The sequence below is a fragment of the Canis lupus genome, chromosome 6 (genome assembly GCF_011100685.1).
Source record: "Canis lupus familiaris isolate Mischka breed German Shepherd chromosome 6, alternate assembly UU_Cfam_GSD_1.0, whole genome shotgun sequence".
Classification (NCBI taxonomy): domain Eukaryota; kingdom Metazoa; phylum Chordata; class Mammalia; order Carnivora; family Canidae; genus Canis; species Canis lupus.
Window position 1 is genome coordinate 56747679 of NC_049227.1, and position 254882 is coordinate 57002560.

At 36.9% G+C, this 254882-nt stretch overlaps 2 protein-coding genes across 15 annotated transcripts; both read left to right on the plus strand.

Annotated features, from left to right (window-relative positions):
* Positions 1-3849: 3849 nt before the first annotated feature.
* On the plus strand, positions 3850-198571 carry EVI5 (ecotropic viral integration site 5). 14 transcript variants are annotated; one of them, XM_038541350.1, is made up of 21 exons: positions 3912-4036; positions 24719-24792; positions 50558-50787; positions 67036-67225; positions 67878-68102; positions 68870-68944; positions 74750-74875; positions 76796-76939; positions 78045-78134; positions 78242-78339; positions 86457-86517; positions 95048-95101; positions 96933-96965; positions 97525-97671; positions 118208-118342; positions 121204-121344; positions 122437-122595; positions 131959-132105; positions 139925-140020; positions 169333-169428; positions 194338-194649. In XM_038541350.1, the coding sequence occupies exons 3-21, from the start codon at positions 50639-50641 to the stop codon at positions 194647-194649; spliced, it is 2478 nt and encodes an 825-aa protein (XP_038397278.1). In that variant the 5' UTR covers positions 3912-4036; positions 24719-24792; positions 50558-50638. The 14 variants fall into 14 exon arrangements, with proteins under 14 accessions (XP_038397276.1, XP_038397282.1, XP_038397283.1 ...); XM_038541351.1 differs by lacking the exon at positions 3912-4036 and adding an exon at positions 14080-14096; XM_038541348.1 differs by lacking the exon at positions 24719-24792 and having other exon boundaries at positions 3850-4036.
* A 24634-nt stretch (positions 198572-223205) lies between these two features.
* On the plus strand, positions 223206-232340 carry GFI1 (growth factor independent 1 transcriptional repressor). The gene is given in 7 exon segments (NM_001012719.1): positions 223206-223260; positions 223412-223600; positions 223903-224085; positions 225892-226379; positions 226484-226621; positions 227843-228008; positions 230957-232340. Coding segments are annotated over 6 exon segments (1269 nt in total). The 5' UTR covers positions 223206-223260; positions 223412-223485; the 3' UTR covers positions 231136-232340.
* Positions 232341-254882: the final 22542 nt, after the last annotated feature.

Below are 254882 nucleotides of genomic sequence, written 5' to 3' on the forward strand. Positions count from 1 at the left end.
GTTTAGAGGGAATAGAGCTCAGACCCTCTCCTGTGTGGTGACACAAATCAATGCCAAGGTGTATGACATTAGAACATAGAAAACTTTTGAATTTACCTCAAATTTAACAGTCTTCAATGAGGGTGCCACTGCCCACTGCACCCATGCTTCCTCTATTTTGAAGTCCCAGAGTGCGAACAGCAGAGAGGTTGCGAGCTGGAGCAGAGGTGGTGTTGGTGTGGAATTCGCACGGTAGAATTTCACTTACGCAAGTGCTCAAGCACTCGTGAGAAATCAGAATTAGCTATTTCTCTGGTTGGATTGAGCTATTTCAGTGAAAAGTTAAAGTGTAAGCTCTTTCATCAAATAAATTGAGTGAATGCAGGAAAGGGGTAAAGCAGGGAGATTGCTAGAGCGTCAGAGCTAATGGAGCTTCTCTCCTCCAGCCATTTAAGATAAAATATCTCAGGCATTTAACACAGCGATGCTGATTATTTAGATTATTTGGAATACGTATATGTATTTTATATTCATATATATTAATATTTATATAGTGCCAATTAAAAAAATATAATTTGGGGACACCTGTAAGGCTCAGTCAGTTAAGTGTCTGCCTTCAGCTCGGGTCACGATCTCAGGGTCCTAGGATGGAGCCCTGCACAGGCCTCCTTGCTCAGAGGGGAACCTACTTCTCCCCTTGCCCCTCCCCCACTCGTGTTCTCCCTCCCTCTCTTTCAAGTAAATGAAATAAAATCTTAAAAAATATATAATTTGAAATAAACAAAAAAACAAAAAAATGTAATTTGTATCAATAAAATCACACTAAGCTGTTCTTTTTCATTCATTCAAAAAACATTGAACAGCTACTGTTCAAGTACTGGGGCTACTGAGAAGTAAGACAGTATGATTTCAATCATTAAAAGCTCTTGATCTAGTGGACAATATATATAAACTACTTTTGGCATTAGACTGACTGGGTTCAAAGCCTTGCCTCACCATTTTTCAGTCTATATAGGGGCAAGTTACTTGGTATTTACTGTCTCATTTTTCTCATATGCAAGGTAGTTATAATAATATCTGCTTCATGACCATACTACAAAGATTAAAATAACATTTGTACAGCCCTTGCCAATACTCATACACAGAAAGTACTCAACCGTGTGTTAGTTTATTTTTAAAATAGTAAGTCTTGTTTATTTTTATATAGTTCTTCAAGGTAAAATTCACATTAATTGAAATGTTAACTGTACGGTTTTTGACATAATGAACACACTTTTGTAACTCATACCTCTATCAAGATTTAAACCATTTTTATTACCCAGAAATTTCTCTCATGTACCTTCAAAGTAAATTACCTACCAGAGGCAACCAGTTATACTTTCTTCACCACTGATTTGGTTTTGCCTTTTCTGGAACTTCAAATAAATAAAACCATACAGTAAGCACTCTATTGTGTCATTTATTTATTTTTTAAAAGGTAATATGTTCACATGGGTGGAAACTGAAAAGGTACAAAAGGGCAGTCCTGTCTCCCAGGCACCCAGTTTTCCTCTCTTGAAGCAACCAATGTTATTAGTTCCATGTGGGCCTGTCCTGTAGCTACCATTAATATAGGGGTTTATACCAGAAGCTTTGAGAACTCCATTTTATAGGTTACCCAAAGAATATTGTGATAGCCCAGCTAAAACAATATAAAATCAGTTTTAAAAATAACGAGTTTTTTTTTAGTTTCTGATTCCAAATGTCAAACTGTGACATTTTACCTTTCTATGACTTAGGTAATCTTTAAGCCACATCTTGTTCAAATTCTAACATTCTATGATTTTCATTCATCAATTAAACAAAAACATATTGAACAAATATGGAAATATAAACATGATCCAAAGAAAACCAAGCTCCTGGACTTATGAATGTATAGTCCAGTGGTGGGGAATAAAAATTCAACAAAATTATACAACTACCATTTTAGCACACTGTGATAAGAAGAGACCAAGGTGAGGTCTGAAGGTGCTTCTCAGAGGTACAGACAAGAGCTGACTGAAGTCAGAAGGATGAAGGTTGGAAATGCTACTTGCACTGAACAAAGCATTTGCACAAGCTCTGTGGAAAGAGGAAGATTTGAGGGATTGGAGGAGGCCAGTGTGGATGGAACAGAGAGCAGGTTGGAAGAGACAGAAGTAGTTTGAACAGTAAGATAAGGTGGAGAGAAGAGATTGATTGACAAGGCACCTGAATATGCAGGGCTTGGTTAGTAAGGGATTTTGTCTAAGAGAATGGGAAGCTATGTAAGTGGTTTACCTGGGAAGTGACAGGGTCACATGTAGTCTTTTGTGTGGAGAAGAGATGAGAGAGGAACTAGGGCGAATGTGGGTAAGCCATTTAGAAGAGTAGGTTAGGCACTCCCCCTTCACCCAGGTGGCTTAGACTAGGGTGGTGATGAAGGAGATAGAACAGATTCAAGGAAAATTTCAGAGGATTGGCTGATAGATATAATACAGGAAGGAGAAGTAGATTTTCAAAATATCTCTTAACTTTTTCTTTTTTTAAGATTTTATTTATTTATTCGAGAGAGAGCGAGAGAGAGAGAGAGAGAGAGAGAGAGAGCAGAGACACAGGCAGAGGGAGAAGCAGGCTCCATGCAAGGAGCCCTACGTGGGACGTGATTCCAGGTCTCCAGGATCCCGCTGAAAGCAGCTGAAAGCAGACGCTAAACCGCTGAGCCACCCGGCCTGCCCTATCTCTTAACTTTCTTATACAAAATGGATTCAGTTTCCATAAAATTGTTGACCAAAATTGACTTTAAATAATGGCATGACCTAAAAGTCATGAAAAAGTTTGCCCCTTAAAATTTCAAGGTTTCAAAGTTGCTAGCTGGGTGGAGGGCATGTTTCTACTTCCTATATTTTAGTATTTCCTAAGCCTGTTTTTTTTTTTTTAAAGGAGAGTTCTTTTCTCTAAAATGCTTACCACAGTGGAATCCCTTCTGGAGATTGTAAATTTATATCAGAAAATAACCGGGGGCTATCTAATATTTAGGCAAACAATTTTGGAGTCCTTTTGTGCTGGCAGTTGTCATTTTGTAACTTACAAATGTGTAATGAAAGTAATTTATATTGCTCTTATCATTTTTTCTTGTCCGCCTTTCTTGGAGTTGGACTGGAATTGGTAGATAGTTTCGGTCCCAAACTAACTACTTCTAAGAATTTATTTCTTCGTTGATACTGGATGGTTGCCCGGCTGGACTTCACGTGTTTGTGCCCATGTTCCGCCCCCTGTCGGACTCTGCATAAACCCAGCGTGGCCAGAAGACTGAAGGTAGAGGCATTTGCCATCACAAATGGTATTTGCACAGTGATCATTGTTTTGGAGAGTGACCGAGGTCACTCTCGGGGAGCTCGGGGGGCCTTTCGGAAGCCTGCGCTAGGCGCCGGGGGCCGGCGGCCTGGGAGGCGCGTGGGCGAGGCGGTAGCGGGAGGCCCGCAGCTGCGAGCTCGGGGTCGTGCGGGGCCCGCTGGGGGGGGGGGTGGTGTCCGGGGCAGCTCGTACGCGCAAGGGGGCGGTTCAAGAGACCGGGAAGTCTGCAGCTTGTAAGGCCGAGGGCTGAGCGCTTTCAAAGAGAGGCGGGGGAGGGAGCGGGATTTCCCCGCCCCCGTTCCCCCACGGCCCAATCCCTTCGGCTTCTCCTTTTCTCCTCCGGCCGCCCGGCCCCTAACCTGCTCGAACCCATTATGCGGTAGAGGCGGCCGGTCTCTTTAAGGCCCCGCCGCGCCTGCGCCCTGGGCTTTCCTGACGCGGCGGGCCGGACCCCGGAGGAGCCTGCGGGCGGGCAGGGCAGGGGGCCGGGGGTCGGGGGTCGGGGAGCAGCGCCGCGGCGGCGCCCGCAGGCTGCGCGAGGCTCGGAGGCGGCCCTGAGCTGCCGGGCGGGCGCGGCGCTCCGGGGGGCGAGGAAGGCGGCCCGGGGAGCCGGAGCGGGGCCGAGGCGCTGAGACGCGGCGGCGAGGCTGCCGGCTGGATGGGAAGTTAATGTTTACGGCGGAGTCCACCCAACGTTTCCAAGGTGAGGGGCGCCGCGCCAGGCCGGGCGGGCCGCGAGCCCGGGTTCCGCTGGGCGCGCGGCGGACGGCGGGGCCGCGGCGCGGCGAGCGGGGGCCGCCGCCGAACTTGCCGCACGAGCGGGGCGGGCGCGCTCGGCGCCGCCGGGGCCTAAGTTCGCTGAGGCCGCGGCGGCCCGGGACCCTCCCGCCGTGGGCGCCGGCTAGGAAGCTCGCCGGCGGCGCCTGCACTGGACTCGCCGCGAGGCGGAGGGACCGGGCGGCTTCGGGGGCGCTCGCCCGCGGCTCCCGGGGGACGCTGACCTTTCGGCCCCGCCCTCGAGGCCAGGAGTCCGTGCTCGCCGGGCGTCTTCGCGGACTGAGACCGCCGGCGCCCCTGACTTGCAAAGTTGGCGTCTTTACGTGGGCCCCGGGATTCTGCGCAAGGCGTTTCTCCAGGCGGGTGGGTGACGGGCTCGCCAGGTGTGCTGCGTGAGCCCCAGGGATGCGCTCGGGCAGCGGTCGCACCCGTGCCCGGATCACCTCATGACTAGCGGGGCAAGCCTCAGATTGACCGCAGAATTTCCGGTACATTGGATTGTGGTGTTGGTGTTTGCTTTAGAATTGCCGTGATTTCTTTGTGCCTTTTTTTTTTTTTTTTTTTTTTTTTTTTTTGAGGGGAGGGGAGCGTCTTAAGTCAGTTGTCATCCTTTCAACGAAGAGTTAAAAACTTTGGAGTGGTTCCTTTGCTTTTCCCTGTATCCTTTGCCGTTAGAGGTGACTTTGAAAAAGCAGCATTTTCTCGCACAGATATCTTTTCTTTGGGTTACACTGTAGAATAATAAACTCCTTTCTTCGCTGAAATGAGAGAAACCCAGTGCTCCTTGAAAATCAAGAAAAGCTATCTGTTGGTGGTTTTTACTTTTGTTCTGGACTGATATGTGTTAGCAGTTTTTTTTTTTTTTTTTTTTTTGGTTTTTAATTTCATTCGTAAACTTTGTTGAGTTCACCTGAAGCTCCTTTTCTGTTCTAAAACGCTACTAGCCTTACGGTCTCTGAGAACTTTGTGTCAAGAAAACTTAGAAAACTTATTGAAGAATAATAAACAGAAAAAGTGCACAATCCGGAGTGCAGGTAAAGGAATTTTTTTTTTTTTTTTTACTAAGTGTGCCATCGCAGTTCAGGAAACAGTATTTCTAGGTTGGGGTTTATTTTTATTTTTTTTTATTAAAAAAATTTTTTTTTCTTTAAAAAAATTTTTTTTCTTTAAGATTTTATTTATTTATTCATGATAGTCACACACACACAGAGAGAGAGAGGCAGAGACATAGGCAGAGGGAGAAGCAGGCTCCATGCAGGGAGCCCGATGTGGGATTCGATCCCGAGTCTCCAGGATCGCGCCCTGGGCCAAAGGCAGGCGCCAAACCGCTGCGCCACCCAGGGATCCCTAGGTTGGGGTTTAGACCTGGGAGTGGAATTGGTTTGTGAGGTATGTGAATGATAAAACTCTAGCATTAGGTACTGTTGAACATTTTCCCAAAGTGGTTGTGCTAATTAGCAGGGAATGGTAATCCAATTACCCCACATTCTTGCTGATGCTTGTCAGTTCAAAACATTTTTGCTATTCTGGTAGAGGTGCAATAATATATTAGTGTGGTTTTATTTTGTGTTTTCCTAATGGTTGTGGCTTTATCTTTTATTGGTCATTTGTATGTCTTTTGTGAGATGTCTGAGTCTTATTTTTTTAGGATTTTTTCGATAAGAGCCCTTTCTGGGAGGTACACACACACACACATATCCATATCTGTAACCTATACATAGTTTATCTTATTCCATTTTGTCTTTCCATCTTTTAATAGTGTTTTTTCTTTTTTTTTTGATGGACATTGTTAATTTCAATGAAATGTATTTACTGTTTTTCTTTGAGTACTGCTTTCTGTGCCCTATTTAAGAAATCGTGCCTAGCCTAAGAATATGAAGATATTTTCCTATGTTACCTTACAGAAGTTTTTTTCCTTACAGAAGTTTTATTTTGTTTTACTTTTCACATTTAATTTGTGCAATTTCGAGTAAATTTCAGGTGGATTGTAGGGGATCAAGATTCACTTTTAGCCAGGTGAATATCTTTTTGACCTAGCACCATTTTTGAAAATAAAGTACCATACTTGTCCCTCTGCACTGTGTGACACTTTCTCATAAATCAGGTGATTGTTTAAGTGTGGATCTGTTTGTGGGTACTGTATTTTGTTTTACTGGTCTATTTGTTATCCTTGCACCAGTATCACTATTAATTAATGTAACTGTATAATAAGCCTTGATATGTGATAGTATAAGGCCTCTAACTTTGTTTTTTTTAAATATTGGTCAGTTCTTTCCTCTTAGCATTTCCGTATAAATTTCAGATTCTGCTTGTCAATTTCAATAGATTTTGGAAATTGGAATTGAATCTATATATATCAGTTTGGAGAGTATCTTAACATTGAGTTTTCTAGTATATGAGCGTGGCATATACTTGTATTTATTTAAGTCTTTTTAAAATTTCAGTAATGTTTTGTAGTTTTCTGTGTAGAAGTCTTGCATATCTTTTATTCTTAGCTATTTGAAATTTTTGATGTTACTTTAAATGATATATATATATTTTAAAGATTTATTTATTTATTTATTTATTCATGACACATGTAGAGAGAGAAAGAGAGAGGCAGAGACACAGGAGGACAGAGAAGCAGGCTCCACACCAGGAGCCCTCTGCGGAACTAGATCCCGGGACTCCAGGATCGCGCCCTGGGCCAAAGGCAGGCGCCAAACCACTGAGCCACCCAGGGATCCCCTTTAAATGATATTTTAAAATGTCATTTGTGGCTACTATATAGAAGTACAGCTATTTAAGACTTTAATCTTCACTCAGGACTGAATCCAAATTATACTTTGTATGTTCTAGTTTTCCAAGTTCTGTATGTGTGTGTGTGTGGTGTCTAGTGTCTAGTCTAGTACCAATTAAGGAGTATATAGTATTGAGTATATTGAAAATCACTGTGTTAGGCCTTTGTAGATACAAAGCTGATTAAGATGCTGCCCCTGCCCTTAAGGGGTTTAGAGTCTAGGAGGGTTAAGTAGAAACTCAAGAAGAGACCTTTATCCTCCACTAAAAGTGCTATTATCAAAATTGGTTTGGCAGCATGCAAAAAAGACATTTAAATCAAACTGGACAGGGGAGAAAGTGGGGGAGGTAATATGACTGGCTCGCACTGTTCTGAGAGCTGAGCAAAGGAAGTGGGCTGTGGGTGGATAGGGGCTGCTATTTACTATACAAGCTTCTGCTTAATCCCTTGGCTTTCAACCCTAGCCTCACTCCAGTCTTTGGGAGTCTGGAGTCTCTCCAAGTCACTGTTTCTAGAGAATAAATTTATGAGTTGACATAAATGAAGGGAACTAGAGGGTCTATATTTTATAAATTTGATGCAGACTAAAATTTTTAAAAATTTTATTTATTTATTCATGAGAGACACAGAGAAAGAGAGGCAGAGACACAGGCAGAAGGAGAAGCAGGCTCAATGCAGGGAGCCTGACATGGGACTCGATCTCGGGTCCCCGGGGTCACGCTGTGGACTGAAGGTGGCGCTAAACCGCCGAGCCACCGGGGCTGCCCTTGATGCAGACTTTATTTTATTTTTTTTAAAAAAGATATATATATATTTTATTTTTAAATTTTTTTTTCAATTTTTATTTATTTATGGTAATCACAGAGAGAGAGAGAGGCAGAGACACAGGCAGAGGGAGAAGCAGGCTCCATGCACCGGGAGCCCGATGTGGGATTCGATCCCAGGTCTCCAGGATCGCGCCCTGGGCCAAAGGCAGGCGCCAAACCGCTGCGCCACCCAGGGATCCCTGATGCAGACTTTAAATTGCTAACCTGCTCTTCAGCCCCATACCTCGTCCCCACTGACTGACCACATACTGTCTGGAAACTCCCAAGTCCTGACCCTGCCTGGGGTTCTATGAGTGAAGCATATCAGCTTTTGACCGTATTCCCTTATGCAGGCCTGTAGGTTTGGCTTCTTTTCTACTTAGTTGTGTATTTTTCTATGTCTTTCTTGTTTCACGAATGCCTTATCTTCTTTTATCTATCTGAGAATGTTAAAGATAGTTTCTTTAAGCTTTCTTTTTCCTTGCATAGTTTGTTTCCTCCAAGTTACTTTTTTTCTGTTTGGCATAGCCTCAGCACTAGAGATCCTCCTCAGAGTTTTGATAATCCTTGGTTTTTGTTCATGAGTGAGAGTGGACAACTAAAAGCCGATTGGAAGCCCTGAGCTTGTAGATGGGGCTTACTTCCAGTTTTACTCTATGAACTCCATAGAACAGTGGTTCTCAGTTTTGGTTGCACATTAGAATCATATGGGGCACTTTATTTTTTAAAATATTTATTTATTTATTTATTATTTATGATAGAGAGAGAGAGAGAGAGGCAGAGACACAGGAGGACGGAGAAGCAGGCTCCACACCAGGAGCCCGACGCGGGACTCGATCCCGGGACTCCAGGATGGCGCCCTGGACCAAAGGCAGGCGCCAAACCACTGAGCCACCCAGGGATCATATGGGGAACTTTAAAAATACACAAACACACAGCTAAACTAAATACAACTGAATCACTCAGATTAGGACCCAAGTAGCAATATTTTTTAAACATTTAGGTATGATTGCATACAGAAAGATACACAAATTTTAAGTGTAGTTTGATTTTGTCATGTATACACCCATATCATCAACACAGGATACAGAGAACCTTAGAAAGAATTCCTTTATATCTCTTTGTCTTCCTTACTCCCTGCCCAGAGGCAACCGATATTCTGATTTCTATCCCCATAGATTAACATCAGTATTTTTTAAAGTTGTCCAGGTGATTCCCCTTTGTGGCCAAGATTGAAACCATTGGTTCAGGTGGACTGTTGGAGTTACTCTAGCGTCTTTCCTTTGGTCTGGCCAGATTTCCCAGAGAGTATCTTTCAGTTTTGTTCTTGGAGGGTAGCAGTTTGGTTGCCAGTGATCTGAGAACTCTAGAAAAGGGAGTAGGTAATGAACCATAGAACATTTAGTATGGGGCGGGCCTGGGTGGCTCAGCGGTATAGCGCCACCTTCAGCCCAGGGCGTGATCCTGGAGACCTGGGATTGAGTCCCATGTCAGGCTCCCTGCATGGAGCCTGCTTCTCCCTCTGCCTGTGTCTCTGCCTCTCTCTCTCTCTCTCATAAATAAATAAATAAAACCTTTTTTTTTTTTTTTTTAAAAAAAAGAACATTTAGTATATAAGATCACATAATTTGCTTTTTTTTTGTTGGGATACCTGTGTCTTCCACCATGTGTGGTTTACCCTTTTGAGAGATTAAATCTCCAATCAGCTGCTGCACTGAGGATGGGCCACCCAGCAGCTTGAGGAGGAATGGGGTCTAGGTTTCTAAATGTTCATAGCTTTCACCTGATCCTTTCTTTAGTCTCCCATACCCCTCTTTGTTTTGGCAGTCCTGGAGCCTTTTGAGGAGTGTATAGTATAAATTAGGTTTGTTCTGAGTTGCCAGCACTGCTAGTTTGTAATTTGGCTGTCTTTAACAAAGTCAGTTACCAATCCTCCATCTTCTTTCCAGCTTCCAAAATTTTATTGCTGTCATCTCTTCTGTTCTTCTGTCCTTATGGTTTATGAGCTAAAAACAGAACACAACAACATCATTTTCTTTATCCTTGTTTTAGTAGAGTTTTGGGGAGAGAGGAAAATTAGATGTGTGTGTTCAATCTGCAAACTTAACCTGGAAGTCCATCATCTGCTTTCCTTTATACAAAAATGTGTTGCCATCTGCTGTTCACTCTTGTCTTCTACTTGTAGGGCTATATCTTTTAAATCTCTTTACTGTTATCTAAGTAGAGTGTCAGGAGGGAGAGTACCTAAATATTGGATCAAACTGTCATTTTTCTAGAAGTCCCCAAATTCTTTCAAGAAGTTCTTGTCCCAGAATTGTACATTCTTAGGATTGGAAATGATTTCAAAGGTAAGCCAGTCTAGTGAACTGATACTTTGTATAAAGTGGGAATCTCCTGGTGAAGAGGGGATTCATGATTGGAGAAACAGGATAGTGGATCTCTGCAAGGGGTGTGAAAAATCCATATAGACATCAAACATTTAATATTGAAAGAATAAGTAATCTTGCATATTTGTAACATATAAAAGTTACTAAAAATAATGGTGGTTTTGTCTTTTCAGTCAATAATACTTCAACTATGGTCATGAAGGAAGAATATTTTGAAGAAAGATTATATACTAGAAAATATTGGAAACTATTGCTAAAGATAAAGTTGTAGCGATTTTAGTTTGTAGTTAACATAAACTGATAAATTAAAACCACCCGTTAAAAGCTTTATGTTAAGTTTCGCTAATAGCTTTGTTCTTTGTACTCTTTATTTTCTTTAAAATACTTATTAAGTCTCTAGGTTTCCAAAAGGTCTTTGAGACAGTTTTTTACCATAAAGTTTACAATGAAATGAAAATACTATTCTCAATATAATTTATTTTCTCTTAGGCTAAATTTATACAAATTAAAGTATTTACCTTTAAATTGTGTCCGCCCTTTTATGTGCTAAAATATCTTTTTTCATAAGAAATTTGTGGTGGTATTTTATTGATTTCTTACTGTCTTTATTACTTAATGTCCTTATTTGACACCAAAGGCTGCCAGCCCCATTTTGCTCTTCAAATTAATTTCTGACAAGTTTTGTAAAATGTAAAAGTTTGCTTATCACTGCCCACAATTCTCAGTGGCCTTTTTTGCTCCTCCACCAATTATTTTCCTTCTGTTTGCATATAAAATTCAAATATAAATAAAAGATAACACTGGCAGTTATCACTGTCTATCTTGGTCATATGCTAATTCTTTCTTGGAAGCATGTAGGTTAATTAGTGTTTTGTAGATAGAACTTGTTCGCTGTGGCCCCATATGTTTGCTCAGAAAGGATCATCCCATTCTCATTATTTCAAATTTCCTGGTGTGTTTATTTGTTGCCATTTCTAGGTCTGTTTAAAATTGTATCTGTAGTTCAAGAGAGCTTTCCCCCCGCCTGTGCTATTTGCAGTTTATCCTTTAAGTGGCCAAAGATAATGTGGATTTAGTGCTTGTTAATTGTTCTTTGTACTAATCTAGCCCTGACAGTTGTACTCTGAAACGTGTTCCCTAAAGCTGGTCAAACTGGCCATTATCTGGTCTTCATTGTTGGTTTCGCTATTCATCGTCTTGTGGGTTCATGATTAGGGCTCTCTCCTTGAGGACCTGCTAATTCCTGTGTTCTTGGAAGAGACCTTGATGAGAGATAGGAACAGAACTGGTTTTATTATTGATCATTCCTCTTTTTTGTTTTTCATAGCAAAGTGCAAGCACTGATACAGAAGTGAAGATGAGAGATAGGAACAGAACTGGTTTTATTATTGATCATTCCTCTTTTTTGTTTTTCATAGCAAAGTGCAAGCACTGATACAGAAGTGAAGATGGGAATTTTGTCTTATTTTCAGTTGGTGTTCAAAAGATTAATAGCTGTCTTCTTTTTTGGCCTAGTACAGATCTTTTGCTATGTTAAAAATGAATCCAACATTCTCATGAATTATGCTTAGTAAGTTTGTTAGATCAATGTTAATAGATACTGGATAAAAGTGTAGTTTTAATGAACAATTATATAATATGTTTAAATGAGCTGCATGAGAGAAAAGTTTAATGCTACCAGGTATACTAGAAATTAAGATAGTTAAGAAGACACGATGGTGAGAAGATAGAGCTTAAAGTAAATTGAATATATATATATTTTTAAGATTTATTTATTTATTCATGATAGACCTAGAGAGAGAGGCAGAGACACAGGCAGAGGGAGAAGCAGGCTCCATGCCGGGAGTCCGATGTGGGACTCAATCCCGGGACTCCAGGATCGTGCCCTGGGCCAAAGGCAGGTGCCAAACCACTGAGCCACCCAGAAATTCCCCTTAAAGTAAATTGAAAATGAGTTTTAGGGAATAAGCCCATGGAAAGTCTAATGCCTTTGAATATTTATCTGAAATACATGTAAGGGATGAGCACAAAGTTAAAGACTTGACTGCCTTTTTGAAAATGTGGAGAAGCTTCTTTTCTACCGTCAATGAGCAAAGTTTATAAAGGTTGTCAAATATGATGGTACATTTACGTGTTAACATACAAGATCAGAAAAATGAATCAGTAAGTGATCTAGAAATACAAAGAAGCTATAAAATTGTCAATAAGTCATTAAGAACCACCAAGATAACACATATTGAGCATCTCCAATGTCTAACATAATGATAAGTATTGGGAAGATAATGATGATCTATTCTACATAGATAAAATCCTTTCTTTTTTAAAATTTTTATTTATTTATGATAGTCACACACACAGAGAGAGAGGCAGAGACATAGGCAGAGGGAGAAGCAGGCTCTATGTACTGGGAGCCCGACGTGGGATTCGATCCCGGGTCTCCAGGATCGCGCCCTGGGCCAAAGGCAGGTGCCAAACTGCTGCGCCACCCAGGGATCACTAGATAAAATCCTTTCACAAAATTTACAAACTAGGGGAAGGCACAGTTGATACATTGTTTCTAAGTGAGATGATGGTTTTGTAAAAAAGAAAAGTAAGTGAATAGTTTTCTTAAATCTTGAGGCTTTTTTTTTTTTTTAATATTTTATTTATTCATGAGAGACACAGAGAGAGGCGAGGCAGAGACATAGGCAGAGGGAGAAGCAGGCTCCCTGTGAGGAGCCTGATGTGATACTCAATTGCAGGACCCCAGGATCATGACCTGAGCCAAAGACAGACACCTAACCACTGAGCCACTCAGGTGCCCCTCAATCTTGAGGCTTTTTATAACTAGTAAGGGAAAATACTGAGTGAAATAAATTTTAAATCTTAATATTTGCTTTAAAAGTTTTTGGAGTAAATTTATATATAGCATAGAACTTAACTATACAATGCAGTGAGTTTTGATCAATGCATATGCCTTTGTGCATCTCTCACCCTCTCCTTCATGGTTCTTTTAGTCAGTTCCTGCTCTTTTTTTTTTTTTTTTTTAACCACAGAGTAGTTTTTCTTGTTCTTGAACTTTACATAAAAATAGAATAAGTGTGTATTCTTTTTTGTCTGGCTTCTTTTGTTCAACATGTTTCTGAAATTCAACCATGTTTTGTTTTGATTTAACCGATTTAACTGTTTTTGCACATATCAATAGTTTGTTCTTTTTAGTTGGTGTGTTATCCATTGTATAACTATGATATAGTTTATCCATTCTGCCATTTGGCTTTTGTGAATAAAGCTGTCATGAACACTTGATTATTGGTCTCTTTATAGACATACTTTTTCTTATTTCTCTTGGATAAATAACTAGGAGTGAAATTACTGGGTCATGGGGCAGATATGTGTTTAACTTTAGAAGACGTTGCCATACCATATATTTTTCCTGATTGGTTCTATTATTCTACAGTCTAACGGGCAGTCTGTGAAAGGTCTAGTTAAGTGACAAATCGGAAGTGAGTTTCCGAAAGATTGTTCTGGTACAGTGGGGCACAGGACTTAAGATAGGGAAAACACACAGTAAAGTAATATAGTTGAAAATTGATGTATTCCTGTTTCAAGTAATTGATAGGGAGAGAGAATCTTAGGGGATTCTAGAGCTATGGTATGTGGAGTGAGGATAAGGGAGAAGTCAGAATGACCTCCATGTATCTGTTCTAGGCTGGTAAATATTGGTGTGGCAGCATTAATGGAACCGTTGAAGAGTAGATTTTGGAGGGAAAGGAAGGTAATAATTCTGTTTTGTTTATAAGTAGTAATTGGGGGTAAAAGGAAGTAGATGAGATAGCTCTGGAAGTGCATGTAGTGAGGAAAAAGCCCAGGTTAGAATGGGATCTTTGGGGGCCATTGACGTTTCAGAAATGACCTGATGAAGAGGAGTCTGCTAAAGAACAGAAAGAGTAGCCACTAAAGAAGGAAAACCAGGAAACTGATTTAACAGAAGTTGAGAACTTTGAAGAAGGAGAGAAGAGCTTGAATGTAGTGCCTGTGAGTAAAAAAATAAGTACAGCCATTTTGGAGGTTAATTTTTTTCTATGTATATCTGCAAAAAGTTTAAATATCACTTTTTTTTTTTTTTTTTTTTTTTTTTTGAGAGAGTAAGTGCATGTGAATGCATATGGGCAGGGAGGGCAAGGTGGGTGGTGAAGGGCAGAGGGGAGAGTGAGGGAGAGAAGGAATCCTAAGCAGGCTCCACACCCAGCATGAGTCCAATAAAGGGCTTGTTCTCATGATCTGAGATCATGGCCTGAGCTGAAATCAAGAGTCAGATGCTCAACCGACTGAGCCACCCAGGTGCACCACATTTCTTTTTTCCTTCTTTTATTTTTAAAGTAATCTTTATACCCAGTGTGGGGCTTGAACTCACTACCTCGAGATCAAGAGCTGCACATTCTACCAAATGAGCCAGGCAGGCACACTGAAATTTCACATTTCTTGATCTCTTATTTTATGGAATAACTCCTAGAGAACCACAGAAATATGGAAAGGTATGTTTAGAGGTATTCATGGCACCTAGTATATAATAATAAAAAAATTGAAAACAACTCAAGTAGCTGTCAATAAAGGATTGCTAAATTTGGCATCTGAGTGATTCAGTCGATTAAGCATTTGCCTTCAGCTCAGGTCATGATCCTAGGGTCCTGGGATCGAACCCCACATCAGGCTCTTTGCTCAGTGGGGAGCCTGCTTCTGCCTCTTTTGCTCCCCCTACTTGTGCACTCACTCTCTCTGTGTCAAATAAATAAAATCTTAAAAAAAAAAAAGGGTTGCTAAATAAAATACGGTACATTCTTATGATAGAATGTTATACAGCTAATGTAATATGCTGTATATTTATTGCTACATTTCCTATTGCTGCTGTAATAAATTAGCAGACTTAGGTTAAAACAAAGACTTAGTCTCTTATAGTTATGGAGGCCAGAAGTCTGAAATGTTTCACTAGGCTAAAGTCAAGATATTGGCAGGGCTGTTTTCAAGGGCAGAATCTGTTCTTTTGCCTTTTCCAGCTGTTTGAATTGCATTCTTTGTATTACTTGCATTGTCTTCTGTGGCCTCTTCTTCTCTTCTAAGCCAAGAGTTTAGTATCTTCAGATGGGCCCAATCCAGATAATCCGGATAACCTACTCATCACAAAATCCTTGTTAATCCACCAAGCCTCTTTTGCCATTTAAGATAACATTCATATGTTCTGGGTATTATGATGAGGAGCTCTCTAGGAGACTATTAATTAGGCTACTACATAATACTAACAAGGACAGAAGATTGAGATGCATTTTAAAAATTCTCAAATATATGTATAGTATGATCTAATTTTTAAGTTAAAAATACATATATACTCAGTATATGTATAGAAAATAATTTTTTTTAAGAATAAATCTTGATGGAGATAGACTGTGCTGCTAATGGGTGATCTTTGAGAGTAGGATTACAGAGTATTTAAACTTTTAATTTTTTTCTGTGATTGGGCAGCCCCGGTGGCTCAGCGGTTTAGCGCTGCCTTGGGCCTAGGGTGTGATCCTGGAGACCCGGGATCGATTCCCACGTCAGCATGGAGCCTGCTTCTCCCTCTGCCTATGTCTCTGCCTCTCTCTCTCTCTCTCTCTCGCTCTCGCTCTCTCTCTCTGTGTGTCTCTCAGGAATAAATAAATAAAATCTTTTAAAAATAATTTTTTTCTGTGATATTTCAATTCTTTTTTTTTATAAGTTTATTTTTTATTGGTGTTCAATTTGCCAACATATAGAATAACACCCAGTGCTCATCCCATCAGGTGTCCCCCTCAGTGCCTGTCACCCAGTCATCCCCACCCCCCGCCCACCTCCTTTTCTACCACCCCTAGTTCATTTACCAGAGTTAGGAGTCTCTCATGTTCTGTCTCCCTTTCTGAAATTTCCCACTCATTTTTTATCCTTTCCCCTTTATTCCCTTTCACTATTTTTTATTATTCCCCAAATGAATGAGACCTATAATGTTTGTCCTTCTCCGATTGACTTATTTCACTCAGCATAATACCCTCCAGTTCCATCCATGTCAAAGCAAATGGTGGGTATTTGTCGTTTCTAATGGCTGAGTAATATTCCATTGTATACATAGACCACATCTTCTTTATCCATTTATCTTTCGATGGACACCGAGGCTCCTTCCACAGTTTGGCTATTGTGGACATTGCTGCTATAAACATCGGGGTGCAGGTGTCTGGTGTTTCACTGCATCTGTATCTTTGGGGTAAATCCCCAGCAGTGCAATTGCTGGGTCATAGGGCAGATCTATTTTTAACTCTTTGAGGAACCTCCACACAGTTTTCCAGAGTGGCTGCACCAGTTCACATTCCCACCAACAGTGCAGGAGGGTTCCCCTTTCTCCACATCCTCTCCAACATTGGTTGTTTCCTGCGTTGTTAATTTTCCCCATTCTCACTGGTGTGAGGTGGGATCTCATTGTGGTTTTGATTTGCATTTCCCTGATGGCAAGTGATGCAGAGCATTTTCTCATGTGCGTGTTGGCCATGTCTATGTCTTCCTCTGTGAGATTTCTCTTCATGTCTTTTGCCCATTTCATGATTGGATTGTTTGTTTCTTTGCTGTTGAGTTTAATAAGTTCTTTCTAGATCTTGGATACTAGCCCTTTATCTGATATGTCATTTGCAAATATCTTCTCCCATTCTGTAGGTTGTCTTTTAGTTTTGTTGACTGTTTCTTTTGCTGTGCAAAAGCTTCTTATCTTGATGAAGTCTCAACAGAATAGAGAATCCAGAAGTGGACCCTCAACTTTATGGTCAACTAATATTTGACAAAGGAGGAAAGACTGTCCACTGGAAAAAAAGACAGTCTCTTCAATAAATGGTGCTGGGAAAATTGGACATCCACATGCAGAAGAATGAAACTAGACCACTCTCTTGCACCATACATAAAGATAAACTCAAAATGGATGAAAGATCTAAATGTGAGACAAGATTCCATCAAAATCCTAGAGGAGAACACAGGTAACACCCTTTTGGAACTTGGCCACAGTAATTTCTTGCAAGATACATCCATGAAGGCAAGAGAAACAAAAGCAAAAATGAACTATTGGGACTTCATCAAGATATTTCAATTCTTAACTAACATTTTCTAAACAGAGAAATGGCACAAAATAAAGGATAGAGTATTATACTGGGTTACATGTTGTAGAGAGATAGAGGCTCTTGGTGAGTGACCTTAGCAAGTGGTTTCAGTAAAAGGGTAGCATAGAAGCCAGATTGCAGTGAAAAAGTGGGAGGTGACGAAGGGAAGAATGAACAGCTAAATATTGTTCCAGTTGCTTAGCTATGAGGGGTGGCAGGATGCTGTGAGACTGGGATACTTAGAGGGATAAATAAGATCCAGTGAGATTTTTCAATATGGCAGAGCAGCAGGTTTGAAAGTTGAGGGCAGAAACTGGGAGGAATAGAGAGAAATTGAGTTCCAGGATAATTCAAAGAGCATGAGGCTGAGGTCTTCTGACTTGGTTAAGCAGAAGACCCACTTGCTTGTAGCAGCTAAGACCTAGAGGAGTGTGGCTGGCTATGCATAGTAGTTAAATTTATGTTGTAGTTTTATTCAGTATTATCAGATTTAAAAAAAAATCTCTTGCAATCCTGCTTGCTGCTTTGGCATCTTCTGAAAGTCTGAGGTTATTGTTTATGTAAATTTAGTCTTTTTAATGCACTCTAACTGTTTTGGTCTGTCCTCAAAACTTCTGATTGTTTCAGTAGTCTAGCATATGAGTTTCAGAGATTAGACCATAGTTTTCTAGGTGCAACATTTTGGGATTTTTTTTACTGTTACTGAAACTAATTTTTGCATTAAAAGATCTGCTTAGGGATCCCTGGGTGGCTCAGCCGTTTAACACCTGCCTTCGGCCCAGGGCGCAATCCTGGAGACCCGGGATCGAGTTCCACGTCGGGCTCCCTGCATGGAGCCTGCTTCTCCCTCTGCCTGTGTCTCTGCCTCTCTCTCTCTGTGTCTCTCATGAATAAATAAATAAAATCTTAAAAAAATAAAATAAAAGATCTGCTTAGGGACACCTTTGTGGCTTAGCCATTGAGCGGCTGCCTTTGGCTCAGGGTGTGATCCTGGAGTCTGGGGATGGAGTGCTGCCTCGGGCTCCCCATGCGGAGCTGGCTTCTCCCTCTGCCTGTGTCTCTGCCTCTCTCTGTGTGTCTCGTGAATAAATAATATCTTAAAAATAAAGATCTGCTTATATAAGTTTGAATCAGTTTTCTCTTGATTCTAGAATGTTACAAGAGGAAAGCATGGGAAATAACATTCACTTCCAACTATTTTCAAGTTCCTAACAAAAAGAGCTTAAATAACTTTTGAGTAGCTTAAGTGACTTGAGGAGGCCACATGTGTCTTGTAAATAGAACCTGGTACTTTTTTTTTTTTTTTAAGATTTTATTTATTCATGAGACACACATACACATACACAGAGAGAGAGAGAGAGAGAGAGAGAGAGAGGCAGAGACACCGGCAGAGGGAGAAGCAGGCTCCATGCAGGGAGCCCCACCTGGGACTCAATCCCAGGTCTCCAGGATCACGCCCTGGCTGAAGGCGGCACTAAACCGCTGAGCCACTCTGGTGCTTTTACCTTGTTGAGATGCTGAGGATCTTTTTTTTTGTTTTTTTTGTTTTTTTAAAGATTTATTTATTTATTTATTCATGATAGATATATATAGAGAGGAAGAGACACAGGCAGAGGGAGAAGCAGGCTCCATGCTGGGAGCCCAACGCAGGACTTGATCCTGGGACTCTAGGATCGCGCCCTAGGCCAAAGGCAGACGCTAAACCCCTGAGCCACCCAGAGATCCCCCTGCTGAGGACCTTTTTAAAAATTATTGTTTCATTGATAATTTTCAATTGTGCTAGGATTTCCTGATTTTTCATATGTATTCATCTATCTAGTTTTGATTAACATATATTTCCCCCTCATGATTTGATCACTCTTCCTTTTTTAGTATCCGTGTAATTAATTAACATGACTAGCATTAAGGTAGAAGTTTTAGGACTTTGCTGTGATCTGTGCACTATTTATCCATTTGGAGAATTATGTTGAAGATTTTTTTTTTAAGGTTTTACTTATTTATTTATGAGAGACAGAGAGGCAGAGACACAGGCAGAAGGAGAAGCAGGCCCCTCAAAAGGAGCCCAATGTGGGACTCGATGCCGGGATCACGCCCTGAGTTGAAGGCAGATGCTCAACTGCCGAGCCACCCAGGCGTCCCTATGTTGAAGATTATTATTGCCATTTTAAGATTTTTACAGTGGTAATTCCTTCTTATTTCACATTGAGTGACAGTGCTTAACACATTTATTTTTTTATTTTTATTTTATTTATTTATTTACTTATTTTTTTAATTTTTATTTTATTATTTATGATAGTCACAGAGAGAGAGAGAGAGAGAGAGAGAGAGAGAGGCAGAGACACAGGCAGAGGGAGAAGCACGCTCCATGCAGGGAGCCTGACGTGGGACTCGATCCCGGGTCTCCAGGATCGCGCCCTGGGCCAAAGGCAGGCGCCAAACCGCTGTGCCACCCAGGGATCCCAACACATTTATTTTTTTAAAGAGCACATGAGCAAGTGGGGGGAAGGGCAGAGGGAGAGACAGAAACTTAAGCAGGCGTGGCACCTAGCTCAGAGCCCACACGGAGCTCAACCTCACAACTGTGAGACAATGACCTGAGCTGAAATGAAGGGTTAGACACTTGCCAACTGAGCAACCCAGGCACCCCTTAACATACTTTTTGACACAATGCTTGATATAGTGTGTATACTGAATAAAAAATTTGTGTAATATATGATAGATTTTAGGAGATACTTGTTCTGAATTTGTGCTTTTTTTCCAGACAAGATTGAGACATAGGTAAACCAGTATTTTAGTACATACTCTTATTGCTGCCAGGAAAAAACTGTGTATGTGGATATGTCCTTTTTTTTTTTAAATTTTAATAAAGAGTTTTGTGTTTGTAACAGTGGAAGGTTGAGGTCAGGGAACAGACTTAGTTCCTTACCCATGAACTTCAGCACCTCAGCTATAGCAATTTTAGGTGCAGCTCAAAGGATCAAATTTTAGTTAGATAGCACTCTTATTCAGTGTTCTTTAGATAGCATTTTCTCCTCTCAGTTATAATACAAAAATATTTTGGGGGAAATTACATCAGTAATATGGTAATACAATAAAATATTTTACAGAATAATAATTTCCCGTTCTGTAAAGGAAAAACAATCTTTTTGTTAAATCTAGTAAAATTCTGTATTATAAATAATTTCATTATAAGAATTGATGGCTGGAAAAAATGTGGCATGATGTAGTGGAACAAGCATTTTGCTTTGTCATTTTCATTGTTTAACCTCTCTGGGTCTGTTTTTTTTTTTTATTTTTTTTTTAAGATTCATCTATTCAAGAGAGACACAGAGAGAGAGAGAGAGAGGCAGAGACACAGGCAGAGGGAGAAGCAGGCTCCTCACAGGGAGCAGGATTTGGGACTCGATCCCAGATTCAAGGATCACGCCCTGAGCTGAAGACAGATGCTCAACTGCTGAGCCACCCAGGCATCCCTCTGGGTCTGTTTTTTTTTTTTTTTTTAAACCAGAAAGTATGTTTTCATGTTTACTGTGCAAAGATGGACATGAGGAGTGCAAGTAATAGATGTAAAGTTCCTGGAGTAGTAGCTGTTATGTGTTTTGATGTCCAATATAAATAGCAGCTGTTATTTTATGATTATGATGTTATTAAAGGAAGACTAAAAAATGCAGAAAGGACAAATGAAATTTATATGGAAGGTAGTATATAAGGAAGATCAATCTGACAGCAAGATTAGTTTCAAGTTTGTATTCAGTTTTGAATTACCAAAATAGCTTTACCAAAACTAACTGTAAGATCATTTTCTCATATGTTAAGGTGATAAATAATAATATACCTAATTATTGTGTGTGCTTAAAAATATCTTATTCTTTGGATGGTTTTAGTTGGCATAGTAGCAGGAGAGATTCTAGGTTTGTGTAATACCTTTTATGGATTCTTTACTGAAGTGTATAGCATTAAGTAAGACTTTTTTTAGCATGAACAAAACTTAATTCAGATCCATAGCTCATTGTAATTTTGGTCATTTAATCAAGATGGCTTAAAGGAGCACTATTTCTTCTTAAGAAATATGTGTTACCTAGTAATTAATATATGAATTCATAAACATGAAAAATATCTTAATACTGGGTAGTACTTGAAATGGCCAGTTAAAATATTTCATTAAATTTTTGAATATGATTGAACTTGTATAACTCTTAGGTTTTTTATTTTTATTTATTTTTATTTTTTTTAACTCTTAGGTTTTTTTTTTTTGTTTTTTGTTTTTGTTTTTTTTAAATATTTTATTTATTTATTTATTCATGAGAGACAGAGAGAGAGAGAGGCAGAGACACAGGCAGAGGGAGAAGCAGGCCCCATGCAGGGAACCTGATGTGGGACTGGATCCTGTGTCTCTAGGATCAGTCCCTGGGCTGAAGGCAGCGCTAAACCGCTGAGCCACCTGGGCTGCCCTAACTCTTAGATTTTAAATGCTAAGCGAATGCTAATTCTTCAGGATAATTGCATGCTATTTCTAGTACAGTTTCAGATACTTTAAACATTTAAAATATTAAAACTGAGTAGTACTTCATTCACTTGAAATGTTTCAATCATGTAGCCTATAAATATCAGCAATACTCAGATGTTTTGAATGGGTTGGAAGAGTGTGTGTGTGTGGGGGGAGGGGGTAACTTTATATGTAGCTTACAGTATTTCTGAGCAAAGTCCAGTAGAATTAAGGGAATTTAGGGACGCCTGGGTGGCTCAGTGGTTGAGCGCCTGCCTTTGGCCCAGGGCGTGATCCTGGAGACCTGGGATCGAGTCCCACATTGGGCTCCCTGCATGGAGCCTGCTTCTCTCTCTGTCTGTGTCTCTGCTTCCCTCTCTGTGTGTGTCTTTCATGAATAAATAAATAAAATCTTAAAAAAAAAAAAAAGAAGGGAATTTAGTTAGCTGGAGAGCATTGCACATGGCACCCTTTAGAAAAGTTCTTTAACTATAAATACAGATTTGCAACTATTAAACTGTAAACTTATTATTGGAACATTAAATATAAAATATTAGCAACAAACTGATATTTTATATTTAGAAGATCTTTTGAAAAAACTCAAGTCCCATAAACAGGTTAGTTGGAGTTGGTAGCCATGGTAAAATTCTGTTTTCCTCCAACATAGGCATGGAATTGTCGTGGCCATTGGTTTCTATTCTCTGTTCATTTTCTTTTCTTCCTTTTTCTTTAGAAACTATTGTTGTAGTTTGTAAAGTGGGAAGGTTTCCTTTTGTGCATAATGTTAAAGTCAGGAAAATGACCAATGTTTCTCTAGATATGTTGTACAGATCTGCTCTGTTAATATAAAAAATTATAAAAGAGGTTTTTGTTTATATTCTTAAGACTTTTTGTATTAGTATTATTACATGGCTTAAAAACTATTGCAGTCTATAATAGACTATTTACAAAGGACATACAGATCTTCATGTGATACGTTGACAATTTCATTTTTATTTTTTTTATTTTTATTTTTTTTAAATTTTAATTTATTTATGATAGTCACACAGAAAGAGAGAGAGAGAGGGGCAGAGACACAGGCAGAGGGAGAAGCAGGCACCATGCACCGGGAGCCCGACGTGGGACTCGATCCCGGGTCTCCAGGATCGCGCCCTGGGCCAAAGGCAGGCGCCAAACCGCTGCACCACCCAGGGATCCCGACAATTTCATTTTTAAATAGAATTTCCATCTCAATATTTTAGTTAACTTCTTAAGTTGGTAATCAGATTGGTTTTGGGCAGGCCCTGTTCTGTCAAAATCCCCAGGGTTATGACATGTTCAAAAGTGCTATTTTTTTACTTTGATGTTCTACAGTTAGTTTTAGCTCACCTTCCTATCAGTGATTTATACTTGTCAGGATGTTTTTGTTTTGGGTGGGGCCAAATGGTCAGTATTCTGGCTTCATCATTTATTAGCTAATGGATCTTAGACAAGTTGTTTAATCTACACAAACATCAGTAAAACCTATATTAGGGTTATGGTGAGGATTGAATAAGATAGTGGATGTTGGGCAGCCTGGGTGGCTCAGCGGTTTAGCGCTGCCTTTGGCCCAGGATGTGATCCTGGAGACCGGAGATCAAGTCCCACGTCAGGTTCCCTGCATGGAGTCTGCTTCTCCCTCTGCCTGTGTCTCTGCCTCTCTCTCTTTGTCTCTCATGAATAAATAAATAAAATATTAAAAAAAAAAAAAGATAGTGGATGTAAATCATGTCACAGTGTCTGGTACATAATAAAGTATATTATAGATGGTGGTGGTGGTTGCAGTAGTAAGTACAAATTTGTATACAAATTTCACTTTTTTGAAATTCAGCTCTAGACGTAGGAGGGATCATAGAGATGGAAATGCACTGTATGCCTACAGAAAATAAATTAACTTAGAAATTTGTCATGACACTTAAAGGAAACTAGTCAGCAGTGTTGCTCTTATTTCCTGTTTTTTTCCCTTTCACTGTAATATCTGTTCTGTTTTTTGATTCCTGTTGAAGGCAGTGCTCTGTATCTTCCCTTCCTCCATCTCTGTTTAACAGCTGTTAACTTACATAAATGAAAGACATAATTTGAAATTCTTCGTGGATATTTACAGGCTATGTTTTGAAATCTGTATCCTGGGATCCCTGGGTGGCTCAGCAGTTTAGCGCCTGCCTTCAGCCCAGGGTGTGATCCTGGAGACCTGGGATCGAGTCCCACATCAGGCTCCCTGCATGGAGCCTGCTTCTCTCACTGCCTGTGTCTCTGCCTCTCAATTCTCTCTCTCTGTGTCTCTCATGAATAAATAAATAAAATCTTTAAAAAAAAAAAAAAATCTGGGCAGCCCAGGTGGCGCAGCGGTTTAGCGCTGCTTGCAGTCTAGGGCGTGATCCTGGAGACCCTGGATCGAGTCCCACGTCAGGCTCTCTGCATGGTGCCTGCTTCTCCCTCTGCCTGTGTCTCTGCCTCTCTCTCTCTCTGTGTCTCTATGAATAAATAAAAAATCTTTAAACAAACAAACAAAAAACATTAAAAAAAATAAATCTGTATCCTATATTTATTGATAATAACTTAAAACGTACAAGACATTGCTATTTATATTTATGCCCATGTTTACAGAATTGGAACAGTACTTTTTTTTTTAAATGACATGATCTGATTTTCACTGTTTATTTTTTTAAATATTTTATTTATTATGGAGAGAGAGAGAGAGAGAAAGAGCGAGCGAGCAAGCAGAGGAAAGGGTAGAGGGATGGGGAGAGGGAATCCCAAGCAAACTCTGCACTGAGCATTGAGCCCAATGCGGGGCTTGATCCCAGGACCCTGAGATCATGACCTGAGCTGAAATCAAGAGCCAGACACTTAACCGACTAAGCCATACTGGTGCTTCTGGAACAGTACTTTCTTATATCCTGCTAAAAAGATTGAAGATGTATATTACATTTGTACCAGCCTTAAGTCCTACCGAAACAAGGTTAAGTGTAAATAATTTTTTTTCTTTTCACACATTTATTCAGTTGAATATCAAGTTTTTCATTGGCTCAGAATTTCCAGAACTTTGAAGAATGAAGAGAAATAACAATGTATACAGGTATAAGTTAATTTTTTATGTTTACATTGATATAGACCATTTTGAAATTTGAGCAAATGTTTTAGAATGTACTTCTAAGTTTGGTACATTGTTTATTTTGGAAGCATAAAAGACCTTTCTGCATCCATTTGCCATTAAAAACATGCAAAAACCTACTAAAAAAACATGTTGCTAGAAGTTGGTGAGCTCTGGACTTGTAATCCTGTATAAGCAGAGTTGTAGCTTAAGTAATAATCCCAGAAATACAACATCCTGTCATTCACCTACCTCCCAGATTCCCTGTGAATTTATGGATTCCTGTGAAGCTTATGGTAAAACTTGATATGCTTGTAATAATCAATTTCAGACTAACTGTATAAATGATTTAAAAAGTAAGATGTAGGTGGAAGACCTTGAATATCTATAGATTTGTCCATCTATTTATTCTTAAGGCCGGCTTTTGTTGTTGAGTGTCTAGTGTATAGCAGGTATGTGATAGGCATGCTGAAGGGCAAAGTAGCACCTTCTTTTTGGTCAGAACGAAAAAAAAGATGCTGTCAGGTTCCAACTCTTCTCCCTTCTCAGTGGTATACCTAATCTGCAATCCTGACCTCAGTATTGATCTCTTAGTATCTTCAGCATTTTGTTGCTTTCTCCCATTTATTTCCTTATTATATATTATTTTTCAGGTTAGAACATATATATCCTGTCATGACAAAGGATTTTACGAAAAGGATTTTCCTTCATTTATGCAAATAATACATATTTTCAAGAAAATTTGTAAAAAATAAGAAATATAAATATGGGTTTTAGCATGAAACCATAAAGTTAACATTTATATATTATAGAATATATAATTTTATATATATTATACTCTGTATATTCTATATACGTATATATATTTTACATCTAATAGAATATTATAGAATATATAATTATATATATTATACTTTGTATATTCTATATATGTATATATATATTTTATATCTAATAGAATGTAGCCTGATAGTCTATTTAATTTTGTTGTGGTAATTCCTGTTGGCAGTTTCTGTTGCTATTTGCCTTTATAGTCCCTCTGTTGGTGTTCCAGCCAGAGCAGACTATTAAAAGTATGTTTGGCACTTGTATGCCAATGTTTATAGCAGCATTATTCACAATAGCCAAAGGAGGAAACAAGCCAAATGTCCATCAACAGATGAATGGATAAACAACAGATGAGTGGAGATCTATTTATCTATCTACCTACTTATCTATACCTATCTTTCAACCTTAAATATATCAAGTTTTTCATAGTCCAGAGTTTCTAACACCTTGTAGAATGAGAGAAGCATATATATAATGAAATATTATTCAGTCACAAAATGGAATGAAACTCTGATACATCCTGTGGTGTGGATAAATCTTGAAAACATTGTTGAATGACATAAGCCAGATGCAAAAGGACAAATATGATTCTACCAATGAATCTAGAATAGATAAATTTATACAGTCAGAAAATAGATGAGAGATTACCTGAGGCTGGAGGGAAGGAAGAATGGATACAGAGTTCCTCTTTGGGGTGATGAAAAAGTTTTGGAAATAGACAGTGGTAATGGTTGTACGACATTGTGAAAATAATTAATTCCAGTGAATTGTATACCTAAAAATGGTTACAGTGGTAAATTTTATGTTAAATATATTTTACCATAATTAGGAAAAAAAAATCTATTTAGAACTCTTAAGGGCATGTGGCTAGTTCACAGTTTTACTTCTGCGTGAGGTGATCTCTCTCATTCATGTTCCATCATGCTCCCCTAGTTCCTGCTCCATATTTTTTTTTTGAAACAGGCTGGCACTGATTATTTGAGTGGTATTTTATGGATAATTAAGAAAATTTTTTTTTGCTATAAATGTACATCACTCAGTGAAAAAATCTATAAATAAGAAACATTTTGAAAACAAAATGAAATCAGAAAAATTCTTTTTTTATCTTTAGTATACCTTATAAATAGTATGCTTTTCTTTCTCTTATCCTTTATCTCTTCCTGATCATCTCTCACTATTTTTGATATATATATTCTTTAATTATACAAGTTTTATATAACCAAATTGGAAATAATTGGGAAAAGAATGAAATTCTAACTAATATTCAAATTCTAACATAACCTTGGTTTTAATCTTGTGTATTTCCCCCCTTCCCATCTTTTTTGATTTTATTTTATTTTTTATTTTTTTAAGATTTTATTTACTTATTCATGAGAGATACACAGAGAGAGAGAGAGAGAGAGGCAGAGACACAGGCAGAGGGAGAAGCAGGCTCCATGCAGGGAGCCCGATGTGGGATTCAATCCCGGACTCCAGGATTATGCCCTGGGCTGAAGGCAGGCACCAAACCGCTGAGCCACCTGGGCTGCCCCCCCCTTCCCATCTTAACACCACAGTAATGAAAACCTATTTACAACAGCTTTTTAAACCTAGTACATCATTTCCAACTATCAAGAAAAATTACAAGATATACTAAAAGACAAAAAAGACAGTTTGAAGAGCTAGAACAAGCATCAGATCTAGCTTTAGGTATGGTAGGGGTATTGAAATTATCAGAACAAGAAAGAATTTAAAATAACTGATGAAAATGCTAAGGACTGTAATGGATAAGGTAGACCGCATGTAAGAATAGATGGACAATGTTAGATGAGAGATAGAAATTCTAAGAAAGAACCAAAAAAGAAATGCTAGAGATAAAAGACATTGTAGCAGTGTAACAGAGAAACACTGTAACCATTTGATGGGCTTAGTAGATTGGACTACTACTGGCTGAGGAAAGAATCTCTGAATCTCTCTGAAAGGAAAGAGAAAAAAGATGAAAAAAACAACAACAAAATATTCAGGAACTGTGGGACAGCTACAAAAGGTTTAACATATGCGTAATGAGAATTCCATAATGAGAAAAGGAAAGGAACAGAAGAAATATTTGAAACAGTAATGACTGAGAATTGCCCCAAAATAACATCAGTTAGTGAATCACAGAATACCAAGCAGTATAACTGTGAAAAACTACACTCAGGCATATCAGTTTCAAACTACAGAAAATCAAAGATAAAGAAAAAATTCTGAAAGAAGCCAGAGGAAAAACAAACCTTATCAATGGAGAAGTAATGATGAGAATTACAGCCAATTTCTCAGCAACCATGTAAGCAAGAAGAAAATGGAGTAAAGCATTTAAAGTGCTTAGAGAAAAAAACAAAACAAACTCAACCTACAATTTTGTATCTTGCAAAACTATCCTTCAAAAGTGAAGGAGAAATACTTTCTCAAACAAAAATGAAGAGTATTTATTGTTAGTAGACCTGCCTTGCAAGAAATGTTAACTTTTTTAGAGAGAAGAAAAATAATACATATCAGAAACTGGAATCTACATAATGTAAGGAAGAGCATGGGAAAAGGTATAGGTGAAGGCAAAATACCTTTTATTTTTATTCTTAATTGTTCTAACAGATGTTTCTTCAAAATAATAGGAACTGTGTATATGATTATAAATGCTTATGTTTATATATATGCTTAGTCATAAGTGAAATGAATGACAGCAATGATACAAGGGATGGGGACAGTTACAATTATTTTATTATTATAGGGTGCTTACACTATCCCGGAAATGGTATAGTGTTATTTAAAAGTGGAATTTGATTAGCTATACATGTATATTGCAAACCCTAGGCCAACCATGAGGAAAAGTAAAAGAGGGGACACTTGGGTGGCTCAGGGGTTAAGCGTCTGCCTTTCACCTCAGGGTGTGATCCTGGAGTCCCAGGATTGAGTCTCACATCAGGCTCCCTGCATGGGGCCTGCTTCTCCCTCTGCCTATGCCTCTCTCTCTCTCTCTCTGTGTCTCTGCCTCTCTGTGTGTCTCTCATGAATAAATAAATAAAATCTTAAAAAAAAAAAAGGAAAAGGAAAAGAAAATGTATAAGGGATATACCAAAAAAGACAGAAAATGCAATTGTATAAAATGCTCTCTCAGAATCACAAAGGGCAGGAGTGCCTATGTGGTGCAGTTGGTTGGGCCTTGGACCCTTGGTTTTGGCTCAAGTTGTGATTTTGGCATCATGGGATCGAGCACTGACCTGAGTTCCCTGCTCAGCATGGAGTCTGCTTAAGATTCTCCCTCTGCGCTTTCCTCTTGTGCACACTCACTCTCTCCCAAATAAATGAATCAGTTAAAAAAAAAAAAATACAAAGGGCAGAAAAACAGGAAAAGACAAAAATAGAAACAAAGAACAAGGGAAACAAATAGAAAACAGTAAATGCATATGGTAGATGTTAATTCAGTTATATGGGTATTCACTTTGAATAACCGTGGTCTAAAGACACAAATGAAAAGATAGTGGTTATTAGTGTGGATCAAAAAACAAAATCCAATTCTGTTGTCTACTAGAAATCCTCTTTATTTATTTTTTAAAAGATGTTTATTTTATTTTAGAGACAGAGTAAGTGTGAGCAGGGGAAGGAGTAAAGGGGGAGGGAGAGAGAATCTCAAGCAGACTCAAGCCCATGAGGGCCTCACTTTCACAACCCTGAGATCATGACTTCAGCTGAAATCAAGTCATGCTCAACTGAACCACCCAGGTGCCTCAGAAATCAATCAATCTATCTATCTATCTTTCTTTCTTTCTTTCTTTCTTTCTTTCTTTCTTTCTTTCTTTCTTTCTTTCTTTCTTTCTTTCTTTCTCTTTCTTTCTTTCTTTCTTTCTTTCTTTCTTTCTTTCTTTCTTTCTATCTTTCTTATCTTTCTTATCTTTCTTATCTTTCTATCTTTCTATCTATCTTTCATCTTATCTATTCATGAGAGACATGGGAGGGAGAGAGAGAGAGACAGAGACACGGGCAGAGGGAGAAGCAGGCTCCATGCAGGGAGCCTGACATGGGACTCGAACCCGGGTCTCCAGGATCACACCCCAGGCTGACGGTGGAGCTAAACTGCTGAGCCACCTGGGCTGCCCAGATATCCACTTTAAATGTAAAGATGCATATAGATTAAAAAGTGGTTGGAAAAAGATATAAAAGATAAACCAGGCTAACACTAATTAAAAGAAAGGAGTAACTATATGTATATATTTTTAAATTATTTATTTATTTATTTAAGAGACAGCATGCATGAGTGGAAGCAGGGCAGAGGGAAAAGGAGAGGGAGAGAGAATCTCGAGCAATTCCATGCCCAGTGTGGAGCCAGATGCATGGATTAATCTTGAGATCCAGAAATCATAACCTGAGCTGAAATCAAGAATCCGAGGCTTAACCAATTGAGCCATTCAGGCACCCTGCAGGAGTAACTATATTAATTTCAGATAGAGGAGAGTTCAGATGAAGGAAAGCTTTCAGAGATAGAGGGGAATTACATAATGATAAAGGAGTCACTTCTCCAAGAAGGCGTAACAATCCTTAATATCCTTAATAGGTGGAATCCTTAATATGCACCTAAAAACAGAATATCAAACTAAATGAGGCAAAAACTGATAGAATTCCAAGAAGTAGATGAATCTACTACCAAAATTGGAGATTTGATTACCCTTCTATCAGAAATGGACAGATCTAGCAGACAAGTAGGGACATAATTGAGCTAAACGACATTAGTAATCAATTGATTATAATGGATGTCTATAGACTACTTCATCCAACATCTGCAGAATGCACATTCTTCTCAAGCTCACATGAACACTCATCAGGATAACTGCATCTTGGAACGTAAAACCAATTCCTTGAAGGACACAACCTGCCAAAACTCATGTAAGAAGAAATAAACAATCTGAATAGGTCATATGTGTTAAGGAAATTGAATCAATAATTAATAACCTTCCGGAACAGATAATACCAGGGCCAGATAGGGTCACTGCTGAATTCTACCAAATATGTAAGGAAGAAGTACCAGTTCTCTACAATCTTTTTCAGAAGATAGAAGCAGAGAGAATGCTTAATAACTCATTCTATGAGGCCAGCATTACCCTAATACCATAACTGGATGAAGATACTATAAGAAAAGAAACAGACTCATATCTCATGAATATAGTTTTTATATATTTTTTTAGTACAAAAATTCTCAAATATTAGCAAATGGAATCCAATAATATGTAAAAAGAATCACATACCATGGCCAGGTGGGATTTATCTAAAATATGAAAGGCTGATCTAACTTTTGAAAATCAATTAATATAATACATCACTTCAACAGACTAAAGAAGAAAAATCACATGAGCATATCAATAGATGTAGAAAAGCATTTGACAAAATCTAATCCCCAGTCATGATAAAAACTCATAATAAACTAGAGGAGAACTTGATAAGGATATATCTTGATAAAGATATATTAAAAAACTTGATAAAGATACGTATAAAAATGTGTACAGTATTTTACAACATTAAGTACAACATCATACTTAATTACCAATGAGAAATTTGAAGCTTTCCTACCAAGATCAGGAACAAGACAAGGATATTCCCTATTACCACTGCTTTCAACATCATACTAAAAGTCCTAGTTAATGCAATAAGGTAGGAAAAGACAAGGTGTACAGGGTTTGGGAAAGAACTAAAAAAACCTCTCTTTGTTCACATATGCTGTAATTGTCTGTGTAGAAAATCTGAGATACGTAGGAGGAAAACCTCCTCTGAAACTAATAAACACAGTCTTCCTCTTTGTTTGATGGGGTAACCAATAAATCCATTGTAAGTAGAAAATATCTAAGTCAAAAGTGCACTTAACATCCCTAACCTAATTTAACATCATAGCTTCAGCTAGTGGACCTTAAACATGCTCAGAACACTTAGAGTGGCCTACAATTGGGCAAAATCATGACACAAACCTATTTTATAATAAAGTGTGGAATATTTCATGTAATTTATTGAATACTGCAATGAAAGTGAAAAACAGGATAGTTGTATGGATACCGAATGGTTTTATCAGTTGTCATAACTTACTGTCATGACTGTGCAGCTGATGGGCAGCTGTGGCTCCACTGCCATTGCCCAGCTTCACAAGAGCATTTGTACCACATGTTGCTAGCTTGGGAGAAAAGATCAAAATTTAAAATTCAAAATATAGTTTCTACTGAGTGTGTAGCGCTTTCACGCCATCATAAAGTTGAAAAATTGTAAGTTAAATCATGGACTGTTTTCATAGTACAGTAACAGGAAAAAATGTTAGTACACAAAGTCAGTTGATTTTTCTATGTATATAGGAATGAACAAGTGGAATTTGAAATTGAAAACAACACTATTTACTATCTCAAAAATGAAGCATATTTAAATCTAATGAAATATGTTCAAGGTCTGACATAACTAATGAAATACGTACAAAGTGTATGTGAGGAAAACTAAAACTCTGGTGAATGAAATCAAAGAACTACTGAATAAATGGAGAAATAGTACATGTTTATTGATAGGACTACCCAATATTGTAAAAAAGTCAGTTTTTCCCAACTATGTAGATACAATGCAATCCAAATCAAAATCCCAGAAAATTATTTTGTGGATATTGACAAACTGATTGTAAAGTTTATATGGAGAAGCCAAAGACTCAGAATAGCACAGTTTTGAAGGAGAAGAAAGGTGGAAGACTGCTGCTACTTGACTTCAAGATACATACTTAAGCTACAGTAATCAAGGCAATAAGATATTGGTGAAAGAATAGACAAATGGATCAATGGAACAGAGTGGAAAGCCCAGAAATAGACCCATAAAATATAGTCAACTAATTTTCAACAAAGGAGCAGAGGCAATAAAATGGATAAAAATAAAAGATAATTTTTTTTCAATAAATAGTGCTGGAGCAATTAGGCTTCCACATGCACAAAAATGAATTTAAGTATAGATTTTACATCCTTCACAAAAATTAATTCAAAATAGATCCAACACGAAAATGTAAAATGCAAAGCTATAAAAACTCTTAGGAGATAACAGTAGAAATTTTAGGTGGCCTTAGATTGGTAATGATTTATTAGATGTAACATCAAAGGCTTGATCCCTGGACTTCATTAAAATTAAAAATTTCTCCCAAGCCACAGACTGGGAGAAAATATTTTCAGAAGACATATTTGATCATGTACTGTTACCTAAAATATTCAGAGAACTTTTAAAACTCAACATTGAGAACACAACCTAATTTAAAAATAGACCAACGATCTTAACATACTTCACCAGAGAAAATCTACAGATGGCAAATAAGCATATGAAAAGATGCTCCACATAATGTGTCATCACGAAAATGCAGATTAAAACAATGATGAGATACCACTATACTCCTAGTGGAATGGCCAAAATCTAGAACACTGAAAACACCAAATGCTAGTAAGAATGTAGAGCCACAGGAACTCTCATTCATTATTAGTGGGAATGCAAAATGGTACACTCAATTCGAAATACAGTTTGGCAGTTTCTTATAAAACTAAATTCAGAAGTTTATATGAATGCAATTCAGAAGTCATGCTTCTGGGTATTTACCTAAAGGATTTGAAAAACTATGCCCACAGAAAAAGCTGCTTTATTTCTAGTTGATAAAACTTGAACTCAACCGAGATATCTTTCAATAGTTGAATAGATAAATAAATTGGTACATCAAGACAATGGAATCATATTCAGTGCTAAGAAAGAAGGAGCCATCAAGCCATGACATACATGGAGAATGTTCTTTCTCCCTCCTGCCCTCCATACCCAGGGTGGAGCCCAGTGCAGGGCTTGAGTTCATGACCCTGAGGTCAGGAGTCAGATGTTTAACTGACTGAGCCACTCAGGCACCCCTTAAATGCCTATTTATAAGTGAAGGAAGCCAGTCTGGAAAGGCTATACACAATGTAATTCCATTAACATGACATTCTGTAGAAGGCAAAACTATAGAGATAATGTAATGCTCAGTGGTTGCCAAGAGTTGAGGGGATTGGAAGGAGAGCATAGGATAATTTTTAGGGCAGTATAGCTACTCTGTATGGTACTATGATGATGAATACTTGTCATTATACATTTGTCCAAAACTATAGAATGTACGACACCAAGAGTGTACCCTAATGTAAACAATGGGCTTTGAATGATAATAGTGTCCCATTACTTTTATCAGTTGTAGCAGATATTCTATGTGGTGGGGCATGTTGGTGTTGGGAGGCTATGTATGCATGAGGGCAAGGGATATTTGGGAAATCTGTACCTTCTGCTCAGTTTTGCTGTGAACCTAAAACTGTTCTAAAGAATAAAGTCTATTTAACACAAAACCAAAACAACCACAGAAATTACAAAATACCTCGTTGTTTTGTGCTTTGCTTTATTGTGCTTGCAGGTGCTATTTTTTACAAATTGAAGGTTTGTGGTAACTCTGGCTAAGCAAGTCTATTGGCACCATTTTTCCAATAGCATTTCCTTATTACTTCATTTTTCTGTCACATTTTGGTGATTGTCACAATATTTCAAACCTTTTCATTATCTGTCATGGTGATCTGTGATCAGTGATTACAACTTGCTAAAAGCTCAGATGATAGCATTTTTTAGCATTAAAATAGTTCTAAATTAGGTATATGCATTGTTTTCTTAGACATGCTTTTTACACACTTGATAGACTACAATATAGTGTAAACAACTTTTATATATACTGGGACACCAAAAAATTCATTTAACTCTCTTTATTGCAGTGGTCTGGAACTGAACCCACAATATCTCTGAAGTATGCCTATAGAGGACAGAGAAAAATTTTTGAGAATGGAAGTCTTTAAAGTACAAAAGGAAAGTTTTCTCTGTCTGCTTTTATTTCCCTTGCTAAATTTTCACTCTCTTGAGGTAGCTGTTAATAGCTTGAAAAATAACCTATCAAAAAATAGAATTATACTGCACATCCTATTCTTCACCAATAACTGATTGGTTCCATCATATTGGGAATTTCATTTTTTTTTAATGGCTCCATTCTGTTGTATACTGTTGTCATTTATCTGCTCATTCTTTAATGGGCATTGAGATTATCACCAATGGTTTCATATTAGAAATAGTTCTGTGAGGGCAGCCCCTGTGGTGCAGCGATTTAGCGCTGCCTGCAGCCTGGGGTGTGATCCTGGAGACCCGGGATTGAGTCCCACGTCACGCTCCCTGCATGGAGCCTGCTTCTCCCTCTGCCTGTGTCTCTGCCCCGCCCCCCTTTGAATAAATAAATAAATAATAATCTTAAAAAAAAGAAATAGTTCTGTGATTAATTTTAGTACATACATCCTTAGACACGTTCCTGAGTCAGCTTATGCACATGTAAATTTTGTTATATATACTTCCATATAGTCTTTCAAAACAACTTCATTTACTAATGTATGTGCTGACAGTAATGTGTTTGAAAATATTCATTTACTTTATTCAAAGCATTGGATTTTTTTTATAATGAAATATTCCAAACTCAGAAGATATTAAAAAAAGTGTAATAAATGCCTATATTCCCATCACCAACCTTAACAAATAAAGCATTACAAAGCACTTCTAACCATTGTGTCCCCCTCCTTCCAAACATATTTTTATGCTCATGAATATGTATATATTTATAAACAATACAACATATAGCCATAATATATTTCATAGGGTAGTTAGCATGGTTCTTGATAACCCTCTTCCTGATACTTACATTCTGTATAGTTTCCTTCTACACTAAAAATGACTTGTGGAATAAATAGGTTATTGCAGAAATGAAAGAATGTGACTTAAGATGCAAGGTCATATAAAGTATTACATCTTCTGTTTTACTTATTTATTCTGGGGGAAGTCAGCTGCCACACTGTGAGGATACTCACCAGTTTTCTAGAGAGGTTCTCATGTGAGGAGCTGCAACCCTCTGCTAATAACCATGTGCAGGAGACATCTTGAAGCATCTTGAAGCAGATTTTCTAGGCCCAGTCAAACCTTCAAAGATGATAGCACTGGCCAAGAGCTTGCCTGCTATTTTATGATAGGTCCTGAGCCAGAATCACCCAGTTAAACTATGACTTAAATCCTGCCACACAGAAACTGTGAGATAACTAATATTTGGTATATTAAGCTTCTAGATTTGGGGGTAATGGAAGAAGGAAAGAGAGAGATAAATAGGTAGATATGGGAACCTTGGTCCATGCTTTGAATTATTTTCAAGAGAGACTAGGAGAATGATTATCTGGTACTTTTTAGAATTAGATGGGGGAAATTCCAGAATACTAATGGGGATGCAGATGTTGGGTGGTCAGAAAGAATGACAGCACAGTTGACCTTTGAAGAACATGGGGCTTAGGGGATGCAGAACCTCTGCACTGTTAAATCCATGTATTACTTTTGACTCCCTGAAAACTTAACTATTGATAGCCTACTGTTGACTGGAAGCCTTACTGATAACATAAACAGTTGATTAACATATTTTGTATGTTATATGTATTATATGCTATATAAAGTAAGCTGGAGAAAAGATGTTATTAAGAAAGTCATAAGAGAAAATACATTTATAGTACTGTATTGTAAAAGGTCTGTATAAGTGTACCCACACAGTTTAAACCTGTGTTGTTCAAGGGTCAACTGTAAATGGGTTTTTGACTGCACAAGTAGTGGGAGGGTTGGCACCCTAACTGCTGTGTTGCTCAAGGGTGAACTGTATATACTTTTCTGTGGCGTTTGCCATATTGTAATTGTTCCCATGTTTGTCTCCTCACACTCTATTAGGGTGAGCTACTTGGGGATAGGACAAGACAAGAACTATGTGTCTTACTCATCATCCCACTCAGTGCCTGGCCCTGTACTTACCCTAAGTATTTTTGTAGTGGATGTAAAGACCTTAGAAGGAATATTAAATCCCTGAAGCGTAGGTAGCCAGATTTTTGAGTCATTGTCAGATAGCATGTTAAGACCGCCCTATTTCTTCTAAAAAGTAGGCATTGGTCAACTTCTGAACTACTACTGCTGATTTGGCTGTAGGAGTTTGGCACTGATTTTGAAGTTCATGATATTTGGCTCTTTGCCTGTTTTTTTTGTTTTTGTTTTTGTTTTTTTAAGAGGAGGAGAGAGAGGGTGGAGGAGGGGCAGAAGGAGAAGGAGAGAATTTTAACCAGGCTTCACGCAGGGCTCAATATCACAATCCTAAGATGATAACTTGAGCTGAAATCAAGAGTCTGTCATTTAACTGAGCTACCCAGGTGCTCTGATATTTGACTTCTACTTTGCTATTGTTCTCTGGAGCTTGGATTAGAGAATGTTTTCTGTAGATTTAATTTCAGACTCCTAGGCATATTAACTGAAGCTAAATATTTCCTTTCTTTTTTTCAAAATATGAAAGAATTATAAAGACCTATAGGCCTTTTAATTGAGGACTTTGCTGGTGTATGTACAGGAGGCATTACTACTTACATTCTAATAGATTTTTTTTTTTTGTTTTTGAATTATGGAAAGATAATATATTACCAGCAAGAGGGTATTATATCCAATTTTAGAATATCTGGGTTTGAGTCTTTTAGTTTTTATTAGTAAGTCTAAGCCTCTCCAAGCTTGTTTTGTATTTGGAAAAATTCTCGATTCAGTTCCACCAATTTCAGCACCCCTTGCCAAATAACCACAGAATGCTAGTTTCTCCTGTCACAGTAAATGGCACCACTGATTGCTCAAGTCAGAGTAGATTACACTCATGTTTTTTCTTTCTCCTTCATTCTTTTTCACTTTCATTTAATCATAGTTACTTTGTTTCATTTTCTACAATATCTTGCATGCATCTGTTTCCTTTATCTCTGCTGCCCCCATAATAGCCTAAACCTTAATGATTTCTCACCTAGATTTCTCTTTCTTCCTAGTCTCTCTACTTCAGCTTTTATTCTGTGTAATTTGTAGTTTAAAAGGAGAGTACTCTTTTTATAAAACAGAAAATATCAGATTTTACTTTGCATATTTAAACTCTTGTGATTTCCAGTTGTACTCCAAATAGATTCCAAATTCCTTTCCTGTAAGGCTATTAATGATTGGGTACCCATTGACTTCTCATCTTTCTACACATTTAGTTATTTATTTATTCATTCATTCATTCAAGACACAGAGAGGCAGAGACATAGAGGGAGAAGTAGGCTTCCCACAGGGAGCCTGATGTGGGACTCAATCCCTGGACCCCCAGATCACACCTTGAGCTCAAGGCGGATGCTCAACTGCTGAGCCACCCAGATGTCCCTACACTTCCCTTTAAATTACTATGTATTAGCTATAATGGTCTCCTATTTTTTTTTTAAGATTTATTTATTTATTTTTATTTATGACACAGAGAGAGAAAGAGGCAGAGACACAGGAGGAGGGAGAAGCAGGCCCCATGCTGGGAGCCTGACGTGGGACTGGATCCCGGGACTCCAGGATCGCGCCCAGGGCTGGCAGGCGCCAAACCGCTGAGCCACCCAGGGATCCCCCCTAATGGTCTCCTCTTATCTTAGTTCTTTTTTTTTTTTTTTTTTTTTTAAATTTTTTTTAAATTTTTTTTATTTATTTATGATAGTCACAGAGAGAGAGAGAGAGAGAGGCAGAGACACAGGCAGAGGGAGAAGCAGGCTCCATGCACTGGGAGCCCGACGTGGGATTCGATCCCGGGTCTCCAGGATCGCGCCCTGGGCCAAAGGCAGGCGCTAAACCGCTGCGCCACCCAGGGATCCCTATCTTAGTTCTTCTAACCTGTGCTGTTCAATATGGAGGCCACAAACCACGTATTGAGCACTTGAACTGTGAGTAGTCTGAATTGAGATGTGCTATAAGTGTAAAATATACACTGAATTGCACCCTTAGTATTAAATAAAGAATGTAAAATATTTCATTAAAATCTGTCAAAAATAATGTTTTGGATATATTTGGGTTAAAAGATACAATTTCACTTTCTTTTGTTCTTAAAGTATAGCTCCTAGAAAATTTAAAATAACTAATATTTGCATTTGTGGTCTACCTCATATTTGTATGGGATAGACAGACCTTCTCTAACCCACTAAGCTTTTAAATTCCTCAGGGCCTTTATACATGTCGTCTCCCTAACTCTGTTTTTTTGCCTAGATCTTTGCGCAGCTGGCTGCTTCTTGCCCATCTTCTAAATCTTAAGTTGAACATTGCCTCTTGGGAAAGACAGTCTTTAACCAGTCTATCAAATTAAGTTATTGTTTGTTGCCTTTAAGTCATATATCTTTCTCCACATTTGTTCAGTCTTTTACTTCTTAACTAGCTCCATGAGGGGAAAGAACATGTCTATTTTATGACTATATATTCATATGTATTCAATACCCAATAAAGTACTCTTTTAGAGTAGGTTCTTAATAAATACGTGTCAAATGAGTAACACAGGACTATCTTCTCGAATCTGCTTTAAGGATCAACTGTGTGGAACTATTTTATAAACTATAAAGGGCTGTACTAATTTATATGTAGAAAAGCTGAATAAATTGGTTGTATACCTCTGGAAATTAAGATTTAATTGGATGAAGCAAAATCTGTGACTTTAGCTTGCATTTCAGTGTGTTCTTCAATTTTTTCATCTAATAGTTTGACACATTATTCATGTATTATATCACCTAGAGCTTTTGAGAGTTATGTTTTGTAAACATTCCTTAAAAACCATTACTTCTATTCCTTTCCTTTAGAAGTTTTTTTTTTTTCTATACCTTTAATTTTCTTTGTAGGGATAGTTAGGTGTTTTAAATAGTATCAGACCTCAGAAATAGCAGGTGCTAAAATACTTGCAAATGAACACCTGTTCCTTTCAGTTTTGGCAGTATATTTTTCTTGGCAATCCCAGAATACAGCTCATTATGCTAGTAAGTATTCAGGCATCTTTCATGCTTAAGTTATGAGTGAAAGTCTTTAAGAAATTACCTCTGTAGGAAGGATACTTGTCACAAAGTTTAGTTTAATTTGATTTTTTTTTTCCTTTGGTAGTTATACAGCTGTATTTGTATATAAGAAAATAAAGGGTGAGAGCAACCCTCTCGAGTCCCTTTCCTCTTCAGGAGTTTTGTATTATCACTTTACTATCGTTCAAAAAACCTTGCTTTGCTGCCCTCCCCTGTCCCCCCAAAAGAAAACACGGGTGACTAACATAGTTTGTAACTTTACTGATTATGAGACCATCAATAACAGCAGAAGTCTGGAGGAGGTGGAGGAAGATAATTCTTTGTAAACTGTTAAAGATGAGGACAAAAAACAAGCAAGATTCCAAATATAGTTTTGAAATGTGTGATTAGTTTACATCTCTGAAAAAGCTTAGGAGATCTGTTGGGAGCACCTGGGTGGGCCTTTTTAATAGTAATCATAGTAGTAGTAGTAGTAGAAGCAGTAGAGAGAGTAATGTAGTAATAATGACAAACATTTGAGTGCTTACTATGCCAAGAAGTGTTCTGAGTGTCACAAAACATTTAATTTTCATGCAAAGCATAGGGGATTGATATGCTTATTTATTTAAACAAATATTTTATTTGTTCATGAAAAAGAGAGAAAGCGAGTGAATGAGTGCAGGAACATGAGAGAGCACAAGTCAGGGAGAGGAGCAGAGAGAGGGGGAGAAGCCCACTCTCCTCTGAGCGGAGCGGGGAGCCAGATCCCGTGCTTGATTCCAGGACCCTGGGATCATGACCTGAGCAGAAGGCAGACGGTTAACTAACTGAGCCACCCAGGCATTGATATACTTATTAATCCACTTCTTTTCAGATGAGGGATTGAGGTGTCAATTGGTTAAGTAAATTGCTTAAAGTCACACAGCTAGTTAAGTGGTAAAGATGATTAGAACCTGGGTATGGAGTTTGTATTTGATCCAGCCTAGAATAAAAATAAGTGACCAAAGATAGATTTATGGGGGACAACATTTGATAAAGCATAGAAAGGATCCAACAAAGAAAATTCCTGAGAAGTAGAAGGAAAGCCCTAAGAACAGGTTGTCATAAAAGCCTTGGGAAGAGAGAGAAGAAAAAATGATAGTAGGAAAATAGCTGCATTTATTGAGTGCTGAGTATTATCTGTTTTACAAATAAGAAGCTGAAGCTTAATATCAGCAGTAAGCAGAGGACCTGGGGTTGAACCCAGGTCTCTAATGTCATAGCCCAGTGTTCAACCACTGAGTCATGCTTTGTAACAATATCAAGTGAGGCTGTGTGAGATGAGAACTTGTGGAAAGTAGCAGTTAAATTGGGAAGAAAGGTAAAATCAGAAAGCCAGTTCAAGGCATACAATAGTTGAATAATAAGAATTTAAGAAAGAGGAAATTTAGGGAGTATATCATCAAAGAAATAAATCAGGAAAACTTCTCAGAACTGAAGGACATGAGTTTTCTAAGTTAAAAGAGCCCATCAAAGTGCTAAATAAAATACTGGCATCAAGGCATTTCATCGCAAATTTTAGCAATTAAGGATCAAAGAGAAGATGAAGTTCCCAGAGGTGAAAGGAAATAGGATAATTAACATAATTAGAGTGGCTTCAGACTTTTCAAGAAAAGTAATGGAAGATAAAAGACAACTGAGGGCAATGGTCTTCAAAAATCTGAGGCCAAATTATTTCTAATGTGGTTTATAATGCAGCTGAACTTTCAAGTGTTACAGTGGAATAAAGGTATTTTCACATAGGCAGTGTCTTATATTTACCTTTTAGGTAGCTATGAAAAGAGGTAACCCGCCAAAATGAGAGAACGTATCAAGAAAAAGGAAGATAGACATGGGATTTAGGAAACATTATCCAACCCAAAGAGAGGTGAAGGAAAAACCTGGATCCTAGTGAAGGGAGATCCCCAGGTGGTAGTTGAGCACCAGGTATAAATAGCAGCCAGTTCAGAATGGAGCAGGTCAGAGTGTTTTAAAGTGGGAATGTTCAAAAATAAAAACTTGATTAGAGATGAGGAGGGCTGTCAAGCATTCCCTGCATCATAATATCCTCTGTTATTTTACGAAGAAATTCATTCATACCTATTTTTTTTTTTAAAGATTTTATGTATTTATTCATGAGAGACACAGAGAGAGAGAAAGAGAGAGGCAGAGACACAGGCAGAGGGAGAAGCAGGCTCCATGCAGGGAGCATGACGTGGGACTCGATCCTGGGTCTCCAGGATCATATCCTGGGCAGAAGGCTGTGCTAAACCGCTGAGCCACCCGGGCTGCCCCAAACCTAGAATTTTAAAAACAGCTTCCTACATATATAATTCATGTACTATACAATTTACCCATCTAAAGTGTACAAATCAGTGGTTTTTAATTTGTCCAGATATGTGCAACCATCATCAGAGTCAATCTTAGAACATTTTCATTACCTTAAAAAGAAACCTTGAACCCTTTAGCTCCCTGACCCTCCTCTCCCTGAAGTCCTAAGCAATCACTAATCAGTTTTCTGTCTATAGATAATGCCTATTCTGGACATTTCTTACAAGTGGAATCATATGTAGTATTTCGTGACTCTTTGACTTAGCATAATGTTTTCAATATTATCCATGTTATGGAATATGTCAGTGCTTCATTTCTTTTTATAGTTGTGACATAGTTTGTAAAGTGTAAATTTAATTACAAACTGCTTTGCCATTGAACTAAGCTCTTGTATATCTGTACTGAAATGTTTCTAATTTAGTCTCAATGAAAATATAACTATTTATAATAAAGTCTTCAAATTACTTATATCCTGTATCACTCAAAAAAACAAGATTCTTGGGGCACCTGGGGGGCTCAGTGGCTGAGTGTCTGCCTTCAGCTCAGGGAGTGATTCCAGATCATAGGTCCGGGGATCAAGTCCATATTGGGCTCCCTGCAAGGAGTCTGCTTCTCCCTCTGCCTGCCTGCCTGCCTGTCTGTCTCTCTCGGTCTCTTATGTATAAATAAATAAAATCTTTAAAAAATAAACCCCAAATTCTTAACTTTAAGAAAATAGCCTACTTGTTAAAGGAAAGGCTTCCTTGAAATTCTTATTTCTTGGCATTACTTTAGCATGCTAATCAAAATGCCATTTTAATAGCAGTGGAAAAGTAATGATGTGGTTTAAATACATTTGACTCTGAGCCACAAATCAAGGATAAATTTTCCTAACTGACTTAAATTCTATTCTCTCAGGCCTCTGAAGCATTAATGTAATTTTCTGGTTCTAATGTCTACTGATTTTATTTTAGTGTACTGTCCTTGTATCTACTTATATCACACTACAAGTATATAAAAAGATGGTCTTTCTCCACTATGTGAGCCCTCGATCCCCTCGAAAACAATTTCAGAATGCTGTCTTTACTAATAATTTATACTTTAGTTTCCTGGTTTCAGTTAATTTTAAGTATTGTTAAATAATTATGTGAGATAATATACTGTTCCAGTTACGATAGCTGTATAACAAACCACCATAAAACTTTGTGGCTTAAGATAATTGCTTCACTGTGTCCGTGGATTCTCTGGGTCAGGAATTTGGACAGAGCATTAGGAGAAAGGCTTGTCTCTCCTTCAAAATGCCTGTGCAGCAGAGAAGCTGGGAAGACTTAGAGGCTGGAGTTGATTCTTCATTCCTGTCCAGCGGTTGATGCTGGGACCTCAGCTGGGCTGTTAGCCAGAATGTCTATATTTGACCTTTCTGTGTGGTCCTTATGTGGGCTAGTTTAGGTTTTTCAACAACATGGTGGCTGGGTTCCAAAAGTGAGTCTCGGTAGCCATTTTTGTTATATATTATTGGTTGAGGCAGTCAAAAGTTAACCCAAGGAGGTCATACCAAGATACATAGTAATTAAAATGGCAAAAAATAGTGATTAAGAGAGTTTTAAAAGTAGCAAAAAGAAATAAAACATTTACATACAAGGGAAAGGCCATAATACTATCCGCAGAGTTTTCAGGAAAAACTTTGCAGCTCAGATAGAAGTGGCATGATGTATTCAAAGTGCTGAAAGGAGAAAATCTGCTGCCAAGAATATATTCTATTCAGCAAGGCTATCATTCAGAATAGGAGAGATCAAGAGTTCCTAGCCAGATAGGAACAAGAGCTAAGGGAGTTCCTGACCACCAACCTAGCTCTACAAAAAATGTTAAAGGGGAACATTCTTTGAGTGGAAAGGAAAGACCATAAATAAGAGTAAGAAAAGTAGGAAGCACAAAAGAAGTAAAAATAAGTATATCTGTAAAAATCAATCAAGGGATTCACAAAAGGATGTAAAGTATGACACCATGTATCTAGAACATGGATGGGGATTCAGGGATGGAGAGAAGATATAGACTGCTATATGCAGAAATCCTTATATACAAACTGAATGGTAACCACAAATTAAAAACCAGTAATAGGTATAAAAAAAGAAAAGAAAGGAACTCAAGTATATCACTAAAGAAAGCCAACAAATTATGAGAGTATAGAGCAAAGGAAGAAAGGAACAAAGAACTACTAAAAACATGAAAAGCAAGTAACAAAATGGCAATAAGTACATACCTATCAGTAAGTACTCTGAATGTAAATGGACTTAATGTCAAAAGACACAGGGTAATGGAATGCATAAAACAAAACAAAACAAAAACCAACCAGGACTAGTAGAACAGATCAGTGAAACCAGGAGCTTGTTCTTTGAAAAGATCAACAAAATTAATAAACCTTTAGGTAGACTCATCAAAAAAGAAAAAAAGGCATCAGAAATGAAAGAGGAGAAATAACTAATACCACAGAAACAGAATTATAACAGAATATTATGAAAAATTATATGCCAACATATTGGACAACCTAGAAAAAATGGATACATTTCTAGAAACATACAGCCTCCCAAAACTGAATCAGGAAGAAATAGAAAATGAACAGACCCAATGTGGGGCTGGAACTCACAACCCTGAGACAGAGTTGCCTGCTTTCCCAACTGAGGCAGTCAGGCACCCCCACTCTCATCACTTTTAGTCAGCATAGTACTGGAAACCCTAGCTGCAGCATCAGACAAGAAAAAAGGAATAAAAGACATTCAAATCTGTAAGGAAGAAGTCAAACTGTCACTCTTTGCAAATGACATGATACTATATATATAAAACCCTAAAGACTCCACCAAAAAAAGCTACTAGAACTATTAAATGAATTCAGTAAGGTTGCAGGATACACGATCAATATTCAGAAATCCTTTGCATTACTATACATGAATAGCAAAGCTTGAAAGAGAAATTAAGAAAACAATCCCATTTACAATGGTACCAATAATAGTAAATATTAGGAATAAATTTAACCAAGGAGATGAAAGATCTATACTCTGAGAACTATAAAACGTCAATGAAAAAAATTGAAGATGATATAAACAAATGGAAAGACATTCCATAGTCCTGAATTGGAAGATACTGATACATGCCCGTGTTACCCAAAGAATCTACAGATATAGTGCAATTTCTATCAAGATACCAATAGCACTTTTCACAGAACTAGAATAAATAATCTTAAAATTTGGAACCATAGAAGACCCCAAATAGCCACAACAATCTTGGAAAAGAAAAAGCTGGAGGTGTCACAGCCCTAGATTTCCAGATATACTACATAGGTACAGTAATCAAAACAGTTTGGTATTGGCACAAAGTTTGAGACACATGAGAGCCCAGAAATAAACCTATGATTTTGTGGTCAATCAGTTCTTGACAAAGGAGACAAGAATATGTTATGAGAAAAAGACATCTCTTTAGCACATAGTGTTGGGAAAACTGGACAGCTATATGTAAAAGAATCAAACTGGACCACTTTCTTATACTGTAGACAAAAATAGAATTAAGGATCTAAATGTGAGACCTGAAACCATAAAAATCCTAGAAGAGAGCTCAGGCAGTAATTTCTCTGACATTGGCCATAGCAGTATTTTTTTAGATATGTCTCCTGAGGCAAGAGAAACTAAAGCAAAATATAAAGCCCTCCCAAAGGCAAAAATAAACTATTGGGACTATTTAAAAGCATAAACTTGGGATCCCTGGGTGGCGCAGCGGTTTGGCGCCTGCCTTTGGCCCGGGGCGCGATCCTGGAGACCTGGGATCGAATCCCACATCGGGCTCCCTGCATGGAGCCTGCTTCTCCCTCTGCCTGTGTCTCTGCCTCTCTGTCTCTCTCTGTGTGACTATCATGAATAAATAAATAAAATCTTTAAAAAAAAAAAAAAGAAAGAAAAGCATAAACTTGTATACTGCAAAGGAACCAGTCAACGAAACTAAAAGACAACTGACTGGGAGAAGGTATTTGCAAATGACATCCAATAAAGGGTTAGTATCTAAAATGTATAAAGAACTTACACAACTTAGCACCTAAATAACAATACAATTAAAAATGAGCAGAAGACATGAATAACATTTCTCCAAGGAAGACATACAGATGGCCAACAAAGTGAAAGATGCTCAATATCACTCCTCATCAGGGAAATGCAAATCAAAACCACAATGAGATTTCACTCCATACCTATGAGAATGGCTAACATCAAAAACATAAGAAACAAGTGTTGGCAAGGATGTAGAGAAAAAGGAACCCTCTTGCAACATGGATGGGAATGCAAGCCACTATGGAAACAGTATGGAGGTTCCTAAAAAAAATTAAAAATCGAATTCCCATATCATAATGGGTATTAGTGCATATTACTCAAAGAATATGAAAAACTAACTGAAAAGGATATTTGCACTCTTATGTTGATTGCAGCATTATTTACAATAGCCAAATTATGGAAACAGCCCAAGTGTCTATTGATAAATGAATGGATAAAGTAGAGAAAAACCAAAAAACAGACCTTGTTTTGTTTGTTTGTTTTTTAAATAGTGCTCCATGCCCAATGTGGGGCTTGAAATTATGACCCTGAGATTGAGCATTGTGTGCTGTACCAAATGAACCAGCCAGGCGCCCCCAAAAACAGACTCTTAACTATAGGGAACTGATAGTTACCAGAGGGGAAGTGGCTGGAGGGTGGGTGAAATAGACAAAGGGGATTAAAAGTACAATTATTTTGATAAGCACTAATATGCCCAATTACTAAATCTCTATATTGTGCACCTGAAACTAATATAACTCTGTATGTTAGTTACACTGGAATTAAAATAAAAATAAATTTTAAAAGAATAAAATAGTCATTTTTGGGAGTAAAGAGCATCCTTATAGTAAAATACAGAACAGTAGAAGAACCATGATCGTTTTTCATGGGAGATCCTATTAAAATCTTGTAGTAATATCTGAGAATCCTACTAAACTCTATTATTAAGATTTTACTTTTTTAGAACAGTTTTAGACTCACAGCAAGATTGAGTGGAGAGTACAGAGATTTCCCATATACTCCCTTGTCCTCCAACATACTTCGCTTCCCCCTTTTTCAGTATTCCCCATCTGCATGGTACATGTGTTACAATTGACGTACCTACATTGACACATCATAATTACCCCAAATCCACTAGTTTACATTAGAGTTCGCTCTTAGTGTTGTGTATTGGATGGATTTGGTCAAATGTGTAAGAATCTGTGTCCATCAGGTGGTATCATACAGTGTTTTTACTGCCCTAAGAATCTATGTGCTCTGCCTGTCCATCTCTCCCTTACTCCAGCCCCTAGCAACTATGGATCTTTTTACTGTTTCCATTGTTTTGCCTTTTTTGTATGGTTGGAATCATAGATTCTGTAATCATAGATTATGTAGTTTTCTGAGATTAACTAAGCCCTTTTAAAATTGAGATAATAATTCACATACCATAAATCCACTCACTTAAAGTTCAGTGGCATTTAGTACATTCACAAGGTTGTGTAGCCATCAGCACAATCCAATCCCAGAACATTTTTGTCACTCCAGAAAGAAATCCCATGCACATTGGCAGTCATCCCTTATCCCCTTGAAGTCACTGATCTACTTTCAATCTCTAGATTTGCCTGTTATGGACATTTTATAAAAATGAAGTCCTACAATATGTGTCATTTGTGCCTGATTACTAAGCATTTTTAATGATGGTTTTAACCTTTTCAAAGTATGTTCAATATTTAAAAATAAATGCATAACCTCTCTATGAGGTAGACAGGAACTTTGTGATGTAATGGCATTGTCAGATTTACTATGTCTTCATGACCTCAGTTTACCATAGGATGAGGGAAGGAGATTTAGAGGTGACAGGGTGGAGATTTGGAAAAGTACTGTAGAGTTAAAGGAAAAATAGAACATGATGATATTGAAAAATGAATCAGTCCTATGGGATTTTTAGAACCAAGAGTATTAAACTTTATTAAAATGCAACTGCAATTAAATACTCCAGTTATATTTAAGTATTTAACATTTAAAGATGAGATAATGAGCCTTCATTAGATCTAGATTGAATCTCGTATCAGTTGAATTTCAGCAAAGATTAAGGATGTCAGGATTGTGCTCTTGGTTATTTCAAACTCTTTAAATGGAAGCCTGTTGCTACAGTGTGCAGAAGGGGTATGAAAAGTTTATTTGTTTTAATAAATGAAAAATAAGCAAATAGGAATCTTTTGCTTTTCCTACAGTTAACTCTAGTAGAGAACTTTTATGTAATGGAAATGTGAAGTCTTAATTTTTGAAAGTTTGTAAGTATATTTGAAATTAATGGTTAGTATTAATAAGGGTAACAGTTTTCTGTAAATTTTACATTAGGTTTTCTATTTACTGTGATTACTGTGTTTACTGTGATTTACATTAGGCTTTCTGTTTACTGTGATGCAAATTAGTGCCATCTTCACAAATGAATTTGTAGTTGTAATTATGTAGAGAAGATCAATAGGATAACAAATCACAATAGGCTATTTTGTGGTATACCATGACTCCTACTATTTAAAGGAAGTTCTGGCTAAATTATCCTTTGGTTCCTGTCAGTCAGGCTTTTTGCCCTGAGGAGGTATGCTGCTGCTCTGTGCATTGGCGAGGCCTTCTTTTGCCTGGAAGCCTAAGTGATCTGCCCCATACTTCTTTTCCTTGGGTTCCACACTGTATCCGACTTGTCTTTCTTGGAGATTCTTCCCTCAACAGTGTGGGTCCCCTTATACCACCTATAATACTGTTTCTAAGAGAAGTAAGTTCTAAAATGAGTTACTAAAGATAAGAGGTGTTCTAAGGTTAAAAAAAACTTCTGTCCCTTTCAACACTTGTAATCACATTTTTGTCTTAGAAGTTCCAGTCTCATATTGAGTTGCTCAAATATGACCTTAGAATCCCTTTTCCATTTTATCCTTTCCTTACATCAAAATATTCTGCTGGGTTGAGATGGAAGAAATAGGGCAGGGGGATAGAGAGAGAGTCATCTATGTTTTGAGGTGACAAAAAAGGCTTTGGGCAAACCATGAGAATAGTGTTTGCTAAAATAGTTTCAGTGGGATTGTATGTCTTGGTGTTGTAATTTCTGTGTGCATGAATTGCTATATATAACTAAGATTAGCTGAGACTTTGCTGATTCCGAAAATAATTCACAGTGTTTTAGCCATTTACCTATGATACAGAATTTAAGATCTTCTCAAAGCACATAAAAGTGCTTCATAGTTATTAGCTTTTATATAGTACTTCACAATCAAGAAGCTCTTTTTATGGGGATCCCTGTGTGGCTCAGCGGTTTTAATGCCTGTCTTCACACCCAGGGTGTGATGCTGGGGTCTCGGGATCATCGAGTCCCATGTCGGGCTCCCTGCATGGAGCCTGCTTCTCCCTCTGACTGTGTCTCTGCCTCTCCCTGTCTCTCATGAATAAATAAATAAAAACCTTAAAAAAAAAAGAAGCTCTTTTTATGATAGTTTTTAGAAAATGTAGGCCCTTAAAAAGCCTATTAATACCTTATTTTATAAACATATCATTAAGAATGTTTAGTTTTATATAGATATTCAAATATGGCTATTATGTATATTGTTTTTCATTAGTGAAGTGATAATGCCATGTTTGAATATTATTTATATATATTTTGTTTTTCAGCTGAATTTGTATACATATCTGCTTAGGAGATGGGCATGATTTATGCTGAATATATGGATATCAGAATCTTAGCAACCGGAGGGATCTTAAGGGCTTTTTAAATTTTGGTTACCTACGTCAAACAGAAAGTTATCTTCAACTTCTGACATTTGGCTGTTAAAATAACTGCTTTGTTATAGCCATTGATGGGGATGTCTATTCTTTCTAAGCATCCCATTTTATTTCTGAATTGTTCAAACTATGTGAAAATTGTGCCTTGCATCTCTCCCACTCTACTCACTTAATCATTTGTCATAATTTTGTTCTTCTAGAAAAAGTCCCTCTTCTATAAAAATACTCTTTAGCCATTTGAAGACAGGTATCATGGGTCTTATTACATTTTAATTTATGCTAAGCAACCCTAGTTTTTGTTGAATTATTAGTTATGTTACAGCATTTCTGGGTCTTCATCACCCATTGGACATGTTTTAATTACTTGGCTTTCAAATGTTTTTCATTACAGAATACATTTATATTCCAACTCAGTATGCTAAAAAATGTATGTACGTGTAGTACGTAGTTGTAATACATATATGTAACTAAACCAACAATTTCATAAGAATATATGTTCATATAGACAATTTCATAAGAAGAACAGTATATATTTACATTGATATTTTCTTTTTCATTTTTAAAAGGTGCTGGCATTACCTGTCATATTGATTTTATTACTCTCTGAAGAACTTTAGCATGTAGTTTGGAAAACACTGTTCTAGTTTGTTCATGTTGCAGAACTGAAATATTTTCCAAAAGCTGGATGTTAGGACAATTGTTGCTAAAGTAGGTTTTACCTTTATAACCTCAAAGAAAATATTGTGATGGTGGTTATTAGGTATAACTTAACTTATTAGGTAAAACTTCTTACCTTCTTGGTAATAAATGCAATAAAACTAAAATATATTCAACTTTCATTTTTATTTGTAGGTGGCGACAGACAAGGTTGCAGAAAAGCTGAGTTCTACTCTCTCATGGGTGAAGAACACAGTATCACATACAGTCAGTCAGATGGCCAGTCAGGTGGCAAGTCCATCTGCTTCATTACACACTACATCCTCATCTACCACACTATCCACGCCAGCCCTTTCTCCATCTTCCCCTTCACAGTTGAGTCCAGACGACTTAGAACTCCTGGCTAAACTGGAGGAACAAAACAGGTGAGTGAGGTTGCTTGGCTTTTCTTTCTTTGCAGTTATACGAGCTCAATCATTCATTTATGTATATATGTATATATAAGTTTACCCATACTATGAATATTTATTTTCTAGTGTTTGGCTCCTTGTTTATCAAAATTATTTAACAAGAGTATTCAAGTCCTTTTTGGAAGAGTTGGTCTTAAAACTAAAGTTGTACTAAAATTTTCTCCTGGCTCAGATTGCTTTAGATTTAAAAAAAAATTTTTTTTCTTTTTATTTATTTATGAGTCACACAGAGAGAGAGAGAGAGAGAGGCAGAGACACAGGCAGAGGGAGAAGCAGGCTCCATGCACCGGGAGCCTGATGTGGGATTCGATCCCGGGTCTCCAGGATCGCGCCCTGGGCCAAAGGCAGGCGCCAAACCTCTGTGCCACCCAGGGATCTCCCTGCTTTAGAGATTTGTTTTCTTAATATAGCAAATTCCCTAAGTTCCTGAATTTTAGGATTCTTTTTTTTAAGGCAAAGAAACTACCATTTTTTCTTTTCTTTTTTTTTAAATTTTATTTATTTATTTGAGAGAGAGAGAAAGAGAGTGAGCATGAGCAGTGGGAGGGTGGGGAAGGACAGAGAGGAAGAAGCAGACCCCTCACTGAGCAGGGAGCCTGATGCGAAAGCAGGGCTCAATCCTAGGTCTCTGGGATCATGATCTGAGCTGAAGGCAGATGCTTAACCAATTGAGCCACCCAGGTGCCCCTAAAACTGCCATTTTTAATTTAAACTCTAGTCCCCTTTGGTTAATTTATAAAGTAATTTAATTTAGATATCTGATTTATGGTTTAGAGTGGGAAATCTCTTCATTCAGTTTATTCATGGAAGGCAAAATGCCCTTTTCTCTTAATGGGAATGAAATAGAATAGTTGTTAGGAATGTATACTCTGGACCCTATAAACCCTTTCACATTATTATTATCAGAAGCTCTTTTTGGGCATTAGCTACAAAAGAATTATTGGAAGACTTCCTTTTTATGTTCAGTCAAGATATATACTACCACTGGCTTTAAGGGTAACAAGAGAGATAACTTTTAGTAACTTTTTTTTGTATATAATTGACATAATAGAGTACATATAATTAAGGTGTGCAGTTTGATAGGTTTTGACATACGTATATATATTTCTGAAATAATCACGAAAGTCCAGAAAATGAACATATTATCCCCCTTCCCATCCCTAGGCAGCTATTGATCTGCTTTCAGTTACTGTAGATTAGTTTGCATTTTCTAGAATTTTATAGAAATCTGGAATAATATAATAAGTACTTTTCTTTACATGGAGTATTTTACTCAGCATAATTATTTTGAGATTCATCCATGTTGTAGTGTGTATGAATAGTTCATTTTTAATTGCTTAGTAGTATTCTATTATGGATATATCATAATTTATTCACTTTTTGTTATGAAATGCTGTGAATATTATTTATTTGTGTGTACAAGCCTTAGTATACATAGATGTATGCTACATTTCTCCTGGGCGGATACCAAGGATTGGAATGGCTGGTTTATATGATAGATGCATATTTAGCTGTCAGACTGTTTCAAAAGGGCCTATACTTTTTCACATTCCCACCATCACTATGAAATTTTCAGTTCATCTGCATCCTTGCTAATACTTGGTTAGTCTTTAGTTTTAGCCATTCTAACAGTATTGTTTTACTTTGCATTTCCTAATGGTGTTGAGAATCTTTTTATGTACTGATTTGCCATTGAAGTATCTTCGATAAAAGAAATTTGAAATTTTTTGCCCCTTAAAAATTAGGTTATTTGCTTTCTTATCATTGTATTTTAGGAGTTCTTTGTATATTTGGAATATGAGTTCTTTATCAGCTATATGGTTTTAAAATATTTTTTACCAGTCTGTGGCTTATCATTCTCTTAATAGTATCTTTTGAAGAACATATGTTTTAAATTTTGATGAAGTCCATTTTAAAATGGTTCTTTTATAGATTGTGCTTTTTTTTTTTTTAAAGATTTTATTTATTCATACACACACACACACACACACACACACACAGAGGCAGAGACACAGGGAGAGGGAGAAGCAGGCTCCATGCAGGGAGCCCGATGTCGGACTTGATTCTGGGTCTCCAGGATCACACCCCAGGCTGCAGGCGGCGCCAAACCGCTGTGTCACTGGGCCTGCCCCCAGATTGTGCTTTTGATGACTCAAGGTCACACGGCTTGACTCCTGTATTTTCTTACAGAAGTTCTAATAGCTTTATGTTTAGATCTGATCTATTTTGAGTTAGTTTTGTTTATGGAGCAAAGTATATGGATTCAAAGTATCTATACTTTGAATATGCATGTTTAATAGTTCCTGTACCATTTGTTGAAAAGGCTATTCTTTCTTAAGTACTTTTGCACTTTGGTAAAAAATTAGTTGTTATTGTATGTATAGGCTTATTTCTAGACTTAACTATGTTCCATTGATCTGTTTTCTATCTTAATGCCAGTACAGTTCTATCTTGATTACTGTGACTTTATACTATGTCTTGAAATCAGATCATGTTAATCCTCCAACTTAGTTCACCCATTTTGACTGTTTTTGGAACTTAGCATTACCATATGAATTTTACCTCAAGTTGTTAATTTCCACAAAAATACTTGCTGAGATTTTGATTGGAATTGTATTGCCTTATGTATCCTTTAGCCTTGCTAAACTTGTTCTGGTAGGTTTATATATTTGTTGTTTTTAGATTCCATGAGATTTTTTATGTAGATGAGCATGTCATCTTGAATAAAGCACTTTGAATTTCTTTCTTTTCAATATGGGTGCCTTTATTTTCTTTTTCTTGCTTTATCACAACTGGCCAGCACCTCTAGCAAATTTGAATATAAGTGGTGGACGTACATTCTTGTTTTCCTCATCTTGGGATAAAGCATCAGATATGTTAACGAGGTTTTTGTAGATGGCTTTTATCAGATTGAGGAAGTTCCTTTCTCTTCCTTGTTTGCTTAGAGTTTAAAAGAAATAGATTTTGGATTTTGTCAAATGCTTTTTCTGCATTTATTGAGATGATCATGTGGTGTTCCTCTTATTGTTTAATATGGTGAATTACATTGATTTCTGAATGTTAAATCAACTCTGCATTCTGGGATAAACTCACTTGGTCATGATATATTGTCTTTATAAAATATTGTTGGATTAGATCTGCTAAAATTGTATTTGGGATTTTTGCATTTATGTTCAGAGTGGATATTGATCTATAGTTGTCTTGTGGTTTGTTTTTTTTTTTCTTTTGACATTTGTATGTAATGTTTGTGTCCTTTTATTGTCTTTTCTAATATAAATGTTTGGTGCTGTATATTTCTTTTTAAGCCCTCCTTTAGCAATAGCCATTTAAACTTGTTGAGACTTGTTTTATGATCCTGAATGTGATCTTATTTTGGTAAATATTTTATGTGAATTTGAGAAGAAGGTATATTCAGCTGTTGTTTCGAGTATTCTGTAAACATTAATCAATTAAATTTATTTGATAATATTAAGTCTACTGTATCTTTGCTGGTTTCCTGTTTACTTGTGATATTGGATAGTGACAGAAGACTATTGAAACCTCCAACCATAATTGTGGATTTGATTATTTCTGTTTAAATTCTTTGTAGGCTTTGTTTCATGTAGTTTAAAGTTGTGTTTTTGAGTATATAATCATTTGAGTTTGTTATGCCCTCTTGTGAAATGTCTTCTCTAGTCCTAGTAATATTGTTTGCTTAGAAATCGACTTTATCCTGGGGGCACCTGGGTGTTGCCGTCAGTTGAGCATCTGAGTCTTGGTTTTGGCTCAGGTTGTGATCTTCGGGTAGTGAGATTGAGCCCTGCCCTGGCTCAGCAGGAAGTCTGCTTAAGTCTGTCTCTCTCTCCACCCACACTCATGTGTACACACAGTCTCTCTCTAAAAATTAAAATAAATCTTAAAAAAGAAATCTACTTTATCTCGTATAGTTATTGTAGCTTTCTTTTGAATAGTGTTAAAATTTTATATATTTTTCCATCCTTTTTTTTTTTTTTTAATCTTTGTCAGCCAGGCAGCATATAGTTGGGTCTTGCTTTTTAAAATACAGACTAATGATCCTTGCCTTTTAATTGGCGTATTTACACCATTTACTTTTTAAAAAATTGTAACAACAAAGTTTTATTTGTTTCTCATTTCATTTTCATCTCATGCTGCAGGTTAAGTACATCTTTGTTCCACACTTCTTCATTTTAGGACCAGTAATCAACCCCTATTCAGGATAAATCAGACTTGCAGCAAATGGAAAAGAAATAGAGTGGGAATACCTTAAAATGTCTATTAGGGAGTGATCTACATAATAGTCTTGCTGGAAAAACACATCTCTGACTCTAACAAGTAAAATGGCAAACAGTAGGTCTAGCTCTCCTCTCCCTGTTCTGCCCTACTATCCTGCTAACCTATTAAACCCATGGAAAAATTATAAGAATAATAACTTAAATTTTCTTTGACCACTTCTGGGGTATATAATGTAGATATGCAAGTTACATAACTAAAGTAAAAATTATGAGATGTAACTACTACTTAAAATAAGGGATTTATGGATATGCTTTTATTTAGGATTTTTTGTTCTCTTCTCCAAATATAGATGAGTCTCTGGTTATGTTACCTAACTCTCTTTAATTCAGAAAGTATAAAAATGGCTATATATTAGAAAATGATTTAAGAAACATGAAAATACCAACTTTTTTTTTTTTTTTTTTTTTAATTCATGAGAGAGAGAGAGAGAGAGAGAGAGAGAGGCAGAGACATAGGCAGAGGGAGAAGCAGGCACATAGGCAGAGGGAGAAGCAGGCTCCATGCAGAAAGCCCCATGTGGGTCTTAATCCCGGAAATGCCTTGAGCTGAAAGCAGACGCTCAACCGCTGAGCCACCCAGGCGTCCGAAAGTACCAAATTTTTATATAGTTTTTCCTACTTATAGTTTTACTGCAATTATGACTTTTAAAAAAATCAGTGCATGTGGCAATCCCAGAAAGATGTGAAGAAATGTGAAGAAATATCAAAGATCTGTTTGATGAAAGTTAATAATTGATAGCCTTAAAGTTGAAATGGGACAGCTATTTTTTTCTAATGTGTTAAATGTGTTTTTCATTTTAAAAATACAAAGGCTTTGGCAGAGATGAATTTAGGAAGGTAAGGTTCAAGTGTGATAGCAGTGCATTTTAATTAAGGAGGGAATGTTGCTGATTTAAATTTTTAATGGGTCAGCCATTATTTGTGTGGTTCAAAAGTTCGGCAATGCAACCATATTTGTTTCCTTTTATATTCGACTATTTGGAATAAACATTTACTTTTTAACAGATTTTTGGAGATGAGATATGAGAATAAGGAAATGAATAAGGGTTCTTTTAAACTAAAGTAAATGTATTTTATGTATTTTTAAATGTAGTAAACAAGAATCCTTGAAACCTTAACTTACATATCTTTATCTTACCAACATCTGAATTCACCCTGTCCAGTATGTTAGCCACAAGCCAGATGTGGCAAATTGAATGCCTAAAATGTGGCTGGTCTGAATTTTTATATGCTGTAAGAGTAAAATGTATACCAGATTTTTGAAGAGTTGATTTGAAAAAAGAATATCTCAATTAAATTTTTTATTACATGGTAAAATGATATTTTGACTATATTTGGTAAAAATTATTAAAATTAATTACATTAATTTTTTTTTTTACTTTATATGTGGCTTCTAAACACTTAAACTGATATAAAGGGCTTGCAGTATATTTCTGTTGTACAGTGCTAATCTAGATGATCTAACTTTCATCTTATCTTTATAATTTTACTACTAAAGCATTACCTTGTTTTCCTGAGGATACTCTCTATAACACAACCATGACTATTAAGGAAGTAAAAACAGATCTTTTCAAATATCTCTGTTAAAAATTCATGTAATTTCAATTGTATAAGAGGCCTTTAAGATCTTCACATAAACTCTTTATTTTTTTTCTTTTTATTGAGGATTATGTTGAATTTTATCAACTGATTTCTGAGGAATTTGATAATATAATTTAAAGAATTTATTAAACTTATGTTCCTATTGTTTTAAAATTAAGAAATGTAAGAAGTCTGCTTTGCTTGTCTGTCTGGAATGTCTGTATAAAAGTAATCCCCAAACCATCAGTTTATGATCAGGATATTTGGGAGGGAGGTGGGAGTCTCCTGTGTTTGCCTTCTTTGAGACCCCATCTTAAACAGAAGCAAAAGAAAACCCTCATGCTTTCAGAACTGGAGCCATCCCTGTCATGTGTAGGTATCCCACTGTAAGTTGTCTCTGAATTGTTTCCTGTGCTAATTTGTTGGGTTTTCTCTTAATTCTCCCCTTTTTGTTTCTGTTGCTTTGAGACTTGAATTTGTGCTTGATGGTGTTGATGAGAAAAGGTGTGCTTCCTCTGTGAATCAGCCAGATATTTTGTTGCTACTGATTTGCCTTTCTTTTAACTTGCTACTTGCTATTCTTTCTCTAGTACATTCATATCCTGTTTCTTTGATGTAACATTACGAGAGATACTTAAACAGTGTTTGGAAAGTTGATCCCCCTGAACCAAGTGCCAGTGAATTTAGTTTATGTAGTAATTTTTTACATTAGCTTTTCTTGGATCTTTCCTTATCTCTTTGTAAATTATCTTAACAGTTTACACATTTCTAAACGGCATGATGACCTGTTGCTGTGTATCCTGATCTTTTAGTTCTGATATCCATAGGAAAGCATTATGCTGAGTAAAATAGGATATCATAAATAGAGTAGTTCCCCATTGTCTGTGGAGCATACATTCCAAGAATGCCAGTGCTTGGTTGAATTTGTGGATAGTACCAAACTCTGTATATGTACTGTTTTTTCTATACATACATAGCTATGATAAAGTTTAATTTATAAATTGGGCACAGTAAGAGATTAGTAACAACAACTAATACTATAATAGAACAATTACAACAATACAGTGTAATAAAAGTTGTGTGAATGAGGTCTCTTTCAAAATACCTTAACGTACTCTTCTCTTGTGGTGATGTGAGATGTCTACCTTGATGAGATGAAGTGAGGTAAGTGACGTAGGCATTGTGACATAGCATTAGGCCACTGTTGATCTTCTGTTTATAAGTCAGAAGGAGAATCACCTGTTAATGGACCACATTTGATTGTGGGTGACTGAAACTGCAGAAAGTGAAGCTGTGGATAAGGGGGCGGGGGGAGGGGGGACTATGATAATTGCCAGGTTTCTATTTGTAGGCTTCACTTCTTTTCTAAGGTTCTTTTACATTGCCGTGCGTCTTACCTACATTGATGTCCCCCAAGTACTTCATACTCTAGATACCCAAAAGAGAACCCATTGTTTTCCTTCTCCTCCATTATATTTTTCAATGATGGTATTATTGTGAGAGGCTTTTTCTTTGATGTTTATCAAGCTACTCTTTTTTTCTCATATGCCCATCATGAAGTACACCCTCTACTGTTTTCCTTAAATAGGTGACCCTTTGGTGAGAATAATTATGGTAGCAAAATTATGGTGAAGGTAATCTTCCTAATAAGATAAAATTGAAACTACTTTCTGTTGGCATATTCGCTTGTTCTCAGTTTAGTCACTAGTTCTGTCCATCAGGGAAATGGAAGTTCTTTTTCTCTCCTGAGTCTTCTAAGCTTCTGGAGCAGCCAAATGAAGATTCACTTAAAGTGTAGTCCAACTGAAAATTAGCTTTCTCGCACTCCCATCTCAGTTAATGTGGGGTTATAGAATTGTAAATGCTGCCCTTAGAGCAAAAACTTGGAGTTGCTTACTTAGGCTGAGGATTATGTATTCTCCAATAAATAAACATCCAACCTTTGATGTTTTAGTCTGGCAGCATTCTGGGAGGATGAATAAATTTGGGCTTATGAATTACTGTATAATAGTGGAAGATAAAAAATGGCCAGGAGGCCACACAAACCTGTGGAGAATGCCTTTGATTGTAGCATATACAATATTCCTGCTGGGTCAGTATTCTTTTCCTTGAATCTGTTAAATTTCTTCTTATATTAGTCATAAGGAAATTGTGATGGGATAGAAAGGTACTTTCTTTTTCTGCAATAAATCTGTGCAAGGCAGTGAACCCACATGCATTGCAAAAAAGGAAATAAGTACGTTTTGAATAGACTTCTCAGCAGTACACAGATCTGTGAGTAATGCTGTATTACCATTTTTCCAGTTGCTAGCTCAAGACTTTTTTTTTTTTTTTAAGATTTTATTTATTTATTCATGAGAGACACACAGAGAGAGGCAGAGACACAGGCAGAGGAAGAAGCAGGCTCCTCACAGGGAGCCTGATGTGGGACTTGATCCCTGGACCCGGGATCACAACTTGGGCTAAAGCTCAACTAGTTCTGGCATCCCAACTAGCCTCAAGTCTTTGGAAATTGTTGACATTTTCAGATAGTATGTACTTTCTACTACCATGTCAGAATATTTTAATTATATTACAACTAGGTGGCAACCTTTTAGGAGTCTTCCTGAGTTGTTTCATTACTGTATTTAGCAAAGAGGAATAAGAATACATGATTCTAACTACATATTCTGTAAAGTACATTTTCTTTCTTTCTTTCTTTCCTTTTTCCCCAAAGATTGTATGTGTTTATTTGAGAGAGAGAGAGAGAGAGAGAGAGAGAATGAATGAGCAGGAGGGGGAGGAGGCAGAGAGAGGGGGAGAAGTAGACTCCCTGCTCAGCAGGGAGCCGGATACTGGGCTTGATCCCAGGACCCTAAGATCATGACCTGTGCCAAAGGCAGACACCTAACCAACTGAGCCACCCAGGCTCCCCAAGTCTACATTTTCTTTATGAATGTGTAAATTCTTTTTCTGTGTACCATGATTTAGTAGCTCAATGGGGAGAGTCTTGACAGTATCAGTTCAAGTATTACTTTCTGGAAAATGTTCCAACTCTCTAACAAAAGACTTCTTCATTATACCTATAGCATTGAAAAAAAATTCTGAAGTTCACCTTTAGAAAAGTCTGAAATTTGCTAGAGTGACCAATGAATTTGAAAAGGAAAAAATGGAATAATGTTCATATTTTCCTTTCTTTACAAAATAGATACATTTAAGGGCACTTGGGTGGTGCATTTGGTTAAGAGTCCGGTTCTTAGTTTCAGCCCAGGCCCTAAACTCGGGGTCCTGGGATTGAACCCTGCATTGAGCTCTATGCTAAGCATGGAGTCTTCTTGGGATTTTCTCTCTTCCTACCCCTATGCCCCTCCTATTTGTGCTCTCTCTCTCTCTGTCTCTAAAATAAATATAATCTTTAAAAAACAACAACAGCAAAACAAAATACATATATTTAATATATAAAAAACAGTCCTTTACAAAGTAATAGTCATTTAAAAAAAAGTTTTAAAGGGCTTAAACTACTCAGCAATAAAAAGAAACAAACTAGCCTTCCTGAAAGGGCTTTCAGGAATAGAAAAGCAGTAGATTCTCCCCTAATTGTCACTACTCCCAGAGTCATTAACCATAGATAGTATTTTTTCCTTTCTTTCTTTTTTTTTTTTTTTTTAAAGATTTTATTATTCATGAGAAACACAGAGAGGAGAGAGAGAGAGGCAGAGACACAGGCAGAGGGAGAAGCAGTCTCCTTGCAGGGAGCCTGATGTGGGACTTGATCCCAGGTCTCCAGGATCACGCTGAAGACAGCGCTAAACCGCTGAGCCACCGGGTTGCCCCCATAGATAGTATTTTCTGTAAATTTTTATAAAGTTGGTGTATAATTTGCAATCAGAGAAATGCTCAGTTCTTTAGTTTGAGTTTTGACACATTTGTGTGTAAACCGTCCATTAACACATAGATGATTTCTCTCATGTTAGAAAATTTCTGTCATCCCAGAAAATTCCCTCATTCCCTTTCTAGCATCCTCACTCCTCTGAAACTTATTTTGATTTTTATTGCCATTGATATATTTTACCTGTTCTTTTTTTATATAACACTTTTTGAGATATTATTCACATACATGCAATTCACCAATCTAAAGTATACATACAACTCTGTTTTTTTTCACATATCCAGAGCTGTATAACCATCACCACAAGAAAGCACATGTCCATAAGCAGTTAATATTCCATTCCTTCTTGCTCCTCTCACTTCTGCTCCATTTCTCAGCAAAAACTAATCTACTTTCTGAGTTCTAGATATTTTATATCTGTAGAGTCATACAGTGTTTCCTTTTGTGACTTCTTTCACGTTACATAATGTTCTCAGGGTTTGTCCTTGTAGCATGTACCAATACTTCCATCCCTTTTCATGAATGAGTAATACTTCATTGTATGGCTATACCAGTGTGGTTTTTTTTAAAAATCTATTTAACAATTAATGGACATTTGCATTGTTTCCACTTTTTGGCTAATGTGAATAATGCTGCCGCTAACATGTGTTATGTAACTTTTGTGCACTGTCACCACAGGAAATTGCGTGTCCATTAGCAGTCACTTCCCCTCCCTTCTTGGGCATAGATTTTCATTTCTCTTGATTGTATACTTAGGAGTAGAATTGGTGTTCACATGATAATTCTTTGTTTAATCATTTGAAGAATTACCATACTGTTTTCCAAAATGGTTTTTACCATTTTACATTCCTAAAACTGGTGCCTAAGAGTTCCTATGTCTACATTTCTTCACCAACACTTGTTATTAGGTCTTTTTGATTATAGCCATCCTAGTGGTTGTGAACTGGTGCCTATTAAGGTTTTGGTTTGCATTTCCCAAATGATTAGTGATGTTGAACAACTTTTCATATGCTTATTGGCCATTTGTAAAATGTAAACATTTTGAAAAATGTTTATTCTGATTATTTGACCATTTTTTAATTGGCTTGTTTGTCTTTTCAGTGAGTCATAAGAATTTCTTATATATTCTAGATAAAAGTCTTCTGAGTTGCAATTTTTTTTCCTATTCTGTGGGTTTTCTTTTCACTTTCTTGATGGATCTAGTAAGGTATGAAACATTTTTAGTTTTGATGAGTTCAATTTGTGTGTGTTTGTGTATTACTTATTCAATACTTTTGGTGTCATATTAAGAAGGCTTTACCTAATCTAGAGTCATGAGGATTTACTCTTATATTTTCTTCTATACTATCTTGTTCTTGAACTTCATATAAGTGGAATCATGTAGTATATGCTTTTTTGCATCTGGCTTCTTTCACTCAACCTAACATTTGTAAGATTCATCTATGTTATTATGTGTATCAGCAGTTTGTTACTTTCTTTTTTCTTCATTTTTTTAGTTTTTTTTTCTTTTTATTGCTGAGTAGTATTGCAGTGAATGAAATGTATCACAATTTGATCATTTATTTTTTCTGGATATTTGGGTTGTTTTGGGTTTTAACTATTATGAATAAAGCTTCTATGAACTTTCTTCAAGTCTTTCTGAGGACATAGGAATTCGTTTCTCTTGCTGGGTCATATGAAAATGTATTTAGTCCTTCAAAGTGGTTGAAGTATGACCATCAATATATGACAGTTAAAATTGCTGCCATCCTGGGCAACAGTTGTTATGGTCAATCTTTAAAATTTAGCCATTCTAATACATACATAGTGTGATTTTAGCTTACATTTCTCTGATGACTAAAGTTGTTCAATGTTTTTTGATTTCTTATTGGCCACTTGATCTTCTTTTGTAAAATGTCAATTTTAGGTCTTACTCATTAAAAAACTGTATTAACTTTTGATTTTAAGATTTTTTGTATATTCTGGATACTGATCTTTTGTTAGATACATATGTTGAGAACACTTTTTTCTTAATCTATCAATTACCTTTTCATTTTCTCTTTTGAAGAGCAAAGTTTTTAAGTTTGATTAAGTCTACTTTATTTTTTCATCAATTTTTTTTTATGGTTAGTGTTTTCTTGTGTCCCATGAACACATTTGTTTCCTCCAAGGTTGTAAAGGATTTTTCCTGTTTCTTCAAGGAGTTTTAATAATTTTAACTTTTATATTCATAGCTGTTGTCCATTTGAGTCATTTCTGTATGTCAGGGACAGTATTTTAAATAATGTATCTTTATTTGGAATACTTCATTTATACGTTTTTTCTTATACTTCTGTATATTTGTGTATGTTATTTCACTGTCCTCTGTTCAGGTTTTCTATTTCTTCCTGTTCCAGTTTTAGTAGTTTGTGGTTTTCCAGAAATGCGCCCATTTCTTCTAGATTGTCTAATTTATTGGCATAAAGCTGCTCATAATAAGTTTTTAAGATTATTTGTATTTCCTTGGTATTGGTGGTGATCTCTCCTTTCTCATTCATGATTTTATTAATTTGAGTCTTTTCTCTGTTCTTTTAAATAAGGCTGGCTAATGGTTTGTCTATTTTATTAATTCTTTCAAAGAACCAACTCCTGGTTTTGTTAATCTGTTTCACAGTTCTTCAGGTCTCTATTTCATTGGGTTCTGCTCGAATCTTTATTAACTCTCTTCTTCTGCTGGGTGTAGGATCTATTTGCTGTTTTTCCTCCAGCTCCTTTAGGTGCAAAGTTAGCTTTTGTATTTGAGTTCTTTCCAGTTTTTGGATGGATGCTTGTATTGTGATGTGTTTCCCTCTCAAGACTGCTTTTGCTGTATCCCAAAGATTTTGAAAGGTTATATCTTCATTCTCATTAGTTTCCATGAATCTTTTTAATTCTTCTCTAATTTCCTGGTTGACCCTTTCATCTTTTAGCAGGATGGTCCTTAACCTCCACGTGTTTGAAATTCTTCCAAACTTCTTCTTGTGATTTGGTTCTAATTTCAAAGATTATGGTCTGAAAATATGCAGGGGATGATCCCAATCTTTTGGTATCGGTTAAGACCTGATTTGTGACCCATTATGTGGTCTATTCTGGAGAAAGTTCCATGTGCACTTGAGAAGAATGTGTATTCAGTTTGCGTTTGGATGTAAAGTTCTGTAAATATCTGTGAAATCCATCTGGTCCAGAGTGTATCATTTAAAGCTCTTGTTTCTTTCCAGATGTTGTGCTTAGAAGATCTGTCGATTATAGAAAACGCTACATTCAAGCCACCAAGTATAAGTGTATTATTATTATCTAAGTATGTCTTAACTTTGGTTATTAATTGATTGATATACTTGGCAGCTCCCACATTCAGGGCATAAATATTGACGATTGTTAGGTCCTTTTGTTGGATAGATCCTTTAAGTATGATATAGTGTCCCCTCTTCATCTCTTACTACAGTCTTTGGGATAAACTTTAGTTTATCTGATATAAGGATGGCTACCCCTGCTTTCTTTTGAGGGCCATTTGAATGGTAAATGGTTCTCCAACCTTTTATTTTCAGACTGTAGGTGTCCTTATGTCTAAAATGAGTCTCTTGTAGACAGCAAATAAATGGGTCTTGCTTTTTTATCCAGTCTGAAATCCTGCACCTTTTGATGGGGTCATTAAGCCCATTCACGTTCAGAGTTACTATTGAAAGATGAATTTAGTGTCATCATGATACCTATTCAGTCCCTGTTTTAGTGGATTGTTCCCTTGCACTTCCTCTTTCTATTATAGAATCCCCCTTAGTATTTCTTGCAAAGCTGGCTTGGTGGTCACATATTCTTTCAGTTTCTGCCTATCTTGGAAGTTCTTTATCTTTCCTTCTATTCTGAATGAGAGCCTTGCTGGATAAAGTATTCTTGGCTGCATGTTCTTCTCATTTAGGACCTATTTCAGTGTCCTCTGAAGATAAACTATTTTATCCTCTTTTCTGACTCACACCCATGATTGCACCTGGCATTCCTGCTTACACCAAAAGTTATAACTTGGCAATATCTGAGACCTTTCTAACTCTCTAAAAGCCTTCTGTTTAGGGACTTTTTCATCTATACTTCCTTTGTATCTCAAACTTATGTTTAGCTTAGGAAATACCAGTATTTCCTTTTTAACTACATGTCTCTATTGATGGTAGTGCAGTAATTAAATTACTTGGCATATAACAAGCACTTAATGAATAATTAACTGAAATAAAGAACTTTGGCTCAAGTTATTTAAGTAAAGTTTGTTTTTCTATACTATTTAGAATTCAGAGGGATTAGACTCATACATAAAAGTACTTACATAGGTAGACTAATTTTTTCCCTAAGATATATTGTGGACTTACTGAAGTAATATCTATGGAAAAAACAGTAGTTAAGTAAACACCATCATTAATTATTTTTTCTAATAAAGAATATTTATAGCAAATAGTTTGACCCTTAATTTTTCTGTTTCTAGCAACATTTGAGATATTTTATATAAATTATTGTTGCAATGGAAATAAATTATCCCATAAATAAGAATAGAATTTGTTCAGTTTATGTTATTGTGTTTTATTATTGAATATGACAGATTTGGGATTTGAAGTTTTTTTTAATATGGAGATTTTGATTTTATTTTAACTCAGTATTTAATGTACTTTGCACTGAGCTAAATCCTGTCAGGAACAAAAGGATGATTAAGTTATAAATCTCCCACACAAGGAGATCCCTGGGTGGCGCAGCAGTTTGGCGCCTGCCTTTGGCCCAGGGCGCGATCCTGGAGACCCGTGATTGAATCCCACGTCGGGCTCCCGGTGCATGGAGCCTGCTTCTCCCTCTGCCTATGTCTCTGCCTCTCTCTCTCTCTCTCTCTCTCTGTGACTATCATAAATAAATCAAAATTTAAAAAATACTTAAAAAAAAATCTCCCACACAAAGGGTATTTCTATAGTCTATTCAGTAGAATTTGACATATATGTTTCTTTATTAGTTTTTATTTATCTTAAATTACTATTGGGAGCATTTCTTGTATCCTAAGCAGATGACTTTCTCAAGAAATTACTGGAAGTATATAGTAGCCATGTTAAAAACACAAATAGATCTTTGAGGGTTCTTATTTGAATGACATGTAATTTACATCTTTATAGTGATGAAGCCACATTTCCCAACCTTTCTTGATAGTCTGTTTCTTTATGAAAGAAATCATGGATTTGATGTGATGAGTCATGGACTTGATCTCTGAAATTATCTTAATTCATCTTTCAACAGATAAGGAAATATAAAGGTGATAGAGCCTTAAGAGTGAAGAGGTCTCACTTTGAGAGTGCAAACCCAATGATAAATAACAGCTGTTAGTTGCCTGAGTTTTTGGGAGATAGTAGGGATTATCGTGATCCCTGGGTGGCTCAGTAGTTGAGCGTGTCTGCCTTTGACTCAGAGCATGATCCCAGACTCCCGGGATTGAGTCCTACATCAGGCTCCTTAAAGCCTGCTATGTCTCTGCCTCTCACTCTCTCTCTCTGTCTCTCATGAATAAATAAAATAAAATCTTAAAAAAAAATAGTAGAGACTATGGAGACTGAATGGGTTAAAGTACTCCATCTAAAGAGTGAAGCACCTACTCTGCTATACCTTGTTGTTCCTGTGCAGGAATATGGGCCTGGTTTTGTCCTATCTTTTTATTTTTCAACAGAATCCCCAGAGTTGTAAATAAATATGAATATATGTGTATATAAACAAGTAAAATATTCCAATTTAATATTAATAATTGTTCAGTTTATACAAACACTGTATGGCCAAACAAAAACACTTTGGGGGGCAGATTTATACGTGGGTAGAGAAAAGTGAAAAAAGAAGTGGTCTTTTTGGGTGATTTGTATGGCCCTGCCTTGCTTTTTTTTAGCCTACGACACATTCTAAACATGTTAGGATTAGTTCTTTCATAAAATTTGTTATACCTGTTCCAACTGTAGTTTCTTTATTTCTGAAGCCCTCCCAACTACTTTTCTCACCGAATTTCTTCTAATTTGTATTTTTTAGTGAGATGAAGGGAAATTATGTTGGGACTAATAGCACTAAAATATTTCACATAATTTACTATCAAGTTTTGAAATTTGGGGCACCTGATGGCTCAGTCAGGCATCTAACTCTTGGTTTTGGGTCAGGTCATGACCTCAGGGATGTGAGATTGAGCCTTGTGTCAGACAGAGTCTGCACTCAGTGCAGAAGTCTGTTTGAGGTTCTTTTTCCTTCCCTCTCTCTTTGCCCCTCTCCCTATCTCTCAAAGTCTTTAAAAAGTTTTTGAAATTGCCATTCTTAGATGAAAAAAATATAGCAGTAATTTTATAGATGCCAAGAAGATTATTGAAATTGTATATATTCTAAAACCATGGCTATAGTGCAGCTCTAAGTATCATCATTACTTCATCTGGTATCACTGTGAAATTAGATCTTGAGCAATTTTTAATTATGTTTTAGATTGTTAGAGACGGATAGTAAGTCTTTAAGATCTGTAAATGGGTCAAGAAGAAACAGCGGCTCCTCCCTTGTATCAAGTTCATCAGCCTCTAGCAACCTCAGCCACCTTGAAGAAGATTCTTGGATTCTTTGGGGAAGAATTGTAAATGAATGGGAAGATGTACGCAAAAAAAAGGAAAAGCAAGTTAAGGTATTCATATTCTTTCTTGAAGTTCTTCCTCTTATCCCAAAGGGGCATCAAGGCATGAGTTAATAGATTTTTAAAAATCAGATTCTAATACTTTCCAAGTGCTATAATAAAGAGCTCTGCTTTATATGTTTTCATTTATTTGTGCCTATAAAAGTTTTGATTTGTAGATACCAGTTTTTATAAGTGTCTCCTAATGGCAGAAATATATAGCTGAAAATTATTTTAGAAATTAAATTTTTGCATTTTTTTATATTCAGGAATGAAGTTATAATACCCAGCATCTTTGAATTATTAGTATTTTACTTTTTTTTTTTTTTGGCCTGAAACACCTCTTTGATAGTTAGTGGTTATTGTGCTTTCATTCACAGCTCTGCAGATTATCAATTCCTTCCTTAATAGCTTTAGAGGCCATACTTTGGGAGAAATGCCAAGAATTTATCCATGGTATTGTAGCCTCCTGACCAGAATAGGACACACTCAAGGGCCAAGTCTTAGCCTTGGTTAAAAGGTTCCCTAGTATTAAGGGTAGCTTTGTAAATTATAAATTTGATAAAGTGTTCCATTCCATTCCAACCCCCAATATGTCTTTGATGGCTTTTAAGGTAGGAGACTTAAATGGTTCATTTTAAAAATTTTATCTTTTTATTTTTAGGAGCTTGTTCGTAAAGGGATACCCCACCACTTTAGAGCAATAGTTTGGCAACTTTTATGTAGCGCACAAAGTATGCCAATTAAGGATCAGTATTCAGAACTCTTGAAAATGACCTCACCGTGTGAAAAATTGATCCGAAGGGACATTGCTAGAACTTATCCTGAACACAATTTTTTTAAGGAAAAAGATAGCCTTGGACAGGAGGTTTTATTTAATGTAATGAAGGTAAGTTTTATTTATTCATTTTTTGAAGTGAATTCTCAGGAGGCTGAAATTATACATATAGTGAAGCATGAACCTTCACCACAAGTTTCTTTTTCAGAAATTTGTCATTAGAATAATTTCTGCTTTAATTTTAGTGCTACATTACTGTTCATTTTGGAGAACTTACAAAATTCATCCCTTTGCTTGGTATTAGTTGGTTAAAATCAAATAGCCTATAAATCAATATACACCATAGAAAGATCCTTTATGAAAATGGATCATTTATCTTATGTGAGTTCCATAATCTAGGAACAAAGTTTTCTGCTTACTGTGGCCAAATACTGCTAAAAGCTCTTAGCTCTTAAAAGTGTGTGCCATTGTCATTTTTTCTTTCAATATTGCCTTTTTTCTTCTCATAATTCCTTTCCCTTTCAACTACTTCTGTGAAATGTTAATTTCTTCTTAAACCATTTCAGTTTTTCCAATGCTTTACCTTAACCTTACTCTGGTTTTACCTCAGGTAAACATTTTATAAGATTTGTTACTTCACTGATTTATTTTCTTGTCCTTAGGAGCTCTCAGTTTCTAATTGGGAAATTGTAAAAAAAAAAATTTATGTAATAAATCACCTACTTTTTAAACACTTATAGGATAACCTCTACAACCAGCAAGCAAAAGCTTTTCTAAAAAATAAATGGTCTTTACTCCACTCTATATTTTTAGGTGTTTAGAGAAGGAAGATATTAATATAGCATGTTAAAGTCTTCTGAACATTTTTTACTTTTTAGGCATATTCTTTAGTGGATCGTGAGGTTGGTTACTGTCAAGGAAGTGCTTTTATAGTTGGATTGTTGCTTATGCAGGTAAGTTAGTATAAGTATTAAGTGTCTGATTAAGTTCTTTATTGAAGTTGGGTTGGTGAATTTAAAAATCAAACTTGTTTTTATTGTTTGATACTAGAAATTTTTCCCTAGGCATAATTTAAATAGGGATATTTAGTTTGCACTTGAAAATATTAAAAGTGTTGAAAATAACATATGCAATAATATCCTGCCACTAAATGAAATGTCAGTTTCATTGTGGCCATAATATCCCACTAAAGCCTGTATCTACTTTTAAATCTTAAATTATATGTTAATATTTAATAAAGACTAATCTTTTCTCATCCAAGGAGGACATGATTGAAGTGTTGGTATGAAAATCTTGTTTATAGCATCCATATTTGAAATTTACACAGAAAGATTGGTTGTCATAGATTTGAGGGCTTGTTACGCCTATCTTGTTATATAGGCTCTAAAATATAGGTACTCAATTATTTTTATTGTCCTGAAGATATAACCTATATTTCTATTAGCAGCAACTAATTTGGAGTGGGTTTGGGAGGGATGTTTTTAGAAGTCATGAACAGATCCTCAGTTTATAAATTGAATTAAGGGAATTGACTAATAGTGTTTTCTCTTCACCTTTGTTGAAATTTTTTTTAAAGTCTATTGTACTCTATATGATTCTCAGACTAAAATATAGTCTGAAGAGAAACCTTGGAGATAGCTTGATTTGAGTCATTCATACACACACACACACACACACATAGTCATCAGCTTTGAACCCAGTATCATATATATATATATATATATATATGATACTCATGTATATATATGTATGTATGTATGTTGGTTTTTTGTATCTCAGTACCTCAGTACTACACTGAGTTTTGTGAATGTGGGCTAGATTATTTAATCTCTCTTTGAGCCTTAATTAGATAATACTGTCTACTTTCCAATGCATTGTGAGGTCATATGAAATAATAAATGTAAAAATCTAGCATGGTGTTTGCCACATAGTAGACATGCAGTCAAAGTTCAGTGACTTGCCCAAGATCACTCTTCTTGGTAGATAAAAGCAGAGTAGGAACCTGAAACTGTTTCCCCTTGCTTTGCTTCAATTTCCCAGCAGTTCTGCCTGAGTTTTAAACCTCTGTAACTATCAAACTACTTTTCTGAGTAGCAAAAACCTGATGTCAGAGACACTGGTGACAGATTAATAAGATTAATAAGAGTGACAGATTTTTATTTTGTTTTATAACATAACTACTACCGATTGTTGTAAGATAACTTTCCATTTCTAGGTGACATTGGATTGTAATAATAAAAACAAAACTATATTTGTTGAGGTATAACAGCTTTGCACAGTTGTGATTTTTCCTAATTTGTATTCAGTAGGGTTTTTACTACTGAACTCTCAAGCATTCCTATTATCAATCCAGTGATTTTTTTTTTCATAATTCTATTCTTCTTACTTTCTAAATTAGCTTCAAAATACCCTTTCAGTATTTATTTCTGTTAAGCATTTAAAGAACAGATTTTCGTTACTTGAGTTAGGAATCTCATAACTGCAGAGCTAGGCCTGTATGAATCCTAAGGGGCCATTACATTTTTCTTCAGGATAGTGTAGGCAATGCTGGTAGCAGTATTTTTATTTAATGATTAATTTCCTTAGCTAGAATTATCAATGGCAGCTAATATATTACCATATAATAATTTTCTAGCCCAGGGCCATAAACTAGAAAATTTGGTGCAGCCAGATTCAAAAGCTCCCTCTCTTTGTTTTTAAAGTATATTCTTTAATGCTGTGTGTTATATTGCCTCCCACATGTTAGCTTGGCAAAATAACTCAGAGTCTGAGAAAAAATTTTGCAAAGTTAGCTTAATTAATACATTTTTTTAATACATGTTTTTAAAAATAGCTACAAGTGCTGGATATATGTTTGGTGTATATCTTAATACTCCTATAAAATTAGGTGGATTTTGTCTCCTTTAGACCTTTGCAAAAGGCATGGATTCTCATTAAGTCAGTGTCATAGAGAAAATATGTAGCAGCTCTAAGATTCGGTGCCCAGATTTTTAATAGAAAGGAGTGGCTATAAAACAACTGGGTGATTGTTCTTCATATTTATATTTTCCTTGGTATCACACTTTTTGTTTTGTGACCATTGTTTCAGTCTTCTTGAGAAGGACCCAATGATTTTTTTTTCTTTTATTCAGTTACTTCAACTTTTTAAAAAATATTGTCAGTTCCCATATCAGTGCTATTGCAGAGGAGGGAGGGAATGAACTTTTTTGATAATGTTCAGAAGAGAAGAAATTCTTATAAGACAAAAAATTTATTCATCCTCACTGTGACTAGAATGAGGGGTGGTAGGGATGGAATGGAAAGGGAAAGGTAGTGGTAGAAGAGGTTAGAGAAATAGTAAGGTGTCATATAATGTAGGGCCTTGTAAGGATTTTGGCTTTTACTGACGATATGACAGGCTACTAGAGTGTTTTGAGCAGTAGAGTGAAATTGTCTAATTCATGCTTTGAAAGGATCACTTTGCAGCTCCATGCTGATGGGGAACAGACAGTTGGGAAGGAAACATAGGAAGGTGGTAGAGAGACCCATAAATGATGTAGGAAAGATACTGGATTCAAAGCTGATGACCAAGAAAGAATTCTTGAGATGTCTGGGGCAAAAAGGTGGTTTTATTAAAGCATGGGGACAGGACCATGTGCAGAAAGAGCTGTACTGGGTTCATGAGGAGTGGCCTATTCTGTACTTTCAAGTTGGGAGGGGGTTAGGGATAGTGTAGGTCTCCAAGGAATTTTGAAAACAGGGTTTCCAGGACTTTGATGGAGCTAGTTATGGTTGGGAAAAGGTCATTTATTACTGCCTAATGAAACCTTAGTCATGAGACCCTTTAGATATGTATTGGTGGGTCGGTCATATGCTTGGGGGATGATTGCCAACATGTATCTGGGAAGGTAGAGATAAAGGAAGTTTCCAAAGGACTTTTTATTTGTCAAAGTAGACTTACAGAATTCTGGGGTCAGGCTAAGATTGCCTTTGCCCTTAGCGAATTATTAACATTGAGACAGCTGAGTTCCTGGAGGAATGTCACTTTGCCTGTTTCAAGGACTTGTCAGTGGGATGGAATGGAAAGACTTTTCTTCCACTTTTGCTTCCCACATCCGTGAAGAGGTTCTTGGAATTGTCCAGACAATGGACTGCTCTTTTGATGGTGGTTTGGACTAGGTATCTCTGGTCAGAAGTGGTTGATTCTTGAAATAATTTGAATTTAGAGCCAACAGGAGTTACTGATAGATTGGATGTGTAGTAAAAGAGAAAGGAGACAGTGATGATGCATAAAGGTTTTGAGTGGAAGTTTGGGCAAAGAATGGCAGGTAGGAAACTAGGAGTGGTTTGAGATGTCTTTTGGACATCCCAATGGAAGTATAAGTAGGGTAGTTGGAAATATGAGACCAGAACTAAAAGTTCAGGCCAATAGAAGAGAGAGACTGGGGGCTATAAAATGGTTGCAGATGCAGGTAGAATGGTATTGTGGTGAGGTGAGAATGGGAAAATTCTGTTGTAATTGCTTCTAATTTTTAAAAAACTGAAATACCAATAAGATCATTAACTTAGAGTTGGTGGGAAGGAGGTAATGGAAGCTTGAAGACAGAGAAGAAAGTTTGAAATGGTGGCCTAGGAGAATGAGAGTGATTGAAGTAGGGAAATAAAATATACCAGAAGCATTAAAGGCCCACAGAATTCAAAGTGAGACCAGCCAGCATGGTTAAATGTTTTGTTTTTATCCAGCCACTTTCTCCTGCCTAAATGTAGTTGTAGAGTTGGATTTATTCAAGGGTGGAGTTTTTCAGTTGGAATTATTATTACTGAGAGAGAAAGACGTGCAATTGTGGATTTAAATGAGTGAATAAATATAGCAAAGACCACACAAAAGAGCTGGGAACAGAAAAAAGGTAATGTGGTATAAATGAGTGATAGACTTGCAAGTCATATATACTCCTTGTGTATTAATCTTCATCATAACACTGTGAAATTAAGTGCTGTTATTTTACCCATTTGATGTATGTTGAAACTGAGCAATAGAGAGGTTAATTTGCTGAAGGTCACATAGCTATTAAGTGGACTTTGAATCTTAAGTGGTGTGGCTCTAGAGCCTGAGCAGGGATCACTGGAAGAAAGGAAGGCAAAGATCTGCTAGGCCAGGGCATTAGTCCTCATGAAAATGAGTGGGGTTTGGGTACGTGACCTAAAAGTTACTACAAAAAAGAGAAGTAGTAAGTAATACCCACAAGTACCTGTTTCAGAGAGAAGAGGGAGTCATTGCAATGACGATGAGTCAGCAAGGTCCAAGGAAGGGCATATACCTATTTCCTGGTTTCTTCCAATGAGATGGGAAAGGAAACAGCCATCTTAGGGGAGACAAGATTCAGTTAGAGGAAAAAGATGAAAGAACATTTGGTAAAGAGATTGAGGATCTAGTTAGGATATTTTGTTGATGCCAGGTTATGAGTTCCAGAAAGTGCTATGGAAAAGGTATAGGGAAGGCTGGATATGGGGTTAGATTAAAGAGCAGTAGAACCACATGAAATGAGAGTTCTGGGTTCTTGGGCTTCTTGCAGTGAAATAAATTAATGGGAATGATGGGATTGATAAGAATGGTCTCCAAGGCAGAATTGTGGCTATATGTTTTGGGAAGAAGGAAGTACAGGTTTTACCAACAGTAACACTTCTATCCATGGCTGTGGCAAGACCAGGAGAAATGTAATTAGCAGTCTTTAGTAAGAAAACTACCTAGAGAGACTTAGGTTTCCTCTTTTAAAACACCTTGATATAATGTGAGTAAATGAGCATTGGAAAATTAGCAAATGTTCTGAATATCTGTGAGCTCTTTTAAGAGCTCTTACATTCATTATCTTATTTGATATAGTTTTTTTTTTTGTGAGTTATACATAAAATTTGAAATTGGTACTTTTAAACCTTGCTTACAGATTCTTTGAAAACTTATTTTATGTGTGTGTGTTTAAAAATACTTACGCTGTATCATATCATTTTTGCTCAGAACTGTTGAAAGTTTTCCCATTTCATGTAAGGTAAAAGCCCAAATCCTTACAGTGACTTCTAAAACCCTATGTATTCTGGTTCCCTGTATTTCTCCTTCATAACCTAACCACCCCTTGTAGAATTCCTCCTAATTAGTAGTCTCTTGTTTGCTGTTGCTTGAGCATGCCAATTGTGATTCTACTTAAAGGCCTTATATTATTCCTTCTCCCAGGACTACTCTTTCCTCAATTGCTCACTTATTTTCTTTAGTACTCTGTTGAAATGCTCCCTTATCAAGGGACTTGCCCTAACCTACCTACATAAATAATGTATCTCCCCAGCATTTCCTGTTACCCTACTCTATTTTATTTCCATAGTACTCAAAACCATTAGGCATACATATGAATTGGTTTATTACATGTATTGTCTATCTCCCCTCAGTAGGATGTTCAGGTTTCATGAGAGTAGAGTGTTTATTTTGTTCAGTGGTATATACCCAGAAAAACAGAAGTATCTGGCTCTAACTGAATATTGATTTATTGAATTCATGAATCAGGCAAGTGAGACAGTTAGTCTCAGAGGTTATAAGAGTTGTTTAACTTTTCATTCTGAGAATAGGAGATCAGAACCTTTTGATTCCAGGTTCAGTGTGCTTAACGTTGTATCACATGGCCTCTCAAAACTGTATTTCTCGTTGGAAGGGTACTTAGTTTAAATAGAATTTAGCTTATTTGTATATCACAGAACATTAACCTATATTGCTTCCCCCCCCCCTTCTAATGTAGATGCCAGAAGAAGAAGCTTTCTGTGTATTTGTTAAATTAATGCAAGATTATAGACTTCGTGAACTTTTTAAACCAAGTATGGCAGAATTGGGCCTTTGTATGTACCAGTTTGAATGCATGATACAGGTAAAATTGTAGTATTCACAGGCATATTGTGAATTTTTGTCATCTTGGTTTGAGTGATGACTAAGTAAACTTAATGTTTAAAGTGTTATAGCAATTGAAAAATCAGTGTTTTAATCACATGATCATTCATTGGTTAACACAATTTAGACCTACTTCCCAGTTACTGTTTACAAGTAGATCACAGTCTGGAACTCGACTGCCGTTCTCATATTCAAACTTTATGCATTTGTGCCTAATCTGTCACAACCACATTGCCTGAATGCATGAGTTTCCCCTTTATGCCCTATTGTATTCTATTGTTATATAGACTGTGCTCTTATAGGAGCTCCTGACATTATGACACTGACATCAGTTCATTTCCTTTGAGACTTGTCTGTTCTGGTTCTTTCAGTCCTCTCTCCTGCCTTTCTTTTTTTATCTCACTTTTTTGCTAGCCTGTAATCTGTTCTTAAAATAAGGCTTTTATGTTCCTAGTTTAAGACTGAGAGTCTAGTGTGAGGGTGTAGAGAAGAGCAGAGGAATCAAAATCAAATGAAAAATATTCTTTGTAATATTTTACCTTTCTGGAGTTAATTTATATATTTATATGTAGTAAACTAATACATATTGTATTAACTAATTCATATATAATAATACATATACATAGTATATATATAGTAGACACACACACACACACATATATATAGTTTACTATATTGTCCTTTAATATAATAGTGTATTTTCATATACTTAAATTTCAATTAGATAAGCAGAACTTAAGAATATAGGTTAATGATTCAGCTGACATAAGAGCCAATTTTACAAGTCTCCTTTTCCTGGCAGCCTTACCTGCAAGAATTTTAAAATCCTTTATCTTTTGTATGTGTAGTGGGAAAAAAGGGATATGCAAAGTGTTTGCACATTTTTTTTGTGTGTGTTTGCACATATTTTTAAAAAAAAAAAGAGAAGATAAAGTCTTGAGATGATTCTTAAATTTTTCTTTCTGAAATAGTAGGCTTTTTTTTTAAAGATTTTATTTATTTGAGAGAGAGAGAGGACATGAGGAGAGGAGGAGCAGAGGTAAAGAGAGAGAAGTAGACTTCCTGCCAAGTAGGTAGGGAGCCCTATGTGGGGCTCAATCCCAGGACCCCGAGATCATAACCTGAGCTAAAGGCAGATGCTTAACTGACTGAGACTTGTCACTCAGGCACCCCTGTAGGCTTGTTTTAACCAACCTTAATCTTTCTTGGTTTATTTTCAGTTCAATGTGTCATTTATGTTTTGAATTACTAGAATTGAGGGAGCATGTGTATTTTGGACGAAAAGGTAGGATAGATAGCACCTGAAAGTGTTTCAGCATAGCATTTCTTTCCTTTACAATTTTTTTGGAGGGCAGCCAGTTCGGCAGCTTAGCGCCACCTTCAGCCCAGGGCATGATCCTGGAGACCTGGGATAGAGTCCTGTTTCGGGCTCCCTGCATGGAGCCTGCTTCTCCTTTTGCCTGTCCTCTCTCTCTCTCTCTCTTTCTCTGTGTATCTCTCTGTCTCTCTCTGTCTCTGTGTGTGTCTCTAATAAATAAATAAAATCTTAAAAAATAAAATAAAAAAAATTTTGTAATTATTATAGTTTATAGAAAAGTATTAAAAATACTAGACACTGGTGTTTCCACCAACATGATTAAGCAAATATTAAAGTTTATTTACTTGTTTTAAATGTTATTTTTATTAATTAATGTTACAGATACAGCCTAATTTCCAACTCTACATCCTTTTCCCCTTCTTCCCTTCCCTGATAGTAACCATCATCCTGAATATCAATTTCAACATCATAATTGATACCTGATCTTTGTGTTTGATAAAGTCTTTTCTAATATATACACAGTAATCTGGTTTAAAATGTTCAATTTTATTATGTTTTAATTAATTATTTTCTTCTCTTTAGGAGCATCTTCCAGAGCTCTTTGTACATTTTCAGTCTCAGAGTTTTCATACCTCAATGTATGCATCATCTTGGTTTCTGACTATCTTTCTTACTACTTTTCCATTACCAATTGCAACAAGAATATTTGATATCTTTATGTCTGAGGTAAGCTAATGGGCAAGCTGAGCAGAGTAATCATTGGGTTAATCGTTAGAGCAGGACATTGAGGAGAAAATAAAGGAGATCCATGTGTTCCATACTAAACTACTCATACGGATATTCTCCTTTTAACCTGTCAGTATGTTTAATGGATGTTAGATAAGGAAGCTGAGACTTCAAGGAATGTTAAATAGTTTGTCTGTGGACACATAGCATGTAGTAGTAGTGTAGTAACTGTTGTTCAAATACAGGCTGTCAAAATCTGGAGCTCACACTCAAGCAAACCTCTGTATCACTTCCTGAATGATTCAGTGAGAATTAGTGAGAAGTGAAATTTGCCTTATAGTTAATATTATTGCACTGCATCTGTTACCCAAAGAGGAAGAAGTAATGAATGTATAATTAAGTTTCTTCTATTCCATGAATATATTGCAGGTAGTCCTTTTAATTGTCATTGTCATGTTGTAGTTATCCTTTGTCTTTTATTCTGTGTTTTGGATGATAAGGTAGGAAGGCAAGGTTAGGCAATGAATGGTAGCACCTGGAAGTATTATTATTGTTAATAACATCTTAATCAGGGGGTGGCTGCCTGGCTCAGCTTGAGAGAGCATGTGACTCTTGATCTCAGGGTTGTGAGTTCAAGCCATGTTGGGCATAGAACTTATAAATGAATAAACAAAAAAACACACAAACAAATTCTTAATCAAACCCAGTGTTCATTGTTATTAATAGATCTGGGGAAGATTAGTTTATTCTATTACCTAGTTAAATTAGTTTGGAGCCAGCAAACTGTGATTCATGTACTGACCACCCTGTTTTCAGGTACCAAATCTGTCCTACCACTTATTTTTGTACATAAAGTTTTCTTGGAACATAGCCATGCCCATTTGTTGTGTTATCTCTGTCTGCTTTTGGGCTTAGTGGCAGAGTTGAGTATTTGTGATAGTAACCAAATAGCCCACAAAGCCTAAAATATTTGCTATCTGACTTTTTACAAAATTTGCCAATTTCTAGTAAGATCACTAAATGTTTACCGTGCTGTACTTTTGAATGATTATTTTTTGTCAATGGCAGAGTAAGACAAATTTGGCTTTAAAATGTGTTTCCACAGGGTTTAGAAATAGTGTTTCGAGTAGGATTAGCACTTCTTCAAATGAATCAGGCAGAACTGATGCAACTTGACATGGAAGGGATGTTACAGGTAGGTCAGTTCATGATTTCTTGAGTGTGTTTAGATATTACTGCCAATTAGTTAATAATAAGCAACACTAAGTAGTTCTTATGCTTTCCTTTTTTGTGTTTTATTAGCACTTTCAGAAGGTCATTCCACATCAGTTTGATGGTGGACCAGACAAATTAATCCAGGCAGCTTACCAAGTCAAATATAACTCAAAAAAAATGAAAAAGTAAGTATTTTATATTTTGATTTTTAGTCATGAGTGTTTGTTGAAGCATATAGGAGATTAAATAGAAGTGTCAAAACAGTCCAGTGATAAGTGCAGTTTTCTTCCTCAGTTCATAGAACTGTAGCATTTTAGTTCATGGTGTTGGTTTGTGGTAACATAAATTTAATGTTGTAATTTCATACTTCTCTTAGTATTGGTGCTTGGGACCATTATGTATTACCTATAAAACTGCCCTTTCCCATTCCACATTGACTGGAATTAGGAACCTGGTAAATGTATATACGTGAGTGTGCTCTTACTTTGAAAACTACTTCTGTAGTGTGATCCACTTCACTGACATTCTTTTATGCTCAACTCCAGAGTGTCACTTAAGTTCAGGATTAGTCTAACCAACAAGATAGGCATGAGGTATAGATTGAGAATTTAAGTTTTTGTTTATTGTGAATTATTTTTGAATAAAGCTTTTCTTGATATGTTTTTAATGGAAGTTCAAGGAAATCCCAAGGATTAATTTTTTGAAATGTGATAAAGATAATTAAGAATGATAGCTGTTGGTCTTCCAGCCTCCGATATTTAGATAAATCTTAGCCGGAGGTCATAGTTACCACTCCTGACACTAGTTTCTATGGTACAAGATACTTTAAAATGATAGCAATACTATATTTTAACAGTTCTCAGTATCTTCACTGTTGTAACAAAATTACATTCATATCTCTTACATACTCCCATGGATGTTCCTACCCCAGAAAGTATATAAGTGAGAATTATGTTATTAAAATTAGCTCTAATTTGCAAAAACAAGCAAATTTATGAGCTTTCACTAGTATTAATAAATAACTTGTGAAGTTATTAAAATTAGCTCTAATTTGCAAAAACAAGCAAATTTATGAGCTTTCACTAATATTTAACTTATTTATTTAACTTGTGAAATTTCTAAATCACATTACATCATAATGTTGAGACATTATTGACCAAAAAGCTATTCCCTTCTATAATTGATAAAACCTTTAGGAGCCATATCAACTTTCAGCTCTTGGTAAAACCAGATTTAAATCACACTAGCCAAGAATAGAATTTATTGTATTTTAATTACAGAAAACAACATAATTGATTTTCCTTTTAGATTTTATCACCAGTATAATCCCATTTCTGAAATTTTATTCTCTATACTTATCAAACTTCTGACACCCTAGTTCTTTCATTCGTACTCATATGATGTCTCTGTTCAACTTTAAGATCTCTACTCTGATGTTAGATAGCCTTCTTCTGATCCAAATAAGTATACCTCTATGTTTTGTACCCTGTATTCATGTAGTCAAGTGCTGGAGAAAATTGCATAAACAGGTTACTGGCAGTAAATTGTATCTCTTTGCCATTTCATGTGTATTTTTATTGACCTTGATTAATTCTCCCATTCCCCATGGTGATTATTTCAAACTTTGCCATTTCCCTAGATTGTGTCCCCATTTTTGCCCTAACTCTTTGGCAGGTTATTTTGCTTGTTAATTAATTCATCAGCCATCATTTTTCAAGCTCTCTGAACTTTTTCTCCTATAATTTGCAGCTTGCAGAATTAGCCATATTTCTTTTCTTCCCTTTTCAGAATATAGTATTTCTATTCCTATACAATGCTAATTCAGTATGTTATTTCCATCTCTTCCAGGTCTTTGCTGCACTAGTTGTTTCTACTTTTATCTTCATCCCTTCTTTCTGTTTCATTTTCTTCAATGTACAAAGGTATTTTTGATTTCTGACTTATAAGCGTCAAAACAAAACTGACCTCAACATAGCATTTCATTCTCTTTTTATGAAATTTAATTGTGAAGGAAAGAATAATTTATTTATTAGCTTCAGATCATATTTCATCTGCTATTTTTTTTCCATTTGGGACATTTTTCAAATACACAGAGACATAATGGAATAGTAAATACCCATATGCTTATCATCTAGATTAAACAGTTAATATTTATCTTCTTAAAAATTTTAATTCTAGGGCAGCTCAGGTGGCTCAGCGGTTTAGCGCCGCCTTCAGCCCAGAGCCTGATCCTGGAGATCCGGGATCGAGTCCCATGTCGGACTCCCTGCATGGAGCCTGCTTCTCCCTTTGCCTGTGTCCCTGCCTCTCACTCTTTCTCTCTCTCTCTTTGTGTGTCTCTCATGAATAAATAAATAAAATCTTTTAAAAAATTAATTCTAGTGTAATTAACACAGTGTTATATTAGTTTCAGGCATACAATATAGTGCAACATTAATACTTTGTCATTTACTTCATCTACATTATTAGATAAAATTCTATTTTATTTGAAAGTAAATTACGGATATTATGACATTTCACTCCAATATTCAGTAGAGAAAAGCAGGATGAAGGACATAGAGTGATGGAGTGCTATTTTAGGTATAGCACTCAAGGATAGAACATAAATTGATAAGGTTCCATTCGAGCAGATACTTGAGAAAATTGAGAGTGAACCATGTGATTGTATTCCATGTTGATAGTAAAGTAAATGTAATGATGACTGAGGCTAGAATATGATTGATATGTTTAAAGGACAGCAAAAAGCCAACGTGACTGTAGTGTAGGCAAATAGGAGTATGTTGGCTAATGAAATCTAAAACATAGTAGAGAGCAAAGGATATTTAAAGCTGGGAATTTTTTTTTTTTTTTTTAAAGCTGGGATTTTTTTATAAGGTAGTTACTACCTACATGTATCTACTAAAATTTTTAAAACTGAGGATTTAATTCATCTGTTATATTAGCCACTTTTCAAATGCCCATTGTCACTTATATTTGGCTAGTGGCTACCATATTAGACTCACAGATCTAGAACATTTTCACTATTGTAAAGTTCTTTTGGACATACTGATCTCCTCAGGGACCAGACTTATATAAGTCTGAGGGAAGGCATTAGAGAATTTTGACAAAAGTGACATCACCTTATTTTAAAATTTCACTCTTTTTGTTGTCTAGAAGAGTAGGTGGAGGTTGACAAGGTGAAGAGAAGGTGGGCATTTTAGGCAGAAAAGTAATATGTACAAAGGCTCAGAGGTTCCTTTAAGACAAGAAATTTGCAAGCAATCATTCTTAGGCTTTGTTTTTTTGTTGTAATTTCATTTTGGTATATTTTTAAACCTTTTAAGAGTTATAAATAATATGTGTGCATGTAAGTAAAATCCATACTCATTTTTAGGGGATCCATTTGAGAGTAAGTTAAGATGCTGTGCCCTTTTTTCTTAAATACTTGAATGAATGTGTACTTCCTAAGAACAAGGACTTTTTTTTTGTTTGTTTTTTGTTTTTTTTTTTTTAGCAGAATCTAATAGTTAATTGAAATCAGGAAATTATATAGATACAGTACTATTACCTAATTCCCAAAGCATGTTCAAGTTTTATCACTTGTCTCAATAATACTCTTTGTAACTATCTCCCCTTTCAAATCCCCACCTAATTCTCTCTCCTATCCAGTCCCTACCTTTCATCTCCTAGGTTTTGGATCCACTTTAAGCACTCCAGGATCATGTATTGCGTTAATTGTGTCAGATCAATCTCCTTTAATCTGAAACACTCCCTCTATTATTCTTGTGTTCTTGACCTTGATAGATTTGAAGAGTACAAGCTAGTTACTTTGTGGAAAATCCCACAATTTGGGTTTTTCTGATATTTCCTCTTGGATAGATTCAGATTGTGGATTTTTGGTAGGCATACCAATGATGGGTCTTCTCAGTTAACCATGCAGTGGGTATATGATACTGGTTTGCTCAGAATTGATGATGGTATTTCTAATTACTGGGTTAAGGTGATGTCTGCAAAGTTTACCACAAAGTTATTATTTTGTATTTTATTATTAAGTATTTATATCCAGATGCTTTGAGATAATATAATATCCTGTTCTTTACCATGCCTTCCCTCACCAGATTTATATCCACTTACGATTTTCTCACTCCCTCATTCCTTCTTTATTAATTGACATTCTACTGTAAGGAAGAGCTTTTCCTTCTGATATATTTACTCATTTATTTATATAAGTGTCAACTTGTGGGTTCTTTTTTTTATTTGGTGAATTATAATTCATTACTCTCCAGTTACCCTGCTTTGTCTAGTAGGAGCCCTTTCAAACTGGCTGTGGTGTCCTTTTGACATGTCCCCATGGCTCTTTGAGAATTTCCTTATTGTAAGGCAACAGAAATCTCCAGACTCATCTTGTGCCTTTCCTGTTCCTGCACAGGAGCAAATCATTCTCCAAAAGGCCTTGATTATTTTTAGTAATAAGCCTTTGAAATGTAGCCTGAAGGTAATGGATAAACACTGAAACAGTTGAACTCCGGGAGTGGCATGATCCAAATCGACATTTATAAAAACATTATCCTGGTAATAGTGTGCAGAAAAGATTGAATTATGAAACTGGCAGTAGAGAGGACAGTTGTCAGATTCCTCTAGTAATTTAGTTAAGCTATAATGAAGGCCTAAAAATGTTGCCAATACAAGAATGATATAGCTCTGTAGTTACTTTGAAGTTGCTTTGTAGAAACCTTATAAGCATACCTAGGCCAACTGATGATCAGGGTCAACATCAACAGTGATATCTGGTGAGAATTTGTACCCTTGATATGATGTGATAAAAATGGAACTGATTTCTGTAGTCTTCTTCCTCCAAACCCATAACCCCAGTACAATCATAGCAAAAATAAGCTAAATCCCAATTGAGGAATATTCTTCAAAATACCTCACCAGTACTCCTCAAATTATCAGGGTCATCAGACATACGGAAAATCTGACAAATTGTCATAGACAAGAGGAGTCTAAAAAGACATGGCAACTTAATGTAATATGATTCCCTGGATGGTATCCTAGAATAGGAAATGGACATGAGACAAAAATTAAGACATCTGAATTTAGTATGGACTTTGGTTAACAGTGTATTAATATTAGTTCATTAATTGTTACAAAGTTACTATACTAATGTAAGATGTTAAACATAGAACTGAGGGCGGGGGTATGCAAACTCTGCACTCTTCTCAATTATTTTGTAATCAAAATCACTTCTCAAAAATAAAGTTTATTTAAAAACCATCAGTGCAGTTGAAGAAGAAATAATGTATTTGCGAGCATTGTTAAGAAGGTTGAATTGAACGTGTTTGGTGACTGAATTGGGAACTAAGATTAAATGATGATTTCAAGTGTTTTAGGTACATGAGTGAGTAATAATAACATTTATCACCTAATACATAACAAAGGAGGCATTTGTGAGGACTATAAGCTTACTTCAGCAGTGCAGCCATTGTTCAAACATTCTGCACCTCTTGAGAGTCTTGTAAATTCTTTTGAATATATTACTCTTTTAGATACACCAAAGTAATAGACATGGTAGTGTAACAGTCAAAGGTGTGACCTTAGGCAAGTTTCTCAGTCTTTCTAAGCCTATACAAATGGGCATAACAACCAGCATTAAAAAGTCATTGTGGACAGAGGATTGTAAGAAAATGGAGTAGAAATCGCCAGGGATCGGTCTCCCACCTAGAAAACAATTGCGGTGGCAGAATCTGATGTAATTGTTTTGGAATTCTGGGGCTTACTGAAGATTTGTAACTTCTAGGGGAAGGCTTGAACTGAATTGTGGCTAGTTTAGTCAATTTCAGTTCTTAGCACATTAGTACCCCTTAGCACCATCCTTCTTCACCCTTCATTCAGCCCATGGTATGCAGCTGTGCTTGCTTGTATTTCTGGAGCAACTTTCATGCAACTTGGAACCAGGGTGGGCACAAGTGACCTTGTCTAACAGGTACCTGGAATCTATGTGCTCTGATCTGATTGCTGTGCCATTTCTGATCACAGGTGCAAGGAAGGTGCCATTAGTGTTGCACCACTTTCCATTGTTGCAAGTCCCCTTATCCTCCAGCTGAAATAATTGCCAAGAGATTTGAAGGGCCATCATTCTTCTCTTCCCTTTATTTTTCCTTTTCCCCCTTTGTCTAGTTTGTAACAGGCACCTGGGTGGCTCTGTGGTTGAGGGTTTGTCTTCAGCTCAGGTCATGATCCTGGGGTCCCCGCAGGGACCCTGCTTCTCCCTCTGCTTATGTCTCTGCCTCTCTGTGTGTCTTTCATGAATAAATAAATAAAATATTTTAAACAAAAGCAAATACCTAGCTTATAACAAAAATCACAAGGCATATTTAAAAAAAAAGGAAAGTATGGCCCAAAGGAAAAGAATATAGTTGACTCTTCAACAACATGGATTTGAACTGTGCTCATCCACTTATATGCAGATTGTTTTTGAGAAATGCAGCACAGGACTGCAAATGTATTTTCTCTTATAATTTTCCCTATAACTCTTTCTTTTCTGTAGCTTCCTTCATCTTAAGATTACAAAATATGATACTTACAAAATATGTTGACTACGCTATTTGTAAGAGTTCCAGTCGACAGTGGTGACATGTTTGGAGAATCAAAAGTTACACACAGACTTTCAACTGCACAGGGATGTCAGCACTTCTGATTCTCATGTTGTTCAACGGTCAGGTGTAAATAGAAACTATATCTGAAAGCGACTCGATGGCAGATAAAGTAGATAAGTAGAGACTTTAAAAGAAGCTCAAAGAACTAAAGGAAGATGTGGGGAAAATCGAGAAAAAGATAGATGAATAAAATGGAAATATCCGTAAAGAGATAGAATACGTAAAAGGGAACAAAAAAAAAATATTCTGGATCTGAAATGTCTGGTAACTGAAATGAATGATTCACTAGAATGATTAAAAAGTAGATTTGAGCAGGCAGAAAAATAAGTGAAGTTGAAGGCAGACTATTAGAAATTGCTGAATTTGAGAAACAAAAAGTTTCAGTTTCATAAGATGAACAGAACAGTGGACATGCTGGTGGTGATGGCTGCACATTATAAATATACTTAATAACAGTATACCTAAAAATGGTTAAGATGGTAAATTTTGCTAGGTGTATTTTATCACAATAAAAAAAGTTATTGTGAGTTAAATGAAATTTTATATATAAATAGTAAGTAATGGGTTTTTCTCCTTTAAGGGAGAATTTGATTTTTGATGGCAAGTCTAAGTTTTTTGGGGGCCTTGGCTTGTTAGTATTAGGAGAAGTTAAAGTTACTAACATTTTTGGTCCAGAGTAAGATCTAAAAGTAACTTGGTGGGAGTAATTTTTGTATGGCCTATAAATTTTTGTAAAGATGATTTTACACTTAGAGTTGCAAAAATAGTACATTGCATTTGTTTGTCATTTCTTACTCTCCTACAATTAGTGACAGTTCTTCAGTCTTTACCTTTTGACCTTGATACTTCTGAAGTGAGCTGGTCAATGGGTTTGCTAGTTTGAGTTTGTTTGATGACTTCTCTTGATTAAATTGAGGGTGTGCATATCATGGAAGCGAAGTACCCTTCTCAGTACATCTAAACAGGGGATGCATGATGTCCGTATGTATTATTGGTGGTGTTAATCTTGATCAGTTGGCTCAGGTGCTATCAGGATACCAATATACTACAAATTTACTATTTTGAGAGAAATATTTTGAGACTGTGCTTAAGTTTTTACCCATTAATTTTAACATCCTTTGGTTTTTCTTGCCTGTGGGGAGTATTGTGGAATTTTAATGGTGTTTTTAATGTTTTATTGTCATTATTTTTAATGGTGATTTTAATATTTGCCTCATTCTTTCTATGTTTAGGAATCCTTTTGTTAGGAAGACTTGTTCCGTTTCCCCCATTATAAATTTTACACTCAGTTTTTAGTACTTGTTTTTTTTTTTTTTTTGGTTGAAATCCAGTTGAACTATATCAATATATTTTAATTTGAGGAAGAAAGATGGTTCTTTTCATAAGTTTAGGACTGAATAGAATCTGTAAACTCACTTCTCTGGTGCCTTGTATATTTCACTTTTGAAAGTTTTTTGTGTGGTTCTCATTTTTACTTGTGAAGTAATTTTTTGATAAAATTCCATGTAACTATTCAGATGATTTTTCTAATATCAAGTATCTCAAGTTAAAAGTTGGAACCTACTGAAATTATATTTTGTGTTAATATGTAGTTTCAAATTTTATAATTTAGTAACTACTTTGGAGTAAAAACATATCTTTGATTTTTTTTTTCTTCCTCCTCTTAGGCTTGAAAAGGAATACACTACAATAAAAACTAAAGAAATGGAAGAACAAGTTGAAATTAAAGTAAGCATCTCAGGACTTTTAGAAGTGCCAAACATAAACTTATTAAAGTCGGTTGTTTGGTTATGTTGATATATTTATTTCCTGTAGCAAATTTAACAGTGATGTTTATTACTACTTACTGATATTTACCATCTCACTAGGTTATAGTTTAAAATAAACCTTTCAAAAACCAGAAATATATAACAAGTGATTCTTATTGTAGCGTGAGAGCAGCAGTATTTCTGGATTTGTTGTTGGGTCATGAAGAGAAAATACTTCTATGGGGAAGATAATTACCACTTAATTTAAACATATTTTTAAAAATGCAGAGAAGTTCATCTATAACATGTGTAGATTAATAGAACAAATATTTGCACCAAAACCAATTACGGATGCCTTAAAGCTGAAGGAAATTTTGGCTAATTCTCTTAGTCAATTTTCTCATCTCTAAGCAAAGGTTATACTTTTGAACTGTCCATGGAAACAGGTAGATTGCCAGTTTTAAGGGATATGTAAATTCCTATGTATATCTCAAAATTCTTATTTGTGCCCCCTGTAGGCTAGAAATTCTTAAGATGAGGATCTTTGGCATTGTTTGAGCTGAGAGTTAAGGAAAGTTCTATAGGCTTTATGCTGATATTTCAGGATGAGGATAATGAGTAAAAGCAGGAGTTAGTGAAGAAACTGACTTGCTGATCATTGGATTTTATCTGTCTTATATTCTCCCCCTTCCAAAAAGAAAAACCCACAAAAAAAAAAAAACCAAAATAAAGCAAGTTTTGAGTGACTACACTTTTTTTTTTTTTTTTTAAACTCTGCATTTGGATGTGTCTGAGAGTTTTGACTTGAACCTGGCAAGACGTTAGATGATCACCTTATTTATGATTCTTTAGCCATGTCTTAATTCACCATTGCTATAAAGTACCTCTTCATTACTCACATCCACAGGCCCTTTTTACAAGAAGGGAATAGGTTTTATGAAATTGATATACTTTCTTGCCATGGTCCTTCTCAAAAGCCTTCTTGGAGACAACCTCTCCCTTTTTTATGTGTGACCTCTCTCTCATCTGTCTCCCTTTTCTAGATGTTTTATTTTAATTTCTATCCGTATTCCCTATCAATAGGAAATAGATACTTCTACATTTTTCAGAGAGAGAAAGAAAAAACCTTTGTGGATGTTTTTCCCTCCTTTTTAAAAATTCTGTCACCCAACTGCTGCTCTACCATTTGCTTTTCTTTTAGGTACCATGAGTAAGAGTAACATTAAATCATACCCTCCACTTCAACCTACTAAAAGTGGAAAAGTACGTCATCCTGATGAGTGGGGAAAGAGTATGGGTTATCGCATACCACGAATATTCGGAACTGCAAATCAAGAATCTGAGGATGGGAAGCCATCCTGTTCATTTCACCATGCTATGTTATTGCAAAACAAAACACAGTTCTATGAACAATTTTTGCTCTTAAAGAAGTTTCTTCTAAAATTAAATCACATGAATAGTAGGAATACCAAGAGGGCTTTTCAGAAAGATCTTTAGCAAAATTTAGCTTGTATTTGCAGTTTTTTTTCAAACTTCAGTTTTGGGGGAAAGTTATAGTTCATATACCTCACAGAGTACTTTTGGATGCCAGCTCCATGTGTCTTAAGGAAAAACAGATGGCACAAGTGTTTATAGAGAAGAAATGGTGGGGGGAGGGGAGAAATGAAAGTTCAAAAAGTTAGAAACACATTGGGTAAATAAAATCTGATCTCAAAGATAGTTTGTTCCTTTTATAAAATTTTGTTTCCACATAGTGTTTTATTACTCTCATACCATTTGCATCTCTCTCTCTTCACTCCTCTGGTCACCAAAAAGGACAAAGCCATGATAATTTTTGTAGGACTGTCCCCCCTCTTTTTTTCCTTTATATAAGCTTGGGTATGTCTGATATTTGACTTGGCAACTCATCTCAGTCACAATCAGATGACCACCGCATTTACAGATGGTTAGCCATGTATTATTGGACCTTTCTCTATAATAGGACACGCCACTTCCTTAGTCACACTCTCTTCCCTTCTCCCCGAGGTCTCTTTTTACAAGGAAGTGAGTTCTCTTAAATTCATACTTTCTTGTCTTGGTCCTCCTCAGAAGCCTTCAGCGAGATAATCTTACGCTGTTTTTCACACAAGTAAATGGTATGATCATCAAATTATTTGATGTTTTGATATGGAAGTAAAAAATCAGCCATTGATTTGTTAACATTTCCCTTTTTTTAACTTAAAATTCTAAGACCTTTGGGTTGTGGACCTTTTAGTCTAACAGTTATATCTGGAGGCTCCCTGATGAAGATAATAACTTTTAATTATTTTCCAACCCTTTTCTGAAAGTGTAACAGAAAGATTTTGATAATAATGGTTTCACATGGAGAATCTTACATTTTATTGTGTGAAATTTTTTGTTAATAGAAACAGCTTTCTCAGTATCTTCCAATCTATTGATGTTCCACCTGAGGGGGAGGAGGTAAGAAATATTAAAATTCTAGCTTTTATTAGGGTACCTCACAAATCTTTAAAAATGAAAAACTTTTATTCCCCCACTCTATTTAAGACTGACATATGAACTGATAATCTAATATTCATATTTAAATTTTGTGCTGTGGGACATATAAGTGCTGCAAATGGGAGGAATTAGAGATTCTGACGGATTTTTAGCCAGAAGGTCGATTTTTTTTTAAATTTAAAAATTATGAAGTATTCTGGATATGTTGACAAACAGAATAATATAAAAACACTTGTGTATTCACTGCCTGGCATAAAAAAGGAAAATATGACTAATGTTATCTGAGTCATCCAGGAGTTATATTTAATGGTGTGAAGTGTTATATTGACACATTTATTTAACACTTAATATGTGAAGGGTCATTTACATGCATCATCTACTTTTATTCTTCTAATAACCTTATGAGAGGGTTCTTATCCTCATCTTCTTGAGCTCCAGGAAGCTCAAAAATATGCTAGTTGTCATATTGCTAGAAAATGGTGAAAGTCAAGCATTTGAAATCTGATTTATGTTTTTCTAAGACCATATATTCTTCAGTGTATACACTGTGCTGCTTTCCAAAAAAGACTTAATGCATTGTGATGTAAGGTTTTGGATGCCCGTTTTTCTGTGGCATCACAAACTTTCATTAAATATCTGATGGCTATATAATAATATCCATGGGGGGTACAATAGTATAATTTATTCAAGAAGTCATCGATTTAACAGATATTTGTAGAGCCTACTACATGTCCAAGCACTGTTCTAGGCCCTTGAAATGTATTGATGAAATAGACCAATTTCTGCCCTCATGGAACTTATATTTTAGTATAGGAGTCAGACAATAAACAAGTAAAATATATAATACTTTGTTGAGGATAAGTGTTAAACAGAGAAAAGAATATGTCTGGGAAGGGAGGGTAAAATGTTAGTGTTTGGATTAAAAATTTAGAAAAGTTGACTAGAATACTTTTGAATAAGTACTTGAAGGAAGTTTAAGACCTAGGTATATAAATATCTGGAAGGAGAGCAGAATCCAGTCAGGAGTATGCCCAGTAAGGAAACCATTGTAATGGGACAGCATACATGATGAGGAAAGTGAGAGGAGTAGGGTGTCATTGAACATGTGAAGTCAATAACTTTGAATCCGGAAAGCCATTTGGGTTTTCAGTGAAGGAGGAGAAGGTAGGTTGAGGGTAGATTACAGGGGACAGGAAGACTAAGTAGAGGCTGATGAAGTACTACAGGCCAGAGATGATGGTGGCTTGGATTGAGGTGGTAAGAAGTGATTGGATTCTGAATAAATTTTAAAGATAAAGCTGACAAGTTGATTGTGGCGGTGTGAGAGGATAGGAATTCAGCATTTTGGCTTTAGTGTGTAGAAAAATAGAGTTCCCAGTGCCTGAGATGGGAAGTTTATGGGAGGATCTGGTTTTGGGAGGAATATCAGGAGCCCAGTTTGAAGTATTTTCAGTATCAGATGCCTAGGAGATGTTCAAGGAGCCCCTTGAATATTCAGTGTTGAGTGTAAGAGAGGACAGGCTCAAAATATAAATTTTGCAGTTATTGCCAGAATGAGGATAGTAAAAACCTTTAGAGTGGTTGAGATTATCTGGGGATTGAGTATAGATGAAATAGAGAAGAGAGTTCAAGAATTGAGTCTGATCATAAGCCAACATTTAAGTTAGAAAGATGAGAGCAAAGCAGAACACTAGGGAAGTATAGTGTCCTAGAAGCCAAGAGAAGAGAGAGTTTCAGTAAGAGAAGGATTTTATTTTACTATGTCAGTGCTAAAGAGTGTTCCTGTGAGAGGAGGATGGAGAAATAGTAATTGAATTTGTCAGCATGGAGATAAGCTAGAAAAAAGCAGAGAAGAGGTGGGAACTAAAACTTGAATGAAACTGGAAAAAAATTTTAAAAACTGGAAAAAATTGGATATAGGTTATAAAGAGAGAAATGGGACAGGCAGTAGCTTAGAGAGAGGGTCATGATGTTGAGGGGATTTTGGTTATTCTTTACTTTTTTGTTAAGACGGGAGAAATAACCATGTTTTTTATGGTGATAACCAAGTAGGAAAGGTTGATGATGTGTGAATGGCAGGGAGTAATTACTAGGGTCAGCATGGTTTAGGATTTAGACCATGGTAGGAGAATTGGTCTATTATCATGGATAGTTAATCCACAAGAACAAGAAAGGATCTAAAATATATGGGGAAAAATGTAGGTAAGATGTAGGATGTTGTTGTGGGAGTTTGCTAAGTTCTGTTCTTACTGTTTTATTATTTCAGTGAAATTTGAAATAGATTATCATTTAGGAGTGATAGTGAGATGAAGGGTTCCTTGGTTAAAGAAAGAAGAGTAAGTACGAAATATGACCTGAGAGGGTGAGAGAAGGAATGGCCTATGGAAATACATTATTACTGCTACAGTGAATTAGTAGTCCAACTGAATTTAGTGATTGTTAATTTAAACAAACTTCAGTGTTTTATTTTTCTTCAGTTATATGTACCAGCATAGGTGCAGACACAGACTTATCAGTACGCTGACCCAGAGTAGTGGTTTTACCAGGCAAGTATGCTAACTTCTAAGGGAGAGATGGCAGAGAGGAGGATAAAAGCAAGGGAATATCTATCTCTAATGATTGGAAATTAAACTTTGTAAAGAAGGAAGGGAGCACATCAGATGTGGGACAATGAAAAGTTGATAGGATCAATGAATTGTCCCCATAAGGAAGATTATTGTGTTTGAGTTATTTCATAAAATGAGTAAGAATAAAATGGCAAGAATAAAGTGAGTTATTAGAAACTGAAATTTCCCCATTTGGAGATATTTTGTGTTTTTTTTTAAATCATTTTTTATTATTAAAAATAGCACATATAGTTAGCATGTTTATGTATAAAGTTTTCTGGCACCTTATATTTTTTTAGCCAGCTTTAAAGAGTAGAATTATTGTATTATAGGATATTAGTATTTTTCAGACTTTTGATATGTACTAAGTAAATTTCCTAAAGAGTATTTCCAGGGTATGTTTTTTTGGGCAGCAATTTTCCATTCCACTAACATCTTGCCTACATTGGTTATTTCATTTTTGCTGTCACACTTACCTCATTTTTTCTTTTCTGATTTGGTAGGTCAAAAAAGTCTCTCCCTCTCTCTTTTAAGTATATGCATCTGTTAGTCTTTCTCTTTATAGTTTTCACTTTAAAGTTTAGAAAACATTCTTAATTCACTCTGGCAAATGTAATTAAAAAGACAAATACTTAAAAATTAATGAGAATTCAGTCAAGTGATAGATATTAGATACTTTCCTATATTTCAGCAATAAACATTTCCAGAATATCTTAGAAAAAGAAATTCCACTTAAAATAAGAATAAAAGCATATTTAGGGATCACCTAAATGAAAAATAGGATAGAGCCTAACAAATTATCACTGAAAAACTTTGCATAAAGGCATTTAAAAAGGATGACTAAAGGGAAGAAACAAAAAGAATTCTGTGTTAAATAAAGTTATTTCCCCATCAAATACATATTAACACATCCAGTCATTTAATTCCCCATGATTTTGCAGAACATTAAAAAAATCTAAAGATAGTTGTAAAAAATAGAGAAAAATGATAAAATACTACTCGTGCCTGACTTAAAAGAATGTTATGAGCATTGTTTATCATTAATTAAGCTCTTGGTATTATGTGCAGTAATTCTTCCCATATCATTGCAGGCGTTACTCTAATTTTCTAGATGAGAAAATGGAGAGTCTACAATATTAACGAGCACAGGTATTAATTTTAGAGTGAGGATTTGAACCTACACCCATCTAACTACAAAACCCATTCTCTCAACTAATTTAGTATATTAGCACTTAGGATTTGGGAAGGATAAACAAAATAATATAAGAATGGGAGAAATTAGCTCCACCAGACCAAAAGGAGATCGCAAAGCTATAATTACCAGAATACTGTGGTACTAGTCCAGAAAAAGAAACACTTGTAATTTAATAGGTAATCCTGAAATAGTCTTTAATAACTGATAAAGTTTATCAATTTATGATGAAGTAGATGTCACATAAATGGGGAATTGGTTTATTTAAAAAGTGGTATTCAGACATTTGGGTGTATGTGTGTGGGAGAAATCAATTTAGACTTTAATCTGTAGCAGACATTCAGAAGATTTAAAGGAGATGGAGAGGGAAACCCAGATGAATGTTTTTAGTTCTAAATTTTATATTTTAGCATTATTTCTGTTGTAACATTAACTTTATTCACTCAATTGTCTGGTTGAACTTAGCTTTCTAAGTATTTTGGGATAAACAAAAATTTTTTTTTTCTAATTAAGTATGTTGAGAACATTTTGAGAATCACATTTGTTTCTCTGGACTTGCAGATTTTTAAAGGCATTTAATAATTGCTTATTTGCCTAGACCATTGTGCTACACATAATATGTATAGCCAAGAAATGAGAAACCTTTTCTTCTTAAGCTATTTTGTAGTCTGAAATCACACATAAAATAATAATGATTTCAGACCACCTAAATATGTTGTAAATATGTGTCTTCCAAGAATAAGAAAATCTAATTTGCAGATCTTTATAATAACTCTTAAGATTTATTTCTTCCAATTTGTGGTTCACTTAACAAGATACAGTAATTCATAGAATCTCTATTTCCTTGGTCTGAGACTTTATATGTTATATTAACTATATTTTAGTCTTTACTGGAAAAATGGTAGATTGAATTAATAGAAATTTCTGAGGAAGACATTTTTAAAAGCAGAAATATAGAGGATGATAGGGTTGGAAGAAGGCTGGATTGAGTTCTGGAGTAAATTTGTACAAAAGGTAAGGGGAATTTGAAATTATAATGATGGCAAAATGAAGGGGTAACTTAAAAGATTCTAAAATGAAAGAATAACATCAGGATTCTTACAAAAATATGTTGATGGAATATGCAAAAAGGCAGTTTTTTATGTAGAGTGTTTTAGTTTTAATACTTAATAGCAGTAATTTGATAGTTTAGGGAGTTGAGTATTGAGCGGTTAGGTGAAGATTTTTTAAATCTGGTTTTACTTTTTTTTTTTTTTTTTAAGATTATTTATTTGAGAGAGAAAGGGAGCACAAGAGGGCGGAGGGGCAAGGAGAGTCTTAAGCCGACTCTGCTGAGCGCAGAGCCCAACTTCGGACTTGACCCTGAGATCAGGCCCTGAGCTGAAATCAAGAGTCAGTCTCTTAACCAGCTGTGCTACCCAGGTGTTCCAAATCTGGTTTTGCTTTTTGGAACTATTTTAAAATGCTAGTAATCAGAAGTTTTTTTTTTTTTTTTTTTTTCAAGTTTGGTGGTGTGTTGTTTTTTAATCTTTTATTTGAGTAGGTTCCATGCCCAACATGGAGCTCGAACTCATGACCCTGAGATCAAGAGTCACATACTCTCTGCTGACTGAGCCATTTTTTTATGTTCAGAACAACTCATAATTAATTTGATGCCAGTAACTCAATCTTTATATTTTCAGAATGGGAGGAGTTTTGCAGCTTTCATATACAAGGCATAAATGAAGGCTGGTCTAGTTCTGAACTGACTATTTGGTATTTTTTCTATGAGCTGCATTTTTCAGATTTCTTATTTATTTGATAAACATTTGAATTCTATTTGTATAGATAGTCTTTGTAAGAAGTAAATGAATTGGAATCTTTTCTATATGATGGGGATGTTAAGATAGATGAGAAAATACTGATTATGAGTCATGGTAGGTACTTTAAAAGAAAGGGATTATTTCTGTATGTAATGCAGCTTATATTTAAAATGCAGTCACAGCTGGATTGATTAAATGTGGTCATTTTCTTTACTATGTATTTCCTACTCTGAACCTGTAAGAGTTTGACAGATAATAATGTTATCATTCCTTAGACCTTTGCTATTTATTAAAGGTGGTACATTTTAAGGGCTATGATTTAGGAATCTTTTCCTCTCAGGAATGCTTGCAAACAAACCTCTTGTTTTGTTTGTTTCTTTTTTTTCTTTTTCTTTTCTTTTTTTTTTGCAGAGGTTACGCACAGAAAATAGACTTTTAAAACAGCGCATTGAAACATTAGAAAAAGTAAGTAAATAACTACTTATGCAAGTTTCTGTTGAATGCACAGCATTATTTTCTATTTTAATAAAGGCTCAAAAACTCTATCACAAATCTCCAAAGTTGTGGCATTAACTGCTTAGCTTGCCTAGCTTACTACTTAACTAAATAACTTGTCATTAATAAATATTGATCACTATAAGTCCTTGAACTTTAAGGTTAAAGTTTTAATTAAGGTTATTATTAGAGTAACATTGATATCATTTGCTTTCCTTATGTATAATTTCTTAAAAAGTATGCTCTTTAGGCGTAACCTAATTAAGAATTCATTCTGTATAGTATTTTGAAAATGACTTTAAAATGTTGCCCTGACTTTCTAGCCACATATTAAATGTGCCAGTGATTCCTTTAAAGCCTAGGATTCCTTTGAGTTAAGTCAGAATGACTGATTTCTCATAAAAATTCACCATGTTGTTGGTTTTCAATACAGGGGAATTATGCTTAAACATTTGATTCTCAGACTTATTTTGATACTACTTATTACCTCTTTCTTCCTTTTTGTATCATATAAAATAACTGGGCAGATGTGGAAAGTTTTGCATTATTTTTGTAGTCTTGCTCTGATGCTTTAAGAATATATTGAGTAATAAAAGTATAGTCTAAGAGTTTTGGTTTATTAAAAGAAAAACCTGAATTCACAAAGTCTTTTGGTGTTGGTGGGGCTTTTTTTTTAAACCAAAGATGAGAGTAAGTAGGTTTATAAATGATATTGCCAAGTATCTTAAAATCTTCCCTAAAAATCTACAGATTGGTAAGAAAGAAGACATGAAGAAATGGATAGTTTGGATATTTGTGTTTTATTTGAAAGCATTGCACTACACACAAGGATAGGATGTTTATTACATGTCTTTTTGTTGTATAGAAATTTCAGGTACATTATATTAGATAAAAAATAGTTTGCCTGTATTTCCTTCATCTTGTTAGAGTTGCTTTGAGGATAATTCTACTTTTCTGGTGACTCTGCAAAAAAGGATGAGCTTAATTTAGTTTTTAAGTTCTAATTGCATACTGTTTTTTCCATTAAATACTCAGTTTACAAATATCTGTCTTCTTAGGTGGTCTTTTATCTTTGGAATGAGATATTTTCACAGAGAAAGTGTTTTCATTTCATTGAACTGTCAGAAAGATAAAGGTGCTGTAGGAAAGTGTTAAGTTTGATTTTACCTCTAGAAAATTAAGTACCTTTCTGCTGGCTTACATGGCCTAGGTCTGTCCTTTAGCACTTAGAATTCTACAAATGCTTAGGTATCCATTAAATTCTGTAACTAAAATGTTTACTTACTGAGTTATTGCTAGTTTATTACGGTGAGCTCATTAATTTCATTTGTCGTATTTTCCTTGCTTTGCTTCTTTGGAAGTTGCTGTTATACAAATTGCTGTCACACTTTATAAGTGGAATTGCTTACTCAAATTCCTTCTCCTTTTCCTATAAGTGGTTTGACAATATGGCTGACTCCCAAACATGAAGAGTTAAAAGTATGCTTTAAAAAGAAGCTATTTGCTTGTCCCAAACGATGAAAAAACCTCTTGTGTTTGGTCTTCTAGAAGCATATGATTTTTGGTAGTCTATGCTTATTTTGATATATTTTTCTTAAGGGTTAAGAATAACAGACACAGTAAAAAGTAAAAAATTAAAATTAAAAAAAAAAAGCTTTAAAAATCAAACCTAAACATGGATTTAATTACAATGAAAAGTAGATGGAATTTGGGTATGCTTTGTTTCTTCTTATTCCTAATTTTATGCACCTTTATTTTATTTCTTTCTCTTAAATTTCTATCTGAATTTTTCCTTTTATAGGAAAGTGCTTCCTTGGCAGATAGATTGATACAGGTATAGTTTTTTTGTTTTTGTTTTTTAGCATTTTCTCTAACTTTACTTCTAAGGGAAGTCCTAAACCTAGAGATTCACATTTTAACGCATGCAATTTTACATGCATTTTCCTAGAAATAATTTTTTGGGCTGGTATATATGCGTGTAAACTTAATTTTTGATAACAGTGTTGTCCTGGTTTATTAAACACCTTATGCACGTTTTAAAGCTAACTTTATTTAAAAATACTTATTCCAAAATATCAATCAGTGGATTCTGCAAAATTAACTACTATTCATTGAAAATTTTAGTCCTGCATGTACTCAGTAATATTGCATGAATTGAATTTTTATTGACTGAGAGAATTGTTCTTAAGATTATCAGATGAATTTTTAAATTTAGTTCCCCCAAATTTGCTGGAGCAATAATGAGCTGCTGGTTAATAATTACTCAGGCTGTTCTGTTCTCTGAGGTGATTTTTTTTTTTTAACATGTCACAGTAAATAACTAAACCTCACAAAGGTAGTCTTTCTTGAATCTATCCTAAATTGCTTTACACACACACAAATTATGTCCTAAGGGACAAGTGACAAGAGCCCAGGAGGCTGAGGAAAACTACCTCATAAAACGGGAGTTGGCCACCATCAAACAGCAGAGTGATGAGGCCAGTGCTAAACTGGAGCAAGCTGAAAATACCATCAGGAAGCTCCAGCACCAACAACAATGGGTAAGGAGTCTGGTAGTGCTTTTTCTTACCTTTCTCATCCCTTTTCCTTTAAACTTTTTTTTTTTTGGAAAGCACAACTTCTGTGCTCTTGTTCTAAGTAATTTTGTTTTCTACTTTAATTGAATTCTTAATTTTATGTTCTATAATACTGAGGGATCTTACTGTGGTCTAAAGACTCTTCATTCTAACATTCTTTCTCTGTCCACACAGTTTTGTTAGAAATAGGTTATCTTTTCTTACATTATATTTTAAGTCACAGAAAATAAATGATGTTTGTCAGACCTGCTTTTTACGTTTTAGAAATCTGTTTCATGTTGGTATTTTGCTATGGGTAATTTTTGAGTCTTAACTCCAGCTAATTCTTGTTAATTGTGCAGATGAAATATTATCCAACATGGAGAATATATGTAATTACCTCATCAAAGTTTTGATAATTTGGGGATTTATGTCTTGTGAAAAACTACAGCCTTAACTTCCTACATCAAGACATCAAATAATGGATTAAGATATATGCTTACATTTTTTCAAGAAGAGAGAAGTCTCAAAATGAAAAAAATGAACTTTTAAAAAATTATGTTAAGTAATTTAGGTTACTAAATAGCTACTGATTTTATCTTTTGCAACTGAGACATCATTTTCCATTGGCAAATTGAGACTAGTGTGATATTGAGCAAGGATATGAGGGCTAAAAAGGCCAACTATGTATTTCTATAAAGATATTACTTCTTGTTTCCATTTTCTGCTCTCAGGTAAGAGTTGGATTGTAACAGGAATAGGCAGAAAGAGTTATGCTAAATGTAGAATTCTGTACAAGTCTGGAAGGCAAATAGAATGACTTCAAAGTTGGACTTAAACTTTTATTCAGTAAAATTAAGAAACTATCAGCTGGCTATGAATATCAGAAAATTGAAAGCAAAAAGAAGAAATTGACAAGCAATTTTTTTCTATTTAGTGAAGGTATTAAGAAAAATTAATACAAAGGAGTAAAAGAATACTAAAACATTGGGAACGCAAATATTTTGTTCTGCCTTTGTATGAAATGTCAATATCAGAGCATAAAGAATAGAAAAAAAGAATTGGGGACATCCTATTGGGGATTAAGTTGAGCTGAGTTATCAGTGTAATGTGATTTTGTTATAGGGAAAGATAGTATTATTTTTGCATTTAGTATAAGCTACAGTGCTAATACATTAGAATTATCAATTACTGGGTTTTTTGCATAGTTTTTCAAGTATTGAGACCTTTGGACATAAAAATAAAAATGTTGGTTTATAATGAAAAAAGTAAAATGGGCAAGCAAAATTGGCCAGAATGAACTGAAGCTTTTGAAAATAAAATATAACAAAAGAATCTTTATGCTGTTTCCAGGACAAGATAGTCTCACATTATGGGGCTAAAATGTAACAAGTAGAATGCAGATCTCTACTTTGATTTTGTTTATATTTTTTTCTCACTTGGCAGACTTTCTTCTAAACTGGAATAAAATGTAAAACAAACATAGAAAGCAGTGATGTACAAAACAGGTGAAAGTAACAGAGCCTTGGTTAAATTTCCAACTTCAAAGCAAAGTGCATATCTCTAGATAATAAACTAATTTGCAGAATACAGGAATATTATTTTTAAGGGATTTTAGAAAATAAGAGATACTAAAGGCTTTGAGGTGAGTCAAACATAGCTCTTTAAGTAATAGTGGTTAGATATCTGAAAAGAGAATCAGTGACTTTGATGATGCTTCATTAAAAATTCCTAGAACATCTGGTTTGTGAACAGTTAGAAAAATAACTTTTACTCCTTAAAAAGGAATTTACTATGTATAAGTCAGAACAAACTGACTTTGTTTCTGCAATAAACAAAAACTGTGCCATAATTGCAGCTTTAAAAGTTGTTAGGTACTCTCATGGTATCTTTCTAGTCAAGGTAGAGAAATATAGATGAAAGTAGTAAACTTAAGTGGTTTTATAGGTAATTAACCATATCAAGAGGTTGTCTATTTTGAAGCAAAGAGATGTCAGATATGTTTTGTCTCTTAAACCTATGCTTCCAAGTATTTTAATGTTATTAAACCCTTATATGCAAGGTATGTTTAAGAATTTTATATATGAGGGGCAGCTTGGGTGGCTCAGCGGTTTAGTGCCGCCTGCATCCCAGGGCCTGATCCTGAAGACGGGGGATCGAGTCCCACGTCGGGCTCTCTGCGGGGAGCCTGCTTCTCCCTCTGCCTCTCTCTTTCTCTCTCTCTCTTTCTCTCTCTCTGTGTCTCACATAAATAAAACCTTTAAAAAAAAAAAGAATTTTATATATGAAATACTTCAGGACAGCCCCGATCGTGCAGCGGTTTAGCACCACCTGCAGCCCGGGTTGTGATCCTGGAGACCTGGAATCGAGTCCTACATTAGGCTCCCTGCATGGAGCCTGCTTCTCCCTCTGCTGTGTCTCTGCCTCTTTCTCTCCCTGTGTTTCTCATGAATAAATAAATAAAATCTTAAAAAAAAATACTTCAGAAATTTAGTTAATATGTTACACAATGAATCAAGATTCTAAAATATATTTAAAGTATATTTAAAATGAGAAACTAAAATAAAAGGTTATTTTACCAAAATAAATCTTCAACCTTGCCCTTAAGATTCATATTCAGAGAGATGTCTTAGTGATACTTTATGTAACAAAGACCTAGAAATTTTTTTAATTAACAAGAAATCAGGAATTAGCCAATAATGTAATATGGGTTTACCCTCTCCTCCCACCAATCTGAATTAGTCTTTCTAGAAGTATAGTGATCCAATTTAATTTTAAGTAGCTTGCAGAAAATTTGTAGTGTTGTTTCTAGTTTGAATACCAAAACTCATGTGAACTGTTTTCATGCTGTATTATGGCCAGATGTAGGAAAGACTGTAGCAGCTCTGGATATTTTTAGACTACACTAAAGAAGACTTTATGAGAACATCATAGATATAGTCATTTAAAAGTATTTGAGAGGTGATCTTATAGAAGAATGATTAGCTTTTTTTGATATTGCTTCAGAGGCCAGAATGTATTTAAGGTAGACGGATACAAAATCTTATGCATTGGGATTTTGATAAATGGAGTAGTTGCTTGAAAGTAGTGGACATCAGTTGCTACATGTTTTGATTACAGCCTTCCAGTATAACTTCATGAATTCTTCAGAACTCAGAATAAAAGGTTTCAAATCTCTATTCCAGGAGGAGGTATTGAATTACCAATGTAACTCTTCCACCACCATCCCCCTCTATTGCTAATAGTATTATTTTATATGATATAAAGAGCTTTGGATTTCATTTATGGGACTGAATTCTAGTCAGATTGTTTTTGCTAAATTGTGTGATTTTGATATTCAAGGACTTAGGTTTTTTTTTTCCCTCTAAAATGATTACATAGGGCAGCCCAGGTGGCTCAGCGGTTTAGCGCCGCCTTCAGCCCAAGGCCTGATCCTGGGGACCCGGGATTGAGTCCCACGTCATGCTCCCTGCATGGAGCCTGCTTCTCCCTCTGCCTATGTCTGTCCTCTCTCTCTCTGCGTGCGTCTCTCATGAATAAATAAATAAAATCTTTTAAAAAATAAATGATTGCATAGGGCTAGACCATCTGAAGTCTCTTTGACTATTTAAATGAACTTAATTGAGTACATTCACATGCAATAAAATTCATCCAATTTAAATGTATAGTTTGATGTGTTTTAACACATACATCTAGTTGTATAACATCACCTCAACCAAAATAGAGTATGTCTCTCACCCCCCAAATTTCTGTCATGTCCCTTCGCAGTTCATTTCTCCACTTCTAGCAGCCGTTCTGCTTTCTGTCATTGTAGTTTTGCCTTTTTTTAGGATTTCATATAAATGGAATCATAAGGTATGAGGATTTTGTGTCTGACTTCTTTCAGTTAGCATATACACTCACTTTTTTCTTTTTTGGCAATTTTTTCTTTATTGTGATAAAATGAGAAAAACCTTTTAGGTGCACAGTTCGGGGGCACTAAATATATTTTACAGTGCTGTGAACAATAACCACCATTTATTTCTTGAACTTTCTCATGATCCCAAAGAGAAGCTTTGTATCTATTAAAAAATAGTCTTCCCTTTCTCCTTCCCCTGATAATCTCTGCTCTCCTTTCTGTCTTGTATGAATTTGCCTCTTGTAGATAAGTCATATAAGTGGAATCTTAGAATATTTGTCCTTTTGTGTCTTGCTTATTTCACTTAGCATGGTATCTTCAGGGTATAATAATTTAGTTTTTATGGTGGTTGAATAATACTTTATGGTTATACCATATTTTGATTATCCATTTGTTCGTCTTTGGTCATTTTGGTTTTTTGCCTTTTGGCTATTATGAATAATGCCACTGTGGTCATTAACATGCAAGTATCTGTTTGAATCCCTGTTTTAATTCTTTGGCATATATACCTAGAAGTGGAGTTACTGGATCATACGGTAATTCTGTTTAACTTTTTGAGGAACCACTAAACTGTTTTCCACAATGGTTGTACCATTTTAATTCTCACCAGCAATGTACAGGAGTTCTAATAAATTTTTTTACTTCCTCATCAATTCTTGTTATTTTCTGTGTTTTTGGGTTTTGTTTTTTGTTTTATAGTATAGCCATCCCTTAATTGGTGGTGATATTTCATTGTGGTACCTAGAACTGAATCTAACCAAGAAGATGAAAGACTTGTACTGAAAACTGTGAATCATTGTTTATTCATCTGTTGATGAAAGAAATTAAAGAAGACAAATAAATGGAAGGATGTCTGATGCTTAAGAATTGGAAGACTTAATATTGTTAAGATATCAACACTATCCAGTATTATCCACAAAACTCTAATTGTCTTTTGCAAAAATGGGAAAGCTGATCCTGAAATTCACATGGAATTGCAAGGAGCCCTAAATATTAAAAACAATATTAGAAGAACAGAATTGAAGGGTTCACATGTCCCAATTTGAAAACTTACTACAATGCTAGAGTATTCAAAATAATATGATACTGTCATGAATATAGACATATAGATCAATGGGTTAGGAATTTTGAGAGTCCAGAAATAAACCCATGTTATCTGTGGCCAGTTGATTTTTTAACATGGGTGCCAAGACCATTTGATGAGGAAAGAATAATCTCTTTGACAAATGGTGCTGGGAAAACTGTATATCTTCATGAAAAAGAATGAACTGGGACCCCTACCACATAACATATAAAAATTTAATTTAAAATGGATTTAAAAAGAGATTTTATCATTTTAAAATAACTTTTATGGTTTTAAAGCCATATAATATTCTTAGAATGCATATGAATAAATCATCATAACCTTGAATTTGGCAATGGATTCTTGAATATGAGTTTTTTCATACCAAAAGTATAAACAACAAAGGAAAACAGGTAAATTGGACTTCATTAAAATTAAAACCTTTTGGGCATCAAAGGACATTATCCAGAAGATGAAAAGGCATCTTACAGAATGGTAGCAAATACTTGTATCACCTATTTGATAGAAATTTAGCATCCAGAATATATAAAGAACTTTTAAAACTAAAAAAAAGACAACACAATTTTAAAATGAGCAAAAGATTGCTGTATTATTTATGGTAATCAAGACTTGGAAACAACCTAAGCGTCTTATGAATGGATAAAGATTGTGTACACACATGTACATATGCACATGTGTACATGCCACACACACACACACACACACAGAAATACTACTCAGCCACAAAAGAATGAAATCTTGACATTTGCAACAACCATGGATGGACCTTGAGGGTGTTAAGTGAAATAAATCAGAGAAAGAAACAACATGTGATCTCATTTATATGTGAAATCTTTAAAAAAAAAAAAAAAAAAGCTCATAGAGAACAGTTTGGTGGTTGCCAGAGATGGGGAGGGGGAGGTGAAATCAGATGAAGAGGGGTCAAAAGTTACAAATTCCTAGTTACAAATAAGTCATGAGGATTTAATGTACAGCATGGTGACTATAGTTACTGTGTTGCATGTTGAAAAGATAATAGATCTTAAAAGTTCTCATTACAAAAAATTTGTGACCTTATGGTGACAAATGTTAACAGCATCCAGCACTTGATGTGGTGATCATCACAATATATACAAATACTGAATCTTTACATTTTACACCCAAAACTAATATATGTCAGTTGTGCCTCAAAAAAATTTTTAAATGAAGAAAGGACTTGATTACACCTTTCTCCAAAGAGAATATACAAGTGGAAAACAAGAATATGAAAAGAACTCAACGCATTAGTCATTAGGGAAATGCAGATTGCAACAAGGTACCAATTCACACTAGGACAGCTATAATAATAATTTTAAAAAATCAATTGTTGGCGAGGAGATAGAGAACTTGGAATCCTTGTACACTGCTGGTGGAAATTAGCGGTTCCTCAAAAAGTTAAACAGACTTACCATATGACTTAAAATTCAACTTCTGTGTATATACCCAAAATAATGGAAAACTGATACTCAAACAAGTATGTGTACACACATTTGTAGCAACATTATCTACAAAAAAAGTAGACATAGCCCAAAAGTCTATCAGTGGAAGAATGGATAAACAAATTGTGGTATATGCATACAGTGAAATACTATTCAGCCACAAACAGGGTTGAAGTACTTTACTATGGATGAACCTCCAAAATCTTAAGTGAAAGAAGCCAGACACAAAAACGCATGACTCTATTATATGAAACATCCAGAATAGATAAATCCATGGAGACAGCAGATTTGTGTTTGCCAAAAGGTTGAGGTGGGAAAGGAATGAGAAGCTGCTTTCTCTGTAAGAGGTTTTACTTGAAGTGATGGAAATGTTCTTAGAACTAGGTAGAATTGGTAGCTGCACAACATTTTGAATGGCCTAAATGCCACCTAACTGTTCACTTGAAAATGGTTATTTGAATTTTACCTAAATGTTTAAAGAAAAAGAGACTGCAGAAGTCAAGAAATGTGTCTCAAGGAAATGACACATTTAGTTTGTGATTGCAGTAGAAGGTGGGAATAAGGGAAAATATATTACATTGCAGTGCTGGAACCCATTGGTTAAGGTCAGAGTAGGACCAGAAGCAAGTGAACTAGCTTGCTTGTATGGGGAGCCTGAGAAGAACGGGAGCTTCCTCAGGGCTGGGGTTGGGCATGTCTCAATCAAGAGTTATGGTCGCATTGAGATGAATATTGGAAATTTAGATAGCATAGTAGCTAATGCGAGTGACTCCCTCACAGTGAATTTACAGGAGTGAAGGATCAAGGAGGTCTACCTATAACTGTTGGCTACAACTACTAGTTATGATTAGGAAAAAATGTAAAAAGATGAAAAAAAGATATACTAGCAAACACTAAGCAGAAGGCTGGAGTGTCTGTATTAATATCACATAAAGTAGACTGATTTCTTTCTTTTCCTTTTTCTCTTTTTTTTCTTTTCTTTCTTTTGAGAGGCAGAGACACAAGCAGAGGGAGAAGCAGGCTCCCTACAGGGAGCCTGATGCAGGACTTGATCCCAGGACCCCAGGATCACGACCTGAACCAAAGGCAGATATTCAACTACTGAGCCACCCAGGTGCCCTCGTAGACTTCAGAACAAGGAATAGTTCCTTGATAAAGAGAGACATTTCATGAGTCAATTCACAAAGAAGACATAATCTTATTTAGGATTGTATGTATTTAGGAATATATGTATCCTAATGTGTGCTCCTAGCAATAGAGGTATGTGAAGCTGAACTGGTAGATCTGGAAGGTGAAATGGACAAATCCACAGTTAGCGGTTATGGTTGTCATCTTCAGTATATCGCTGTCTCAGTAATGGATGAAACAAGTGGTTGGAAAATCAATATGGATGTAGAAGACCTGTGCAACAACTTGGAACTATGCCAACTTGACCTGTTTGGCATAACATAACAGCAGAATACATACTGTTTTCAAGTGCACATAGAACATTTACAAAGGTAGATCATATTCTGGGCTATAAAATGTTAACAAATTTAAAATAATTGAAATCATACAAAGTATTGTCTTTAACAGCATTCAGTTAGAAATTAATAATAGATATCTGGAAAATCCCCCAAATATTTAGAAATTGATGCATTTTTATCCATGTGTCAAAGAGAAAAATTTCAAAGGAAATTAGAATGTATTGAATTAATTGAAGACACAGCATTACCAAAATTTGTAGGATTCACCTAAAGCAGTATGTAGTGGAAAATTTATAGCATTAAATGCTTCTATTAGGAAAGGAAATAAGTCTCAAACTGATATTCTAAGGTTAAGAAACTAGACATATGAGAGGAAATTCAAACGAAAGCAGGTAGAAGGAATAAGAAATAAAAAGAGTAGGGATGCCTGGGTGGCTCAATGGTTGGGTGTCTGCCTTCAGCTCAGAGTGTGATCCCAGAGTCTGGATCGGGCTTTCTGCGTGGAGCCTGCTTCTCCCTCTGCCTGTGTCTCTGTGTCTCTCATGAATAAATAAATCTTTTTTTAAAAAAAAAAAAGTAGAAATCAGTGATACTGAAAACAATACAAAACAAAAATGGAGAATATCCATGAAACCAAGTACTGATTCTTAGAAATCATTAATAAGTTGATAAACTTCTGTCTAGACTGACTAATTAAGAAGAAGCAGTAACCAATGTCAGAGATGACTTTGACTTCTGATAGATGGAGTCAAGTTTCATATTCTGGAGTTGTTCTTCATGGTATTATATTTACTGTAAATTAGAGTCAGTTAAAAAATATTAACACCTAAAAGATCAATAATGTGAATTTTATTTTGCTTTAAATCAGGAAGCACATAACATAAGTTGTTCTCACTGTAATGATACTGAGTTTGATTATCGTGTTGAGTTTACCACAGACTCTCTGCCTTGTAAAAATAAGATTTCTTCTTTGTGACTATTAAGTAATCTATTGGGAAATACTTCTGTGCCACATAAACATCTTGTCCTCTATTCACCTTTTACCTGATGGTTTTAGTATCCACTAACTAGGTTACCAAAATGGTGATTTTCGTATTTTTCTCATTTTTTTCTACACATATTAGCTAATGTTCCTTTATAAAGTCTTTTTTTTCCTCCTTAATCTTTCTTTTTTTTTTTTGAAAGATTTTATTTATTTATTCATAAAGACAGAGAGAGAGAGAGAGAGAGAGAGAGGCAGAGACAGCGGGAGAGGGAGAAGCAGGCTCCATGCAGGGAGCCAGACGTGGGACTCGATCCCGGATCCCCAGGATCACACCCCGGGCTGCAAGTGGCACCAAACCACTGCACCACCGGGGCTGCCCTCCTCCTTAATCTTTTATACTCACTTATCTATTCATATCACTCCAGATTCATGGACTTTAGTTTGTTTAATGTTTTATGTACTTTTTAATGATTTTTAATATTGTTGTTATAATGATATGCCATACTTATTTCACAGTAATAAATTTAACTTTTGAGCAGCAGTTTTTAAAAGGTAAATTTTATTTTTACTTAGTTTTGATCCTTGATGTTATTTGAAAAGCATTTCTTTATTTTCTTTAAAGATTATTTGTTTTAGAGAGAGCACATGTGCCCAAGTTGGGCAAGGAACAGAGAGGCAGGGAGAAGAAGGGAAAAGAATCTCAAGCAGACTCTGCATTGAGGTAAAAGTCAGCGTGGGGCTTGATATCACAACCCCGAGATCATGACCTGAACCAAAACCAAGAGTTGGATGCTCAACCGACTGAGCCACCCAGGTGCCCCTGTAAAGCATTTCTGCAGTCACAAATATTGAATGATTGCCTTTGACAAATCATTGATTTCATTTTGTGCTGGCTTTTAATAGCTTAAACCTGATATTGTTGTTTTCAAAAATGATCAAGTGAATTTATTAGCAAATTTACTAGTTAGGACATTAAATAAAATTTAATACTTAGTATTTAGTAGTATTACATGAAATATTAAACCAGCCATAAGATAAAACCAAACATTAAGATTAAACTGTTCCTTTAAGTATTTGTTTTACATGTTCCATGAACCCCCTAGAAATAGAAATGATCCAGTGGTATTTCTTTTTTTTAATTTTTTTTATTTTTTTTTTAATTTTTTTTTATTTATGATAGTCACAGAGAGAGAGAGAAAGAGAGAGGCAGAGACACAGGCAGAGGGAGAAGCAGGCTCCATGCACCGGGAGCCCGACCTGGGATTCGATCCCGGGTCTCCAGGATCACGCCCTGGGCCAAAGGCAGGCGCTAAACCGCTGCGCCACCCAGGGATCCCCCTTTTTTTTTTTTTAGATTATTTATTTATTCATTCACGAGAGACACAAAGAGAGGCAGAGACACAGGCAGAAGGAGAAGCAGGCTCCATGCAGGAAGCCTGACATGGGACTCAGTCCCGGGTCTCCAGGATCAGGCCCTGGGCTGAAGGCGGCGCTAAACCGCTGAGCCACTGGGGCTGCCCGATCCAGTGGTATTTCATATAGCTGCATGTTTGACTCTGACCCTTTTGAGTGTGGTGGGGCATAAATGTATTTTTAGACAATATTTCCTGGTAACCAATGGTCTTTGAGTCTTGCTTGATCTATTTAAGTTTTTTAACCTATACCTGAGAGCTTATCGTTCAGGTTATTCTGAAGAAGCAGTTTTGTCCAGCAGTTTGTTGACTAGGATCAAGCATCAACAAGAATTGTTAACAGTTAAAACTGCTGAGTGCTGAAATGACTGCCTTTTGAAGTTCTCAGGACCTTTGTACTTGGGAGTACTTAAGGGGAGGCTAGAAAAGATTTCTTCAGACAGTCCTTCCTTTTCCTATAATTCCAGAATAAAACATGAAAGAATTATGTAATACTTTTAAGAACCAAGGATTTGGGGCACCTGGGTGGCTCAGTCAGTTAAACTTCTGCCTTTGGTTCAGGTCTGATCTCGGGGCCTGGGATGGAGCCTCTCTTGAGCTACTTACCCTACTCAGCAGGATTCTCCGCCTCTGCCCCTCCCTCCTGCTTGTGCTCTCTCTTTCAAATAAATAAATAAAATCCTAAAAAGAAAAAAAAGAACCAAGGATTTGATATGAGGAATAAAAACTCATCTTACCTAAAATGAACACACAAATAAAGGTTAATAAACTAAAACCAACTGGTTTTTCAGTAGAAGTTATGAAATCTTCTAGATGATTTATTTTAGAAAAAGTGTTTAGCGGCATTAGGAATTGCCTCACATCTGACTTACCTAGTGGATTACTTTTCTTTAGGAATATGGAAGTTAGGGCGGGGGGTGGGAGTGAATGGGTGACGGGCACTGGGGGTTATTCTGTATGTTAGTAAATTGAACACCAATAAAAAATAAATTAAAAAAAAAAAAAGGAATATGGAAGTTAACGTTTAACATCTCTTCCTGCATTCTAAACACTCTAGCTCTACTTCAGGGACATTTCAAGAAAAAGGCATTTAATTTGTAATTATTAGTAAGTTTACATAAGTCTTTTTTTCAAATAGAGTAATGATTTTACAAATTTAGCAGACTCTTAACACTGCTCATCAGTATGCCTATACATGTGGACAGGAGTTCCCCCCCCCTTTTTTTTAAGAAGTTTTCTTCCAAAACTAATTTTGACATTAGTCTAAAATTAAATGTTTTACATTCATATGTGGTCATCTTTTTTTATCAGCTTAAGTGATAAATGAACATTCACTTTAATGGAAGTAATTGTTTTTTTTAAACATTTTCTTCAGCATTAAAAAAAAAACCCTTGCAGTTTGAGTGTGTGTGTATGTATATATATATATATATATATATATATATATATATATATATATATATATATTTGCAGAGACAAACTTCGACCTTAAAGGATGTATATAATTTTTCAGATATTGGGAACAAATCATTTTAAAAGGATATACCAATTTTTCAAAAAAAAATTCAGTGTATTAGATCTTTAAATAGTACATTCATATTGCTTGAATTTTTATAATTTTTAAAGATTTTATTTATTTGAGAGAAAGCGAGAGAGCACAAGCACAGGGGGAGAGGGAGAAGCAGGTTCCCCACTGAGCAGGGAGCCAGAGTGGGGCTCCAGCCTAGGACCCTGGGATCATGACCAATGCTGAAGGCAGATGCTTAACTGACTGAGCCACCCACACGCTTTGGATTTTTTTTTTTTTTTTTTTTTAAATAGCTATTTGGAGCTTGTAGGGAGGATGATAGAAATCTTCTTGGGGTCATATGCTGAGGCTGAGAGCAAGACATAACATTTTTTAAAAAATATTTTATTTATTCATGAGAGACCAGAGAGAGAGAGAGAGAGAGAGAGAGAAGGACATAACATTTTTTTTAAAAAAAATTTATTCATGACAGAGAGAGAGAGAGGCAGAGACACAGGCAGAGGGAGAAGCAGACTCCATGCAGGGAGCCTGACGTGGGACTTGATCCCGGGTCTCCAGGATCAGGCCCAGTGCTGAAGGTGGCACTAAACTGCTGAGCCACCCGGGCTGCCCCATATAACATTTTTTAAAAATTGAAGTACAGTTAATATATGAAGTTTAGCTTCAGGTGTGCAACATAGTGATTCAGTAATTCTATACATTACAAAATGCTCATCACAATAAAAGTATATCACAGTATTATCGACTATATTCCTTATGCTGTGCTTTTCATCCCATGACTTGTTTATTTTAAAACTGGGAGTTTGTACTGCTTAATTCCCTTTACCTATTTCACCCATCCCTCCTCTTCCTCCCCCTTTGGCAGCCACTCACATTTATGAGTCTCTTTCTCTCTTTATTGTTGTAAGATAAAATTTTTTACTTAATTTTTTTCTGTTATGATTTTGTTTTGTGATAAAAAAATCCTAGTCTGGACTACTAGCCTTGTGTAATAATAGTTTTTTCAAGTGCTTTAGATGTGACAGTAGAAATGTACCGTATTTCCATATTATTATAAATTTTATTTTTGAAACAAATAGATTTTATAAGTTATTTTTGCAACATTCAGTTACCACTACCTATGTTTAACATACAATATATAATAGAGGGAATGTTGATGTTATTTAATCAAAGTATAGTTGACATATTAGTTTCAGGTATACAACATAATGATTCAAAAATTCTATGCATTATGAAATTCTCACTGTCACCAAAGTTATTATTGACTGTATTCCCTGTACTGTACTTTTTATATTGTTGGTTTTTTCTTTTCTTTTTTGGGTGGGGGGAGAGATAGAAGGAAAGAGGGAGAGAGAGGATCTTAAGCAGGGTGCATGCCCAGCATGGGGCTCAGTCTCATGATGCTGAGATCATGACCCGAGTCAAAATCAAGAGTCAAATGCTTAACTGACTGAGCCACCCAGGCCCCCATATTGTTGTTTTTTGAACCAAGAGTTGACTCGCTAATTTACTCACTAAATATTGTTTGCTCACTTACTATGAAAAGCACAGTTTAGTTCTGACAGTACAGTAGCAAATCAGCCAAACTTCCTGGCACTGCTTGTATATATAGAGGTAGATATTTTAAAAATTAATTGTACACTTAATTATTTAGTTAGAGTTGTGATAAATACTATAAAAAAGAATATAGAGTTCCATGAAATGTGGGTTCCTGAATGGGACACTTAATTATCAGGTTTTGAACTTAGTTGCTTGATACATAATTAAATTCAGGGAATATATGATACATTTGTGTAGACAAACTTTTTTCCAGTTGGAATTTTTTTTACTTCATAATACAAGAACCTCTCCAAATACAAATTTTTGCTTTTCATTATATCACTCATGTATCCTTCAGACATTAAATGTGAAAATCTATATTTTTTGTTTTACCAAGACACAAGAGAAAAAGATTACTAAGGGTTTTACTGTAACTCATCCTACCTTTGTAACTTTTGTAACACCAAAAAAGCATATGGAATTGAAAAGCAAAGACTTCACCTACTAAAGACAATTTGTTTCATTAGAGTGGAATTGCTGGTATCACAGAAGCTTTAAGAGACTCACTGACAAAAGTGAATTTGATGTTAAGTGTAAAGAAGTCATTATTTATAGACTTTTGAATAAATTGTCCCTTGCTGACTTAGCCATCGTAATTGTAGCAGTTTTCATTTGATAAATCATATATTTGTCCAGGTTACTCATGTGAATATGAAGTACACTTTTCATATTAAAAAAAAACTTGTTTTATAGTAAGTGGAACAGAACATCTTAAAATGAAACAGCAGCATCAAGAATGGTCAAAGTTTGGACATGGCTAGATAGCTGCTTTTAAATCTCTGAGCTTTCCTTGGCTTTGATGGTTTTCTTTCTTCCTCTCAAAAGTTTAGCATTCTGAACTCCAGTCGACCTCATAGAAGCCTAGTTTTTGTTTTGGTTTGTATTTAAGGTTTTGCTATAATGTTGTTGGTTTCAGGATTTTGGTTTTTTGTCTGTTTGGTCTGGAAAAACTCGAAAAAGAGGTGGATGAGCCATGCTAAGTTCTCCTAAATAGACATGGAACTAGGGATTTTTGTTCCTCAGTGTTCACCTGTTTCACAGCCTCTGCCCCTTATAGCACTTCCTCCTGGTAAGGAACTGGCAGTTGCCCACATGTGCTGAATTTTTTTTTTCAGGCTTTGTGGTACCAGTCACCTTTCCTGACATCTCTATTTCTACTGTGAGTGAGTTAAAAGGCTTCACAAAAACAAACCAAAAAAACCACCCTGTTTTGTAAATAAGACTTTCTTTTTTCCTGTGTAAAATTAAAAACAAAAACAAACCCCTTGAAACAGGTAGTTTACATTCCACAGCAGCGTATTTTAACATTGCCACATTGATGCCAATTCCACTTGCTGGTTGTGTGTACTTAAGACAAGTTACTTAAATTCTTTGTGGTATAGTTTGTCCTGTGTATAGTTGAAGGTTGTTGAGACTTAAGGGAGTTGGTTCTCTAGGGTAATGCCTGGCGCATAGTGAGTGTTAAATAAATGGTGTACTTATTATTAGGATTAGTATTAACATTATTCCATTATTTACCAACTTGCTTGGTGAATGTCATAGGCTGCTAGTAATAAAAACCAAAACTTAGGGCTAAAACTGACAAGGCAGAATTTTTAATAGGCTGAATATTGACAGAAGTATCACTTTCCTGACTGTATTTAGAGCGGCAAAAATTTGAACCAAGAAAAAATAATTTGAATGAAAGAAATTGGAAATGGTGGAAATTATGACCAAAAAAGTATTCAATTGCAGAAGCTCTAATGGGTCAAATTTGAAATGGATCAAATTCCAATCAGTGAGTTTAATTCTTATTTGTAAAATTTATCATACATTAGTCAGAGTTCTTCAGAGACGCAGTCAGTAGGGGAGACACACACACACACACACACACACACACACACACACACACACAGTTTTGAGAGTAAAAGTTCAAAGGCCGAAGAACCAGGGAAGCTGATAGTATAAATTCCAGTCCAAGGGTAGGGGAAGACCCATATCCCAGATCAAGCTGGCAAGCAGGCAGGGCATGAATCCTCCCTTCCTCCACTTATTGTTCTATTCAGACCTTCTATAGATTGGATGATGCCCACCCACATTGAGAGGGCAATCTATTGAATCATCTGGAAACACCCTCAGACACACCCAGAAATAATGTTTAGTCTTGGCCCGCTGGGGGCCCAAATTTAAGTTGACACACAAAATTAACCATCATTAAGTCCAACTCTTGTCAACTTGGCAACCATGTGCATCTCCATATAAACCTACTTAGTCTCCACATAAAGACAACAACAAAGTCATAATTTGGACTAGCATGATAGGATTAGCCTGTGCACAACTGAAAATGCACTAATGCCTTCCCCAGAAGAGAAGTTAGTCTTTCAGTGATGTTTTCTTGATATCCTATAACTTAAATACTATGATGTAAAACTAACAATAAATACTTGGATATAAAGTCAAGACATTTTATATGATAAAGAAATGAAAGAAAATACACATATTCGTAGCAAAATTAGAAGGAAATACTCATGACAATTACAGTCCTCGTTTCTGTCATACACTCATAGCTTCTATAACTGCTATCTTCCACTATCCACTCTATTTCATTTCTGTCATATACTCATAGCTTCTATAACTACCATCTTCCACTATCCACTCTATTCCTTTTGCTTTCAACAAGCACATCAGCTGATCATGATTCTTTGGGGAGGTAATCCAGACCTTCATTCCTGGGCCATTATTAATCCTTCTTAATGTTTCATTGACCTTTATCACAGGGCATGATAATGGTAAGAGACACTCTAAAGGATCTTCTGTGTTCCACACATATTCTTCATTTCCACCTCTTAATTCCTGAGTTTGTGAATTTTGATTGTGGGAGAAAAGGCACCATATATTGAACACTGATTCAGAGCACATTCATCATTCTGGAGAATCTTGCCCCAGCCCAAGATATTGCCATTTTGCTAGCACTGTAATTTGGTCTTCAAAAGGTCATTCCACCATTGTATCAAGCCAGCTGCTTCAGAATGTTAGGAAACATGGCAAAACTAGTGAATTCCATGAGCATGGGCCCACTGATGCACTTCTTTGATATTAGGTGAACTTCTTGATCAGAAGCAATGCTTTGTGGAATACCATGATAATGGATAAGGCATTCTGTAAGTCCATAGATAGTAGTTTTGACAAAACCATTTATGTGCAGGGAGGACAAATCTGTATCTAGACTAAGTATCTGTTCCAGTAAGAACAAAGTGCTGCCCTTCCATGATAAAAGCAGTCCAGTGTAAGCAACCTGCCACCAAATAGCTGGCTAGTCATCCCAGGGAATGGTGTCATATCAGGGGCCCAGGGTTGAAGATGCCTTTGCTGCTGGCACATTGGGCTCTCAGCAGTGGCCAAAACCTTGGTGAATGGAAGTCTAGGTTGCTGAGTCCATGCATAACCTCCATCCCTCCCACCATGGCTGCTTCATTCATAAGTCTATTGGACAGTGATCGGTGACTGAGGAAAAAAGCTGACTGATATCCACAAAGTGGGTCATCCTATCCAGTTGATTTTTAAAATCCTTTGCTGAGGTCACCCTTTGGTGAACATTCCCATGGGACACAAAGAAATGTCTTCATGTTTTTTAGCCCATTCAAAGAGATTTGTCTACATCTTCCCTGAATTTCTTTGTCATCACTTTTCCCTTCTACATTAAACCAAGGCATATCTGGCATTTCCAGTACACTCACTGTGGGCCACATTTTGTTCATGTTTCAGACAACCAAACAAATGCTAGAACCTTTTCTTTTTTCTTATTTTTTTAAATTTATTTATTAATGAGAGACACACAGAGAGAAAGAGAGAGGCAGAGACACAGGCAGAGGGAGAAGCAGGCTCCATGCAGGGAGCCCAATGTGGGACTCGATCCCGGGTCTCCAGGATCATGCCCTGGGCCGAAGACAATGCTAAACCGCTGAGCCACCGGGCTGCCCGCTAGAACCTTTTCTAACTCCCTAAGTCTAAATGTAGAATCTCTGTTTACTGAACCTATATGAATATTAACTGATTCCAATGGAAGTACTTTTTGTTCAGTAAAAATGCATATGAATATAATTGGACAAGGCTAATTGCCATTTAGAAAACTGATAATTGGGTGAAACTGACTTCGTAGAGTTAGATTCATTCCATGTTGATGTTTATATAATTTTCAGTAACATAATTATATTAATAAACAGAATCGAAACTTCCTCAGACTCAAAACAGTAGGATCGCAAAACACATACCTAGTCCAGGTGGTAGAATTGTAAGAATGCCTTGTTTTTATTATAATTTACAATGAGATGTAACAGAATACTAATACCCACTGTAAGTGCTATAATAGGAGGGGATTTGTGTAAGACTATAGCAGCAGTTCAGAGAAAGAGGTGAGGGCATGAATAAAAACAAGGACAGTAGAGATTAGAGGAGCAGACAAATTCAAAAGATACCTGGAAGAAATATTAAGGTTTTGTGATTAGTATGGGTTAAATAGAAGAGGGAAAGTTTTGACTTGGTCATTTGTTACATGGTTGGATCCCTAGCAGAAGAGTAAATACTTGAGGACGAAAAGATGAGGAGTTCAGTTTTGACATGTTGAATGTGAGGTGAATTTGAGATGCTTTGAGCCAGATAGCAGAGACTAGTAACAACTTATGAATATGGATCTGTAGCTTAGTAGAAAGATCTGGGCTGATAATACAGATTTGAGTGTTATGCTCTCTGTGTATACTGTCCCTGGAATTTCATCATTGTATGTTCTCCCTCTTACTGTCCCTCTTTCCCCTCTACTTTCCCTTTTTAACTGTTATACAGAATTTTCCTTGGTGAGTTCATCCACTGCCTATACAGACTACATATATATAGCAGTTGATACTGCCTGTACACAGACTATATTAGATAGTTTGTAGATATTCACATAGGATGAATCTACAAAATTAAAAAAAAAACAGATTGACAGAAAACAATATTGAACCCCTGGGGACTGATAGACACATAAACATGTACATATAGTCATATATACCTATATGAAGTAATAGAGTTGGCAGAGGCAGCAGAGAAGATAGGATAGTAGAACTATGGAGGAGTAGCACCTCAAAATCTAAGTAAAAAGTTTTAAGAGTGATCAGTTGTATTAAATTCCATATACTGTCTAGTGAAAGTAAAAGCTGAATAAAAGGGCTTACCATTGACTTTTTATATCGTTACTGTATATGATGTTGTTGGTGATGAGATCAGTTTCAATACGGGATAAGAACTAAAGCTAGTTTACAGTGGATTGAGGAACAACCCTCAACTCAATGCGAAGTATGAAGGAAGAAGTAACATATAAACTATGGAATGTATAATTTGTCCCTTGAACAATAGAAGTCAATTAGAAGTTTTTTAAATTTTATTGATAAAAATGTGTTCCCAATATTAGTACAAGGGTCTTTTTGTGCTTGGGTATATCAGTTGGTTTACACCAGATCAGTGACTCCATTCTCTTTTGGGCCATCAGGGCTTGATGTTTTCCTGGGGATCTCCTAATATAGAATCTTGGCAAACACACCTGAACTACAGTTGTCAGGGCTTTAGATTAGGGCAAGAAATTCTAGTATTACTCATGGAATAACCACAGTCCCATTAAACAAAATTTGTGGCACCTGCATTTTGGATGTGGTTATTCCAAGAGTCCTTTTTCCCTATTTAGTAAGGTAAGTATTTACTAAAGAGATATACCTGTTGCACATAGACTCCTTGTATAGAAATACTGTTTAAAAAAAAATAGAATACTGTTTTAATCGTACCAGATTACTAGGAAAAATAATGTTAATACATTGAATTAAAAAGTCCTCCTTTGTTTAATAAGTCAACTATTCATTTAAAAAACCATCTTTTTGAGTAACTGAGGTAAGGGAGTATTATGTCTTAATTAAACATTTAATAGTTTTTAAATAAAGTTTTAATTTGACATCGGTTTTATTCCTAATGTATTAAAGAGTAAACTATTAATTGAAGAAGGAACTATTCTTTATTCAAGCTAATTCATCAGGAGATGATTCTCTGTGACTATTTTGGAATTTTGAGTTGTTTCTTTACTATGTGATTTAAATGTGAAATGATAGTTTCTTTTAAGAAGTCTTATATAATGGTGAATTAGATATCTTTTTGCTTTCTTAGGACAGCTTTTTATAGAAACTGGTTTAAAAAGGGATTTCTTAAGTGGCTGCATTGGTATTCACATTAAAGAGCAGGAAAGGAGATGGAAAGGTTTTGTGCTTCTGTGGTTAATTTCTTTGTGCAGCATCTTCTTTTTCTCGGTTTCCAGCAGTGATTTTCATGCATATCCTTAAAGAGCTCTACATTTCTAAGAGCAAATACATTTTTATTCTGTTGGGATTTAGGATGGTTCACGTCATTTGTGAATGCCTTATTTTTATTTAAAAAAAGAATTACTTTAAAATAGAATTTTCAGTAAATGTGTACTGTGTAGTGTATAAGAGTATTGTCCCATAGCAATAGAATGTGAGCCACATATGCATTTTAAAGTGCCTTATTAAAAGGAGTCATAATTATAGATGAAATTAATATTCTTAAACTCTGTGTATAAAATATTTCATCCTGTCATCAATATAAAAATTATTAATGAGGTATTTTTTGCTTTTATTTCATAATACATCTTCAAAATTCAGTTTGTATTTACACTTACATCCTTTCTTATTTGGACTTGCAACATTTCAAGTGCTGGGTAGCCATATGTGGCTAATGGCTACACTCTCATACAGGGCATGTCTATAGAGTCAGAACAAGTTCTTAGTATCTGGATGGATGGACAGATAAAAGGAGATATTTATCTTTCATGAATTGGATTTGATTAGTATAATAACTGTTTACCAGCAAAGAGTAATGTGTTTTATCCATAGATACCATGACTGGACTTTTTTATTCATTGGAAAGTTATTTGGAGTAGATAAACTAGAAGTAATGGGGAGATTGGACTTTTACATTTGATTGCTCTTAGTAACTGTATTGTGTAATTGCACTTATTTTTATTGTATGTACATGTTCATACTTTATGAAATTTCATTATATGCCTATAATTTGTAGCATAAATGCAATTCCAACTACAATGAAGATTTTGTGCTGCAACTAGAGAAGGAATTGGTCCAAGCCCGTCTGAGTGAAGCTGAGTCTCAGTGTGCACTAAAGGAGATGCAGGATAAAGTCCTGGATATAGAGAAGGTGAGAACAATATAAGTACTGTCATTCCCAAATTATTATTATTTTTTTTTAATTTTTTTTTTTTTAATTTTTATTTATGTATGATAGTCACACAGAGAAAGAGAGAGGCAGAGACATAGGCAGAGGGAGAAGCAGGCTCCATGCACCGGGAGCTCGACGTGGGATTTGATCCCGGGTCTCCAGGATCACGCCCTGGGCCAGAGGCAGGCGCCAAACCGCTGTGCCACCCAGGGATCCCTGTCATTCCCAAATTAGAGGAGAAGTGATAGATGTACTTATTGAACAGTTAAATTGGACTTGGTGTTTTTCTACATTGGAAACCTTACACATTAGTTACCATAAGAGAAAAGGAGAAAGAAAATAAGCTTCTCACTTACTCTTTGTTGTTGCCATACTACTCAAAGCCCCTTTTTTAAGGGTTTAAAAAAAAAAATTGGAACGCTTTTAGAGGAAAGCAGCCACGGTTATTTTGAGATGATTTAATATTTAAATGAAACTTAGGGGATATATATTAATGGTTGTCTTCAAATAGTGTATCTTTATCTGTAAGAGATAGGATATGAGTAATAAATAAACATTTCAAAAAAAATTTCATCCGAGTGTTACTGTTAAAAATTTCCAAGCTGCTATAAGCCACTTCAGGACATATGGGAAGATCTTAGCCTAAAGTGTACTTACAGAAGCTAATTTACTTCTTTTCAAGGTTACTAAAGAACTTTAAGGATTAGATAAGTATTAGAAATAGAAATGTTTTTAGGTTTCTCATAGTTTTCAGACTTGAGAGTCTGTGTTCTAGATCACAAACCCTGAATCTCTTTTTTGTCCTCTATAAAATCATTGGTGGCTTAGGCTCTTTGTTCTTTTTACCAGGTAGTATCTAGCTATCAAATCAAAGACTTATAAATAATGAACATGACAGCCTCAAGTTGTTCCTGTTTCTTAATGAAATCAGGGTGTAACAACCATCAGTAGTGGAATAATTGGGGCGCCTGGATGGTTCAATGGTTCAGTGTCTGCCTTCGGCTCAGGTTGTGATCCTGGATCCTGGGGTTGAGTCCCACATCAGGCTCCCCACAAGGAGCCTGCTTCTCCCTCTGCCTGTGTCTCTGCCTCTCTCTCTGTGTCTCTCATAAATAAAATCTTAAAAAAAAACGTAGTGGAATAATTTTGCTAGAGATCTGCTTGAGATTTTTATATTATTTTTAGAGAATTTATTTTCCTATTTGTTGAGAAAAAGGCAGCAAGAGAGTTATAAAAAATGCATAAGAGAATATTTGGTTTCTAAGTTAGGAGTACTCCGCGTACCATAATGTAGATAAGAATCTCAATTTGTTAGTTTTGAGTATGTGGTAGAAAGAAATGTCGTTGGATCCAACTTAGAAATGGAGTTCTTAAATAGGTCTGTTGGTATTCATATTATAGAGAGGAAATTAGAAGTCTTCATGCTTCCTATGGTTAATTTCTTCTTGCAGGATTCTCTTTTTATGCATATACAGTAAATTTCTGGTATTCAATCGAGAAAGTATTTATAGTCCACAGTAAAAATGTTTAATTGGCAAGAATAACTTTATTCATTATCTCTAGGAGCTAAAATCTTCATGTCCTACTGTGAAATATTTTAGAGTTATAAAATTTCATAGACTCAGTGCTTGAAATCTTAGTAGTACCCCACTTTACCCAAGGAGCTTTTACTGTGGCCTAATTTAGGATCTGTTGGTCATAGCCCAGAGCAGTGTAATAGGGGCTACCCTGTATCTAGACTGGGTCTTTCAGTGGAGTAAGAGATTAGTCTAGATCTTGTACTCTTTAAGCAAATATGTAGATCACCTTAGTATTAATTTCTTAATCTTGATATAAATAATAACTAATGTTCAACGATTTTATACTCCTTTCCAAAGTGACATGCTGAGAAAATACGTTTTGTATTTTGTATTGTACACAATCTATTTTACAAATAGATTTTGGACTATTCTTTTCTATAAGTCTTTAAAATATAAGTGATGTTCATGCTTTGTTTGGAGTCCTAATCGGAGGTTAGTAAGCTTATTGCCATGTTAAAAACATTTTAATTATGTTGCTTCAAAACTCTGATTACTGTTTTCTTAAACAAAGCAGTTAGACTTTTTGTGTCCTCAAAATTAAGTACAATTGCCCTCATACATTCCCAGTGGGAATGTAAAACAGTACATCTGCTTTGGAAAAGTTTGACAGTTTCTTAAAAGTTAAGTGTAGAATTAGCATCCGGTCCAGCAATTCTGCTCCTTAGTATAAACTCAAGAGAATTAAAAACATAAGTCCACACAAACACTTTTACATAGATGTTCATAGCAGCATTTCCATAATAGCCAAAAAATGGAAACAATCCAGATTTCTGTCAACTAATGAATGGATAAATAAAATGTAGCATACACACACAATGGAATATTATTTGTCAAAGAAAGGGATGAACCTTGAAACATGATAAGTGAAAGAAGCTAATCATAAAAGGTCAGATATCATGTGATTCCATTGTTATGAAATGTTCAGAATAGACAAATCCACAGAGACAGAAAGTAGTCTAGTGGATGTCAGGGGCTGAGGGAGGGGAAATGTGGAGGGACTGCTAATGGGTATAGGGTTTCATTGTGGGGTGATTAAAATGTCCTGAAATTAGATCATGATGATGGTTGTACAATTCTGTGAATACTCTTAAATCCACTGACTAGTGTACGTTAAAAGGGTAAGTTTTATTGTTTGTGATTTATATTTTAGTAAAACTGTATAAAATTAAATATAATTGTGTATGGGACAAAATAGTTCTTACAGCATATGTTTTATTTCATTCTTTAAATTTAAAAATCCCAAATTTTCTCTTGCTTTAGAGAAACAACTCTTTTCCTGATGAAAATAACATTGCAAGGCTTCAGGAGGAGCTCATTGCTGTGAAACTGAGAGAAGCAGAAGCTATTATGGGATTGAAAGAACTGAGACAACAGGTCAAGGATTTAGAGGAACACTGGCAGGTATATCAGTCAGTATACTTTGCGCGCTTTTAAAAAGCAGGTGAAGCCTAAATGTTTAATTTGTATGAGTTTGAAGTGCTGATGATCATCATTAGGATTTGAGTTTAAAGTGAGACTCTTTAAATGCAAAAATATGAAGGCATTTATAAATTGAAAGAACCTTTAAGCTGTTTCTTCCTTTTTAATTCATATAATTAAAAAGATAAAATAGAGATCAACTCAAGTTGTTGTTATTGTACCATTGTGATTTATGTAACTTCTTCTAATGAAGAGAAAAGAAAATTTTCCTTTATATAGGACATTTTTCTGTTGATATTAAATCCATTGGTCAGTATGAAACAGCAGGATGACACCAATATAAATTTGTCTATACATTTGTAAACTGTTTTGAAAATTGGTTGTTTCACAAAATCAGGCATTTATATGCCCACAGATTTTTTCACATATGAGGAAAAGTGCTGATAAGGAACCAAAAAACAGAATCTAGAAGCAGGAGAGGAAAATAAAAAACACTATATATCATTTCAGATTAGTGACTTTGGTTTGAATTTTGGGGTAGGGTTACCTCTAGCAAAGATTGAAATTAGTCCTTGATATTGCCACAACATTTTTCTTTTTTCCCAGAAGTATCAGGCAGCAATAAACTGTAAATTAAAAACAAAACCGATGCTTCACCATGGATACTTTGAGAACATTTCTAATATTCCTTAATTCATGAATGGCCCCGTTTTTTCTTTTCTTGGGATTTCATTAAAAATTTGGAAATCTGTCATAATAAATTTAGGGTGAAAATTGTGTTCTATACAATGATCCACAGTATAAACAGATTTGAACTATATCTGAGCTTGTATTTCAGGTCTGCCACTTACTGGCTATATTGACCTTTCTGAAGTTACTTAATCATCATTTCCATTTTCTGACCTGTATAATGAAGATAATAGTACATAACTATTAAAGTTTTCTGGGGATTAAATAAAATAATGTATATATAGTGCTAAATATAGTACTGGACATGAAATAAGTTCCAGGAAAGTTAGCTCTTATTTTGATACTGGGAATATTTGTTGCAATATAATTTTTTCTGTCTTTTAGCGCCACTTAGCTCGTACTACTGGGAGATGGAAAGACCCACCTAAGAAAAATGCTGTAAATGAGTTACAGGATGAACTGATGACCATTCGACTTAGAGAAGCTGAAACTCAGGCAGAAATAAGAGAAATTAAACAAAGGATGATGGAAATGGAAACACAGGTATGATGGGAAAGCCCAGTACCTTTAAAAAATGGCCATTAGCATGGGACACCTGAGTAGCTCCATTGGTTAAACTTTGGACTCTTGATTTTGGCTCAGGTTATGACCTTAGGAGTACAGGTGTGGAGCCTTCTTAAGATTCTCCCCCCCCCCCCCCTTAAAAAAAAACATCATGAGCAGGTCAAAATCTATGCACAGGTTATATCATCTCTAGAATAGGTGTAGAATAGATATAAAAGATGGATATATGAAACTGTCTAGACTATAATTTCCTAGCCCAAATGAAAACCGCTAAAAATTGTAGTCTTTGATATCAGAGATTTTAATGTTTTCTTTGACCCAATCGGCAAAGTTTAAGCACGTCATAAAACTGTATTTAACTTGTTGCCTTATTGCACAAGTTGAGAGGAAATATTCATGTAGAGCAAAATTTCTCAACCTTGATTCTTAAGATTTTGAACCAGGTAATTCTTTATTTGGGGGACTGGCCTATGCATTGTAGGGTGTTTACCAGTATCGCTGTCCTCTACCCACTAGATCCAATTTCACTGTACTCCCCACCCCAGGTTGTGATGACCAAAAGCATCTCCACACATTGCCAAATGTCCTTAGGGGACATAATTGCTCCTGGTTGAGAATAATTGGCGTAGAATATAATGTGAATGATGCTTCCGTATGTGTAATGTGGTGACTCTGAGCAGTTAATTCCAAATTTATACTTCTTTTTTCTCAAGTCTCCCCTTTCTGTAATAAATTCTATCTTAAATATACTTGATTTAAGATCTGCAAAATTCTTTTAATGGAACTCACTTGCGTTATAAAGTATATTTAATTTTTATGTGGTACATTTGTGTGGACCATATTCTTTCTGTATTCTCTGTAATGTTAGTTGGTTTTCTAAGTACTTAGTCACTAGGGGGCATAGTTAACTCACGTATCATTCTGTATACCTATAGGTAAAATTGTCTGAACTTGAATATGGTCACACGAATCTGTAAATCCTTTAGGTTAAACAATATACCTTGTTTTACACTGTTCAAAGTTATTTTCTTGTATTTTTCATTATAATTAAAAATAACAGTAAAATTTTGAAAAGTAGAAATCTAGCTTCTGGGACACCTGGATGGCTCAGTGGTTGAGCATCTGTGTGCCTTTGGCTTATGGCATGATCCTGGGGTCCTGGGGTTGATTCCCACATTGGGCTTCCTGCATGGCGCCTGCTTCTCCCTCTGCCTGGGTCTCTGCCTCTCTGTGTCTCTCATGAATAAATGAATAAAATCTGAAAAAAAAAAAAAATAAAGAAATCTAGCTTTTGTATTGGGAAGTTTTATTTCATAAAAGATTTTTATCTCCTTGTACACACATTAAAGATGCAATACAGCCTATAAGCCTATATTCAGGGTTTTTATCGTTCTTTTTTTTTTTTAAAGACTTTATCTAATTTGAGAGAGAGATCATGAGAGCACACAAGCAGGGGGAGAGGGAAAGGGGAGAAGCAGGCCTCCCACCAAGCAGGGAGCCCAAGGCAGGCTCAATCCCAGGACCCGGGGGTCATGACCTGAGCAGAAGGCAAACGCTTAAATGACGGAGCCACCCAGGCACCCCTAGGTTTTATTTCAAAGTGGTGAACGAATCAAATTCACAAACATCGTTTTGAGAACTTTTGAATACAAACCACCGTCCAGCCATTAGAAAACTTAGCACATGGGAATCAGGCATGCACAAAATACATTTATTATAATTCACTATATTACATGATGGTTGTTAAATAATCATTTCACACTATATGTAAATCAAGTCATTATTCTGTATACCTTAGACTTACACAGCACTATATATATCAATTATATCTCAATAAAATTGGAAAATGTGTAATTTTGAAATTTGGTAATTAAAGAGTTCAATAGAGGGATCCCTGGGTGGCGCAGCGGTTTGGCGCCTGCCTTTGGCCCAGGGCGCGATCCTGGAGACCCGGGATCGAATCCCACGTCGGGCTCCCGGTGCATGGAGCCTGCTTCTCCCTCTGCCTCTCTCTCTCTCTCTCTCTGTGACTATCATAAATAAATAAAAATTAAAAAAATTAAAAAAAAAATAAAGAGTTCAATAGAAATTGCTATGGAAAATAGGAGGGGAAAATAAATTCCAACTAGAAAGTTTAGGGAAAAGCTTGAACAATTTGTACTTTGAATTGTACCTAAGAGTGATTTTGAATGGATTTTGCTGGAAGAGGAATGGCATAAGGCACTTTTTCCTAAATGCCAGTGCTCGAACTAGTGATGGTCCATACAGAGCATCCAGATTAAGAGATTTGTCCTTGTTGATACATGTAGTTTCAATTCCTTAATTTTAGAAAATTTTAGTGCCTTTTAGAAAATGCCGAGGAAGTACATCTTAGTTTATTGAACCACACTCTTCTTTCTGTGTGCCAGTTTTTGCTATTACAGATAGTGCTGTTCTGAACATTCTTGCACATATTTCCTAGTGGATAGCTCTAAGAGTTTCTTCAGGACAGAGTTTTTTTTTTTTTTTTTTTTTAATACCATAAACCTCTTTGGCAGTCTGGAGCCTCTGGACTCTTTCTCAAAAATAATGGTTTTTTAATGCATAAAGTAAAATACATAGGACTGCAAAGCAAACTAGTTATATTGAGGTACAGTTGTCAATATACAGGTACAGAGATGTACACAACGCATTCACATGGCTGGATTCAGGTTTTTAATATTTTGGATTTTTTTGTACCTAAGTTAAAATGTACAATTTTTCTTTTGGGGGAGGCTTTTACTAGTTTCAATAGAAAGGTTATAAAAAGCTCATGGAATTAATTGGATTGTATTTTATCTTTTTTTGTTATAGTTTATAAAATACTATCTAAGATTTGAATTACTTGTCACTTCAGTATTTACTGGAATCCATTCCTTTAAACAGTGTTATCTTTTTGTTTTGTTTTGTGTGAATAGTAACTATCAATCCTACTTACTGAAAAGTTACAAGTCTTTTCAGGTTTTCTGTTTTTTTGTCTTGAGTCTGGTTTGGTAAGTTAATGTTTCCCTTCCATTTCATCTAAATTTTCAAATTTATCACTTAGAGTTGTTCAGAGTAGTTTTTAAAGAAATATCCTTTCTTTCTACTGGATCAATATTTGTCTCTTTTTTCATTTCTAATAGTGTTTATTTGTGCCTGTGTATTTTCTTGGAAAGACACAGAAGTTGACCGTATTTTTTAGAAACTTGCCATTTTTAATATTTCTAAAGACTGGGGGCAAAAAAAAAAAAAAAAAAGGCTGGGGGCAGCCCGGGTGGCTCAGCTGTTTAGAGCCTGCCTTCGGCCCAGGGCATGATCCTGGAGTCCCAGGATCGAGTCCCATGTCGGGCTCCCTGCATGGAGCCTGCTTCTCCCTCTGCCTGTGTCTCTGCCTCTCTCTCTCTGTGTCTCTCTCATGAATAAATAAATAAAATCTTAAAAAAATATATATTTCGAAAGACTGGGTTTTTAGTTTTTTTGGTCCTCCATGTTAATACCATTGTTTTCTGTATAATTTAGTTCTATTCCTTATATTCTTTTATTATATGTTGCTTGGGTTTCATCTTTTTCCCCTTTGTTTGTACTCCTATTATGTTTTCTTTTATTTCCAGAAGTATAGATTAGTAGTTTATGTCATTATGTTAACTAACTTGCTTTGTGGTCACAGAATGTGGTCTGTAGAGTCTTATATTAGATCAAACTTCTTAATTATTTAATGTATCTTAAATATATTTAATGTATTGTTTGTATTTTCTATATCCTTCCTAGTTTTTGTGTGTGTCACCTTATCTTTGAAATACTAACTAGTAGATATTTTCTGTTGTGATTATGGATTTGTTTATTTCTCCTCAGAATAATAATTTTTTTTGGCTTAAAATATTCTGAGCCTCTTTTAGAAGGACATACAAATATATAATTGTTATTTCTTTTGTGGTAAAATGAATCTCACTATATACTAATCCTCTTTATCCTTCATGATGCATTTTGATTTAGTCTGTTCATCTTAACATAGTTATTTAAGCTGTTTGTTGTTTAGCATTTGCCTTAATATATCTTTTCCATCCTTTAAATTCCAACCTATTTATTATATTCTGATGAACTTCATATAGGTATGTATTTTTAAAAATCCAGTCTGACAAATGATCATACAACTCTGTGAATATACAAAACCACTGAAGTATAGGTACACTTTAGGTGAATTTTATGATGTGGACATCCCAATAAAGCTATAAAAATGCAGTCTCGGTCTCTTTTAGCTGTCATGTGTAGTACATGTTTGATGATTCAGTTTGGATTAATATTTATCAGCTTGCTGCCTATCCTCTCTTTGTTCCATTATCTGTATTTTTTTTCTTCTTTTTTCTACTTTCTCTTGGGTTTTGGGCATTTATTATAATTACGTTTTATCTCCACAATTGTCTTTATTTATACTCCGTACATTTTTTTCTTTTTTACTAGTTTCTTTAGGTTTTTCAATATACATCTAACCAGAGCTTGTCTTCAAATAATATTGTACCTTTCACATGTAATAAGGACCTTTCAACAGTATATTCCCAGTTCTTCCCCCTTTCTTTGTGCTATTGTTCTCATATATTTTACATATAGTCAACCATGTCATGTGCTACTAATTTTGCTTTAATCATTACCTTTCAGAGAAATTTTTAAAAATTTTAACATTTTCCCTTCAATTATTGCATTTTGGCATTTTATTTTTTTGTATAGATTTGCGTTTCTGTCTGGTGGCATATTCCTATTGCTTAAAGAACTTCCTTTAACATTTTTGTACTGCTGGTTAGCTGGCAGTACTTTTATTTCTTTGGGAAAGTATTTCTTCGATTTTAAAATGCATATTTGCTGGATATTGTATTTGGAGTTGTTTCTTGTTTTTCTTCAATGGTGTAAGTTATTCTTCTTGTCAGAAACCATGCAAGCCAGAATTCTGGTTTTTTCATCTGCATGTAATGTGTTTGACCCTCTGGTTACCCTTAAGGTTATCTCTTGTTTTTAGGAGCTTAAAGATGAAATGACTTGTTTTTTGTTTTGTTGTTTTCTGTTTTTTTTTTTTTTTTTTTGCTTTGTTTTTATCCTGAGTTTCTTGGCCCTATGTATTTGTGCCTGTCATGAAACTTGAAAAATTCTTGGTTATTCTTTCTTCAAATATTTCTTCTGCCCTATCCATACTCTTTTCTCCTTCTGGGATTCCCATTACACATATGTTAGATTATTTTATATTAATGGTAACTCTTGGATGATCTGTTCTTTTTTTCCCCCTCATTATTTGTTCTTTTTGCATTTCAGTATCTATTGACTTAAATATTTATATTGACTTATCATTAAGTTCACTGATTCTTCCACTCTGTGAGTAGTCTAATGAGCCATTGAAGGCATTCTTCACATCTACTACTGTGTTTTTTCATTTCTAGCATTTCCATTTGATTCTTTTAGTTTTTATTTCTCTGCTGATAGTAATTATGTGATCTTGCATGCTTTTCACTTTTTTCTTAGAGCCTTTAGCATATTAATCACAGTTATTATAAGTTCCCTGTCAGGCAATTTTAATATCTGTGTCATATGTGAGGCTAATTCTGCTGATTACTTTGTCTCTTGGTAGTGTTTTGTTTTTTCTTGTCTTTTCCTATGCTTTGTAATTTTTTGTTGAAAACTGAATATCTTGTGTAGGACAATAGACTTAGGTAAGTAGTTTTTATGCCTGGAAATGGGCATACCTTTTCCTCTGCTAGGCCTTTAATGTGGGGGATTTGAGTTAATACAGTCAGGAGTTGGGCTGGGTTTGAGGTTTGTTGTTTCTGTGGTTACCCTCATTGCACCACAGGCTTCAAATTCCTCTAGCATGATCTTATTTTTAGAATGGGGGCTGGTTTGCCAGAGGGTTTTCTTAGTGTCTTTAGGTCTTCCATTTGCACAGCACTTCAGAGATTCAGTATTCAGAAGTGTTCCACTATTACTTTTTACAGGAAGTTGGAGGGGCAGAAGTGTTGCCCATTTTTCTAATAAAGCCTTAGTCTTAGGTTGCATAGTGTCCCTGGATCTAGAGTGTTTGACTTTCTTGGTGCTCCTGCCCTACCACCAGCTATAGTCCTAGGTCCACAATATCGTCCTGTCCCTTCCTCACATGTAGTGGTTTCTCCAGTGCTCTAAGGTCAATAGTGTTTTTTGCCCCATTTCAAGCTTATGTTCCCTAGAGGAGACAAGCAAGGTTTAATGCTCCTTTCGCATTGGCTGTTATTCTCCTCCCTCAAGCCTGCGCAATGGAGATCTCTTTTTCAAGACTCTCATCTGTCTTTTTTGTGTGGTCCATGAAGAAAAAGTGTGTAAGAGCTTGTGAACTTTCCTGCTCCCTTAGGCTCCACACTCTCTAGCCAGTCAACACTTGGTCTCTACCAATTTGATTATATTCTGGCTGAATTATTCTTAACAGCTTTGGCTTCATCTGTCTTGTCTGTCCTTATATTTTAGGGATAGTTAATTGCCTTGTGACCTCACCTCTCTGATTTCAAGAGAAGTCATGAATTTAGATTTTGGCTTGCCTTTTTTTTTTTTTTTTTTTTTTAATTGAAAGAGTGAGAATAATGTTCTTTCTATTCTACAACCACATCAGGAATCCAAACTCTTTATTATAATGTATTTTAAATTGTTTTCTTTTTTTATTCCCTTTTTTCTATTTTTCCCTCCCTTTTTATTGGATTAATTTAGATGATGTTTCTTTTTCTGCTACTGGTTTGACTTTTATAATTCCTTTTCTGTTAGCGTTTGTTACCTATGTAATAAAAAATAAAAAATGCTCACCTGACTGAACAAAGTTTGATGTTGATAATTATCCCCATCTTCCTTCGAAGTTATGTAAGGGCCTTGGAAGATCTTCATGTGCTCTTCTTTCATTTTCCAATCTTATATCTTACTATTATTGTACATCTTTTTTATATCTCCAAATTACGAGACATTATTGCTTTGTGGAGTCAGTGCTTATTTGGATTTGTCTGCCTGTTTGCTGAGTTTTTGCTCTTTAACAGTTTTCTTTCCGATTTCAATCATGAGTTGTAAAGTCTCACTTTCTTAACAGTAAATATACTTTTTTTTCTCACTTTTATATGATAGTTTATTTGAATACACTAAAGTAGGATGAAATTTAGTTTTTAAAGCACTACAGATTTTTCCTGTTGCAATGTCTATTGCATATTTCACCTTCCCTTTTCACAGATCCTCAGTTTTGCCCTTGATTTGCATCTTCGTTAGCATTGTTTTGTTAAAGTGTGTCTTAGTGAGGGTTTATTTGTATTTATCCTGTTTGGGACTAGTTGTGCTTCCCAAAATGTAGATTCTTATATATATCTTTATCAGTTGTAAAAACTGTCAACTATAGTCAACTCTTAGACAATCATATCTTACCTTTTTCTTTGTTTTCAGTTTTATCGTGAAACCCCCCCATTGGGTGTATTTTGTAACTCCTTACTCTCTTCTATGTTTTCTGACCTCTTCTGGAACACTTTTTTTTTTCAGTGTAGCTAATCACCTACTTAACCCTTTAATTTTTAAACATTATTGGCCACATTAACTTCTAGAAATTGTATTTGATTATTTTTCAGATTTTCTAAATGTGGGGTTTTTAAAAGATATTTATTCATTTGAGAGAAAGAGAGAGAGAGAGAGAGCATGCATGCATGAGTTGGGGAGGAGCAGAAGGAGAGGGACAACTGACTGAGGCCCCTGGTGCAGGGCTCCATCCCACAACCCTGAGTTTATGAAGTGAAACGAAATCAAGAATTGGAAGCTTAACCAATGAGCTACCCAGGCGCCCCCAAATTTGCTAAATGTTTTTTGATAATTAGTTGTTCTTTGCTTAGGTTTTTGCTCTCTCTTTTTATGCCTAATAATTTTAAATAAACTGTTTCATATAAATCCTTACATGATTATTTTCCAACTAGAGTTTTTAAAAAATCTATTCTTTTGTCCTGTTGTCTACAATTTCTCACTCATTGTCAATTTTCAGTTTTGCTTATGTGTGGAGTTTTATAATTTTGGGTCATAGACTTGTATTGAGGGGTGGGAGGAAGAGTTCTCTCTGAGAATTCTTTGAAGCTTATGTTGAAGGTATGTCCTTCTGAAGTATTTAGTGGTAGGAAAGAAGACAGTAAAAAGAAGTTGTGGAACATTTTGAATCTAAGCACTAAGTACTTGAGTACTAAGAAGTTCATTATTTTGTAGACAGGAAGATGAATAAAACTAAAGATGAAGAAACTCAGAAGTGGTAGAAAGTTTTGGACCTTAAGTCTATTCTATGATGCAGATTTTTAAAAATCAAGGCAGGGTTCTTTTTATTGAATGAGGTAGAATAGTTATAATAAAGGTAACAACCCAGAATTTATTAAGTATCTGTTTAATTTCAGACATTATATGAGACTCCTTTCATAAACTTTTCTCATATGATTCTTAAAACACAGCCTTTAAAGTCAAGTAGTAGTTTCTGTGCTTATACCAGTGTACTGAAATTTGTTGGGATTAGATAAGTTTAGCAAGGTTGAAAAACTGTAAAATGAGGAGCCAGATTTTCATCTTTGGTTATAAAATCCCTACTGTTTCTTTCAGACCCCTAATAGAATATTTTGGGGTTAAGAGAAACAGGCTACGTGAAACCTACATGGGGAAACTACCTCATGTCAGCCAATTTAAGGCCTATATATATTTTTTTAGTATGTTCTATAATTGTAACACATTAAATAGCTAGCATTCATTGAGTTCTTTCTATATATTAAGCTCTGTTCCATGTGATCTCTCATTTAATACTGAAGACAATCAAATGCGAAATAGGAAGTATTTTTATATACATTTTTCAAATGAGGAAATAGACTCAAATATTATAACTGGTTTGCCTAATCATCAGATAAAACGTCAGAATTCAAAACCAATTCATGCTCCATAAAAAGACTGTTCTGTATGTTAGAGGAATATAGAACTGCCTATGACAAATTTCATGACACCAAGGATTTTACAGTTCAGTATATGGTGATGGTACTTTTCAATTCGTCTGTGCTTTCTTTTGGAAACTGGAAACATTCTGTGTAAACATTCTTAAAGTTTGTAGATACGTATTGTATAAACAGAAAATTAGGAAGAGTTTGTAATATAGACCTTAAGTATTCTTTTGGATGACTTGATTTTTAAGCCTGTTTTATAACTTTTTTTTTAGTATTGAACAATTAAATAAAAAATAGTAAATATAAAAAATTCAACTGTAACTAATATCATTTTATAAAATAGGGAGATAGAAATTTGTAGGTTTTTTGGAGTCTTTAGTGTCTGAGTATTTACATTTTTAATTATTAGAATCAGATCAATAGTAACCATCTTCGAAGAGCAGAACAAGAGGTGATCAGTCTACACGAGAAGGTGCAATATCTTTCAGCACAGAACAAAGGACTGCTTACTCAATTAAGTGAAGCAAAACGCAAACAAGCAGAGATTGAATGCAAGGTAAATATATCAGCTACCTATTGTTTTTGTCAATGTAATAATGCCTTTTTGTTTTGTCTCTTCATTATTTAAAACCAAATAAAACCAAAAAGAGCTAGTTTTTTTCCCCCCACTTTTCCTGAACTGGGTTTAGTGGTTGCTTTCAGACAGGGTTAGCTCATCTTGCTGTGAGGTGGATTTCAGGCAGGAAACCTCATTTTCACCCACTTGGTTAAATGCCAGTGTAGGAAATTAAGTTAAACAAGTAGTTGAAAATTGCTATCTTTCTGCAATTTTTCTTTTGACTTATAACCCTTTAAAAGAAAAGCTTTTAAAATTGCAACCAAAAATATAGGTGATTTAGAGAGGTGTGTGAAGTGTTTGGATTTATAAAGCATCGAAAAGTATTTGAATGCAAGTAAATTTTTTTAAAAATCAATTTACAGTACAACAGTGGTGAGAGAGTAAGGGGGATAAGGAGTGGGGTGGGATGAGGAGGGAGGTGGAAGGAGAGTGTTAGAGAAAGAAATAACTGAAGAGATGACTATGGTCTGAGCATTAGAGTAGATTACTGAGGAGTAGTTACGGGATTTTAAAAATAAACTAGATATCCATCTTTTCATGATAGGACAGCAGGAATGATGCTCTTTAAAGATTCCAGCCTTATTATTCTATGATAAGAAATAAGACTTTCAATGGTACATATGAAGCTGTAATTCCATCAACTTGTTCTGGTGTCATTAAAAACCAAGAATGAAGCTTGAGTGGTTTATCAGTGTCACTGAAATCCAGAGATGAAATTACATCCTAATAAATATGCATGGATGTTGCAGTTTACACTGACAGAAATCTGTAGGCAGTACTGAAATTTGTACTAACTTAAAATTAGTCCCTTTAGAAGGAAATGACTAATTTAAAAATAAAATTATGTGACATGAGGTTATATCAGTTTGATTTGCCCTTCTAATATGTGACTGAATTTTCATGATGTCATATTGTCTGTGCTGATTTATTTTTAACAAAGAGCTAAACTTAGTCTTTTTTCATTATTGGTGTAAGTTTTCCTTAAACATAGGTTGTTCACACTGTTACTGGATTTAATATTCCTTCTCAAATGCTTTAGCACCTTTTAAGCAAAGTGTTCTTTGGAAATAATCTATGGGATTTGCTGATAAAAAATATATATTCTTTTGAATTTAACTAATGGACTCAGATTCCGAATTTTAGAAAATTTTAAGAACCATTATGAACTTTTATTTAATTTTTAGAAGTTCATTAATAATTCTGTGAAATATGTTATAGATGCTGACTTTGATATCTCCCCATATTTACCCTTTGTATTGATTTATTCAATATTTTATAATACCTTTTGCAGATTTTGAGAATGACCAGTGTGTTCATTGTTACCGTAGCACCTAGTACATTGTAATTAAGTATTTTACCTTGTTACACTTGAACAGTTCAGGAACAAACCCTAACTTTTTCAAGGAAGTTAGTCCTTCAATTATAGAAACTCTGATTCGTTTTCATTCAGATATTTTTAAAGATTTTATTTATTTGAGAGAGCACGAGTTGGGAGAAGGGGCAGAGGGAGAGGGAGAAGCAGACTCTACTAAGCAGAGAGGCCAACTCAGGGCTTTATCCCAGGACCCTGGGATCCTGACCTGAGCCAAAGGCAGGTATTTAACTGAGCCACCAAGAGCCCCTCATTGAGTTTTATATTATTATAGTATAATTTGTTGATAAGTAATTATTAAATTTCATTTTATTTTTAGTTCATTTATTTTTCATTATCAGGATATTGTTTTTAATATTAATGTTATTTCCCCCTCTATTACTGAATTTGAATGTTTCCACTTAAAGGTGAAAATAGTGTAAGTCTGTCATCTCCAATATGAAAATTCAAAACACTGAAGCCCAAGCGTTTTTCATAAATTTCACACAAATTCATTTGAATGGCCATTTATAGTTTTTATTTTATCCCACTTTGTATAGATATTTATACTTTATGGTTTCTTTGTGTTTAGCATTGAACATAGTATTTCATTATGGATGCTGCCACTGGATCATATTAATGTATGGTTTATGTACCTTATTATTTTTCTAAAATCTAAAAATTCTGAAATTCCATGACATACCTAGCCCCCAAGATTTTAGTAATGAGATTGTGGAATTTTCTATATAAATCTAAGTTTGAAGATTATAGAAAGATTTTATATTCTCTGGTTCTCTATATATATGGATATACCAACATAGATCTCTATATATCCATGAGAAAAGATATATTAATTCATATATAAATTTGTAAAATTGTATGATAAGTGATTTTAAGTGAAGAAAATAAAAATATTATACTTTGATTATAATACTGTGCATATATGGAATAATGACAGGAAGGGAGCTTGAAGAAAAGAAATCTGGTGCTTATATGTAATATAAACTTAAATACCTTAATACATACACATTTTTTCATAATGCTTTGATTTTTTGAGTGTAAATGAAAGCATTGCTCACGCTCTTTCCCCTTTTATCTCATTCTCTTCCTGACTCTACCACATACCCCTTCTTTTATTTTTTGCTAGGTAACTGCTTTTATTATTTTCTGATACATCTTTTCAGAGTTTCTTTTAGGCAAATACTATAGAGTAAAAGTACATAATTTTTCTTTTCATTTTCTTACATGAAAGTTAACATACTGTATGTTCTTCTCTTTGCTTTTTTTGTCACTATGTTTTTATGTCACCATGTTTTGTAGAACTTTCAATATCAGTGTTTCAAGAGTCTTCTCATTAGTTTCTAAGGTACATTGTTTTCCATTGCATGGATGTACTTTAATATACTTAGTAACTGGGTCGTTGTTGATGGGAATATAGATTTTCCCAGTGTTTTGCTGCCATAAGCAGTGTAGTGACTGACCTTGTACATGTATAATTTCAGACACATTGAGTTATATCCACATTCCTATGGAGGTATATCTACACATTCCTGTAGATTTTTTGGTTAGTGGGTAAATACATTTGTACTTTCATGAAATTTTGTTAGATTACACTCCTTAGGATTGTACCGTTTTGTACTCTGACCAAGCGGACATGATAGTAGTACCTGTTTCTCCATTATGTTACTTACAAAGCATAGAGCCAAACCTTTTCATTTTAAATAGATATAACTTGCATATTTTAGGACAGTGATTCTCAAGTAGGGATGGTAGGAGATGAGATTATGAGACTTCAAAGAATAATGGCATCTATTTACATATTCGTCAAATACTTAGGCAGCCCTTATTTCTCAGTCTTAGAGGTTCTAGGGATTCAGTAGTGAAGAAGATGAGCACAACGTTTAGTGAGACAGGAAGTAAAAAATACATAACATCATTCCTAACGATGTACTATAAAGTGGGAGGTAAGGGGAAGTGGTGGTTAAGATGGAATGCCAGGTGGTGATTGTGAAAGCTGAAGAATAGGAAAGAAGCAGACATATGAAGAGCCAGGGGAAGATCCTTGCAAGAAAAGGGTCACAGAATTTAAGATCCAAAAGCGGGAAAGAAGTTGGTTGTTGAGTCTTCTATAAGGTGAGAAGCTAGGGGTGCCTGAGTGGCTCAGTGGGTTAAACGTCTGCCTTTGGCTCAAGTCATGATCCCCGAGTCCTGGGATAAAGCCCCATGTCAGGCTCCCTATTCAGCAGGGAGCTTGCTTCTCCCTCTCCCTCTGCCTCTCTCCCCTGCTCATGCTCTCTATTGCTCACTGTCTCTCATAAATAGATAGATAGATAGATAGATAGATAGATAGATAGATAGATAGATAGATAGATAGATAATCTTTTAAAAAATAAAGAAAAGCTAATAAAATAAAACCATGGAAGTAGGTTGGAACTCCATTTCTTGCCATGTAAAATTTTAGAGTCCATACTAATTAATTTGGGTTTACTCAATGAGAGGCCACTGAAAGGTTTTAGGCAGGAAAACTATGATTTTTTTTTTTCTGTTTTGTTGTATTTGCTTCAGTTTTTTTTTTTTTTTTTTACTTTTGAAATATTTTTATGTTTACAGAAAAGTACCAAAAACAGTACAGAGAGTTACCATATACCTTTTAATCAGCTTCCCCTAAAGTTAACATCTTACATAACCATGATATATTTTTCAGTACTAAGAAATGAATAATGATACAATATTATTACTAAACTATAGACTTTATTTAGATTTCCCCATTATGTCTCTGTCTCCTCCAATCTGTGACAGTTTCTTAATGTTTTCTTATCTTTCCTTACCTTGATTATTAAAGAATACTGGTCAAGTATTTTGTAGAATATCCTTCAGTTTAGGATTGTCCGTTTTCTCATGACTGGACTGAGATAATGTATTTTATGAAAGAGTACAGAGTTGAAGTGTCCTTCACAACATATCATGTTAGAAGACATATATTAATATATCGTATGGTTAGTGCTGTTAACCTTCATCATTTAAGTTGATGTCTGCTTTCTCGAACACTACAGAGCTTTTTTCCTCTGCTACTCTTCTTTACAAGCAAGTTATTAAGTCCAGCCCATAGTCCAACAGCAGGCAGGGCTGTTAAGTTATACCTCCTCAAGTAAAGAATATCAAAGAATTTATGGATGCATATTAAAACCACCACAGTAATTAATAAATATTTGGGGGGAACTATTTTGAGGCCGTGCAAATATCTGTAAAGTTTCAGCAATTACTTTTAGCATTTATTAAGGGATATTGCTTATAGCAATTAATGTAATTATTTTTTAAAAGAACACATATACCACTGGAGATAGGTTTGAGGTGGGGTTGGAGAGAGATTTGATATGAGATCATCAGGAAATCGTACAAGACAGAGGTGCTAGCTTGGGCTTAGATATTAGCATTTAAATAAAGAGAAGTAGATAAATGCACAGTCTGTTTTTGTAGAGAACCAACAAGACTTGGTGATTAGATTGGAGAAGGAGAAGATTAGGGGAAGTTTTTTTTTTTAACTTGATTAACATAATTTTGTATGATTTATAATATATACATTTGTAAGTATTATGAATTTATATAATTCAGTTTATATATATTTATATAAATAATACAGTTTTACTTGATATAATTTTTACACACTGTTAATTGTATAAAATTAGTAGAGTATAAATGTATTAGTTATCTACTATTTTTAAAATTACCTCTAAAACTTAGTGGCTTAAAATAACAATAAGCACCAATATTCTAGAGTTTCCATGGGTCAGAAATTGAGGAGCAGCTTATCCAAATGGTTCTGACTTAGAATCTCTAAGGAGGCTGCAGTCTTCCAGTGGCTTAACTGGAGCTAAAGGATAAGGTGTTTTAGGTGGCTCACAGGCTGAAAGTTGGTGCTGGGACTGTTGGAGACATTACTGCCCTCAAGGGGATTTCTCTTAGTAAAAGATTTAGACAAGTACGCACACAAGCACAATGCAATATGAGTAGTGCTATGATTGAGGAGGTATACAGGGCATTATAATGGGAGTTTAGTGTTAGGGTAATGGTTCAAGAATGGCTAACTGAGGAGTGATTAAAGCATTAAGACTATGTAGGAGTTAAGGAATAACAATAGAGCTCACTGAAGAAAGGGAATAGCATGTGTGAAGAGTAAAATGAGAAGGAACAAGAGGTTGCTTGAACTAAAAAGTTCATTGTAGCTAGAGGTAAGTGTCATAAGGAATATTGGTAAGATACAAGGCTAGAGAAGTGAATAAGGAGTAAAATCATATAGAATCTAGTTTATCAGTATATAAGGACCTGAGTCATTATCTCAAGATCTGTGGAGTGCCATAAAGTGTTTAAAATAAGGGAGTGACAAAATGAGATTTGAATTTTATGAAATATAGACACAGTGGTGTGCTGGTGCCAGCCAGGAAAGGCTTATAAGAACCAGTTGTTAAATTTTCAGGAATTCTGTGACTCACTTATTAAAACAGCCATATTAACAATTAAGTTATATAGCATAATTAAATTATGGTAGAACAAAAATAATAAATACTCAAACTTCATCATTTCCTACTTAGTTTTTACATTTTACCACTATCTGTGCTTTCGAAGTTATTTATATCTCTTGTATGGTGGAAATAACGATATAATAGTTTTCTACTGCACATTTTTTCCCAACTCAGTGTTCAGTAACGTATGTTGGTACCTTGAAAGGAGCCATTTACATTGTAAAGGAGGATTTACATCATATTAGTTGTCAAACTATAAATCAGGGCTGGATTTATTATTTTGTAAATTATCTAGACCAAATGTTGGGAGACTGTAGCTCATAGCCCAAATCTGTTTGGTTGCATGTTTTTGGAAATGAAGTTTTATTGGAATACAGCCTTGCCTATGTATTTATATATTGTCCACCTTCACACTGCATTGATGCTAGGTAGAATAGTTGTGATACATGGTATGGCCCACAAATCTAACATATTTACTACCTGGCCCTTTAAGGAAAAGCTTTTGACTCCTGTGCTAGATTTTTAAATGCAGGTTAAAGTTTAAAAAGGGTTGTTTCTTCGACCTACACATTATGAATAACACAGAATTTTTAAGGAAATTTTCTTTCAGTGTTTGATTACTATTGCCAGAATCAACAAAAAAAACTCTCTCACATTAACAAATGTGTGAAATTCTAACATAAGTCTTCTTTGTTTCACTTTTCATCTTCTAACAAAAATACTTAACGTTTATATCAAAACTTCACTTACTACTTTTTCAACCATCGATGGCTTATGGATACAGTAGTTTAGAAAAAAATCAGTGAAGGCATTCTGTGAGAATATTGTGACTACACAGAATTGGCAATGAGTATTTTTTATCTTATTATCTGAATGTTCTGTATATCCTATGTATCAGTTTATATTTAAAAATATAATAAGCTTATGCTTGAACACGTATGTGTATACACATACACCCCCTCCAGGAGAAAGCTGATTGTTAGACATTTACTAGCACAGCAGTGGGTATACATGTGGCCATATGCAAATTGGCAAAATATTTAAAGAAGTATTTGCTTAACGTCAAGCAGCAATATCGTATCTGAGATACAAAAATAAATATGAATTTTTATTTGAAAGTTTATTACACTTCTAAATTTGGTATTAGAAATTTTGGTATTATAGTACTGTCAGGTGCTAAATTTCTCCTAAGATCACCATGCTATACATTTTTTATATGAATAATTGCTAACTTTCAACTGAAGTTAATGGAGGAGAAAAATATTTTTGCATGCCTACTTTGACATTTTCTTCACATTTTGTTATTTCTGGATCAGTATTATTTGTCATAAATATTGTTGAATAGTTTGGGGGTTTTTCTTAGTGAAATTTTGAGGTGGTAGAGTTAAGTGCTATGCTTTTCCTAGGAAGTTTAGAATTATAATATAATTTTTATTTTCTTTTGTATATTGTAAATACTCATTAACATTTATTGCTTCAGAAAGAATATAATTTTAAAATATTATCTAGCTAATATACTCTCTCAGTATCCATAGTCTCTGTTAATCTGTTGTCCTAGCTATTTCAGTGTTTGAAAGGTCTCGATATTTGTTCTTGCATAAAAAGTGAGCAGCTTTCATTGTCACCAGTGATTTGAATTGTTTTAAATAAGTTCATTTTTAATTTTAGCTTTTTATGCAATATTTATTTATATGAATGCTGTTTATTAATGCTTAAAGATGGAATCCTATATATTCAGTCTTCATTTTATATCAAGTTCAGGAAATAATGGCACTTTTTCCTCTCATTTAATCATAGATCTATGTGTTATTTTTTAAATTTGAAGCAGGTTTTATTTTGACTTATTGCATGGTTTATTTTTGGTTTATTTTGTTTGCTGCCCTAGAACAAAGAAGAAGTGATGGCTGTGAGACTCCGGGAAGCAGATAGCATTGCTGCTGTGGCTGAATTACAGCAGCACATTGCTGAGCTGGAAATCCAGGTACCATATGAAAATAATAAAGTACACATAAAAATAATGCAGTAGTTTCTCTTTCCTTCTGCACCTGAAAAGTGATTTATATCTTCCTCCTAATGACTGTGATTCTATTTTCAACACATACTCATTTCCAAGTCCTTTTTTTTATTGTGGTAAAATACATACAGCATAAAATTGACCATTTTAAAGTTTACAGTTCTGTGACATTCAAATTGATGTAAAAGTCTCCAGAACTCCTTTCATCTTGCAAAAATGAAAGTCTGCTTCTTGAGTATCACCTCATGCCCATCTTCCCGAACCACTGGAAACCACCATTCCACTTTTTATCTCTGAATTAGACTACTTCTAGTTACCTCATATAAGTAAAATGATATGGTATTTGTCTTTTTTTTTTTTTTTAAGATTTATTTATTCATTTTAAAGAAAGAGAGTGCACAAGGAGTAGGGAGGGGCAGAGGGAGAGAGAGAGAGGGGAAGCTGACTCCCCTGACCCACCAACCAACCACGGGACTCAGTCCCAGGACCCTGAGATCATGACCTGAGCCAGGATCAAGAGTTGGCCCCCTGATTGAGCCACCCAGGTGCCCTAGTATTTGTCTTTTTATGACTGGCTCTTTTCACTTAGCGTAATGTCATCAAGGTTTACCCATGTTGTAATATGCGAAAAAATTTCCTTCCTTTTTGACTGAATAATATTCCATATTATATATATATACACCACTTTTGGTTAATTTATCCATAGGTAAATACTTCGGCTGCTTCCGCATTTTGGCTATTGTGAATAATGCTGCTCTGAACATAGTTGTGCAAATCTCTTTAAATCCCTGCTTTCATTTCTTTGGGATTTACCCAGAAGTGGGATTGATAGATCATGTGGTAATTCTGTGTTTAATTATTTGAGGAATTGCTGTACTATTTTTCACAGCAGCTACACCATTTTACATTCTTGCTAGCCAATACACAAGAGCTTTTATTTCTCCACATCCTCACCAACAATTGTTAATTTCCTGGGGTTTTTGATTGTTGATTGTTTTTCTATAGTAGTCATCATAGTCAGTCTGAAGTGGTAGCTCATTTGGGTTTTGATTAGCATTTCACTAATGGTTAGTGATGTTGACCATCTTTTCATTTGCTTACTTGCTGTTTGTATGTCTTCTTTAAAGAAAAGTCTATGTGACTTCTTTGCTTAGTTTTTAATCAGGTTGTTGTTGAGTTGTAGAATCTCCTTATATATTCTTGGTGTCAGTCCCTTATCAGATAGATAGTTGGCAAATAGTTTTTTTCCTTTTGGCGGGTTGCCTTTTTGTTTTTGTTTTGTTTTTTGATGCATGAAAGGTTTATTTTGTTTATATTATTTTATTTAAATTCAATTTGTCAGCATATAGTAAAACACCCAGTGCTCATCCAATCAAGTGCTCTCATTGATGCATGAAAGTTTTTATTTTTGTTGAAGTCCAACTTACCTCTTTTCCTTTTGTTGCCTCTACTCTAAGTCCATTTTTGAGTGATAGTTTACCATATTTGTACATTGCCAAAGCAATTTTCAAAAAATTCAAAATTAACCATTTTGTTGTTATATGTCCTATTTCTTATTGTACAACACAAAGTAGTAAATTTGGGGGCATCCCGAGTGGCTCAGCAGTTTAGCACCGCCTTCAGCCCAGGGTGTGATCTTGGAGACCCACGACTGAGTCCAATGTCAGTCCCTGCATGTCAGTCCCTGCATGGAGCCTGCTTTTCCCTCTGCCTGTGTCTCTGCCTCTCCGTCTCTCTCTCTCTCTCTCTCTCTCTCTCTCTCTCTCTCTCTCATGAATAAATAAATAAATAAAATCATTAATAAAGTAGTAAATTTCTAATCTGGGAAAAACATTATGTTTGAAATCTTATTTCTTTCAAAATGTCTCATATTCTATTCCAAGCCATAATACAGTTTTTGTTGCAACATCTAGAATTTTCTTCCCACTTGAAATATCCTTTGAATTAAGTTTCAATTTAAAATTTGGTTCATTTCTAAGACTGATATATATTATAGCCTCATCTTTTGATCTGGGTCAAAAGTAATCATAACACACTGTGATTTGTGTAAGTTTATAAAAAATATAGCCTTTATGTTCTTTTTGTAATATTCCCTGTAAAGTAGCACATATTCAGAAAAACGTCAGATAGGTAGGTATTGCTACATGATATATTTGTAATCAGCAATTATATCATGCTATCATATGCAATTCTAGTTTAAGCCTGTAGTTTTCTGATATCAAGAAAACTATAGGGGTGCCTGGGTGGCTCAGTCTCTTAAGCATCTGCCTTCTGCTCAGGTCATGATCCCAGGGTACTGAAATTGAGTCCCCCATCAGGCTCCTTGCTCAACAAGAAGTCTGTCCCTCTCCCTCTGTGCGCATGCTCTCTCTCAAATAAATCTTTTTAAAAAATTATAAGATATTCTTAAAATTCTGTACATCTTAGTCACAAACAGTAAGATTTATATCACTGTTTTATTTATTCTGAAATAGTTATTAAAGAGAAGAGCCTGATACGCTGCATGTTTTGTTTAAAACGAAATATAACATGTTCCATCATTTCTGAAAATAGAAAATGCATGGAATTTTTACTGTCAGGAATATGTTAGCATCAAATGGCTCTTGATTGAATAATCACTGGAATCCTTATTGCTAAATTCATTGGAGTTTTTTTGGTATTTATCCTGCTTGAGTTTATCTCATTTGTCATTGCTGAGTAGTCATGCTCTTTATGTTCTCTCCTCCCATGGCTTTCCGTTCACCACTCACTTTTGCCTCTCTTCTTCCTTATTGTTTTCAGTCTTATCATTTCTGATTGTATTCCCCTGAGAATCCAAGTTCTTGGCTTTTTAAAAGCTAAATTTAAATGAAGGGTCTCAGTTACATGGCTTAGGAGCCATCTGTACAACAACAAATCCTTATGTAACTACAACCCTACCATGTTTCCCCCAAACAATAGTTTTAAAATCTTTTTAAATTATTTTAAAAATTATTAGCACAATATACCAAGAAGTTCATAATAAAAGGCTACATTATAATATGGGTAAACATATTACCCATATAATCACTGCTCAGGTCAAGATACAGAATATTTCCTGTGCCCCAGAAGTCTACCCAATCACACCTCACTCCTTTATCCTAAGTTTTGTGATAATCATTCCTTTACTTTTCCTTAGAATTGTGTTATCTTTGTATGCCTCTCTGATCTGTACAGTTTAGTTTTCCCTGTTTCTGATAGTTTTTTTAAAGATTTTATTTATTTATTCATGAGAGACACAGAGAGAGAGAGAGAGAGAGAGGGAGAGAGGAGCGGAGACACAGGCAGAGGGAGAAGCAGGCTCCATGCAGGGAGCCCAATGTGGGACTCGATCCCGGGACTCCAGGATGACACCCTGAGCTGAAGGCAGGCGCTCAACCGCTGAGCCACCCAGGCGTCCCCTGTTTCTGATTTTGAATGGAGTATTCTTAAATATTTTTTGGCTCTCCTTTTTCAACATTATTTTAGTAAGAGTAAGCATTTTTATTGTTGTATATGGTCCATTTTATGAATACATCACAACGTATCTATCCACTCTAATATTATCAATCATTTGGGATTTTCCACTTTAGGACTGTTTTGAACAGTGCTGTATTTATGAGCAATCTTATGCACTATACTGACCACATGTGTATATTTCTGTAGTGTGGAATGGTTGTATCACAGAGCATGCAAATCTTCAACTTTATTTTCTAAAGTGCTTGTACCAGTTTAAACTCCCAAGAACAGCATATGAAAGTTCTTGCTTGTTCCATATTCTCCTCAACACTTGGTGGTGTCAGATGTTTTAACTTTTGCCTTTCTGGTGGGTATGCAGTGATATTTCATTGTGGTTTTAATTTCCATTTACCTGATTACTAATGAGGCTGGCCATTTCAATTTCTTCTTTTGTAAAGGCCTGCTGAAGTCTTTTTGTATATATATTTTCTCTTAAGTTTCTGTCTTTATCTTTGGATATATAGTTCTTTATTGATGTTATATTTTGCATATATCTATTTCTACTCTTGTCTTTTATTGTTTTTTAACATATTGTGTCTTTTGATGAGTATACCAGTAGTTTTAATGGACAATAGACCACTCCACCTAGAAGTTGCACAGGCACGTCAAATTCAACATGTCTAAAAGTATATGTGTTCCAGGGTGCCAGGATGGTTCAGTTGGTTAAACATCTGTCTTCAGCTCAGGTCATAATCTCAGGGTTCTGGGTTCGAGCCCCATGTCAGGCTCTCTGCTTAGCAGGGAGTCTGCTTCTCTATCTTCCTCTGTGTGCTTCTCCTCCTGCTTGTGCGTGTGTGTGCACTCTTCTCTCTCTCTCTGTCAAAAAAAGAAACAGACTTTAAAATTATATATGTTCCTATTTTATCCAAAATTTTTTTCTTTTTATATCTTTAGTCTTGATTAGTGATGGCATCTCTTACCGAATTGTTCAGCCTAGTAGGAGCTTCACTTATGCCTTTCTTAACGCTGTGTATCAAAGCTATATAGAGAGAATATGTAAACTTTTAACTTTAGTGGATAATATCAAATTATTTTACAAAGTGCTTGTGCTAGTGAACATTACCAACATTTTACCTGCTCACCTATTTTTGTAGTTTTGCTTTCAGATAATTGTTAATAATTCATACAGACTTGCCCAACTCTTCAGTTCCTCCAAAAGAGAAAAGTCCTGAGTAAATCTAAAACTAAACCAAAGATAATTTTGATTTCATAAACTTTTCTGTTAATCTCTCTTAGCCTTTCTATTCCCCTAGCCATTCCCTGAATTCTTCAGCCTTACCTAAACTATTATAGTAACTTCCTAGTCAGTTCTCTCTTCTTTAGCCTCAGCAATTCCACAGAGCTATCAGAATTTATTTCTGAAAAATAAAAACTTTTATTGACTGCCTTTTACCTAGCAAATGATATCAAAATTCCTGAGCATAAAATGCTTACCTTTTCATTGTTGCCCAGACCTGCATGTCCTGTCTCATCTCTCAGCATTATCTCCCCATCCTCACTCCCTACCCCTTACACACACACATGCACACACACACACAAAATTTTTACATTCTTTAATAATTCTGTATCATTCTGTGAGCTACTCTGTCTTCCTAAATTGCTGTTTCTCTATACCCCCATTCTTCTGCTTTTAAGGTGTTTCTTCTGAGTTCTTTTGCTATTAATATGTTTAGTAAATGTGTTTTCAGTAAACCTCTTGATGATCCAACTATCATTCATTTATTTGCTTATTACAGGCAGATCCATAATAGATCTCTTGCTAAAATCTGAAACTCCTTTTTCAATTATAAGAATAATACATTTTAGGCTATTCTTCGTCATGGAAATGTTTTAGATCATTTTCAAGTTCCACTAGGGGGAGAACTCTGTCAAATATTATGTACTTCATATCTCTTCGGATCAACTCTTCCAATTAATGTTACTCTCATGAATAAAAATTTTTTCCATAAACCAATTTCTCTCAAACTCTTCATTTAATAAATTATCATATTATATAATCTGTTATTAATATAAGACCTGCTTTTTAAAGTATTTATGAAAATTATACTTTTATAAGTATTGTATTTAGATGAGGAAGTACATTAGATGAACAAATAGTCATTTTTATAAACACCAGCTTTCAGTGGTAGATACACTTATGAGGCTGAAGTTTTAAGTTTGATTTCAAAGATTCTTCAGTCATCATGAAATGTTAGATCTGATTTAAAGTTTATAATCCTTCCGTATGTGATTGAGATATCTACATCTGTAATGTACTTAAGATTTTTATAATCTTTCCCCCCGTCTTTGGAGGAGCTGTTTTATATTAGTGTCTTACAGTGAAGTTAATCTTTTTTTTAAGTGTAGCAGTTTGCAGATTTTAGCTGTTTTCTTAGAACTGTTTGAGAAAGTTGTTAGCTGGGTTTCCTCCTTCTCAAGCAGAATGCCACTTTACAGATGGATTTTAGTCATCATTCTATTATAATGCTTGTTTGGAACAGATATACACCTACGAAATTAAGAGGTTAAACTCTAAGTTTTCATTAAATATAAAAATTATACCATGTATATCATTTTAATCTTTTGATCATTCAAAGTTACCATTTTGAAATTTTAATACTATGTAATCCTTTCATTTCATTCAGATCTCTATGATTTTATTAGATAAAGTTCCTTTGGCCAAATTTCCATCCAAAATAATACTACTATTCTAATCACTGTGCTCGTCTGTCATTTCATGTTTCTTCAAAACAATTATTTCTTTCCATAAAAATATACATTTCTTGTTATTGTTGTTGTTCACATTCCCCACCAGAGTGGAAGTGCAGTGAGAGGAATTTTTGGCCTGTCTTACTCAGTTGCTGTATATTCCTCAGTGACTTGGTATATAATGGCTGGTGCATAACCTTAAGTAGTTAAGTGATCTAAACTACTTGTATTCGATGTTAAATTAATACAATAATTAACTCATCTGCTGTTTCTACAAGTGATTTTTACTGTATGTAGAGTATTCAAATTTTTAAAATTCAGAGATCATTACCGTATTCACACTTGCATCATTTTGCATATATTTTTTAGCATTAGGTCACTGATGAGGATGAAAAAATGAATTCATTTATAAATACATTTATCATCTGACACCCCCAAGAACAACATATGATACTTAGTAGGATGATAAATGAGTGACTGAGCATGGGTCCCTTCTTTGAAAGGTTGTTGAATAGAATTTAAACCTCTGAAAATTCGTGTACATTTATTGTTGGTGTCAATGGCTTCAGTTACATCTGAGGTGATGCGAGTTACCTTTTAAGGAAGAAATTTGTTTTTTTGTTCCTATCTGCACATATACTTTACAAACTGATTTTCTGGTTGAATGTATCTTTGTTTCTTTAAGCAGCCTGCAAAAATAAATATAGAACCTTACCAGAATAAAAAACTTTAAGAAATTTAATTATTATTAAGAGCAAGAGGATTTTAAATCCTACGTGATTCTGTGGTCACAACTTTTTATCTTTCTATTTTCTTATTAATGCTAGAGATATTTCATTTGTTAAGAATAGATTTTGAAGTCAAACTAATAAGTATCTTATGTTTGACAAGTTGTTTAACCTATTTTTTAATTTACTGATTCAGAACTGAGTATCTGAAAGTTATCTGCTTTACAGTTGTTGGTATTAAATGAGAAAACATTTGTAGGTCATGCAGATTTGGGGAAAGAATTCCCTGCTAAGGTGCTAGTAAGCCCAAAGAGCCTAAGACCAGTAGCATGAGTAAAATCCCTGGGTGAAGTAAGAGGGGAAGTAGAAAAGTCTAAGAGGTAAATAGGGCAGATTATGTAGGCCTAAGAACTCTGGCTTTCTGTGAGTAAGTTGGAAAGTCATTTGAGCATAAGAATGATCAACTAGAAGACATTTAACCTATTAACAAATTTTAATTGAACTTGATTCAGAAAAAAAAATGCTTGTAAGAGTAATTCATAGTACTTAGGAGGGAGGAAATAGTGGTTAATAAGTGTTTCCTCCTCTTATAGTGGAATTTTCCACCTTTATTGATCCAAATGTTATTTATTTGTCCAGGACTTTATATTCACACTAAATAAAACTCACTCTACTTTGCAGATGGTAGAACAAAACACTGAAAAGTTGATTTTTGCTCAGGTAGTTGAAGAAAATAGGTGGGAATTAAAAGCTTTCTGGTATTTAACCCAGAATTAAGTTTGTATTTTGGTTATTATAAAGATAAGCATATTAATTGTCATAACCATATTAAAACCTTCTGTGGATCAAGCATATCTGTAAAATGAATGCTGCTTTGTTATAAGTAATGGAAAATTTTAAACTTAAAACAGTGTAGTTCAACTCAAATCCAACTTTTTGTTCTTTCCTGGTACCCAGTAACATTTACCCACTTTCGTTACTTTGCCCAGCAGATAACCTCTAGGGATGCCTCAGATGGGCAATACCCCAACCACTCTTGACTTAAGAAACACCCACTCAAAATTCTGTTCTGACATAAAATGAGTGAGTTAGGTTTAAATCAGTGTGCCCAGATCAGTATGTAGTCTTGGCAGAGATGGAGAGGAAGTGATAAAATCTTTATCGCTGAACTTTAAAATATGTGTATTAATAATGTTAAATTACAGTGGCATTACTAAATGATGGAGTTTATCATAAAACTTTGTGATCAGTTTGTGCTTTTCAATATTTCCTGAGCTAATTTGTTAGTAATTTCACAAGTGGTAGTTTATATGCCAGCTCTTGGCTAACTTCTTTTTGGAAGATTGTTTTTTTCCCCTTAAAGTATAATGATTTCCGTTTTGAGCAACTTACTTAAATATTAAGGTATTTTTCTTAAATGATTTTCTCAAAATTTTGTGCTTAGATTCTTTGGTATGCAACTTTAGTATGCAGTTAAATATAAAGAAATTAAGTACCTAGAGGTTTTTAAGGTATTGTTGTATCTAGAAATGAAAAATATCATTCAAGTACCGAAAACGAGCTCATAGTAGCATTTGAAAAATTAGTGAAGGAGAATTAGACTCTTAAGTACCATAATATCAGCGATCATCTTGGTCTTATTAAAAGTTAGTTTATGTATGCCTAGCAAACACATCTTTGTTTCTCATACCATATTCTAATGAAAGAAACCAAGGCTCCTCAGACAAATAGCTGATTCCAGGACTGGGGCAGGAAACATAGCAAGGACAAAGATGAGCCTAGACACTTTGTGATACTAGCGAAAGGAAGGGCTTCAAACAAGACAAAGCAAATCACTACATTAATAGGAGTGTCTTAAAAGGACAGAAGAGCCAACAGAAAGTGCTCCTAATGGCCAAAGTAGGAAAAAATATTTAAAAGTAGTAGTAGATTTTAACTAACAGTATAAAATACCCATGAGTCCATACTGATATAATGATTAAATAAATTAATAAATGGGAAAGACAAGATAAATCTCTATGCAGAGCAATTCCAAATAACTGTTGTAGATATTCTGTTCTTAAGGAGAGGAAGAAGTCCTTTTCCTTAAGTGTAGACTGTGCACAATGACTTCTCTCCAAAGGGGACAGTATGGAAAGAACAGAAGAAAGTGAATAACCTTATAGTGGAGAAATTTTTTGTTGTTAAGATTTTATTTACTTATGAGAAACAGAGAGGGAGAGAGAGAGGCAGAGACACAGGCAGAGGGAGAGGCTGGCTTCGTGGAGGGAGCCCAATGTGGGACTCGATCCCGGGACTCCAGGATCACGCCCTGGGCCGAAGGCAGGCACCAAACCACTGAGCCACCCAGGGATCCCCTATCATGGAGAAACTTGAAAAATCCCACCTCAAACAGATAATCAAGGTCAACGTCAGTAGTGATCAATCATATTGATAGTATGTACCCTTGATATAGTGTGATTAAAATGGTACTTCTATAGTCTTCCAGTAACCCTTAAACCCCAATCTTAACATGAGAAGAAATATCTGACAAATTTTGATAGTGGGGCATCCTACAAAATACTTGACCAGCTCTCCTCAGAGTTCATAAAAAACAAGTCCAAGAAACTATCACAGCCAAGAGGAGCCTAAGGAGACATGATAGCAAAATGTAATGTAATATGGTATCCTGCATAGAATCCTAGGACAGAAAAAAGACATTAGCTTAAAAACAAACAAAAAAAAAAACTAAGAAAATTTGAATAAACTATAGGTTTTGGTTAGTAATAAGGTATCAATATTGGTTTATTAATTGTAACAAATTTACCATACTAATAGAAGATGTTAATAATAGGGGAAATTAAGTGCAGGAGGTATATGGGAACTCTCTGTCTTCTCATTTTTTTCTGTAAATCCAAAACTGTTCTTTAAGAAGTCTATTATAAAATTAGTTTATATAATTTCATGATTTTTAGGAACCTAAGAATTATATAAATTTTAAGTTTTTGTCACAAAATTGATTTGTTTCTAATTAAACTACTATTTTTAAGAAATATTCTCTAGCTTTTGGACTTTGTGCAAATCCTGATTATTCATGTGGGCATGTGGTTGGTCCTATAAGAAAGATTACTCTAAAATGTTTATTAGTGTACATGTTTCTTTTCTCAAATGGAATTAAATCAGTTTAGCATTAAAACATTTTTAGATTTATTTTCTCCCTTCCATACTTTTCAAATTACCATATTATTTTCTTTAAATATTTATATGTACTTTTTTTTCTAGTTACTAAACCATAAAAAATATTCAAACCTTTTTGTCTGTGACTTTAGATTACAGGAAACTGTTTCAGAAACTTAGGATGGTACATGATATGAGTATGATTTGTTTTTAGATGTTTCAAATGAGTCACCTTGAAGTCACAGAAAGGCTACCATTTACCACATTTACTATTATGATTAATTTTTCTTGAGGCAAAGTACAAATCAGTAATAACTTACTAAAGCTTAGTGGTTGCTATTGATGTTTCAGTAAGGTTATATTGATTAATCACAGTGATTACTTATCAACTGTCAGGGATTTACTCAAATCATTGGGTTTTCTTCTACTATGGTAACTTCATATGCAGTTATAATTTGCTTAATACATTTTGCTTTAATATATGCATTGAAAATATCAAATTAGGACTTAAAAATTGTCCCCCTGCTGCAAGTTAATATGGTTGCCTCTGTGACCGTTGAGCATAGTTTCATAATATAGCCTTAAAAAAAAGTATTATTTAACCTTAAAAACAGTCAAGATATTGCCTTCTTCATGGAGTCTAAAATAGTTTAGCTTTTACAAAGGAGAGAGAGAACTTGGATATATCTTTAGCATAGCCTCCATTTGTGTTACATTTTTCATATGTGAGTGTAATTTAAAATATTTTTAAAATGTAAGCTTTACACTTGCATTTGAGACTAAGCAACCTGCATTGTGTCATGACCCTTCTAATACCACAAACTTTCTGTAATACTACTCCCAGTGAAAAACCCACATCCTATGTATAACCTTAGATTTATTTTGAAATCTCTATGAAGAGAGCATAGAGAGATTACTAATTGTTTCTGTTATTTCCTTTAAGGGTGTGATGTCTATTTGTAAACCATGTTTTAATATGTGAGGCTTAAAATGTTGAAGTATATTTAAATGCTGATTTCCTATTCTAAAGTTATAAAAATGTAATAACTAATTATAAGTTTCAGTTGAGAATTGGGTGGTATATTAGACATATGCAGAACATTCAAGAAAGGAGAAAGCAATAGTACTTCCAGTAGCCAATACTTCTGATACCATTGGCCAGGAGAATACTAGTAAGCAAATGCAAATTTAATGATAAGCCTCTGTTTTTGTTTTATTGTTCTTGTTTGTATTATTTCCTTCCATTATAGGCTTATTTTGTGTTCTTTATGTAACTTCTTAAGATGGATGCCTAAATCCAACATCATTTTTATTATTTAAAAACACTGGTAACTACTCATCAATAGAATTTTTAAACCGCAATAAATCCATAGTTGGAATAGTCTCTGTCTTTAAGAAGAAAGATTTGCAAGACATATTAAATGAGAAAAACAAATTATAGACAGAATGTAGATCATTCCATGTGTGTGTTTTTACAAGTGTATGTGTGTGTATTACTTGTTTTACACATATTTAAATGCATTAGAGTGTCTCCTGTGAGATTTATCAAAACTGTTGACAGTGTTCCCTCTGGGGAGAGTAGAGGGCTTGGTGCAAAGAGTAAGGGGCAGGAATTCACCTTTTAGACTTTATGAACTTATATTATTATATTGTTTTTTTTAAATGAATATACATTTAAATAACTTTTAAGGTAATCATTGCTAGAATGGAAATAAGAATTAGAACTTCCAAATAATCAAAGGAAAATAGCAACAAAGAAAATTTGGTCCACCTGGCAAAAGTGCCACACTCATTCTGTGGCTTTGAGGTCCCTGAGTTTTCTGGTTCTTGCCTATTTCTCTGACTACATCATAAATTACACTCCCTTCACATGTTATGCTCTAGCAACACCATCCTTCTTTTCCTTTCTTGGACCAAGGTTATTCATTCCTAAAAGGCTTTCGCTCTTGCTCTACCCTACATTTGGAACACCTGAGCTTCCCCTGGTAGTTCCTTTGCATCATTTTTATCTCAACTTAGAAGCCACCCATTCATAGAGATTTTCCCTGACCACTTTTGTAAAATTGGCCCCTCACACTGTTACTCTCTATTTCATCATCATTTTTTATGTTATTTATGACTACTATCAGAGTCTTTAATTATCTTCACCTTAAGAATTAATTTACTCCAACGTATAATATATTAGAACCTTGTTTGAATAAGATAAACATATGGCTAGCATATAACAGGTACTCAAAAATAATTGCAGGATGAATTTTAGGGGGCAGAAAACAGCCATGTATAAAGGAGTTTGATATTCTATACCATAAGAGGTAGTAGCATTCTAAGGCCTGTATATGTAAAGATTTGTTTACTTAAAATGGTGCCTCAGAAATAGATTGAAATTGATCCTATATTTTCCTATCCAGCCATCTAACAAAACAGTAAATAATAGGGTTGTTGTTTTTTTCATTTTGTTTTGTTTTTGTTTTCGTTTTTTTTTAAGGCAAATACTTTTCTACTAAAAGCAGCCTGAGAGGAAAAGGAGCATAGGATAGTATAATAAACTTTAAACATGACAGCTAAGAAAGAAATAGACTAGTCTAGAGCAAAGAGGTCTACCAGGGCTTGGCTTCTAACCTCAACTGTCTCCCTCTCCTGTTCTACTCACTGAGCTATATAGGTAAGTCAGCAAGTCCCCAGAGCATTCATTCATATGCCAAATGTGGAGAGAAAGAAAATGAATATATAATTTTCTGACTGAGGAATTACAAAAATTTCTATAAGGGACAACCCAGTCAAAGAGATTAAAAAGTAAACATATGAATTTTAACTGAAGTGAAGATCTTAGGGATAACACACTGAATTTGGAAAACTACTTGGGTTTTTTGTTTTGTTTTTTAAATATTTATTTATTCATGAGAAACACAGTGGGAGAGAGAGGCAGAGACACAAGTAGAGGGAGAAGCAGGCTCCATGTAGGGAGCCCGATGTGAGACTCGATCCCAGGACTCTGGGGTCATATTCTGAGCCAAAAGCAGATGCTCAATTGCTGAGCCACACAGGCATCCCTTGGAGAACTATTTGAACCCTAAACCCAGGTTTTGACTTCTATCCCTCCAGTTAGGGAATACAGATATTTAGCAAAATCTCAGAAGAATAAGCAGAGCCCTTGTTTAGCCAGGTTCTTTCCTTCCCTATGCTATCCCCTCAGGCTATAGAAAAGTCAAACTTGAGCTTGGAGAGCAAAGAAAATAGATTTTATATATGGTGAAAGAGTTAATAAGTAACACGTATTCTTAAAGCATTAGGAATATCTGGACAGTCACCTAGCCATGATGCAAGAAATGACATGACAGCTTGGTTTATATTGTTATAGCGGAGAAAGAGAAACAAATACCATTCAAAAGGATCCCAACCGAGAAGAAAGGTAATTCAAGGATAAGAGAGGAATTACAGTTGCTTCCCACTATAAAATAAACATGAATATAGGGATACCTGGGGGCTCAGCAGTTAAGCATTTGCCTTCAGCTCAGGGCATGATCCTGGAGTCCCAGGATCAAGTCCCACATCGGCCTCTGCATGGAGCCTGCTTCTCCTCCCTCTGCCTATATCTCTGCCTCTCTCTGTGTGTCTCTTGTGAATAAATAAATAAATAAAATCTTTAAAAAGAAAACCAAATTCAATAACATAAATCAAAATATGAAATGACTTTTTAAAACTGAGGTAAGGAGGACACCTTGGTGGCTCAGCAGTTGAGTGCCTGCCTTTGGCCCAGGCCATGATCCTGGAGTCCTGGGATCGAACCCCACATTGGGCTGCCTGCAGGGAGCCTGCTTCTCTCTGTGCCTGTGTCTCTACCTCTCTCTGTGTGTCTCTCAGGAATAATAAATAAAATGTTTAAAAAAAAAATAAAACTGAGATAAGTGAGATTGTACTGCTAAGGAAACAAAACCCAATAAATACATCGTTGCAGAAACAACAGAAGAGTAGTCTATTCCATAGCAATGCTGAAAAGTAGAATATTGGCTTAAGGTAATCATAGTGAATGCAGAGATTAAGAATGTAAAACAAGTATTAGCAAGTATGGTGAAAGGTAGATTATCTAACACTAAGGATAACTGGTGTCCCACAACAAATGGAAAGAAGATATATTCAAAAATATGAAGAATTCCACATGTGAGTAAAATTGTGGTACTTGTCTTTGCCTGACTGACTTATTTCACTTAGCATTACATTCTTTAGATCCATTGTGTCATTGTAAACGGCAAGATATCATTGTTTTTTATGACTAATATTCTGTTGGGTATAAATATCATATGATTTCTCTCATATGTAGAATTTCAGAAGTAGGGACACCTGGCTGGCTCAGTCAGAAGAGTGTGCAACTCTTGTTCTTGGGGCTGTAAATTCAAGCCCCACATAAATGTGTTTCTGTCAATTTCAACTTTAAGATTTAATTTTCATCTTCATATTTTTTCCTTTGAATTATTTAAGATAACTGTGTATAATTTTACAGAAACAATTATTTCTCTTTTTTAAAAAACCTGGCTGTACATTTTCCAGGATGGTAACATTGATCATAAAATTGTTTTTTTCTACTATTTTTTTCCCTCAGGCCTTTAAATTCCTCTATATAACACATGAACTCCAAATCATAAGCTAAAGGTGATGAATGTTTGATGGAGGAACATATGCAGGGAGAAAAAAATGGCTCAATAACTGTATTATTCACAGCCAAGCCAAACCATCTCATTGAAATTGTTGAGAGGGAACAATTTATGGTATGAGTTATTAACCTCAAATGTATAAAATATTATTGGTAATATCTTTATGTAGGCTATCTTTAATTTTATACCTTATTCTCCCTTGACTTCATATGAGAAGGAATTACTGAATTGATAAGTAATTCTAATTTGGTTTTTCATACTGGCCTTCTCCTCTACTTGATAAAAATGGCTGGGTCCCTATCAAATTCCAATACCTTAATAATCTAATAAGTTGATAAAACTTCTTGTTGGCAAAATCGGTTCTTTATGTATCCTTCAAACAAATGAGAAAAGAAATATGCAGCCAAGAATACTTTATTCAACAAGACTGTCATTCAGAGAAAGAGAGTTTCCCAGACAAAAACTAAAGGAGTTCATGACCACTAAACTAGCCCTGCAAGAAATATTAAAAAGGACTTTTGAGGAGGGTGAGGGAGACCAAAAGCAATAAAGACTAGAAAGGAACAGAGAACATCACCAGATACACCAGCTTTATAGCGGCACTAAATTTGTATCTATTAATAATTATTCTAAATACAAGGAAATATTACTCAGCCATCAAGAAGAATGAAATCTTGCCATTTGCAACAACATGAATGAAGCTAAAGTGTATTATGCTAAGTGAAATAAGTCAGAAAAAGACATAATACCATATGATTTCACTCAACTGTAGAATTTAAAATAAATGAACATATGAGAAGGAAAAAAGGGGGAAGCAAACCCCGAGACTCTTAATGATAGAGAACAAACTGACGGTTGATGGAAGGAGGTGGATGGGAGATGGGCTAAATGAGTGATGGGTATTAGGGAGAGCACTTGTTATGATGAGCACAGGTTATTATATGTAAGTGATAAAGCACTAAATTCTACTCCTGAAGCCAATATTGCACTATATGTTAATTAACTGAAATTTAAATAAAAATTTAGGGAGAAAATGAGAGAAGAGCATGTTTTATCAGATGAATATATAGGAAGCTGTCTGATAATGTGATGCTAAGGAAGACATATGACAGACTTTGACAGCTAAGAATTGTACTCCCCAGCTTTGGCTTACTATCACTCTTTATGGGATGTCCAGGAAAAGATAAATGAATCAAACAGAAAATTATCGATACCATTTTTAGAAACAATTCTAACACATATCCTGCTGTGGTTTGTCTCACAAACATGGAAGGAGTGAAACCTGATTTCTGCCCCTGGCTTTTTCCTAGCTAGCCATGTGATCCTTGGTAAATCAGTTAGCCACCGAGTCTCTTTAGTCCTCTAGTGCTGTTGGATCTAGGCCATGCTTAGGTCAAGCCACCTATGAAGATATGCACAGGTATGGGGGCCATGCCAAAAGAGAGGGCGGCTTATTAATTTATCAGTCTGGAAAAAATCCTGCTAAGAGAAAGACATGGTAATATGAGTCTAGAATATGAAAATAATAGGTCTAGAGTATAATAGTCTTCAAGCTGACGGAAGAGGATCTCAAAAAATAACAGTGCTGAGTAGTAGAATGACAAGATGAAGTGATGCTTGCTTAGTTTTAGAAAGGCTTTTGGGAACTAATTCTTCAAAAGTCTCAGTATCCCAAGACAGCACTCCCAAAGGACTTGTCAGGTCTTCACTCAGCCTAGCATGACAGTGTTTGTCATTAGTAAACAAGATATCGTATATCCTTTCCTCATAGGTGAAAGAGCAAGACAAAAGCTGCTTTATACTTCACAAGAGCACCTATTTGGTGTTTAACTTTGTAGTATTAAAAGCAAAAACAAAATACAAAGCCAAGAAACAAAAGCAGAGATGAATCTTTCACTGAGTGATAAACCTTTGTGAATGGAATATGAGGATATTAAAATATGACTGTTCCAGCCATCCAGAAGATAAATCACATTTTTTTCAGCTACAGAGTTTTCCAGCTGTGAGCACTGTTACACTGAATAAAGTGAAGCTTAATAAGTGGCTGTTTGATGCTTTCCTTTTATGACAAATCCTTTCTTCTTTAGTGATTTCTTTGTGACCAGCCCTGTGCTTTTCCCAGAATTTAAAGTCATCTACTGATGACAGAATAATTTTGCAGAGAGAGAAAGGCTAAAGGCTTTTGTGTGGGTTTAAAGGGATGTGACATATGGAGAGAGTTCTTTGGATCTCCTAAGGGATTGAAGAGTTAAACATGTAGGTTAGTCTCTTAAGGAAATAAATAAATAAATAAATAAATAAATAAATAAATAAATAAATAAATAAATAATAAATAACCGATATTTATTATATTTCTCATTTTTATCAAATATATATAAATAATAAGTAAATATTTACCAGTATAATATATAAAATGCTGTCTTCTTCTGCTATTTCTATTTATTTTCTTAGTCTTTGGCTTCACATATTTAAGTTTTTGTGCTCCTGTCTTCTATGCTTCCTCCCTTAACCAACAATTAAATATACACTATATTAGTTTTATCCTGCTGCCTATTTGGTTGAAAAAAGGATTAAAAACAGTACTATACTTGGAGTTTTGTTGGAATGGGAAACTTTCAGCTTGCATAATACAGTTTCTAGACTTGGACTCTTAAAAATATTGACAAAGTCATGACAAAGCAGAGGAACTATTATAGATTTAAAGAGGGTAAAGAGATATAATAACCAAATTTAACCATAAACCTTGGTTAAATTCTGGACAGTAATAATCCATTTGGGGCCCTTTTAAGGGAATTTGAATAGGAGCTACATATTCAGTGATACTGTGGAATTAAACTGTTACTTTAACTGTGATAATGGCATTTAGTTATGTGGGACAGTTCCTTATTCTTAGAAAATGCATGCTAAAATATATAGTAGTGGGATGTCGTATCTCCAATTTATATTCAAATGGTTCAGAAGATATCTCTACATTTAGAAAAAAAGAATGAAAGCCAATGTGGCAAAATAGTAATTGGTAAATATAGCTAAAGAGTATATGGGTATTGTACTATTTCAGCTCCTCTTGTAGTTTAGAAAATTTTGAAAACTGAAAAGCTAGAAGAAAAATACACAAGATATAAATAATAGACTAGGTGCTTTTACGTGTTGTTTTCTACTACCTCATCTATGCATCTAGTACATTAACTGGGTATTAACTGGTTAAATTCTCTAAGAAAACCCAAAAACTTCTAAGCAAACTATCTGGTTGCACAGAGTATTAAAAAGCCTATGGCTTGAAACACAGCTTTTAAAATCTGCTATCTTCCTGTCTCTAAGGAAGTGTCCTTCCTGTGGCAAGATAGGGTAAGTTATAACCAGCATTAAAAACATAGATAAAGAAACAAGCACGAATGGACTCTTAGACATGCTATTACAATTTCACTTAAAAATTGAGGCTTTGTGAGTTTATACAAACCTGAGACCCTGCCTCCTCTTCTCTCACCTCCACAATATTTTTTAGTATTATTAAAACCCCATTTTTTCTTCCAAACACTTAATCAAAGCAAGTTAACATTGTATTCACCTCAGTTTTGCTACAGTGTAACACACAAAAAATATACTGCTTATTAGAGCTATAAAGAAAACATTTCGCATTTCTAGCTCAGTGCCCTAGCATGTTTTAATTGTTCAACTTTTTAAAGAGCATGTTGGAATACAGTAGATGTAGGTGATGAAATCTCTGATTAGGATGTACAGTTTCTGGGACACCTGAGTGGCTCAGCACTTAAGCGTCTTCCTTTGACTTAGGCGTGATCCCGAGTCTGGGGATCCAGTCCCACATAGGGCTCCCTGTGGGGAGCCTGCTTCTCCCTCTGCCTCTGCCTCTGTCTCAGCCTTTCTCTCTCTCTGTCTCTCATGAGTAAATAAAAATCTTTTTTTTTAAAGTCCACTTTCTACTATAACTGTATACACATTGCACAAATACATAGTCATTTTTTTCCTGTCAACTATTGCATTTACTGATTTTCCAATCGTAATGAATATGTGATACATCTTGGGCACATTCCATCTCTACCTCATCTTTTCCTGGATTGCAGCTCCCAGTGGTTTTAGGGATAAAACAGATGAATGTATATACCTAAAGTCATTAAAACAGTCCAAGTAGTGAAACACCAGAATCAATGCTCTTAGGAAAATGCTCCTTTACACACACTTATGGTTATATTAAAGAACATAGTTTTCGACTGTATCAACCTGTTACCTGATAAAAAGTTTAGCTGATTGGATCCCTTATTTATTGGCATATCCCCTCAAAGATATTGATATTTTTAAGTTTTTTTTCTTGATTTTATTTATTCACAAGAGACACACAGAGATAGGCAGAGGGAAAAACAGGCTCCCCACAGGGAGTCCAATGTGGGACTCCATCACTGGGACCCCAGGATCACGACCTGAGCCTCAACCACTGAGCCACCCAGGTGCCCCAATACTTTAAAGTTTTTATTTTTTTTTTAATTTTTATTTATTTATGATAGTCACAGAGAGAGAGAGAGAGAGGGAGGCAGAGACATAGGCAGAGGGAGAAGCAGGCTCCATGCACTGGGAGCCTGATGTGGGATTCGATCCCCGGTATCCAGGATCGTGCCCCGGGCCAAAGGCAGGCGCCAAACCGCTGCGCCACCCAGGGATCCCTACTTTAAAGTTTTTAAAGAATTATTCTGCTAGTCCTCAGATCTTTGGTTTTCCTTCATTCTTATGAACAAGTATTTTAGTGTTCAGTCAGTGTTCATATATGTGGGTTGTTTTTCTGATCTTTTTTTAAAAATATTTATTCATGAGAGACAGAAAGAGAGAGGCAGAGACACAGGCAGAGGGAGAAGTAGGCTCCATGAAGGGAGCCTAACATGGGACTCGATCCCGGAAACTCCAGGACCACACCCTGGGCCAAAGGCAGGCGCCAAACTGCTGAGCCACCCAGGGATCCCTGTTTTTCTGATCTTAAACATTATTTAGTTCCTCATCATACATTACTAAACTTTAAAATAATAATATTTTCTCTTTGAGAGCTAAGTTAACTAAGAAAGGGATTTGAGTTCAAAATTGAACCAACCTCTATAGACAGGGAACTGACCAGCTGAAACTAATATAGAAATAATATGAAGTGAAACTGATAGCAGAATTAGAAGAAATTAATTTAAGAAACCTTACCAGTTTTCCTTTGTTTTAAAATACATTCACTCTTGGAATGTAGAGATTATGTGTAAATAAGTTTATTAGTCTTGGTCATTTACCAAACTTTGTGCTGGTAGTTAAAAGAAATATTTACCTCTTTTTATTTATGTATTTATTTATTTATGTATTTATTTATTTATGTATTTATATGGGGGGGATTGTTTTGTGTGCTTTTTAAAATTTTTTTAAAATAATAAATTTATTTTTTATTGGTGTTCAATTTGCCAACATACAGAATAACACCCAGTGCTCATCCCGTCAAGTTACCGCTTTTTTATATACAAAGGTAGAGTAAGTAAATTCTATAATAAGCATACACTTGTAAAATATTTGAGAATCTTAAAAGGTGAAAGTGTTTCAAAACTGGCATATAAATAAAATTTTGAATTTGTATTCAAAATTTTCAAAGATGGTACAAGCCAGTGTGTTTCTTTCTTTTCTTTTTTAATAATCTTTTTTTTTTTTTTTTTTAAGATTTTACTTATTTATTCATGAGAGAGACAGAGAGAGAGAGAGACAGAGACACAGGGACACAGGCAGAGGGAGAAGCAGGCTCCATACAGGGAGCCCAATGTGGGACTCCATCCCGGGTCTCCAGGATCATACCCTGGGCTGAAGGCGATGCCAAACCACTGAGCCACCGGGGCTGCCCAGCCAGTGTGTTTGAAGTATAGATCTACACAATAGCTATATCAGAACTACCACTTATATAACTATCAAAGTGTGCAGAATTTCAAACCCCATTCACGGATGTTTAGAATTCATTAGGTCAGAAATAGATTCTCTTAATCTGTGTGTTTACAAAACGCCTAACCATTATCATCTTTGGGAATCACTGTTTTAAGCATTTCCTAGGTTCTGTTGTTTGTAGTATATTTGTATACCTTGTTGTTTATGTTATAAATTTTATTTGTATTCATTTAGTTAGCCACATTTTAAAAAATATCTCTTAGGGCAGCCCGGGTGGCTCAGCGGTTTAGCGCTGCCTTCAGCCCAGGGTGTGAATCTGGAGACCCGGCATCGAGTCCCACGTCAGGTTCCCTGCATGGAGCCTGCTTCTCCCCCTACCTGTGTCTCTGTGTGTTTCTCATGAATAAATAAAATCTTTAAAAAATATATCTCTTAGGATGTTTTTGTTGCAGATAATAGGAGACTCTATTCTGGATGTATTTATGGCTTAAATAATGAAGGAAATTTATTGGCTTATGTATTTGAAAAGTCCAGAAATAGGATGTATTTCAGGAAAAGTTTGATTTGGGTTCCAACATGTTTCATTAGACGTGATTCTAAAGGCTCTGCTTATCTTTTTTTTTTTTAATTTATTCATTTTAGGAGAGATTGTGCGAGTGGGAGGAGGGGCAGAGAAGGGAGAGAGAATCCTCAACCAGATGCCCTGCTGAGCACAGAGCTGGATGCAGGGCTCAGTCTCAGGACCCCAAGATCATGACCTGAGTCGGAATCAAGAGTCAGTCACTTATTGGACTGAGCTAGCCAAGCCCCCTTCTGCTTGTCATTTTTTATCCTTAGAAGGCTTTTCTCATTGTGTTAAAATGGCTAACAAATAAGCCTTATACCTACTTATCATAATATCCAGAATAAGAAGGTATAACCCATAATTTCCAGTAAAAGTTTTGAGAGTCACTATTTGAGTAAGACCTGAACCAGACACACAGTACAAACAGATGTGACTATCCTGTTTGGTTTAAACCCTACCAATCAGGGCCTACCTGTGAGGTTAAGGATGGGGATAATTCCTATCCTATGACCACTACATAATGAAGGAGAGAAAATAGATCCTGATATAACGATTGTAAAATCTACTCTAAAATACTATAGAGATAAACTGTAACTCAGCTTAGTCTCTAAAATTACATTGTTTTAATGAAGTACTAATTTATGATTTAATATTTTCAGTTTCTTAAGTTTCTAGTAAAATATGGAGAAAGTTCTAATTTTAGAGCAACAGGTAGATTATAAACAAAGAACCAGTAAGTAACCTTGGGGAGATAAATACCTCCCACATATGGAAATGAACTACAGTATGGCTTAAGTGCTTGTTTTCTAGAGGGATGGGAGGCATGTATTCTTTTTGTATTGATGATTTCTTCCAGTATTTTATTATGAAGATTTTCAAACATACAAAAGTTGAAAGAGTTGGACAGGGAACATTCACCACCTCCATATGGAATTAATATTTTTATATATTTGTTTTATCTGTTGCTTTATTAGATACTTACCTATCCACCATTCAAGCTATCTTTTATTTTTTTTATGCATTTCAGAGTAAGTTAAAGTTGTTATACTCTCTCCCTAATCACTTAAACATGCCTATCTTTAGATTTTTGATGAACTTTTGACTAAGAAACTTCTACATGTAACTATAGCTTAAAGCTTTAATATGAATTAGATTATTATGGACATCATGATGATAATTGCTAAAATAATTATTGAAAGATCCAAGAGTGAAAGTGAATTGAAGCCTTTTATAAATATCACTTTATGTTCTCTTAATCTAAAGTTTCTTTTATTGCATGACAAAGCTAATATACTTAAGGTCAGTTCAGTGAAATTATAGAATTACCAAACTTGTTGATGTATTGGAGCTCTTACTTTAAGTGTGTTACTTGCCTAATTAGTTTTGCTTAGGAAACCACTTAACTGGCAATCTGTTGTTACTATCAGCTGAGCCAAAAGAAAATGTCAAGAAAATCCAGGTTAGTGGTAAATTTATTAGTATAGCTGACATTTTCCCACCTCCTTATCAGAAAAGAACCATGTGGACATGATTGAAAAGAGAAAACTAAAAATTTTTGCAAAAAACCTTTAAACATTAGATAATTGAATAAACTCTCTCAGAGGTGAAATTAAATTGTTACCCACTTTTTATAATAGTTAACTGGATTTTTTTTTTTTTTTGGCATTGTAAATGTGTATTTAGTTACCTTTAAGGAAGACCCTAAAGAGCTTTGATTAACATATTTAAATGACAGCCCATTTGCAGAGCATAAAAATCAGACTTTTAGAGAAAATGTTACTTATATTTTTAAATTTATTAATTAGCATGTAGGACATCTCTCACTTTACTCCACTTCTTGAAGTACCAGCCATATTCCCTTGCAGCAGACTGTTAAATCAGAACCTTATGCAGAGCATTTCAACCAGTATGCCTGTCATACTGGCATGCTTGCTATTAAAATGTGGTAACTGTGCAGGGATGGGGTCAGTGCTAGAGTGTAGAGCTGCTTAATTACCCTTCCTTTGCCCTCAGTTTAGTCAGTGTGCCTTACAAGTTATTATTTGGGTGTGTGTGTATTTGTGTGTACCTACAGAAATAATGGTTTGATGGGTATCAGATTTTTTTTTTTTAAGATTTTATTTATTTGTTCATCAGAGACATAGGCAGAGGGAGAAGCAGGCTCCATGCAGGGAGCCCGACATGGGACTAAATCCCAAGCCTCCAGGATCACGCCCTGGGCCGAAGGCGGCACTAAACCACTGAGCCACCTGGGCTGCCCGGCATCAGATTTTTTTGCTAAACTTTTGAATGTATGTTAAAAGTTTTCCAGAGAAACATAATATTAAGCTTAAATAGTTATGTTTAAATCTAAAAGAACAATTATATACAATTATATTTAATCAAATATATAAAATTTTTCCCTTTGAAATTCTGCCTTTTTTCTACATTGAATTGAAATTCAAGGAACACTTGATTTTTTTAGTCATAAAGGCCATAAGAGGGCTTCTTTGACTTTTCACAAATATCATTCAGGAGTCTTTTTTTTTTTCCTTAAGTAAAAAACATTCCATTTCTTTATTGTAAAATTTCTTAATTGCCCTGCTTTTTATTAAATACTGGCTTTCCTCTAAAGAAATCAAGGTGCAAAATTTTTGGCTAAATCTTACTAAGACCTACCTTTGGGGTAACATATCTTTGGAGTCAGTCACTTTTTGTAAAACAAATTTAATCATTCTTTTTTTTTTTTTTTTAAGATTTTATTTATTCATGAGAGACACACAGAACGTGAGAGAGAGAGGCAGAGGGAGAAGCAGGCTCCATGCAGGAAGCTCGATGTGGGACTCCATCCTGAGACTAGATCCCAGGACTCTAGGATCACACCCTGAGCCAAAGGCAGCTGCTCAACCACTGAGCCACCCAGGCATCCCAAATTTCATCTTACATGCCAAACTTTTCTTTCATGCAGGTTTCCCTATAGGAAAGAATTAGTATTAATTATGATTATTGGTCATTTGACAGCTTTTCAGACCTAATGTGTTCTGCATTCTTGAACTTCTCTCTTACAACATTAGTACTTACTTTGGACATTGTCATTTTATTCATCCTGAGGATTTTATTTTGTCCTGCATGATACTCTTACTTTGGGATATTCAAAATTGTCAAGACCTTTGCTTTCACTGGAGACCGGATTTAAAGAAAACTTTTCTAAATCTAATCCCAAACCACAGATATCTAGCCTTTCCATCTCTTCCATGAGGATTTCTTCCTAGTAGGCAATTATACTTTCCATTTAATCAACTATTTCAAGACAGTTAATATGGCACAATGCTAAAATTAGGCTAAAATTAGAAGCCATCAAAGAGGACAGCTAAACACATAATAACCAAAGGAGTGATTCTTATCAAATTAGTCCCCTTTGGAAGTTGCCATTTCTCATGCCATATATGGAATTTGGAAAATACATTCTATAAAATTAATTTAATTTTCAGTGAATATTCTTTCTCCATATATTTTTTTCTTTTTTCCACATTCTTCCTTTTCTCCCCCCTTGATTCACTCACTACTTTTCCCCTCTACTTGACATAATCTTCTCCTACTTTGAGGATATACAGAACTGAGATGGAATAAGTCTAGAACCAAGGGAAATTGTGGAACATATGAATGAAAAAAAAAAAAACACAGCTTCATATATGATTTAATTGGGGCTCTGAGTTGATATCTCTGCTGTTTTGGTTTTGGTTTTTTTAATTGAGTATAATTGACATACAATGTTATATTAGTTTCAGGTGTACAGTTTAGTGATTTGACAAGTTTATACATTATGTTCACCACCAATATAGCTACCATCTGTCCCATTACATTGCTATTACAATATCATCGACTGTATTCCTTATGCTGTGCCTTTATTCCCATAACTGGAAGCCTGTATCTCCCACTCCCCTTCACTCATTTTGCCCAAACCCACATCCCCTTCCCCTCTAGCAACCATTAGTTTGTTCTATTTATAGCTCTGATTCTGCTTTTTATGTGTTTATTAATTTTTTTCTTTTAAGATTCCACTTATAAGTGAAATCATATGGTAGTTGTCTTTCTCAATCTGACTTATTTCACTTAACATTATACCCTCTAGGTCCAATAACATTGTTTCAAATGGCATGGTCTTATCCTTTTTATGGATATGCAATATTCTATTGAATATACATACCACAAATTCCTTATCTATTTGTCTATTGATGGATACTTAGGTTGCTTCCTTCCTGGCTATTGCAGATATGCTGCAATAAACATAAGGGTGCATATATCTTTTTAAATTTGTGTTTTTGTTTTCTCTGGGTTAATACCCAATAGTGGAAACATTGGATCATATTTTATGATCCAGTTATTCTATTTTTTATTTTTTGAGGAAATTCCATACTGTTTTCCAGAGTGGTTGCATCAATTTACATTTCTGTCAGTAGGTCATGAGGATTCCTTATACTCCACATCCTTGTCAGCACTTGTTATTTCTTCTTCTTTTTTAAAAAAATATAAGTGTTTATTTTGGGCTCTCACATCTTTTATTTTTTTTAAATTTTATTTATTTATTCATGACAGACACAGCAAGCGAGAGAGAGAGAGAGAGAGAGAAAGAGAGAGAGAGGCAGAGACACAGGCAGAGAGAGAAGCAGGCTCCATGCAGAGAGCCTGATGTGGAACTCGATCCCGGATCTCCAGGATCATCCCCGGGCTGAAGGCGGCGCCAAACTGCTCGGCCCTATTTCTTCTCTTTTTAATTCTAGCCATTTGTTGTGACAGGTGTGAGGTGATAACTCATGTGGTTTTGATTTACATTTTCCGCTAAACCACTGGGCCATCGGGGCTGCCCTCCTTTTCCCATTTTAAATTGGATTGTTTGGATTTGGGGATAGGAACTCCTTATTGGATGTATCATTTGCATATATCTTCTCCCATTCAGTAGATTGCCTTTTTGTTTTATTGCCTTTTTCTTGATGATTTCCTTTGCTGTGCAGAAAGCTTTCTATTTTGGTGTAGTCCAGTAGTTTATTTTTGCTTTTGTTTCCCTTGTCTTAGGAAACATGTAGGAAAAAAATGTTGCTATAGCTAATGGCAGAGAAATTATTGTCTGCACTCTCTTGTAGGATTTTTATGGTTTCATGTGTCCCATGTAGGTCTTTAATTCATTTTGAGGGTTTTTGTGTGTGTGTATATGGTGTAAGAAAAATGGTTCAGTTTCTTTTTTTTGTTTTTTTTTTTTTTTTGTACCTATATAGTTTTCCCAGCACCATTTATTGAAGAGACTGTCTTTTCCTCATTATATATATACTTGCTGGGGATCCCTGGGTGGCACAGCGGTTTAGCGCCTGCCTTTGGCCCAGGGCGCGATCCTGGAGACCCAGGATCGAATCCCACGTCGGGCTCCTGGTGCATGGAGCCTGCTTCTCCCTCTGCCTGTGTCTCTGCCTCTGTCTCTCTCTCTCTCTCTGTGTGTGTGTGTGACTATCATAAATAAATAAAAATTTAAATATATATACACACACACATATATACTTGCTTCCTTTGTCATAGATTGACTATATAATCATGGGTTTATTTCTGGGGCTCCATTGATCTATGTGTCTATATATATTTTTTGCCAGTACCATACTGTTTTGATTACTGCAGCTTTGTAGTATATTTTGAAATCTGGTATTATAAGATGTTTGTTCTTGGGGTCCCTGGGTGGCTCAGCGGTTTGGCGCCTGCCTTTGGCCCGGGGTGTGATCCTGGAGACTCGGGATCGAGTCCCACGTTGGGCTCCCTGCATGGAGCCTGCTTCTCCCTCTGCCTGTGTATCTGCCCCTCTCTCTCTCTCTCTCTCTCTCTCTCTCATCAATCAACCAATCAATCAATCTTTTTTTTTTTAAGATGTTTGTTCTTCTTTATCAGGATTGCTTTGGCTTAAACCAATGTTTCTAACTAAATTTTCAAAAAATATTTTTTTCTTAAATATGGGCTTATGGCTAAAAATCATAAGGTGTCTGTTTAATATGTTTAAGAAGCCTAGTGCATTTGGAATATAATTGTTAAATTAGTTCCTTTTTGTAAATAAGATTTTATTTTTAAGAAATATCCACACCCAGCTTGTGGCTCAAACTCATAACTCCAAGATCAAGAGCCACATGCTCCAGTGACTGAGCCAGCCAGGTACCCCTAAATTAGACAGTTCTTTGCCTAGATGATAATATGTGATTTTCATGTGTTCAAATATATAAGAAAAGTTTTAAAGCCTGTAGAAGCACCGGCTAGCTCATTCGGTAGAGCATGAGACTCTTAAAGCCTATAGAAACTATAGTTTTTCCTTTATATCTATACAAATATTAGCTAAACTGCTTCAGCAGGCCATATTCTAGTGAAAGATTTTTAAGGCAGATTGCCATAAACAGAAGGAGAAGAAAAAGGAGTTGGCCTGTAAGAATAATTGGATAGGATTTGAAGAGTAGACTAAGGGTACACAAGAATGCAATCAAGGTGAGAAGGACAGTTAATGAAGAAGAGCAATTCTTTTGGAATGGTACCCTGATTTTATAGGGGAGTCACCCATTCTGTTACTGGAGCAATTCTAGTTAGTTCTTCTTTCTACCAAGGATATTAGGAGAAGGTATGTAAGAAGGAAAGTAGAGCATGTACTTAGCTACAGTCAGAGGACCAAACCAGGTGATGTCTAGGGTCCCTTCTTACTGTGAATGGAAAGACTGCAGTAGAGATCTCCACATTGGAAAGTGCTCTGCAGTACAACCCTTTACTTTCCAGGTAATTTTATGGACCTACAGTACATTTTAAAATTTACTTTTAAAAAACTTATATTCAGATAGCACTAAGATAACTTTTACAGAGACTTAAAACTCTTTCAATCAAAATGTAGCTCTTTTTTACCTATATGTATGTAGTGATACTAAATGATCTTCAGGTTGGTTTGTTTCTTTTTTTTTTTAGATTTTTTTTTTTTTTTCTTAACCAAGAGACCCTGTGTGGAGTAGGAGGAGGGGCAGAGAGAGAAGGAGACAGACTCCCTGCTGAGCAGGGAGCCTGACCTGGGGCAAGTTGGATTTTTAAGAATAATAGCAAGTGTAGAACAGTGTATAGAGTGTCTGTAGTATAGGTAAAAATATGTGTGTGTATATAATTGTGTTTGATTACGTATGTACAAAATATCATGAAAAGATTACACTAAAAAAATGTCAATGGTGGTTGTCTCCATTGGAAGGAAATTGAGTGGTTGTGACTATTAAAAGTAAACCAGTACTTTTCTGCTATCAGGAGTTAGTAATTTCAGTAGATGTTTCTGGATCACAGCTTCTTCACATTTTAAGCATCAACTTAAAATAATCTGGAGATGTCATAAACAATTCAGTTTCATCCTCTCATAAGCCCTATATCTTAAAAGTCACATTTGTTTTCCGATGATAAAGAAAAAGGCAGCTTCTCTCCTCCCCGATCTGTATCCCTGGAAAATGGTCACAGTGTGGTTCTAGATCTATTTGTTATTATTGGAGTACCTTTTTATCAGCTATATCTAGGACTCCCAACATAGTTTCCTAAATTAATTAAACAGAAGAGATTCAGAGCTATCCTTTTCCTTTTAAGAATGGTTGCAGAACCTTTTCTTTGTTCTTTCCTCTGTTCGCCAAACAAAAGCTAATTCCCAGGGTAGCTGTGGGAGGCCCACTACCTTATCAACTAAGAGTTGAGTCTCTTATAGTAGAGATAGAAAATCATTAGTGCCCAATGTAACTAGGAGAATGCCTTTGAAATTCTAGGGTAATTTTTTCACTGGTAGACCCATTCAATTGTTGATTTCTAAGAATCTCTCAAAAGGTACATTTTACAAGTTGTATTTGTTGTAAACAACTTCCACTAAGCATTATTTAGAAATATTCAGTATAGTTTACTATAAATTACATTCCAGACATAGTTTGAGAATACCTTCCAGATTAGTTCAGAATTTAGCCGGTAAAAGGATATGCCTTTATGCTGTCCTATATCTTCAAATATTTGAGTACATGTTGTGAACGCTGTCTCTTGTTTTTGGTTTGTTCTGTTGTCACAAAACAGAAAGAAGAAGGAAAGCTTCAAGGACAGCTTAACAAGTCTGATTCTAACCAGTATATTAGGGAACTGAAAGATCAGATAGCAGAGCTGAATCATGAGGTAAGTGATAAATTTTGATCTTCACATATTTCTTTCTTCCTTCCTCTGTATTGTAACAACACTGTATTACTGGCTGTGGCTGACTCTTTCATGATAAATATTTTCTGTGAATCCTTGATTATGATTAAATAATATTTTAGAAAATTGTCTTTTTAATAAGAATTATTCTTTTACAATATTGAGAATAATTTTCCTTAAGCCTTTTTATCATGATCTAAAATTATTAATACTGGCATGGCAGTTTTTTTAAATTGTGATCTGTAAACCTTTGATAGTTTGTCTAGGTGTCATAAGTTACTTTTGTTAAACTAAAGCTTCCTTTATACCTTTCTTTATACCTAGATTTGTGTTATTTACCGTTGTGGATAGAGGGAAGTCTTTTTACTCTTGTCTTCTTATTCCCTTCATGGTGGTATTACTGAGATTGCAAAAAAGGATACTTGCCTAATATCAGTTAACAGATTTCTTAGTATCTAAGTACTTTTTAAACTGGCACTACCTTGAATCTATGAGATTTGACTCATGAAATTTTCAAATAGTATTATTAAGTACTCTCCTAAGTAATTTAAATTCATGTGTTTTGATTAGAGAGATACTTTTTGTTAATGGGGCTCTAGGTCAATTTCCTCATCCCTTATTATTTTTTAATGATAAGTACTTATCTAAACATGAATACAAAAGCATATTCTTATCTTAAATTATTTGTACAATAAGGTTTATAGTTGATAAGATTTGAGCAGGTAACATAACTTCATTTGTTGAGAAAGAAACTCATTTTGACCACTAAATTAATTGAAACCTCAAAGGAAAAGTTTGGACATTACTCTTTCCTGATATTACACCCTTCAGTTAAAGTCTGAGTGTTTTGGGTAATAACTCCTGGAGGTAGTCAATCTAAGTAAATTCTGAATGAAGAAACAAAACAGTAACAAAAATGATAAATCTTAAATGTGGTTTAATTTAACTTGTCCTAAATTTTGGGAGTCATTCCTGTGATTTTCAACCAATAATAACATTTAAGGAATTCAGGATTATATTTAATTTTTACTTATTTGTGTGTTTTTATAATCTATTCTGATCTAATAGCCATGTGTGAAAGAACAAGTTACAAATAAGATGTAGAAATTCTTCTCGTTTTGAAAATCCTAGGAATTATTCTTTTTGTTCAAAAGCTTTTCTCAAAGGAAATTTTGACTAAAGCAGTCTCTCCCTTTTTAATTTTTTATAATTTTGATTTAGAGTGATTAGAAAGCTTTAACGTTGCTGAATTAAGAAAATTGTACAGGATTGACTTTATTTCCAAGACTTGTCTAAAAATCAGCCAACAAATACTAACTTTGCCTGTCATGTAACTTCACTAAAAAAAAATTATAATCTCCTCGTCAGGACTGGCAGAAGATGGTTCATGAGAGGTCTCACTTCAATGTCATTTTTTAATGTGTGGCCTGCAAGGTAGTCTTTTGTTTTGAACAAACATGGAAAGGAAATTAATTAATAGAGTAGAATTTTCTACTGTTAAAGAGCTGGATTGTGTAAATTAAAAACTAGAACAGTTTGTGATGAGATGCTAATTGTGCTATTCATAGGGCACAGGTCCTGGGCATAAGCAGGCCCCAGTGAGAAAACCTATAGAGGGTGAGTACAGTGCAGCTGGGGACCACACAAGAGTGCAGAGGTGAGAGTGAGCCAGCATGGGTGTAGGATTTAGAGGCTAGACTCGATTAAGAATTAATGAAATTAAGTTGTGGTAAATAAGGGTAGATTGCATAGAACCAGCTTATGGTGAATCTTCAAAGCCAGGAGAGATTAAATTTACTAAATAAGATGAAACCATTATAGGTCTTCAGTTAGAGGTTCCTTTTCATTATGTTTTCTGAACAGATTTTAATACATTCACCTGTTTCAAAATTTTCCAACTAAAGAAAAGATAAATGAAAACAAGTGAAATTTCAAACCAATGTAATAGGTTATAAGTACACCTACTATACACATTTCCTTTGGCTGGGCCAGTTTCTTAAGAGGGTTAAAAAGGTATCACTTTTTTGTTCTAGTGATTTTCATTCTTGTGCTACAGCACTTCACAATGGGGGGGAAACCATAACCGAAGTCAGTCTGATCTCTACAACTTAACTTTTGCCTTGTGTGCTATAATTTGCCAGAATCTTTACCTTTTTTTTTTTTTTTAAGATTTTATTTATTTATTCATGAGAGACAGAGAGAGGCAGAGACACAGGCAGAGGGAGAAGCAGGCTCCATGTAGGGAGCCTGACACAGAACTCGATCCTCGGTCTCCAGGATCACACCCTGGGCTGAAGGCGGCACTAAACCGCTGAGCCACCCAGACTGCCAGAATCTTTACCTTTCAACATAAAAATTAACTTTAAAATATTCATATTATATTTGAACATGTGACTGTTAACAGTTACTTTGTTAGCTGATTTTTATACTTCTCAAAATGTTGAAGGAAATGTTCAGAGAAACTTTGCAGATCTATAAAATAACAGTAGCAGTTACTGTTTATTGAGTACCCCTCTATTGGTCAAGTATTGTATCAGACACTTTATATTTGTTGTTACTAACCCTCATAATAATCCCACATGATGGCAGTATTCTCAGTTGAATAAAAAGACTCACAATAATTAAGTAACTTGCTGGGGTTATACAAGTAGTAAATGGTTGAACCAGGATTGAATCAAGTTTGGTTTATTTTTTTCTGTGCTGTTACAGACATGATATTAGAAAACATGTCATCAGTATTTAAAAATCTAGAGTGGAAACTAATGACAGTATTTTAACTGTGTTGTTCCTCCCAGAAACATTACTTTGTATACATTCAGTGAGTGAATTCTGCAGTTGACCTAGCCACGGGAGTCTCTCTCTCCCTGTTAGCTTTGCATATGGAGATTTATCTTCACTTCCTGCAGTTTACTGTGATCTGTCCGTGTGCCTTCTCTGACTCCCAACTCCTGCAGTTCCTATCATCATCACCTAACTAATTATGCTCTTAATCTTACCTACTTCTTGGAGCCTCTCAAACCCTGCCAGGACCCTCATAGAAGCCACTGTGGAAACCCTTGCTGCCCCAGATCTGACAAGAACCTAGGTTAAATCCTCCCCTATCTTTACATCCTATCCTCATGGCATACAAAAAAAAAGAACATGCATCCTAGTTCAAGTGCTTTTCTTATTCCATCTTCCCCACCTCTTACAACTCCTGTCCATCTATCATGACAGCCCCTACTAGGCACTTTAGTTTAGAACTGAAGTTAAAGATTGAAATATAACTCATATCCCTCAACAGGTTCACAGCCTAACAACAGAAATAGGTTTACAAATAGATTGTAATATATAATGAAAAATATAGCATTATAGTAGTTAGCATTCATTTAATAGTTGCTCTGTGCCAGACACTGTCCTAAATGTTATACTTACATTGTTTCTTTTAATCTTCATGACATTCCTATGAAGTAGGTAGCATCATTATTATTCATGTTTTACACTTAATAAAACTGAGGTTCTGGGGTACTAAATAACTCCCCATGGTCATATGCTAGTTAGTGATAGAGGTAATTCAGGTTATATGACTCCAAGCCCATTCATGTACTTAATGCCATATATTATAGCATTTTTTGAAACATATGGAATAAAATGGTAACAGCACTTGGGTTGGACTTTGAAAATTGAGAAAAAATTTGTCACGAAGATTGGGCATCACAAGCATATAAGTCAGTACAAAAAACAAAATTGTAAGTTCTAGGAATGAATAAGCCATGTACTTTTGCAACGTAGGTCTGTCTACTTACAGCTACTGACCACTAAAGACAAAGAATATTTTCTAAATGCCAGGAAAGGGAGCTAGAAGAAGGTAGAAAGATACTCCCACTTAGAAGCCAAAAGAAATACACTCAGGACTTATGTAGGTATAATCCTGTGGTTTAGCCAAATTACCAGCTGACTAGTCTTTTCTGGGTCCTTTGAAGCCTTGCTGCTATTTACAGTATTATTTTATAGGAAAATGCATACTACATAGCTGATTTGAAAACGTTTTTGGATGTAGATTATGTTTTCACTTGTTCTTGATGATGATATGTTCTGGTGGATGTTGCAGGAATACGTAAATTTATTCCAGTCCAAAGATAGTTTATGTATGCTAAAAATTAAATATTTTTATTAAACATCTTTGCTGAATTTTTATAATGTCATAATAGTTCTAATATGCTCTATGTCCTTAAAATCTCACAAAAGTAATTCTAGTTATATTTGTTTAGTAAGTTTTCAATATGGAGCAAGTTTTCCCTTTTTTCATTAAGCTTTTTTCTAGTGGTAGTTGTTACACTGGGTGTAGATATTTTGGGTGATTATTTTAATTTTCACAATTATCCTGTGAAAATTATTTTATAGCCTCAGAGAGGCTAAATAACATGTCTTCAGTCATATAATCAGTAAGTAGCAGAAACTTAAATCAAGTAGGACTTTCAGTTGACTGTAATGCATTAATTTTAAAATGAAGTAAAACCAAAACAAACTATATATTTTTAAAAAGAAAGAGAAAAAACCTTTAGAGCATTTTTTTCATTAATACATACCTTGCCTTGTTCTAGACATAATGAAGCAAGTTTGTAAAAGATGCAGAATAGCAAACTCTATTTTTGTGAGACAAAAGGAAAGAAAACTGTAGGAATATAACATGGAGCCATGAATAAGACCCATACAAAAATGCATACCACAGGAGTATCTAGATATTTCTTAAAAGTGGGCCTCAAACTTGGCTCTAGGGTTTCCAGCAATCAACACAAAAAAAGGGGAAACCTGGTCACTTTGAACATTTCAGAGTGAATGTGTAATGAAAACAGACCAGTTGGTTAGGAGAGCTGCAACTGTTCCTGATGGTAAATCCAAACAGCAGTTTCTTCATTGCTTATTCATGAACAAAACCTTCTAGTATGACCAACTATTATAGACCAGCTATTACCCTTAACATTCTATAATAAAATGGGTTCACAATCATAAAAATTGAACAGTTTAAAGCCTTGAAAGATTTTTGATAGAATTATAACATGGAGGAAAGTGCCCAGGTGATAGGTTTACAGCTCAATAAATTATCACAAAGTGATCACACCCATGTAACTACCACCCATGTCCAAGAAATAAACTCAAAGTCCCATTCATACACTCTTGAAACCACTATTCTCACCCTCTCCTTCAAAGATAACCATGATCTCAACATTAATACAATAGTTTAAGTTTTGAATTTTATATAAATGGCTGCTTATAATATATATTCTTTTGTGTCTTCTTTTGCTTAAAATTGTGAAATTTAACTATGTTATTTTAAAATGTAGCTATAGATTATTCATTCTCATCACTGTGTAATTTTCCTTTGTATAAGTATACTACAATTTATTTATCTTTTTGTTGGTGAACATTTGAATTATTTCGGGTTTGATCTGTTAAGGACACTACTGCAAATGGTTATGCCGTTTTACACTCTATGAGTCATGAAGACAGTTCTTATTGTTCTACATCCTCATCAACATGTAGAATTGATTGTCTTTATCTAATTTCTATCATTCTCTGGCTTTGAAGAGGTTTCTCATTATGGTTTTAATGTGTACTTGAGTAACTTTTTTCCCCTGGCACCTAGAACAATGTTGCCATGTAGTAGATATTCCATGAAAAAAAAATTAATGAATAAATGATTTCAAAAAGCTTTGCTGACAAGGTAACATAAAAGCTTTAATAGGAATGCTAAGAAGCTTCCTAATGTGCAAAAATCAGTGGAAAGAACATTCCAGGGATGCCTGGGTGGCTCAGTGTTTGAGCATATGCCTTTGGCTCAGGGTGTGATACGGAGGTCCAGGATGAGTCCCACATCAGACTCCCTGCATGGAGCTTTCTTCTCTCTCTGCCTATGTCTCTGCCCACCCCTCTCTTTCTGTGTGTGTCTCTCTCATGAATTAATAAATAAAATCTTAAAGAAAGAGAGAGAGAGAAAGAAAAGAAAAAAGAAAAGAAAAGAAAGAAAAGAAAAGAAAAGAAAAGAAAAGAAAAGAAAAGAAAAGAAAAGAAAAGAAAAGAAAAGAAAAGAAAAGAAAGAACATTCCAGGCAGAAGAAACAACTAGCACAAAGAAGTTAGGAGAAAACATAATGGACTTTGTGAGAAATCATACTAATGTGACTAGAGTATAGTGAAGGGTGAGGAAAAAATAATGTGAGATAGGGTTAAAGAGATAGATGAGGTCAATCCTATATAGTGCTTTATAAGCCAGAATAAATAGATTGTGTTTTATTCATGGTTCATTGGAAAGCCTTTGGATGGTTTTAAGCAAAGAGTGATGTGATCTGATTTGCCCTACCTTCTATATGGTGAATTGATTGTAGGAGAGCAAGAATAGAAATGGGGAAATGAAGGCTATTAAAATAGTCTAGGTAAGAGCAAAGGTGACTTAGAAGGATGAGAAAAGTGAAAATGTTAGCCACACGAATATATTAAAGATACGTTTTAGAGATTGAGAACTTGCTGATGGATTATATGAGGGACATAAGATAAAATAGTGACTCCAGAGATTTTTGGCTTGACATCTGAGTGATTGGTTGGTGCCATTTACTGAGGTTGGGAAGGAGTAGAATATCAAGAGCTCTGTTTTGCTTATATTAAGATTGAGATTCCTATTAAACATTAAAATGAAAATATAAGGTGTATGAGGTTCTAAAAAAGATGTTGGGGCTAAAAATAGGTATAGTAGCTATTGGCATATAAATGTTATTCATAGATAAAGGGAAGAGGTTCTAGGAGCAAGTGTATGGCACTCTCGACCTATAAGATCAAGAGCCAATAAAGGAGATCAAAACTACTTGTGGAGGGAAACTGGCAGCTCTGGATAAGGAGCCCCAGAAAGGAGACTATCAAGAAGGGAGCATTTCAACATAGTTATTTTAATTTGATTCTAAACCTCCCTGGTCGTCTTCAGGGAAGAATGTATTAAGTTATCTTCAGCACTTTTTTTTTTTTTTTTTTTTTTTTTTTACCATTTATCAGAGAATGATAGATAATTTATAAAAGAACTTGACAGGAGGAATTGTCTTTCATTGAACAAGCACTGAGACCCCCTTCCTGAAAAACTAACAGAAATGTCAGCTATTTCAGGACAAAGCTGGCCAAAACCCAAAACAATATAAAACACTATTATAGGATGCTATAAATAATATACAACCCAGGTAAGTAAAGCCAACTTTCATTTTAAGGAGAGCCTTTGTGCTGGTTCCCAGTACCCAAGGGTCTTCTGTCATCCTGTCTTCTCTCTTGAGGAGACAGTTTTTTAAGTTATCCTGTGTTATAAGAATCTTCTGTTATTTCTACAAGCCAAGTACAAAATTAAAATTTTGAGTAAATAAAACAAAATCTAAAAAAACCCATTTTGAAGTTTGACTTAGAAAATGTTTATACATGAGTATTCTTTTTAAAATTCTGATAACTGTTTATGCTTGAGCTATAGATTTAGTTAAATATCTACCAAAAAGTCATTTTGAATATTCCTAACCATTATTAATATGTTTAATATGTATACTCATTTGTTATTAAACTAGAATTTTTGAAATGAGGAACTTTGGGAATCACATGACAGACTGCCCTTTATAAAACTGTGAATCTTTTCTTCTTTGCTCTGTATTTTCCAGTTTAAACATAGTTAATAAAATCAGTTGAACTTGAATTTTTTTTTAAGATTTTTTTTATGTATTAGAGACACGGGGGGGGGGGGTTGCAGAGACACAGGCAGAGGGAGAAGCGGGCTCCGTCCCAGGAGCCTGATGTGGGACTTGATCCTGGATCCCCAGGATCACGCCCTGGGCCGAAGGCGGCGCTAAACCGCTAAGCCACCGGGGCTGTCCGAACTTGAATTTTTAAAAAGAAGCTTAAAGAATCATTTGATATTGATCTTCATCTAGGCATCAAAACTAGAATATTAAAAGTAGAAAAGAACTTAGTGATTTGGCTCTGGTTATTGGCAGCTATTTTTTCTCTCTATTTCAAACAATAAATAATATTTTTTTGTTTTTTTAACTGTATGCTTATTCTATATTGATTGTCTGTACTAGTCTTTATTTCCTTGAAAATCTTGTAAAACCCCAAGTATTATATTACCTAGTTTACAGAAGATAACCTAAAATACAATTGACACTTTTACAAACTGCATTCATAATAGGGTATTAGTGGGTGGAGGCAGAAATAAAAAACAAAAGTAGTGTTTTCTTTTGTATTGGTGTCTGCTGATAATTGAATCTTAATTTTAGAATTATTACCTTTAAAATTTTATTTATTTATTCATGAGAGACACAGAGAGAGAGAGAGAGAGAGAGAGAGAGAGGCAGAGACACAGGCAGAGGGAGAAGCAGGCTCAATGCAGGGAGCCCAAAGTGGGACTCGATCCTGGATCTCCAGGATCACACCCTGGGCCGAAGGCAGCACTAAACTGCTGAGCCACCCAGGCTGCCCTAGAATTATTTTTTTTTTTTTAATTTCAATACAGGGAGTTATAAGTATTCGTGCCTGTTGTTACAATAAAAAGTACCCAGTTTCCCAGTGTTGCAACTTCTTAATAAAAGAACAAATTCCTTTAAATTTGCTTTTTCTCTAGTTAAATCAGTGTAAAGTATCATGCAGAAGTTCACACAAGTCTCACTACAGGAAAATTTTCTCTGCTGCCAAAAAGTCTCATATAGATAATGAAAGATCATATTTGTACTTCTATGAAAATTGCATTAAGGCTCTTTGAATTAAACCTTTAGCACTGTTTTTAAATCTTACAACCTCCATTTATAGAATAAAAATTCATTCTTAATGACCTTTAGTGTTATTATTCCTATTCCTCTTATATGTTACTTTTAATCTTGGATAATTGGTTTATTTTATTTGAAGTCATAAGATAAAAAAATACTGAATAGTGTACAGTATTTTATGCCTGCAGTAATATCACTATGTAGAAGACTTAAAGCTGAGATTTCAGATTCATATTTTTTTAAGCCGGCATGTTCCCAAAGTTTATCTAGTTTTTCACTTGATAAATGAGGAAGCTGAGGGCATAAGAGTTAAGGGACTTACCCAAAGTTACACAGCTAGTTGGTGGCAAAGACGGAACTACTGCCCAGGCATTCTGACTTCTGATCTACTACATCCCACTGCCCTACCACAATCCTGCCGACCCATGTAATTGTCACATGTTAGTTAGATGTAGTAGGAGTCCCATAAGTGTTTAATTAAATTAAAATAAATTACTTCTCTCAGATGGAAACCTAATGTCTAGTTAATAGAACTCTACTATCACCTAGTATTCTTTATTCTTCCAGCATCAGATTCTGGATTTCTCTTCCATCTGAAACTGGAGAATTGGTATGACTTGACCCTTCAGATTTTGTTTCAGTTTCCAGTAGATGCTACTAAAATCTTAACTTTTATATATTAGATGATTTTTCTGAAAAATAGAGGCAACTTGGATTTTCTAGCCAAATTTGACGTTCCCAGAAACATAGAACTAGATAAAAATAGCTAACCCAATTTCATATATACCTATTATTTAAGAAATACAAGCTTACTCAAGGACATAAATTAGCTCAGCTCTTCAATACATTCTGTTGCAAGAGTTTGTTGTTTAACTTGTGACCAAACTTCCAACAATTGTTTCTAGATTAATTTTTTTAAATCTCCAAGCCTATATATCTTCCCATTCATTCTTTGTCTCCAAAAAGAATATATAACACAGAGGAAAACTATAATAATCCCACACAGGAAATCTGACTTTTTATTCAAGACTTTTAACCACTTTCCAGTTTTATGCTATATTCAGAAAAGGGGGCAGTGTTCAACCCAATTATATGCCTCTATGTATTCTATTCCTACTATAGGTAAAAAAAAAAGAAAAAAAAAAAAAGATGTTTAAATTTGCTAATGAAAATGTGTGTTCTTTTTTTTTTTTAAGATTTTATTTATTTATTCATGAGAGACACAGAGAGAGAGAGAGAGAGAGAGAGAGGCAGAGACACAGGCAGAGGGAGAAGCTGGCTCCAAGCAGGGAGCCCGATGTGGGACTTGATCCAGGTCCCCCTGGGCCAAAGGCAGGCGCTAAACCACTGAGTCACCCAGGGATCCCCGAAAATAAGTGTTCTTAAATAGATTTCATTCAGTAAGGATAGGAGCATTCCCATGAAAACATCATCTAATAGCATATTCTTAAATCTTAGACATGGGAAAAATAAGATATAAATCCAAACTATTTCAAGGGCACCTGGGTGGCTCAGTCAGTTAAGCCTCCAGCTCTTGATTTCAGCTCGGGTCATGAGATCTAGCCCCATTGGGCTCCACATTGGGTGTGGATCCTACTTAAGATTCTCTCTCTCCTTTGCAATAAATTACATGGTTAACAGTTGACTTACACCGCACACAAATAAACCATATAATTTCTTTTAAACTATTTCAATAATGTATAAAGATTATAACGTGATTACAGTATTAGATGTATTGTTAACATTTAAGTGAAACTAATAGGATATCCTTGAAGATTTTTTTTAATTTTTTATTTTATTTTATGATAGTCACACAGTGAGAGAGAGAGGCAGAGACATAGGCAAAGAGAGAAGCAGGCTCCATGCACCGGGAGCCCGACGTGGGACTCGATCCCGGGTCTCCAGGATCGCGCCCTGGGCCAAAGGCAGGCGCTAAACCGCTGTGCCACCCAGGGATCCCCAAATTTTTTTTTTTTAAGATTTATTTATTCCTGAGAGAGACAGAGAGAGGCAGAGACAGAGGAAGAGGGAGAAGCAGGCTCCCTACAGGGAGCCCAGTGCGGGACTCGATCTCAGGACCCCGGGATGACAACCAGAGCCAAAAGCAGATGCTTAACCACTGATCTACCCAGGCACCTCATGCTTAATGATTTCATTCAGCCTGATTTGGGTAACCAAATGAGCTACAGTTTTTTTTGTTTTTTTTTTTAATTTTTTTTTTAATTTTTATTTATTTATGATAGTCACACAGAGAGAGAGAGAGAGAGAGGCAGAGACACAGGCAGAGGGAGAAGCAGGCTCCATGCACCGGGAGCCCGACGTGGGATTCGATCCCGGGTCTCCAGGATCGCGCCCTGGGCCAAAGGCAGGCACTAAACCGCTGCGCCACCCAGGGATCCCGAGCTACAGTTTTAAAGTCTAGTGAACTTACTCATATACTCAGGTTTCAAGACTTGAGATTCATTTTTAAAATTTTTCCTTTAGTTATACTGTATGTTGGCAAATCAAACTCAAAAAAAAAAATACAAAAAAATAAAAATTTTCATTTATTCAAAAGCTAATTATCCTGGGGCTTCTGGGGTAGCTCTGTCAGTTAAGCATCTGACTCTTTCCTTTTAAGCATCTGACTCTTGATCTGAGCTTAGGTCTTGATTTCCAGCTCGTGAGTTCAGGCCCTGTGTTGGGCTCCACACCGGGCAGGGAGACTACTTCAAAAAAACAAAACTAATTATCCCTACTCTTCATCTGACTCTTACTTTCTCCTTTCATTATCATACCAATATTTCTAAACACATCCATAAAAGCGAGAAGAGGGGAAAATTTATAGGTACATGTGCAATTTATCAAGTTCTTAATGACAGTTCTGGATTTTTTGTTTTTAAATTGATTAAGTTTAGTTTTGTTGCTGAATTTTGTGTCTTTGTTCTCCAAAAAGAATTTACTACACGTGGTTGAGAAAAGTATCATTTGTGGAACAGTGGACATAGAGTCAGGAGACCTGGATTGCAGGCGTAGTTCTACCACTGGTTAACTGTGTAACCTTAGGATGCCAATTTACTTCATAAATTCAGTTGGTCAATGAGCATTCAGACATCATTTAGCTCCCAAGCATGCCTCAGGCCTTGCTTCATTTACTGCATCCTAAAGCAGTCATGCTAAATAAGCTAAAGTGCTTTCCATCCCAGTCCTGTGCTTGGTATATAAAAGTCATTGTCCGAATTGTGAAGGAATTCGGACTGGTAGGGAGAACAGTATGTATGGGCAATGCTGTGCTAGAACCATGTGGTAACATGGCCTAGAAATGTATCCAAAAATCTCTGGGTGTGGGGCTACCTACACTGTGTTGGAGGAGGAGGAGAAAATAGCCAAGAAAAAGAGAGTAGAAGAGTATTTAGGCAGAGAGGCCATCATATGCAAAGATTTGGAGGCAAATAAAGAGCTCAGAAAGGAGACAGAACAGTTATAAAAGTAGCAAGGAGGGACACCTGGGTGGCTCAGCAGTTGAGCGTCTGCCTTCAGCCCAGGGCATAATCCTGGAGTTCCGGGATCAAGTCCCATATCAGGCTCCCTGCATGGAACCTGCTTCTCCCTCTGCCTATGTCTCTGCCTCTCTCTCTCTCTCTGTCTTTCATGAATAAATAAGATCTTAAAAAAAAAAAAAAAAGTAGCAGGGAAATAAGTAGAGAGGAGCATTTCTGAAACTGGAGACTTAGCCCGATCAGTTTGTTTTTAGTGTGTGGTCCTGAAAATAGCATTTAGAGAGATTGATATGAGGGCTGAGAGTAAAGCTTACTTAATCAGACAAGAAGGAAATTCATAAATTAGAATGTTCTTCCTTGATTATGTTTTGAATTATATTCTCTTTAAGCCCTTGGTCCACACAGTGCATTTGAGAGTTTGAATCTTTTCAGTTTAATTTCGATGTTCTCTTCCTATTATCCAAGCTATCCAAGCTTCACACTTGTTATTATTGCTGTATATTCTTAAATCTAAAAGTCTAGTTTCTTTAGCTATACCAAGATTTTGAAATATAACCAGTCTTTTTTAAAACCTTATTTTCTTTTGCATCAAGTATTTCAGTTTTAAAATGCTAGTTTTCAAAAGAAACAGTAACATAGTATTGACAGTTTTTCAAACTAGGCACATTTGTAAATGTGGTGTTCTGCAAACTTACTAAATGTCAACTAAAGGAGAATTGATAAAAGATGAGCTAGCTCCCTCAGATTTAGAAAAACTAAAAATTTAAATGTGGTTGGAAGTCTTTAGTGCAGTAAATCATGTGCTTTCCATGGACCCTATCTCACAGATGCAGTTGGACTTGAGATAATCAGATTTTCACTCCCCCACGAACTGGACAGCTAAAAATGTCATACCAATAATATGTGTCAAAGACTGAGCACTATTTTGCTGCCTGTCTGATTTAAGTTGTTGTGGTCAGTCTGAGGAACCTGTGATATGATAAGATAGCATTCATGAGGTCATGTGGTTTACAAGTGCCCAATCTTAACTTAGCAGCTTATGAGCACCTCAGAATGAGGAAGAGAGGGCTACTAACCTTTTCTGTGTGAAAATTCATTTCGTGTCCAGTGACAAAATACTGTAGGTCTGTAGCTATATGTGTATATTATGTATTTTTAAAATAATTTTTCCATCAGGAGTTAATTTTAGTTTCTGGAAAAAAGCAAAAGCTACAAATGCATTCATCTCCTTTTACTTAATACTTCTGTCTAAAGTATTAAACTTTTTACTGCACATATTTTCTGCCTATTAAGATAAAGCTGTAGGAAATAGCCAGCACCTCTTTCTGTTGAGGAAAAAATTGGACGTTGAAGACTAAAACTGTTGATGAATTTTTTAATCAATTAAATTTTCTATATTTCCTAAAGAGAAAATTACTCATTTTCAGTGTGGCAGTATCTCTATTGGAAACATACACAAAGGGGATCCCCCGGGTGGCTCAGTGGTTTGGCACCTGCCTTTGGCCCAGGGCGTGATTCTGGAGACCTGGAGACCTGGGATCGAGTCCCACATCAGGCTCCCTGCATGGAGCCTGCTTCTCCTCTGTCTGTGTCTCTGCCTCTCTCTCTATCTGTGTCTCTCATGAATAAATAAATAAAATTTAAAAAGAAAAAAAGGAAACACACAATATGGTGATCTGATTTTTTAATATATATTTTAATACAAACATATATATTTAAAACAGGTTTATTTGAGGTATAATTCACATAGTACAGTTCACCCATTTTAAGTGTACATTTTAGTCATTTTTAGTATCTTCATAGAGTTGTGCAGTATTACCACAATTTTAGAATGTTTTTATCACTCCAAAAATTAATACCGTTTCCATCAGCAGTCATTCCTCATTTCCCCCAAGCTCCCTTCCCCCAGCTCTAGGCAACTACTACTCTTCTTTTTGCCTTTGTAGATTTCCCTATTCTGGTTCATGTAAATGGGATTATACAATGTGTGGTCATCTTTGGGTTTTCATTAGCATAGTGTTTTCAAGGTTCATTCATGTTGTAGCGTGTATCAGTACTTCATTCCTTTTTATTGCCTGATAATATTCCATCAAAAGGGTATATACCACATCCTATTTATCCATTTATTGATTGATGAACATTTGGGTTGTTTTCACCTTTTGGTTGTTATAAATAATGCTGATGTGAGTGTACATATTTCATTGTGACCATGTGTTTTCATTTGTGTTGAATGTTACTTACTAGTGGAATTGCCGGGTCATGTTGTCACTCTATGTTTAACCATTTGAAGACTGCAGTTGTTTCCCAAAGCAGCTGTACCATTTCACATTTCCACCAGCTGTGTATGAGGGTTCCAATTTCTCCACATGCTTGCCAGTACTTGATATTATCTCTCTTTTTTGTTACAGTCATCCTAGTAACTATGAATGTCATCTCATTTTGGTTTTGATTTGTGTTTTCCTGGTGGCTGATGATATTGGGCATCTTGTGATAGGCTTATTATATCTTCTTTAGAGAACTATTTAGTCAGATCCTTTGCCCATTTCATAATTGGGTTGTCTTTTTATAATTGAGTTGTAAGAGTTCTTTATGTATTTTAGATATAAACCCTTTATCAGATAAATGGTTTAAATTTTGGATAAGTATGGGGATCCCTGGGTGGCTCAGCGGCTTAACACCTGCCGTTGACCCAGGGCATGATCCTGGAGTCCTGGGATTGAGTTCCACATTGGGCTCCCTGCATGGAGCCTGCTTCTCCCTCTGCCTGTGTCTCTGCCTCTCTCTCTCTCTCATGAATAAATAAATAAAATCTTAAAAAAAAATTTGGAGGGTAAGTAATTAGACTGATAAAACCTATGATTTAGCTTTAGAGATTGACTGTTCAATCCAGATAGAAAAGAAGTACTTCGTTTCAATGAGGATGTTTTGCCAAACATTTGAATTTTTTCAGTACTTCAGCTAAAGGTTAAATCAAATGAAATGTACTTTGATGTAGCTTTAAAAGTTCAGAGTGAAACAAGTGTGAAGTGATTTATTTCCTGTAATTGGTCATAAATTTACATAGAAGCTCATATATTCCTAACCTCATCACCATTGACATTAGAGTACCTTCTAAATAATGTTAATGGTTTCAATTTTATCAAGATGTGTCAGCTGCCAGGAAGAGTACAATGCAGTTTCATTTTGTTTGCCGTAGTATACTGGGTAAATCTAAGCATACACTAGAGAAAGACTAAGTTCTTTGTAAATGACTTCGTTCTTCTCTGTCTCTCTCCTCTAGTAACAAATTTCTTCAGTGCCAGACTTTCTTTCCTTTCCACCTTTTTCACTTATTGTTGTGTATACAGATTTTTTCTTTGCTTCTAAAAGCATGGGTTTTTAACTATTGCATTTTATACATTTAACACAGAATCTGTATGCTTTTTAAATTTTAAGTGTTTTATTTTGTTTTTAAAAATAATTTACTTAGCTTAAAGCCAAAACCATTTTCAACATTGTTTTGTATTGTTTCAAAAAAATTCTTGCATTTTTCAAGTTAATCTGCTTTTAAGGACTGTAGGTCTGAATTTTTACTCTTGTCTATGTAATACACTGATCAAGAAGTCATGACCTCCAATTGATTGCTTTTATTGGTTTCCTGTTCTGATTCACTGGAAATCTTTTGGTTTGTGTGCTTATGGCTAGTTTTAATCTTTGTCATGCGTACAATTCATTTTTGGAAGAAGCTGATAATTGAGAATTAATTTAGCACACCATTTCCCTTTTACATTTTGAAAACTGAGAAAAACTATTAAAAGTATTAAGGATTTCAACAAAATCACTAATTACTCTTTGACGGAAAAGAGCAAAGCCTCTAGAACTTAGAAATACAAATCTTTGTGATTGTTGAACTTTATGTCCATCTTCTCATATAAAGTATAACGTATAGTTATTTAAAATTTTATAACTTCTACATTACTTACAGAAATGTTACATTTAGCTTTAACAGTGATAGTTCAGTGTATTACAAAAATTGATTATATAAACCCAAATGTACAAATAGGAGCTTTTATAATCTGATATGACTCAGTCTTGGAAACTTACTGCATCTGTTTTGCAGTTCACTTGGTTATCACATGACTCACTTAAATGGTTTAAACCCTGTCTAGTAGTGATCAAAGTTCATTTGGTTAGGGGTTTTTTTGGTGTGTGGATGACTTTTTTCCACTTTGTTGTGGACTGATTGTCTTTCAGAATATTCAGTGCAGCCCTTCTTAATTCTTTTGAATCTCAGAAAGTGGTAGCTGTCTGTACAATTCGGCCTCCAGTTACACACAGGGGAAATTTTTTTTAACTTGAAATAATATGCATGGGAGCACCTTTAACTGTAAAACCTCATATAAATATAAGGGTTTATTATTAATTCTATTACCCCTACACATTAAAATTGAGGAAGGATAACCTGTTATGTCTCTTTAAAATCAACTCTAAAAATCAGCCCAAAACTTTTCAAGTTACCAGTGTTCTGTAATTACTGAAAGAAAGCAAACACAGAGAGAACATGTGTACTCTATCCACCTGGGCATAGCCCAGGTGATCAAATTTCTCAGCACAGATTTCTCTATTATTTATTAGGAAGTTATATTTAAAGTCTACAAGTATCTAAAGCTATGACATTTCTCTGTTTTACAAAAGAAACTTCTATCTTAACATGTAGAGATTTAGTTAATGAAGTAGACTAATAAGAAATTTTTAAAATACTTGTGTATCTTTAATGATTGTGAGTCCTTTGGGCCTTCAGAATATTCATTCCTGCTGGTTTGTGTCCCTGCTTTCAATTTTTACTGATAATCTTTATGTGAAATAACTATAATAGTTTTTAATATTCATTTTTAAGTGTTTGAATTTTTACTATCATGCAGTAGAAACTCTGCTGTTTCCTGTCAAAACCTACGTTCATCAGACTATGAACATGACAGTTTCCTGTTTTCTTATTAGCTATACTGCCTCTTGTGCTATATTTTTTAGAAGTTTGTATAATATCTTAACACTTTCTTTTTTTACTTACTAAATACTCTCTTTGGGTTGTATTGTTGAATGCATGCAGGGAAATCTTAAAATCCATCTCCTTGAAGCTAGTGAGAGGTTAAGATTTTGTTAGCCTTTAAAGTTGTAATGAATATGTCAGAATATCTGAAGTATTATTTAAACAAATTCTACATGTTTTTATTTTTTTACTCTCTTTATGCATAACATGATGAAGCAGTCCATATCAGGTAAGAAACAGTACATTATTGGGGTCTTGTATATTAGCACTCCCCTTTGTCTTCTTCTTAATATTCTCATTCAAAAAAGATGGGATGAATAATTAGTACCTGGGGGTTTTCTCAAGAATCTTGTTATCTTTTCAATGTAGTTCATCAATATTTCTTTTGTGTCCACTCTTGTCAAGTCAGAATGCTGAGTTCTAGGATACAAAAATGATTTAGAAACAGTTTCCGTCATCAGAGGCCAACAGAGGAGCTAGAATATATGTACAACAACCATCCAGTGCTGATTTTAAATATTCATTATAACTTGGAAAAAACCTTATCTGTAAATAGTACATTCAAATATGTGTCAATCAATACAGTATTAAAGTTTATGAAAATATTTATGCCTGTTAATGTATTAAATATGTTTTAATATGATTAAAGTGCTAATATTTTAAACTAATACCAAAATAATACCAGAAAACAAAAAAATACTTTTAAATGTAAAGGAAGCAGTTTTTTTCTGTTTTGTTTTGTCATTGGATTCATTGAGACTTTTGTGAGTGTAACTGCTTATCAAAATGATCAGATACAAATGAATTTGGAAGCATTTTTGAGAGGTTTCATTGATAACCTTATTTTTTAATGTGCATGTTTTTTATTATGGAAATTTTCAAACATTTACAAATGCAGGGAGAATAAATCTAATGAACTTTGTGTTTCTATCACTAAACTTAAAATTTTTCTTTTTCTCTTTTTTTTTTTTTTTTGCTTGTTTTTGAACTTTTTTTTTTTTTAAACTATTGCAATGGAACCATATAGAATATACTTTTTAGTATCAGGCTACTTATGGGCACCTGGGTGGTGCAGTTGGCTAAAGAACTGGCTCTTGGTTCTGGTTGGGTCCTAATCTCAGGGTTTTGAGATTGACCCCACACTGGGTTCAGTGCAGAGTCTGAGTTTCTCTCTCCCTCTCCTTCTGCCCTTCCCCTCCATAAAATAAATAAGTCTTAAAAAAAAAAAAAAAAGAAATAGTTTTTCAATCAAGAGCTGTAAAGCTAGAACTATACTCCTAAGGTATGTATATACTCCTAAGGTATGTTATAACATGTTATGCTTTAAAATGCATAATCTGTCGCCTGGGTATGAATGAAGCTGATTCTCAGAATAAAGTTTGAACTTGAAAGCTGACTGACATTTGATAGGAGAAGAGAAGGCTCTGACTCTGAACACGTGTTCACTCACTTGGATATAAACTGAGATGTTGAGATGTCTAAAACTGGATGATGTTCCTCAGTAATGAATCCCTCAGTAATGAATCCCAAGGGAACTAGATTTGAAACTAGATGGTGAAGGTATCATATATTAAAATTTTTATTAGCTTCATAGCTCTTTGCATTTTTATTTGCTCCCCCCCCCCCCCAGTTGGTTGTGTACATTAGGCCATTGTATTTTTAAAATATGACAGTGGCCAATGTTATGATGGCAGTGATAAATTAAAAAGAACATCTTAGGGGCAGCCCGGTTGGCTCAGCAGTTTAGCACTGCCTTCAGCCTGATCCTGGAGACCCGGGATCGAGTCCCATGTCAGGCTTCCTGAATGGAGCCTGCTTCTCCCTCTGCCTGTGTCTCTGCCTCTCTCTCTCTCTCTCTCTCTCTCTCTCTCTCTCTCTGTGTGTGTCTCGTGAATAAATAAATAAAATCTTTAAAAAAAAAAGAACATCTTAAGTTCAAATTTATTTATCCTTACCAAATTTTCTTAACATAATCCTAATAGGGGATCCCTGGGTGGCTCAGCGGTTTGGTGCTTGCCTTTGGCCCAGGGCGCGATCCTGGAGTCCCGGGATCAAGTGCCACGTCGGGCTCCCGGCATGGAGCCTGCTTCTCCTTCTGCCTATGTCTCTGCTTCTCTCTCTGTCTCTCTCTCTATCATAAATAAATAATCTTATAAAAATCATAATCCTAATATAGTAAATCCCTAAATATGATCCATTTAGACCAGCGTCTCTCAGAATGGGATCTATAGATCATCCTATTCAGAATTACCTGGAGTACTTGTTTAAAATACAGATTCCTGAGTCCCACTTGCTGAATCCAGGTGTCTAAGAGGAGGGGCCCAAGAATCTACATATTTTAAAATAAGAATTTCAGGTTTTATACATAACACTATTAATTATTGTTCTAGAGAATTAGGAAATCAGAGGGTGCTATTAACATCACCAACATTCTCCCAAAAGTAAGGACTCCAGAATGACCTACTGAGTTGAATAGTCCCTGAGATCATCTCTGGTAGTTTGTGGCTCTTTTAGCTTATGTTTGAAAAATGGCAAATCTGCTTAATACCTAAAGTAAGTATTTTTAAATGTTACAGAACTAGAAGGCATTTCTCAATCATCCCAGCAGTAATCAAAGAAACAAAGTGACCATAATAGTGGGAATTATAATAGAGAAAAATATGTAACGGTCATGCTGGCCAGGGCCAGATATAATAGGCATGCTCAAATACTCCTGGTGGCAGAATAAAAGCTATTGAAGATAAATGTGATCATATTGATCAGGAGAAAAAAACATGAAAATAAAAATCCTTTTTCATTTGCTTCCAAATAGCTAGGTGATGACAACACAGGAACCCACTAAATTATTCCCTGTATTTAAAACATTTTTTTAAGATAATTAAAATACTTTACATATATGTTGGAAATTTTTTCTCAGAATTTTGAAGGCCTTGCTATACTCTCTTTACAGTTGAGAAGCCTAATATCTTTGTGATTCTTTTTTTTTTTAAGATGTATTTATTTATTTATGATAGAGAGAGAGAGAGGCAGAGACACACAGGAGGAGGGAGAAGCAGGCTCCATGCAGGGAGCCCGACACGGGACTCGATCCTATCCTGGGACTCCAGGATCACGCCCTGGGCCAAAGGCAGGCGCCAAACCACTAAGCCACCCAGGGATCCCCTATCTTTGTGATTCTTAATCTTTTATATAAAACATCTTCTTGTTTTTTGGCTAGATGCTTTATCTTTTCTTGTTCCCAGTATCCTGAAATTTCATTGTGAGGTACCATTGTGTAAGTCTACTTTTATCCATTGTGATGGATACTTGATAAGCTTTTTCAATCTCAAAGCTCATGTCTGTCAGGTTAGAGAAATTTATGTCTGAAACCTCTTTTTTAGAGTAACCTGGATTTTTTTTTAAACACAGATACAGTTTCTTCAGAGGAAATAAATGATTTTTAAAGAGTTTTCTTTTTCACCAATAGTCTGTTTCCTCCTAGTTGCCTTTTTCCCCCTAGTGTCTCTTAGGTGGTTTTGTAAAAAATAATTGACTCTCTGCTCAAACTTTAGGTTTAGAGAACTTTAAAAAGCTGGGAGAAAATTCTGAATGCCTGGATAGGGTTCTGTTGACTATGATCTAGCTGAGACCCTTCTTTGGGAAAATCCCAAAATTCACCAGAATAGAGTCCCTCTGCCTAAAATTCCAAAGAGTCCTGGTTCCTCTGTTTCCTTGGTGAGTCTCAAAAGTACTTGTATTCACATTCAGTGACTTTAAAGCCTATGTCTGGTTTCACCTAGAAAAATAATACTTTTAAAATCTTTTTTATGATATGAGTGTGTTACTGGCATTTCACAAAGTTTTGCTGTTTTGTTGTTGTTTTATAAAAATGCTCTTTAACCAAAAATTAAAAAGACAAGGGGCTACAGAAAAGTATATTAAAGTATATATATGCACTTTTCAAGAAAGACAGTCAGTAGCTTTTGTCAAATTCCTGATCCTGACAGGAATTGATTCAAAGGAGATACCAAACAAAGCAAACCAAACAAAACATTGCCTAAAGTAGTGGCCCTTACTCTGGGATGTGCATCAAAATTACCTTGGTCTTTTGAACATACACATTCCTAGATCCTACCCTATACCAAGAGAAAGTTTCAAGAAAAGGCATTTAAACAGACTGGTCCTTGTTTCAACCATCAGGTAGTGGATTTTTCTCAGAACAGCTTGGTTGTACTACTTGGTTGTATCCATTTCTGTATGTCAGATACACACAGGCAGTTGTTCATTGTTCAGAAGCATTTAAATTGTGAATAAGACTTCCATTTCAGGTAAATCAACTGCTTTCTGACTCAGCCTCATTTGGTTTGAACAATCTACCACAGTGATTCTCAAACTGAGATATCAAGATTTCCTGAGATGCTTGTAAAAAAAAATGTTTCACTCTCAGGGCACCTGGCTGGCTCAGTTAATGGAGCCTACAACTCTTGACCTAAGAGTTGTGAGTTTGAGCCCCACAGCGAGTGTAGAGATTATCTAAAAAAAATAATAAATTGGGACTCCTGGGTGACTCAGTGGTTGAGTATCTGCCTTCGCTCAGGGCAAGATCCCGTGGTACGGGATCGAGTCTCCAATGGGGCTCCTTGTGGGGAGCCTGCTTCTCCCTCTGCCCATGTCTCTGCCTCTCTGTCTGTGTCTCCTGCAGATACACAAATAAAATCTTTAAAAAAATAATAAACAAATTTTAAAAAGTTCCACACTCCAGATTTTGATTCCTTAGATCTGAGAATGGATTCTGCATTTTTAATAATTATCCTTGGTTATCCTGATGGAGATGAGCAGTGGACCATATTTTGAGCTATACTAATCTAAGTGTGCTACCAAGAATAACAATAATATCTGTGGAAGTTTTGAGGGGTATAAGGTTGAGAAAATTGTCTGGATTTTGTTGTTTAAATATAATTAGCTCCTAAAAGTCTAGTAATAGGATTAGCAGTACAGCTCTTAGATCCAGTCACCCAAAGCTTTGCACTTTAGAGGGCCCAGCTGTGGCCTTCTCTAGCCAAACCTCTCTTCACAGAATGAGGAGTCCCCCAGGATATCCTCACCTGAAGTTCAGCCCCTTCTAGACCACAATATGGGTTCTCAGTACCCTGAAATTCCTTGCCCAAATGTCCCCTTTCAGGGCCTGTACAGGCCTTCCTCTCAGAACCAATGAGCACACTCCTGGGTCTAAGAGCTAACTAAGGGATAGCTTCAGTTTTCAATTTGTCCTTCTCTCCAGAGCTCCTTTATGCTAATACTATTCTTTATTAGCAGTTCTCAAAAAAGCTTTAGTTGCATCCCCTTTGACAGTGAGGAAATGACCTCTCAACCTAAAGTGAGTTTTATATAATATTTGAGGTCATTATTACATCTGATAGGAGGCTGCAGATTTTTAATTGCAATAAAATTTGTTAGAGCTGCAGCTTTCCAAACAATTGGGAAGTTGTGGTTTCCCTGCCATTCTCCTTTGGTAACAGCCAGGGAAAAGGAAAACATGTGTTCCATATTATTTCTTCAAAAGGATCTGGGAAGAAAAGAAAGAAAGAGATTAACTGACTTAATTTAACACTTGGAGCTATAAATTGTGTGTTGCAATGTGGTGATAGGATGTTGCATCAGAACGTGGCAGTTGTAGTAATGCAGTGGGTATCACAGCTCTGCGGAGGTTTTTTGGTGCTCTGTGCACTTTTGGTAAAAATTCAACTACAAGTTTAAGTCCTTTCTTCTCTGCCAAGGGAGATGGTGTTACTTAAATTACATTGTACCTCACTGTAATTTTGTTCTTTTGGCCCAGGGCATAAGAATTTCTTTAAGGTTGAAGGTTTGCCTGAGGCTGACATGGCTGCACTGAGTCTCAGCGTCCTTCTTGTTTCCCGTTGTTCACACATCAGCCAGGAAGAGTTGATGTTTCTTCACTTCTTCCTGGAAGTCTGTCAGGAAAGCTGGCAGGTGGATAGCAAGGCAGTAATGTCTTTTCTTTCAGAACCGTTAGTTTTGAAAGTATACGTAATAGTTCCTGAATATTTCACACAGGCTTTATCTTAAGATTTGAGAGATAATGAGTGACCAGGAATTTGCCCCTGAGAAACAAAGTTGAAGGTTAACAGCAATAAGGGTAGGAGGCATGGGATCTGTTTCAGCTAAATTCTTGCAAGTCAAGGTAGATTTTGGTAATTAGTTTTTTTCTATTACTGTTTGGGTTGTTTTGTTTTTAGCTCTTCTCTATTTTAAGAGAAAATTCATGGTGTGTGGGGGAAATTGAACAAGTGACAATATCAAATTAAATTTCATATTTAAAACCTAAGCTCTTGATGATGGAGGTGATGTCTCAATTATATGCTAGTAGAAGTCATAGTATGCATGCCAGTAGGTTTGGGAATTTAAGATAACTTAGGCAAAAAAGTGGGAGATGATAGAAAGAAATCACCTTTATTCCTGAAGAAGCTGGTTTTGGAGAATGTGGTTTGGATTTGTGACAATGGATTTTTCATCGCTGATCTCTAGAATTAGTCAGGCTTGCCCACCCGTAACAGGTAACATACGGTGTCAACATGAACTTCTGGCCATGTGAAACTCCTGGGATAGCCAGACCTGGTTCTGAAAGGTGGAAAGAAAAATAGCTGAGCCGTGTATGCCATTCCTCTCCCCTATTCCCTCATGAGAGAAGTTGCTCCTTCTCCCTGGGGAGGAGTGGGGGAAAGAAGATAAGATTATATGCTACGGGGGATCCCTGGGTGGCTCAGTGGTTTGGCACCTACCTTTCGCCCAGGGCACGATCCTGGAGTCCCGGGATCGAGTCCCACATCGGGCTCCCGGCATGGAGCCTGCTTCTCCCTCTTCCTGTGTCTCTGTGCCGCCCCCCACCTCTGTCTATCATAAATAAATAAATAAATCTTTAAAAAAAAATTATATGCTGCTGACACTCTTCCCATGCAGAGAGAAATCTCATTGGTTGCAAGATGCATCCCTGCCTTGAGTGGTTTGGTGGTCTTTGGGATATTATAATAGAACGGGGACTCACAGCAACATTTCGTCTTTTGTAAATGATTTTCATCATTCACAGAATTAGGGAGATGTGCTCTTAAGACAGTGTGAGTGATCAGAGTATGGTCTTAAAATCCTCATCTTTTAGAGATGCATGCTGAAATATTTACAAGTAAACTGATAGAACGTCTGGGATTTACCTCAGAGTAATCCAGGGACAGGAGAGGTACAAATGTAACAAGAATGTTGTTTTGTTATTGAAATTAGGTGATGGGTACATGGAGTTCATTATATTATCGATAATATAATGAAGGTTCTGTTTGAATCTAAATTATGCTATTAGATATGTGTCCTCAGCAAGTTACTCTATCTCAGTTTCTGTCTCCTAATCTCTAAAATGAGAATGATAGAATCTACCACATAGGACTGTCGTGATAATTCAATTAAAATAACAAGTTATGTGCCCATTACATAACACATAGGAGACACACAAAAATTAGTAGCTACTATTTTATCTACAAATGGAAAAAATGTATCTTCCTTCTTAAACATGAAACATTTGCTTTCTTAGTGTGTGTTTCCCCCAGTTGAGTATATTAACTTGGATTTTGTTTTGACAGCTCAGGTGCCTAAAAGGCCAGAGGGTCTTCTCAGGTCAGCCTTCTTTTGATGGAATCCACATTGTCAACCATTTAATAGGAGATGATGAATCATTCCATTCCTCTGATGAAGATTTTATGGATAATTCCTTACGGGAAGGTGGCATTGGTTTTCCTTTGCACAGAAAATCTGGCCCAATGTCTTTGGACCCCGCTGTGGCAGATGGTATTGAAAGCGAAACAGAAGACAGTGTGTTGGAGACCAGAGACAGCAACCAAGTGACCCGAAAGGAGCAGCCCCCAAGAAGAGAATCGTACTCAACCACTGTCTGACCATCACTGTGACCTAGACTGTGGGGTTTTTTAAGGGATCAGTTATTATCATATGATTAAGGGTTTGGGGAACATATCTGTTTCATATGTACATACTTATATACCTATATATATATATATATACACATATATATATATTTTACAGTCTTATCTGCCTTTTTATCTTTGCCAAATCTTCACCACTGACTTACCATTGCCATAAAGTAGACTGGAATATGGTTAATGGGAAAAATAAGGTTCTAACAGTATTACTGAATATTAATGTTTCTTGTTTAGAAAATGCAATTTATCTATATGTGAGAAGTATTTTGAAGTTCAGAACTATGGAAAATTGAATTTTCTTCAGATAAAACTGCTCTAGTGCAATATGTCATGGTCATTCAACAAATTACATATTTATATTTATCAATTTGTTTTCAGGGCAGCTGTCTACAAACATTTGACCAATATAAACATTGAATTAATCTTGTGTTTTTGTGTTGGGGGAGTTTTTTGGGTTGGTTTTTTTGTTTGTTTGTTGTTTTGTTGTTTTCAGTTAAAATTACTGCTTTGGTAATGAGCCACTGAAAGCTCCCAAACACAAAGCCTTTTCTTTTTTCCATATAATTTTGCAAACACAAATTAATGGTCATTTGTCTTGAGAGTTTTAAGTTTTGTTTTAATTTCTAATTTTTATGTACATATGCTTCCGTGTGTTGCCTACTGGTCAGAATAGAAGGTTAACTAAAAATAAATTGGGTTTTTGTACATATTTATAAGTCTACATCACCCACATTGAACATCATTTTATATGAAGAATGTACATGTTGCAAAATGACTGCCTTCAGCATTCCAACAGGACTTCTGTAAATAATAGGTTAAAAGAAAATTGAAAATAAAACCAAACACTAATATTTTAATAGCTTTAGTATTTTGCTTAGCATTCAACACTAGCAGATTCATAAGTGAACTAATGCTTGTTCAGAAACACTATTGGTGACATTTTACTTCATGTGTATATAACTAATAAATTTTTCATGATTAAAGAGGTGATAGCACGTATTACTTAGTGCTAATATCTACTTAATATAATTTAAACAATGGACTGAGGTCCAAGATACACAAAAATTATATCTGCAAATAATCTATGAACATTATCTTCAGATTCTCTAGTTACTAATCCATAGATAAAGCCATAAGAATTTTTTTCTACCAATTCTTCCTTTTTATCTAGACTTTTTTTCATGGAAATTTGAGTGACTGTCAATGGTAAATTGGTAGAAACACCAAATTACACTTAGATTACTTAAAGATAACAATAATGTGTTGACTGGATGCTTTCCACTTCCATTTTCATCAGCAGCCTATGGAAAAAAAAATAGCCTTCAAGGATAAGAGGAAAGTAGAATTCAGTATATATGGAGATACAACTTTGCACAGTATGTTGCATGCAGAAAAAAAAAAAATTTGTATGACAGGATGGAGTAGAAGAGAAAGAATCATTTTTGTGTCTAAAGCCAGGAGTTAAGCTTTATGGTATATTTATGGATTAGGCTTTTCCAGCAAGCACTTTGTAGCTATTTGCTTGGGAAACCAGATTGAAAATAACACCTGTTGTGTCCATATCACCAGGTTAAATTCTAGTGGTTAAGTAATTTACCTGTGGTTACAAGTTAGTAAGTAGCAGAGCCAAAAGTTTCATCAAGATCTCTCTGACACCAAGCTGAAAAGGTTCAGCTAATGAATTTCTCAATTCTCTGCTTTTCTGGCAATTAATGTGATTTCATTGGTTTCCTGAATATATATAGATCTATATGTATAGATGTATCAACACTCATAAACTCTGCAGAGGTCTACTAGAATTATCTACTAGAATTGCCTGACTGGTGCTATTTGGGATTCTCTTTTGGAGTTCATTACTGTCAGCCTAGGGGCTGTTGATGCCCAGGTAAAATGAGGTGAGTCATGGCCACATGATTGCTTTGACCCCCACAATAAGAAATCTAAATGATCTAGACCAAGGGTCAGCAAATACAGGACATGAGGCTATTCCAACCAGCTTCCTGTTTTTACATGACTCACAAGCTTAGAGCTTTTTAATTTTTAAATACTTGGGAGAAAAAAAATCAAAAGAACAATATTTTATGTCACATGAAAATCATATGAAATTCAGTATTGACAAAATTTTATTGGAGCTTACCCATGCTTGTCCATTGACATCTGTGGCTGCTTCTCTGCTACCATGGCAAAGTTGAGTAGTTACAACAGGTACTGTATGGTACAAACAGTCCAAAATGTAGGTTTACATCTTAAGTTTGTCTCAGTAGAAGCTCAAACTACCTGTTTCTGCTGTAGAACTAATGGTTTGGAAGCCTAAAATTTCCTAGTGGATCTTAAACTCATAACTATTCAAAATGGAAAATGTTCCAGCTGTTTTATATCATGAAGTCTTTGATGCCAAAGACAAATTTGGAAGGACATCTGTACCTTTGGAAATGGAGAAAGGGAAGAATTCCAGAATCCCAGCACTGTTCTTGCAAGCAGGCATATTGACCTTTAGTGTATGCTTCAATGAGCCAGTGTTATAATTTGACTTTAAAATAACATCTTTCTAGAATCATGTTTGAATTCTAAATTTGAAAGATATTCTTAGAGAATTTCCTACGTACTGTTTTCCGGTTAGGAATTAGGTGTTAACAAGAATCGTAGTAAGTAAATCCATTGATCTTGTAATTTGGACAATGAAAAACTAGAAACAACAATCATCTCATTTAAGAGCTTTGATTCAAATACTCCTTAGAAGCGTTTAGAATCTTCCTGGTTTTTAGGATGCAACAGGATACTATGCCCTGATTTGATATTAAGACTTTTGAGGTATCAGAAAATGTTCTCTTGATAGATTTTATTTAATCCCTGGTACTCTGTGTCATTTAAATGTTACTCAGTTAAACACTTAGAGCTGAAGAATATTCAGGGAGGAAAAGTGAATAAAATAAATAGCACACAAAGTATTCTCACAGGGTACTTACCTTCCTGGTGTTGTTGCCATCTAGGTTGAAACACTAAAAGTAGGATCTGAATGAAATGGAAATTGCATGGGGTGATGAAACAGAACTTTTAGATCAAGCAAATATTTCAGCAGCCTTTTAAAAATCAGTGGTAAATATTTTCTTCCTGTAAAAAGCAGTCAAAGATCTAACATTACACAATTTTTACCCTTTCTATTGATAGATATTAAGTATTCAATGTTCGATGACTATTGGGACATCAAGTCTCACCTGGCACGCTAGTTTGGAAGAAAAAAAAAACTTTCTCTTAGCTCTGAGCATGATACAGCTTGTTACTCTCCAGATAGTGCCTTTGAAAACAAGGTCTAGACCTTTTTAAGTATTTTATTTTTAACATCATAAGAAATGAATTGGTTCCATCTTCTGCTTTACCTTTTACATAACACACTATCATTTTCAGATTTAAAGTAAAATAAGTATATGAATTGTGTTTCAGTAAAGCCCTTTCACGGCCAACTTAATCATTGTGTAGTACCATGTGTAAGGTACATTTTATTAAATCAGTGATTTACTTTATTAAAACGGTGTGCTTTAGCCTGAAAGTTATTGCTGCTCTATCATTAACAAAACAGTTTTTAAAACTAATGAATTTTAATTTAATTAATTGTCCTGGAATTAAAGTTCCTGGTTAAAAGTAGAGTGGATGCTCTTTATAATCCAACTTTTTACATCCTATCCATTGATCGACCTATCCTTTCTTTTCACTCCAAAGAAAAGATGATAGAATAATACATTAGATATACTATACAGATGCAAAATTATAATGTTTTTCATTTTACTGTTGGAGTTTCTTATTGTAACATTGTATGATAACCTGAAATGTTTACTTGTGCCTTTACTTTAAACAATTATTAAAGTTTTTCATTTTATAAGAATTTCTGTTTCCTTAAACTATTCAACTTAAAAGGGGAGAGGCAGGACACCTGGGTGGCTCAGCAGTTAAGCGTCTGCCTTCGGCCCAGGGCGTAATCCCTGAGTCCCGGGATCGAGTCCCAGAGTAGGCTTCCTGAATGGAGCCTGCTTCTCCCTTTTCCTGTGTCTCTGCCTCTCTCTGTTTCTCTCATGAAAAAATAAATAAAATATTTTTAAAAAAATTATGCTTGGCCTAACATCACATATTCATTAGTGAGGTTTATGCTCCATGAGTACAAGGACCATATCCACGTGGTCCACCCATGTATAATTAGTGCCAAACAGAGAGCCGGGTACATAACATTTTTCAATTTAATGAAAGGCAAGATATAATCAGGAACATGTTAACTCTTTGAAAATATTAATAAAATATTTTCATCTAACATTGTATTTTAGGCGATTGAATTGATTAGCACCTAAGTCAATAAGTATATTCAAATATATAACTTGAATATGCTATTGTGAAAAGTTAGGCTTTCTGCATCTTTTTCACAATGTTAACATCGTTTATTTCAGAAGCAGTTCACTATATATTCTGCTTTGTTCCTGAAGGATTTAAGATACTTCTTTATAAAGGTACACGAAATATGACAAGATAGTTGTGATCCAGGGTCTGTGCACCTTGGCACTACTGATGTTTGAGGCCAAATTGTGGCAGGAGGCTGTCGTGTACATGGTAGGGATATGCAGCAACATCCATGGCTTCTACCCACTAGATGCCAGTACCAGCCATCCTTCAGTTGTTACAACCCAAAGGACCTCCACTTGTTGCCAGTGTCCCCAGTCAGGAGGATTGGGAATGGAAATCACCCCTGGTTGAGAATCTGTAGTATAATTTAGAAGTGGGTCAAAAAACTCTAAGCCACTAGGACCCAAACTAAAAATATATATACTTATTGAAGAAAGTTTGCAAATTTGACTTTTTAGTAGTAAGAAAAGTAAAACCTGAGCCACAGTGAGGTGCCAATTCACACTTACTAGGATGGCAATTAAAAACATTGGGCAGCCCGGGTGGCTCAGCGGTTTAGCGCCGCCTGCAGCCTGGGGCGTGATTCTGGAGACCCGGGATCGAGTCCCACGTCGGGCTTCCTGCATGGAGCCTGCTTCTCCCTCTGCCTGTGTCTCTGCCTCTCTCTCTGTGTGTGTTCTCGTGAATAAATAAAATATTTTTTAAAAAAGAAAACGTATTGATGGGGATCCTTGGGTGGCTCAGCAGTTTAGCGCCTGCCTGAGGCCCAGGGCTTTATTCTGGAGTCCCAGGATCCGGTCCCGCGTTGGGCTCCCTGCATGGAGCCTGCTTCTCTCTCTCTGCCTATGTCTCTGCCTCTTTCTGTGTGTGTCTCTCATGAATAAATAAATAAATGAATAAAATCTTAAAAAAAAAAAAAGGTATTGGCAGGGATATGGAAAAATTGGACCTCTGCATTGTTGGGAATGTAAAATGGTGCAGCCATTGTGAAAAATTTTGGCAGTTCCTCAAAGTTAAACATAGAATTACCATATGATCCAGCACTTCCACTTCTAGATATGTACTCAAAAGAGATTCAAAGAGATAATTGTACACCAGTGTTCATAATAGTATTATCCACAATAGCCAAAAGATAGAAACAACATGCCCATTATTTTTTTTAAAGATTTTATTTATTTATTCGTAGAGATGCAGAGAGAGAGAGAGAGAGAGAGAGAGAGAGAGAGAGAGAGAGAGAGAGAGGCAGAGACACAGGCAGAGGGAGAAGCAGGCTCCACGCAGAGAACCTGACGCGGGACTCAATCCAGGGTCTCCAGATCACGCCCCAGGCTGCAGGCGGCGCTAAACCGCTGCACCACCGGGGCTGCCCAACAACATGCCCATTATTAACGGATGAGAAAATAAAATGAGGCATACATAAAAGAGACTATTACTCAACCAAAAAAAGAATGAAATTCTAATACATACTACAATGTGAATAAACCTTGAAAACATGCTAAATAAAATAAGTTCTACACATAATATAGCTCCACTGATGTGAAGTAACTAGAATAGCAAATTCAAAAGAGACAAATAGAGTAGCTGTTACAAGGGAATAGAGGTGGGGGGGAAGGGGAGTTATTTAATGGATACAGAGCTTATGTTTGGGATGATGAAAAAGTTCTGAAAATGGTTAGTAGTGATGGTTGCACAGCATCAAATGTATTTAATGCTGCTGAAAGTTGTTAAAATGGTAAAAAAAAAAAAGCATGTTAACTTAAAGTCAGCTTATAATTAAATATGTTCAAATATAAATTATAGGAGAAAAAAACTAAAATCTGAGTAGTTATAAGATTTACAGTACCCATTAAAAAGAATTTTTTAGATGTAGATTTCTAACACTAGACCGGAACTCAAGCATTGTGTTGACGAAACCTGGACAGATCACAGAACTCAATGGCCTCCTTCTTGCTCCTTGAACACCACACTCCCATCCAGACCCTTGCCCTTCCTGGAATGGGTTTGGCCACATGCCCACAAGGCTAGCTCCCCCCCTCCTCCTGGTTTCTGCTCAGGTGTCACCCACAGAGGAGGCCTTTTGTGACAATTCCTTTTTAAGTCTCTTTCCAGGCTTATTTTTCTCCATAGCATTGACGACTGTCTCACATTCTACACATTTTATGCCTTCATTTGTTTTCGTCTACCCACTCTAGACCGAAAGCTTTATGACGTTTATCTCTATCCCTGGTTACTCAAAATACTGCTTTAGCTCACAATAAATATTTGTTGAATGAATGGTTGAATAAATCATGATACTTCAGTTTGTTTACTATTAAAATGGGATAGGGCAGCCCGGGTGGCTCAGCGGTTTAGTGCCGCCTTCAGCCCAGGGCATGATCCTGGGGTCTCGGGATCGAGTCCCACATCGGGCTCCCTGCGTGGAGTCTGCTTCTCCCTCTGCCTATGTCTCTGCGTCTCTCTCTCTCTGTGTCTCTCATGAATGAATGAATGAATGAATGAATGAATGAATAAATTGGGATAAACCTCTTTGGAAATATGTCAGTGGAAAACCCAGAATCCCAATACAGCCAACCTAGCTCCCAGGACCTCTACATACTGAATATTGCTTTGGCACAAGACATCCAGCAGGCACCAGTGAGGAGGCCACAGGGGAACCAGACCAACTCCTGTCCTCACACGTGGAATGAGATGCAATTGTACTGACACAATGTCGTGGGAACTCAAAGGTTATGTCCAGAATAGAGGAATGGTCTCTTTGATTCCTTCCCCGGCTCCCTGCCCATTCAGAAGCCCCATCTTGCACTTTGGCAGGGCCAATGATCCCTGTCACGACTGCCTGGTGTGCCCCACTATCTCCTAGTCTAATGGCCTGCTCATACAGAGGTGCTAATATCTCCTGATTTGAGTGCATGGCCACATCCTTCCTGCCTGTCTAGAAATGAAGCCTCTTCAACCAGTCACAATGTGGGATTTCAGGCCCAGAGAACCATTCTAAATCCTCCTGAATCGATTCTCACAAGGTAGCTGCTGCTGTGTCCATGTAAGATCCCCACCTCCTTGTCACCCAGCCTGGCCACTTTTTCAGAACTGCGAGGGATCTTCTCTGATCAGAGTGAGGTGGAAAAAAACTAGTTGGCTTTAAAGATGCTGTTTCTCTGATTTTTTTTTTTAAAGGAAATGCATACTGTACACATGAGAGACTCCAAGGCTGAAAGATGCTGTGGCAGTTGAGATGCACCTGGGAGCCCCCAACTGTTCCCTGGCTCGGCCTCAGGGGGTGGGACAGGCAGCCGCAGCACACAGCCCTCCACAGCAGACCGGAGCAGGGCAACCAGTGAAGTCACTGGGCCTCGAACCCGATGTCTCCCACCTGGCCAAGGGCTCTTCTTCCTTTTCAGGCAGAGGCTTTTCCAGTCTCTGGTGTCCCCTCTGTCCCTCCCACCCCAGGACTAGGTGCCTTGGTGTTTGCTGTACATCTCCCTTCAAGACACAATTGTGGGGGGCCTAACCTCCACCAGGCCGACTCTTCCTGTGAGTAAAAGAGATAGCATCTATTCCCCACTGTCCCACATTGTCACTTATGTTTTTACGTCTCGAGATCCAGCTTCTGCCCCCCTGTGCCCTTCACCAGAGCTCAGGATTGGACCAACCACACTCCATTTACAAGTTGTTTAAAACCTTTGGTGCATGAATAAATGTACATCCCTACAGCCTCCTTACTACCAGATGAGCTTCTGGTCCCGCTTGGGCTGCTCAGCCTGAAGCAGCCCCTGAGCCACGTCCCTCTCCCAGCCCTTCCTCAGCCTGGCCGAGCTCCTGCCGGTGCTACACAAGCAAACTGCCAGCGGAGGAGATGGAAAACCAAACAGTGGGGAGTCGTGATGTTAAGCACAAATTTATAAATACAAGGGAAAATGTCATGCCCAGGTACAGTCTAGCTCTTCCCTTTCCTGGCAAACTACCTTCCAGTGGTGCTCTTTGCAGGGATGTTCCCGACGGGCAGCAGCCCCGGCCAATGCTGGGATTTGAGTAATCACAGGCCAAGTGGGGCGTGTGGGAAGGTGTGCTGTTTGCTCTGGCTCATGGCCCTTAACAATCTGTAGCTATTTTAAATGTATCCCACAGCCTTTCATTTGCTTCACTAATTTCTCTAAAATAGAATTGTCTATTTGTGGGTCAAAATTGGAGAAGCTTCTTGTTCATCACCAAACTGCTCTTTGGTGAGACTGGAGACCACACGTGTGCCAAAACCCAAAACGGCTAGGCACATAGTGAGTGAGTGAGTGCTCAATCAATGTTAGCTAAAAGAGATTGTGTATTGCATCTCTGGATCCCCAGAACCGATCAATACGGGCCTCTCAGAAAATAGTTTTGATTTGAATGTACCTCCTCCTGCCTTGACTTCTCATTGTACTTCAGTTCTGTTTTACCACTGTCTACATGGTATTTCCACCTAAATGTGTTGTTTGACATGTTGGCCTGACAGTTTTCCTATTTCCTATTTCTGCCAGTGGTGGTAATAATACCACTTGTTCCTGTGGTTCTTTTTGTTCGTGTATCCTAAAATTTCAGTGGCTTACAGTATCTTTTCTCACTCACACTACATATCCATCAAAAGTTGCCCACTGCTCTGCTCTCCATTGTTTTCACCCTAGGACCAAGGCTGGGAAAGCCACTTCTACTTTGAATAATGCTGATTGTTATGGCAGAGGGGAAAGCGATATGGTGATGACATGCTAGCCCCCAACACTTTTGCCAGGAAGTGATATACATCACTTCCAGCTATATTTCACTGGCTAACATAAGTCCCATGATTCACACACCCCCAGACAGAAGTGATGAATATTTGGAAAAATGGTACCTACTTTGTTAACTATGCTAAATACATTTCTTAAAAAACAACTTTAGTATAAATCATACACCAAATAATTTGGCCCTTGAAAGTATACAATTACATAATTTTTAGTACTTGCAGAATTACTCAATCAGCATCACTAAAGACAATGGCTCCCACTGGTTTCAGGATATTCACATCAATTTTGGAATATTTTCATTACTCCAAAAAAGAAATGAGAATACCCATCGTGGTCACTCTTTATTCTCTCCTTCCCCTAGTCTCTACTACTACTAGGCAATTACTAGTCTAATTTGTTTCTATAGATTTGTCTATTTGAGATATTTTACATAAATGGAAGGATATAATAGATGACCTTTTCTGTGGAATTCACTTAGCATAATGTTTTTAGGACTCATTCATGTTGTAGCATATATCAGTATCTCATTCCCGCCGCCCATCATATTCCTGTGTATGGGTACACCACATTTTGTTTATCCATTCATCATTGATACACATTTGGGTCGTTACTAATTGTTTGCTATTGTGAATGATGCTATGCACATTTGTGTATACATCTCTGTTGGACATAGATATTTTCAATTCTCTTGGGTACATACTTAAAAGTGGAATTTCTGGGTCATATGGGAACTCTGTTTTTTGGTAACATTTTGAGGAACTACCAAATTGTTTCAAGTGTCTGCAGTATTTTTACAATTCCATCAACAATGTATGAGGATTCCAATTTCTCTATACCTTTATCAACACTTATAATTGTCTATTCTTTTTATTATAAGCATCCTAGTAGGTATGAAGTGGTAGCTCTTTGTGGTTTTGATTTGCATTTCCCTGATGACTTATGATATTGTCTTTTCATGTGTTTAAAGACCCTTTGTATATCTTTCTTGGAAATGTCTTTTTAAAGCTTTTATGCAGGGGATCCCTGGGTGGCGCAGCGGTTTAGTGCCTGCCTTTGGCCCAGGGCGCGATCCTGGAGACCCGGGATCGAATCCTACGTCGGGCTCCCGGTGCATGGAGCCTGCTTCTCCCTCTGCCTATGTCTCTGCCTCTCTCTCTCTCACTGTGTGCCTATCATAAATAAATAAAATAAAATAAGAATTAAAAAAATAAAGCTTTTATGCATTTTTTAATTGGATTGGGGTTTTTTGTTGTTGTTATTGAGTTGTAAGATTCTTTATTCTGCCTAGAGGTCCCTTATCATGTTTGATTTGCAAATATTGTCTCCATATACTATAAGCTGTCTTTTTACGTTCCAAATGGTATCCTTTGAAGCACAAAAGTGTTTAATATTGATGAAATCCATTTTGTCTATCTTTCCTTTGGTTGCTTGTACTTTGGATGTCATATCTAAGAAACAGTTGCCTAATTTGAGGTCCCTCTATTTTCTTCTAGGAGTTTGAGAGGTTAGCCCTTAGATTTAGTTTGATGATCCATTTTGTATATGGTGTAAGGTAGGGATGAAGTAGTTTCTTTATATAAACCTTTATATTGGAATAATTTCAGATTTGCAAAAGTTGCAAAGATAGTACAGAGTTCCCCTATAGCCTTTATCCAGCTTCACCTAATGCCTAAAGTAAATATTATATATCTGTCAAAATAAGAAATTATTAATGGCATAAAAGTTATTTTATTTTATTTTATTTTATTTTATTTTATTTTATTTTATTTTATTTTATTTATTTTATTTTTGAATGGTATGATAGTTCTAACTAAACTATAGGCTCTTAGGGATCCCTGGGTGGCTCAGCAGTTGATCACCTGCCTTTGGCCCAGGGCATGATCCTGGAGACTTGGGATGGAGTCCCACATCAGGCTCCCTGCATGGAGCCTGCTTCTCTCTGCCTATGTCTCTGCCCCTCTTTCTCTGTGTCTCTCATGAATAAATAAATAAAATCTCTATTTAAAAAAAAGCTAAATAAAATCTTAAAAAAAAAATATAGGCTTTTAGATCCTGCCAGTTTTTCTACAAATGTTCTTTTTTTTCTATTCCAGAATCCAATTCAGGATGCCACCTTGCATTTAGCTAAGTACTTTTTTTTAGCTAAGTACTTTTTATATGTTAAGTCACTTAATTCTCACAATAGTGTAATTCATTTTGCAGATGAGGAAATTAATGCACAAAGAGCCCAAGTCACTTGCCCAAGGTTATATAGCTAAGAAGTGATGGAATGGAAAATAAAAAAATAAAATTCATGAATGAATAAATAAAATCTTAAAATAAAATAAAAAAGAAGTGATAGAATTGTTCTCATCTTTGTCATCAATCCCTAACTATAGATAAATTATATACTACATCCTTCAGTTGCTGCCCAAGGAAGCTACCTGGAGTTAAATATTGCAATGTTGCCAGCTTGAAAATGTTTTTATTCTGTGTGATTGACAGTTTAGGCAGTATGGCAGAGACTGCCCCATGTCCCCCCAGCATCTTTGGATTCTTTCACAATGCTGTCTCTGGGTATGGGGGCTTTTTTCATTCATTGCGTTGGGCTCTTACTGGATCCTTTCCATAGAGAGACTTATGTCCTTCAGATTTGGAAACACTGTGTTTATTTCTGTGATAATTTCCTTTTTCATTCTATTAGTGAGATGTTGGAGCTCCTGGATTGATCCTCTGATTTTTCTGTCTTTTTCTCTCTTGTTTTCCTTATTGAATTAGTCATTTTCCAAAATTGGGAATATTATCACATTGATTTATTTTTTTAAGATTTTATTTATTTATTTATGATAGAGAGAGAGAGAGGGAGAGAGAGAGAGGGAGAGAGAGAGGCAGAGACACAGGCAGAGAGAGAAGCAGGCTCCATGCAGGGAGCCTGACATGGGACTCCATCCCGGGACTCCAGGATCACACCCTGGGCCAAAGGCAGGCGCTGAACTGCTGAGCCACTCACGGATCCCTCACATTGATTTTTTAACTTAACTTTCTTTTTTTTTTTTTTACATATTTTAATGGCTGTGCATCATATAAACAATCTTAAATTTATTTAACTAATGTTCTATTGTTGAGTATGTGTTCCCTATTATTGCCATGAAACTTTTTAAAATAAGTTATAATGCACATCTTTATTTCCTTATATTATTAAAAACTTAATTCCTAGATATTTTAAATACTTTTTTGTGGGGCAGGGTGGCTCAGCGGTTTAGCGCCGCCTTCAGTCCAGGACATGATCCTGGTGTCCTGGGATCGAGTCCCACATCGGGCTCCCTGCACGGAGCCTGCTTCTCCCTCTGCCTGTGTCTCTGCCTCTCTCTCTCTCTCTCTCTCTCTCTCTCTCTCTCTGTGTCTCTCATGAATAAATAAATAAAATCTTAAAAAAAAACTTTTTTGTGTACATTATGTCAGTTACCCTTCACGAATTAACGTTTCCATTATCAATATAAAAGCATATTTATTTTCCTTATAGAACATACTTTTGGAAACAGATAAGCTAATTTAAAACTGAAGATATATTCGTTATAAATGGAAACTTGTAGGGATTGAATATATTTTGCGGAAATTTTCCTCTCTAATCTGAGCAATAGCTTCATAGACTATAGTTATAACATATATTAACACTATTATGCTTCTAACCATCCTTAGAACAAATGCTCTGGATTACACATAGTTATCTTTCCTCTGGCTTATTTAAAAGCATCCTTGTCCTAGAGCTGTGATACTAAGGCATTAGATTAAGGTGAAAGGCACTGCAAAGAGTAAGGTGACCAAGAGCTTTCAAGCACCTGGTGACTTACCATTAGCTGAATTTTATTGTTTATTTTTAAATTTTAGTTCTAGGGCAGCCCCGGTGGCGCAGTGGTTTAGTGCCGCCTGCAGCCCAGGGCATGATCCTGGAGACCCTGGATCGAGTCCCACGTCAGCTCTCTGCATGGAGCCTGCTTCTCCCTCTGCCTGTGTCTCTGCCTCTTTCTCTCTCTCTTTCTCTGTCTCTATGAATAAATAAATAAAATCTTAAAAAAAATAAATTTTAGTTCTAGTATAGTGAACATACAATGTTAAATTAGTTTCAGATGTACAATATAGAGATTCAACACTTCTACAGATTACTCAGTGCTCATCACCATAAGTATACTCTTAATCTCTTTCATCTGTTTCACCCATCACGCCATCTACCTCCCCTCTGATAGCCATCAATTTGTTCTCTGAAGTTAATAGTTTGCTTTTTGTGGGGCACCTGGCTGGCTCGGTATGTAGAGCATGTGACTCTTGATCTCAGGGTTGTGAGTTCAAGCCCCATGTTGGGCATGGAGCCTACTTTGAAAAAAAAAGTCTTTTTTCTTTTGTCTCTTTTTTCCTTTGTTTATTTATTTCTTAAATTCTACGTATCAGTGAGATCATATGGTATTTGTCTTTTTCTGACTTATTTCACATAGCATTATACTCATCCATGTTGTTGCAAATAGTAAGATTTAATTTTTTAAGGATTTTATTTATTTGAGAGAGAGAGAGAGCATAAGCATGAGAGAGAGAGAGAGAGGCATCACAAGCAGAGGGGGAGGAGTAGAGGGAGAAGCAGGCTCCCGACTGAGCAGGGAGCCCAACTGAGGACTCAATCCCAGGACTCGGATCATGACCTGAACCAGAGTCAGACATTTAACCAACTGAGCCACCCAAGTGCCCCAATTCCATTCTTTTTATGGCTGAGTAAATATCCCATTGTATATATGCATACCACATTCTTATCCATTCATCTATCCATGGACATGGGCTGCTCACATAATCTGACTATTGTAAATAATGCTGCAATAAACATAGCAGTGCATATATCTTTTCCAATTAGTGGTTTTATATTCTTTGGGTAAATACTCAGTAGTGAAATTACTAGATCATACGGTAGTTCTAATTTTAATTTTTTGAGGAAACAACATACTGTTTTCCACAGAGGCTGCACTAGTTTGCATTCCCACTAAGAGTGCACAAGTTTTCTTTTTCTCCACATTCTCGCCAACTCTTGTTTCTTGTGTTTTTTATTTTAGCCATTTTGACAGATATGAGGTGGTTCTCGTGGTTTTGATTTGTGCGTCACTGATGATGAGTGCTGTTGAGCATCTTTGCATGTGTCTGTTGGCCATCTGGATGTCTTCTTTGGCAGTGTCTGTTTATGTTTTCTGTCCATTTTTTGGATTATCTGTTTTTGGTGGTATTGAGTTGTGTAAATTCTTTATATATTTTGAAGACTAACCCTTTATCAGAGACGTCCTTTGCAAATATATTTTCCTATTCAGTAGGTTGTCTTTTAGTGATTGTTTACTGTGTTGTGCAGAAGTGTTTTTTTTTTTTTATCTCAATGTAGCCCCGATAGTTAATTTTTGTTTTTGTTTCTCTTGCCTCAGGAGATATATCTAGAAAAATGCAGCTATGGCCAAAATCAGAGAAATTACTGCCTATGGTCTTACTTTTAGGATTTGTATGGTTTCAAGACTCACATTTAGGTCCTTAAATTTTGAGTTTATTTTAGTGTATGGTATAAGAAAGTGGTCCAGTTTCATTCTTTTGCATGTAACTGTCCAGTTTTTCCAGCACCATTTGTTGAAGAAACTATCCTTTTACCATTACATATTCTTGCTTCCTTTGTTGAAGATTAACTGACCATATAATTGTGGGTTTATTTCTGGGCTCTTTATTCTGTTCCATTGATTATTATTAGCTGAATTTAAATAAACTGCTTTGGATGTAGAAAACGTACAATCGGTTTTTACCAAAAATGAAGTTACCACCTTCCTAGATGTGATTTGTCAAGGACTAGAAGATAGACAAGAAAATTTTAGTAGGCTTAGTGATAAAAAAGAAAAACAAAAAGAGAATAACCACCTAATGTTATAAAAGTAAAGATATCTACTGTAATTTTTCCTTGCCTCAAAAGCTATTTCTAAGAAATGTCCTTATTCTTTATAGAGGCATCTTGAAATATTTACAGAAGAAATGGTATGACATTTGGGATTTACTTCAGAATAGTCAGGGGAAGAAGGGAAGCAGTGGATGGGGAGATAAATAAGACAAGTATGGCCATAGATTTACTGTTGAAGCTGCATGGTGAGTACACAGGGGATATTTTACTACTCTCTCTGTATATATTTGTTATTTCCCACAAAAACCAAAATGATACAAAAACAATAAAACCTCCTTTTCTATGATTATGTAGGCCATTATATTTCATTTAAATTGCCATTAGATTTGGCAATGTAAACACAGTCTCTGAGGCAAAATGATGGAGTCATATCCTAGATGTGAGTTGGCTCATGGGAGGTAACTCATTGTACCTAACTCTATAAACCATGGTCAATGGCCTGGATTTTTGTAGCTCACAAGCCAGTTTGTAACTGGAACTCAGTAATGGTCTTCCACTAGAAGCAATTGATTAAAAGATATGAATTCAGTAGTGCCTGGGTGGCTCACTCAGTTAAGCAACTGACTCTTTATTGCAGCTCAGGTCATGATCTCAAGGGCCTAGGCTGGATCCCTACATTGGGATATAAGCTCAGTGGGGAGTCTGCTGGGGATTCTCTCCACTCTGTCTCTCCTCCTGCTCACACTATCCTTCTCTCTCAAATAAATAAATAAATCTTTTTTAAAAATATGAATTCAATAAAACACCTGATGTGCTGGAAATCATCTAGACCTTGACTTGGATGTATTACTATGTAAAAATTAACCAAGCTATACTCAAGATTTATGCACATTTACTGTATGTAAATTATACATCAATAAAGGTTTATAGGGACACCTGGGTGGCTCAGTGGTTGAGCATCTGCCTTCGGCTCAGGGCGTGATCCTGAAGTCCCGAGATCGAGTCCCACATCGGGCTCCCTGCATGGAGCCTGCTTATCCTTCTGCCTTTGTCTCTGCCTCTTTCTGTGTCTCTCATGAATAAATAAATAAAATATCTTATTTAAAATAAAAAATAAAAGTTTATAAAAGAGAATAAAGCACCCAACACAATTTCTAGAGCTGTTTAAGAATTGCTGTGAATTATAAGCTCCGATCCTCATAAACAAGTGGTATTGCTGACTTGTTGCCTCTACAGGCATGATCATACCCATAGCATCATTTATCTCATCTTTTATAAAGCCAGCCTGAATAAAAGACAATTTAATGTTTGCTTACTATAGGGGACAGCATAACCAGAGTTAAAGTTGGGCAGAGTTGGGCAGCCCGGGTGGCTCAGCAGTTTAGCACTGCCTTCAGCCCAGGGTATGATCCTGGAGACCCAGGATCCAGTCCCGCATTGGGCTCCCTGCATGGAGCCTGCCTCCCCCTCTGCCTGTGTCTCTGCCCTGTATCTCTGCCTGTTTCTCTCTCTCTCTCTCTCTCTCTCTCTCTCTGTGTCTCTCATGAATAAATAAATCTTAAAAAAAAAAAGTCTGGGCTTTAATGTCAAAATCACATAAGTTTGAAAGCCATTAAATAATCATGTGGGGGCACCTGGGTGGCTCAGTGGTTGAAGCGTCTGCCTTCAGCTCAGGTTGTGATCCCAGGGTCCTAGAATTGAGTCCTGCATCGGGCTCCCCTCAGGAAGCCTGCTTCTCCCTCTGCCTATGTCTCTGACTCTCTCTCTTTCTGTCTCTCATGAATTAAAAAATAAATAAATAACTGTGACTTTGGGCAAAATTTCCTTACCCATAAAATAGGAATAATAATGATAATTGTGCCTACCTCAAGGGTTGTTGTATTCAGTGAGATAATATGGTGAGAGAACAGGTACAGTCTCATTGTCAACAACCAAAACAAATTAGTTATTAGCTCGGTTGACAACTATCAAGCCTGGGTTCATCAGGCTAACGTTGTGCACATAAGGACCAGACAACATAGAGCCTGCATCTTCCTCTGCCTATGTCTCTGCCCCTTTCTCTGTGTCTCTCATGCAGGGAGCCCCATGCGAGACTCGATCCCAGGACCCCGGAGTCAAGCCCTGAGCCAAAGGCAGATGCTCAACCGCTGAGCCACCCAGGCATCCCAGTGTTAATATTTTTAAAAGATGTTTTTATATTAAGGTTATATCAATGCTGAGTGTAGCTGAAATTATTTGGATGTTCATTATACTATCATTTAAACTTGTCTATATAAAAATATAAAATTGGAAGAATATTATTTTGTCCATATTCTATGGAAGTAATGTTTTAGGGTCTCAATTTTGTGCTATGCAGACTCAAAACAATTTCCTTGAAAAACCTTACACCTGCCTTGGTTTTCCCTTGCAGGTGAGAAAAGCCTTTTAAACAGCCAGCTGTCCTTAGTACCTCAGCTTTCATAATAGGGCACACTCTACTATGAATTGTTTATTAAGGTATATGTGTCCGAATTTTGACAACTCAGACAGCTACATTCCAGGATTTAGATGGGAGTATAATCTCATTTTGTCATTGAAGATTTATTAAAAACTCAGTAGGGAGAAGCAATTTTCAGGGAAGATTATTTCAAGTATACATCAACCTATGCATTTTTTTCAGACGGTCTAGGCTAAAACTTATCCATGGATTAAACCAGATCAATAGACAGCTGGTACCTTGCTAGACAGTGCCATAGTTTCCCAAAGTATAATTTTTACCAAATTGTACTTTTGTATGATGTCAACAATGTATATTAAGTATTATGAGACACAGCAACTTTTGTCGCATCTATTTTTTAAAAAGATTTTATTTACTTATTCATGAGAGACAGAGAGAAAGAGAGACAGAAACACAGGCAGAGGGAGAAGCAGGCTCCATGCAGGGAGCATGATGCGGGACTCAATCCCAGACCCCAGGATCACGCCTTGCACCCTGCATCAAAAGCAACCACTCAACTGCTGAGCCACCCAGGCATCCCTTGTTGCATCTATTTTAAGGATATCTGAAAACATTATTTATTTCTGTCACAATAATCATTTTTAGGACCCCAGAGGAAAACATATCTGATCTTGGCACAAAAAATAGTTAGTAGTATTACTTAACCTCAACTTGGCAATGAAAGAAAGGAAGAAGGAAAGAAAGGAGAAAAGAAGAGAAAGAAAAAGAAAGAAAAAGAAGAAAGAAAAGAAAGAAAAGAAAAAAAGAAGAAAGAAAGAAAGAAAGAAAGAAAGAAAGAAGAAAGAAAGAAAAAGAAAGAAAGAAAGAAAGAAAGAAAGAAAGAAAGAAAGAAAGAAAGAAAGAAAGAAAGAAAGAAAGAAAGAAAGAAAAAGAAATTTCTACCTCCTCTCTCTGGCTCCTTCTTCAAAGAATCCTAGCAAAAACATTAAGTTTTGGTACGAAAAGTAGCATGGTATATGCCAAAATCCATTCCTTTCTACAATCTAAACTGCAAAATGCTTCCCAGAGCAGAAGCAAACATGTCTTTGTGCATAAAATAGATCACATTCTTCTACAACTAGTAGAATATTTTGATGCTCCCAAGTCCTAACCCCTGCTTCATATCACTTGAGTCTCAGATTTGTAGCACAAACTGCCAGGTATCAACTGGTTATATTAGTCAGGGTTCTTCAGAGAAGCAGGATCAATAGAATATATATGTATAGACTTACAGGTTTTCCCCACTCTCCTAAGGTAGAGCATTCATATGAAACCTTTTGTAAGCTGAACTGGTGTAAAGGAAAAAGGAGTTACTCTTCAATTATATGGAAAATTTTTTGAGTGTTGCCAGACTCAAAAATAACCCCTCTTAGACTTTTCTAACACCTTAGGACACATTTTGCTAATTGATAAACAAAATAAGTCCAGATAAAGCACAGATGCTCACAGACACAGTTCAAAGCGATGGCAACTTGGGGCACCTGGGTGGTTTAGTCGGTTAAGCTTCCGACTCTAGGTTTTGGCTCAGGTTTTGATCTCAGGGTCATCAGATGGAGCCCCAGCTTGGTCTCTGGGCTAAGTGGGGGAGTCTGCTTAAGATTCTCTCTCCCTCTTGCTCTGCCCCTCCCACTCATGCCCTCTCTCTCTAAAATAAATAAATAAATCTTAAAAGAAAAACAAACTAAACTATGGCAACTTGATGCTGAGATGCCGAGTGTAGTGTCTGAGGAAGGAACTTAGTGGGATCACTCTCACTGCTCAGAGTATGTGCTCCCTCTGTAAGTGCTTGATGCAAAACATATGCTGAATACTATTTTCACTTTTTTGCCTTTTTTTCATATCCTCTTAAACAGCTCTAAAAATAAAGTCTTCAGTGCTTTATTCTTTTTAATAAACATCTACTGTATGTAATATTTACTGTAGATAAAGATTAAAAGTACTTAATAAACTTTTACTGTAAAAGGGCATAAATCTTAAGATTCTGGCTTGGTTAATTTTTACATAGACATACACCCAAGTTGAGATCCTCTTCAGATTCCATTCTGTTAGCAAAAACAGGTACTAACTAGGTCTTTTGTAAAAGCAAGTGGCATAAAGCAAACTTGAAAAAATGGGGTATATCAGTATATATATAAGAAGAATTTTCTTACAGGAATTGGCTCACACTGTAATGGAAGCCAAGAAGTGCCACCATCTGCAATCTATAGAACCAAGGGACTAATGGTATAATTTATTCTCTGTCCAAACGCCTGAAAATCAGGGTAGCTGATGGTGTAACTCCAGTTACACGTGAGGACTGGAGGACTACTGGTGTACCTGGACCCCAGAGGCCCAGAACCAGGAGGGCAAGAGAAGATGAACGTCCCAACTCAAGATAAGAAAGATAGAGAGAGAGAGAGGAGTCACCCTTCCCTTCCACCTTTCTGTTCTATGAGGGCCCTCAGGAGATCGGATGAGCCAGCCAATGGTGAGGGCAATCTTCTTTACTCAATCTACTGATTCAACGTGGTTTGGTAGAAAGAGACAAGATTTGGAATCAACAGATTTGGTTGGGTTTCAAAAAGCTGATAGTTATCAGAACCTGGGCTTCTTAAACACTGGTGTCCTTATGCAGGAAACAAGTGACTTTAACGTCTGCCTCAGAGAACTCTCAGCCTTCGCTTCTCCTCCATGAGGCCAGCACAGCAAAGCTGTGAGTACCCAGTGGGCTGCACCTGCCTACTACGGGTTCATGCCATCTGCCCAGGGATTTGCCTCTCAACTTGAGCCTGGGGTATTCATGTGAGCCTCACAGCTGGCCTAAGGTTTCCAGGATCCCCAGCTCCTACCTTACCTTTAGGTATGGGGTCAAACATTCCCCCAGGGGAATTGTGTTTTGTGAATGATTTTTCAAAGTTACAATATAGAGGCTTTACTGTTTTAAAGTGAAGTGTTTCATCTGGGGTAGGGTAAAATGATAACCAAACATCCTGGAGGAAATGATGAAAAACTCAAAAGAAAAATAATTCTACCTTTCTCTCTCATTTTATTTTCCATTCACCAAGTAAAATCTACTCCTTTGTTTTTTTCCATAAAAGTTCACGCCGAGTATGTTTCTATGAAGAGTCATCTCATACAGCCCACACATAAGATGACACTTTATTCAGTCAATCTGTTCTTAGGAACAATGTAAAAATATATATGTGGTGAGGTTAACAACGTTCTTATTTGAACTCTGAACACCTCTATGTCTGAGAGCCTCTATGTCTTAAGCCGTTTGAAATCCTTAATGTAAAAGTTTAATTTTAATTTTTCATAGTAATGGAGTATTTTTATAATGTGACCACATTTAAATATATCAATCACAAAATGTTTATTAAAAGAAAACAGTGTTTTCTTTATATTAGAAAAGGTTCCAAATAATAATATGAGATTGGGTCTTACTCATAGCATAAGTCTTGTATTCAGTTGTTTATCTCCTAATTTCTCCTTTACCCCATTTCCCAATTTTTGCGTATGTTGGTAAAAAAGCATTACCCACTTTCCATAAATGATGATACCATCTATCTTATTCTGACTTATAGTGTCATTTGTGTTTTATTTTGATAACCTGCCACCCGCAAGAGTAGAAGGGAGACAATTATAATATCTAACATTTGCAATAAGGTATCACATAATTATCACTCTGCATTTATTTTCTTTGAACTCATACAATTTAGAAAATACATAAAACTTGTGTTTCTGACTACACTCACCAAAATAGCTAATCCAGAGACAAAAATTAAATAGTTTTTTAATACCAAGAGGAAAAAACCATGGCAATACGACAGGGTGTAACCACTGTCTAACAAATGCTTCTTGTTTACAAAATAAAGACCTGTTCTATGTCTAGTCTTTAACCAAAGTCTGACTCTTCCATAGTTGATTTTTATAACCTGTTAACTGTTTGTTAATTGATATGAATTCTTTGGCTTATGCATTACATAAACATGTTATCCAAAACAATTTTTCTGCTATGTATCAAGGGCCTTAAAAATATTCATTGTTAAATCCAGAAATTCCATCTCTAAAAATATATCCTAAAGAAACAATTTAAAATGTGGGCAAAGCTATATCTGGAAAACTTTCCATTGCATTATTTAAAATAGTAAAAACTGAAAACAAGCTAAATCCCAAGATGGGAGTGATTGCATGAATTACAGTAAACTAGATGATAGAACCCTACTTTAGCAACTGAGGATGACAAAAGATAATATTAAAGCAAGGAAAATGACTGTTATGATTTTTACTTAAATGAGTTTATTTTTACTATCAAAGAAAATATGAAAAATAAAGAGAGTACAAAGAAGTATGATTATAACATTCACTAAAAAAAGATACACTTTTGTGGCTATGATATGGTTATAATTATGTGGATTTTTTAAAAAAGATTTTATTTATTCATGAGAGACACAGAGAGAGAGAGAGAATGAGAGAGAGAGAGAGAGAGGCAGAGACACAGGCAGAGAGAGAAGCAGGCTCCATGCAGGGAGCCCGATGTGGGACTCGATCCCAGATCTCCAGGATCACACCTTGGGCTGAAGGCGGTGCTAAACTGCTGAGCCACCCAGGGATCCCCTTTTGTTTTTTCTTTATCAAATTAAATATATAGTAATTTATAGTGAAAAAAGTTTTTAATTTTTTTTTAAAGATTCTATTCACCTATTTGAGAGACAGAGAAAATAGCGAGAAAGAGCGTGAGTGGGGAGGAAAGGGAGAAGTAGGCTCTCCGAGAGCAGGGCTTAATCCCAGGACCCCAGCATCACAACCTAAGCGGAAAGCAGATGCTAAACCAACTGAGCCATCCAGGCACCTCATGAAAAATTATTTTAAAAAAACAAACCACTACGTTCTCATACACAAAATCTCTTGTCTGGCTTATGTTCAGTCCCATCCTGTGATTATTTTTTTACTGTGTTTATTAAACACTGATTTTACTTTCAGCATGTCTTCCATAGCTATTCTCAGCCAATAGCTCATGGTCTCTGACACATGGAAGGCATCTCCTGTTTTAAAGATGGGCAAACTAAGTCTTGACACGGTTACTCACTTAACTTCCCCTAAATAAATCTATAGAAATCCAGAAATGAAAAAATTGTTCCTTGATTCATTTTTCTCCAACCTTTGATAAAAAAAAAAAATACAAGTCCCTTACACATTACTATAATGAAGTTAACTTATGCAAAGTTGAGTAAATTGAAGCAGGACTTGGAACAAGAAGGTTAAATCTAGGACAGCCTCCCTGAGAGAGTTGTCCATTCTTGGTGTCCAGAGGAACCTGTGAAGGGCAGAAATCAAAAAGTTGCTCCGTGGTCTTACAAGGTAAGTAGTTATTTTGACTTCACAGGTGAGAAACAGGCTGAGAGGGTTGAGCCCTATCACAGGGCTAGTAAGTGACAGAAGAGAAACTCATTTCTACAAATGACTGTCTGCAAAAAGCCTGGACTCTTTTCCCTCCTGGTTGCACTGCTATGAGCATCAAATGAGGCAAATATTACAGAAAGGTATGCTGGAAATGGGGGCATTGCCCGTTTCTGTGGTTTCAAGATCCCCCCTCTTCTTATGCCTACCCCAAATAGAACAGATTTGGTAGCTGTAAAGCTTTGTGAAAATATAAACGAGAAACTGGGATTAGCCTGTTACAATGTTCTTTTTTCGAAAGTCTCAAATCTTTTATTGTAGAGGAATTCTGATCTATGAGATACTACTTGAAATAAATGGGCCACTGGCCAGGGCTTGGAAATGTTTGTGATAATGAAGAGCATCATTTGTTATTTGGCATCTACAGATACGCTATTATTATTTAATAATAATTAGTAAATTACTGACAAAAAATAGCAAATTTTACATCCTTTTTTTGAAAACCAGTATGTATAGAAAATTATGCTCCAAGCCTAATTCCGCTTACCATTAGATCTATTTCAGTTCCAAAGGGGCCCACTGAGGGAAGGATTCTTTCTAGCTTGTGAAAATGTGCACTTTGGGGGCAGGGGTGTCTTATTCTCTTCATTTTCCGTTTAGTGGTAAATGAGAGGTAGTTTGAAGTAGCGGGAAGTTAAGTTCATTGTATCAATCATTTCCAGGGCTGGCTCTTAGCTGCTCCTTGGCAAGTTTCTTAACCTCTCTCGGTGCCCTCTTCTTACTTTTCTCCTCTGTTCCCCCCAAGTGTGGGAGTCAACATTAGACAGCTGGGAAATGACCTAATATCTCTAGTCAAATATTTTATATGTATTTATTTGAATCAATAATACATCCATATGGTTAAAACTTTTAAGATTATAAAGAGAAATTCCATGCCATCTCATTCCCTCCTGCTTTTCTCTGAATGTCCCTGTCACAGCCCTCAGTTTTATTTTGCAAGTTCAGAGGATGAGAATTTGCATGGCCAACTAAGAAAGATGACTAGATTTAATCTGAATGAAAGGGATTTATTCTAAAGTAATGCTTGTATAGTCCCCTGCATAGCCTCCCTCATTTTTTCTGAGACTTCAAACATCAACACTCAACTAAACTACTAGTCACAGTGCCTTTTCAAGAAATTTTTACTTTGAACTTGCTCTTGTGCAAAGGAAATGGTTCAACCATTTCTCTAGAACTTGGTTGATAATAAATTTTCTTTTGTTCCATTTATAATTTTCTTTTAACATTTTGTCTTTTTCTACTGTTGCATAAGATAGGAGAACTAAGGGAAAGATTTGTTTTGGACTGCTTTGAGATTTTTTATACTTTAGGCCAGAACAGAGCATATAAGAATTAAAAGTTTATATGTAACGTGCTTTGATTTCCCTTCAGTTTATTCAATATTTGTAATGCTGGTTAAGATTATTTACCTCGGGATGCCTGGGTGGTTCTGCGGTTGAGCGTCTGCTCAGGGCGTGATCCTGGAGTCGGGGGATCGAGTCCTGCATCTGGCTCCCTGCATGGAGCCGGCTTCTCCCTCTGCCTGTGTCTCTGCCCCTCTCTCTCTCATCAGTAAATAAATAAAATCTTAAAAAAAAAATTGTTTACCTCTGGGGTGCTGAACAAATGGACAGTAGTGAAAGAAGAATAGCTAAGCAGACCACTAAGATGTGCGTCTAGCCCAGCACTTGGCACACAGTAGGTGTAGGACCATTGCTATATAAAATATCTGATCTATTAAAGCATGCTTGAACTACTGCCATGGTAACCAAATATTTTTCTGCAAATCTTCGGGCTTACAAGGCAAATTAAAAATCATTTCAAAAAACATTTCTCTCTAGAGAAACGGCTACAAGGACCCTGTTTTTCCATGACAACTTTGGTTTAACCTAAAATATGGCACTTTATTTTGCAAGAACTGAGGAGCAACACTCCCTTTTCCCGGTATCTGACGCTGGAGACTTACTGCGCACGAAGTAGTGATCAAAATCTAACTCCATTCACTTAGGAAAGTAACCTAAAAACAGCGATGTCCACCCCCTCAACCCCCACCCCCACCCCCACCCCCGTCAGGAAAGGGTTTAGGTTTACGCAGACACAACAGGCCACACTCTATGGATCCTGGCAGACACTCAGCGTTGGAGGTTGCTGCATTTATTTATGGATGAGGTTTACATTTTCCCCCCCAGTTCTTTTTTTTTTTTCCCCAGTTCTCTTAATAGAATTAATTAACTGCATTCATTCATGGACTCAGTCCACAGACGTTTCATAAGAGCCTACCAGGGACACAATAGTGAAGATGCGCGCCTCCCCTCGAGGAACACACCATCCCAGCGAAGATTTACTCTTCAATAGCCATCGGGGAGGTGCTTTTGCGGCCGCTGTATTACTGCTCGAGTCAGGACCAGGTGCCCGAGGTGCCCGAGGTGCCCGGCTCTCCCGGGCTGGCCGCGCAGGGTGGGGTCCGCCGAGCCGCCGCCGCCGCCGCCGCCGCCCCCGCCCCCGCCCCGCGCTCCCCCTCCCGCGCAGTCTTTAATTTCGCAGCTCCGACCACCGGAAATTAGCGGCGGGCGGCGGGGACCCGGCGGGGCGGGGGGCGGGGGGCGCCAGCCTGGCCGGGCGCCCGCGGGACGCGCCGCCAGCGCCCTCTCCGCCGGGGGCTCGGCGCTCGCCCACCTCTTCCAAATTTAACCATTACCTAAATCCGAAGGGAAATGAGCAAACCTCTCGGATTGGGTGTCAAGGTATTTTCAGCCTCGTTGGGCGTATTTATCCCGAAGTGTTTCCACAACAAGCTATTTCGGGGCCGCGGGGCAGGTTTCGCTCCGCGGACGCCGCGGCCGCTCGCCGGGCTCCAGGCCGGCGGTGATTCACGGCCGCGACCCGGGGGCGGCACAGCCCCGGCAGGCGGCGGGGCCGGGAGGGTGCCGGGAGGGTGCCGGGAGGGTGCCGGGAGGGTGCCGGGAGGGTGTCCCGAGCCCGAGGGGCGGGGAGGGAGGCCTCCTGCGAGCTGGCGCTCCGGCTCCGCGGCGCTCCAGTCAATCTGTGTCCTGAATCTGTGACTTCCCGCTGCGGAAGTCTCCCAGAGCCAAGAAGGGTTCATTTTCTTTTGAGTCACTTCTAGTGTCTGGGTGTCGGGCCCTCCGGGGCTCTCCAAGCCCCGCAGCCCCACGGAGCAAGCCCGCGGAGGACGTCCTGGGAGGGCGGCGGGCAGGGCCGGGGGGGCGGGGGGGCCAGTCCACGGCCTCGCCCCTTGCGCAAGGGGAGCGCGCCCCGACTGGGGGCTGGGGGGCAGGTCTGAGAGGGCTAGGAGAGCTACTCCTCAACGCTCAGGAAGTGAAGCTTGTGGTTTTGGGGGCTGAGCTCGGAAGGAGATTAAAAAAGAGAGAGAGAGAGAGAAAGAGAGAGAGACAAGCGCAGCCTCTCCCGAAAGCAACTCAGTTTGAAAACTCTCGGAGCGCAGTGCCCGCGCCCTGACCCCGCAGGTAGGTCCGCGCCGCCTGCTCTGCGCCTGCCCCCCTGGCGGGGGCGGCCGCGGGGACCAACGGGGCGCCGCCACTGCGGGGGCGACCAGAGGGCGCTGCCGGGGTCCCCCGCACCCGCTGCTGGCCACTGCGAGGGAGCCCCGGGACCCATCCGCAGGGGATTGTGGCGCAGGGGAGCAGGATTCGTCCGGGAAGGAAACATCTGGTGGGGAGGCGGGGGCAGCTGGGCTCAGCGGGCTGCCCCCGGGCGCCTCGGCTCCCGCCTCCCGGGCGGCCGCGGAGAGAGGCCCCGGCCCGCGTGCGCTCAGGGGCCGCCCCGCCCTCCCGCTGCCAGCTGCTGCGCGAGGTCTCCTTCCCACGCGCCCGGCGCTGGGCCCGCCCGCCCTGCGCCCGCCCGCCCTGCGCCCGCCCTGCGCCCGCCCTGCGCCCGCTCCCCTCGCCCTGGACCGGCCGCCGGCCTGAGCGGAGGGCACCTCGCGGCCCGCGGGCTCCCGCGCGCTCCCGGCCGGCGCCGGCCCCGCGCCCGCGCGCTCGGCTCCCCCGGCCCCTCCGCCCCCCTGAGCGCCGACGCAGACCCAGGCCTCAGCCGGGGCCTCGAGGCCGGTGCACCCCGTTTCCCGTTCCCTCTGAGTTTCATAGCTGTCTAAAGAATTCGTTTTTGCGTTTGTTGTGTCTAATTATACGGCCGAAGTGGCGGCTCACGCAGAGAGGCCCAGGGAAAGATGTGCTGGCCAAGCTGCGCCCCGGGGAGCCCGAGCGCCTCCAAGCCTCCCACCCGAGGGGCGGACTCCGACGGCGGCAGGTGGCCTCCCCACTCCCAGGGGCCTCCTGGCTCCTAGGACTCCGGAAAGCTCTCTGGGATTCTGCTTCAGGTCCCCAGCCGCCCTTGCTCTCAAGCCTGTCCCCGCGCCACCCCGGGGAGGGGGACGCAGTGGGACGTGCAAAGCCCTCCAGGGCAAACCAGACCCCGATGACTCGTTCTGGGCTCGGGGCGCATCCGGCAGCCTGGGCCAGTGTCCTCCGTCCTGCCCGGGAGCCGCGCAGCTTCTCCGCCGCCGGCCTAAGCCTCGCGACGGCCCAGGGCCAGGGGCCTCGTCCCGGCCCCGGGTCCCCTAGCACCCTCGTTTCTGAACGAGGCCAGACCGCGGAGGGAGCCGCTGTGCCTGCGGCCCCCGCGTGAACCCGGCCGCCAGCTAGAGGACGGCGAATTCGTTTGCCCCAGACCTAGCCGCGGTCCGGGTCCGGGCCCGCCCCCGAGCAGCCCCGCGCGGAGCCGGAGGCGCTGCCCCGCCTCGCCGCCGGGCTCAGGTTTCGACCCCGGGATTAGGTGAACTGATTGGGGGTTCAGGAGAGCGGCGCCGCGCCCCCCCCCCCCGGACCCCTGCGCCCCGGCCCCGGCGGGCCGCCCTGGCTCTCCGCGGCCGCTAAGCCGCCGGTTCCTCGCGGACTCCAGCCGGCGCGCGCCAATCCGGCTCCACTTCCCCTAGACAAGGTTTTCGGTGAGCAGAGCGAAAAGGGCTTTTTCCCAGGACTTGGTTTCCGAGGTTAGGTGTCCACAGTCTGGGGCGTCCTGCCCCGGACTTTGCTGCTGCTGCCGCCGCCCTCGCGTCTCCAGACCAACCTTCTTGCTGGCGAGCGGCGCGAGGGAGGGCGAGGGAGACCACCGGGGTGCGAGCTCCCCCGGGGGCCGGGGTCACGCGCCCTCCCGCCACCTTCCTCTTCCTCTTCTCTCCCGCCCTCTTTCTCCGGCCTCCGCCGCCCTCAGTCCCCCTGGCGCGGCCTCCCGACCCCGCTCCTCAGCCGGCCCCGTGCGCCCCTCCCGCCCCCCGCGGGCTCCTGGAGGGCTTGGCTTCCAGCCCCTTCCAGGTGCCCCGCCGCCAACCCATCCCGCGGCCCTAACGGATGGACGCGTCCCTGCGCTCCGCCCCAGCCCGGTAACAGGCCAGGCAGGCAGTGGGTGCTCGACTTGGGGCAACTGACCAGTTGGGGGACATCGGCTCTCCGGAGAGCTTGGTCGCCAGAGCGAGTTTTCCCTTTTAGGGAAGGGGAGGGGCCAAGGGGTGTGGGCAGGGCAGGAGGAAGAGGCTCGAGCCGGGGCCCCGGGACGGGTTGTACCGCTCAGCTGTGGCGGCGGCGGGCTCGCGCCACCTGTCCGAGTGCCACCTGGTGAGCGCGGCGCAGCCGGGCCAAGCTCCTCCTCCCGCGGGCCTTCCTCCCTCCTCCCGGCCGGCGCTCTCGCTCTCTCCACCCGGCTGCCCAGTCCCGGGCCCTGGAGCGTGCTGACCCGCGTTTGCACCCGCTTCTTCTCCTCTCGCAGGTCCCCGCCTGGCTGGGGCTGAGCACGCCCTCGGGGTGACAGTGGGAGCGGAGCGGAGAGCGCGCCCGACCACCATGCCGCGTTCGTTCCTTGTCAAGAGTAAGAAGGCTCACAGTTACCACCAGCCGCGCTCCCCGGGACCCGACTATTCCCTCCGCCTGGAGAATGTGCTGGCACCGGGCGGAGCAGGTACGGGGTGCGCCCAGGGATGTAGATTCCGAGCCCCGCCACACCACCCTCCCCCAGGAGCCCTGCAGGGAGACCCTGACGCCCCTTTTGCTCGTTTCTGTTTCCTACCGTCTGGGTCCCTTCCGGGGCTGTCGCCTGGGTGCCACAGCCTCTTTGCTCCCGCCCTCGGACCGGGAAGGGTTCCCGGCCAGGTCTGGGTAGAGAGGAGGACGCCCGGGTGCCACGGCCTGGAGGGCGCCGCTTCAGAACCAGCGGGTCCACTCAGACCCAGCCTGAGCTCCGATCCTGCCTCCTCTCCGCAGACGGCACCTCGAGTGCAGGCGGGGCGCAGACGGAGCCCCGGGGTCGTCTGTCCCCCGAGTCCCAGCTGACCGAGGCCCCTGACAGATCCTCCGCATCCCCGGGCAGCTGTGAGGGCAGCGTCTGCGACCGGAGCTCAGAGTTTGAGGACTTCTGGAGACCCCCGTCGCCCTCTGTGTCTCCAGGTAGGAGCCCGTTGGGAGCTGTGAGGCCGGGGCGGCAGGGACCCCATGGTGAGGAATACACTGACTTGGCTTTGGGTGCAGAACTGCTAAATGGATGGCCGAGAGTCTTTCCGAAAGGCTAGCGCTTGTTCAAGGGGTAAGGGGCCCGTGGGGGGAGGGGGGATCTGGCTTCTCTGGGACTGCTTCAGCCGGTAGCGATGTCTGCTGCTTGGATCCCAGGCAGCGGGACTCGGGTTGTTCGTTCCTAATATTCGTTTGGTGTAGATAGTGGGTGAGAGAAAATATATGAGTTGTCTGAACAGCAATCTCGACTTTTCGTTTTCTGGTCAGTTGACGTTTAGAAAGAGCTGGGATCCCCAAACCCAGACCTCCGAGTCTCAAAAAAACAGAGACCTGGGCAGTCTAAAACTCCTCCTGGCTCCCTCAGTTATTGGGCCTGGCAGAGCTGGGCGCCAAGCCGGAGGGACGGGTCCGACGAAAATCTCTGCCCTCCTCTGAGTCTTCGCAGGCTCGGATCCGGGGCCTGTTTCAGTTTTCGTTCTTCCAGGTTGGCCTAGCCCTGGGGCCCGGTCCGTTGGCTTAATTTCCAGACAGTAATTGAGGTTTGCACAAACGTTGGGTGGGGGCATGTCTTGGGTCCTGGCCAGGGGAAGAACGCAAACCAACCCGATTCTTCCCACAGCCTGTTCTTTCCAGATTGCATTTACGAGTTTTAAAAGATAGCCTGAACCCCACCCCACTCTCAATTCGTTGACCTGGCTAAAGCCCTAACTCCAGCGAGTGTGTCTGGGAGCTTGAGACCAGAGAATTTTTCTTGGCTGTGCAGGACACGTCCTGCAAGACTGAGTGCTCCGGGAATTTCTCTGTCGGAATCTTGGGGCGCAGCCTGTCACTGAAACGGCTAGTCTGGAGTATGCAGTGGGAACAGATTCATAAATCTGTATGCAAATAGAGAAAGGATACCTTGGGCATTTGGTTTTAGCAAAATTCCCGTTGGGCAGGGGCGCACAAGGCCACGAATATGGGAAAGCTATGTCCCTGGCAGGTGGCAGCTAAAACCTTGTAAATTGTAAATTATTGTAAAAAAAAATTGTAAAACCTTGTAATTGTAAATTATTCTCTGAGAAATTTGAATTTGTTTTTTTCCCCATCAAGCTAGGACAGGAATGAGAATGGTAGTATTTGGCGGGCAGTTCAAGCTCCAAACCCTCTTTCTGCTGCCCCTTTGGGTATTTAATAATCGTTAGGAATGTTAACACCTTCCCGTTTTTTGTTTGTTTGTTTGTTTAAAAAAAAACACAACAACAGATGTTTTCGGTAGGCCAGGCTGCATTTTATTGGTCCTCTCCCTCGCTCCTTACCGATCCCGGAAAGAAAAGGGACGGAGTGGGAACCTCTAGGGGCCGGGAGAGCTTGGCCCTGGGACTTCGGAGCACGAGCGCTGTCCAGGCCCTAACGGGGGCCGCCTCGTCGGCTTAGCTCAGCTCAACATTTCTCCAGCACAGACAGCTTGGCGCGCTTTTCTCTGTGGGATCGCGAGGTGCTCCGATCCCGCCAGAAAGTGCCGTCCTAACGTTTCCGCTGCCCTGGCACCAAATTTACCCATCTCCTCGACCGCTGTCATTTTAATTATCCGTTTGCTGCCCTGCCGCCTCCAGTGATCCTCGAGGCCCCAGAGACCGGGGCCGCGTTTCATCCCGGGGGCGTCGCGGCACCGGGCGCACGGCTTTCCGCACCGGGGCTGGGCAACTTGCAGACGCCGCCCGGCGGCCCAGCCTAACTGGACGCCCCCTTGTGCCTCCACAGCCTCGGAGAAGTCGGTGTGCCCGTCGCTGGACGAAGCTCAGCCCTTCCCCCTGCCCTTCAAGCCGTACTCTTGGAGAGGCCTGGCGGGTTCTGACCTTCGGCACTTGGTGCACAGCTACCGGCCGTGCGCGGCCCTGGATCGCGGCGCCGGCCTGGGCCTCTTCTGCGAGCGCGCCCCGGAGCCTGGCCACCCCGCGGCGCTCTACGGCCCCGAGCGGGCTGCGGGCGGCGCGGGGGCCGGGGCGCCCGGGGGAGGAAGCGCAGGAGGTGGCGCTGCCGGCGGCTCGGGCCTGGGGCTCTACGGCGACTTCGGGCCCGCGGCGGCAGGGCTGTACGAGCGGCCCACGGCGGCGGCGGGAGGGCTGTACTCGGAGCGCGGCCACGGGCTGCACGCGGACAAGGGCGCAGGCGTCAAGGTGGAGTCGGAGCTGCTGTGCACCCGCCTGCTGCTGGGCGGCGGCTCCTACAAGTGCATCAAGTGCAGCAAGGTGAGGCTCCCGCGCGCCCGGCTCTGTCGGCCCCGCGCCCGCGCCCCCGGCTCGCGCCCCCGGGCCCCTCTCAGCGGCCTTCTCCCCGGCCCCACCCGCCGCAGGTGTTCTCCACGCCGCACGGGCTCGAGGTGCACGTGCGCAGGTCCCACAGCGGCACGAGACCCTTTGCGTGCGAGATGTGCGGCAAGACTTTCGGGCACGCGGTGAGCCTGGAGCAGCATAAAGCCGTGCACTCGCAGGTAAGCGCGGGGCGCATGGCCGCGCACGGCCCTGTGAGGTTCCCGAGTTCGGGGAAGGTCTGACTGTCAGTGCGGCACCCGCCACTCTCCGCCTGGCAGCTTTTCCCTTGGACTTCCCCGGACTGCCCCCAGGCTCCCCCAGCACGTCCCTTTGCCCACATGTAGGTGTGTAGGGAAAGGTGGCCGGCTGGGGCATCCAGGCAGCCCTAGAGCTCCCCGTCACTCGTTGTGAGCCTCTCCAGAGGATGATCCAGATCACTGCTTTGGGTTTGAGGAGGGTTTGTGCACTCTTGCTGCTGATCTATCAAATGTATTAGCTCTGGGGTTTTTTGGCCTCGCTTTTCACCAAATGGCTGTCACTTCATTTGTATTGACCCCTCCCAACTGAAAAGAAGGGATGTCACCTCATTTAGAGCATGGGAGAGCATAATTGTCCTGTTCTTTCATTCATTCCTTTATTCCTATCTGTGGTGCAACTTCCTCGTGCTAGGCTGCTCAGAATCCTGTAACAACACACCAGGTCCCTGACCGGATGCCCCCACAGAATTTTTTTTTTAAGATTTTATTTATTCATGAGAGACACACAGAGAGAGGCAGAGACACAGGCAGAGGGAGAAGCTGGCTCCGCGCACAGAGCCCCGTGTGGGACTCGATCCTGAGACCCCAGGCTTACACCCTAAGCCAAAGGATGCTCAACCGCTGAGCCGCCAGGCTACTCTACCCCCACAGATTTTTTCAGTTTAACGGAATGACAGAGGGGTTGGTAAGCAATTAAGTACACAACTATGACAAGCGAATGCTTACTCAGAGACTTATTTACTAAAAAAGAGTACAATTCTTAAAATTCTCGCGTCTCTCTCAACACTGGCTGGAAGGGGCAGTGGCATCAAGTGACTGAGGTCTAAGCCTCCTGTTGAGGAGGGTGGAGAAGTGTTTGTAAATGGGTGTCAAAAAAGCAGGGTGGGGATACTTTTTTGCCATGGGGTGTGGAGGGTTGTGGGCGAACTGTTTGGGCAGAAAAACTGTTATGAGGAAGAGGTGGGGAGGGTGGAGGTTGGACATAAATCTGGGGAGAGAGGATGATGGAGCAGGCTAAGGCAAAGGGGAGAGCCTGAAGGAAGGGGGAGCCCTGGCTTTGGGGGTTTTATGGTCAGGTTAGTGGTGAAGAGGATGGCAGCCTAGGGTGACTACAATAGGAATGCCACATCTTTCTGTCTACAGGAACGAAGCTTTGACTGTAAGATCTGTGGCAAAAGCTTCAAGAGGTCATCTACGCTGTCCACACACTTGCTCATCCACTCAGACACCCGGCCCTACCCTTGTCAGTACTGTGGCAAGAGGTTCCACCAGAAGTCAGACATGAAGAAACACACCTTCATCCACACTGGTAAGCTGAAGGCTCTTGGCTTGTAGGGAAACTCCTGGGGAAGGCTGGCGTGGAGGAGCATGATTCTTCCCTCTGAGGCCAATATAATTCACCTTTGCTGTGATATCCTGGCTACAGGATGAGTGGTAGATGAGGCCTTCTAGATGGAGTTAATCACTGCAATGTGTTCAAGAAAATAAGGAGGCATGGGAAGCCTGGGTGGCTTAAAGGTTGAGTGTTTGGCTTTGGCTCAGGGCATGATCCTGAGGTCCCAGGATCAAGTCCCACATGGGGCTCCCTGCATGGAGCCTGCTTCTCCCTCTCCCTATGTCTCTCCCTTTCTTTCTATATATATCTCTTATGAATAAATAAATAAATCTTTTAAAAAAGAAAAGAAAATTAGGAGGCAGATTCTCTTAGATTTGTTTACATACAAGGTTCTCCTCAGAAGGGCTTTGGGGTGGGGCTGCATTTGCAGTACCACTCAGCTGGTCAACCTCAGGTTCACTATCCTTGCAAAGACTATTTTCTTATAATTTAGCTGCTGTTCCAACTGCTGCATGATCTGGGTGAAATACGAAGCTCCAGAGATAGAGGACTTTCTCCAGGGCTCCCACCCAGCCTTTCAGGGGAGCAAGAGGTTTTATGTGTGGTCTCATGGCTGCATTTTTTGCAGTCTAAGAATTTATTCTGATTGAGGAAGAAAAAACAATGGTAAATTTTACTAAGCTGTCTGCTAAGCACTTTTTAAATGCATTATCTCATTTTATGCTCACAAGAACTCTGGGAGGTAGAGACTATTCCTTATTCCCATTCTAGAGATGAGGAAAGTGAGGTACAGAAGGGTTGGGTAACCTGTCCAAGGCTCTGATAGCAAGTGGCAGGGCCAGGACTTAAATTCAGATCTTCCTGACCTCAACTGTCTATTAGCTTGACCACCATTTACTGTATTCTATTTTCAGAGTCATGAGGGGTGGTAGATGTAGAAAGCTTCTATTCACTTACTGCCCTTTTCAAAATATCAGCAAGTTCATACCATAATAATGGTAATTCTTTACCTATGATAATACCTTATAATTTATAAACTGCTTTCAAATCTATCCCTTCTTAAAAAAATTATCATCCCTCCCCCCGCTTTTTTTAAGATTTTAGTTATTTGAGAGAGAGACAAAGAGGGCATGAGTGTGTGTGTGTGGGAGCGGAGCGAGAGAGAGAGGGACAAGCAGACTCCGTGGTGAGCTGGACATGAGGCTCGATCCCAGGATCTTGAGATCATGACCTGAGTCAGACACTTCACTGACTGAGCCAGCCAGGTGCCCCATCCCTTCTTTTGATCCTTACTGCCACCCCATAATGTAGCCTTAGCCTGATGAAACTCAGGGTGATTTACCAAAGATCAGACTAAGAGTGCATGTTGGGGCCATGGAATGCTCTGGATTCCAATTCTGGACTCTTTCTCTAACATTTTGATTGTATATAGGTGGCAGTTTTAATGCCAGGAGCAGTCTCTTTAATAGTAAATAAGACATGTACAAGAGACCCAGAATTCTCTCATTCCAGAATATGAACACTGATTTAAAACAGATTTCAGTGTTCCAAACACATACCTTTGAGTTTATAAATATGTTGGGGCAGTGTCGATGCCCCATCAGAAAACCCAGAAAAATATCTTACTTTAATCATGACCCCTTAACTGAAATTTCCGGGTAACCTACTCCTTTTGAGTAAAGGTTTTCAAGACTCTTGCCAAAGTGCAACTAGGACCTTGACTGAATGAAACATTGAGTCTTTATCACACATTCACATCATAGCTAGAATTTGTTTCTCAAATTTGTTTGACCCTAAGGGAATAGCTAAGTTTTGTTGGGTGGTTCTTTATCAAGGAAATCTGAAGCATGAAGACAGAAAGGAATGAACAAGAGAGAAGTTTCCTCAAAAACCAACCTCATCTATTTTGTGCAGTTTTCCAAGACCAATCCCTGACAATAATGCCATGCTAAGGCTATTTGGAAATTCATGCTATTTATCCAAATGTTAAACATCACCTGAATTGGGGGAAAAGACAGAACCTTTTTCTTTTGTTTGTGAGATGTTTATTTATTTATTTACTTACTTGAGAGAGAAAGCATGCACATGAGAGAGCGCAGGAGGGGCAGAGGGGGAGGGGCGGAGGAAGAGGGAAAGAATCTCAAGCAGACTCTGTGCTGAGCACAGAGCCCAACAGGGTGCTCGATCTCACAACCCTGAGATCATGACCCGAGCTGAAACCAAGAGTTTGAAGCTCAACCAACTAAGCCACCCAGGTACCGCCAAACCTTTTCTGTTTGTTATTTATTAATCTATGGTGAAGACTTGCTAGGATATAAAGAATCTTTATAAAAAGAAAGTAAAATCAAGACAGAAAAGGATCGTTATTTAAGGAATACTTTGCGACCCAAATGTGGATTTTTAAAAATAAGACTTTGAGACGTATCTATGCTTCAGATACATTCTATTGTCCTTCAAGAGCAAGAAAGAAAACAGATTCACTGGTCCATACAAACCAACACCCACTTGGAAACTCAGATTTGAAAACTTCCTCTGAATTAGAGCAGAGTCACATGGTTTGAAGGACAGGCCCCCACCCCCACATTGAACATCTGCTGTGGGAGCTCTCTGCTTCTAAAGCCAGGGCTGTCTTGCCAGGGTGGATTCAGCTGTGAGTCTGGGCACGTGGCCTTTGCTCTGTTTCCGTTTAGCAGGAAACGGTTTGAGTCCTTTTGCTGGGAACCCCCACTCAGAAAGTCTCCCTTTCACCTGGTACACCCATGACTTCCCAGGACTTGCGTTGCAACACGTCACCCTCCAAGTTGCTTGAACGCCTTAGACTCTGGTGCAGCCAGCTGCTGCCAGGAGCATGTGGGTCACAGTGAGTCGCCTCTAGCTTTATCATAGACTCATACTTCCCTCCCCCTCCTCCATCCTTGCAGGTGAGAAGCCCCACAAATGCCAGGTGTGTGGGAAGGCATTCAGCCAGAGCTCCAACCTCATCACCCACAGCCGCAAACATACAGGCTTCAAACCCTTTGGCTGTGACCTCTGTGGGAAGGGCTTCCAGAGGAAGGTGGACCTCAGGCGGCACCGGGAGACACAGCATGGGCTCAAATGAGGGCCCTGGCTGGAGCGGCAGTTACACAACACTACAGAGGGCAACCTCCCCACTTGCCACCATCCACGTCTGACTTCTCAGGCCCTCCATTCCAGTCCAAAGATCCCAGCAGGATGAGCTGCTTCACCTTACTTCCTGGAACTCCAAGAAGGGATAAATTACCTATGCAAAGTTCAGCCCAGAGTGGGAACCAAAGGACTCATGGCTTTGGACATCCGAATAGGCTCCCTGCCACCCGAAGACTCAAAGTCAAGAGGGGATCAGATAAAATCTTGAGCCCTGCAGCTCTTCCCATTCCCAGCCCTGCTCCACAGACAGAAAAGTCCTTCAGGTTTTTTACCTCCTCTTGACTTACTCCAGATACTTGTGTGGACAAGGAGTAATCACCATTTATAAGGTGGACACAGGCTAATGTTTTTATCTAGAATGATAAGTGAGTGTTACTTTTTTTTTTTCTTTCCGGGGAGTCTGTTAACCTCTTTCTATTGGGTGCTGCCTATAAATCTTGGAGGAATCAGTTCTCCCCCTTGAAGACTGGTTCAGAAACTGATTTGGGGATGGAGTTTCATACTTTTGAAATTACAAAATACACTGTCCAGACTGCTCCAAGAAGGAGCAAAAGAAAAGTGGACCTGGTAGTGAGAGGAGAATCCTCCCTGCTGTGAAGCTTGTGAAGACTTCACCAGAGGAGGTGGAAGCACAGAGCAACACCTCTGGACAAGATGCCATCCATTCACTCAGCAAATGTGTATTGACCACCAGGTCTCAGGCCTATGCTAGGTATTGGGGAGCCAGAGATTCAAGTTATAGCCCATGCCCCTGCCCCTCAGAAGCTAACAGTTGCACCTCTAAGTGGCTAGATCTTTTTTTTTTCCCCTCCTGAGGAATTCAGAGAAGACAAAACAAAATCTTGACCCTTCTTTTCTGACACGTTTGGGTTTTTATCAAACATTAAAAAAATAGCTGAACAGGTACTTCCAAGATTTGTGTGTATATTCAGTTTTTTATTGTTAAGCTGATATTTTTAAGATGTCTAAGCTAGCAGGCATGTGGAGTGACCCTCCATGTGTACTATAAAGAAAAAAAGTGGTATTTTTACTTGGATGAGGTTTGTAAATGTTTTTAGAACATCTGGAGTGCATTATGTTTGTTAATACATATTTATTAGAATGATGTTTTAAATTAATAAAGTATTAAGACTCTTACCTATTGCTTCTCATTTAGGCAAGGAATTTGGGAAAGATCTTTGTTTTAGTGTGTAGTGGGAGTTGGCATTGAAAGAAACTACAGTGGGATATTAAAAGTTAAGCAGTCAAGCCAATATTCAGAAGAAAGTAAAAATCCAATTGCTCTGATTTTCATTTGCCTTTTCCTTCTACACTTCAAAGATCCTTCTTTCTTAACAGAAAAACTAGGTATACCAAACTGAGCTCCTACCTTATAGAGTCCCTAGTGGTCCCACATGTACATAGGTACTTCTGAGGACTTCAAGGATGTTTTTGTTGGTTGATTGGTTTGTTGTTGTTGTTGTTGTTGTTGTTGTTGTTTAATAGGTTAGAAGATTTCAGATGAATAAAGAAATCACAGGCCTTAGGTCTAGAAATTGAGTCTTAGTCACAGCTCTATGACCAATATGTTGTATGACTTAGCAACTTCTTTGGCCTTCCTGATTCCAGTTTCCTTGACCATAAAATGTGGATATGGTTCTGTCATCCCAATCAAACCCTGACTATTTGATTCTGTGGAGACTGGAAGGGAGAGAAAGTATGTGATACTGGTTAGGTGCCTCACCTAAGGCAAGTCTAAATCTAAAGATGCATCAGGGGCAGTAAAATTGGAATTTGGGTTATTTCTAGCTCTATCCCACTTGTGGGAGTTTCTTGCATGAATCAGTCCTTTACAAGAATGAAACCAGAATAAGGTCCTGGCCTAGATCCTGACTACCTGTGTGCTCATTCTAGCATCTCCCAGCTGAGGTAGTGTGGCCCCTGGTGACCACCAGTGGATTGTACATTTCAATTCAAATCACACATACTGATTGAGTAACTAGTATGTGCCTGGCACTGTTCTAGGTGGTGGGGATACAGCAGTGAGCACAGTATCCTGTCCTTTATTTGGTCACTGCTGAATCTTCAGCTCCCAGAACAGTGCCTAGCACACAATAGGAGATCAATAGGTATTTGCTGAGATAATAGGTAAATAAGCAAAGAAAATAAAATCCTGCTTCATCCTGACTTTCTGCTTTCTGGAGCACAATGAAAAGAGAAATTGTGTAAGACTTCAGGAAACCAACTGAACACACAGGACTCTCCTGAGTTTGTGGGTGAGGGGGCTTTGATGCTATTTTTCTCCAGTGTCTCCAAATCTCAGTCCTTGGCTGTGCTCACCTGGTTTTCAACACCATGTCTTTCCATGTCAGTTTACTGTCATTCAAAATTTAAATTTGTTTATAATACAGTTTAAGATAATTTTCCAGAACTGATGAGTGAACAGTTACAGCATCCAGGAACCTCTTCTTAGTGTCCTGGGAAACAAGGTTCCCAATGAATAAAGAGCACAAAACATCCTTCCCACAGAATTCACTGTGCACACTGGTTGATTATTTCCAACCTGGTTTGAAAAGTAAAGAAGTTGCATCGAAGAGGTAAGTAGACTGATTGAAATCTAGTTATCTGTCCTATCCTTCTCTTATGACATTTAGAACTTTTTGGGCCATTTTCATAATCCTCGTTTATGCTATAAATGAGAAGTTGTAATTTTGATGTTAACAGTATGATTTCATAGGGAAAAATACATCTGGATATCCTCAGTTCAGAATCAAAACAAATTACTGCGCCTGTTACTGTGTGAAATTTGAAGATTGCAAATATCTCTCTTAATGTTATTACTTGACTCCATTAAAAATAGATCGTGAATATTCCATGTCACATTATTCATGAGGCAGGCTCTATGCCTTTTGTCTGCCTGAGTAACAGTAGAAAGGGTAACAAGAGACACCAGAGCACACCTTTGTTTCTTTCACTAAATTTTTAATAACACCTCCAGCTAGCCAGTTGGTGAAGCTCAGCTCTTGCATAAAAGTGGAAAAGCACAGCTATCTCAGCGAAGACCAACTCTTTCACTAGCTAATTTGAGTTTGCATTCATCTACACCAGAGATGATTAAATTACCTATCAAGTGTGCCGAGCTATCAGGATTCAGGCCACGTAAAAGGTGAATTTCATCTGATTGATTTGAGACAGGAATGGAACAATTGAGTTTTAAAAGCCCCGCCTTAATTAAAGGCATAGCAAAGTATCACTCCCAGGTGAATTCTTGACTGCTATTGCCCTTGAAATTTGGGTGGCGATAGTGATTTGACCCACATCATTTTGTTGTGTGCCTGTTTGTTTAACCTGATCATTTAGCAGAAAGAAAAGAATTTAGAGGAAGGCCTGAAAGGACTTGACTACTTTGTGCTGTGCATTAATAGAGAACTATTTGTTTAAATCTCTGCTGCTATATTATTTCTACAGCAGAAACTGTAGAAAGTACTTCATATATTTATTTTGGAAACATTTCTATTATTAAGCCAGATTTTAAAAATAAAAAAATTAAAGAAATTTCACCCAAACCTTTCTACCTTCAAAGTTTATTTTATTTTTAGTGGTGCTTGCCAATCTTTACCCACATGTGTGTATATTTATAGTCTATATTTTTAAGCCCTATTATCAGGGTAATTTACAATTTATGTCTAGATAGCTCATGTTTACTTTTAAATGGACACATACTTGAAACTGAAACATTCATATTTTACAATGAGAATTTTGATGACTTTATGGTTAAATTTTATTGAAATTTTAGTATTTATTAGGATTTTGTCAATCATTAAGATATTATATTTCCTGGGTTTACTTTAGAGGTATTCATTTCTTAAATAAAACATTTCAAACATATAAGAAATTACAAATAATATTATAAACATAATTCTGTATTTACTTCAAGTTTTATTTTAAAAATATTATAGACATAGTTGAATATCTTGTGGAATATGTTCCTCCCAAGGTCTTTCCCTTTCTTCTATCCTCAGAGGCATCCTCTGTACCAAAATTGGTATATATTGTTGTTTTGACTATTTTTATACTTTTACTTACACGTATCACACCATATACTGTATATACTATTCAGCATAAATGGTGTCGTAGTGTATGTATCCTTCCGCCACCTAACCTTTTTTCAATTTCACTCAACACTTTGTTTTTGAGATTTGTCCATTTAGTATGTGCAGTTTTGTTCATTTCTTTAGCCACTACATAAAGAATTCTGTTATATGGATACTTGGTGATTATTTTTGTATTCTGTTGGGAGACTTCGGTTATTTCCAATTTTCCCTATTACAGACAATTCTGAAGCAAGCAGTCTTTCACATGGATCTCCTGTGAGCAAGATTCTTTAGGATATATTTCTGGGAGTGGAAATGACAGATATTACAAAATTGCTTTCCAAAGTGGTTGTACCAATTTAATTCTTACCAACAGTATAGGAAAATCCCTATTTCTCTGCACCTTACCAACATTTAGTATTGTCAGACTTCAAAAATGCCAATCAGATGGATGTGAAATGTTCTTGTAATTTGCATTTCCTGATTCCTAATGAGGTTGAGTGTTCTTTCATAAGTTTCCTTTCCTGTGAGATGCCAGTTCATGTACTTTGTCCATTTTCAGTTGGGTTGTTTGCTTTACATCAATTCATATTTTACAAAATATTTAATTTATTTATATATATATATAGAGAGAGACCATAAGAACGGGAGAGAGCAGAGACAGAAGGAGGGAGAAGCAGATTCCCCACTGAGCAGGGAGCCCATCGTGGGTCTTCATCACAGAACTCTGGGATCATGACCTGAGCCGAAGTCAGATGCTTAACCAACTGAGCCACCCAGGCACCCCTATATCAATTAATATTTTAAAATATATTCTAAGTACTCACTGTTCCGTTAGTTAAATGCATTGCCCACATCTCCCAGTCTGTAGCTTGCCTTTTTGTTTTGGTTGAAGGGAGGATTTGTTTGTTTTTTGTGTCAATGTAGTCAAATATATCAGTCTTCAGGTTATGGTTTATGCTTTTTATATACTAATTAAGAAACTCTCTTCCCTGATAGGTAGTCATAAGCTCATTCCCTCTATTTTCTTCTAAAAATATTAAAATGTTTGCTTATAGCATTAGCTTCTTATTTTTTAAAGATTTTATTTATTTATTTATTTATTTATTTATTTATTTATTTATTTATTTATGAGAAAGAGTATGCTTGCACTTGCATGAAGGGGGGGTGAGAAGAGGAGGCAGAGGAAGAGACTTGCAAGCAGGTATCAAAACGCAGGGCTCAATCCTACAACAGAGACCCATGACCTGAGTCAAAACCAAGGGTTGAAAGCTCAACCAACTGAGCCACCCAGATGCCTGGATTAGCTGTTTAATCTACTTATATGTGTATGATATGAAATAGAATCTAATTAAAAAAATGTTTCCCACATAGGTAACCAATTACTCCAACATTATTTATTGCAGACTACATCCTTTTCCCTCTAATTGTAAATCATTTCTGTCATATGTCAAGTTTCTATTTCTGTATGGTTCTACCTCTGGGCTTCCTTATCTGTTTCATTGGCCATTGGCCATCTGTATGCCAAAGCCATTGCATCCTTTTTTCTCCCCAGTGTCTTAAACCTGTGATAAACTCTTAGGAGCTAGTAAGGAAGGCTTCTCTCTGAACTGTTTTGTTCTTTTCAGGAATATCTTGGCTCCTGCTTGTGAAAAACTGTTGGATTTTTTATTTGTACTACATTTATTATTTAATTGGGGGAAATGGAAATTGTTTTGATATTAATTCTTCCTATCCATAAATAAGCTATATTGCTCATTTATTTAGGTCTCCTTTTATGTCTTTTAATAACATTTAATAATTTTTGGCATAATTTTCTTTTTTATTTGTTCACTGCTCTCGTAGTTCTTTTTAAAAACCACATTTTCTAACAATCTGCTGCTGGTATATGGGAACAAAATTCTAATTTTTTTGTATATTGATCATGTATCCTGTAACTTTTCTGGACCTTCTTTTTAGTTTGTTGTAGGTTATTTCAGATTTTCTATGTAAGATAGTCCTAACATATGCAAATAATTGTAGCTTTGGCCTTTCTAACATACTCTTCTTGACTCATTGCACTAGACAAGGCTGTATTGAACAAAGGCAGAATAAGAGGCATCCTTGTCTTGTTCCTAACTTCCAGGAATATGCTTTTAATTTTTTAAAAAATATTTTATTTATTTATTCATGATAGATAGAGAGAGAGAGAGAGGCAGAGACACAGGCAGAGGGAGAAGCAGGCCCCATGCCGAGAGCCCGACATGGGATTCGATCCCGGGACTCCAGGACGGTGCCCTGGGCCAAAGGCAGGTGCCAAACCACTGTGTGCCACCCAGGGACCCCCTGCTTTTAATTTTTTATAAGTTAGTGTGATATTTTGGGTAGGTTTTGGTACACAACTTTTTAAAAATCAAGTTAAGAATTTCTATTTCTGTTTAGTAAGAATTTATGATTGTGTGCCTGGGTATTTAATTTTATTGTATAATATTGGGGCATCTGTTAAGTGTGTTATTTAATTTCTAAATCTGATGGCTTTTATTCTTTGTCAATACAGCGAATGACATTTATAGACTTTCTAATGTTAAATTATGCTTGTATTACTGGGGGAAAAAACTCTCAACTTGGTTATTTTGAAAACCTACATTACTGATTTGGTTTGCTGAACTTTAAGATTTTTACATTTATGCTTATTGGTGAAATTGGCTTTTATTTTTATTTATTTAGTAAAGATTTTATTTATTTATTCACGAGGGACACAGAGAGAGAGAGGGAGGGAGGGAGGGAGGCAGAAAGCAAAGCAGGCTCCACGCAGGGAGCCCGACGTGGGACTCGATCCCGGGTCTCCAGGATCATGCCCTCGGCTGAAGGCAGCGCTAAACTGCTGAGCCACCTGGGCTGCCCTGAAGTTGGCTTTTAATCTTTCTTTCTTATATTACCCATATGTGGTTTTGATATCAAGGTTTAACTCATTTCAAAATGAGTAGGACAGCATTTCCTCTTTTTCTGTTTTCTGGAACAATTTGTGAAAGATTGAGATTATATGTTCCTTGAATGTTTAACAAAGCTCATCTGGGCCTGTGTGTGTGTGTGTGTGTGTGTGTGTGTATGTTTAAAGAGAAAGGGGAGTGTATATTTTAGACTTTAAACATGTCTATTTAGATTTTTGCTTTCTTCTTAAACCAGCTATAATAGATTACATATCTCAGGAAACGTTCTGTTTCTTTTAAGTTTTCAAATTAATTGCTATTATATTTAAAAATCTATGAAAACAGTATGAAATAGTATAAAAATCATAGTATTCTCTGATTTCAGAAAAATCTCTCTGTATCTAAAATTATGTTCAGTACTTCATTGTAATATTGTTTATTTGTGCCATTATCTTTTTCTTCCCAGTTTTGTCAAACTATTTTATTGATTTTTACAGCACATTTTCCCGTCATTTATTTTTACATTTTATCTAATGAGATTTCTTACTTGACAGAGGGAGTACTTAAAAGTGCATTTACAAATTCTAATCATTTCTTCCAGTATTTTTTTTACCAGTGAATTACAATTTAATTACATTTGATCAGAGAACATGACCTGCATGATATTAATTCTCTAATATTTGTTGAGATTTACTTTGTAGCCTTATCCATGGTCAATATTTCTAGATAACCTGTACTTGAAAAGAACGCATGTTTCCTAATTACCAATGATAATATAATTATGTCAACTTTCTTTTGGTTGTTTTTTTTACATAGTATTTTTCTTGTCCTTTTATTTTGAAGCTTTTTTGTCCTTATGCTTTAGGTGTGTATCTTTGTAAAAAACATCAACTAAATATTGCTTACCTTTTAAAAGTCTTTCAGACATGAGTAAAATATAATTTCCAATCAAATCTTTGGTTTCTGAGGGTGCTTGGGTGGCTCAGTCGGTTAAGCATCTGCCTTTGGTTCAGGTCATGATCCTGGAGTCCTGGGATTGAGTTCCACATCCGGGCTCCCTACTCAGCAGGGAGCCTACTTCTACCTCTCTCTGTGCCCCTCCCCTTCCCCCCTGCTTGTGTTGTGCTCTCTTTCTTTCAAATAAATAAAACCTCAAAAAAAAAAACAACCTTTGGTTTCTATACTGTTTGATTTTGTGTGTGCGTACTTGTATGTGCACTTGTGTGTGTGTGTGTGTGTGTCCCCTTTTGGTCACACACACATTTGGAGGAGAAAAGTACTCAATTATTTTGTCCAAAAGAACAAGATACAGCTTTACTCTGCCTGTTCATTTTCTGACATTCGAGGAAAAATCCTAATTTTCAAAGTTATTTAAGCCTGAATATGTTGTAACTGTGGAAAAGAAACAAAAGCAGGAAGTTAGATTTGCTTCTTGATGTTAGTTTTATGAACTTCATTGAGAATTTTTTTAAATTTTTGGTAAAATAGGAAGCGTAGTTTCAATTCTGTCTTTTAACATGAATTAGACAATTTTCTAGGTTGCACTTTCTGAGAAATAGAACCGAATGACATGCCTCTGTAAGGTTTTGCTGCAATTACAATTCCTTAATTTTTTTAGGGTAAGGAAGGTTGACTAGTTATCTCCTTTGACTTTTTGGAAGTCAGAAATGAATCTTTCATTATCTCTTGATAGACTTGTCCGTATTTCACCTCTTGGACATACATTCCCAGAGATTTCACACAAACTTGACTTCCTCTTTCCTCGTACTAAAATTGTTCATGGGACTCCAATAAGCAAGAGCAACAAGTTCTTAACTCAGCTGAGGGAATCCCATGACACTATCATATTTTTGCATACCTTCTTTCTAATTTATCTTTGCGTGGTCATTGGTTGTATCATGGGTTTAGGTACTATATAAAAGAACATATAAAAATATAAAAATAAAGATAGAATCAAGTGAATTCTAAGACTTTTCCAATCCAAAGCTTCCCTAGTTTTAAGACCTTCCTTTTTCTCTAAGGGTTTATCTAAACTGACAACTAGAGAGACATATTTCAGGAGTGTCCAGCTAAGTCCTTTCCCTTCTTGGAGTGTTAACATTGGGGAGCTATGGAAAAGAGAGCCAGATTATTCCATGTTGCCAACTGACCAAGGATGGAAATCCTGTGACTAGCTATTCCATCTGGTAATCTGTTTCTTCATCTGTGATTCAGAGAGGACAGGAATAAGCAATTCTAGTCAATAGATGCTTAAAAGCTTGTGTTAATGGACTGTGATTCTATGAACCATATATGGGTTATTACATTAAAGAAAATCAGATTATAACAAAGTCATATAACACTAAACTTTACTGAATTTTTACTTGATTCCCAACTCAAGCCTCAGGTCATTATTGATTCGTAGAAGATTGATCAAGACAGAGTTCTCTTGGGGCACCTGGGTGGCTCAGTTGTTTAAGCATTGGACTCTTGATTTCAGCTCAAGTCATGATCTCAGACTCATGAGATCAAGCCCCACATTGGGCTCTGTCCTGGGCATGGAGTCTGCTTAAGATTCTCTCTCTCCTTCTCTCTCTCTCTCTGCCCCTCATCCCTGGTCTCCCTCTCTTTCTCTCTCTCTCTCTCAAAAAAAAAAAAAAATAGAGTAGCTGATAGACTTCAAGGCACATATGCTCTTATAAGTTACATGAAATAGTGGACAGTAGATTGGAAGACACACCACAGTCCAAACATTCGTGCCAGAGATATAGCTGATCCCAGTGGACCCATGAACTTATACTTTGTATTTCACTAAGGATCCCCTAGCATCCACATGGAGATTTATTTTTCATTGGTCACTCTTGGTCCAAGATGAGGAGGTTCCAGGTATGGGAAGTGGATATGAAGTTTCCTAGGAAATCTTCTATTAGCTTGGAGAAACAATATGGTGTTGTGAAAAACAGCATTGAATCAGGAGTCAAGAGGTCTGATGTACAGACTCTGAATAAATCATAGTTCTCCAGAGAAATAGAACTAATAAGATACATCTCTATTTCTCTTTCTCTCTCTCTTTGAGAGACAGATTATGAGATTTATTTATTATGAGAAATCATCTCATTGGAATACAGAGGCTGAAGAATCCTAAGATTGGCAGTCAGCAAGTAGAGGCCCAGGAAGGAGAGCCCTTGTAGCTCCAGTCTGATTCCAAAGACCTGAGAATGAGGAGAGGTGATGGTATATATTCTTGTGCAAAGGCAGAAGACCAATGTCCCAGCTCACCAGGCAGGCAGGCAAAGTTCCCTTTGAGTCTTTTAGTTCTATTCAATTGGTTTGGTTTTCAGGTGATTGAGTGAAACCTATATACATTAAGAACGAAAATCTGCTTCACTCAGTCTGTTGATTCAAATGTTAATCTCATCCAGAAAACTCTCACAGGCAATCCACAATACTGTCTGACCAAATGTCTGGGCACCTTGTGGCCGAGTTAAGTTGACACATGAAATTAACCATGACAACCTCTAAACTGCCAGTGTATGTATGTCTCAGAGTAAAGAGCACTAGTTGCTACCACTACCCCCCAAAATTCAAAGGCTTACACAATAAAGTTTATTTATTTGTTTGAGTGTGTTCAGATTGCTGCCTTCACAGGTGATTGAGAGATCTCCACTTCTATCTGTGGTTGTCTAATGCTGCTGCCCTCTTCTAAGGATTTCTTGGGGTCCTCTGTTGGATTATCTGCATTTAGCTGGCTGATGAAGCTAGAGAATTTTTAGAAGATCATATGGGGACTTTATAAAGACAGACTGGACAATGGGATAGGTCACTTTTGTTTGTGCTCCGTTGGCCAGAATGCCAACACATGATCCCAATCTAACTACAAAGGAGGCTGGAAAATGTAATCTTCCTTTGTGCCAAGGAAGAGAAAATGGGACTGGTGAGCATCTAGCCATTCTGTGCCACAGCCCTAACTAGCTTTTAAACTTAGGCTTATCCCCTCTCTGAGCCTGTTTCCTTCTTTGTAAACCGAGGAAGATGGACAAAGTGCTTTCTAAGGGACTTTCCAGCTCTGACCATCTATGTTCTGTAATCCTGTTAAAGCCCTGGCTGGACCCTGAAAACACCCAGCTTGGAAAGGATCTCTGACAGTCCAAGAAGGAAGAATGGTGATACCCCCCAAGGATTTTATTCACCAAGGAGTTTATTCACTTCCTGAAATTCCCAAAGATCAAATTGACCACCTCTCCCAGGGTGTAGCCTTATCTTAGGTCGTGGTGCCAGCCGCATTTTACCAGGTGTGTGTGCAAATATTAATGTGGCCAGGAAACTTCCCCCTCATCTCCTCTTCTTCCAATTCTCATGCTGCGAAAAGTGATAATCACTTGCACTTCTTCCCTAAGATTCTAGAGTACCAGAGGGGCCCAAACTATATACACCCAGCCCCAGAGGTTTCACAAAAGGCTGAGCTATGTCAGAGTAATCATGTTCACAAGTTTTCTTCTTTACTGCATTTTCTGATGACTTGCAATTTGTTTTCTGGTTTATTACCTGACTCCCCATTGGATTTTACACTCTATGAAGCCAGAGATCATGTCTGCTTTATTTACTGCTCCAACCTCAGGACCTATAAAAATGCCTAGCATATAGTAAATGTTTTTTTGAATGAATAAATATTACTTAAAAATTGGTGAAGTTTTAGTCTAAGTTCAGGACAATAGAATTTCTTGGGGAAGTATGTTAATAATACATTCATATATTTACCTGAGTAACATTTTAATCTTACCTGAGTCTATCATCAACACTAAGAACTTCAGAATAATGAGCAAGAGGCTAATGATAGATTAGTTTAACCTAAGTGCAGGGGCCCTAAAAGGTTAACATTGAGAGCACAAGTACCGTTTCTCCAGGCCACAGAGCATCTGCTGTCAGCATTCAGTTGAGCTGCACTTTCTCCACATTATCATAGTAGAGTATGTGCCAAACTGTACCTACATGAGATGCTGGCCAATTTCAGAGTATGAGCAGCCTTTTTTTAACTAGAGAGTGTAGTGTGGTTTTTTGTTTTTGGTTTTGTTTTGTTTTGTTTTGTTTTAGTCCCATGGAGTAAAGGAATTACCTTTACTCCTAATTTGTGTATCACATTCAATGTAGGTATCCAAAAGATCTTTTTCTCCCTGAGAAAAAGGTGTGATTGATCTCTCCTTAGCTTATGCTTTCAGTTTCACTGTGATTATTATCTCTTTGAAAAATCTGGTTTCCTTTACTCACCACCCACCCACCTTACAAATTAAACACATTTATAAGGTAAATCTATAGCAAAAAGAAAAAAAAATATCATCTATATGTCAAGAGCCTAGTACAGAGAAGAGCCTCAATAAATAGCCTTACTATCATTAACATTTTTTATCATTATTTTATGTTCTAATGTTAGTAAGTGCCACTTATTAAAAATCAATTTCAGGTGCAGCTGGGTGACTCAGTCACTTAAGCAACCGACTCTTGGTTTCATCTCAGGTCATGATCTCAGGGTCATGAGATTGAGCCCCGTGCTGGGTATGGAGCCTGCCTAAGATTCTCTCTCTCTCTCTCTGCCCTTCCCTCTTCCCTCCCCCCATACACACACACACACACACACACACACACACACAGAGACACACACCCGCGCGCGCTCAGTCTCTCTCTAGAAAAAAAAGAATTACTCTCTGCTAAGAACACTAAATTCTCTGCATTTCTCATTTAATCCTAACAATAGGGCACCTGGGTGACTCAGTTGGTTAAGTGTCTCTTTTTGGCTCAGGTCACGATCCAGGGGTCCTAGGATTGAATCCCACATCAAGCTCCCTGTGCAGTGGTGAGTCTGCTTCTCCCTCTACACCTCCCCTCTGCTTGTGCTCTCTCAAATAAATGAACAAAATATTTTTTAAAAATCCTGACAATATTCCTATGAGGTATTATATTGATCAAGGCCGTTTAGAGAGACACAACCAGACAATCTGGCTCTCAAGGCTGATCTCAGATGATTTGTACCCTTCTCTGCAGCCAGCTCATGTGATTGATTCATTTTATTTATAAATTAGATCATGACAAATTCTTACTCTGGAAATCCTGATAACCTTACTTACTAAATCACAAACATTCAACTAACAGAAGTATAATTATTCTTTCAAACAATTCGCAAAGATATTTAAGAAATTAACCACTCATTGCTGAGGGCTGCAATATACAGATATCTTCCCCAAGCCTGAGACTATTACACTGCCTGGTGCCCTTTGATGCCATCACCCGAGTTATTTCCATCCATCTGATGGAGACCAGACTTCTCTGTGTACCTGAATAAGTACAATTGAATGAGACACCTGATCCAGAGGTAAAGCTTTACTGATGTCCAGAGGTAAAGCTATACATACTCTCTTTGTTCACTAACTTAATGATTCTAAAATCAGAAAAGTAAATATGTCTCTGGCAGCATTTGGGAAGTGGGACTACACATATCATTTTGATTGCAGATAGAATCTCCTTGCAGATATTGATTATTCTCTTTTTTATTCCTGTGGAACTCACTGAGCAATTTCTAATTCACTTTAAAATTTTTTATTGTGTAACATTTGTTACAGAAATAATATATGTAATGAAATTGTAAGTTGTGAGTATAATAATAAAATGGAGCAACCATGATCCCAGCCCAAGCTTAAAAACTAGAATTAAAAAAAACCCAAAATACTAGAATTTTATCAATACCATTGACTCTACCTGTATAGTCCCTACCCTAGCACATTCCTTTCAGCATCATGCTTTATTTCTTCTTTTATTTGTATGCTTTTGGGGTAAGACCAGAAAGAGCTGAAACATTTTGTGACTTAAAAAAAATCAGCTCTAGTTCTCCCCACAGACTTTGAAAAAATATGTATTATCTCCATGGCAGGCACCCCCCTTCCCCAAACCCTTGCTTCCCGTACACTTAAATATAGGCTACAATTATTACTTCTCTATTTAGAGATTATTGTGGTTTCAGTTTTCATTGTGTCCTTGTGGGTTTTTTCTGTTTTGGTTGCCATTATAAATGTCTCTTTTATTCCCCCATGTGGTCACTTTCTTAAATACCTTGTTTAGTATGTCTTCAATAGAGTGGTTTGAATGCATATATGCCAGTCTCAGGGATACTCAGATGCTTTTGTTCCATTCCAAGTATAGAAAACATGCAATGACGACTTAGGCTCTGTGAACGGTGGGGGAAGGGAAGAGATACATTTCTTTAGAGCTGATAATGTGTCAAGTTTTTTGCCAGTATTTTCCCAATACAAAATTCCTATTAGGTAGTTTTCATTATGTCTGTATTATAGATGAGAAAACTAAAACTCAGAAAGGTAGCTGCCGAGGGTCACACGGGTTTTAAGTTTTGGAGTCAAGATTTGAAGCCTAGTCTTCTGCGGATGTGATGGCTGAGGAGACAGTTCAGCCTAATGAGAGTCAGCAGTCTTCTGCCTAGATAACTGCCCTCACCCCTTTCTCTTGTAGAAATGGTAATACCAATACTACTCATTCACTTTATAGGGACTTTGTGGGGCCCAGTGAGGCACATTTTGGATTTCAGAGGACAGACACTGTAGCTGTCAAAAACACCATGCTATTTTCTGGTGGTCAGGCAGTGAGTGGTAGACATTTAGTTCTGGACCATCCTTGTTTGTGGAGACCAGCAAAGCTCAACACCTCTAATTTAGACATGATCCCAAACCTCAGGCCATACCTATGCTCACCCATTTCTCTTTACCAAATCTATTCACACAGACTCTGACTTGTATCTTTGCCCCTCTCCTACCCCCCCGCCCCCAGTCTTCTCACCAAAATGAACTAAAATAGGACCTTAAGGAGGAAAGCCCAGAAACAAGACTCCCGGCACACAAACTCAGTAATCAGCTTACAAAGATGTTTAAACATATTTGACATTCAACACTGTATAAATTCGAGGTGCACAATATGTTAATTTGATCCATTTATATATTGTAATATGATTGCCGTTGTAGTGATAATTAGTATTTCTATCATGTTACATAATTATCCCTTCTTTTTAGTCATTGGAATAATTAATAAAAAATTTTAACAGCATTTAAAAGTGGTATAAATATATCAATAAACATAAAAATAGGTTGATTCACTACTGAGTATCAAAGCGTAGCTAGTAGGGAAACAATTTTTTTTTTTTTTTTTTTGGGGGGGAAACAATTTTTAAATACTGAATGACAGTCACAGCTTTGGGAACATTTCACAAATGAAAAAGCTTGTATATGATTCAATGCCATGACAACTCTCTTTGGCCAAGGAATCTGAATATTTAAAAATGATGATTCTTCTCTAACTTCTGCCTGCCTCTGGTATTGGGTTGGTTTTCTTCAACAACCTGCTGATTGGTCATGGCAATGAGAAGCAGTGTGTGCGTGTTAGCATTCTGAAGGTGGTTTGGAGATTTACTCCCACTGAGTTGATAAACTTCCTCCTTCTTAACGGTTTTCTTGACTCCAATCCTAATCATTGCCTTCTTTCCAAATTCTCTATGTATGTTGCTCAGGAAATAAAAGTAGTTGTAAACCACAGAGGTTGGTTCTCACCAACTGCTGGATGCAACCTGTAGAAAACTGGACAAAGTACAGTCAACCCTTTCAGGACCCCAGAGCAACTCCAAAGTGAAGAAAGTGAACTCAATTTGTATTGTGTAAATTGTACCCTGAACAGTCTCAGGAAGTATCACAGCTTCCTGATTGCAAACCCAGATAAAGTTGAAGGCCACAGCTGCTAAGGACAAAAGCCACCAACCCCCAAAATGAAGAAAAATGACATCTATAGGCTGCAGTTATGAGAAAGTCCTATTAGGTATATCAGAGTCTAACACAAAATTCAGAGGAAAGAATTGGTTTTGTGTCTCACACAAATAAAGATCACCTGGACCTTTGGAAATAGAAGGGTATTGAATAGGGAGATCTGAGTGGTCTGGCTTCTAATGTTATAAAGTGAGTTTCTGCTGGCATCTTGCTGTAGAGCATTTTTTTAAAAGACCTTATTTACTTATGAGAGACACAGAGACTCACGCTGAGGGAGAAGCAGGCTCCACACAGAGAGCCCAATATGGGACTTGATCCTGGGTCTCTAGGATCACGCCCTGGACTGAAGGCGGCGCTAAACTGCTGAGCCACCGGGGCTGCCCCTGTAGAGCATTTTAAATCTGATGAAGTGTTTCAGGGATATGGAGTGAAACGATGGGAGCCTACATACTGGGAAAATCTTATCCTTTAAAATCTCTGCTCTGCTCAACTTGCTTTCACTACCTGCTGTTAAATATAACAGCCACAGTGTATTTTCAATATTAAGAATAAAAAGAGGGGACACCTGGGTGGCTCAGTGGTTGAGCATCTGCCTTTATTCAGGGAGTGATCCCAGAGACCCAGGATCGAGTCCCACATCTGGCTCCCTGCATGGAGCCTGCTTTTCCCTCTGCCTATGTCTCTGCCTCTCTATGTGTCTCTCATGAATAAATAAATAAAATCTTTAAAAGAAAAAAAAAAAGAAAAATGACTGCAGCATGGAAAGGAGATCAGGTTTGACTGCAAAGAGAGGAGTTAGAATTCCTTTGCTAACTAGTTGCGTGACTTTGAGTAATTTAATCCTCGTTGCTTTATCTGTTAAGTGGAAAGAATAATATCCATTTGTAGGATTATTGTGAAGATCAGAGATGGTATCTGCAAAATGCCTGACCCAGAGCAGGCCTCTATAATAGTTATATGCTATTATTGTTAACCAATAGCTCTGAAATTCATCACCTAGCACCCAATTTGAAAAATAATAGAGTTGGAAATTTCCATTTCTTGTGGTAGTAGTCTTGTGGATTAAATATCCCTCCGGTTTGAAGCAACTAAAGTTCTGAGTAAAATATTCAAAAATAATCGTAAGTGCATTCAAAATAAATAATTTGTTGATTTCAAAACCAGTAATGAAAGTATGAAATCAGGTCAGGAAACAAATGCCAAGCCAGCTGTCACCCTAAGGCTTTTTTCAAACTCTAGAGAGTCTTTCCTCCTGTATGAGTCAGAGCATGGATCCAGGAGTTACAAGTAGGCTGAGCAAGCAGAGAATCTGATAGGAAAGCCACCTTATCACACCTTCAGTGCAAGGTTAACTAAGAAATCACACTGCACAGGAGATAATGAAGAAATGCCTATCCTCACCTTGGTGCTGGTGGAAGGAACAAAATTCCCCTTTGAGAATTCATAAACCAAGTAGGTCCTCACATGTGTTTTCTATTAGGATTCACTTTAATTTAAATGGGGAATTTATGTTGAAATTTTAATCTAACTATAGTCCCACATTGGTAGCACCTCAGGAAACTGATAGAAACAAATGCAAATTTCTCGAGAGGCATTTAACTTTAGTTCAGATCTCAAAAGAATTCCTACCTCAAAATAATTTAATTCAGATCTCAGAAGAATTGGTTTCCAGTGAAAGGGGACAGCTTTAAAAAAAAAATCACAAAATATATAATGGAAATAAGACACCATGAATGAGAACTATCAGAAACAAATTTCAGCAAATAGGGACCCACAAAAATTTTAGATGTTGGAATTGACAAACATATGAAATATCTATGCTTAATACATTTAAAGAAATTGAATGAATATTTGAAATTATGAGCAGAGAATAATGACAATAAAGAAGGACCAAGCAGGGACGCCTGGGTGGCTTGGCAGTTGAGCATCTGCCTTTGGTCCAGGGCGTAATCCTATGGTCCTAGGATTGAGTCCCACATTGGGCTCCCTGCATGGAGCCTGCTTCTGTCTCTGCCTCTCTCTGTGTGTCTCATGAATAAATAAATAAAATCTTAAAAAAAAAAAAAAAGGACCAAGCAGATTTTAAAGCAAATAGAATTTCCAGAAATAGAACAAAGAACAGATAGGATAAATTGAAAACAAATAGCAATCAAACCTAACCACATCAATAATTCTTTTATATGTAAAGGTCAAGAATGATTTAAACCAGCGTTGTCCAATACAGTAACTACTAGTCACATGTGGCTATTGAAATTTGGCTAATCTACAAAAAGCCCACAGCAAATATCATTCTCAATGGGGAAGCACTGGGAGCCTTTCCCCTAAGATCAGGAACAAGACAGGGATGTCCACTCTCACCACTGCTATTCAACATAGTACTAGAAGTCCTAGCCTCAGCAATCAGACACCAAAAAGACATTAAAGGCATTCAAATTGGCAAAGAAGAAGTCAAACTCTCCCTTTTTGCTGATGACATGATACTCTACATAGAAAACCCAGAAGTCTCCACCCCAAGATTGCTAGAACTCATACAGCATTTGGTAGCGTGGCAGGATACAAAATCAATGCCCAGAAATCAGTGGCATTTCTATACACTAACAATGAGACTGAAGAAAGAGAAATTAAGGAGTCAATCCCATTTACAATTGCACCCAAAAGCATAAGCTACCTTGGAATAAACCTAACCAAAGAGGTAAAGGATCTATACCCTAAAAACTATAGAACACTTCTGAAAGAAATTGAGGAAGACACAAAGAGATGGAAAAATATTCCATGCTCATGGATTGGCAGAATTAATATTGTGAAAATGTCAATGTTACCCAGGGCAATATACACGTTTAATGCAATCCCTATCAAAATACCATGGACTTTCTTCAGAGAGTTAGAACAAATTATTTTAAGATTTGTGTGGAATCAGAAAAGACCCCGAATAGCCAGGGGAATTTTAAAAAAGAAAACCATATCTGGGGGCATCACAATGCCAGATTTCAGGTTGTACTACAAAGCTGTGGTCATCAAGACAGTGTGGTACTGGCACAAAAACAGACACATAGATCAATGGAACAGAATAGAGAACCCAGAAGTGGACCCTCAACTTTATGGTCAACTAATATTCGATAAAGGAGGAAAGACTATCCACTGGAAGAAAGACAGTCTCTTCAATAAATGGTTCTGGGAAAATTGGACATCCACATGCAGAAGAATGAAACTAGACCACTCTCTTTCACCATACACAAAGATAAACTCAAAATGGATGAAAGATCTAAATGTGAGACAAGATTCCATCAAAATCCTAGAGGAGAACACAGGCAACACCCTTTTTTAACTCAGCCACAGTAACTTCTTGCAAGATACATCCACAAAGGCAAAAGAAACAAAAGCAAAAATGAACTATTGGGACTTCATCCAGATAAGAAGCTTTTGCACAGCAAAGGATACAGTCAACAAAACTCAAAGACAACCTACAGAATGGGAGAAGATATTTGCAAATGACATATCAGATAAAGGGCTAGTATCCAAGATCTAGAAAGAACTTCTTAAACTCAACAGCAAAGAAACAAACAATCCAATCATGAAATGGGCAAAAGACATGAAGAGAAATCTCACAGAGGAAGACATAGACATGGCCAACACGCACATGAGAAAATGCTCTGCATCACTTGCCATCAGGGAAATACAAATCAAAACCACAATGAGATACCACCTCACACCAGTGAGAATGGGGAAAATTAACAAGGCAGGAAACCACAAATGTTGGAGAGGATGCGGAGAAAAGGGAACCCTCTTACGCTGTTGGTGGGAATGTGAACTGGTGCAGCCGCTCTGGAAAACTGTGTGGAGGTTCCTCAAAGAGTTAAAAATAGATCTGCCCTACGACCCAGCAATTGCACTGTTGGGGATTTACCCCAAAGATACAGATGCAATGAAACGCCGGGACACCTGCACCCAGATGTTTATAGCAGCAATGGCCACAATAGCCAAACTGTGGAAGGAGCCTTGGTGTCCATCGAAAGATGAATGGATAAAGAAGATGTGGTTTATGTATACAATGGAATATTACTCAGCTATTAGAAATGACAAGTACCCACCATTTGCTTCAACGTGGATGGAACTGGAGGGTATTATGCTGAGTGAAGTAAGTCAATCGGAGGACAAACATTATATGTTCTCATTCATTTGGGGAATATAAATAATAGTGAAAGGGAATATAAGGGAAGGGAGAAGAAATGTGTGGGAAATATCAGAAAGGGAGACAGAACATAAAGACTCCTAACTCTGGGAAATGAACTAGGGGTGGTAGAAGGGGAGGAGGGCGGGGGGTGGGAGTGAATGGGTGACGGGCACTGGGGGTTACTCTGTATGTTGGTAAATTGAACACCAATAAAAAAATAAATTAAAAAAAAAAGAAAAAAAAAGAAATTTGGCTAGTGTGCCTGAAGAACTGATTTTTATTTATTTATTTATTTATTTAATTTTTTTGGAACTGATTTTTATATAATTAATTTTAGTTAATTTAAATAGGCATATGTAGCAGGTGGCTACTGTATTGGGCAGCACATTTCCAAAGATCCCAATTAGGGTAAGCCTAGGTGGCTCAGTTGGTTGAGCATCTGACTCTTGATTTGGCTCAGGTCATGATCTCAGGGTTGTGACATAGAGCCCTTTGTCAGGCTCCTAGCTGGGTGTGGAACATGCTTAAGATTCTCTCTCTCCCTCTCCCCCGTCCCTCCTCCCAACCCCTATTTGTGCTCTCTTTCTAAAAAAAGAAAACAAAACAAAACAAAACCCAAAATCAAAGATCCCAATTAGGAATCAGAGATTATCTGGGTGCCTGGTGGCTCAGTTACTTAAGTGTCTGACCAGCTCAGGTCATTATCTCAGGGTCCTGGGATTGAGCCCTGCCTGGGGCCCCATGCTCAGTGGGGAGTCTGCTTATACCTCTCTCTTTCCCTCTGCCCCTCTGCCTGCTTGTGGTTTCTCTCTCTCTCTCTCAAATAAGTAAATAAAAAAGTCAGAGATGACCGGAGTGTATAGAAAAAGCAAGTTCTAATTATATGCTGAATTTTTAAAAATCTATTTTATATATATAGAACCAAATAGGTTAAAAGTAAAAGAATGGAAGGAGATATGCCATGATAACACTAAGTAAAAGAAAGCTGGAATGCCTATTTTAATGCCAAACAGATTTCAGAGCAAAAATATGAGAGATAAAGAGAGATATTTCATAGAGATAAAGGAGACAGTTTCTCAAGAAAATGTCACAAAAATATTATGCAGCTAAAAATAGAACTTCGATATACATGAAGCAAAACTGACAAAACTGCAAGGAAAAAATAGATAAATCCACAATTATAGGCAGAAAGTTCAACATTACTCTCTCAATAATTGGTAGAATAAACATAAGCAACACTAACAAAAACCTTGATCCAATTGATATATATAGAACATTCCATCCAACAACAGCAGAATACATATGCTTTTAAATACACACAGGGATCCCTGGGTGGCGCAGCGGTTTAGCGCCTGCCTTTGGCCCAGGGCGCGATCCTGGAGACCCTGGATCGAATCCCACATCAGGCTCCCTGCATGGAGCCTGCTTCTCCCTCTGCCTGTGTCTCTGCCTCTCTCTCTCTCTCTCTATGTCTATCGTAAATAAATAAATCTTAAAAAAAATAATAAAGTACACACAGAATATGCATTCTTTTTAAAGTAAAAAAATTGTCAAAATAGACCATATTCTGAGACATAGAAGTACCAATATATTTATAGTAATTCAAATAATATAAAGTTTATTTCTGATCAGAGTGGAAATCAGTTAGAAATCAGTAACAGAAAGATATCTTGAAATATCCAAGTACTTAGAAACTAATTCACTTCTAAGTATCACACAAGTCAGAGAAATTAAAAGGAGAGTTAAAAAGTATTTTTAACTGATAATGAAAATACAATATATCAAAATATGTGGGATTCAGCAAAGCAGAGCTTAGAAGGAAATTTATAGCACTGAATACCTAATTAGAAAAGAAGAAAAATTTTACATCAATAACTTCAGCTTCTATCTTAAGAAACTAGAAAAGGTACAAACTATACCTGAAGTAAGCAGAATAAAGACCATAAAAAAGATAAGAGAAACCAGTGAAATGGAAAACAGGAAAAATAAACTTCTAGCCCCACTAATCAGGGATGAAAAGAAGACAAAAGTGACCACATCAAGAATGAGAGAGGTGGTATCAGTACAGATTCTACAGATATTAAAAGGATAACAAGAAATTATGAATAATTTATGCCACTAAATCCAACAACTTAGCAGGGGACAAATTCCTTGAAAGATACAAACTGCTAAAGCTCACTCAAGAGATAGATGAATTAGCTCTATAGCTACTTAAGAAATTGAACTTAAGCCTTTCTAAAAGAAAACACTACTTGTGACTGGCATCACTGGTAAATTCTACCAAACATTTAGGGAAGAAATAATACAAACTTGATAAAAATTCTTCCAGACAAGTGAAGAGGAGAGAATACTCTTAACACTCTATGAAGCCTGCATTATCCTGATACCCAAATCAAAGAAAGACATTATAAGAAAACTACTGACCAATATTCCTCATGAACATAGATGTAAAAATTCATAAGTTTTAGTCAATCAAATCCAACAATACATAAAAAGGATAATAGGGGTGCATAGGTGGCTCAGTCACTTAAGCTCTGACTCTTGATTTCAGTTCAGGTCGTGATCTCAGCATTGTGAGACCAGCCCCACCTTGGGCTCCATGCTTAGCTAGAAGTCTGCTTGATTCTCTCCCTCTGCCCTCTCCCCACTCAAGCTCTCTCTCTCTTTCTCAAATAAATAAATAAAATATTTTTAAAGGATAATATAACAGGAGAGTTTTAGTCCAAAAATACAAACTTGGTTTAACATTTTAAAGTTAATTAATATAGGGGCACCTGGGTAGTGCAGTTGGTTAAGCATCTGTCTTGGCTTTACCTCAGGTCAGATCTCAGGGTCATAAGATCAAGCCTAGCACCCAGCTCTATGTTCAGCACGGGATCTACTTAAGATTTTCTTCTCTCTCTGCTCCTCCCCCTACACGTGTGCACTCTCTCTCTCTCTCTCTAAAATACATAAATATATCTTGAAAAAAGATTATTATTGAGGTTAACTAATATAATTCATCATATTGCCCTGCTAAAAAATAGAAAAACCATATGCTCATTTCAATAGGTACAGAAAAAGCATTTGACCAAATTCAACATCTATTCCTGATAAAAACTTTAAGCAAACTAGTAATAGAAGAGAATTTCCTGGGCAGCCCTGGTGGCCCAGCGGTTTAGGGCCGCCTTCAGCCCGGGTTGTGATCCTGAAGACCTGGGATAGAGTCCCACGTCGGGCTCCCTGCACGGAGCCTGCTTCTCCCTCTGCATCTCTCTCTCTCTCTGTCATGAATAAATACATAAAATCTTAAAAAAAAAAAAAAAGAGAGAGAGAGAGAGAGAGAATTTCCTCAGCCTAATAAAGGACATCTGTAAAAAAAATCTATAGCTAATATCATGCTTAGTGTGAAAAACTGAATTCTTTCCCTTGAGAGTAGGAACAAGCAACCATGTTTGGGTTCAGCACTTCTCTTCAACACTGTATTGGAGTTTCTAGCCAGTGCATAAGTCAAGAAAAATAAATTAAAGGTAAATGGATAAAGAAGGAAGAAAAAACTATATTTACTGACATCATGATTATCTTTGTGGGTAATCCAAAGGACTATACAAAAAGAACTTACCAGAACTAATATGTGAGTTGAGCACATTTTCAGGGTTCGTGATCATAGTGCAAAAATCAGTTTTATTTCTTTTTTTAAATTTTTTTATTTATTTATGATAGTCACAGAGAGAGAGAGAGAGAGAGAGGCAGAGACA

Coding starts and splice junctions, on each gene's coding strand:
- EVI5 (XM_038541348.1), top strand. CDS start 50,639: ATGGCCAGTCAGGTGGCAAGTCCATCTGCTTCATTACACACTACATCC. Junction 68,945..74,749: donor TTGGATTGTTGCTTATGCAG/GTAAGTTAGTAT, acceptor CTTCTAATGTAG/ATGCCAGAAGAAGAAGCTTT. Junction 169,429..194,337: donor TAGCAGAGCTGAATCATGAG/GTAAGTGATAAA, acceptor TTGTTTTGACAG/CTCAGGTGCCTAAAAGGCCA.